Source organism: Lontra canadensis, unplaced genomic scaffold (genome assembly GCF_010015895.1).
Source record: "Lontra canadensis isolate GAN:19392208 unplaced genomic scaffold, GSC_riverotter_1.0 scaffold110, whole genome shotgun sequence".
In the NCBI taxonomy this organism is placed as follows: domain Eukaryota; kingdom Metazoa; phylum Chordata; class Mammalia; order Carnivora; family Mustelidae; genus Lontra; species Lontra canadensis.
The window spans coordinates 426,503-676,937 of record NW_022631104.1 but is presented as its reverse complement, the minus strand read 5'-3'; the positions used below and the strand labels follow the sequence as shown (position 1 = coordinate 676,937).

The following is a 250,435-nucleotide window of genomic DNA, read 5'->3' as shown; positions in this document are numbered from 1 at the left end:
ACTGTCTTCCTGTTCCTCATCCTTGGGGTTCGTGGCATGTTTGGAATCTGTGGTTTTATAGTTTTCATCAAACTTGGACTTTTTTGGGGCTGTTATTCCTCAAAATACTTTTTTATTTAAAAATGTTTCAGTGAATTGATTTGAACAAAAAATAATCCGATTCCAGGGCACCTGGGGGCCTTAGTCGGTGAAGCCTCTGCCTTCAGCTCAGGTCATGAACTCGGGGTCCTGGAATCTAGTCCCGCATCGGGCTCTCTGCTCATCCAGGAGCCTGCTTCCCCCTCTGCCTCTCCCCACCCTCCCTGCTTGTGCTCTCACTCAGTCTCTCGCCCCCTCTCTCTGTCAAATAAATAAATAAAATCTTTTTAAAAAATTATCTGATTCCATCGCTAGTTGGCCTGGGGTGTCCCCCGCGTCTGAACGGGCTGTGGTCCGCGCACAGCTGAAGCTTGGGAAGACAGGCAGCTCATGTAGTGCGTTAAGTGGATGTTCTCCCAACTCCAGAAGAAAATGTGGGACTGTGATACTGGTTTTGAGGGTTATAATCAGCATTTTTCTTACGAAATAAATACGGGAAAAGGTAGAACATTCCAGAGTGTTGATACATAGCGAAGGTTAGGAGCTGCTCTGTGAAACTTTGGTTTGCTGTCGCAGTGTGAGCCATACTCGGACTGGGAGTCACCGTGGGAGCAGCTGGAGGAAGTGGGTGTCTAAGGTCTCGTCCTGCAGCGGCTGGAAGTCTGTGCCATGACAGACAGTGGACAGCAGAGGTCAGACAGTCCCCGCGCAGCAGCCAAGGTTGACTTCACAGCGGCTCACTGAAAACCCAGCCGGCTTGCCTTGGGCTGACCTTTCCCAAGGGACCCCAAGACCTCCCAGCGTGGTCCTCCTGCAGCCAGGCACTGTCCGGGGACCGTGACGCAGCCCCAGACTGGATTCTAGTCTCGGGACTTCAGGACACCCTGGGCTCGCTGCTGTCAGACCAAGGACCTGCCATGTAGGTTGGGGCCCTCACCCTGTCCATCCCGGAAAGCCAAAGCATCTTCTTGGGTCCTGCCCACACTGGTTTAGGGAGTGTTCTCATGTTTCTCATCCCCTTCCAGAAGAGGCTATGACACCGCAGGGGCTGGACCCAGGGGGCAAGTCAGGACACTGGGGCATCGAGAGGTTAAGTGATCTCCCCAGGGCACTGCCTGGAAGGAGCTGAGCCGGGATCCCAAGCTGGGCTGGCTGCAGACCCTGTGCCCTGGGCCACCCGCGTGCATGGTACCAGAGGAAGAGGCAGCGATGGTTCCACACGTCGTGTGCGTTCTGTAGGACAGCGAAGTTGCGGTGCATCCGGGAGAAGCCCCGGGACCGTTGGGAGGACCAGAGTGCCGCTTCCTTCTGCTCCTGGAAGGGCTGCCTGTCTGCATCCGAGGAAGCCTGAGAGCAGAACTAGAGGCTCAAGGTGGAGGGCTACCAGATGCACGCGGGCATGGGAGAAGGAAGCGCCCCCGGAGTTTATCATAAGCTCCGCAGGCAAAGAAAGCCAGCTCCATTGAAATCCCAGCACCACCCCTCCAAGTCTGCCAGATCTCCCCGGAAGACGGGCCTCGCGGTCGGACCGGGCCTGCGGCGGACTAGGCTGCCTTCCCGCCCTCCACGCTGTGCTGAGTGCTTCTGCAGGGACTGACTTGAGGCCGGACCAGCCCTGCTGAAGAGACTCCTGCCGGCGGGAAGGCCCGAGGCCTGAGGGCAGGAAGAAGATGTGGGTCCTCTCCCTTTCCTCCCACTTCCTCCCTAGGTCCACAAAGATGCCCCATCTCCCCAAGGGCATCTCCCCATCCCAGCTCGCTTCTGAACTGTCCCGTCCCGAGGTCCCGTTGCCAGGCAGCCTGGCTGCCCCGTCCTCCCCAGAGCTCTCCCTGCTGCCCCCTGCCAGACCCAGAGGCCACCCACAGCCCCACTCCATGACCAGTCTGTGGCATCGGACACCAGGGGCCATGCGGCCCCCCAGACATTCCCCCTCTGGTCTCCTCAGACTGCGTCCTGTCCCGCCCCAGCCCCAGCTGTCAGATCCCCAGAACTCCTTCCTCATCTGTGCTCTCTACCCCCATACACAGCACCAGCTGCTACCTGGCATGATGGCCTCCGCCCGGACCCTCCCAAGCACTGGCTTTCCTGTCCTCCACGGCCTACAGTCAGGTCTTCTTTTCAACAAAACTGGCCCAACTGCCTCCCATCCCAACTTCCCGCCATAACCTTGGCCATAACCCCTCGCTTCGCGGCCTGCTTGTCCTCGGTGCCCAGCTGTATCACCTGGCTCCTTCCCACGGTGACCACCCCCACGCGGGTGAGTCCGTAGGCCATCTCCAGCCAGCCCAGGAGCATGGCCCTCGTGCAGAGTGTCCCCTTCCCCACCTGCCTCCTTCCCATCTTCTGGCCCATCTCCAAAGTGCTGCCCAGACTGGGTTCCCGAAGTCCCGGCTCACTCCGGGCCAGTACCGCCCTGCGGCCTGCAGCACCCTGAGGGAACCACAGGAGGAGACGGGCACGGGGCTCAGTAGAACCAAGGAGGTTGCCCGGCCATTGTTTGTGAGGGTGGCGCCCCAGGTGTGGCCTGTCCTTGTCCTCGTCTGACCCAGGGGGCGCTGCTGGACGAGGCTGTGCCCCCTCGTGTGTGCGGGGCCTGGATCGGGTCCGGGGACCTCGCACTCAAGCCCGGAGCTGGGAGCCAGCACCACGACAGGGGGAGAGGGCCCCCTGATTCTTAGCCCCGTCCCCACACCCACCACATTTCCCACCTGGCTGGCCTCGGGATTCGTTCCTGCCTCCAGAGGTGAGCGCTTCCCACAGACCCCGCCTACAATGTTCTTTCTCCAGTTTTCAGTGTCTGCCCCTCCCCGTCACTCGGGGGGGCAAAGTGCATATTGATTAAATACCCCCTCGCCCCCACGTCCAACACTCTTCTCCCCTCACCCTTATGACGCATTTGTCCGTGGCCCTGAGCGCCATGGGCCGGATTCTGTTGATCATCAGTATTCCCCACTGGACAAGCGAGGACCCTGCTGTGTTTGTCACTCCATCCCCAGACGCGTGTGGCCATGCTACACAGAGCGGGCGTGACACCGCGTCTGCAGTGTGAGCGAATGACAAATGAGTGGTCAGGATGGATGTCAGGACCCTGAGCTCCTTGTCGGTCTGCAGGGGCTTGGTGGGTGCCGAGCTGAGGCGTCCCCCGGCTCCCACCTGAGAGTCTGGGGAGGCCTCCGTGGCCCCTGGTGCTGGCCCCTGGCACCCTGACCCTCCTTCTGCCGCGTGACATGCTGCCTGTCCCTGAGGTTCTGCTTCGTTTCCACCGCCCCAGAAGCCCTGCCCAAGCCACCCCTGAGCCCACCCCCTGCGAGTTCCCACGCCCCCTGCTGCCGCAGCCTGTGACTGAAAGCACATCAAGGGCAGGGACTATCATAAAGCCTCTTTGTGTCCTGTGAGCATGCATGGACCCGATGAACAAGGTTCGATTTGTCCAGACACGGGCTCGGTCACCCTGTGCTCTTGGCGGCCGTGAGGCAGGGCAGGAGCAGGGCAAGCGCTAGGGGAGCCGCGTCTCCAGAGCACGACTCCGGGCACGTTAGGGAAGGGCACACAGACTCTGGACAGAGACAGAACTGTTAGAGGGTGCGTGCTTGCTCCCGCCCTCTGGCTCCCCACCGAGTCCCCCACTCGGCGCCAGGCCCGGGGAACGGCACTGCAGGATCCAGGCTCCCATCAGGGCCCGCTGTGGGGGAGGCCTCGAGGGTGACCCCCACATCCTTCTCTCCTCGCGTCCCGTCTGTCTGTGATGAATTGCCTTCACCCCCAGCCATTCCAGCGCCGAGTCCAGACCAGCAGGCTCTCCCTGGTGGCTGACCTTGCAACAGCGGGACATGTCAGAGCCTTTAAAATCAGTTTACCTTTTCCTTAACCCCAGACCCAGCTCCCCCGAATCTGCTCTGGTTTGGCTTCTTGAGGTGTGACGTTGGGATAACTCAGGGGGTGTCACCGGCCTCTCTGGGGCCCCCGGAGTGGGCTGGCCAGGGGGGCAGGCGCAGCCGGCACTGCGGCCCCGCCAGGCTGAGGTCTGCGGCTCAGGCCCCTTGGTCAGAGTGCTCCAACCGGGCGCGGCGGCCAGATCCCTCGGGAGGACAGGAGTGTCTGTGTGGGCAGCAGGGCCTCAGGACCACGGTTCACCAGCAAGGGTGGGGCCGTCCAAACATCCTGGCAGCTGCTTCACGTAATTATTAATTTTCATAGAGATAGTTTTATTCTCTGCTTGTTTGCACATATTCCAAGGGTTGCTAACCTTCGCGGTCCCTATTTTTAAAAGCACGCACAGCAGCCACACGGTAGCGTGTGGGACAGAAAGGATCGCACGACACTCATCGTTTTTCGTGCACACATTGAGTCCTTGACGGCCACCGCGTCCCCGCAGGGAAATTACCGCCAGGAAAGGGACGGACATGTTAGCCCCTCGCCCTGCTGCTCAGTTTCTTCCCAGAAGCCAGTGCTGATGGACAGGCTCCCCGGAGGCGTGTTTAAGGGCGACAGGTCACCGTTTCCTCAGCGTGTGCTGACTTAGGAGGTGCAAATTAGCTCTCCAGACTGCTCCCCTGGGTGTGTCCCCATCACAGCGGGCCGGCCTGCTCTCTGTCACCCACTCCTGGCAGGGGCTTCTTCCGTGACGCAGGCCCAGGTCCCTCTGCCGCTCTCTCCACCTCCTGGCCTTTCGGCTTCCACGTCCCATCCATCTGCAGTCGCAAACGGGGCAGCACATGGCTGGTCCGCGCATGTCCTGCACCAGCCCTGACAAGCTGCCAGGTAGAACTGGACAGTGGCCACTGGCCTCTGCGGACTCCCTTCCCGTCTCATCTCTGCAGGTGGCCTCATCTGGACTGACCTCCCGAGAAGTGGCTGGGAGTGACCCAGCTGTCCCTCGGTGACCCTGCTGGGGAGGCGCTGTGGGCTTCCCAGCCTCGCCACGGCTCGCCAGATGGGCCTGCGTGTCCAGGCGGCTGGGGGATGTGTGGTCTAATGGAGCTGGGGAGTAGAGTCCCCAACACCCAGAGGTGTAGATAGACAGCAGAGAGGCCCAAGGCTGGTCCCGTTCCAGTGAGCCCCTCACCTAAAGCAGCAGGAGAGCTCAGCTCATAGGCAGGGAGCCCACTCGGCCCCAGCTGGGTCGGGGATCACTGATGCTCCATGGGGGGCCAGGACAGGGCAGGGCTGTGGCTGCCCCATGTCCAGTGGCACTGATGGTTCTGGGAACTCAGGAAGATTTCAGAAAGACAGCTGATCTCCACGGATGCATTTGGTGAAGCCCCACGGTGGGCAAAGCTCTGATTCCAGGCACTGGACCTGTCGCTGCTGGTCGCCGGGGCAAGGAACCCCGGTTGCCCCAGTCCCTGGGGTCACCTCGCAGACCCCACAGATGGCCTGTTAAAAGCCAGACAGATGGCAAGTCCTACCGCTCATTGTACATAACACTTCGAAAGCGGGCTCTTTTAAGGTTATTATTACACTAGATACAAAGTATTTGGAAACTACGGGAAACAATACAAATGAGACGGAATCCTATAAATTCACCAGCAATCACTGCTATCGTATGTCCACTCACAGCCTTCCCCGGTGGTCGTTCACACATCCACATTATCACCGAGCGCCAACGGCCCACGTGATTCTGTGTGTGCCGTACTCACGGCACACGACAAGCATCCCCATGAGGTATCCCTCACCGACACTTGCGACAACCGCAGTGAACGGTGTGGGTGGACACGCTGTGAAGACGGACCGTCCCCGGAGTGTGTTGTGTTCATGGTCCAGTTTCCCAGAGTAGAACGGCACACCACAGTCAGCGGATCTGAGGTACAAACTTTCGTCCACGGTGGGCCCTTTCCCTCAGGTTAGATCCCACCCGAAGGAGTACTGCTTCTCTCTAGCTTTCCCAACAGGCCAGCCGGAGGCCCGGCCGCCTCCCCACACAGCTACACCGAGACACAGAATGTCGGAGAACATCTGCTAATGTGAAAGGCAGTGCTCCCTTTTCCGGGATTGGTTGAGGCTTGCTGAGGGCAAGGGGGCCACACCTGGGGCATGGGGGGGACGCCCCGGGGTCACCCCGGGATGCACGGCCTCTGCCTCGTGACCATCAACAGACATGCGGGAGCAGAGCCCTCGTATCTGACACCTGCCTGGGCTCCATGCCGCTCAGCAGACGTGGGGCCAGGAGCTGAGCCCGCGGTGGCAGGGACCCTGCGAGCAGGCGGCTGTGGGCTGCGGGCTGTGGGCAACAGAGAACACCAGGGGTCTGGGGAGGCCTCCCGCCGCGCCCCACTCCTGGAGACGGGCCATTTTTCTAGGCTACACGTCAGGCAAAGCCTGTGCCAACTGCCCAAGACTCCACTTCAAACCTAGCAAATAAGAGAGAGGACGGTATGCATTACGTTATATTTAAAACAAGCCCGCACAATGCCTGTAATTTTTCATTCTGACTCCGTGATTATAGCCCAGGACCGGCTGGATCATAGTTATCCCCACACCGACCCGCTGTTGGGACACATGGAATTAAAGGCTTTGCTGCCCCTCGAGATTCTATTTTGAACGCCAAGCCCTGGCAGGTAATGGGCCTTTCACGGGGCCAGTCTTGCTGTGGCTTCTCCCAGCAGCGGCACCAAGGCCGAGTCAGCACTGGCTTTGGAGAAGCCCACCAATGCTTGCGAGCTGCTGGGACGCGGCGGCTTTGCCTGGCCTCGGCCTCGGGCCGAGCCAGGGACCTTGGAGAGCTGGCGGGGCCACTGCCCTTGGAGCAAGCTGGCTGCCTTCCTTAGGGCTGATGTCAGCCTCTGCCCTCCAGAAGTTTCCCGAGTGCTGCTCTACCCCTGGTCCCGATGGGGGTCCCAGGGTCAGAGAGGACCGTTGTCACAGACAGGCTGGCATCGCCTGGAGGGGCCCCTTCAGAAAAGAGGAGAGAAAAACTCAAAGGAGCACAAGGGAGTCAGGTTTACAGCCATGGCCCCTGGTACTCCCACCGGCTGTGCCCTTCCCTGTCCCTGGTCCCTCCCTCTGCGCCCCCCACCCCCAACACTGTCCTCAGTCCCAAGTCCCAGCTGCACTGAGTGGCAGAATAGCTCCCCAAGGTCATCTGAAGGACTGGCCCTTCATGGGCACACCTTGTCCGCTCACATCCTGGTACCAAAATCTCCTCTTCAGACATAAGGCAGTGGAGCTCGGGGAATCGTGGGAGGCTCCGGTGTGAGGGAGTGGGCTGGAGCCGGGGGTCCGAGCACACCCCCACACCCCAGACCACACGCTCGTCCACAGAACTTGGCCTGAAAGCACTGGTCCTCCTCCTGTCTGCTGCTTGGTCAACCCACGGCCAGGCCAGCTCGCAGGCACATGGGCCCAAGCCCAAATCCGGCTCCTGCTTCTCCGCACGCCTGCTCTGCGGCACACCGGCACACCACTCACTCACCTTGCCTCAGCCAACCCCCAGGACGAGCCAGCCGAGGCGCAGATGGCTCCCTTCTCCCGCCTTTGACCCCTCTTGGGCACAGTCCTACTTTCACGTCCGCCCTTCTCACCGTGCACGCGACTGTCCCACCAGAATTCTCAGGGCAGGCGTGACGATCTCTTTGTCACAGGTTCGATATCTGGCAAATCGCAGGTGCCTACTGTTTGTGAAAGCAAAGGAAAGAAAGAAAAGAAGGAAGGAGGAAAGGAGGAAGGAAGGAGAGAGGGAGGAAGGAAGAAAGAGAATCTGCAAAATTCCTCATCCCAAAAAACCTCTGTAGATTCACAGACTGAGTGAACATGTGCCCTCCCACCCAGGCTGTCTGGGGGGGGGGGGGCTGTTTCCTCGGGCGCGCCCTGCAGGACAGGGACAGAGCCTGTTCCTCCCTGTGACCCCGTCCCTCAGGCGCCCAGGAGGGGCCAGGAACTGTGGAACTGAATTTCCCCTTGCTTCGGAGACCCAGGTCACGGGGCAGCATGACCTGAGCCAGCCAGGGGTCCCTGTCACCAGGCTGAAACTGCCGTGGGTTGGCGGGCCAGAAATGTTTGCTAAGGATGGGAGCACGGAAATAAATCCTAGCTTTAAAAAAGAAACACACCCCAAAGGTGTTCTATTTATATGAAAATCAGCTCCACTTTTAGGTAGCCTCTTCCCACCTCACCTCCCCGAGGTGGGCCCTGCCCTCCCACAGGTCCCATCCACACCCCACCCCATAATCAGGGCTCTACCTGGCCCCATCCACCCCCCTGATTGCTCTCTGGGGTTTCCCTGGATTGTAGGGTGTGAGCTCCCAGACGCTCCAGAGGCTTGTCTCCTGCCAGGCCCCAGACTCCCTCCCTCCCTCCCCCACTTGCCCTTCCAATCCCAGAGCTCTCAAAGAGCAGCCAGAGCCTGCAGGTGGGTGGGGGAGGGGCAAGCCTTGAGTCCTGAGGGGCGGTTGGGAAGGGTGGGACAGGGAGTGCCAGAGTCAGGGCCTTTGCCTCCTGGGGTTGGGGCAGGACAGAGCCAGGGCCCTGGGTCCAGAGAGCGGAGGAGCAGGGCAGGGAGTCCCTCTGGGACTCAGTGGCCCCTTACCTGAGCCACAGCAGAGCAGCGTGGTGACTCGGTGCACTGGAGTCAGGCCCTACCCCTACCCCTCTGCCTCGTCTGGCCAGCAGGACCCCCTCCCCCCGCAGACAACTGCAGTCCACACAGGGCATGAGGCCTGTGCCTTTGGAGTCCCGATCATGTCTGGGTTGGCTGCACCGGGGGCACCCAGCCCACCTCTCCCTCCTCAGCCTCTCCCAGCCTCAGAGCCCTCTCTGGCCAGAAGGAGACCCTGAGTGTGTGAGGGTCACACCAGGCCGCGGGGGTGCTCCCCAGGCCCTTGGCTGCCCAGCTCTTCCACGAGAACTCTCCCCTGCACCAGCGCCTGGGCCCAGAGCACCACACAGGCCGGAGGGTGCTCCCTGCTCCCCGTGGGGGGCCCCAGCCCCTCCAGCAGCTTCCCCCGCCACAGCCAGGCTCTAGGAAGGGCCTGGGCCAGCCTGTGGAGGGCGCTGGGCCTCCCTCCCAGCTCGGCTCGGGCTGCGGCCAGAGCCCGCTCACCACCGTGGTACTTGGCTGAGAGCCAGGCCCCACCGCAGGGACAGTAAGCTGAGAAGCTCTGCAGCTATAAATGTCCAGTGGCGACCGCGGACACCGCAGATCCCGCCATGGCCAGGAGCCCCGGCCCCTGGAGGCCACTTGCCAGGCTCTGGCTCTGCCAAGGCCACTGGGGCCAGAGAGGGAGGTCCCAGGCCTGGGGGATGGGCCGGTGGTGGGGCAGGACAGACAGAACAAATCCAGCACTCGTTGGACCTGTGGTCCAGCCTCTGCCCCCTCCCCCCACCCAGAGCATCAGCTTGTTCTATAGGATCTTTCAGACTTTGTGCTTCTGGGGGAGTGGCCCCAAGTCACAGTGTCAGACCCATGTGGAGGCCACCTCGGGCATGGCCAGAGTGACCTAGGGCTGGGCCCAGGGCCCCTGTGGTCCTGACCAGAGTCCTCACCACCACCCGCCCCCGGAAGTGCCCTGCAGGAGGTCCCAGGAGAGGCAGAGCTCGCAGAACAGAGGAGAGACCCCTGGGAGAAGGGGTCGTTGCTCCGCAGTGCCCGGCCTGCCCCTGCTCCCTCCCTGCAGGACAGGACAGGCGTGTGGCACCCGGTGGGCAACAGGCCATCTGGGAGGGTTTGGGGGAACAGAAAGGGAAGGCGGGGCTCTCCTCTAACACCCCTGCCCCACTGGATGGTCTGATCTCTCCCTGTAACCAGCCCCCCTGCGGGGAGTTGGGGAGCCGGCCAAGAAAGCAAAGGTCACTCCTGGGCCTGTCACTGCCCCTCAGGGAGCTCAGAGATGAACCCCTGGGCTCTGGGGGGCCACGTGCCAGACCGGCCTGAGCAACCTGGCTCCCCTGTCCCTTGGCTGGATCAGGGAGGAGGGTGGAGAAGGGCCGGGAGCGCCCTAAGCCTGCCCCCCACCCCCAGACATGAGCGAGAGCTGGGGACAGAGGCAGCTTGGGGCAACCAGTCACAAGTGCCCCAGGCCCAGGGTCAGGGCCAGGGAAGTCACCGGGGCCTGGCCCCACACCCTGGGCGCAGACGGTGCGGCTGCCCAGGTGTACTAACAGGGAAATAAAAACCAGGCTGGATGATGTTTACAATGAAACACGTTCAGTATTTCTTACTTACAGTGGACTTCACACTTCACAGGAGGGCCCAGAAGGACACTTCATTTTATTTTTTAAGATTTTATTTGTTTATTTGAGAGAGAGAGAGCATGCGGGCTGCAGGGTCAAAGGGAGAAGCAGGCTCCCCGCTGAGCAGGGAGCCCGATGTGGGACTCGATCCCGGGACTCCAGGATCATGGCCTGAGCCAAAGGCAGAGGCTTTAACCCACTGAGCCCCCCAGAGGCCCAGAAGGACGCTTTAATATGTAGAAAAATAAAATCTTGTTGTGTAGAAGAAATCTATAGTCATTTCTCCTCTAACCTCATCTACAAACCTACTCTGATCTATTCATTTACCCCATTTTGGGGGAAGATTTTATTGATTTATTTGAGAGAGAGAGAGAGAGAGCACAAGCTGGGAGAGCGGCAGGCAAAGGGAGAGGGAGAAGCAGGCTCCCGGCTGAGCAAGGAGCCTGCCGTGCAAGGGACTTAATCTCAGGACGCTTGGATTGTGACCTGAGCTGAAGGTTCTACATGCCTCATTTACCAATTTAAAAGTAAAACGAACTATTGAATAGGGAAAAAACCCAAATCATCCTACACTGTGCCCCAGATGTGGTCTAGACACAGGGGACACAGGAGTCAACAGTCAGAAAAATACCCCGCTCTCCTCGTGAGCCTTGCCCTTCCACCAGTCGAGAGAGACAGACGGAAGAGCGTCGGGAGTGAGCTATATCCCATGCTGGAGAATGAACAGAGCGACAGGGTATGGGGCAGGGGTGACCCTGGGGCTCTGGGAGCAGCAAGGAGTCTGGCACAGCCCGCTGGGCTGAGCCCACTTTCCTGGACACTCGGCACCGCATGGAGCCGTGGTTCATCGTCACAGAGGGGGTGGGGGTGCGGGGGTGCTTTTGGCATCTGGTGAGTAGAAGCCAAGATGCCACTGGATATCCCACAGGGCACAGAACAGCAAAGAACAGTTCCAGCCCCAAATACCAACAGTGCAGAAGCCGGGAAGCCCTGGGGAGGGAGGGAGGGAGAACAGTAGGAGAGATGGCCAGAGAGGTCAACACTGACCAGGTTGGTTCTGGCACTAGAGAAGCTGATTCAGAAATTCTTATGGGAAATTTGTCAGAATTGCTAGTACGGGAGTGGGGGGAGGATTCTGCAGAGGAATAGAGAGTGACTAGCCTTAGCAGCTCTTGACGTACAGTATAAATATTCCCATGCCAAATGGCTAGTTTCCTTAATATATAAAGAGTTCTTACAAATGAATAAGAAAAGGCCTTTTTAAAAACTCTCAAAAAATAAATGGGGAAAAGGGGGTTCACCAAAAAAAAGAGACACAAACGGGTTATAAATATGTGAAAAATTTTTTGATGTTACTTGCTCTATGTCATTTAAAGAAATAGGGTGAAAATCATGAGATGGTATCCTTCAAGGGTCAGATTGGCAAAGACTGAGAATCCTGATGGTACACGGAGTTCAGGGACAGCTTTGGGAGTAAATACCGGTGCGGCCTCTTTGGAAAGCAACCGGGGAGTATCTGTGCCAGGTTCAAACACCCAGCCTTCCATCCGGCCTGCCCTTCTGGAAAGTGCTCTCCCCACATAGGTTCACGAAGATGTAAGTACGGACCCGTCTGCCACGGTGTTAGGGAAACACTGGCAGTGGCCTGGATGTTGGTCCGTAGGGGACTTGTTTCTCAGCTGGGCTCACGATGGAACACAACGGTCGCGACGCAGCTTCCAAGGAGGCTGGGGCTTACTCCCGGCCACACACTCGTGAGAAACGAAAACACACGTCTGCAAACAGCCTCGTGCAGAGAGTTTAACAGCTTTATTCACGGTAGTCCCAAGCTGGAACACCCCGAAAGTCCACCCGAGGACAGTGGACACACCGCGGCTGATTCACACCACAGAGCGGCCCTCGGCAACAATCACAAAGGAATGATTATCAGAAGCATTTTGTGCAGCAAATATGTCCGACACGAGACAGGATGTACATTACGGTTCGATCTATAGGAAGTTCAGGGAGCAAATGGAGCCCATGGTGACAGGCATCCGGGAACGGGGTGGCCTGGGGGGAGGGGTGGGGTTCTGGAAGGGGAGGGAGAAGGGACTGGGGGGAAGTGGCGGTGGTTGTCACTTACAAGGTGCATACAGGTGCCTGAAACACTGAACCGTCCGCTCAAGATCCATGCAAGTCCCCGAAATTCATGTTACATCGATTTAAAACAAGATTGACTCTCGGATGAAAAGATAAACTAGTTACAATTAATATGTCCTGAAATGGAATGATCTGCAAATAAATTAAGGGGAAGGGTGGAAACGAGGACAGACGCCACGTGCAAAGGCTCCCCGTGCGATGGAGAGGCAGAAGCTTGTGGATCTGGACGTTTCTGGGAGGACGCCGAAGATGCTGTTGGTAAACTCCCTCCCAGGTGGGGGCGGCTGGAGGCCTCGAGGTCTGTGCGGGAGGGACACATCTCAACCCCGTTTTGCACTGGGAGGCTTTCTTGGATGGGTTTGATGTTAACTTTTTAAAAAGACAAACACTAGCCCAGCTTTCCCGGTTGGATAACAGCATTCCGAGATGGAATTCTGGAACTTCTTGATGCTCGAGAGCTGGAAGCAGGCCGTGCTCCGTGCGGGACGGCGACCAGCCAAGGGCAGCCTGCGACTCCGAGCGGGGACCGGGGCGTTCAGACACGCAGACGAGGGAAGCAAGAGCCTGCCTCCTGAATCTGGACGTCGAGGGAGAGAGAGCCGAGCCCCGAGGGCCAGGACTTCAGCCCCCGACGGCGAACGTGTGTGGATGATGACCTTGGAGGAATCCATTTATTTTCATTTTGAAAAGGAGCTTCCCTGGTGGGTTGGGAGACACAGCTTTTAAGAGGCTGTGGGACCAGAAGGAAGGAGCCCGTGAAAGACGGTCGGAGCCAAGAAGAGGACCGCCTAGTGCGGCTTTAAACCAGACGGTCCCACACTTGGTCTGTCCTACGAGCAAGGGCATGGTCGTGTCCGTTCTGAGGACTGGACGGTGCCGCTGAGCTCCTTCCCCACTTGGGACCCGGAGCAGACATCTCGCCGTCTGTTCATGGCGACAGCGTGTGAGGGGTGGTGGGAGGAGGGAACCCCCTTTCCCCTAAGGAAGGTCTCGGCTCAGCGGAACAGGGAAACACCCCAGTTCAGGGGTTGCGGATGAGGACCTTTGCAAGGCGCCCCAGGTCAGACCGCGGTCCTGGTCAGGACTGTGCTCAGCAAACCTCAGGCCCAGATGTCTGATCCAGGTGCCAGGAAGAGAGGACGCAGAGTCTGGGGCGGATCCTCTTCACAAAATGTAAGAGGCAAAATGTCAATGGGGAAGAGGTCTGAGAGGACTTCTAGCCAGCGGAGACGGGGGGGACCCGAGTACAACACTCCAGGCCAAGCCCTCCCAGGCTGCAGTAGCCCCAGACGGGGGCCCTTCCTGCTGGAAACTGAAGCTCAGAGACGGGCCTGGGGTGAGGGCAGCCCTTGAAAGGGCCAGAGTGCCAGACCCTGTTCATCACCAACCCAACAGCACCCCCACTGTTCTCCTGCCAGAACCCGGATTTTGTGATGGGTGGAAGTCTCCCAATTTAAGGAAACACAGGCCCATTCCCTGAGCCCAGGAGACAAGTCCTGACCAGTCTTGTGATAACACAGACCATGCTTGATGCTCGGTTTACCCTTTGTCAACGCCCAAGTGGGGCCGGTGACACACGGAGGGCCGACCGCAGGCCTCCTGAGAAGGTGCTGTCCCGACGAAAGGGGAAGACGCTGCGGGCCCCGTCACACCCCTTCCTCCTGCCCACGGTGCCCACGCGTGTGTGGCACGAGGCCGGCATGTGGCCATGAAGGCATGGAGTGCACAGGAGCCCGGTGGCCCCAGAGGCCGTGTCCCTCTGACTCCCTGTCCCAACAACGTTGAACGCCCGCGTGGCTCAGGCTGCGGTCACTACAGCCCAACACCGTCCTGACCCGCTGTGAAGGTCAGAGCGGCTCCGGCGTCAGAAGTCATGTGGCAACAGCCTGTGGTCAGTCCTCAGCCTGGGGATCTCCTCCCCGGAAGCCCCGAGCCAGCTTGCTGCAGGCCTGGGGAAGCCCCACCCCTCCCCAGCCCCACCGTCCCCAGCCCCGCCACACAGGCCGCCTCAGTGACCTCAGTCACCACCACCAGGTGTGCGCCCACTGGCCGCACGGATCGCTCGTTTCCTTTCCCGCCACATGCACGGTGACCCGCTCCGGATCAGCCAACGTCCCAGTGCTGGACCGGCGGCCAGCGCGGGTCCTCGGGGCGCCTTCCGCTGTGCACAGCAGGAGAGGGCCAGCCGGCTGGCCTTGGAGGGGACAGGCAGCCACCACCGCGCTCTCTCCAGCTGGACGCCCCCGGCAGTCCCAAGCCCACCTCTGAGGAGACAGCTCGTTCGTCACTGTTCCTGGAGTGGGCAGGCCTTGGGGTGGACGGGCCGACCGTTCCCTGCAGGCCCCGTGGGCACCGAGGCCCTTAGCAGCCGGCTGAGGAGCAGCGGACAGGAGGGTGGAAGGTCCGGTTAGAGCCGCGCGGCCGCTCACTTGGTAGGAGACTCTGGACATGTGATCGGCCCCTCGGAGCCTCCGTGTCCTCGGAGGACCACACAGGCCCATCTCACGAGGCCGCTGCAAGGACCCAGGGAGAGAGCCAGCGAGGGCACCAGGGACAGGAGTGGGCGGCGAGCCAGGGTTCGCTCAGGCATCTGCCCCCGCGGAAAGCCAGAGCTGGTGGCCCTCCTGGGGGAAGACACACGGGGCCATGGGGAACCACCCACCCCGGGAGCCAGAGACATCCCGGGTCTTCGAGAGCGTTTCCTTGAGTTCCTGACTTCCCTGGCCCTGACCAATGCCATCGAGGAGCCTAATGTGCTCTCGCGCCTGCTTCTCCTCCACAAAGGAAAGGAGGTTGGCAGGTGGGGGTGGGTGTGTGTCATGTCACTGTTGGGGGTCCCCGTGGCCACTTGGCAAGCTTTGCCCGGGCCACTGCAGGTGCTGTCTGCTCAGGGGCCACCGGCACGGCTTGTTCTCCACGAGCCCCGCTGTCACCGGGCCTGGCTGCCGAGGCCAGTCAGCCAAGGGACGCCCGTGCTCTGCCCGGACATGTTCCGACAGGCCCCTGCTCCCTGCAGGGACCAGCGGCGTCCACTCTGAGCCAGCAGGTGGGAGAGGACCCAGATACCCACTGGTGGCCCCAAAGGAGCCATTGCCGCCCAGACTTGGAGTGTGACCCCAGCTATGTGGGGTGGCCGGAGAGGCTGAGCCTTCAGGAGGAACAGGTGTGCTAGAGGGCCCAGTCAAGGGGTCTGAGCGTCCGTCGGCCCAGGCAACAAAGGGTGTGCATGGAAGGACGGCGAAGGGGCCCAGACGTCCACTGAGAGGGACCGAGGGAGGGAGGGAAGCAGGTCAGCCAGCCACGTGCTACAGGCCGCGGCCAGAAGTTCTCAGTCCAAATTCCTCGTCCTTCGGTGGTGGCACCGTGTCCCCATGACTCCAGGAGGCTCTGGAATTCCAGACATTGTGTCCCTGGCTGGGGTCGTCCTTTCCAGGAGCCGGAGAGCCGCCCGGAGGCAGCGCGAGGCCAGCTACAGGAGGCCCACCTCTCGCTTCCCAAGCTGGGATCTGATCTTCACCTTGATGACCTAAACGGAGCGAGTGGACACCAGAGCCCAGCTTGGGGCCAGCTGGCAGCCTGCGTCCTGGCCCCTCAGGAGCCCACCTGCCCCAGAAGTGATGGCAGGTCCCCCGGGAAACACAGACACCCTCCGAGTCTCCGGCAAATCCCCTTCACGTCCTCCCAGCAGCTGCCCATCCCCAGCTCTGAACCTGGGCCTTGGGGGAGGAACCGACCCTTGGTGCGGTCTCCGTGGGGGTGTGGGCGTCGCCGGGTCACTCTGGGGAGGGAGCCCCAGGGCTCTGCTGCAAGGTGTGCTGGAAGGCTCGGGGGTCCTCAGGAGGGCGGAGCGGGGTGGTGGGCCGGGCCGTGCGTCTGTCCCTAGGTCTCGATGTTGGTCACGTTAGCCCATTCAGGGAAATGATCCAAATCAAAAATGACCCGTCCCCAGGTGTTCACCGCCAGAAACACGCAGAGGACTCCAATTACGTTCATCATGAGTCCCGTTTTCACCTGAGGAAAAGCAAGGTCAGCGTCAGCACCCACTGGGTGGGCCGGGTGGTCAGAACGAAAGTGACGGGACACTGGGAGCCAGAGCCCTCGGAGGAGGGGTCCTGTCCTTGGACTGTGCTCCGTGCTCACCCCACCCCCAGAAAGAGCCAGGCGGGGTGGCAGGGGCTGCTCAGAGCCTCCAGGAAATGGGTGGGACAGGTGGGTCCTCCTGCCCAGGTGAGCACCGGGAAACAGCCCCAGGGAGGTGGCCCGAGGCCCCCAGCAGAAGCTTTACGGTAACTAACCCTCCACTTCCAGCCTCCCCCTCCTGTCACAGCCACAGCCAAAGGTGTGGGGGGGGTCCTCCTCTGTCTGCATCCGTCCCCACCCAAGGCGGTACCTGCTCCCGGGTGGTGGTCTCTGCGTCCCCGTCCCTGCTCCCGAACCTCACCCATGCCCCTCCTGATAGGTGTCACGTGTTCTTGCTAGTTTGCAAAGCCCTTCCTGGCCCTGTGGGATGGCCCCCCTCACCCCTCCCAAGGGCTCGGTGAGGGCTTGGGAGCTCCCAGAACCCAGCTCTCAGCTCTGGGAGACAGAACAGTCTACGATACTCGAGATCATTTCCAAAGAGGAGCGAAGATGCCGATAAAGGCCAGTGAAGGCCACGGGACCAACCCGTCGCACGGCAACACGCGCCGTTGGTAAAGGGGGCACCCGCCCCTCGCGACGGAGCATCTCCACAGATGGGAGCGATGGCAGGGCTGCGTTACCATGTCCGAAACCTTGAGGTGTCCATAGGCAAACACGATGGCGTTGGGCGGGGTGGCCACAGGCAGCATGAAGGCAAAGGATGCGCTCAGCGTGCAGGGCAGCATGACGTAGAGCGGGTTGAGGCCGATGGAACGGGACTGGGGAGAAACACAGCACTGTGGGTCACAAATGGGCAGGGCAAAGGCTCCCAGGGCCTCTTCCTGAAAAGCGTTCCCCAAACGCCCTGTGTGCATTCCCAGCTCCAGGCCCTTTGTCCCTCTGGCCCCTCTACCCTTTGCCACGGGTCTGGATGATAATCGTGCTGGACTCTGAAGGCTGAACTCAGAGCCGCCTCCCAGGGATGCCTTTCTTTCTTTCTTTCTTTTTAAAGATTTTATTTATTTATTTGACAGACAGAGATCACAAGTAGGCAGAGAGGCAGGCAGAGAGAGAGAAGGAAGCAGGCTCCCTGCTGAGCAGAGAACCCGATGCGGGGTTAGATCCCAGGACCTTGAGACCATGACCTGAGCCGAAGGCAGAGGCTTAACCCACTGAGCCACCCAGGTGCCCTCCAGGGAGGCCTTTCTGACCCTGCTCATTCATTCAGCATCTGTCTCCTGGCCACCCACTACGTGCCGGAGACCACGCTGGCCGCTCAGCCTTGGGCCGTTCCCACAGCCCACGTGTGCACCTGTCTGTCCGTCCTTTCCCAGACCTAGAAGGCCCAGATCTTCTTGCCTGTGGATGTACATTGTTCTTACACACACGGGGGATCGTTTTGCGTATGGAATTGGGTATCCATCTGTTTTTACTCTGCAGCTTAAAATTCATCCACATCTCACAGCCCCTAGTGCACAGCTGACATTCATTAAGCATCTGTTGAATGAATGAATGATGTAATTGCTATGTTCCGATTTCTATCAAAATTCACAATCCATCGTGCAGATGTTCACACGCACAAGGACAGACACACGTGCGACATTCTAGCAGCAAAACACTCGGGAAACAGACCCAGCCATGTGCCCGGCGCCTCGGAAGCCAGTGGTTCAATAAAGCGGTTGTAGATGAGTAGCGGCTCGCGGCCGTGACTGTCCTGCTAGACAGGAAGATGCCAGAGAGGGGTTGGAGGAAAACAGAATGAAGATGCAAAATGGGATGGTACAACAATGCCGTTTGTCTAAAAACAATGTGTGTGTGTGTGTGTGTGTGTGTGTGTGTGTGTGAGGGCGTGTGTAATACAATCAGAAAGATACCTAAGAAACAAATAATTGGGGACGCCTGGGTGGCTCAGTGGGTTAAAGCCTCTGCCTTCAGCTCAGGTCATGGTCCCAGGGTCCTGGGATCGAGCCCCACATCGGGCTCTCTGCTCAGTGGGGAGCCTGCTTCTCCCTCTCTCTCTGCCTGCCTCTCTGCCTGCTTGTGATCTCTGTCTGTCAAATAAATCAACAAAATCTTAAAGAAAGAGAAATTAATAATCGAAGTCGTCCCTAGGCAGGGAGGCTGGAGGGTCAGGGTCTGCACCCTCTGGGGTTATGGGCATTTATTATCCGTGTGTGCACGATGTTTTCAACTTTAAATACCCTTCAAAACCGTGACTTCCCGGATGCTTGACGGTGTCACAGCATGTGACTCCGTCTCCTCTCACCCATCCCCCGCGGCTATGACACCGTGTTTCTAATGGGTCTGGGATGTGCTGCTCTGTCTTAAAGGCCTATGAGCCCCTCTGATGAGCTCCCTGAGCTACGTCCCCAGACATGAAACTGCTCAGTCCGAGGGCAGGAGCGGCTTCAGGTTATGGGTCCTGCGGGTAAACAGGTCTCGGGAAAGGCCACACCCAGGCTCATGCCCACTGGGAGGGGCTGAGAGGCGCCAGCAGGGCCTGGTCTCTCTCCTGACCCCCCTTTTGCCCTGGCCCTGGCCTGCATGGCGTATGTCTCCCATGGGCTCCTGTGACCCGGCTGTGGTCGGGGGTCACCACCTGCCCCTCTCCTGCAGGTGGAGGCCGAGGAGAAGTTCTGGGGCCTCATGGAGCTGCCGTGGACTCTGGTTCTAAAGGATCCTGTTTTCAAAGGGCCTGGGTGCGCCCTCAGGTGCAAACCACCACTGGTCCGGCTCCGGGCTAGACGGGACCACACCCGGCCTTTCCCGGGGTGTGGGGGAGGCCACACTGCTGGGGAGGGGGCGCCACACCACTCTCCCCTCCACTCAGAATGGGACCGGAAAACCGCTGGGTTTTCCTTCCGCTCTCGTGGACATGGGGCGGCCGAGTGGGCACCTACCGGTTCGATGCTGAGCTGAGATGTCTGTGAGTCTAGCTCCCGACTCCACAGCGGCAACCACGGCCTCTCCCAGGCTCATGCCGCTGCCCACAGAGGACTTCCGTGGCCCCAAGCGCAGATGGGAACTGAGGGGCCACATTTGAGGGCCCCTCGGGTCCTCCGAGCCCAGCCCCGGGCTCCTGCTGCACCACCCTGAGGCCGGGACCATGGGCAGCGAGGGGCAGAAGGAGAAGTTCCACCCCAGCTCCGACGCACGCTTGCCCGAAGCACAGAACTCCAGCCTGGCCCTTGGGTCCCCTCCGCACCACCCACTTCCTCTGGGCCCAGCGCCCTGGGCTACTGAATCTTCCCTGAAAGTCCTCTGCCTCCCACCATCCCCAAGACCCTGTTTCCCGGGACTTCCTCCTGGTGGGCTCCAGCCAGCTGCGGCCCGGCTCAGCTGCCCCACCGCATGCCCCAAGCCACATACCCCAGACCCCTCCTTGCTGCGGATCCTGTCTCCTCAGCTTGAGACATAACCAACCACATTTACACGTGATCCTAGAGGGCCTGGTTCTTGCCTTGCACGTTGGTGAGCATGGGGGGTACAAAGAAGGACCTCGAAGCGTGGCTGGGCTCTGGCCCCCCCATCTCACCGTCCCTCTGGGGACCTAGGAGATGGTCACAGGTTGATGGCTTCCTGTAACACAATGGCTAAGGGTCATCTCCCCGGCAGGCCACTTACCATGGAGGCAAAGATGGGCAGGAACAGGGTGGTGGTGGCCACGTTGCTTGTGCATTCAGTGAACACGGCGACGAGCAGGGACAGGATCAAGGTGACGGCTGCGGGGGGCACAGAGCGCAAGGGCTCCATCTGCTTCCCCATCCACTCAGACAGCCCTGAGGCCTGGGAAGCAGGGAGAGCAGTCACCGAGGGCTGGGAGCGACCCTGGTCCTTCCCCAGGGAGCTCAGCCTCTCCTGCACTTCCGACTCCATCCCTCGCCGCTCTCTCCTAGGGCTGTTTCCAGCTCGGCCAGCCCACGAACTGAATGTTGGCCCAGAGTCACACTCAACACGCCCCGGCCTGAATTCCTCCTCTCTGACCCAGGGTCTACTCCCCGGGGCTCCCCACCCATCTGCTGTCCAACCCGGGGGGCCGGGTGTCACCCTGAGGGCCCTGTCCCCCTTTCTCTGATCGTCACGCAGCCCCCGGTCACCCAGAGCGGCTCAGCACCTCTCAGCCCCTGTAGCTCTTGGTGCTTGGGAAAGGGATCTGAGCCAGGAACTGAGGATTTGGAGGAAGGAGCACGCGGTTCGGGGAGCCCAGTGCCGAGACAGGGTCAGACGGAGGTGCTGAACACGGACTTGACCTCGCTCAGCCCCTCCCTGGCTGGGCCCCACTGCACACGAGGGAGGAGATCCGACAGTGCGGGTCTGACCCAGTCACTGGCCTCCATCTCAGCCCAGCGGCTTCTCCGAGCCACACTGGCCGTGTCCCCCGCGGCTCCTGAGGGAGGCACCCTACGCCCCCTCCTCGCCCCGGTGTCCATCTTCCCGACATGCTCTTCCAGATATGGCCGCTCTGCAGGCCGCAAAGGCCTCAGCGCGGGAGCACAATCAACCGCGTCTGTCCTTCCCAGGCCTGGTGTCACAGAGACATGACAGGGATGCTCAGTGAACAGGTGACCCAGGCCCGAGGTCACCCGGACATGACAGAGATGCTCGGTGAACGGGTGAGTGAGTGAGTGAGTGAGTGGCGATGGACGGACGACTGGATGGAGAGGTGACCAGACAGGCAGATTTATTCATCAAGGAGATACTGATGCTCTGTCGGTCACTGGGCTCCCCTCTAGAGGCTGAAGGAATGGCGGAAACAAGACGGGCCCCGTCTGTCTCTGACCTTCGACTTCTGGGTGGGTGAGTGGAAGATAAGCACACAGACAAATGGCTGGAGGGTGGGTCAGATAGATGGACAGACAGAAGGGTGGGTGGAATGACGGATCCACCGATGGAAGGGTGGGTACCAGCATGGATGTGGGATACAGCACCAAGGGGGCTCATCTCTCTACCTCACTTCTTTTATATTGAGGAAGGAGGGAAGCGAGAAAGTTATATTTGGGGATGTTTTCTCCCGAAAGCTGACCCTCCCCTTCTGTGCTGCTCTATACCTAGATAGAGAAAATTTTATTTATTTTTTTAAAAGATTTTATTTTATTTATTTGACAGAAAGAGAGAGAGATCACAGGCAGGCAGAGAGGCAGGCAGAGAGAGACAGGAGGGAAGCAGGCTCCCCACCGAGTAGAGAGCCCGATGTGCGGCTCGATCCCAGGACCCTGGGATCAAGCCCTGAGCCAAAGGCAGAGGCTTAACCCACTGAGCCACCCACGTGCCCCCAGAAAATTTTTTTTAGATAGAGAAAAAAATGCTTATTTTTTAAAAAAGATTTTATTTATTTATTTGAGAGAGAATGAGAGAGATCACAGAAGGAGAGGGGGAAGCAGACTCCCCACCAAGGAGGGGCCCCACGCAGGGCTCCATCCAAAGACCCCGGCATCATGACCCGAGCCTAAGGCAGAGACTCAATCGACTAAGCCCCGCAGGCGCCTGAGAGAAAACATGCTTAAATGTCAGCCGTGCAATCAAAGAGTTCAGCGAGTGGAAGAACAAGACGGTGGGAAGAGACACGGGTCACTGTCGCCAAACCCCAGAGAAGACCTCACAGCGTCCTCTGCCGCTCTTAGCTGGCATGCCCTGACCACTTATTCTCCCACCGCTGCGACTGCTCAGAGCACTTTCTCTATGCAGGTCCGTCCATCCACTCGTTGATGTCAAGAGTGTCCCTGTCCTCAAGAAACCTGCGACTCTCTGGAGCAGACAGATGTAGAGCCAGTGCCCACAGCGCCAGGGTGTGAGTGGAGGGACAGAGTTCCTGACACCCTCTGGCACAAGAGGGCCAGGCAGCCTGCAGTGGGGGCCTACCTCACATCCTTTGGCCAGGGCAAAGCCGCCCCCCAGCAACAACACGATGCCCCAGGGCACTTTCTCCTGGGTCACCTTCCAGGTCAGCAGTGCAGGGGGGTAAAACGGAGCTTTCCTTTCTGAGGAGAAACAGTAAAACACACACACACGACCCAGAGCTGCATTAGGAAACAAGAGATCTACTCAAGGGAAATCACAGCCCATGAGCACAATGGCACGCTCTCCTATCCATAAATCAGCTAAAACCCACAATAATCACAATACCCGTTGCTGGTGAAGATGTGGTAGAAATGTCACACACTCCTGCGGGCATAGAAACTGGCAAAATCTTTCTGAAAAGCCATTTGGCGACACACTTAAGAGCAGTTAAGACATATATACTCTTACGGCAACATTGCTCCTGGAAATTTATCCTAAGGAAACACCCTGAAGGAAAAAGCTACATACATGAAAACACTCATTTCTAATTGTGAAAAATTAAAAACAATCACAATGTTTCGTAAGAGGAGAACAGCACAGCCCCTCGAAATGATGCTGTTATTAGAGAAAATAAAATCGGAGGCTGTGTCTTTAACAGGACATGTTCCCAGCGTAAAAACACAAAAACCCGCAGGACAGAAAACCAGAATTCGAGCTGAGTGTGTGTGTGTGTGTGTGTGTGAATCACAGCCATGTATACACATGCATCCTAGCAAAGACCGGAAAGGAGAAACCAAAATACACTGATGGCTTTGAGGGAAATCGGAAACATTCTTCTGCTCCTGTTGTAACATCGATAAGATTTCCGACACATAAAGAGCACAGGAGAAGAGGGTTTGCACAGGACAGTCCCTGGGGAGGGGCTGACAAACACCCCCCCACCCCCGCCCTGAAGTAGCCTCCGGCCAGGCCTCTCCGCCCAGGCGGTGCCCTCCCTCGGGGCCCCACCCTGATGAGCGTCGGGTGGGGCGGAGGCTTACCCTCCTCGGTCTGGCCTCGGAAACTGAACTGGGGCTTCTGCGAAGGCACGACAAACAGCAAGGTGGCCACGAAAGTGGCCACGGTGGCGTCAGACACGTACCTATAGGGGACAGCACACAGGACATGCCCGGCCAACTTCGAGGCTGCCACCCAGCAAACCCGCTCTGCGTGCACAGGTGCACTGAGTGCGCGTACTGGGCCTCGAGGGCCAGCAGCAAGAGAGCGACACAGACGGAACCGCAGCTGGAAGCCAGGACAGCCTCATCTCGGCCCGGCTCTGCCCCCGGCGGGGTGACCCTGTGCAGCTCACTGCCCTCTCGGTCCACGTGGCTCCTGGGGCGAGCACGGTGATGGGTCCTTATCAGACGGCCTAGAATCCCGTGCTCCCCAGGGCACCTGCCAGGGCCCGGCTGCCAACCCCAGCAGACCTTCCTGGGCTACATGTGCAACATCGGGAACCCCCGCCCACACGGCCCGCCTGTCCGGGAACCTGGCTTCCTTCTGACCACAGGACAGCTCGGCCTGGAGGGAAGGTGCACACGCCCCCCTGCCAGGTCTCTGCAGAGGCCCAGCCTGACGTCCACCTGTTTCTGCCTCCTCGGCCCCTCCCAGCCCTCCAACGGCTCCTCGGCTCCCACCGTCCTGGCTGTCCCTCTCCCCTCTTGCTTCCCCGGCCCTGAGACCCCGTCTGTCTTCAGAGGGAGGGAGGACAGATGGCAGAGCAGAGGTTTGAAAGCCAGAACTCCCGGCTGAGCAAACCTCTCCCTGTCGCAGCCGGGCCACCCTGCCTGGCCACAGGGACCCATCTGCGGGCCTGTCGTGAGGGCTGGGGAGGAGAAATCGAGGGGCAGAACTCACCGGGGATGAGGGAGCCCGTGACTTACTTCGTCTCGCCCTCCTCCCAGGCCAGCGACACCCAGCCAGGCATGAAGCCGGGGTCCCGGGAGAACCACAGGCCGACCAGCAGGACGAAGCAGAGCAGAACATTGGCCTCGGCGAAGGAGAAGGGCCCCAGCTTCCTGTACTCCTCCCGCAGCACCTCGTAAGCGGCCTTCTCGTGGTTCCTGCTCTCCAGCCCGCAGCCCCAGGACTTCTTGAAACTAAAGATGCAGGGATAAGAAGCCCGTGAGGCAGGCTGGGTGGCTCAGGGCCGGCCAGCCGGTCAGATGGAAGGCCAGACGCTGGGCAGCAGGACGTGGCGGAAGGCACACGGTGTAGCCTCGAGCAAGCCCCTGCCCCAGGCCTACTCCCATCCCCTGCCAGCCTTGCCCCGCAGAACCCGGTGGGGGCAGGCTCTGCGATGTGTGCCCAGCGCATGGCCCAGGGGACTCTCGAATGACAGGGCCTTCTGCAGCAGTTGGAGGGCATAGGTGGGCGGCCAGGCTGGATGGGGTGTCAGGGTGGTGGATGCCAAGGGGCCGTGGGAGGGGTGGGAGGAGGCAGAAATAGGCAGAGTTGAGGCCGCCCCGGTTAGGGGGACGTGGCAGGTGCCTGGTCACCTGGGAACCAGTGGCTTCTGCCATTTGGGGGATGGACGGGGAAAATTCTGGAGCCAGCTCTGGCAGGGGTCTTCCTTACCCAGGGGTGGTCCCACCGGGGCCCCGGGGCTGAGATGCCAGGCCCCATCATGGGGGCTGTGGGGGGGGGCTCACAAGGACATGGAGAACAAGGACGGGTCTAAGCGGCCAGGGCCAAGGAGAAGCAGGGTGGGAGCTCGTGGTTAGAGGGGCACAGGTGTCAGGTGGCTCTGCTCTTGGGGGCTCCCTGGGAACCAGAGGCCACAGCCACCCACAGCCTGCCTGGGGCACCCAGCAGGACCTCCAGGGGGTGCTGGCACGAGGGATAGGGAGGGAGAGGGGTCTGTGGACAGGTGCTGAGGGTGCCTGGCCATGGGGAGGGGCAGACCAGGGCCATTGGTGCCCTGGGTTCAGGCCTGCGGGATTGTCCGGCCCCAGGCTGCCTGAAGGCCAAGAGAATTGGCCCCTTGGCAGTCCCTCTTGGACCCTGGGGCAGACTTCACGGGAGGGCAGGGGTCCAGCCTGTTAGCAAAGCTGGGTACAGGCCTGCGGTAACATCCCATTAGTCCTCGGGGGCCCGTGATCCTGTGGCCGGATGTGGCCTCCGAGGCCATCTGTGAGCTCAGGAAGGTAGTTTTCTTGGACGAGGCTGGAGGTAGCCACCTTGATGTTGCCCAGATGAGGGACCCAAGTGAGTGCGAGAGAAAGGGCGCCCCCCACCGCTGAGGCAGGTGCTGCCTCTCCAAGGCCTGGTGGCAGGGGTCACGGGGGCCGGGATGTGGCAGGCGTGGCCTGGGCCCACAAGCATCCGTCGCTTCTCCCCTTGTTCCAGGCATCCTGGGGGCTGCCCCCCAGACCATGCTCTGCGTTGGGTCAGCAAGGGTCCCTGAGCTGGCGTGGCCGGTTGACCGTGGCTGCAGGCGGGCTCCCCCATCAGAAGGCCAGTGGGGGCCACACCAGAGGCCACGGCTGGGTCTCCTGATGGCGAGACCCCCGGAGGCTGGTCGTACCGCAGTGGCCTTGGGTCCCTGCAGGGAGTTCAGTGGGCCTCGGGGCAGTCGAGGGCGGCACGCCTCCGTCTCCCCAAGAGGGGACCTTTATGGATGGAACTGTGTCCCCCACGGTCACAGGTTGAAACCCTGACCCCCCAGTGTGACGGCATCAGGAGGTGAGACTTTAACAGGTAATTAGGTCCAGATGAGGTCCTGAGCCGGGGCCCCGAGGGGACTGATGGGCACAGGCCACCAAGTGTGGGTTTGCAAAGGGGATGAGCATCTCTGTAGCTGCTTTGAGCCACCCCCACGCGTCCCCCTAGGGGCCGGGAGCCAGGCTGGGTGCAGGGACAGAGAGGGACCGCCACAGCTGCTGGAGGAGCTCAGGTCCCAGGAAGGCGGGCACCAGCACTGGCCGGAGGGAAGCCCGGGGACCGAGTGAGCAGCTCGTCCCAAACGGAGCTGGGGTCGCCCGGTGGGGCACGGTTTCCCTGCGGCGGAACCCACATCGGAGCTGGCCCTGCAGCCCGAGGTCGGAAGGCGGGAAGGGAGGGAAAGTACGTCCAGCAAGAAGGAGAGGGGTGACAGGGGCCCGGAGGAGTGGCCTGGGGCCAGGGCTGGGGCGGGGCTCGCTGCAGGGGTGGGGGCGCGCGGCGGCTCGCACTCACCTCAGCCTCATGTACGCGCACTGGAGCCACAGCCAAGCCAGCAGCAGCATCACCAGCATGTTGGGGAAGGCAAACCCGAACCAAGAGGCGAAGTTCACCAGGTCTTTGCTGGCAGGGAACAGCCTGAATGAAGAAAGAGACGCTGGTCCCTCCTCCGTGGCGGGGGCCTTGCCACACTCAGCCAGGCCTGGGGCGGCCGACGGCCCCGCCTGCGGAGCCAGACCCCGCTGGGGCCCATCTGTCCCAAAATAACACCCCTTGTGCGCACGGAAACGGGGCAAGAGCTTCCGGGCTCCCGGACGCCTCAGAGCCCGCTCTGCGTGGGAGACAGGGGTCTCCAGAGCTCCCTGGGCTGGGACGGGATGGGGGCCCCTTCCCTAGGGCTGGTGGAGGGTCCCCACGCGGCAGGCCCTGCCCTCCAGCTCCAGGGGCAGGTTCCTTGGCCTGGCCAGCAGGCATGGCAGCAGACACAGCCTTCCGCATGCTGCCCTGGCGGATGTCGGGGAGAAGAGCCGTGGGCTGTCATTACAGCAAGTGCTCTCAAGACCCAAACCGCCCGCGTGTTAGACCTCAAGTGTCTGCGGGCCGGGCTCCTTCCCACCGCCCCGCGGCCCGCCTGCCTGGTCCAGGGCTCCCCTCTGCGTGGGAACCCTCATGCCGCCTGCCCAGGACCCCGCATCAGCTGCTGTCCACGGACGGGGCTGGCCTCCCCGTGATCCCAGCCCCGCCTGCCCGTGGTCTGTGTCCCTCTGTGGTGGGGGGAAGGCGCAGACAGGCCCTGTGATCCACCTGGGGCCCCCAAGGGCACGTGGAGGCAACATGTAATCTGACCCCTAGCCCTTCGCTGACACCACAGGGCAGCACTGTTCACAGGACCAGCGTGCGGCCCCACGCGTTCATCTCCCAGGACGTCAGCTCCATGCTGGGTGCACATTCTCTCTCGGGGCGAGTGTCGGCGAAGCAAGGCAGGACTCGCCCTCGCCCCCCACCCCGGCAGAAGGCCAGCAGTCTGTGGGGTCCTGGGCAGGTGCAGGCCCGCAGCAGGAGGGAAAGATGGGGGTGCCCCCGCCCCGGGCCCTCCTCACGTCCCCTGAAGGCATACCCACGACTCACTCGTGCATCTGGCCCAGAAGCACCACGTTGGGTCCCGTGCCCGTCAGCGTGGCAGTGCCCCCGATGCTGGCCGCGTAGCACACGCACAGAGTCATGGCCTTGCACAAGCTCCTCCTGTCTCCATCAGACCGCCGGCCCTCAGGGGGGCCCTCGAAGGTCACTTGGCTCCCTGTGGGGGGCACACTGTGGGCTGAGGCGGTGCGGGCCCCGTGCTCCAGCTCCCGACCCTGCCCCGACCTGAGGCTGGGACAGGCCAGCCTGCCGGGAGCCCCTCGGGTCAGCCCCCAGCCCCCACGCTGTGCGCCAACCTCCTTCTCTGGCCCGCCAGGCTCCCCACACATCCAGCCACGCAGACCCATGCCCTCCCCTCCCGTCACCCTGTCCCTGTTCCCGCTGGTCCCTCCATCGGGGGCCGGGGGGAGGGGTCCAGATCCCCCTCACAGGCTCTCTCCCCCGGCAAGTCCTGTCCCCCTCCTGGCGCCCTCGGTGTCTGGCTGAGGCACCCCCAAGTCAGATGAGCCATGCCAGGAGCCTCTGGACCTGGCCTGCTAGGCTGCACGGTCCCCAGCCCACTGCGTCTCCGTGCTGAGCGCAGCCCCAGGGATGGGGTGTGAACGTCGCGGGGAGTAAAGAGGCGCTCTCTGACCTCCCTGAGCTCGGGGCCTCATCGGGATGCCAACGTGGGGCCCCCCTCGACCCCTGTGGGAGTGGCAAGCAGAGGGCGCCCCGAATGGGAGCAGGCATGGAAGGGGTGAAGGGCACCCTCAGTGGAGGGTCCCCAATGATCAATCCGGTGACAGCTCCGGCTCCAGCCATTGGCAGAAACCACGCAGGGGGTCTTGCCGTAAGCTCGACCCCGAGCTCTGACTTTTATGCAATAGTCACATTCCTAAAACTTACAGAAGCAGCATTTCCTGAGCGTTCTCCTGTTTAAGGCAGCGGACAGGACAGCCGCCCGTGTGGGTGCCCGCCGCGCGGGCTGGGGACCCACCTGGCAGCGTGCCCGCCTTGCCCTTGTCTGCCAGCTCCAGGGCTCCCCGGCCGGCCTCGGCGGTGGCGGCGGCGGCCTCCATCTGCTGCAGCACGGCCTCCACGATGGGCACCATCATGGCTGTGGTGGCCGTGTTGCTGATCCACATGGACAGAAAGGCTGTGGCGCCCATGAAGCCCAGCATCAGCCTGCAGAGGAGAGGCGGGAAGAGCGCCGGACAGTCCCAGCCCCTCTGCCCACAGCCCCCAGGGAGCCACGGGGTGGGGGTGGGGAGTCTGGGACCCCTGCGGGGATGCCTGGGGCAGTGCCAGCTCAAGATTTGGTCGTTGGGGAGGGGAGCACAACATGGGGCCTCGCCCCCGCCCCACCTCACCCCTACAAACATCACTGATGTCCCCGGCTGGCCACTGGGCACTGAGAGAACGGAGACCCAGGCACAGCTGTGAGGAGCTCCCACCTGGCAAGGGAGAGCTGTCCCCAGCGCAGGTCGGGGAGCCATGGAAGGGGCCTGGGGAAGCGGGACTTCCCTCCGGGGTGACCCCCCCTTCCCGGCACGCACTTTGCCCCCTCCCTGTGGCAGGAGACGGGGTCCACAAACTGTTCAGAAACATGCTCCCTTCACTTGTAACACCTCATCTCCCCCAGGGTCCACCTCCGTCACCCACGAGACATAAACTCCTTGTGGCCTTCAGACACGAGCCCTTTCTCCATGGCCCCCCTCCCAGTGCACGGCAGCTAGGGCTGAGCACACCCGCCTGCACCCTCCCTCTCAGATGGAGGGAGGAACTGATTCCACGTCCGCTCCCTCCTTCAGCCGTGATCTGGGTAAGGGCCTGATTCTGCTCCGTGGTCTCTGCGCCCACAGGGGCCCAAGATCACCGGTCGGCCTGGAAGGGGTCCAGGGCTGCGCACTGCACCTCACGGACCCATAAGATCAAAGGCTGGGACCCAGGCCAGGAGGAAAGCCTGAGTTTGCGTGAATGAATGACACAGCACTTCACGGCCCCCGGGGGCTCAACTACAACTCCCCCCCCACCCCCAGGACGGCTGGAGCTGAGGTCACGAGAGGAGCCGAGGGCAGAAAGAACAGCGCAGCACGTGCGACCTTCCTGGATTCGGAGCCGAATGTGAGCGGCTCTCCAGAATGAGGCCCACCCTGACGGAGAGGAGACATCAAGGACCCCGAGGAGGAGAACGCCAATGCCCCTGAGGTCTTGAGTCTCTAGAACTCACAATGGTTCTTTGTCCGTGGTCCGTGTCCATTCGTGGTCTGAGGCCACGGAGTGTAACAGATCAGGGAGTCACAAGCCCTCCACCCGGGGCTCTGGCCGTGGTCCACCGGAAGGGCCACAGCGTGCGTGTGCTCCCGGCCCGGCTGGGCGGCACAGACCCCGGCACACGGCCATCCCGGGAGGAATCCTTGGTGAAGTCACCCCCTGCTGCCTCCCAAGGAGCAGCTGGGGACATGCCATCACCGAGGGCACACACTGCCCACAAAGAAAGGTGCAGTCTGAGTCCCCAGTGAGAGGGGCAAGGCTGAGACCCCCCGGTCTGATCCCTGTGTGGCCACCAGCAGGTTATTCAGCCCATCCCTTCCTCTGCTCCAGAACAGGGTGGCAGGGACAGCACCCCCCATCTGGGTAAAGTGCTCCGTCTGCTTGGGGCCCTGGTTGGGCCCCCATCGACTCCATGGGCTAGCTGGAAGCAGCCTGTGGTGGGCAGGCGAGGCCTTGAAGAGCCATGAGTGATGTGGGGGAAGGTGAGGCAATGGCTTTTTTGCGGGGCGGGGGGTTGTATACACACACCAGCTTTGGGGGGGATGACCTTTCTGTTTCCTGAGCTGAATTGCTGAGACACCCCTTTCCTGCTTTCCCCACAAAACCCCTAGGGGTTTCAGGCAGGGCTTGATCCAGCCTCTGCCCGCCTTGTTTCCTGTGGAACACGCAGCCCCACCTCCAGAGTCTCCCCTGCAGTCAAAGAGCCCTTAGTTACTGCTGCTCACTCGCCCCTCTGGTCGCCCAGCTAAGACGGTCACGTGCTCATCCAGGGGGCCACCTGCCTGCCACGCCCAGGAAAGCCCATGGCCAGGGCTGGCCTCTGGGTGATGGGGACTGAGCCACACAGCCCCTGCCCAGTCCCTGGGGCCAGAGCAAGAAGGGTGCTCACTGTGCAGGCTTGGCCCCCACCCAGAGGAGCGTCCGCAGGGCTATCCTCTTGTGCAGGTTCCAGCGCTCCACAGCCACCGCCATGATGAGACCGCCCAGGAACAGCATGTTTGTGTCCTTCATGTACTGGACACATACCTGGGGGGCAGCACGGGGCCAGTCAGGGCAGCCCTGGGCCCCCAGTCCTCGAGACGGGTACGCCAACCAGATGCTGACCCAGACCAGGTGATGACCCCAAATCTGGTGCCGACTCCAGGGGCCACTTGGAGGGGGGAGGGGAGGTCACGTGGTCTGTGTCCATGCCAGACAGACAGGTTCCCCCGCGGCCCAGGCAGTTCCGAGAGGGGCTTGAAGGGTGCCCTGTGGCGGGGATGCAGGAAGACCCCCAGGGCTGCTCACCTGCTTGGAGTCCAGAATCTTTAAGAGTGGGAAGAGCAAGGCGGGCATGAGGGAGGTGACTGCCAGAGGGATGACCTCGGTGCACCAGTAGACGGCCATGAGGATGATGACGTAGGCACACCTGACAAACTGAGGAGACAGCCCTGAGACCTCGCCGGCTGGAGTCCCCCTTCCCACCGCAGTGTGCTGGGGTGGGGGGACGGCCGTGGGCAGTGGCGACATCAGAGGGACCATCCGTGGCTCAGACCCCGAGGAGCCCCAGGACCCACAGACAAGGGCCTCCTGCCCCTGCCTTCCTGCCGAGGTGCTCGGCCAGCCCTTGTGCCTCCCCGGAGAGAGCAGGAGAGGAGGCGGAAGAGATCAGTCCCAAGCTCCCACACTTCCGATGGCCCCCCTGGCGCTTCTCCCACCCTACTGGGAACAGAAGCCATTATGCACCCATAGGAGTCATGCTTAGGATGCTGAGTTTGCATCTTTCCCTGGGCTCTCCGCGTGGGTGCAGTGTCCCCGTGGCGCTGGGCGGCTGCACACCCTCTGGGCCAACAGCATCCACACAGCCCTCCTTTTGTCCCTCTCGGTCAGGACTCCCCCGGCGTGGAGGCTTAGGCACCACTATAGGCTGATGTGAGGGTCCCAGGCACTGCCGTGAGGCCCGCCAAGTCAGGCGTGTTTCGTGCACAGCAGATCTACTGAGACGAAGCCCGTCTAAGTCCTGGCAGATCTGCACGGTCTTTAACAACACCTGACCATCCTCACAGCTGCAAACACTCCAGATTGGGCAGGAGCTTCTCCTTCCCCTCTGGTATCCCGCAGGGGAGCTAGTGGCCTTCTCTGCCGTCCCTGGGGCTGGGATCCCCCAGCTTCTCTGCTCACCTATGTTGAGGGGTCTCCACAAAGCTCCAGCTCCCGCTTCTACCCCATTTCCTTCTCCAGAGGCTGCCCCGAGTCCCTGCAAACCAGTTCATTCAGAAACCGCTGGTCCCGTGTCTCCAGGGTTATTGCTCGTTACAACGGGGAAAGCAGAGAGGATGAGGATGGTACTGCGTGCTCCCATCAGCATCTCTCCTCACAAAGGCCTGGTGCTCTTCCGTTGGCGTTCAATCTTGGGTAAGCTGCCTCTCCCTGCCCTTTGGCCACGGAGATACTGGGACCTTGGCTTTGCCATGAGGCTGACCCGGTCCCCGTGTGAGCCCGCAGCTGGCCCCTTGCTAGCTGTGGGACTTTGGGTTCGTGGTGTAAATTCTTCGGTCCTGAGTCATTGCCTCTGGGGACGTGGATGGTGTCACCCGTCTCCCTAGAACCACAGCGTGTTCAATGGCAGCATCAGTGCCCACCCAGACTGGCCTCTCCCTCCTCCCAGCCCCATGGCCAGATCAGCCGCCAACACCCACAGCTCCTACCTCCGACTCTCCAGCACCTTCCCCTCGCATCTTCACCGCGCCCGCCACACCTTGCACCTGGGACCTCCCAATCTGATCTCCCCATGTCCAGCACCGCGTGCTTCCCTCTTTCAATCTGCAGATCTGTTCAGAAGGACCTGAGGCCTCTGTTGCCCTCAGGACCAACCCCAAATGCCTCAGCATGACTTGGAAGACCCTCTGCTAGGAGCGGGTGCACGCAGACCTGTCCAGCCCTCCCGCCCACTGGCACCTGAGTTCCCGCACCCTGTGGCAGGGCCAGATGCTGGGTTCTTGGTCACAAGCGCTTTGGTGCACGCAGCCCCTGAACTGGAGGGAGCACTGGCAGTGGGCTCTGTGTTTCTCCTCGGGCGCCTTCCCCCTCCCCACCCCCACAGCCTGGCTCTGTGCCCCCAGCAGTTCCCACCCTGAGGGCCGCCCCTGCCTGGCCCCCACCCAGCACAACACCCAACAGTGAACAACCAGAGAGAACCCGTGGTGCTGGCTTCATTCTGTCCTGGGCACGCAGGACCGGCCTGAAACCCGGCTTCAGCCTCCCAGGAGCACCCACCGCACCTGCCCCGTGTCCACACCTGACATCCCGTCACTGATGGTTCTGCAGGGGGCGGGGGCGGCCGGAGCAGGTCTGGGTGCCGCCCCCTGGCCCCTGCCCCACGAGTCACACCAGGACAACCTTCTCCAGCTGTGACCATACAAAGCAACTCCAGACTTTACTCCCCCCACTCTCCGCCCCAGCCCCCTCCTGCCTTGCTCCCTCAAGAGCTCCCACTGACACACCGTGTACTGAAAGGGCTTGGTGACCTTCACCCTCTAAACTCAGAAATGGTTGCCCGTGTCACCAGTTTTCATGGTGCAGTTCCTGGAGGCGCCCCACGTAGGCAGCTGGGCGCTTAGGGCCGAGAGGGAGGCGGGCATGGGATTTACCGGGGGGGGATCCGGCCTCTAGCACTGCCCAACAGCTATACCTTCAGTGCACAACTGAATAAAACTGTGGCTCATTATTTATGTAATTATTAATAAGCAAGTGTCCAGGACACGGTCCTTTGAAAAAATGTGGCTGAGGGAGCCTATCTGTGTGTGGGTGTGAGTTAGGGCATTTGCAGGCGTTTTCATTTTTACTCTATGCTCACAGACCTTGAAAATGAGGATTTTTAAATAATTTTAATAAAATAAGCAATACGGTGAATGCATTGTCTATTTTAGCAAAGAGTGATCTTTTAAAAGAAAAGACCCAGAGAAAAGGCAGGTTAAGTGAGGCAGGGACAAAGCCAGCCAGGGAGCAAGGTGTGGTAAGAGGAGAGGTGGGAGGGGAGGGGTAAGGGGGGACCCCAGCAGGGGTGGCCGCACCGGGAGCCGCTGCCCCCCTGGGTTCGTTGGTCAGTGCCGCCCATGCTGCCAAGAGCCCACTGGCTTCCTGGAAGCCCTGCCTCATGCCGGGTACTTCCGGGTTTCCTCGCACAACGGTGCAGCTGGTCGTGGGGGTGTAGGCGGGAGCTCTTTGGTAGTGACCCCAACAAAAGGCACAGAGCCGAGAACACAAGACACAGGGGTGCAGCCACCCAGAGGGAAGCACCTGATGGCCACCACTGAATGACTCCCCGTCCCCCAACTCCGTCTCTCCGTCCCTGGCCTGCTCCTCACTCCCAGGGCAGGTTTCTGACCCGCACACACACCCTGAGGTGAGGGTCCTGGCTCAGGACCCACCTGCATGCATGTGCACGGGTATGTAGAGGGGTGCGTGTGCGAGGGCGGGAGTGGGGTCCTGGCCACGCAGAAAGGTCTGCCAAGCCACCATCGTGATCCCAGGCGACACCGCTCCCTGCCAGAACTCAGACCAGCTCTCCTGCCTGAGACCGTCCCTTTCCGTGGGGAAACAGGGCTGCTCAGTGCTGGGACGGCAGCGGGGAGGGGGCCCACAGGTAGACCTGCTGTCCCTGGCTCTACCAGGGCTCTCCCAGCCTCCCTTCCCCCTCCTAGGAGCTGGCATTATCACTTCTGGCACCCAGAGTCGTCAAGAGTGGGAGCCACACCCCCTTGCCCATTGCACAGATGAGAACACCAAGGCCCAGAAAGCGCAGGGTGGAGGGTGAATGGGGAAAGCACGGTTCTCACGCAGGTGGGCTTCCTGACACCCCCGCCCCCGCCCAGCTCCGCCTCCCACAGGACTGCCTGCAGAGCGTCCCCTCAAGAGCTCCTCTGTTTCCCAAACCTGCCCGGTGGGGGGGGGGGGTGCCGGAGGCTTCCTGTCTGGGCTCAGAGAGAAGGCGCTGAAAGAGGGAAGGAGGAAGGAGCAGCCAGCAGCCACAAAAGGCTTCAAAGGGCTCGGGCCTCTGCCAAACGGGCTTCCACAGCCCGGCCTGGCCCAGCCCGGCCAGCCGGGGCCTGGGCTCCCGGCCCCGCCCCCGCCCTGCGGCCAAGGCCATTCATCCTCTGCCTCCCTCCTGGGAGCGCTGGGCAGCCGGGTGAGGGACGCGGCTTCCCCTGCCTTCCTGGGTCATGCCACCCAAGGCGCAAGCCTGGGAACGCGTCTGCCTCCTGCCTGGCCCCTGCAGGCCGCGGCCGGAGAAGGCCAACTCGGTCTGCCTTTCAGCTGGGAGAGGATTTGAACTCCGCTGGGCCTTCCAGGGCTTGGGAGCTGGGAAGAAATGTAGATCATGGATGGGGAAACTGAGGCTCCGGAGGGGGCCAGGGAGTGGAAGGGACAGCCCTCGGGACCCCCTTAGAAGATGATCTTTCTGTATGGGTCCTTGACTGACCTGGGAAGCCACCCACAGCTAAGTCCTCGCTTGCTAAAGGGAGAGCCAGGAGGGAGCATGAGGGAAAGACAGGAGCCCATCCTCGCTGCGGGCACAGGTGACATTTGGGGCAGAGGGAGGGAGACGGTGGTCCAGTCGGAAGAGATTGGAGCCAGGACTGAGCCTGTGGATGGGCTGTGTGGCCAAGATCGGTGCTAACTTCTGGGTTCCAGTGCTCACCGGGTGCCCTGGGATCTGTGAACCCCAAGTTCGGTGAGCCCCCTGTCTCTGCGCCCCTGGAATGCTTCGCTGGCACCACCTCCCATCTGGCACCCGGAGTTGTGGAGTGCGGCCGCTAGGCGCTCCAGCTCAGGGATCCCGGGTGGGCGCCCCGGTCCGGGGAGATGCAACTGACCTTGGCGGGCATCAGAATGACGAGTGGCAGCAGCAGTAGTGGGGTGAGGAACAAGATCAGGAAGGACTTGAACTTGGAGACATAGCTCAGCGCAGAGGCCATAGCGCGGGAGGGAGACCGACAGGAGAGGCGAGTGAGGGGCCGTGAGAGGCTCCGCGCGCTTAAGAAGGGGCCGCAGTCCGCTCGGATTGGGGGGGCAGTGCCAACTCCGCCTCCACACCGTGTGGCCTCCCCGAGGCCACGGGGCGGGGCCACCCTGCAGGGTCGCTGGGGCGCGCCTGCCCCCATCTCCGCCACCCGGCGGCGGCGGGAGGCGCCTGCGGACTCCAGCCCCTCGGACCCGCGCTCCAGGAGCTTCCTGGGCCCTGACACGTCCTGGTGCTCCGAGCCTTCTCTGCGCCACCCTGGACAGAGGCGCGCCCGGGGATGCGGACCAGGGGGTGATCGGCCGTTCTTTGTCAGGCTTTGGCGAGCGCCCCCGTCCGCAGCCGCACCTGCCGAGGTCCCATTCGGAAAGTCCCCCCAGCCCCTCCTCCTTTCCCCCTGCTGCTCCCGCCCCACCTCCCGCAACCGGAGGGGTCTCTGGCAGAGACCACGACTGCGCCCCGCGCCCTCCGCGCTGCAGGCACTGCACTCCCTGGTCACCCCAGGCTTCCCAGAGCGTCGGTGCGGTGTGCTGCTCTGGGCACGGGACCCCTGTCCCCCGCACGCCCTCTCCTTCCCGGTTCATCCCGCGCGCTCTCCAGCGATCGCAGAAGGGGCCAGACGCGGACCCCCGCAGCCCGCTGAGAGCCTTCCGCCCTCCAGCGGACACCAGCGGCCTGCCACGCCCGCCTGCCCCACGCTGCTACTGCCGGTTCACAGAGGCAAGCGGGGTCCGCAGAGGAAGGGACTTGACCAGGCTGCCCCGAGAGCCTCGTGGGTTCATGCCTTCGGCCTGCGGACTGCAAACAGGTACTGGGCTCCTGTTATGTCCCAGCTCCCGTCTGGGGCCGGGATGCTGACAACACCTTCTCTGTCACTTTTTTCTTCCCTCCCTTCTCCTCTGCCTGCCCCATCTGTCTCATTCTGCAGCTCTGTGTTGGGGGACCTCGCCCAGCTTGTGACTGAACCCCAGGCTGCTCCTTAGTTGTCACAGCCCTGGTGCTGGAGCCCCAGATCCCTGCTTTCCCAGCCTTTCCCAGCCTGGATGTGCATCGGGACCCCCAAACAACACCTCCTACATCAGGTGCATGACTTTTCCTGTAGCCCCCACTCAAGGAGGTCCCCCAGACCCCTCCTGCCAGCATATGTTTCCTTCCTCCCCATGGGCGTGCACTCAGAGCCTGGACCAAGTAGTTTCAGCAGGAGAGAGATCTTGCCTTCATTAAATATGCTAAACACGGGGCCCTGGGTCGCTCAGTCATTAAGCGTCTGCCTTCGGCTTGGGTCATGATCCCCGGGTCCTGGGATCGAGTCCCACATCAGGCTCCCTGCTAGGTGGGAAACCTGCTTCTCCCTCCCCCACTCCCCCTGCTTTTGTTCCCTCTCTTGCTGTGTCTCTCTCTGTGGAACAAATAAATAAAATCTTTTAAAATAAGGAAATAAATAAGTTAAAGACTTAAGAACAGTTTGATGTTAATATCTAATAAAGGAATAAAATTATTTCTCATTTTTTATTCATGAGTTTTAGTTATTCTCAAAAGCTGAACATAAAGTTTCAATTTGTCTAAAGATTTTTATTTGAGAGTGAGTGGGAGAGGGAGGAACAGACTCGCCGCGGAGCAGGGAGCCTAACTGGGGATTTGATGCCAGGACCCTGGGACCATGACCTGAGCTGAAGTTTAACCAACTGAGCCACCCAGGCATTCCCTAAAGGTTTGATCTTCAAATGCAAATGTATTTACCAAAAGAATACTCTATTTTTTTTTCAAACTCCCACTTACAAAAAACATATTTTTGACCTGTTATGTTGCATGGTAACAAAAGAAGTAATGAAAAGCAACGTGTAAATTCATACGTTGTATTGATGACTTACCAATAAATGGATTAACTATATTAGGTGTCGAACATTGAATCACGATGTGTCTGCTTTGAGTATCCATCATGAGATCTATTCTGTTTTTTTCTTCAGTTTTTTAAAAAAATAGTGTTCCTCAAAATATGAATTCAAACATTAGAATATATTTCTTGATCATAAAAAATAAGTAGTTCCCTAACTAAAAACATGTTGTGACTGATATACATATACTGGTATATACTGATATAAAATTAAAAGTATTTTGGAATATTTAGTCATAATGATATGTCATCCGTAATTGTGTAATGGAACTTTTATCCTCTTCTGAATAATTTAACAGAAATTTAGTCTTAGAACTGAGGTAGTAAAAGTCTATTTATTGGTATAATTTTTTTTTTATTCAGGCGTGTTTCCTCAGTTTGATCTCAGTTTCAATTTGCAGTTGTTACTTTCTGATCTGAAGTAGCTGGTATTGTATGCAATATAAATTCCTGAAAATTTGCCAGCCTGTGGGTGAATTTCTAATACACTGAAACGGGGGTGTTGATGAAAGGGAGATGAGAATTCTCTTCGGTACACAAAGGTGACAGATGCAATTTCTCAAGGAAGCAGACTCCGAAATTATGCAAAAAGAGTAAGTTTTTCAGTTGCACAAGACCCAGGTACAACTGCATCCGAACTTAGAGCGGAACCCTGGGGCCAAGCTGAGCCCTGCATGCCACCTCCCCAGCAAGAAGAGAACAAGGGTTCTGTTTCTGTCTGAGAAAGAGTTTGGCCATCTCGTGTGAAGTTGGACATTTACTATAAAACCCAGCGTCTGGGGCGCCTGGGTGGCTCAGCTGGTTGGGCGTCTGCCTTAAGCTCAGGTCGTGATCCTGGAGTCCCGGCATCGAGTCTTGCATCGGGCTCCCTGCTCAGCAGGGGGTCTGCTTCTCCCTCTGCCTTCCCCTCTCATGTCCTCTTTCTCTCTCTCAAATAAATAAATAAAAATCTTAAAAAAAAAAAAAACTAGCATCACGGTCCTGCAGATCTATCCTAGAGAAAGGAGAGCATAGTCACACACCAGCCTGATTGTATAGGTTCACTGCAGTTGCATGAACAATGGCTCCAAGCTAGGAACCATCACCTGTGCTTCCACAGGTGGGGGGGGGCAAACAGCCTGCCCTCGGTCGCAACAGTGGGAAACCGCTCCACAGTCAGGAAGAGCAGAGTGGGACGGTCGCAAGGGGATTATGTTGGGTGCGGAGAGAGAAGACCCACACCCGTCTCAAAGGCTACCTACGGCATTGCCCCCTTTACTTAACATACCACGAACAGAAGTGTTGAGAGGCGGGCAGAAAGCACCAGTGGCTGCTGGGACCGGGGTTGGGGGAGGGTGTGGCTCTGGAAAGCGGACGGAACATTCTCTATCCTAATTGTGGTGATGGATGCACGAGTCTACAGGTGAGCCGGAGCTGCGCTGACACACACACTGCATATAAAAATCATTACATCCAGATACAGCCTGCCTCGGAGCCGGTGGTGTTCCGCCCGCATTGATTTCCCGCTTCTAAAAACTCTCCGCCCAGCAGATGGCTTCCCCAGGGCCGTCTGGCGCGTGGCACTGGGCAAGCCTCTGGACGATTTTGCAAATCGTTATGAATCCAACTATTTCAAAGTTTTAAAAAATCTTTTTAAAAAAAGATTTTAAAAATTTTTTGAAAAAATCTTTTTAAAATTGCAGTAAATAAAAAAATACTTGAGACTGATGCATCCAATCCCTCCCCGTTCCCAGTTTATGGCTGATACTGCAGCAAAGAAACGGCATTGCCGGTGAGATTGGGACATGCCTGGGGAAGCTGCTGGTGAGTAGGTTTTTCTAGACTTTGGATATTTCCCTGTGAGTCTGTTTGCACAGATCTGGGCAAACATTCCTCTGGTAGGGTTTCTCCAATGGCTGGTCACAAGAACGGGTGTTATTTGTTTCCACAATTAACTTAGAAACATTGTTTTATTTGCAAACATACCCTGGTTGCTAAAAAGCCAGGGCCTGCTTTTTGCAGAATGTTGGGTGTGGCGCTTAGAAGAGAGTGTGGGTCAACTTCCCCCAGGTTAGTTTTGCAACAACAAATATTTACTGGAGGGCTGCGGACCGGCTGGCTGTGGTCCGGGCTCTGCTCCCGGCTGCGGGCAGCTCCACACCCTTCTCCTTTGGGACTGTGGGTCCACGTGGCATGTTCTCCCATTCGAGACCTGTTCTGAGGAAGGAGACACCCCCAGGGACGTGCTCCTCTTGTGGCAGAGGGCAGGACAGAGAGGGCTAGGGGGCCTGTAGCAGGGGCAGCCCATCTCACGCATTCACCCCCAAGGAGCCTGAGCCAGGCTCAGCCAAGTCCAAAGTCAGGGGGCGGGGAATATACTCCGTCTACAGGGGAGGGTGGCCAAGGGGGAGGAAATTAATAATAATAATTGTGAGCACATAATCCAGCATACCACACATGACCAATATTATCAAACCCAGGGGTCTACCCTGACACCTTTCAAAAGTGTGGTGTGTGGAAACAGGATCAGCTTCCGTGAGTCGTGTGAGCTCATTTCCAAGAGTTCCGTAAACTCAGAAGGGAGAGGTTTGCGGGGGGCGTGCGAGGCAGCATTGATCTTCAAAGGCAAAATGGGGTCGGACCTGTTTGTGATGGAATGTAAGTGTGGTTAATTTGACAGTAAAGACTGACTTTGCCAGTCAGGTGGTATGGGGGCTGCTTCCCGGAAGCTGACGGTGTTCTATGTGTAACCCCAACATTACGACACCAGCGCGGTGAGAGCATGCGATAACGGGAAATCACGGTCTATTCCATCAGAGGGATTGAAGTCAGCAATATTGTCATTTTCCCAAATCTTTCTCAGCGTAGAAAGTCTTGGGAACTGCCTGTATGTGAAGGTGAGATTTAACTACCAGTTGGAAATCCTATAATGAGACCTTTTGGCAGACTTCTCCGAACTGAACAGGAAAATGACTCCAAAGACGAAACCGGATAATTTCCAGCTCTTTGCTGTCGACACTATTGGATGAGACCCAACCAAAGTGTCAGCGGTTGCGGCATCGAAAACAAGTTCCTGTGACCAGTCATTCCCTGGTTTGGGGTGCATTTGGGGAAAGTTCACAGAATTTGGAGGCGCTGCTTTCAGAAATGTTCTGTTCTCATCTGTCCATTTACACCAGCAAAGCCGTTCCGAGCTCGTGTCTCCGACAGCGAAGACAGGATCGATGCTGAATCCCAACTCATGCAAATAAGAAGCGACCGTCGTCCTTGGGCTAACCGAAGACATAAAAGCCCGTCCAACATATCGTGCTGCGTTGCAATCAAACCCCAGTTCTTATCTATAATAAGTATTTACCAAAATCTCCATGATGTTTCTGTTGGCAAAATGAACAGTAATAATTGTTGTCATGACCCAAAGCAGAAGTGAATTGTCACACTGAGAGCCTTCCTGTCATAGGAAACTTAAAAACATTAATATTTCAATTTACACACGTATCTTTTTTTTCAGAAAAATACAATTGGGAGAACCCTAGAACACTCCAAATGAAAACTACCTTAGCAGAGTTTTCATGAGCTGAGCGGAATGGAAATAGAAGACAAACAAGAAAAAATATCTATATAAAGTTTTGGTTTATCAAGGAGGAGTTTATTGGAGTATTTTTAAAGTGGATCAGAGCAATTATTAAATTACTATGATATTACAGCCTGCTGGCCACATCTTGAAAAGTAAACGGGAAGCAGCAGTTTTATTTTTATTTTTAAATGGTTTTTATAATAACTAGACATGACTTTCTTTGCAACCGTAAGTTGGAACCATATGACATTGTTAATATTCCACCATTTTCCAACCTACAGATATGGCAAATTTATATGATTCAAGCTGATATTTAAACTTATGATAAAGAATTTTAGATGCCGGGGTGCCTGGGTGCCTCAGTGGGTTAAGCCTCTGCCTTTGGCTCAGGTCATGATCTCGGGGTCCTGGTATCAAGCCCCTCATCGGGCTCTCTGCTCCGCGGGGAGCCTGCTTCCCCCTCTCTCTCTGCCTGCCTCTCTGCCTACTTGTGATCTCTCTCTCTCTGTCAATTAAATAAATAAAATCTTTTTGAAAAATTTAGATGCCAATTTAACAATGCAGGACGAGAGACATAATTTTTCCGGAACTATCTTAGGGACTATCGGAGCAAGGAAGTCTGCAGACCTCTGCCCGAGGAAAAAAGCTTCTCTTGTCCATCGGTACAAGGACACGTAATTTTTTTTAAGTTATGGTAATAGTGTTTGCAAGAGCAGAAAAATCACAACATCCAAGCACAGGAGAATGAATAAATAAATTGGGGTATTTTTTCTTTGTTTTGTTTTTGTTTTTGTTTTTGAGGGGGGAGGAACAGAGGGAGAGAGAGAATCCCAAGCTAACTCTGCACTGAGCGTAGAGCCCGATACAGAGCTTGACCCCAGGACCCTGGGATCACGACCTGAGCTAAAACCCAGAGTCAGACGCCAACGAATGAGCCACCCCGGCGCTCCTACAGTGGGGTACTTCCATGACAAATCTTCATGCGGTAATTAAAAAAAGGAGGGATCAGAAATGCACACAGGCGTGTGAATGAGGGTCGCCGAGAGAGCTTACACTGTCTGGTGAAGTCAGGAACTTACAGAATTCTTACTGCGCGACAGTATTTATTCCATTTAAATGTCGTACGGCTCACTCCGGGGTCCGGACAGACGTAGTAGAACTAGAAGGAGTATTGGGACAAGGACATCGCATCGGGTCTAGTTCTGACCTACTGGAAAGGCGGCCAGTGCTGAGAGACGGGCATCCGCCGGATCCGGGAGTGTTTTATTATTTAACTGGGTTTGGATACAGGGATGTTTGTTATCCTTTGCCCTTGTTAACAAATTTTAAATGTTGCCAAATAAATGTTTGTAACATTTTTAAAGGGGCCCGCATGCCCACTCACCGCAGAAAAGCCCGAGCGAGGCTCTGGTACAAAACACGGGAACGACATCCCAGACGAGGTAAGGGTCGCTAATGTCTGGCTTTACTGCAAGTTTCCCTCCCCCCATCCCCTCAGAAGCGGGCTTGCTCTGGTGGGGGAGGGAGCGGCCCAGGCTGGAGAAGCTTTGTTTGTTTTTATCGCTGTGTACATCAGTGACGTTTGAATTGAAATGTGGACTTTGACCCCGCTTCCAAATTGATGCTGGGTCCAAAGTTTTGTGTCACGAAATAGTAACGCTGCCTTGACCCGCCCACGGGCGAGAAACCCCAGATCCCGCTGCGCCCCTTGAGGTCCGATTTCCCCTTTGCTCTAGTTGGCCCCTCCCCTTCTTGCCCAACAGCCTGGAATTCTTTCCCTGAGTCCCCTCCTCCATCTTCCCTGTCCCATGGCCAGCGGGAAAGATGGGCCAGCACCTTTCCCCAGGAAGATGGGAACGTTAACGGTGCATTGCGTGTCATGGCTGAGGATGCCCTAGAGAGTTCTTTCTGTAAAGGAAGCTGTTCCAAATCCCAGGTGACATATGCGTCGTGGGGACGGGCACCGAGGGCCACGTGATATTTGGGCGCCCAGAACAACCTTTCCCTCTCCGCAGTGTCCTCGGTACCACCGCTACGACCGCTGTCCTTGCAAAGAGCCTGCTTTTCCCCAGCTTCCTGGAGGGGCAGCTACACTTCTGCCTTCTGAGAACACAGACCTAGACCCCAGTCGTCTACACTCGCTGCCCACAGCCTCTCCTGCCTCTCTTAAATCCACGCCAGAGCAGCATCTGTTGCCATAACTACGCTGAGACCAAGTAACCAGCGGTCCCCCGTCGCTGGTCCCAGCGGCCAGCCCTCCGCCCTGGGCTGAATGCGCTCCTGGCAGCACCGGCCGTTACGGAGCTCTGTCCTACAGATGGCCCCCCACCTCCCGGACACCCCGCTTCTGAGCTCTCTGTCCTCCAGCCCCACCCCCCCCAGGACACCCCACTCTCTGGCCTTCCTCTCACCTCCCTGGAGGCTTGTCCTCCAGCTCTAGTCCTCCAGCTGCTAGTTCCTGAGAAGCTCAGACCATTCAGGACCCCCAGGGCTGGGCTCCTTCCCCTGTTCATCTGGCTCCCTCTAAGCTCCAGGTTCGTATCTCAGGTGGCCTAGGTGGGGGCCCTATCAGAACCCCTAATGGGCATCCCACGGGTGTGCACACGACACCCAGCCTTAATTAGCGGTTTGGCTACAGGAAGAATTCCATGCTGAAAACCACTTTCCCTCAGAAACGTAGAAAAATTTTCTCCTCTGTCTTAATTTCCAGTGTTTTTATCAAAAATCATAAATCCATTCTTGCTCTTGATTATTTTTAGGAAACTGGATGTATTTTTCCTCTCTGGAAACCCAAAGGAGCTCTTCTTGTCCCTGGTGCTCGGAAATCTTGTGTCGAATAACTTCTGGTTAGTAGCGCGCGCACGTGCGCGCGCGCGCGCGCGTGTGTGTGTGTGTGTGTGTTGAGCACTTGGAACCTTGGCAAACTGATGTCCTTTCAATCTGGACATTTTTGTTAAATTATTTCCTTGAGGTGTCCCTGGGTGGCTCAGTTGTTAAGCGTCTGCCTTCAACTCAGGTCATGATCCTGGGGTCCTGGGATCGAGCCCTGCATCGGGCTCCCTGCTCTGTGGGAAGCCTGCTTCCCCCTCCCTCTGATACTGCTCATGTTCCCCCCCAACAAAAAAAAAAATAAATAAATAAATAAATAAGATGTTAAAAACATTTTAAAACATTGTTTCTTTGATCGGTTCTTCCTTTCCGCTTTCCTCAACTTCTCCTCCCAAGATTTCTATTCAGTAGTTTTTTCTATTTCTGCTATCACATTTATGATCTCCAAGAAGGCATTTCTGTTCCTGGAATAGTCTTTTGTTACAGTGTTCCCTCCCTGTTTCAGAAAGTATCTTTGCAAAAATCCCCTTTCGAAGGCCTATCATTATGATACTGTTTCCCATGACCAAAAAAAAAAAAAGGCGGGAAATCCTAAATCTTAATTCCCAGGAGAATGAATTAACAGCTTGAGGTACAGTCATACAATTAGCTGTCTTTCTGCAACTAAAGCGGGTGAACTGTTTGAATGTGGGTGAGTCTCAGAAAAAGTCTGAGCGGGTAAGTGAGCAGTAGAAATAAATACATTTTAATTCCATGCATGCGAGGATTAGCAACATACAGAAAAACAACATTAAACATTGTTTCCAGGCCCATGCATATGGAATAAATAATTAAAAGCCATGCAAGGGGATAATAAGACTCCAAATCCAGAAGAGTAGTTATATACAGTTACAGATGAAGAGTAGAGAGAGAGGAGACATCAGTTGTTGGTTCTAATATCTTCCTTTTAATTTTTATTTTATTGTTTTTTAAGATTTTATTGATTTTTGCAAGAGAGAGAGAGCACGAGTCACGATGGGGACCAGAGGGAGAAGCAGACTCCTGGCTGCAGGAAGCCTGATGCAGGACTCGACCCCTGGACCCCGGGATCATGACCTGAGCCGAAGCCAGATGTTAAACCGAATAAGCCACCCAGGTGCCCCGATATTTTTTTCTAAAGCTGAGTAGTCAGTGAACAGACTTTTTTTTGTTTGATATTTTTTTAATATTCATAATTTTTACATTTATATGAAATAAGTGAGGAGATTAGTTCAAAACTTAAAGCTAATAGAAAGGTCAAATGCTTCTTTATTTTTTTTTTAAAGATTTTATTTATTTGACAGAGAGAGATCATAAGTAGGCAGAGAGGCAGGCAGAGAGAGAGAGAGAGGAGGAAGCAGGCTCCCTGCCTAGCAGAGAGCCCAATGCGGAACTCAATCCCAGGACCCTGAGATCATGACCTAAGCCGAAGGCAGAGGCCCAACCCACTGAGCCACCCAGGTGCCCCCAAATTCTTCTTTAAAGTAGGCTGTATGCCCAGGGTGGGCTCAAACTTACCACCCTGAGATCAAGAGTTGTGTGTCTCCCAAAAACCATAGGATACCTAGGAATGAATTTAACCGAAGAGGTAAAGGACCTATACTCTGAAAACTATAGAACATATATGAAAGAAATTGGGGAAGACACAAAGAAATGGAAAATGTTCCATGCTCATGGTCTGGAAGGACAAATATTGTGAAAATGTTTATGCTCCCTACAGCAGTCTATACATTCCATGCCATCCCTAGCAAAATACCATCAACATTTTTCACAGAGCTGGAACAAATAATCCTGAAATTTGTACGGAACCAGGAAAAAAAAAAATAGCCAAAGTAATGTTGAAAAAGAAAACCAAAGCTGGTGGCATCACAATCCCAGACTGAAGTTATTATCACAAAGCTGTGATCATCAAGACAGTACGGTACTGGCACAAAAACAGACACATAGATCAATGGAACAGAATGGAGAGCCCAGACCTTGACCTTCAACTCTATGGTCAACTAATCCCTGACAAAGCGGGAAAGAATGTCCAGTGGAAAAAAGACAGCTTCTTCAATAACTTGTGCTGGGAACACGGGACAGCCACAGGCAGAAGAATGAAACTGGACCATTTCCTTATACCACACACAAAAATAGACTCAAAATGAGTGAAAGAGACAGAAATTCATCAAAATCCTAGAGAAGAACAGAGGTAGCAACCTCTGTGAACTTGTCCACAGCAACTTCTTGCTAGACACGTCCTGGAGGCAAGGGAAACGAAGGAAAAAATAAACCACTGGGACTTCATCAAGATAAAACCTTTTGCGCACTGAAGGAAACAGTCAAAACCAAAAGACAACCTACAGAATGCGAGAAGATTTTTGCAAATTTCTAATCACATAAAGGGCTAGTATCAAACATCTATAAAGAATGTATCAAACTCACCACCCAAAAAACAAATAATCCAATGTATGGAGGTTCCTCAAGACGTTAAAAATAGAGCTACCCTACGACCCAGAAAATGCTTTACTGGGTATTTACCCCAAAGATACAAATGCAGGGATCCAAAGGGGCATGTGCACCCCAAAGTTCATAGCACCAATGTCCACAAAAGCCAGACTATGGAAAGAGCCAGATGTCCATCAACAGATGAATGGATAAAGATGTGGTATTAGATAGATATGTATACACACACACACACACACACACACACACACACTGGATTACTACGCAGTCATCCTCCTAAAGAATGAAATCTTGCTATTTGCAAGATAAGTGAAATAAGTCAGTCGGAAAGACCATTACCATATGATCTCTCTCGTGTTGAATTTAAGAAACAAGACAGAGGTGCATAGGGGAAGGGAGGGAAAAATAAAACAAGATGAAACCAGAGAGGGAGAAAAACCATAAGAGACTCTTAATCATAGGGAAAACTGAGGGCTGCTGGAGGGCGGGGGGGAAGGGGTAACTGGGTGCTGGGCGCTAAGGAGGGCACCTGATGGAAAGAGTGCTGGGTGTGATATACAACTGATGAGTCATGGAACTCTGCCTCTGAACCTAATAACACACTATATGTTAATTGATTGAATTTAAATTAAAAAAAATTTAAAAAGGTCACGTGTCCCACAAACTAAGGCAAAGGTGCCCCTACAAAGAGCAAATTTTATTCAAAATAGAAAGGTAACCTCTAAGGTCAAGTCTCTGCTTAGGAACATTAGTAAAAATAAAGTAGAATAAAATAAAATAAAACAAAATAATAAGATACAAGGACAACAGAGAAGCTATCAGCAAAATCCCAGCTGTCTTTTACAGGACGTGAGTAAATAAATAATCTGGCTTTGCTTAATTTAACCAAAAGGGGACAGCGCCCTGATCATGATGGTACAAAGAACCATCAAGAGGGAATCGTAAAGGAAGGGAACCCGCACAGGGCAATGGTGCTCCCGGCTCGCTGACCCCAGGGCTGGTGGGCGACCGCATCTGGAAGTCGGCTGTGTGGTGCTCTCCAGCTGCCCTGGCGAGGGCGCGGACGGCCCGGAGTGTGGCTGGTGGGAGCTACAGCGGAGTTCTCCCTCCACACGCCCCCTGACCCCTTGATTTCTCAACCCCTCCACCAACGAGGCTACCGTGGAGGGGAATGAGGCGGTGCGGTCTGCTCTGCGTTGCCTTCCTTTTCTCGTCAACGGCCCAACGTTCCTGTGCGTGTCCCCAGAATGAGAGATGATGGAGTCCATTCTCCCAGCAACATTTCCACTCTGGCTGTTCCCGGGCATCCTCGCGGCCGTCTTTGGGGCTGTGTGCAACCTCTGCTGCTCTCCCAGCCCCCTTCCGTCACCACGGAAGGCGGAGAACCCCCCAGGAAGGAACTAGAGCAAAACCGGGCAGATGGTCCCAGCACAAGTCAACGCCCGCCATCAGTCTCTGCCCGTTCCCCAGTGGCACACACGACCGCCGCTCCGGGACTCGCCTCCAGTCCGTCCCTCTGTACTCCACGCAGTCGGTCTGCAGCCACCGGAGCAGGAATAGCGTCCTGTGCGGGTGGGCGGGGTGGGCGGGGGGAGGACGGCCGGCCTGGAGTGAGCCTAGTGCACCCTCCAGCGCTGTCGACTCTCATCCCCCACAGACGTGTACACCTGCCTCTGTGCGTAACATGCGTGCCAGCGATGCGTCAATAAAAATATACACAAGGTAATAATAATTCAGTGAAATGATTAATTTTAAAAAGGAATAAGACCACACCGGTGGAGACCTCAAGACGGAGGCAGGGGTGTTCCCACTTCCAGTGCCGCCAAGTGGCCAATGGGATGGCTGTTCCTTTACGCATTAAGTACAAATTTGGGGAAAAACAAACACTGATCATTGTTTTACAACCTCCCCGAAGGCTCTGAAGGGACAGCAAGAAAACCACCGAACACTTAGACGGAGCCCGACGTCAGCCATCACTCGGGAGAAGTGAACGCGGTCAGGGGCGGTTTCCATGTTCTCAGCGTTCGGAACCGGCAGGACACCTACAGCCGGGAGAAAAGCCCGTCTATCTGGTCTGAAGGAGGCTGGAAAGTGATGGGGGAATCGGCGAGAGGAGAGTGTGAGAGAGAAGGGGACCTAAGTTCTGCCAATAAATTCTGTCCAGATCCACGGATGACCGTGAACTGCGGACACGAGGCCCGTGTAAACAGCCACACAGGAAGACCTGCGCTGTGGTTTGGGATTCAAAGTCCAAATTTACCTCCGATCAGTTAAGTGCCTGCTTAGACACACACACCCCCCACGTGGTGCTTTTCAGACAGTATCAGAGAATCCGGGTCTGTACTCATAACGGTCAGTGTCCGAGGTTCCCTCCCAAGCTGCTCAACTAGCAAAGAAGCCAGCGGGTGGGACCCACTCCCACAAGAAAGCACGTCTGCGGAGTCCAGCGGCAAGGTCGCCCACGGCTAGGCTACTCGCAGGGGATTTGAAAACAGCCGCAGTCGCCGCGCACAACAGCACAGAAGAGGAGCGTCTGGCGCAGACGAGCAGATAGGAAATCTCAGCAGAGCAACGGAAACTGGTTAAACACACAAAAAAGGGAAAAGTCTAAAAATCTAGAAACGCCTGAAATCGAGGAAATGTCCGCAGAAGATATCAATGTAAAGATACGAGAAGCTGGGCAGAGCCCTAACAGGGTAAACAGGAGGGAAACAACACCTAGGCATGACCATGAACTTGCTGCAAACCCAGGGGAAGGGAAACTGGGGACGGGAGGCCCACGCAGCCCAGAGGCGCCATGACAAGTTGGGGACGCAGGACAGGAGGGCAGGGACAGCAAACCATCCCCCAGGGCGGCTCGGCTTCTGCCTTTCACGTCAAGGGATACAATGTCAGCCCCACTTAGTCCAAGGAAAGTCAAAAATATATATTATAACTGGATTAGGGTCCCGTGGGTCCTGTAACACGTCACTGGAGAATTCATCGATGAGAACAACGTACCGTTTGTTCTCTTCCTCTCTGGAGGTTGGAAGGGTGAGCAGGGCTCCTCCCCTGGGGACGCGGGGGGACCCATATCCCCACCTCGTCCTATCCCCATCTCCTGTCCCCACACCCTTAACCACATCTGCAAACCCCCTCACAGCTGCTTGAGCCGGGCTCTCTCTCTTCCCCAGACGCAGACCTGCTGCCCCCGGGTGTGGATCTGCCCAAGGGCCTTGCCCTATTTCCCTCCCACACACCCACCTCCTGGCTGCGGCCTCCCACCTCCCCCCAGCAAGCCCGCGTGCACACACACGCCCACACGACGCAGCTGCCCAGGTCAGTCCGACCTGACCGCGGCCGCTCACCTCCACCGTGAGATCGTGTCTTGGTTCTTACCACATTCAAGCACGGCCTTTTCCTTTAGGCTTTGCTTCTGCAGCCTGCAAGGTCTCTGGGAGCACAGACTTGATTTTGTGGGACCATATCGTCCCTGAACCAGGAGCTTTTAGGCCATTTGTCTGTCAAATCAATTCATAAAAAAAATAAAGGGGAAAATGCTGCAGCCCAGACCCTGTCTACTGTACTTGTAAAGCAACCTGGGATCGGGGAGTAATTCAGCCCGACTGTGCCCTCCGCTCTGTGACGTCATCTCCCGCCAGCTCAGCCGGTTCCTGTCTTATCTTCTCCCGCTGTCTGGCTCATGCCCAGTAGGTGCGCCCTATTTCGGATAGTCAGGAGACGCTCGGGGTACGGATTTTTCCCCTTTCACGCCCCAGACATGTGACAACCGAAGATTGGAAGCGTGCGGTCACTTGTCTTGTGCCCTGTGACCCCGCGTTCGGCAGTCCCTGACGTGGCTAATCTATGATTGAGTTCAAAGGCCCCTGAACACTGACCCTGAGATGCCCCCGTTGGGACTCTGGGAAAATGTCCGAGTGGGGACAAGGAGGGGAGCTGGGATCGCTGTTTGCAGGTGCTTTAATGAGTGCATGAAGACGGACCTCAGACGGAAGGACAGGAGGGGAAGGCACAGGGGCCACGGTGCCCTGGAGCCTCTCACCCATGAGCTTAATGACAAGCTTCCCTGCCCTTGCACGCCAGCCAAGCAGGACCCAACAGGACATCCCCTGCCTCTGCCGCCCAGCCGGGCCGGAGTCGGCCCCGAACACAAACACAGATATTCCAGGCCCCGAACCCCATGCGGAGACTAGTCATTTGATACAATTGCATGTGGTTGGAACAACCAACTCCCACCCAAACACACGGCACTTGGGGAGGCAGCAATCTCGATGAGCATGTCTCCCGGGACTCAGGTCCACTCTGACCACAGGATCCTTCCCAAGGCACCACCAAGAGGTATGCACAACGGCACCGTGTAATTTCTGTCTGGGAAGTGAAATGCCTCCGTCATGACATCACTGTCCCGAGCACAGCAATCCCTTCAGAGATCGACGCCCGGCAAAGATGGTGCTGGGAGCTGACCACTGGAATCCTCTCCTCCAGGCGTCCCCTCCCGTCTCCCGTCCTTGGTCACCTTTCACACACAGTCTCTCTTTTCACTCTCAGAACCGTGCCTCAGGGCATGTGTTGTCATCATTCCTGTCCACAGACCAGCCCAGAGCTTGTGCTTTCCCATTTCCCTCAGCCATGTGACAGGTAAGGCTCCGAGGAGTGGCTCCCGTGACAGCCCAGAACCCCTCCTGTCCCAGGCCGGCAGGAACAGCGGTCAAGCAGGGAGCCACCGTGCCCTGTGGCCACACACGGCATTTCTCATCGAGGGTTTTATGGGATGGGGTTGGGGAGGGTTGGGGAGGGTTGGGGACCCGGCAAGGGCGGCTGGCTGAACGGTGAAATCATGCACGCCCACAGCGCACGCTCCTGTCGTGGTGGGAATGGGGACAGGCTTCCAGACTCGGTGTGGAAACAGCGACGGCAACTGTCCTCCCATCCCAGCGCCGAGAGCCCACGCGTGGCCACACGCTTGACATCATCAGTACCCACCCTTGCCCCGGAGGCCCCTGTTTGATTCCTGACGTTCCGGACATCAGGACAAGCCGCGTGTTCTAGCAAAGCCTGCTCTCCTGGACTGACGCACGCAGCGTGCCCACTAACACCGGAACACACTGGTGTTTAGACAGATATGCCACCACATTCAAATTCCCCAACTATACTGTGGCATCTTCGTGGTGTTTACAAAGCGTGAAGGTAAATACAGGTATGAAGCTAATTACCGACGGGCCTGATTTTTTACGAACAAAATTCTGGGACATAGAAATACGTACGAAATGCCCTAAAGAATGAATACGAGGTATATAAAACCCAAATGTTTTCGATGTTCCAATGATGCCATGTTGCCTCCTTTCTACTTGTCTGGCCGATCGTATCCTGCTTCTTCCTGCGGGAGGAGGACAGGGGGACAGACACGGGTTCGCTGTTCTGTGAGTTCAGTGATGCAGGTGCAATCTGGGGCCACCCGCCCACCCCCACCGCCACATTCCCAGAGCTAACGCTCCTCTCCTTCCAGTCTCTGGAACGCGTCTTCTTGTGGAGATGACCCTGCACAACGCAGCTGGAACTGCAGCTCCCTTCCCCACCACATGCCCCAGCCCCTCACCTTTCTCTACTGTCCTCTTCTCTGCGGCATTTATCGACTAACATGTCATGTAATTGCTTGTGTGTTGTGGCCCAGTTACACAAACCCCGCCGCTCCCTTGATGCTACTCTCCCCCCAGACATGAGTACTCTACGTTCTCACTTTTTATCTGTTTCTTCTGGTATTTAGCTCCATATTTCTCAAGAACCTCCTTATACGGGTATTTTCTCTTCAATTTTAGATCAATCCATGAGGATTTAGGGATACAGATTTCTCTTTCTTACACCACCTACCCTACACATACCTCCTCTCTCTACCCTCCCATTCTGGTTAAATCAATATTCAACGTGACGTCATTATGACCATGACCATGGACGTTACATTATTATGACCGTGTGTTAGGACTATGCCACACAAATTAGTACATGTACTTTCTTCTATACCTTTTGGTTTTCCCTGGACTTAATCATCACTTCGGATTTTCATTTGCTTCACTTTCTAGGTACCTGTCACTAAGTCATTCCTAAAATTTTCTACTGGATCTGAACATTTTTTCCCTTGGTATAATCAAACACAGTAGGATTCTATGCATTTCTTTTTGGGGACACGGTGCCCCCCGACCTGACGAATAGCTCTCATTCTGGGCACTTCAATTCTCTCAAGCACCCTGTTCCCAGATTTCAGGTTCCGGTCATCTCTTTCTTGTTTTGCTCCTTCTTTGGGCACATTATCCTAGAATAGTTTCTTAAGAAAAAAAGCACCAAAAGCAAATTTTTTTAAAAGATTTATTTATTTATTTGGGGGTGGGGGCAGAGAGAGAGGGTGAGGAAGAGACTCAGCAGACTCCTCACGGAGCCTGGAGCCTGATGGGGGTGTGTGTGGGCTGGGGGAGGGCTCGATCTCACAACCCTGCGATCACGACCTGAGCCAAAACCACGAGTTACATGCTCAACCAACTGAGCCACCCGGGTGCCTTCCTTCCCTGCAATCCTGAGTGGTGGTTGGGTTAACCCTCATTCCCTCTGGGCATGTTGGAGTCTGCCGCCCTTCTCCGTCCTCTGCTGTCGCTGCTGACCAGTCCCCTGTCCATGTAACTTCCACCCAGTGTACACGTTTTTTCTCCGATTGATTTCAAGACCCTCTTTGCTTTTGTTCTGTGGTTTCATGCGCGTAACTAGAAGAAGATTTCCGTTTTACTCATCCTACTCAGAACAATGAGCTCAGATGTGTTTCTCTCTCTCTCCCTCTCTCTCTCAGGATTTCTCCTGCCTGAAGCTAAAAATCTTTGTCTTTGATGAGTTCTAGGATGCTACTGCCCCTCAGAACAATTTGTTACTTAAACTATAAACCCTGGAGGATTTTACTAGTTGCCAAGCACATTTAGATATTGCCTTAAGAAAAACATATACTGGCAACAGGTGTTTGGGGAGAAGGACAACACACAACCGTGAAGCTGGGCAACTGGGGATGCCCGGCTCGCTTGGGGCGCAAAGCCGCCCCTTCACAGAAGCCGGACAGCCGGGAATGCCCGGCCCGCCCAGGGCGGAATGCCGCCGGCTTCAGGGTAGCCAGCACCCTGGAATGCCCGGTCAGCTCAGGGTGGAACGAAATACCACCTGCTTCCCTTTTCCGTTATCACTCCTTTCTCTTCCCAGAAGTGCCCGTTGTTTTTTAGATGAGTCCTTTGAATGTGCTTGATTAACTGTAAACTTTGTCCTCCTCCTTGCTTGTCCGCAAGACCTGTGACTAACGTTTGACCTTCATCGGTCCTTCTGTTGGCTATTGTTTCTATCTAATAAAAGTGAGACTGTGGAGTTGCTTGGGGCAGCAGTCTTTGCGACTGTTGTCCCCTGCTCACAGTCTCTTGCGGCTGACTTGTTTGTGCCTAATTCTTTTCCTGTCGCCGACTGAAAGCGGCACTAGGAAATCCTCATCTATAATCTCCTGAAATGCCCAATCCTCTCTCCCTCTCACATGTTCTGCCAGTCCCGCTGTAGAGCACGTGGGCTGCAGGTTGAGCTTTTCCATTCTAGTTCATGTCTTTACCATTTTCTAGTTTCTTCTCCTACGTTCCGGATGGTTTCTTCAAATCGACCTCCAAGTTCGTTCTTTCTGGGACAAACCCAGTCTGCTGCCTTTGGCCCATCCACTGAGGTTCAAGGTCTGTCTTTTTCACTTCTAGAAGTTCTTTCCATCTCTCTCTCTCAAATTTGCCCGTTCTTTTTTTCAGAGGATCTTATTCTTTTCTCTTGTTTCAACCCTTTCCAGTTAGCTTAGGTTACAGTCTCTCTCCTGTGGTTCTAGTTTTCCGAAGTGTTTGGAGACTGACCCTCCTGCTAGTGCTTGTGCGTCCGCCTCTCAAGGGAGATTGCTTCCTCGGGTGTAGGTCTGAACCACGCGTGTCTGTTTGGTGGGAATGACCCAGTCTGAGGTTGTGCACCCTGCAGAGGGATTTTGTGACTGCTTCCGCCAGGCTTCCCAATTTTTACATTAACTTTTATGAGTGGGTGTTTCCAGACCATGAGGCTCCGATCCTTGAAGCCCGGGTCCAAGCGTGGCATGGGCCTGCGACTCTGAGTTCTCAGGAGATCGACTTTCTGTTCCCCACGCTCCAATCCCAGCCCAAGGTGGACAGGATGACTTGCCACCATCCTTTTCTGGTGAGCTGGTTCCTTTCTCTCACCTTCAGGTTCCCGGCTCTAGGCAGGGGAGAGGATGCTTACATCCACCCTCCCCCACACCACACACATGTACTTTGTGTGGATGGGACTTTTCTGGCATCCGGGCCCTTAGTTCTGAGACCGACGTCGTGTCTCCTCCCAGAGTGTCCGTGAGGCCTTCATTCCCGGAGCTCAGAGACATAAAGTTTCTGTCAGAGTCAGCCGTCGACTTACGGAACGTTTGTCACGGTTTATCCAGCATTTCTCCGTGTCTGTAGGGACCTTTCAGGATATCTGGTTCCGTGTGGTCCGGCCGTTAAGGCCAGAGCTATTTGTTAATTCGCCACATTGGTCACGACCGCAGGGTAGATGCTGCACCGCCCGGGGCGCGTGAACTGTTTCCCGCTGGAAAGCCGAGAGCCCCTCCTGCGCCCATCCCAGACGACCGAAGATCAAACCTCCGAGGCGGAGAGGGGCGTCCGCCCGAAGATAAAAACAGAAACAGGTTTCTTCTTCCTTCGGAAAATTCGGTAAAGCAAGTAGCAAACTGCAGAACCAACACCGACTCTGCCTTTGAGGTCTGAGCCCAAGCCGAGCCCCGAGCGTCCAGCATCGCCTCCCCTGCGGAGGGCGAGGCGGCCCATGAGGTCCGGGCAGTGTTCTCAGTGTGGCGTCCTCCTTCCCCCGCTGGCCCCACAAGCCAACGCCAGGTACCCCGCCTCTGTTGTCTCCTCAGCCGTGAACCATCTGGACAGCGTCTTAAAAACCCAAGACCTGTGGGATGTTCGCAGACATGGGCACTAGGTCCTTCCCTAGCTCCCCGTTCTCCGTGTGCCCGAGTGCCCTCCCTCAGAGCCCTTACCGTCCGGGTCGCCTGCACAATCTCCCAGAGACCGGGCCCCCTTTGAGGGCAGAGCTGGTTCCAGCCACTCCGCATCCCCAGCTCCTAACCCAGGGACTGAGGCAGCAAGGGCTCCAAAGCTCCCAAGTGAGTGAATGAAGGAGGGCTCCCAGCCTCGCTCTGTCACGGTAGGTAACGCCATCGAGACCCCGAAATCAGAAGAGTCTTAGTCGAGATCCTGAGTTCTTGGTGACTTGGCCCCAGCAGACCAGGGTGCAGAGCCATTTCCCTCAATATCCTACCTCTTTACATCCTAAATGATCTTCCAGTAACTCTAAGAATTGGCATGAGAGATCCTGGACCGTCACGTGTCAGTGACAACACGGAGCCCTTTATAAATGGTCCGTCTTCACTAGGAACAACAGGCAGGAGTTTTGTTCTTGTTTCGTAGATGAGGAAACCAGGGGGAGGGACAAGGAGCTTCCCCGGCGAGACCCAAAGAGAGAGCAGCAGAACGCAGCCCGTAATCCACGCGGACAGGGTCCCAGGTCAGCTCACGCCAGACGTCTCATTTAGAAGTAAAAAACCCCCAACACTCATTATTTGTTGTTTTTCATAATATGAAAGTGCTAGATTTTGTTGCGATCAGCTGATCGGATCCCATACAAAGAAACAGAAGCTGACGCTCCCCGACCGTCGCCCCTGTCCCAGCGCACCGAGGCCAGCCCTGGCCGGGGTCCTCTCAGAGCTTGGCTCTCGCACACGCAAACCTCAACAAGTTTACGTGAGGTGGAAACTATTTCTTAGTCCCCGTATAGTATCTTACGGTACTCACTCTGCCATCCGTCTTTTCACTGGATATGATGCACGTTCCTTACAAAAGAGAAGCCCTAATCTTTCCTCCTAACTTCCGTGGGTGTCTCCAAGGGCACAGGTGCATACCAATTTACAAAGATGGGCGACCTTCGTCTTTGGGGTAGGGGGAGTGGCGCCATCCCCAGCCTGTCATGTCTTTCCCTACTTTCTTCCGTCCTTACATAACCTGGTCACCAGATTTAGCAACTAAGAAGTGCATTCCTCGGGACAAAAACGGTTAAAATAATTGCATGGATCTGCCTACACTAAGAAAATCTTCCTCTGAGAGTGAAATTTAACGGGGCGTGTCCTGTGTCCTCGGGCAGCCCTCTTCTGCAAGCACAGACGTGCACAGCACACGTCTCGTCGTGCACGCTTCTTGGCACCCTAACGTTGGGATCCAAAATACCCCGGGGCACATCTGCAAGCCAAATGATGTGGATCTTTGCCAGGACATACGGCGTGGGTCTTCTCTAATCTGCCCCCCCGCCCCGTGAAGACAGGCCTCTAACACCGTCCCAAGCCGCCCATGAAGTCCTCAGATACCCAGAAGGTGCCCCCATGCCTCATCGATGCTGTCTGTGGCTCAGGGTTTGTGCTCTGGGAACCGGGTCAATGCTGATAGGCAGAGACGGCCAGGACCTGTCTCCTCCTCTGCAAACACACCAAACGCTTCTACACCCACTTCTTGAGGGGAGAGGAAACCGGGAGAGCTTCCCCAAAGGGAAACCACGTGAGACGCTCCGCTGGCGTGGGGCGGACAGCCACTGCGGACGGAGAAGACGGCACGTTACCGGGGCTTCCCGCGCACTCTCTGCGGCAGTCCTGCCGGTGAGAAGAGATGGGTTTTCTTCTTTAGGTTTCTTCCTTTTAGGAGAAAAGGTTGGGTTTTAACTATTTCCTTCTTTTGGACGGAGATGTCGGTATGCCCGAAGCGACACACAAGCCAGGAGAAGAAAGGGCTCCAGCTCTCCCACCGGACACTCCCAGGTGTCAGGCCCCGGGACGGAGCATCCAGACCCCACGGTCCCAGCCCAAGGGGGAACCCAGGCTTGTCCCTGGGGAATAAAAACACCCTCCCTGAAGTCTGTCCACCTTTCTTTAAGATTGCTTGTTGGTCTTTTCCGGTTAGAGACGGCAGCAGGTGGGGCAGATGTGGGGGGCGGGAGGGGGAGAGCAGAGGGAAAGGCAGAAACAGAGAGGGGGAGAGAGGAGAGGCTGTGCCCCCTACAGGCCCCCAGCGAGCCCTGGAGCTGTTGGTGAAAGGCCAGTCTCCCAGATGCTGCGTCCCCACAGGGCAAGCCCCCCTTTCTGCCTGACCTTTGGGGACACCCCTTAGGGCTGGTGGGGAGGGGAGGGCCAGGGAGAGTTGGTGTGTCAGACACGCCTACCCTCTCACACTGGGAAGGTGGGCAGTTCTCAAGCCTGGACCTCAGGTGGGTCCGGTTGGCCAAGTGGGGCGTGTCTGAGTTGGGGAAGTAGAAGCCACTGAACACAGTGCCCCTTCCCACAGGGCCAGGGCTGAGCCACAACCACAGGCCTTTGCCCCAGGTTCCCGCACAACCTCTTCCCGGTGTGGAGAGGGAAAGGGCAGGAAGAAGGCGGGCCCCAGCCCCACCACCAGAGCAGACCCCTGGCCCCAGACCCAGCCCCTACCACCTGCCCCACCCCCCACTCTCTGCCACCAGCCCTTGTGGCCCTCCTGGATTCTGGATCCCTTCCCCATCTCCTGGCTCCCTTGACCCCAGACCCCAGTTGCCTCCCCCCGCCACCGACTCCAAGCCCCCCATCACACATGCCCCCTGCTCCCCCTGGTGCAGAAACCCTTCTCCCGACTTCCTGGATCTGCACCTCTGTCCCACTCTAGTTCTGGCGCCCTGGACCCCCAATAACACCCACCCTAGCACCCCCCAGCGCCCCTCCTCTTGGACTGAACCCCCATCCCTGGACACCCTTGCCTCCCAGTCCCTGTGGGGATCCCCCATGGATCCCCCAGCCCCTGGCCCCCAGGGACCCCTGCCTATGGAACCGCAGTACTCCAGCACCCAGGTCCCCGAGCCTACCATACGCCAGACCCCAGGCCCTTCCAGACCTCCTCAGACCCTGCACCCCACCGCCAGAGTCCCTGTCTCCTGGTGCCCCAGCCCCAGCCCCCTGGGCCTTGGCCTCAGTCCCTTCCCCAGCTCCCCCTGCCCCCTCCCCCACCCCGTGGGTCCCTCCACTCTCCATGGTGCCTGAGCCTACCCCTCCCCATCCCCAACGCCCCCCCACGGACCCCTGGATCCCGGACACTCGTACCCCAACCTCCAGTCACCCTCCCACCCCAACCCCCAAACGCCCTGCCATACCCGAAACTCCTCTACCACGCTCAGACACGTGTGCGCGTGGGCGCGCACACACACACCGGAGCCCAGAACCCTCATGGACCCCGGACCCCCCTGCACCCTCGCACCGCAACCTCCAGGGACCCCGGGACCAGGTCCCCCGACACCCCCGCTCCTCCGCCCCCGGCCCTGGCCCCGGGAGCCTTCCGGGACACCCCGCGCTGGGCCGGTCCTGCCCTCTCCACGCACGGTCGGCGGCTCTGAAGACCCCAGGTTTGGGCCCCCGCGCAGCGCGCCCCGGGGACGAGCGGAGGCCCGGCCGAGCAGGGCGGAGGGCGGCGCGTCACAAAGGCGGCAGCCCTCGGCGCTCATCCCCCGCGAGGGCGCGCGTCCCGCCCGGCGCAGAGTCGGCGTCGGAGCGCAGGCGGCGCGGGCGGAGCAGGCAGGCGGCTCGCGGTCCCGGCAGCCCAAAGGGGGCGCAGCGAGCGGGGCGCGGCGAGAGGGTAACGGGCCCCTCCGCCTCCCCTTGGAAGCCTGCGTCTTCAGGCACCTCCGGCTGCGGGTGGTGGGACGTCCTTAGGCTTCCTTCCCGGATTGGCAGCTCTGGGACTGGTGGGCAGGACTCAGCCCGAGAGCCCTTGGCGTGGGGGTGGGTTGAAATCCCATTTCTGCACTTATTAGAATGCTCGCTGGGAGTCTTCCTCAGCTCTCTGTTTCCCCATCTGTAAACTGGGGGTCCCCACCTCCCATCAGGGGATCCTGCAGAATGTCTTGGCATCGCCACAGGTCCAGCGTCTGCTATGTGCCAGGCACTGTTGGGGCGACTTCCACACACGCATCAGGCTCATGGAATCCTCCCAACACAGAGGGGCACCATTTTCATCCCTGGTTTGCAGATGTGGAAACAGGCACAAGGGAAATTAACTTGCCGCAGGCCGTACCTAGCAATACAGAACCCGGGCCCAACCCACCAAGCTCCCTCGCCTCTGGCTGGCCAGGAGGTTTAGGTGGGGAGGGAGGACGTTGCCAGTAAGGACCAGGGCTTGTGGACCACTTGCCACAGCTTTCCCTGCCTGCCAGATATGTTCTCCCGACACCGCGCTGTGGCTTCACGTGTCTGATGATTCCTCCGACCAGAGACTTCGTGTTGAGGACAAAGGCTTCGTGTTGAGCTTGGGGACCGGTCTGGCTTTTCTCAAGCACCTTGCTCCACGCTAAGCCCTGAGGGGGCCCCCCAGCCACAGGCGCCTTCCATGAATGAAGCAACGGCCCTCCCTCTTCGTTTGTTAAATGTGAAGGGACTGCTCAGAAGAATGAGGCTGTCCCACATCTCAGGGGTGACGCAGGCTGGGACGAAGGTTACACTGAGGGACAGACATGGGCAAGAGGGGAAGGGGAAGGCGGCAGGGCAGGCAGTGTCCCTGGGACCCCGTGGATGCCGTGCCAGAGCCCATGGGGAAGTCTGTCTAGATCTGGAGATGGGAGAACCAGCTGGAGGCTGGTGACTGTCTCGTGGGCGTGGAGGGAAAGTGTGGGAAGGTGAGCACAGGCACAGACCCACGTGAGACATGTCAGAACGGGTCAGTGCTTGCGGGCGGGGACACCAGTGTAGACAAGGACACCAGTGTAGACAAGGACACCAAAAGAGTAAAACTGAAGAGAGTTCTTGCACAAATGTCTGTCCTAAGCTGAGAACTATGCTTAACGTGTCCCTCAGCTCCTGAGGCCTGTCACCGACGTGCTGTGTGACCACAGGCAAGCCCCTTCACCTCTCTGGGCCTCAGTTTCCATCTGTAAAGACATAATTCTCAGAGTTCCTCCAGCTTTGTGTTTTTACGAGCTACGATAATCCTGGACCACTTGGTGGAGTGGCCACTGAAAGCATGACGGAGCGGTAGGGTTTCCACCTGAAGACGGGGGCAGGGGAGTGGTAAAGGGAAGAAGCGTTTTCATGCCGGGAAACACTGAAAGCAGGTCGTGAAGACCTCGGCAGATGGCTTTAGAAATTCCAAGGGCTTGGCTCAGGCCTGGCGCTCCCCGGGCCTCCCCAACCTGGCCGAGGGACCACGTGCGATGCGGTGGCCAGCTCGGGCAGCTCAGAGACCTTCCAGGGCTCCCCACCTCAGGACCCAGTTTCTAAATCGTGTCCTGCAGGGAACTCACAAACCCACCCACCCCACTCCCGCAGCCACGCAGCCCTGGCTCCAGGCTTGGAGCCTGCGCTCTGCTCTGAGCCGTCCTCCTTCCTCTGCCCTGGAGGGCCCTTCCTGTATCTCAAGACTGACCACATCGCTTCTGGACAGGTGACCCTGTCACCTTGCCTGGCCCCCCGGGGCCTCAGCTGAGGCTCTTCACCGCTGATGCTCGACCTACTGCTACCCTCTTGGAAGCAAACACAGCCACCAGCAAGCCAGTGATTCTCATCCTGGGAAGGGGGCCCATGTGTCAGGATTCCAAGGACTTAGGGAGCCCCTGGTGCCCTGGACACGGCCTCTATCCCATCGTTCGGGGCCCTCTGACCCAGCGGCACGTCCCGCGGCTCCAGCTCCCACACTCCCGCCCCTTACAAGTGAAGCCCCAAACAACTTTTAGTTCCCTGCATGTGCACACGTCCCGAATGGTCCCCTGCCCGCGGCTCTGTACGATCGTTCCCTCTGGCCGGAGTGCAACGGTTCCTCCTCCAAGCTGGTCAGCCTCGCTGCTCCTACTCACCCTGCAAAGCCCCGCCCGGGGGCCACCTCCTCTGAGCAGCCCCGTCCACTCCCTCCTTCCCCAGACAGAATTAATCACCCCATTTGTGCCCCCTGCACCGCGAACACACCCGAGCCTTCTCACGTCTCCCGCCGTGCTGTAACTGAGTCCGAGGTGGGATCCCAGGGGGCTCCCCCAGCAGACAGAGTCCTTGCAGGGGTGCCCTGCCAGGCAGCTCTATGACAGTCCCCACCTGTGCCCGCACGGGGCCTGCTGCCCATGCAGAGCACGCGTCCCTTCGCTGGGTCTCGTTTCCGCTAGGTGAGTAACGGTTCTCCCTTTCTACTCCCGCAGAAAAGGAGTGACTGCTTTTCTTTCCTCATTTTTGGAAGCCCTGCCTAGCACACGGCTGCTGCGGACACCCCAGTTCCTCGATGGACGAAGACAGCCAGCCGCCCCCGTCCCAAGACCAGGGCTGCTGGGCCAGACTGCCCGATGTGTGCCTGCGGCGCGTCTTCTGGTGGCTGGGAGACAGGGACCGGTCCCGGGCCGCGCTGGTCTGCAGGAAGTGGAACCAGGCGATGTTCTCGGCCGACCTGTGGCGGTACAGGACCATCACGTTCAGCGGGCGGCCCTCCCGGGTGCACGCGTCCGAGTTCGCGTCCGCACTCTGGTACGTCAAGAAGTTCGGCCGCTACCTGGAGCACCTGGAGATCAAATTCCTGAACCCGTACAACGCCGTCCTGACCAAGAAGTTCCAGGTCACGATGCGGGGCCTCCTGTCATGCCTGGGCAAGAACAACAGCCGTCTGAGGTCGCTGTCCGTGCAGCACCTGGAGCTGGACCGCCTGGTCTGGCGCAGCAGCACCCGCAGCTCCTTCCTCAAGAGCCTGAGCTGCTTCCTGAAGAAGGTGGGGAAGCACCTGAGCTGCCTGAGCCTCAAGGGTGCGCGGCTGACCGTGGAGCAGGGCTGTGGGCTGCTGGGCGCCCTGAGCCACCCGCGCGGAGAGAGCGCTGTGTCGCAGCTCAACCTGGAGGACTTCTTCAGCCACCACCTGGCCGTGTACAGCAGCGCACGCTTCCGCAGCACCATGGCCGCCTTCCGCGGCCTCTCATCCCTCACGCTCAACTACAGCTGCGTGTCGGACGAGCTGCTCGAGGCGCTGTGCCAGAGCAGCGCCGGCACCCTGTGGGCCCTGAACGTCAAGTGCCACATCCACGACCCCCACGGCCAGGTCATCTGGGGCATGTCCTGGGCCAAGCTGGCCAGGCACGCCACCAACCTGAAGGTGAACTTCTTCTTCGAGCGCGTCCTGAAGTACGAGCGCCTGGTCCGCATCCTCCTGCCAGAGGTGCCCGTGCGCAGCCTCAGCCTGCGGAGCTGCTACTTCAGCGACCCCGACTGGTCCATGCGGCCCACGCTCACCCACCTCCTGCCCACCTTCCGCCACACTCTGCAGGTGCGTGGGGCCCGTGAGGGACCGGCTGCCGCTCAGGTCACCGGTGTCCCCTGTCCCCCCCTCCCCACTGGCGAGAGGCTCCCGATGGGGCTGGCATGCTCCCAGAGACCAGCGTCCCCCCGCCAAGATCACGGCAGGTGATGGCGGCTCACGTCTGCGTGGGACACAAGGGATTCTCTGGTTGGCTGCCCACCAAGGAAAGCCCCTGCGTGCCCGCTCTGAGCAAGAAGGAGCCTCCCCGGGGGATGGCAGGCCCCCTCGCAGCTCCCAGCAGCACAGGCATCAGTGAGTCCAAACCAGAGAGACCAAGTCACTGAGGAGCCCAGAGCTGTGGGCTCTTCTCTAACCTGCCAGCTTCCCCGGGGGATAAAATCAGGATCGTTTTGTCCCTCCCAAGGGCCGCACAGAAAGCTGGGTGATTGCTACCAGTCCCTATAAATACAACCAGCAGCAGGAGGGCTGCTCACCTCGGCCATTGCCATCCTTCTGTGTATGGAGGGGCTCGAGGGACGGTGGCTGGCCAGTTGGCTGTGGGGCTGGGACCTGCGCCTTGGTCTCTGAACCCCAGGTGCATGCCCCGTCTCTTCGTCTCTTCCCGGGGACCCTGGACCACAGCAAGCGGCCCACTGGGCTGCGGGGGAGTGACCCAGCCGGGGGTCCCTGGGAGTCCGCCCACCTCCGGCCCGCTGGTGCTTTTCCAGAAACTGACGTTTGAGTTCAACAACCACCACGAGTCCCTGGACGAGGAGCTGCACCTGCTGGTCTTGTCGTGCCGGAAGCTGCTGTACTTGAAGATCTGGGCTTTCCTGGACGTCAAGTTTGTGGAGAGAGTCCTGAAGAGTCAGGAGGAAGGGCAGTGCGCGCTGCGCACTCTCAAGGTAGGCTCCGGGCCCGGCCGGGGATGAGAGCCGGCACTGGGCTGGCGCTGCTCCCGCCAGAGTCCGGGATGCGCGCCCCCGACTGTGTGCCCGGGGCGGTGGGGGGGATGGGTTGGCTTCGCGGACGGGAGTTCGGGCTCCGTTCGCTGGCGGCTGGGATGAGTGCGGGGCTCGGTGCGCGGGCCTCGGGGCGGGGCGTGGGGCACGGGGCGGGGACGTGGGGCTCGGGGCGGGGACTTGGAGCGCGGGGCGGGGACGCGGGGCGCGGGGCGCGGGGCTCCGGGGGCGACCCCCCCCCCCGAGTGCTCCCTGTGTCGGTGCCGGCGCAGGTGAGGATCTACACGAACAGATACGAGACGAACGACGAGGACCGGACGCTGCGCGAGATCCACAGGAAGTACCGGAAACTCATCGACGCGGAGCTCAACTACCTGGTCATCGCGTACCCCATGATGTAGCGAGCGCCCCGAGCGCGTCCCCGGCGCCCCGCCCTCCCTGGCTCTCCCGGCTCCCTTTTGCCGGTCCCGCCCCGGCCGGCGCCCCGCGAAGGCTGCGACCCGCCGTGGCGGGACTTAAAAGTGCTATCTTTACCAGCGACCCGGGCGCAGTGTCTCCTCTGTCGTGCGCGCCCTGTGGCTCCGCTTTCTCGCACCCACTCTCAGGCTCCGGGAGTCGTCCCTCCGCACCGTCCCCCCTGACCCTACACAGCCGCGGGTCCTCCCAGGGGCGGGCGCTCCCGCTCGTCCACGCAGCCAGCTCTGAGCTGGAAGGGGCTCCTGACTTGACGAGGCGGTCTCCCAGCGCGCCCCTGTCCTCCCCCACCCCTGCGGAGGGGCCCGGTTCCGCCTGCCCGCCTGCCCGCCTGCCCTGCTCCGCTCCCCTTTGCGAGCGCCCTAAGGTCCCCGGGGCCAGTGCCCACCGCGGTGCTGCGGGAAAGGAGGACACGAAACCAGGCGGGGCGGCCGCTGGTCTGAAAGCGCGGAAGAGCGCTGGCAGAAGTGCCGCGGGGTTACGGGTGGTTTTCCTTTTCCTTTTGGGCCTTCTGTGCTGTCGTTCATCATCAGGGCTGGGGAGGGAATCCGTTTTTAATGGGAGGTGATGGCAGATTCCTGAGTCCCCGGAAGACTTGCCCTGCTCGGGGTGTTGGGAGATGTTGCACATGTTTGCATCTAGAGTTTTTTTTCCATAGACCTAGATGAAGGAAGTTTCAGACTGCCCTTGATAAGCTTCTCACCGCAGATCCGGTTTTCTGTGGCCTCTTGCCTGCTGTGCCCGCACGTGTGTCCGCGTGTCTTTAGGCAGTGCTCCTGGCTCCCACACGTCTCCAGCCTCATCGGAGCACCCTGCTCGCTTGCGCGTCCTGTCTCACCTGCATTCAGGACAGGCCACAGGGGTGAGGGGCGGGGGTCCCCGTGGGGAGCTCCCAGGTGGTGCGCAGACCCCGAAAGGGCCTTGGGAGCCAGAGGGTCAGAGCCTGCTCAGGTAACAGGGAGAGTCACCGGGAATGCAGACTGGTCGGTGGAGGGACTGGCTGGTTGGTTCGGTTTCTCCGCACCAGTTCTGGATTTTAGTTTGCTTTCATCTCCAGGTGCAAATCTGAGTGTAGCAGACTGTCGCACCTGCTCTCTGTGAAAAGGGTGGGCTCGGTCTGTAGTGTTGAGTGTCATGACTCACTGGATGGTGGAGCTCCCTGGGTCCGCTCCAACGTCACAAAACTCCAGAGAATGAGTGAAAACCCATGTGATGTCTTGGTATTGGTAAGATATTTGACCCGTGGATCCCGGCCACAGGCCTGTAGGACACGGACAGAGACTCTGCCGACCAGGGAGCAGAAGCAGGACCAAGTGCAGGCGAGTCCCCTGGGAAAATGCCATGTACACGAGGTCTGTAAACTCAGCGGTAGATGAAGATGACCACGGACTTGTGACCTCCCTGGGCCACAGACTCCTGTCATGCCCGTCCACCTGCTGTGGGGCTGCAGAGAGCACCTGTTCTGCCCAGAAACACACAGAACATCAGCATGACCTTGACCCCACTCATGAGCAGGACATTCTGACTCCCGGGTGCCTCCTCTCAGCTGCTGGGGACCAGGGGGAAGCAGCCCTGGGGACAGGTGGGGGCCGCCACCTCTGAATTTCCAGCCCGGTAAGGAAAGTGGGACCATGGTTCCCAGAGGTGCCACACCATTACCCACAGGCAAGCTCACACCCAGAGGACAGTTTTTGTTTTTGAAAAGACTCTCAGAGGAGAGGCTCGACTCCTGGCTGAAGGGTCCAGAAACCACGTCCTCTGCTGTGACCTGAGCTCTGCGCCCCATGCAGGCCTTGGTTGCTCCCGTCCCTCGCACACAAATGAAGCTGGGGCAGGGTCCCGGACCCTAACCTAGGTGTCAACAGCTGCATCAGCTGCTGGGGCGTGTATCGGCCTCCCTGGGCACCAGCTTCTCTGTTGCACGTGGAGAGACCGCCCATGGACTCTGCCGCAGGGAATGGTAATTTAATACTTGTTCCCCCGTGCGTGAGCCTGCCCCCCATGTTGCATAGATGTTGGCGTCTGTGTTAGAGAGGAAACAGCCTGCACAAAGGGAGCAGGTCTCCCGCGGCCACACAGGTTAGGTTAGCAGAGCCCGCGCCATGGTCCCTGGTTCAGCACCAGGGGCTCTTCCTCCCGCCCCGTGCCCACGTGGCAGGCCCGTGGAAGTGGCAGCAGGCGGATCCCTCCCTGCGTGCGGGCTGTCCAGCACCATCTCCCTGAACCCTCACAGCACCTCCGTCACCCCTCTTTCAGCACCAAGAAAACGGGGCTTAGCAAGGCAGACCTGCCCAAGGTCAGTGGCTCGGAAAGCGCGGGAAGCAAGCGTGTTGGAGCGACCCCGAGTCCACAGCCGTTCTGTTAATGACCGCCGATCACCTCGCACGGCATGATTTGGAGCCGATTCTGTTGTCTGCGTGCAAGGGCGCTCGGGAGAGTCCGTGAAAACCTCCGTTTACCAAGTTTAGCTTCGAGACGCTGCTGTGTGAGACGGAGCGCTGCGGAACCAGGCTTTCTGAATGAAACAGAAGATATGAATGCAAACTCCGTGATGTTAGAATGGCGGAGGTCATTGTCGCAGAAAGTGTCACCACTGTAACCTGTTAGAGACAATCTTTTATAAACACAAACACCCCCTGGGTGGGCACTTCCCCCTTCCTGCCTCCTGCCCAGACACCCCAGCCCCCCGGAGAGGGTGCTAGAGGAAACTTCACCCCCAGCCGAGCGTCACCGAGGGAGGGGTCTGCCTGGCCTCCCGGGCTGTACTTCGGTAATTAGTCTGGTTCCCATCCCTGCACGCTTGCCCAAGCACAGCCTGGGCAAAACCGCGCCCCTCGCTGCTTGTCGAATGACTGACGATCTCGTCGAGGTGAGATTCCAGCTTTGTTGGCCGCAACCCGTTATGTCAAAGCCCTGTTTTGTTTTGGCACATCTTACCAAGTGATGACATGTCCTCTTTCAGCAGCAAGAACATGCACCACTGCCACGGAGGCCACACACAGCTGATGTGGCCAACCCTGCCATGTCCCCTTAGACCACAGGAGCCTCTTCTTAACCGATGGGGCAGCTGAAGTCCTGGGAGGCCGGGAGCTGTCAAGGCCACACCCCAGGCAGAAGACGGGGCTGATCCCAGCCCAGTGAAGCACTGAGGCTCCCCGAGTGGGGTCCCCAGGAAAGGGTTTCCACAGAGCCCTCACCCCTGCCCCCCTCTGCCACCTCCCCAGGGACAGGCCCCATAATCCTGCACAATCCCACAAGCAGCGCAAACTCAGATCTGCCCTCTAGCTGGGAAGAGGCCCTGGGACCCCTCCGAGCCAAAGCAGAAGAGCACTCAGGGCTGTCCCCAGTGCTGTGGACCCGAGAGGGCTGCGTATTTGCTCAGCACCGGGCGGGGGCGGCAGGGGTTGACACTCAACATGGTGAGGGGGAGGGGACGCTCAGCACTGGGAAGGGTGATGCTCCAGGGAGGGGATGCTCAGCACCAGGGTGGGGGCCATGAGGCTGATGTCCCCAGCCTCGGAGAGGCCTCCCCACCCAGGTTAGGGGCTCCCCCTGCTGACAGCACAAACTCCCTGGAGTAAGGAACACCCTGATGGTAAACCTCCTGGGAGTTGGGCCCAGGGTGGACACTGTCTGTGCCTCAAGACACCTCGCAGAAATGACGCGGGCGGGGTTGGGGACCGTTGCCGAGAGCTCGCCCAGCCTCATGGAGCCCCACGGGAACCTCAACCCTGTGGCCTCCAGAGCCTCCAGTCCAACGACTGACTTGAACGTGGGCATGAGGGGGGGCCTGTCTGTCTCTCCGGCTTTACGGTACTTGGGAACGAAGGAAGAACAGAACCTTCCCAAGGAGTATTCCCAGGTCCGGAGACCAGCAGCAGACTCGCCCTCTCTGTTTACGCTCGGGAGGGCAGCGGTCTGCAGAAGCCGTCCCCATGCCCTCCTGAGGCTGAAGGAAGCGCCCCCCACCCCGCGTACACCCCTCCCGGCCGGCTGTCCCCACCCTGCAGCTGGCGTGGTCCACAGGTGCCCCCACCAACGGAGAACAGGGAGCGCTCCCCCACCACCGTACTCCACAATATGCCACAGCCGCCGCCAGGCCCACCTGCCCCTCAGGCCCCACCGCTCGGCCGATTCCTGGGGGCTGGATGGACTCTGGCCCATGTGTCTACTTCACTTCTCCGGCAGAGAGGGGCCCAGAGACGCTTGCAGGGGCCAGGCGGGCTCCTGGGGCCGGGCTCCCATCTGCGCTCCGTAAGACTCCGAGTGGGTGGGGTCTGCGTCCGCAGCGCCCGCCCTGTCTGGTTTCCTAGGGAAGACCGAGGAGGACGGCCAAGGGATGTCCCGTGCCTGTGACGAGGAGGGAGACAGCGAGTCTCAAGAAGGATCCAGACCCGCGGGGTCAGAAGGGAAGGCGGCGGACAGCTCCCCAGGCTGCAAGTCTGTCCTCCGGAGGCGCGGGGCAATGGGTGGCCCTCGAGCCAGCACTGCACCCCCCACCAGGCCCGAGCCCCACCTCCCTGAAATGAAAGTCGAGCTCCGGATCGTGACCCAGTTTAATCGATTGGTTTAATTGGTGTGGGCCCCACGGGGGCATCAGCAGATGGCGTCGGGCTGCAGGCCCCCCGCCTGCTGGCCCTGGTCGCCGCCGTCCCGCAGGGGGATGGACTTCCTCATCTGGGTGCACAGCACCTCATCGATGTAGATGGTGTTGTCCTTGACCTGGATCTCCTCCTGCAGGGCCAGCTGCCTTCGGTGCAGGCCCTGCAGCTCCGCCTGGGCCTGGCCCAAGGCGTCCTTCAGTCTGCGGGGGAGAGAGGCAGGACGCTGACTCCTCTCTGGGACAGACCTGTGGACACCTGCCCCTCTCTCTCCACCTCCAGGCAGACTGCAAACTGGGGGCCATGGGCAGAAAACCCAAGAGAGCCCCCAACCTTCAGAACGGTGCATTTTTACCTAAAAGTCTGGATCGGGGCTCTAGAAAAGCATAGCTGGGGACCCGCTTTCTGCGTGGCCGCAGTTAGAGAAGCCTGCCCCAGGGAAGCAGGTCCCGCGAGGGTGCAGATGGCCTCCGCCCGCCGGCAGGCTCCCCACACCAGCTGCCTACCTGGCCACGTTGTGGGCAATCTCGCCCACCTCCCTGAGCAGCCGGTACTGCGCCACGTCGCGGCACAGCTCCACGTTCGGCCGGTGGGTTCTGGTCTCCAGGCGTGTGTGAGCCACCTTGGCAGGCCCCTCTTGGTCAAGGATGGCCTTCTCGAGGACCGTGATGTTCTTCTCCTGGCAAGCAACCTCTTCCATGACCTTGAGGAGGGATTGGAGGAGGGGAAGGCTGGTGGCGCTCACACTCCGGTCTGTGGTGATCATGTCAGGTGGCGAGAGGGGACTCCCACTCAGCCCAGCGGGGGCCCCACAATACGCCTGACCTCTCGCCCCTGCAGCTGTGACTGCTAGGGACCGAGGGGCCGCCCCCGCCCCAGAATCTCACAGGCAGAATGGAATGACTGGCCACCGTTGCCTCTCCCCTCCCTGGAAGCAGCCGCTGGCCCGAGTTCCACCCCCAGAAGCCTGAAGAGTCTCTCCGAGTGGTTTCTGGGGTTTCTCTGATGGTGGCTTTGTGCACAGAAAAGATCACTCAGAAATTACTTGGGTTTTTAGATTAATATTTAAGTAGCTTAACATTTTATTTCTTCCTTAAGCTTTTGCAGTTTTAACTTTGCATCATGGAAATTTCCAGATGCAGACGGAACTAGAGAGGCTACTGACCCTCGTGTGCCCCTCATCAACCCAACCAATGATCAATACACAGCAGGTTCTCCCCATCCCAACCCTGTCCGTCAGCTCGATTATCTGCAAATCCCAGATATTATACTGCATTAGTCTTGAATTGTTGAGTATGCGTTTTTAAAAGAAAAGGTCTCTTTTTTCTTTTAACCTAACTACAATATCTTTATTACACCCAAAAAATAATTCTTTACTATCACATTATATCTTATAGTATTCAAATTTCCCTGATTGTCCCATATTTTTTTTAAAGATTTTATTTATTTATTTGAGAGACAGTAAGGACAAGCAAGGGGAGCAGCAGAGGGACAGGGAGAAGCAGGCTCCCCGCTGAGCAGGGAGCCCGATGTGGGGCTCCATCCCAGGACCCTGAGACCATGACCTGAGCCAAAGGCAGAGGCTTAACCCACTGAGCCAGCCAGGTGCCCCCCCCCATATTTTTTTAAAGAGTTGGTTTGTTCACATTAGAATCCAAAGGAAACCCACACATTGCATTTGGTTTTCTGAACTTTTCCTTTTCACCCAATAAGGAAACAAATGTGCCTCCAAAGATGAAACGGGGTCACCCACCATTGCCTTGGGGGCTGGCCTTCTCAGCCTGCTCTCTTCTGGCCCCAGGTTGACCAGAGGGAGGCTTTTCTCTAGAACTGGGTCAGGATCTCCACAGAGCAAGGCCACCCACCTGGGCAGCGCCACCCTCCACCAGTCCCAAACCAGACGGGCTGGAGAGCATACACGTTCGGTCCTGAACACCCAGTTTTTAAAAAGAACGTGAACGGCGTCGTTCATTATGGACACTTTGAACATGCTGGAGCGATGGTTTTTCATTTCACCTACGTCCTTCCACCTTTTGCAAAGTGCTGCTAGAGACGGTGAACGGCGCTCCGGGCCATGTCCAGTCCTCAGGACTGCGCTGTGTGGCCGCCCCTGCCCGCCCCTCCTGCCCCCCATCTCCCCCCGAACCCGCCGCCTGTGCTCAGGACTCCGGCCGCTGGCTCCCATGGCTCGCACCGCTAGCTGTTCCGCACCTGGCCAGCCCACATTAAATAGGAAGCTCGGAGCCGACCGCAATGGCCACGTCCGCGCCACGGAAACCTGCCAAGGCTAAAGTTCAGGGTCTTGCCTTGTGACTCGTTTCCTGAATGCCAGTTGCCCGGCACGCCCCTGGGAATGGAGAGGCACAAGGAGCCAGAATCCCGAGCCAGCGGGGGGTTCGTGGAAGCTGGCGGTACCTAGCTGACTCGGGGAATGTCAACACCCTCCATTCCCCAGCCGCATGTCACGCAGGGTGGGGTCAAGTCCCCTCGGGTCCCCAGGAGCCCACGCCCTGCTGCGAATGGGGAGCCATGAGTGCACCTCCCCCTGTCCACCCAGGAGCACAAGCCCCAGGGCCGGTGGCCCAGGCCAGCAGCACCCCCTCCAGTGAGCTCACCTTGGCCAGGTGGGTGGCCAGCTGGTCCCTGGCAGCCTTGGTCTCCTGCAGCCCGTTCCTGAACGCCATGTCCACCACGTCACACTGCCTGCGCAGGTCGCTGGCTGTCTGCGACAGGATCCGGTCCACCAGGGCCTTCAGGGCCAGTGAGTTGTTCCTCTGCCTGTCGGCCTTCTCTACGTTGCTGTTGGAGAAGTCCAGCCAGTCTTCCAGACTCACAGAGCTGCAAGGGAAGCCGTCGGTCAGTCGTGGCGCGCCTGGGCTGTGGGACAGGGCGGGCGGGGGAGACAGGGTCCCAGACTTCTGTGCTGGCGCTGAGATTTATCTCCTCAGCCGGGCGCAGGACATGTGGGGACCCTGGGCTGGGTCAGCCTCCTGGTCCCCGCAGCCGTGCAACCTCCTCCCCTGAGTGGGGGCCGTGGGAAGGGGAGCCCAGGAACTACCGGCTTGCCCTCAGGACATCTGAAAACACGACAGGCGGGTGAACCAATTCTCACGGTTTATAGGGATTTGACATCAGACGCTCCCAAAGGGGGACCCCAGGCCGCTCAGCACTGCGTCAGAATGACCCGCAGGCTGCCCTCCGCTGGGGACGCAGGGAGGGACCCACTCACTGTGGCTCGACCCTCACGGCCTTCTCTGAGTAGTGGATGTTTGGGGAGTTGTTGTTGAGGGAGAAGCAGATGTCGTCGATAGTCAGGGCCACAAACTTGTCCTTCAAGTCCTTCTCCAGGTTGTACTTGGCCGAGCGGTTCAGCCTACAGGGAGAAGCGGGGGGGTGCCAGGTCTGGTGCAGGATGCGGCGCCTGCTTCCCTCGGCCCAGCCCCCGGGCACCACACACAGCCCCGGACGCTCGGTGACGGCTTAACCAACCCGCCTGCATCTTCCCGACCCTTCCAATGGGAGGGTCCGAGCCCCAGCAGGAAAGGGCTCCAGTGCACCCTCCAGATGACTCCAACCGTGCCCCGCCACGGCCAGCGGACCGCTGTCACGTGGGCCTCACACCACGGGGTGCGTCCCGTCCCAGGCTCCTTCCTGAACAGGCCGCAGGGAGCTGCGGGCGGGCGCACGGCCTCACCTGATCTGCTCCGACACCTCCTCCAGGGTGCGGGTCAGCAGGGCCATGACCCCGCGGATGATCTCGGCCTCCTTCACCAGCTCCTGCTCCACCGCGTCATGCACCAGGTCGATGCCCACCCGCTTCTCCCTGGCCGAGAGGAAGGGCCGGTCACGGAGTGCCTGCCGGGGCGCTGGCTCCACTGAGAGCTACCTAGAAAATGGGTTTGCAGGGGACTCGACCCGGCGGGAGGCCTGGCTGCAAGACGTCAAAATATCGAGAACTCAGGGAGCCAAGATCCCTGGGCCGCTGGTCACCTGCTCAGAAAAATGCCAGACGCATTTCCCTCCACTTGGCCATGACTCCAGGAGGTTGTTCCTTCTGACCTGTCATTGCGCACATTCGTTTGCCTCAGAACTGTGAACACCTGGGTTTCTTTCCTGGAAACAGGAGCTCGTCCTGATGTTTGCCAAGGATTTGAACCCAGAAAGGTGCTCTACGGGGGAACCGAGGCAGCGTCCACCCTCCCCCCCCCCCCCCCCGGGCGCTCACCCCACCACGATACCCGGTTTCCCTCTGGAGTCAAGGGGAGGAGGTAACTCAGTCGGGGTCACGTGCTCTTAACCCCAGAGGGACCCATCACCACCTGACTCCTCTCTCCTCTACCCTGCAGGGCAGTGTGTGGCGGGAAGGCTCCTCCCCCACCCCCTGCCTGCCCCAGGGTGAGGTCTGGGGTGGCTTCCTCTCCCATGAAATGGGGATACTCTTTCCACCTTCGCAGCGTTGTGGCAAGGAACGGGGGAGGCGCAGATGGTCCCTCCCTGGCTCGTGGCAGCGGTACCGACACCCCTCCAACACACCCCACCCCGACAACCGCCCTGGATGTGAACTTGAGCAGCCGGTTGTGGGCTCTGCGCACACCTGCTCCTTCCCTGGGATTCACGGACCCCGCATCTGCTGGCGGGGGCTGCTCTTCCCAGGAAGGAGGAGCCGCCATGGGTTCAGGAAGCAGCAGGTAACTGCGCACCCAGGCACCGCCAGCTGCTGGGTGTGAGGTGTGGCCCAGAGAGGTCGGGGGCTCAGTCCCCTCGGTCCTGACAAACCTTGAACCTCGGCGGCCAGACCAAGGAACTATAGCCTCAGTGTCGCAGGGAAAGTGTTCTGGGCCCCCAGGGTGACCCGTTGAAACATGCCTCTGAGAACGTTCACTCAGCAGCCAGTGTGCGGGGGCACCGGACATGGAGGGGCCTGTGTCGGCAGCCACAAGAGGCCCTGGGCGAGCGAGGGGCGGGGGGAGGGCTGAGACCATGAGCGGGGGAGGGGGCCTGTGTGCTTCCTCCAAGAACGTCCCACTCACAGGACTTGAAGGAGGGAAAGGACAACGCACGGGGCTCTCTGGGTTCCAAAGTGCTCCGGTGAGGCTCTGCGTACTGGAGCAAATTTGTCCCCTGGGAACCTGTCCTCGAGGGCTGTTTCTGTGGGTGTGGCCCCATGACTAAGTGCTTGTCTATGGGCTGCATGGGCCAACGGGGACTAGCAAACCCAATTATTCCTACTTGCTGGAGCATGGAGGGAAGGGCCGGAGCTCTGGCTGCCATCTGGAGTCACAGAGTCACCTGGGGAGTGAAGACCCACAGCATGCCAGCCCCACGCTGACTTCCTGCGGACCCCCTAACTGTGAGGGAGAGAGCATGGCTCTACCTCAATTCAGCCTTTGTTTACAGTGTTCCAAGTCTCTGCAGCCAAACCGAGTCCTAACCTACATTTAAGCGAAGGTGTGAAGAGCTCCTTCGGCTGCCCAGCACAGCGGGCTCCAAACACGGGCTCCGCGGCCTCGCCAGGACCCAGCACCTGGCGCAGCTGGATTTTGTCCCCAGCAGCAGGACCCCATGGCAGTGACTCCCACCTGTACTCCAGGCACATCTGGCTGATATGCAGGGGCTCGTTCATGCTCTCCAGGGCGTTCACCAGTCTGGTCTGGTACGTGAGCAGGTCCTCTGTGACATACACCAGCTGCTCAAGCTTGTCATCCAGCTCCTTCTTCCAGAACTGGACTTCCTTGAGCCTCTGTTCTGAGGCGCACGGAGAAAGCACACGGCGTCACACGCGCGTCTGTCCACTCCCCGTGCTGCCATCTCTGGGATCAGAAATGTAAAGACCACCCTCAAACCACCCCAGCTGCGTTCTTTCTGCGGGGGCCCTTTCATCTTGTAAGTGCTGATTAGGGGAGGGCGGGAGGGGATCTCTTCTTACAAGACCAACACCCAGTTAATGCAACCATTGCCCATGAATTAATGCAACCATCACCCATGAAGTAATGCAACCGTTGCCCGTGAAGTAATGAAACCGTCCCCCGTGAAGTAATGTAACCATCACCCATGAAGTAATGCAACCGTCCCCCGTGAAGTAATGCAACCGTCCCCCGTGAAGTAATGCAACCATCACCCATGAAGTAATGCAACCGTCGCCCGTGAAGTAATGCAACCGTCGCCCATGAAGTAATGCAACCATCACCTTTGAATTAATGCAACCGTCATCCATAAGGGTTGACTCTAAGTCTTCAACAGCCACTGTTTTTAATAACTTATAATTTTATCAAATATCTAGACATACGTTGTTTGAAAAGTCAACCCGCCCAAGTGTTGCAGCTCTCTGACCTGTCCCACCCACTCCCGCTTTCTGGGAGAAATGTATTAAAAAAAAAAAAAAAAGATTTATCTTTCCTTATTTTAGAGGTTGGGGGAGGGAGGGACAGAGGGAAAGGGAGAGAGAATCTCAAGCAGACTCCCTACTAAGCACAGAGCCCAACACGGGGCTCAATCCCACAACCCTGAGATCATGACCTGAGCCAAAATCAAGAGTCCGAGGCATGGCCGTCAGAGCCTCCTAGGTAACCCGGGAGCAATCACGTTCTAGGCGCTTCCGGAATTTCTTCTGGCATGTGCTCACACTGCTCCTTACTCATGATCAGTTTAGACGATATGTACCAGTTTCCTGTGACTGAAAGCCAGGATCTGCTCTGGGACAACACGCTCTCGCTGCTCTGTCTTCCCCTTGGGGCTGCATCGCCGTCTTGCGACAGAACAGCTTGCTTACAAGACCGTAAATGCATAAATGGCGTCTACACCTGGGCTGTGGGGCGCGCTGCCATCAATTTCTCTTCTCGTGGGATTTTCTGGTTTTGGAGGGGCCAGTAGTCATGTCTTTGTTTCACGTTCTGGAGACTCAGGACTGTTTCCTTGAACATTCCGCCAGAGCTGCAAATACCCCCACATGTTCAGCCCCATCAAGGAACCCACTGGGTTTACTTCTTTCCGGGACCTCTGCCCTGGAGCGCTTCCTCCTCCCACCCTCCCTCCCGCTCGCTGGTGGTGGTCACAGGTTCTGGAAACCCCTCAGCTTCACACCTGCCACCGCCCCCTTCCTCGCTGTCACGTGCTCCTGCGCTTGCCCCTTCCCTTCTTCTGAGTTTTGCAGACGTGCTCTCGCGTTTTTAATCCCCAAGGATGCTTTCTTATCCCCCAAGCAGTCTTCTTCAAGAGTCTCTTGTTTCCTACACGCAGTGTCTTCTCCAAATTTCCTGAATATTTTATGGCTTATCTTTTCTTCTGCCATGTGTGTGTGTGTGTGTCTGTCCAGGTGTCTGTCATATTAGAGGCACCCCTCCAATGTCTCTGACCCTCGCTTGGTTATGTTTGAGGCTACAAGCCTCGCGTGCTAACTGGGACCTCTTTCTGCAAGGTCCGGGTTTGCAACTTGACTGTCCAGAGGGAGCGGATGGCCCAGGCGTCTCAGATGTCCAGTAAAGGCGTCAGATCAGTAAGAGAATGAACGAGGGAGGGTGCAAAGCAGGTGAGGTTAGCGTCCTGTCTTAGGGCAGTGAGCTCAGAGACAGAACTGGAAGAATGCACATTTTCCCCCAGTATTTCAAGATACTCCATCACTCCTCCTGACCACTGAAGGGAACGGCACCATGGCCATGCCTCCCGGTGGCATCCAGGCATGGGCGCAAAGGCAGCAAGTGGGGCATCTTACCTAGTTTCTTGTCAACATCGCTTTGAGACTTCCTCGTGGTCTTTTCAATCTCATCCACAAGCCTCTGGCTCTCTGCCACCAGGCGTTCGGACCGGGACCTCTGGGCCTCTGCTCTGTGGTACTGGTTCTTATTAGCGACGTGCCACTCTGGGGGCAGGAACTTGGGGGGAGGTTGGAGCAGTTTGGCCATAATGGCTTTCCAAAGTCCTGGTCACAAAGACAGACACTCGTTGAGATTCAAAGAAAGCACTTGGTCCTTTTTTTACATCAGTTTTTATTCAAGTGTGACATACATTCCCAAAGGTGCATTCACCACCTTCTACACACAGAAGGAACCCATCCGTGTAGCCAGACCTTGGCTCCCTTCTCTCACTGGCCTCTCCCCGGGCTCCCACAGCACAACCACTAGGATGTAGTTTTAGAATTTGGGGGCTTCATGTAAACAGAATCACCCAGTGCGTTCTCTTATATCTGACCCCCTCCACTCAATGTCATGTCTGTAAGATTTGTCCCTGTTGCCCACAGAGCCGCGGTCCACAGCTTGGGTCTTTGTGCAGGACACTGTGACTACACCATGCCCACCCGTCCCTTCTACTGCCTGTGGATATTTGGGTTCCTGTGTGGGGCTGTTGTGAGAATGCCAATCTCCCATGTGTCTTTTGGAGACCACAGGCACGCATTTTTAGGATTCATCAGAAAGCCTGGGCCTAGGCAGTGTTCACTTTTAGGACATCCTGTGGACAGAGGAACCCAGCCACAATTCTGAATGAACGAACACATATGGTATCTGCACACTCAGAGCTGGGTATGGAGCCCACTCAGCAGGGGATACGAACCCTCTGCAGGACAAAGAAAAGCCAGAAGGCGGCCTGTGGTGTGTGTGGGGGGGTGCCCCCCTGCTGCCGACCCCACCGCACCTGCCATCTCCTCACCATGGAACCTGCTCCCCACCGCAACACACCTGCTCCCCACCGCACCGCACCTGCTCCCCACCGCACCGCACCTGCTCCCCATCCCATCGCACCTGCTCCCCACCCCAGCACACCTGCTCTGCACCACCCCGCCTGCTCTGCGCGCAGCCCCCCGGGGACAGCTGCCCGCCCACGGCCCTCAGGGCGGCGGGGCTTCCACGCCACTACGGCCCCCCGAGTGCGGGCTCAGAATGCCCTGGAGCAGCACCCGCGGGATTCAGAGGAGGCCGGCGGGGGCTGGCACGGAGCCCAGGCCGGGGGCTGGGTGGTGGGCGGCCTGCACTCACCGCAGCGCCTGCGGTAACCGCGGACCACACGCTCGCCGGCCGCGCCAGCACCCCACCGCACCCCACCAGCAGCTCCCACAGAACCACTGGTTACTAACTGGCGCGTCTCCGTAGCAACCGGGGACGCGTCCCCCGGGCGAAGGGGGCGGGGCCGAGCCGGCGGCTCTGCGCAGGCGCGACCCTGCGGCCTCTCGGCGGCCAGGGCGGCGGACTGGGGACCTCGCTGTGCCCGCCGCCCACACCCGCGCGAGACACCAGGCGAGGGACGGCGACCACGGCCCCGAGCCCGGACGCGCGGCGCCTGCGGAGATCAGCGGGCTGAGCCTGCACACGGGACCACCGGCCCGGCGCGGCGGGAGGAGAAACGAGAGGCCCGGCGGCGGCGGGCGGGGGTCGGGGGTCGGCGGTCGGCCGTCGGGGTCCGGGATCGGGAGCAGCTGTCCGGCCCCGGAGTGAGAACGCGGCGCCGGGAATGCGCTAGGGCTGTGGGACCGGAGCGGCTCGGACGGGAGAAAACGAAGGAACTTCCCACTGGGGGACAGCGGGGCGGCCGTCGTGCGCACAGCCCGAAATCCGGGAAATGGGCATTCAAATCTCCCGCCCAAGGGACGGGTCGCGTCACCGCTTTACAGCAGCCAATGGGAGCCCACTTCCCGTCTAAGGACAACCAATCAGAGGAGGCTTGGCCTCGTGAGGCCCGCCCCTAGATCTCGCGAGGCTTCGGAGTGCCCGGGAGACCCGCAGAGCCTCATAAATATTAAGCAGCGGCCTGTCCAATGGCATGCAGGGGAGCTGATGTTGTATATTCATGTACCCGCCCCCTGCGGGGCCGCTACTTAAGGAGCGCGCCGCGCCTCGTTGCAGTCCGGGTCTCAGGCAGGAGCCTCCGTGTCCGTCCCTCGACCGGAGGGACGCTGCGCGTGGGAACGGGGCTGGGGTCACCACGGGGCTGCAGTCACCACGGCGCTGGGGTCACGCGACTCCCGAGTGCGCGGGGCTCCCGCACTTGGGCAGCAGGAGCGGGCGTGTCCTGGGGAGCCCGCCAGGCTCGAGGTCCTCTCCCGGGCGCCCCGGATTTGCAGGTCCGCAGGCTTCGTGGAACTGTTGGAAACGGTGGAATGGGCAAAAGTAGTGACACCAGCTCTGTGGCTTATGACCGCAGGTCACCGCCGTGTCTGCGTTGGGGTGCACTGTAACCTCGCCCTGCCCCACGGGGTGGGAGCGCTGGGAGAAGACGCTTGAGACCTCCCGGATCACCGGGTAGCGGGCACCGGGTACCGGGCACCGGGCACGGTCTGGGATGGAGCGACCGCGGCCGTCTCCGCGGGTGGACCGCGCTCTGCAGGCCTCACTCGGACGCGGCTGCGGCTCCCGGTGCTTGAGCAGGAAGGAAGGAGAACGAACTCTCCGTCCGCCCTTTACTCTGGAGTCCCGTGTAACTGCAGTACCTGAAAATCTTTTCCAGAGAAAAACCTCATGTCGCACACGCAAGCCAGCCCAGGACTGAGCACGGGTGGGAATCAACCCACCCTCAGGCCGAGCACCTGGCGCCGGGCTGCAGGCAGGGACTCACCGGTGGCACCAGGCTTAGCATCTGCCCAGCTGGCGAGCCTGATATCAGAACTTACCCAGCGGGAATGTTCAGGGTTAGGGGCATGGAAGCTCTCGGTGAGTTCGAGATTTCCGTTGGTCGGATAAAGCTGTGTTTCCCCAATCTGAGTCATTCTGGTGCCAACTTCTTAATTATGGACCCAGCCGTGGGTCAGGCCTGACCCACCTGTAAAGTTACTCAAAGGCACTCATTTTCCCCCCGAAAGCATTATTATTTTAGAAAGGGACTGTCACAGGGGGAAAGCTAGTGTCCCTGGTAGCGTAGAAAGTAACGTACGTCATCTCACACGGGTGTGAGTTCCAGTTACAGAGGAACCACCAGGCAGGAGGACCCTGGAAGGCTCCGGTTCCGCGGTTTCTCCAGGCGCCACTGCTCTGACCCGGCGCCTTCTGCTTTGCTGTGCGTTTCGGACCTCAGACTTTCCAGCCACATCATGTGCACATCGCTGGAGTTCTACTCCCCTTTATTTCATTTGCCATGAAAGACCTCGGGGAAACAGTACAGGGGATTTTCAATCCATGGGTTTACTTTTGAGTTTTTGAAACGCCTCTGGAGAGAATCCGATGCTCGGAATTGCAAGGAACGTGCCTGATGTGGCATGATGTGAACACCCTCTGCTGCAACCAGAAGCTGCCCAGTGCTTGAACAAGCCAGTGATGGGGACCTCATCACCTCCCCAGGTGGTCCTTCCCAGGACTGCTGTGCTGGAGAAGACTTCCGGTAGTTTCCACTCACGGAAACTAGTGGACATCTTGAGCCGTACAGAATAAATCTGGTTTCCCTACACATGAGTTACCTTGACATATTCAAAAACACCTGCCCTTTCTCCCCCAAGAAGTTCACAGGCTGGCTCCTCTGGCTCCTTCACCCTTCTTCGGAGTGACGGCATTTCTAAGCTCCCTCCCACCCTCTGTCCTCCCAACTTGTTCCAGTTTATCTGTAGTCCAAAATGGCATGTAATCTTCCCACACCGGAGGGGGGTGAAGATTTTAATGGAGAAGATATCATAGGCTTTGCAGCACCCAAACAGCCACAACGAGAGCTTTCGATCATAGCACACTTTGCCAGGACCTCCACAAAGCTGACATGAACTGCTGAGGAGAGTGGCAGGAGCCCTGGGGCCACAGGGGGTGGAGACGGGGCGGGGACCTTCTACTCCTGCTTCTGCCAACAATCCTTGACCTTGTCACTTCTCTCTGACCACATTCCTCATTTTGAACCTGAGAAGGTGGGCATGACAGAAGCCCAGAGCAACACCTAAAAGTGTCTTTCATTAAGAAGGGATTACTGAGCAGAGCTTTTTTTTTTTTTTTTTTTTTTCCTTTTTTTTTTTTTTTCTAAGACTTTATTTGACAGAGAGAGAGTGAGCAAGCAGAAGGAGCAGCAGAGGGAGAGGGAGAAGCAGGCTTACCGAGCAAGGAGCCTGGTACAGGGCTCGATCCCAGGACCCCAGGATCATGACCCGAGCCAGAGGCAGACGCTTCACCGACAGCCACCCAGGCACCCCAAAAATCATTGTTTTGACATTATTTCATCTTACATCGATCATAGGAAAGTATATAACACATAATCAGTGTGTATTACGTTCACTGAAAATTGGTTTAAAGATGCAAGTCTGGCTCATACTGAGAAGAATTTCTAGAACAAAATAACCATTCAGCAATCTTCTTATTTAAATAAATGAGTTCCAAAAAATTAAAAAACAAAATGTGCTCACACTACATGGCATTTCCTAATGAAAATACCAGAATTTTCCAGGAAAAGTAAAGTGTGAGGGCTTTCTTTTCTTGAAGGGCGTTCTTCCCCACATAAATTGTGTATTTAACAGTTTATAAAGAATAGGTCCCTAAGCGCACAGAGTACATCTGGACACAGTGCCTGTCTCTGTTCTGGATGAGGAGATTATCGACTGTTCAGATCTAAAGATCCAGTTTCCAGAAGACCAAGGACCATGGTGGGCACAGGGGCCAGCCGAGCCTTCTGCAGAAGCTTGGGCAGCCCAGCCTGATCGTGGGAGCTCTAAGAGACAGTTTAAAATTCCTATTGCGTGGTGAAAAACGATATTATTCATCATGAGTTACATGTTGACCGTGGAGTTGTTAAATATTAATATATTTATTCTCCTTTATCACAAGAGTCTGGCCTTGCGCTCCTGGTAGTGTTTTTGTTTTTTTAAGATTTTATTTATTTATCTAACAGAGAGAGAGAGATCACAAGTAGACAGAGAGGCAGGCAGAGAGGCAGGGGAAGCAGACTCCCCACTGAGCAGAGTCCGATGCAGGGCTCGATCTCAGGACCCTGAGACCATGACCTGAGCCAAAGGCGGAGGCTTAGCCCACTGACCCACCCCGGTGCCCCATGCTCCTGATATTTTTAATGGTGCATGCTACCGAATCTTGAGAAGCCTTCAAGTATTTCTGGAATGTGGGCAGCCCTGTGCAGGTAGCCCCCCGGGGGCACTTGTCCACCTGTGGGTTCCCACCCCCAGCTGCAGAAGAAGAACTGAAGTGTTGGAAACACTGCATCTTCACGTGTGCCTGCCGTGTCCCACCAGGGGTCTCCCCTCGGGGCTCACTTTTGCATAGGAAACAGGACATAAGCCTCAAATTGTCTTCGCCCTTGGACCGTTCCCTCCGTGGATCTGGTACAAGAATAGTTTTTTGTCCTGCAGCGGTGAGTGTGTTGAATAGATCCCTTGTGCTCTAGGAGAAGAAATGTAGTGGCTCCCGGCTCACTGCCACCGCTGGGCCTGGGGGCTCTGAGGATAAAGTGGCCTGGGTTTCACCCCGGAGGATTAACATTTCATAGAGCACCTCAAGCCGCTTGAAAGTCAAGATGATGTGGGGCCAAGTGTGCACTGGGCTCTTTGTATGGTTGGTTTCTTGTCTTCGGCCATTTGTGGGGTGCCGTGGCTAAAGCTGCTGGACCGAGTAAAGTAGTACCATTCAAGGGCTGGCCCAGTGGCAAGATGTGCCCCTGAAGGGTGGGGCAAAGGCTGCTGACCCACCTTCTGCTCTTGTCACAATCAACTCCACACCTGGGGCTGAAGGAGAGGAAACATGTATCCTCTTATGTACGGTTTCCAGGGACCTGCAAATTAAATAGGCAAAGACAGTAGCAGGAGAACAGGCACACCATTTTTATTGATGTTAATGCTTTTACATGCATGGGAGCTTCACAACAAGGAAGAAAAACTCAAAGAAGCAGCTTGACTTGGGGGCTTAGTGCCATTTTAAGAAAAGGCTATAAATTATTGAGAAAGTAACTTAAAATATATGGGGGGAACTAATAGACAATAAGGACTATTTTAGGAAGGTCTGTTGATGCAGATTCACCTTGGTGTGACCCCCAATCTCGTGATAACAATCCCCTTTTCCTGGTGCAGAGGGGCACCTCTCTCAAAGGAAGACTGACGACCTGCTTTTAGGCAGATAAGGGGAAAGCGAAGAACTTTTCCCGACCTGCTGATGCCCAGTGACTTTCAGCTCAAAATAGTCCTTATGCCAAAGTGGCAGATCTCCCACTGGCCTCTCCTGACCAACCCCCACCCCCGCCCCGGCTTTGTCAGCACACCCAGCTGGGGAAAGGGGGGTGAGCCCAGCACACAGCAGTGATTTTAGGCAGTCTCTCTGAGTCCTAGCTGATACCCCATGCAGGACGGTTGGCCTGTGTCCTGGGGAGGCCTGCCCTCCCCACAGCACCAGGGTGGTCGTGGACTTCCGTGAAAGCGGCCCTCTGAACCCAGCAGCACAGCGGGTAGCATCTCAGATGGGAAGACCAAGCCTCCTAGTTCCAAGCATTGAAATGAGATAATGAGGGGCACCTCGGTGGCTCAGTGGGTTAAGCCTCTGCCTTTGGCTCAGGTCATGGTCTCAGGGTCCTAGGATTGAGCCCCACATTGGGTTCTCTGCTCAGAGGGGAGCCTGCTTCCCCCTTTCTCTCTCTGCCTGCCTCTCTGCCTGCTTGTGATCTCTGTATGTCAGATAAATCAATCAATCAATCAATCTTTTAAAAAAATGAGATAACAAGTGATTTTTAGAAGCGTTTAGTGAAATATACAGATCGGCGGTAAGTTCAGACAGCCCCGTGCTCTGAGTAATAAACGGAACCAGGCCTTGAGGCAAGGACCCTGTCCCTCCACAAGGGGCCGCCGTGGGGACGCCTGAGCGGATGTGGGAGCCTGGAGCTGGCCAGGCCAGGCTAGAGAGATCTGTGGGGGACCGGCCGGAGCTCAGCCAGGCTCCAAGACCGCGCTGGCCTGCGGGGGCATCCATGTGACAGAACGGATCCCGGGGACATGTCTTTAGACCGAGAGCCTTGAGGAGGGGGGCCTCTCCCCGCAGCTGTGCTGCTGTTGCTAAGAGGTCCGGGAGGCCACAAACGAGTCAGCCGGATCGAATTTCCTCTGCTCAGCCCTTTGAGAGCCTCACCCGCCCCTCATCCTGCGCAGTCGCAGTCGTGCTGAATGAACCCATGCGAGGGTGGGCAGGGGAGGCCGGGGAAGGTTGCAGCCAGCCAGCCCCTGAACTGCAAGCTGGGCTGCCCCATCCTCCCCACCCCACCGCCGCTGCATCTGCGGGGACAGGCGGAGCCCCTGGGCTGGGGCCAAGTGGCGCAGGGCAGGGGTTGGAGCTGGGGCTTGGCCCTGTGTCCGTGCTACCTCCAGGCAATCAGAGGCCAAGTCAGAACCAGGGCCCGGGTCTCTTCGGGACAGAGGCAGGAGGGACTGAAGAAAACTTTAGGAGGGTACCCACGGGGAACATTTGCAGAGAGACGGGGTCATTCCAGGGACAGAGAAAGCTCCAGGCTGAGCTGGGGTCCCGCGTGTGTCAGCTACACAGAGAGCCTGAGCTGCCCAGACCGGCAGACGCCCCACATCCTCCCAGCACCGGCCGAGCCCCAGGGACCGCTCCAATTCCCAGGAGAAGCCCCCAGAAGCCTGCTCCTTAGGGGCACAGGGCAGGGCTGTTCCTCTGTGCCCCAGCGCCCCTGGTCGAGGACATCCCAAAATTATACTAGTATGTGTGATTGACACCCGCAAGCACTCACACGGCAGGCACCACTCACCCCCCGACTTCGCAGACCCTGCCGGCTGGGCAAGGTGCCCATCGGGGGCTAGAGGGGCCAGCCCCCCGGGGAAGTCTCGTGTACACATTGCAAGGGGGCACACCTGCCTGCACACCACTTGTCTCAGCCGCGCTCCCTTCTCTGCAAGTGACGCAGACGATTCAGGTATTAAAAGGCAACCTGCTTCTGAGACAACGTGGTGGGCTGCTTGCTCCCCCAGCAAGGATGAGTGGGTCCCCCGGGTGCCTGGAAGACGCAGAGGCCTGGGGGCCCCAGTGAGAGGAGGGGACCGACCTCTAGACTCTAGGCTCTGACACGGGAGGCCCAGCATCCACAGCAGCGAGAACGCTCGAGGCACAGCCCAAAAATCAAGGTAAAGGGCTTTCTCCTCCTGCTTCTGACACTGTGTAGACAGCCCCACAGGCTTGCCTGCCCCCATGGCCAGAGTGGAGGGTGCCCAGGGGGCTGTCCGGCCCCTGGGGACAGGACTCCCAGTACTGACGTCACCTGTGCAGGCATACCCGCCCCCGCAGTCAAGCCCCCCCACCAACCCGGTCTCCCGCACCTGCCCAGGGGATCCGGCTCAGGCAGAGGGAGTGTCCTGGACTGCGCACTATCAGCTTGAAGATAGAGACGCACACAGCCGGTACAGAGGGTTTCAGAGGACAGGGATGTGCAGGGACAGGAAGCAACGTGGACGCCAAGATCCTGTGGAGCATCCCACCCGAGGAGTGAAGACGTTTGCGCCAGCAATCAAGAGGTGAAGGACATTCGTAAGGCCTTACCAAGAAAACAGTTTGGGATGCATTTCTGAAGGAGAGTGAGAATAAACACTTAACAAGTGTTTTAACAAGAAAGTTTGGAAGATAAAACAAAAGACAAAGAGACTTAAAAATAGTCATTGAGGAAAGGTGAGAATGCAGACCAGTCCCAGAAGCCTGGTGTCCCTCCAGGGGCTTCTGGCCAAAATGGTACGGTTTTCCAGAACAGATACCAGGTGTCTCCAGGCTGGAATGCCCCACTGTGCGCCCAACACGAGGAATACAGACTCACGCCGAGACTCACCAATGGAAATTTTGGGGACCCTGAGCAAAGAGAGGACACGCAGGGAGACAACTTTTGTGGATGACCACTCAGTCTCTGAACCGTCTTGGCTCAGGGACTGGTGAGGCGCGAGAGCAGAGAGAAGGTTCAGACCCCTCCGGCCAGGCGCCTGCCTGTGAGGAAGGACACCCAGCATGAGGATGGGCAACGGGACTCGCAGGCTCCCACAGGCTGGCACTGCCAGGACAAGTGGGGTGACGGCTGTTGGAGACAGCGTGACCGCAGTGTGGAGAATAGCGTCCGGAAACACTGAAGCGCTTGGGGAAATGCTAAGCAAGTCACAGACACAGAGTAATTATTGGTTCCAGCAAATCAATGGAGAATGGCTTGTGCAAAGGGCCTGAGGCAGGGCTGGGCGGAAGGGAGGCAGAGGGCGATGTCAGTGGTTCTGAGGGGCCGGGAAGCTGCAGGGTCTTGCATTGAGAGCCGTGTGCCCTCACTTCCCTGCTGGAAGGAAAATTCCTCCTGACGTGTTGAGAATAAAGCGGTGTGTGTGTGGGGGGGGTGCCTGCCGTGCTCCAGGGCAGGATGCAATAGGGGCTGGGACAGGGAGCTGGCCCTGGACGCCCCACGAGGTGTTCAGATTCAGGTGGACTCTGAAGGCCGAGGCCAAGTGTCTCTTGACATATTAGCTACGACGTGTGACCGAAAGAGGGGGTCAGAAATAGCTCCCAGGTTTGGGTCGGGGCAACTGGAAGATTGAACTTGCTGTCAATGGGGGACAATGTTCCCAATAACTACTGAGGAACCAGTCAATGTGTGCTCAGCACACAGACAGCAACGATCACATCGTTGTCGTCGTTACCATTACTTTAGCTCTCATGGTTTTAGCGGTTCACTGGGCTCAGCCACGCATGTCTCACGTGGGTCCGTTGAAGACTCCAGTTGCCGGGGTGCAGACGTCCCTCTCCCCCTGTATCTGCACACTGTCTCCCCTGCACAGGGGCCCCACATGGCCAGGCCCCGCACGCGGCGGCCAAGCGCTGCACGGACGCGCCCCACGCATGACCCAGTCCCAGCAGGTCTGTTCCCCAGACTCGAGGCGCCGTATACAAGGAGAACAGGGATCCATTTCCCCTCTCGATGGAAGTGGAGTCACAGGATTCGTGATGGTGTTTTGAAGCCACAGCAGTTCGGGGGAAGGAGGGAGGAATTCAGCTGGGGAAGGGCTGGAGTCGAACGTTACCTGCAGAGCCGGTGGAAAGCAGACCCTGACTGCGGCTTTAGCTCACATGGTGATACGACCGCACTGGACGAGAGGGGGTCGCAGAGTGAGACAGCCAAGTGCCCGCCGCCTACTGTGAGAAACCGCAGAAGTATGCAAAAGGAACATGGAGAAACAAGAGTCGAACAATGTCGTCCAGAAGCATGGATAAATACAAGGGGAAATCCAAGAAGGAGGAACCCAGAGGTCACTTCCTGGCAGGCTGGGGGCCGGTTCCCCCGTTTACTCTGTGCACATGGATTACTCTGCCAAAATTAGTTTTTAGGAGGGTGTTCATTTTATCTCAGTAAAATTGACTTTAAAAGGATATAGGAAACAATTTCCAAACAAATTCCCCCGCAGGGACCCCAGCATGCAGCCCAGGGTGGCCTCAGCAAGCCCCCAGCCCTCCAGGCTCATGGGGCAGGACCAGCACCCACTTAGGATATGGGAAGGGGGCCCCGGGGAGCTCACAAACACCTTAAAGACCAGAGGAGTCGGGTTTGCTGGCGTGTGGCTTCAGGGTCGTCTGCAGGGAACACGGTGGTTACCCCCACCTCGGGCTTCACGGGCAGGTGGGGTGGGTGGGGAGGGAAAGGGCCATGTGCTTGGAAGGGAAGTCTATCCTCTAAATTGAGTGCATTATGTTTTCCTGAATAAAAACACACCTGTCATGAAATCCACTGGCCCAAAGACACTTGATACAGCAGCTGCGACGGCCCCTGGCTGAAAATACCCCGTTTCCCCTGAGTCACTCCGTTCAGGTCAGTGGAAGCCTCTGGATAAAGTAACAAAGAAATACACAGATCTCCTCTGGAGTGAAATTCCTTGGCGGGGAAGAAGACTGCAGAAGGGCACCGGATTGGGCGCGGGGACAGGAGGGAAATAGCTAGGAAGGCAAGGTCACGGCAGATCTGTCAACCCTCGGCAGACTGTGACCAGCGACCCCCGATGTATAGTTAGCTACACGAAGGACCTGCTCTGGTCACTTCGAAGCCTTTATTAACGTGACAGTGTGGCCTGGTAAATGATGTCCCCTCAATTTTCCAGCGTGCCATGCAGTGGTGGCTGTGATGTTGGAGCAGTGTCGACAGGCGAGCGGACCTGGTCAAGGGACCACCGTGCACCTGCTCCCGGCCCAGACTTGGGCCCAGCGGACACCCCTACCTCCACAGCAGCAGCATGCACGGTGTCAGGGGTAGCAGGCCTGATGATACTGGGACAGTGTCCTGTGCAGCCCACGGGGCAGTGCTTCCATCATTGACCGATCTGTGGGTGTCGGGGCAGGTAGAAGGGGGCCCAGTCCACTGGCCCCTCACCAGTTGTGGGGTCTCTGGCTGGGATCCCAGCACTTTTCTGCTCTAACCAGTCGGATTTTGTGTGTTTCCCGTCTTGGGACTGAAGGGAAGGACACGGTGGTCTCCCTGTGACACTAAGAATTCTCCTTCCTCCAAGGCAATGACCTGCACCCTGGGGGCTGAAATCCGACCGTCTTCCCCAGTGGAGGCTCTGGTCAAGCCCGGAGAAGCTAAATTACAGCTCGTTATCCGGCTTCGTTTATTAGCACCTGCTGAGTAAACCAACACCGACCCCAGAGTAACGCAGCGTTTGGGACTCTCTAGAGGTCGCAGGGAAGCAGACTTGAATAAGAATGTCCCGCTAGAAGGAAAGGCAGTGGTGCCTGATTCATTCGAAAGGAAGTCCTTGGCCTTCAGAAACGTGGGCTGGATCCGTGGGGCTGGTTTTCCTGACCTGACGGGACACACACTCACGGAGCCCCTACTGTGACAGGCACCTGTCAGGCCCCTGGAACGGACCAGAGGGAGGCGGGCCCCTCTGCCCTCACAGAGCTCGTGGTCCAGGGATCGAATAAGGCGGTGTGTGTGTAAGCGGCAAAACCAGCAGAGGCACAGAGGGCATCTGGGAATGCCTCCCCGAGCCAAGGACGTGTAGACTGAGCCCTGGGCACCGGGTGGAAGGCAATTGGGCGGACCCGGAGGACAGCGCAACAGGGAGAGCTGGGGCTGGACTCGGGCCAGGTCGGGTGGCCTTTGTGGCCCTGTGAAGCGATCACTTGTGCTGAGGACACAAGGACCATCTGGTGCAGGTGACATGATGACTCTTCGTGCAGAGAACAGGGGCCAGTTTTCGGGGGTGATGGTTGCGATCTGAGTGAGAAGTGATAGGAGCCAGACACCCTTTTGGGGCACAGAGGACGGAACCCGAGATGAAGAACCACAGAAACCGTCCTCACATGTAAAGAGCTCTTAAGAATCAAAAGGGATGAACGAAAGATGGACGCAGACACGAAAAGAGAAAGATCATGGGAGGAGATCCACGAGCGGCCCGTATGCACACAACACGCTCGTGTTCCCTCGTGAGACAAGTGTAGACTGAAGCAACACTAATGCCACCTCGGGGACCAGCAGTCCCACCGGCTGACAACGCTCACTGGGGGGACATCTCACACGTTCCCGTGGGGGCACAGGAAGGCTCTGCCCTGTGGACGGGGTCAACCCCTGAGCTTCCAGCCGGCAACCTCGCTGCTGAGAGACGCCGGCACAAGCATGAACCGCACACGCACAGGCCGTGCTCCGCAGACGGTGGCCACATGCTCCCAAGGGAAGCTCACAGCCGTGCCGTCCCAGGGAGGACACCGCTGCACAAAAATGGGAGGCAAGGTCACAGAGAGGACGCGCCATGAGAGGACGCACCACGCCATCTGCGGCGTAAGAAAGGACGGAAAACGGGCGCCTGGGGGGCTCAGTTATTAAGCGTCTGCCTTCAGCTCAGGTCATGGTCCTGGGATGCTGGGATTGAGTCCTGCATCGGGCTCCCTGCTCCACAGGGAGCCTGCTTCTCCCTCTCCCACTCCCCCTGCTTGTGTTCCCTCTCTCGCTGTGTCTCTCTCTGCCAAATAAATAAATAAAATCTTTTTAAAAGAAAGGAAGAAAGGAAAGAAAGAAAGGGAGAAAGGAAAATAAAAACAGGTATGCATTTGCTTCTTGTCGTGAGAGGGGGAACAGAGGGAAAGATAGATACGCGGGGTGGATACACCAAGAGCTAAAGCAGACCAGTGGATTGAGGATGGGAAGGGAAACACCCCTCAATACAGCTGTGACTTTCAAGTTAGGTAAACAGTGTCGCCTCCAGAAAGTGAAACAAACTAATGGAACCCAACCCTCGATTGTATACAAAGAAACAAATAAACCTAACCACGCATCCAATTCACAGGGGGACGTCAGAGAGAAAACAAGTGATGCGAGTAACTTTGAATCCAGTGTTCTGTGCCTCAAATAGAAGGAGTAACTGTGAGTCTTTGAATCCCATATTCTGTGTGCCCAGAGGCTGCCCCCAGCGGGGGCGAGGGCTGGGGGCAATGGCTTCAGACCATGACCCTGCGGTCTGCGTCCTGACAGGGACACTGCCGGGAATCAGAATGTAGAGAGGAGCGTGAGCACAGAGAGGAGGGCAGGACAGCAGGACAGGTGAATCCTGCGGTGTTGGATCTGAATCGAGGGACTGCTGTCCCTGAAGGCGTCTTGACACCGACTGTCCTAGCTGTGGTCACCGAAGGGGCCTCGATGCAGGTCACCCAGAGCCCACGTCCTGATGGATGCATAGGAACTCCAGCTGAAAGAGGCTGGGATTTCTCCAAGCAATGACTGAGTCCAAGGTCAGGTCAAAGGTCAGCCCAGAACACCATCGGGGGAAACAGGGAGGTGCCTGGAGACGGGAGGGGACACATGGAAAGGGTTCCAGAGCTGTTGTCTGCCAGTGGCCGGAGCCTGAACCACGCCAGCACGCCGCCGAGGACCACAACACCCTGAGCCAAACCAAGGAAAACACCAAGAATTCGTGAGTTTACACAGAACCTAAAAATCGCCATTTTCAAAGCCCGGTGCAGTTACCAATGATAAAAATAATCTGTCAAGAGCCCAAGGGCATTTGGTGCAATCGGCCCTCCTGTGGACATAGCGACAAGCCCACAGCATGAGCCCCTCACATCCTGCTACGCTGGGCTTACTTCTGCCCAACCGGTGTCCGCTGGGGGTCCGGGAGGTTCCAAAAACACCCAGCGTGGGGCACAGCCCGGGCTCCACCAAAGGGTTGAATGGAAAACAGGCAACAAACGAAATGGCAGGGACTGTTCTGGATCAAGACGTGGGAGACACAGCCACTGAATGTCGTGCGTGAACTCGGATTGGACCCTGGAGTTTTTTTAAACTTTTGAACAGCCACGAACGCCGAGTGGGGATGAATGGAGAAACGCGAACACGGCCCGTTCACACGACGCGTCCGTGTCCGATCTCTGATGCGTGCTAACCTGCCGTGTGCGGAGGGGACGTTTATGCTCCCAGTGGGTATGTGCTCAAGTCTTCGGCAGTAGACCTTACGACCGAACAGCCCAGCGAACCGGAGACAGAAACACGCCCGGGGCGGAGTGTTAACCACACAAAGGAGCACACCCGTTCCCCCAACTCTTCTTCTGACGTTTCTGCAAACTCGAAGTTTTTCACAATGGAAGCTCCAGGAGCACGGAGACCTCTGATGCTCTGGGACGCTGACAAGGAGAGGAACCTTGGGCCTCTGCCCCACGCCTTCCGTGAATGCCTAGTGCCCAGCGCACGCAGGGAGGGCGGTGGGCAGTGCGGGCAGCCCGTCGACAGTGTGCAGGTGCAGGGAGACTTCCAGAACCCCAGTGGAGCGACACGTTGTGAAGACGCGGCCATTCGCTGTTAGCCAACCCTGGGGAAGGAGCTAATTTTAGAGGGGAACCCAGAGGTGAAACACCCTATTCAGACGGACCTACACTGACTCCCAAAGCTCGCGCCAGCCTGGGGCTGTGAACCCCTAATGTAGGAGATGGAGCACAGAGTAGCACAGAGGAGGGATGGACACAGGAAAGGAGGCCATACAGACCAGGAAGAAACAGCCAGTGAGACGGGGTGGGGTAGGGGGGCAACAGGTGTGGGGAAGGCCAGGGACACCAGGAAGAGGGTCCAACCATGCCAATAGCACTAAGACGTCAACCACACCAGGGATGCATGGGAGTCATGACCGTGTGGGCTTAAAAAAGACAAGTGTGCAGCCCTGCCATCGCGAAGGCCCTGCATCCACCAGAAGGATGGCCGAGGGCACCCAGAGACACCCAGACGCTGCTGTCCCCCCCCCCCCACCACCACCAGCCCTGTCGCCTGCCCTACTGGTTTGGAGCCGGCTTCCAGCTCTTTGTCCCACCTGGTCTGCATGTCCCTCCCACACAGGCAGCCGGGATGCCCAGGAGAGCACAGCCTTCTCGCTCCCATCTCCCTGGGTGTTTCCCCCTGTTTGGCGCTTTCTAGGGAAGAGGCAAGCACAGGCATTTCTCAGGGGCACTTTCAGAAGACAGTAAAGGTTGTTTGACATCAAAGCAGGACCAAGAACTAAGAGACAAGAGATCAAAGGCTCCAACAGCAAGGGAGATGGGACAGATAACCACACCAGAACCCTCGCCGCTTAGCAGGAGTCCGTGATCAACAGGGGTGCAGAGGACAGGGCAGGCTGAGAGGAGGAGCATGGAGGGCTCAGGCTGGCCATCAGGTCACCACCCATCGCTGGTTCAAGAAACCCAATCCCGAGCTGCTTCGACTGGGTCGGGAAGATGTCCCATCCCACACTGATCAACTTTACCCGCACTTTTAGCTGGCCCCTCAACTGCCCAGAATCCCACAGAGCTGGCATGGCTGCAAATAGGGCCCCCTTCTTGCCTCCTCTGGTTACTGGGCGCCCGCCGTGGCGGCAGGAGAAGCTGAGAACTTTCCACATCTCGCACATTTGCGAAACTCACTGGCTTTAACAAACTGTTCCCCAAACACCTGGCCTGTACGTGCTCCGATACCCAGCCTGGGCTGTATCATGTTCAGAGACCTGACACGCTCTCCCTGCCTTGAGAAATGACCCAGCAGCTGTCAGAGAAGCTGAAGCCCATCTCAGCTCCGGCGAAACGCTCACGTCACGGAAACACAAGCCTATTCGGTCAGACTTAATATGTTTTACAAAAGCCAGGTGAAGGACTCTATCTGGAAAAGCAGGAGAATCTTAGAAGCACTCTGAGAAGTAATTTTCTCCAGGGAGGAAAAAAAATGTGGAGCCATGGGTACGGCGGTGGAAAGGCAGCTGGATTTGGATGTCACAGAAGGGAACATTCACGTGACCTTGATCTCAGGTCCGGCTTTGCGCATGTCCTCAGGTGGGCTCCTTCCCACCTTTCCTGCCCAGTCTTGGAGCCCACGGGCTTTGTCCTGGAGGGAATCGAGCTGAAAACCCACTAGGTTACAAGAGCCGCCAAAGGCCACAGAAGAGCTCACCACGGAACCTTCCTTAAGGACAGCCCGTCTGTACCACTGAGCCTAAGACATGAAGCACCCCATGCCTCCAGCATAAGAGAAACTGTTCCTTACTCCGGCAGCATCTGCCCCGTTGGACATGTGAAGGTGCAGGGCCACATGTGCGCCTCAGGAGAGCTCCGGCTCCCGCGTGTGAGAGCTCGGTAACAGACAGAAACGCTTCGCAAAGAGCCCCAGTGTCCCAAACGGGCTCGAGGCTTGAAACCCTAAGCTGCAGTTTGGGAAATAAAAAAATAAAAAACAGGCACCATGTCTCTGCTAACAGGAGGGCTGACCGTCCCGGGCCTCCATGAACGAGAGAGAGAGAGAGAGAGAGGAGAGGTAGTTCCCACTGCGGGGAAAAACAAAGGACAGGACTTCAGCCCCAACGAGCAATCCTGCTGAGCTTCTGCTCACCCTCCTGGCAAGTTCCGCCGTGTCCCCCCTCGTGCCCCAGAGAGTCCTGGCCCCCCAACACACAAGGACCACGCATATGAGACTGAGAAGGCACACAGGCTCTGGCGTTTGGAGCTTGTTGCATGAGCTCAGGACCTATCAGCTACTTAGAAAGCTAGAATTGTGCCTAAAGTCCATCCCAGTTGGGAGAAGGTCTTGAATAAGCTAATGGGTACATGTGGGGACTCTACAGGTGTTCTGCGAGAACCTAGCGCAAACAGCTGTGGCCATGACCCAGTGCTCCGTGACGGGACCGCAGTGGAGCCCGGCGTTTCTGGCCGTGGCTGTCCCTGGCCCGCCCATCAGCGCCCAGAGGGCGACTCCCTGTTCTCGCTCACGCAGCAGCAGGGGCGAGGGAAGACATACCAACAAATGTCCAAACATGACTGCCAACTTCCCGGGCGGTGACTGAGAAATAGAAGCAGATACAGGGTGGGGAAGGGATTTGGGCAGAGTTTCATGGGAAATGCAAGCAAAGATCTCCCGTCCACAAGGCCCACGTCTCAGAACAGAAAGAACAAACCACGAGTGAAGCTAGACACATCCTTTTATGGACAAACAGTCAGCGGTACAGATGCAGTGACTTCCATAGATGCCCGCAGCAAATCCCCTAAAAAAACGTGAGTAAAAACTAGCTCTCTGCGCAAAGGGCCTTGTCCTCCCCTAAAAGCTTTAAGGTCCTGAGAGCGCACTCTTAGCCAATGCTCCTGGGGCCTCCCGGGCAGGATGGGGTACCTCGGGACCAGGCGAACAGCCTTCCCGTCTCCCCAGAGAGCCAGGGTGACTTGAAGGTCATCTGTTGCCCAGGACCTGGGAGAGATCAGAGGGTTTCTTCCCAAGACGTGGTCTTCCGTGTCGGGCTGCTGGCGGAGATTCCCCCGGCTTCCTGGCAGAGGCCCAGAGGGAGGAAGCTACGCTAGTTTGGGACGGAGACGCTAGTCTGGGTATCGTCATAAAACACACCTGGCGACCCTCAGAAAGCCGTGAAGCCAATGTATCAGAGTCACCTGTGGGGAAGCGATCTCGCATTCCAGAACCCACAGGCGAGCCTTTTACTGGAAGGGAGATCATCACTTAGCACCAATCGCACTGTGGTAGCCCTCCCTCTTCTGGGGGGCCCAGGCCGCGCCCCACGCAGAGCACAGTGCCCATGTCGAACGGCACAGTGGGCCAACGGCTGCACGGCACAGGACAACGAGGCTCTCACCCAGACCACTGGGGTCGCCCCGCTGGGGGAGCGCGGGCGGCCCCTCAGTCTCCTCCCAGGGCCGGCCCTGGCCAGCCAGGCCCCACGGGCTTCATTCAAAGCGACGCAGGTGGTTGTACAGCGACTGGACGTAGGTGAAGACACACATGGGGTCCGGCCTGTGGCCCATCACCATCATGTCCTCCACCTCGATGAGCCGCTCGCAGTTGGCCAGCTTCCTGAAACACAGAAACCCTGTCAGGGCAAGGTCCTAGCCACCGGCTGGCCCCGCAGCCCCGCCAACAGAACGCCCCCCGACCCCGCCCCGGGCCTTCCCATGACCTGGGAGACCCCGGGGTCACTCCCTCCAAGGTAGCACTGCCCAGACCCCGCATCCAGGAACCACCGAGCCAATCCGCATTCTCACGTCACCAGACTGCCTTGTTGCGCACGTCGGTGAAATTAATGTTCCCTCAGAAGTTTCACTAAATGCACTCTTAAATGTGAGTCCCAATTCTATTAGCAAAATTTTAGTTTAATTTAAAAACTAAGTTTTGCTAAAAATTTCAGCATATATGGGCAGGATGTGGAAAATCGGCATGAACTATAAAATTTAAACAAAGGAAGTAAAAAACAAATTCACCCAGACGGCTCCTAAGTGGTCTTTTAACGCTTGTCTGAGACCCGAGCTGGGAGGCTCGGCCCATGCCCGCGAACGTGCCCACGGTTTCACAAAGGTGCCCTCTGCCCCTGAGATTTCCCCCAGATGCTGGTTTCTCACCCTCCTCCACCCTGCTTAACTCAGGCGCAAACCGCTCACCTGGTTTCATCACCTGCTGGCTGACGGGTCCCAAGGCCAAGGCCAGGAAGTTGCCTACGACCCACTCACGGCCCCCAGGCCCCCAGGGCCATACACACTCAGGAACACTGGTCTAGCCTTGGGGCCCGGTGTAGAGGGGAAGCTGGGCGTTCTCTGGGCTGGAAAGAGAGGGGTCTCCCCGCTGTCCCCAGCCCCCGGGGCAGCACCCACAGTGACAGGGGTCAGCGCCAGTCTTCAGACTGTCGGTCCCTCCAACCGCTGCCCGTGCTGCCCAGGGCACGGGAATCGTGGCACCGACCGGGCTCAAACGCCCACACCTGGTGCTGTCAGCATCCGTCCCTCTGTGGTGGGGCGCGGTTCATGGTCCCAAGGTCCCTGCCTCCTCCCCCGTGAACAAGTACATGACTGTCAGGGCTCACGACCTGGCCCCTTCTTTACTGACTTGGGGTAAGAAAGACACTTCCCTTCTCCCAGGCTCTCTGTGCCCCCGAACAGCACGGTTAATTAACACCAGCGGTACTTGTCATTTTTGTCATGGCGCTCGATTTAAGGAGCATGCACGTGGACGGGACAGCTGGTCGGAATTTGGACTCTGAGCAGCTGGGTTTGGAGGCTGGCTCTGCGACTCATGCCCCCATCCCATGCTGGTACCCCGGGGCCGGCGGGTCAGTGCTGGTGCCTCCCATGGCCCTCCCCTGGCCCCATGCCCGGGACTGGGACACAAGCTCGGGGCCCCACCCTGCGTGCTGGCCAGACACCAGGCCTCCTCTCAGAACCCAAAGGTCAGAGTGAAACACAGACATCTGTCCCGGGGCCCACTGCCACCTCCCCCTTGGATTGGAGTGGGTCCCTGTGAGGGAACCCAGTGGCTTCGTGAGGTGACGGGGGGGCTTGGTCCCGGGCAGGGCTCCATGGTGTCGCCGGCGGGCCAGGTCGGGGCTCCGTGTCGGTGAAACGTGAGCTCTGACCAAGGGCAGGCCTGTGGGGAAGGGTTTGCTTCGCTGGTGGGGAAGGGTTGTGAACCCAAGGCCTTCCTACCTCGGCACGTCTGCCGGGCTGTCCCCTAGACACGGGGTCTGCGGCCCCCAAGTTAGATGAGAGCCATCTTAAAATCCCGGCTGTCAGCCTGGGAAGAGAACGGAGTGCTAGCCCCCAAGCACTGGGGACAGGACCCCAGCTCTCTCCGCGGTGGCCCTACTCAGGGGCCCTCTCTGCCCCAAGGGCAGGAAAGTTCCCCTCACACGTAGGCCTTTTTGCCTCTGCGTCCTTCCTACCTATCCACCTCATGCGCGCATTCTCAGCCTGACTTTTTCCCACATCTCCTGCCAGAAGAGAACCTTCCGAGAACCTCCCTATCATGTCTTTCTCCAAGACTAAACAGCTCGAAGGGCACCGGGGACCGTGTCTGCGTTGCTTCTAGCATCCTCCCTGCCTTCTTATCGGAGGGCGCCCAGAACGGCTGGCATGTTCCAGCCCATGCAGGGAGAGAGTGCGGACCCCCATCTGCACTCCCGAGGCTCCCACCACAGGCACCCCTACCCAGACAGCAGGGCTTCCCCATCAGGGTGGCAGTGAGGACGGGGATGAAGGCCTCCCCGGCCTTCAACGAGAAGCTGTGGGCAAGGTCCCGGCTCCCCTGCCAACCACCAGGATCCCGGTCCCCACCCCACCAGCCGCAACAGTCACGTCAAGTCTCCAAGGAGCTGCAGACACAGGCTGAATGAAATTTCAGAATCAGAATATGGTAAGAGGAAACGATGATTGGTACTGACTTTTACAAAAATACATGAGTCTCAAAATACTTGAGGCCCCCGTGGCTCTTTCTGAAAAGCTGAGGCCCAATGGACACATCCATAAACCGCTCTTGTAAAAGGCGACACCAGCTCGTTGAAAGAACTCAGACACTACGGACGCGTCCAAAGGACGAAGGACGACCATTTTCTAATGAGTTCCCGAGGCTGCACCCTGCCTGGGGCTGGGTTCCGACTCTGCCAGTCCGGCTCTACCCGGATCCTCCATTAGCACGGGCTGGCCCGGGAGGGACGTGGAGGAGGGGCGCAGGGTTATTTTTACTTAAGGCTTCTCTAGATGCAGATGCCCAGCTCGGGCGACCGCCTCCCGGCTGGCTTCGCACACACAGTAACCGGAGAGCAGGACACATTCCCCACAGGGCACGTGGGAGCCGCGGGCCACACACCTGGCCCCGGGCCTGCCCTGGTCCACGGCTGGGGGTGGGGGTGGGGTGCAGAGGGCCCCCCCACACACACTGCGCACCCACCCGCCACAGCCGCCTCCGAAAAAGGGCTGGCGTTCCCGCCTTCCAAACCCTGGAGGCCTGTCCAACAAGGGAGCTCGCGCTGCTGTCAACACGGAATTGCTGGCACATGAGGCCACAGGAGTCTCTGGGCCGTCGGTCCCTTACTGGGACGAGGGGCAGCACCAACCCCGGCCCCACACAGGTTCCCGAGCCTCCGCTGTGCCTCTCTGGCCCTTGCTCGCAGAAGGGTCTGGAAACACTCCCTGACGGGAGGTGCCCCTGCGCCCAAGGAGCCCGTGTATCCTCCATCGCACCCTGCCCGCTCCTGGCCAGCCTGCTGCCCACAGAACCAGGTGACCCAAACTGCACCTGTGAGGTCACCTCCTGAAGGACCCCCAGCAGAGACCCCTTCCCAGGCCCTGAACAAGCTCCACCCCGCCCCCCAAGGCCGCAGAAGAGCCCAACAAGCCGCCCCACCGGCCACCGAGAGCTGAAGACCACAGGCCGACCATCCTCCCCTCCCCCGTCACAAGCAGGCTCAGGCCACAGGGAGGCAAAGCCAGGCTACAGCCCCTCCGCTCACTCTGGGGAGGAAGAGAGAAGAACCCGGAGCGGCTGGCATGTCACCCCCAGGCTGGGAGTAGAGGAAACGTGTGTCCAAGTCTAGAGGCTCCAGGAGCCCACGCCTCCTGCGGGGAGAACGCAGCCTTGCTCTGGCTCTGGCCGAGGGGTTTGAGGTGGGTGAGGGGGGCTGTATTCCCCGTGGCCCAGGGCCCCTCTCCCCGCTCCGCCCAGCCTCGCCCAGGGCACGGCCCCCTGGTCTTGATGAAAGAGAACCCCGGGGGCCTCATGCACCGCACACACTCCGAGTCCGCACTTTGAGGGCCACCATTCCTGGGCTCCCACCAGCGAGGCGCCCTCCCCAACACCGGCCGTCCCCCTTGGCTCTGCTTCCCCGCCGTCTGGGTCCGGTTGCATAACATCCTCCCTCCAGAGCTGCTTCTGTGATTAGAATGACAGCTACGCCAAACAGCCAAGAAAGGGAAGGCACTTAAAGGATACAAGGAGTTCCTGGGACCCCGAGTCCAAGCGTGTCAGCCGAGACCACACTACAGGGCAGTACCAATAGTCCAACAGCTCCGCCACGAAGCTGGGAGCTGCCATCTCCATCATGCCCCCCGAGCAGGAACGGCCGCCCCGGAGAGCTCCGGACCCCTCAGCTCTGGCAGGACCCATGGAACCGTCCCTGGCCAGGTCCAGGGTCCAGGCCTGGCGTGAGGCCTGCCCCTGCTCAGGGAGCTGGGTGGGGACACGCAGGCTGCTGGGGGCTGATGTCAGCAGGCACAGAGGCTACCCCAGGAGAGAGAAACGTTCCCTCCAGGAAACTTGGCTTTGGGGGGAGAGCTTCTTTCCCTCCGACCTTCTGCCCCTTAATTCCTGGAAACTGAACATCCAGCAGCCCTAAACATCCTCCACTGTGCCCCGTCCCCAGGCTGCCCTGCCCTCTGCCCCCTGATAATGTCCAGCCAAAGGAGGCCCCAATGTGAGGACAGAGCCCTTTCCCCCAGCCCCTGCCCATGGCCCTTCGGAGCTGGTACATCTACTACGCTGTCGCTGCAGCCACTCTCCGGCCCCCTGAGAACACAGGCAGACCAGCCCCAGGGAATTGCCTGCACCCCCACTGGAGCCCCGATGCCCCACGTGCTGCCTCGAGCCAACCACCAAATCCCAGACGGGACATCCCAGACGGGACATCCCAGACTCTGCCCCACTCAGCCTCCTTGAAAAGAGTGGGTCTCAGGGAAGTAGACGATTTCGTATCAGATACCAGGACAGCATATAGAGAAACACGATCGACTTCTCAGAGAAGCTCTTAAGATGTCTCCCAGGCAGACCTTCGATCTCCTGCTTGCCCCAAAGCAACAGAATCTCCCCGCCCGCCCCGAGAAAACAGGTAGGGTGCCCTGGGAGACCCCACCCCACGGCCCTCAGACCACACGGCAGGGCCAGGCACCCAGCAGGAAGGGCAGGTGCGGCAAGCTGAGCGCCAGCTCCACAGCGAGTCTGGGCGACCCCCCAGAATGGCATCTCCCGGGCGGCGCAGGAGGTGAGCAGAGTGGAGGGCCCCGCGCCCAGCCTGCCTGCAGCACCCCCACCCTGGGGCCAGTGCGTGCTCGGGACCCGCCATGCTCACTCAGCCATGGTGAAGGCCAGCTCAAAGTTCTTCTGCCGCTGTGCGGGGCTCAGGGTGCTGTAGTCGAAGGCGTCAGGGAAGAAGGAGTGCACCAGGGCACAGAAGGCCATCCCGTCGCTCCAGCTGGAGGAGAAGTTCTGCAGGTCCACGTGCTTCCAGGCGGCCACGGGTCAACGCGGGGAGGTGAGCGGGGGCACGGCTCCCCCACAGGCAGCCCCTCCCAGCGCCCACCAGGTCAGCAAGAAGTCAAAGCCACCAGACCCCAGCTGGTCAGGTGCACGGGTCCAGCCTCAGGAGCCCCAGGGTTTCTGAGCACGTGCTGTGGGCGGCCAGCAACCCCCGGGGAAGGCCAGGACTCCAGCCTGCCCCTGTGTCCCGGCCCCAGAGGCACCCTGGCCCCTGGGGAAGCTGGGACTCCAGCCCAGTCCCACGCCCCGGCCCCTAAGGGGACCCCGGGCTGGGGCGGAACCCGGCTCACCTGGTAGCCAAGCGTCTTCTTGCGACACCACTCCAACAGGAGCTGCTTGATGCTGCTGGCGCTGGCCACCCCGAAGCTCTGGGACCGCTTCAACTTGGCCCGCGCCTCCCCTTTGCCCCTGTGCGAAGGGTGCAGCCTGAAGGGGGGCCCTCCTCCTCCTCCCCACAGGCCCGGGGCTCCCCGGTGATCCCATGCCCCCAGGAGAATGCCCCCGCCGGCTCTGCTCCCCCAGGGAGAACCTCCCTTGACAATGTCTGGCAGGTCCATCCTCCCTCCAGCCCCCAAGTTCCTGTCTATATCCCAGCCTGGAAATCAGGGCTCCCGAGCCTTCGAGGCCTGAGGCTGCTGCCTGCAGCTCCCCCTTCCCTTCATCCCAGCCACCCTGAGGCCACGCTCACTGACAAGAGTTCCTTCCTAGCCAGAGAGGGGGGTCCTCATCTGTACCCCAAGAACACCCCCTAGCAGCTGAGATCAGGCTGTCTGCCTTAGCCTCCCTCCCTGGTGGGAGGCCGTCAGGACGGGAGGGGGCCGTCCTCACACACAGGCCTGGCCCCACCCTGCACACGGCAGGTGTCAGGCTGACTGCTGGATACCTATGCAAACACCAGCTCTGTCTCTGCGAGCGACAGGGTGCCCCCCCACCACTCCCCTGGGAATCCCCGTCGTGCCCAGAAACCAAGGGAGGGTGACAGAGGGCCGCCTGGGGCACCCCCAGAATGGGCAGGAAAGGGGCTCTCATCACGGGAACAGGGCCGGGCCCCACTCCGGGTCAGGTGTCCGTACTTGCCCGCGGTGTCCTGCTCCCACTTCTCAAACAAGGCCTTCCGGGCCTGCGCCCCCGACGTGCGGGGCAGCGTCTGCGACCTCACCAGCTCCCGGCGCCGGGCCTGGGCCGTGGCCGGCGGTGGGGGGGATGGGGGCGACCGGGGTGGCGTTGCCAGGGTTGGGCTGAGGAGAGAACCACGTGTCAGGAACACCAGGCCCCCACGGGCTCAGCCCCCCCCCCCCCCCCCAGAGTGACAGAGTGACGGAGGCAGGGGAAGCGGCAGGGACAGAGGAAGCCCTGCAGGCTCCAGGCCCACCCTGCCGAGCCGGTTTGGGATCCAGCCTCTGTCCAAGCCGCACACCCGAGAGAGCAGCCCCCTCAGCAGGTGCCAGGTCCTGGGGTGGGCAGGGCGGGGTAACCCAGACCAGCCCCACGGGGCCCAGCCTGTCCACCACTAGATAAGACCCTCTTTGTTTCCTCCTCAACCGTTTGCCAGAAAGTCACAATTTCCCTTTATGATTACAAGAAAAGCTGAGCCCCACCACCCCCATCCAAGCTCCAGTGTCAGTCCAGCTGGCCTGGGGGAGCCAGGAGGAGGTCTGCACCCAGGGAGGCCCCACACACCTGTCCCAGCCCAGGGGCCTCTCCAGGTGCCTCCTCCATCCCATGCGGGCGGCGGGAAGCACCCAGTGGAGGAAGCCCGGCCAGCCAGGGTCAAGACTGCCTCCCTCCCTCCATGCTCTGTGGGCCTGAGATGACCCTCCCAGCCTCGCCAGGCCCTGATCTGAGGTGTCCATGTAGAAATAGCTGCAGCCACGTTTCTCCAAGCAAGACTGTGCAGGGGGAGAGCACCTCACCTCCCCTGCTGCCCTGGCTCTGGACCCTGGCTCGCCTTATGGGGGGACAAGACCCCGCTGTGGCCATCCCGACCCACCTGTGGCCATCCCGACCCACCTGTCACCATCCCTGCCTGCCAGCGCTGCCCCATAGCCGGCACCGGACTGCGGGACACAAGGGCTCTTCTCTGCGGGACGAGGAGAGAAGACAAGTAGGCCTGGGTGCAGGGAGGGCCCACCGCCGGCCCCTCCCGGCCCCAGCATCACTCCCCAGACAGGCAGGTGCCCCAGGCTCCAAGCCCCATCTCGGCCAGCAGTTGAGGGACAGGAAGCTGGGAACGTAGAGCAAGGACACAAAAGGGCTGGTACGGGTCCCCACCCTGCGTTTGAGGGCCCAGGCCTCCCAGGCCGCTGCATCTCCAGCAGACACTTCATTCCCAAACCCTCATTCTGGAAGCCCTGCCCAGGGACCACCAACGACAGCCTGACCACAGGCCAGACCCGGGGAAGCATGCCAGACTGTGCAGGGGTGCAAACCACCTTCTCCCCGCAGCTCGACCTGACGACAGCCATGGGGCGTGCCTCAGTCAGACAGGGACGGGCTGCGTGGAAGGGGCAAGGGAAGGGGGTCGTGGTGGGGGCCGGGGTGGGGCTGCAGTGCCGCCCCAGCTTTTCTGGGTCTCTTGCCAAGCACCCGCCTCTGTGCCCTGCCCGCCCTCCACCTTGGGGTGGGGTCTGCCCCCAGGCCCTGCTCTCCTGCTCCTACCGCTGGGACCGGGAGTCCAGGCCATGGTGGGCTCACTGGGGCTCAGGCCGGGCCCCCCCAGGACGGCGGCGGACGTGGGAGAGAGAGCCGTGGCCGAGGTCTCCCCCGAGAACCTCTCCGAGACCCGCATGACAGCTGTGACGGGCTGGTGGGGCAGCCGCAAGGAGAGGCTCACGGGACGCGGCTTCGGAGGCTGTGGTGCCGGGAAGGTTTGGGCGGTCTCCGAGGGTCCATCACCCAGACCTGGAACACGTGACCACGGGGGCTTGGGGGGGGCAGGTCAGCCGGGCATCCAAGCTGACTCAGACGCCCCAGGAGGACTCTAGCCTCCCTGCACCTCCCCTCTCACCTCCTCCAGGAAGGCCTCCCTGACCTCCCTCTTCTGCAGACACCTCAAAGCTCCAACCAGACTTTATGTCTTTTCCAAACCGCCCTCAGAGTCAGCTCAGCAAGCACGAGCAGCCTGTCAGCCACTGTGCTAGCCTGCTGTTTGGATGAGCACTCAGCCCCAGCCGCACTCCTCGGAAACAGGGAGCTCCTCACCTCCCGAGAGCGCCCGTTTCCCTCTGTGTTTAGAAAGCTCTGCTTTGCCCTGAGCGAAGCCGCCCCCTCACAGTCTCCCTAGCTGCTGGGGTCCGGGTTCAGGTCCCCTCTCAGCCAAGCGCTGGCCGGGCGCAGAGGTAACCCACGGCCCCCCGTCCTGTGCCATCGGCCCCTACCTGCCCCTGGCTGGTGCCCATTCTCGACGACATACGCGTCCAAGGCTCTCCGCGCCTCTGGTTCGCCAGCTTCGTCCTGGTGGTCCAGGCTCTGCAGAGACACACACCCGAGGATGCCCCATCAGGCAGGGCCCGCTGCCCCCCGCAGACCACCGTCTAAAGGCCCCCCTCATTCTGGAGCCAAACAACCCACACATTTGAGAGGCAGCCCCCAGAAGATACTGCAGCGGGCCCGGGTCCCACGGCAGGCTGGAGCGTACCCAGCCCCCGCCGCGGAGCCCCTGGGGTCCAGCCAGGCAGACGTACCCAGAGTGCCAGGGACAAAAGGTGAGGAGCCATGTACAAGGTGGCCCGGCCTTCTCCAGACCGCTCCCCGGGCCCCAAGAGCCGGCACCCCAGGCCGGGCAGGCCCATTCGTGCCAGCTAGGCCTGCCAGCCAAGGGCTGCCAAAACCAGAACCACAAGGTCCTCTGGGCCAACGTCGGGCATGGGGCTCCGAGGACTTTCGTTAGACCCAGAGCTATGACATGTGCCCGGGTGCCCGGAGCGGGGGGCCTGCCTGGTTCCTCGGGGCCCCTTCTTCCCTCCGCACAGCAGCAGAGCTGACCCCAAGAGCCCCCGGGGGCCTGGTGTCCCAGCTGTGCCACCGACCGCCATGCTGCTCGACTCAGGTCAGCCCCTCCGGGTCTCCGTTTCCCTGCTGGAGGTGGAGGCAGCTCCACGCGTCCCCTCTGAGCGTCCCACAGGCGTCAGGACCTTTTTCTGGGCCTGGTGCTTAAACTAACGTGCTTCTGCCTCCCACAGACTTGCTAGCCTGCTCGACAGAACCCAGGGGCTCAGAGAAGGGGCCGTCAGAGAAGGGGATCCAGGCCGACCACTACCAGGCCTCTCCTCAGGGGCCACAATGGGCACCTGGAGAGGTTGACTGTCCCCTTCCCCGACACTTCCAGGCTGTCTCATGATCTGCAAGGTTCCCAGACGACTAACAAAGCCCATCCCGGTCCCGGACAGCTCAGCTGCTCCCACAACCAGGGCTAGTGGCGGCCACTCTGTCAGTCGGGGTTGGACTGGTTGGGGAGCCAGGACCTTGAGCACACACCACCAAGCCAGCCTGACAGTCATGCCTCCGGCAAACTTCCTCCAGCCCAGTGGGCCCAGGAGGCCTTCCCAAGCCAAGTCTGGAGTAAGCCCGGCAGACGAGGAGGGGAGGCCATTCCCAGCGGAGCAATTCATGTCTGCAGAAACAGGCTTCCAGGCGCAGAACACTCCGATCCAGCAGCAGGAGACACACCGCGCAGCCCTGGTGCTGGTCTAGAGGGAGGGGACACAGGCCCCGGCTGCAAAGGCAGGACCAGAGCTCTGGGAGGAGGGAGAGGAGGAGGAGGATGGGGAGGGATGAGGCCTCTTCAGAGCTTGGGCTTTGGATCCTAGAGGAGAGTGTCCAGGAAGAGGGGAGTGTCGGTGGGAACGCAAGGATCCGGGTCTGGGATACAAGGAGTATAAGGTGAGCCTGGGGCAGCCGGACGCAAGGTCAGGAGACAGCTCGGTGTCTGCGCCCGCAGCTGAAGAGGATGGACGGAGGACCGGGGGGAACAGGAGTCCTGCCTCCCGAGCACAGCGGAGGAACAGACGGCCCGGGGTGCATGGGGCCTGGGGTGGGGAGAAGTGGCATCTCAGAGGGGAGTAGCCAGACAGGCTGGGGGAGGTGGGAGCATGGGAACCAAGGAGGCAGGTATGCCACAGCACCCATGGGTGGCCTGTGGTCAAGGAGAAGGTGGCGATGAGCTCTAGACCCTTCCTGCTGGGTTCACGGAAGAAGAGCTCGCTGGTGAGCTCAGGGACTGAATCGGGTTAGTGGGGGGAGAAGCCGGTGGAAACGCTGGTTGTGCTGGGAGACAGGGCAGTTACAGGGGCTCTTCCAGATGGACGCGGTGGGACAGGGGACCCTCTGCAGGTGCGGTCCCGCAGAAGTGAGAAAGGCCAGAATTCGGGTGACCCCTCAGCTCCTGACTCAGGAGGGCGGGGAAGGGGCCAGGCCCCCTCGCAGGTGCAGTACAAAAGGGGGGGCACTTGGGAGCCCCCGCAGAGGCACCTGTGGGCTGATTTGAAGCCAACTCAGCAGGGGGAGGAGAAACAACCCGTCCCCCCTAAACCCCAGCCCCCACCTGTCAGCAGGGCCAACTCCGCTCCGGGGTCTCCGTGTCCCCCCACCCACCCCTACTCTGGTCCAACCGGTGCCACAGGTCCAGGTAGGAGCCTAGAGGGACAGGCTGATGGTGAAACCATTTCTTAGGAATGTGGGTCTTTATGGGGGGGGGCCCAGACGCCTGCCCCTGCACGTCGCAGGTTCCCCCACCCTGGGAAGCACCAGGGAACCAGCCGCCACAACCACGAAACGAGGAAACGAGCTCTGGACCAGCCAGATTCCCATCAAGGGGTCTCAGCCAGACTGCAGCCAGGGTGGGGGCCAAGCCCAGACCCCCGGGTCCCCGGCCCCTCCCTCGAGGAGAGGGCTGTGCTCTGCCGGTGTCCCAGGCCAACGGACTTCCCGGAGCCCACCCTCCACCCCGTCACCACACGACCCAGAAGCCTAAATTCCCGTTCTACTATAGGCAGCGGCGGAACCAAGGTTTGGGACCCAGGTCTCCCAACCCAACCCAAGACTGGCCACAAGTGCTCCGGCCTTCCAGAAAACAGAGGACAACTCAGCACGAACTTGTCCCCGGAGCCTGGGGCAGGATGGACCTCTGGCCCCCACTGGACCTTAGTCCAATTAGGGAGAGGAAACGGGGTAATGATGGAGTAAGCCCCCCAGCAGGACCTCTGTGCACAGAGCCCTCAAACCAAGGAGCTGGGCTCGAGCAAGCCCTTGCCGGGATCCCCAAGCACACCCTGGGGCCTCCAGCTGGCTCTCCCAGCATCGGGGTCAGCCTGCCTCAGCCCCATGGGGAGCCTTGGGGACAGGAACTGGTCCTGCGGAGTTCCCCACCTGGGCTCTGTGTGACGGGGACGTTGGTCCCTGTCCGGGAGTCCAGGGCTGAGGACATTCATGGGGGCAGGGCCGCAGGGCAAGCGATTTCAGGGTCTCTGGGGACAGTCCTCTCCCTGGGAAGTCTGGAAACACTTTTAGGATGGCGGGCACATTTCGGGTGTTCTCCTTTCTGCCTGACCCTCCACACCCTTAGCCTGCAGGCAGCCCCGGAGTGACCAGCAACCCCCCCAAGGACTGCCGCTTCCCCCTCCCTCCCCCACACGAGGTTCTCAAGACTCAGTCCCATCGCGGGCCTCCCGAGAGTGGCGACCTCTGCTATCACACAGTGCGTCTGGGAGAGGAAGGCAGATAAGGGAGTCTGGTTTCTCTCGCAGGCGGGCCTGGACCGGAGCTCCTGGCAGCTGTCCCTGAGGGCCTCCCCCGCCGCCACCACTAGAGAACGCTGTGGCTCCGGCTCGGCCCCGGACCCTTCCAGGGAACAACTCCGGCCTGGCCTCAGGCGGCTGCCGTCCACCGAAGGCCCCTGCCGGCGGATGTCACTGTTGAAGAACCCAGTCCACCCAGCACAAGGGGCCCACCCAACCTGCCCAGCCCCATCCCCCTTGGTTTAGATACAGAAAAAGTGTGGTCCGCCTCTGAGGAGATGCTCCTGAAGCCTCAGAGTGGATGTGACCAAAGTAGCTCCCATCTGCTCCAGGGACTGGGGCCTCCTACGGGAAGTCCACCCTGGTTGCTCCCACGCGTGTCTAGCCCTCTCCCTTCTCTCAGACCTTCCCTGGCTACAGCTCTGTCCTCTTACTACCTAGCAAGGCCAAGGTGTGTGCACTGGGAAGTGGATTAACCCACTCTTCCCCCATTAGGCTCAGGGTCCATTTCTACACTAAGTAGGACCCACCTCCCACACCTACAAACCCCCAGTTTGAAACAGCAGAAAGCAAAAGGCTCTCTAAATCTGGCTGATTACAGAGGGGTGGGGTAACCCCAGCCTGCACGACGCCCAACCCACCGCAGCCGTAACGGGACCCTACCCTCTTGACACAGACACGGGGTGTGAGAGACAAGGGGCAGCCCCGTGCCCAGCCTGAAGCTGACTCCCCGTGCAGGACAGGGTACCCTGTGCGGGCCTGAGATGCTCGTCCCCTCACGTGAGCGCACGTGAACGTGCACATGGCTCCGCACGGCCCCTTTCGCTGCCAGGAACGGGTCCACGCTCGTGAGCAGTGGGGACCAGCGCTTCTGAAGCCAGGCAAGGGGGAGCTGTGCCCCCAGATGGGACCCCCCGTCCTCCACCCAGGTATCAGTGATGTTCGTCTTTCTGAGGCCCACAACCCCCATTCCAGCTGGGTGTCCGTCCCCATCCCTGAAGAGCCACAGCAGCCCTGCTGGCCCGTGACCCCAGCCTTGAGATTTCGGGGACCCTGACATCTCCTGCACGTCACCCAGGGCTCCTGCCTCACCTTCTCCTTCTGCCCTGCAGCCCTCCCCCCGCTGCCACCTTCAATGGCCAGCTCTGGCCTGGTGTCTCCCTGATGTCCACCCTCGACTGCCCTAGGCACCCCAGATCCATGACTCCACCTGCTCTGGGACAGCGTCCCCTCGATGTCCCGCAGATCTGCCCACGCAGCATGATCCCACCAGAGCTGTGACCCAGCAGATCCCCGGCAGGCTCCTGTCTGTGCCCAAACGCCACCTCACCACGCGGACTCCCCCTTTCAGACCTAGCCCCAAGGCAGCCCCCGGTCCCCATGCCCCTACCCCCGTTCAGGCTGTCTTCTCTCCTGGGGCTGTCCCACCTTAACCCACTCTGTCTCCAGCCGCCCTCCACCCTGCCATCCGTCCTTGCGGGAGCTTGCAGATGGCTAGTGGGAAGACCCTGTCTCTCTCTGCCCAGCACCCCTCACCCACCACCCCCATATCCAAGAGGACCAGCTCACCTCTGGCCGATTCCCACTGAGGCAGATGACCAGAGAGCCCCCCGACACGTGTATGAGCAAGCACGTGCAAATACACACTCATCTACGCATGATGCAGACGTTATTTTTCTGAAACCTTGGGCAGCTGCTTCCATGAGTGTGTGTCAGAATACAACTTCAAAAACGGCCGATGACACAGTTTATTAGGCACGAGCTCACAGTGGTGAGTGTATGCCATGGATGTGTCGTGTTTTGTGCTCACAGGACAGAATTAACTGTATCTGTACTTGCAGACACTTTGCACAGAGCACTGGCCCGCCTGGGGGCTCTGCCACCCCCGAAGGTTGAGGAAGGTCTCGCCCCCAGGGACAAAGCCTGGTTCCCTTAGCCAGCACCCAGAGGTCCCTCACAATTCACCCTCCCCCTCTCACCCCATCAGGCTCCCCTCTGGCCAGGCAGTGCCTTTGGGTTTGCCGAGCCTGCGTGCACCGCCCCATCCCACCTCCACCTGCCCGAGCAGCGGCAATCCCTGGGCCTCCGTCGGGCACACAGGCCTCCTGGGACACCCACTGGACAGGCACGTGGCTCTGGCCGCCCATACACGGTTGGCACTACGCCATCTGGGTCCATCTCCCACCCAGCTGGGACCTTCTGGGGCAAGCGCTGAGCTGATCCCCCTCTGCCTTGCCCCCCGAGGGGCAGCCCAGCCCACACAGGAGATTGACTGCATGAGGGATTGAGCCAAGGAGGGGCAGCAGGTGCAAAGGGCTCAGACCCAGACCCTGGAAACCCAACCCCAGAGAACATGCCTGAGCAGAGTGGAAAATCCCACCTAAGGGCCACTGCACACAGCATGGAAACATTCTAACCTGCCTCTCCTGGAGGCCCCGAGCTCAGGGAAGTGACTGGTCCACACCCGCCTCTATCACCGCACCCCCACACCACGAACTCCCTGCTGGTCACTGACCCCAGGAAGCTAGAGACTGCTCAAGGCTGGTTTCCCCAGATCCCTTAACCCCCTACCAGTTCCCAAATGAGGTGGCCACAGCCACATTGTGTCCTCCTCGCCTCTGGCTCACACACACAAGGGGCCTGAGTTCTCCGTCTGGGTTAATTAATAACGTGAGCCGTCAGGCCTCAGTGAGCGGCAACGCGGGGGGCCGTGAATGGAGGTGGGGGTTGCTGACCATTGGGACACACCAGAGGCGAGCAGGCGATGTGGAAATGGTCGGGGCCCCTAACTCAGCGCCTAAGCCCTTAGCGTCACGGGACAAAGGGGAGAGGGAGACCGAACTCTGGGCAAACCAGGGTCTGGTTCCAAAGAAAGGAGAGGGCCCGAGACAGGTGCAGCGGGCAGGCTTCTCCGGCCCTCTCCCACGGCGGAGCGGTGGCCGGACCCCCACACCGAGTTCCAGCGGCCAGCGGGCCGCGGCCCCCAGCCCAGCAGACGCGCGCAGGCGGACGCACGCACTGGAGGAGGAGGGGCGGCCCCGGGGCGCGAAGCCCCACGCCCCCGGCGCCCGCGCACCGGCGCCGGCGCTCCCGGAGCCTCACCTGGCTGCGGCCGGACAGCGAGAAGGTGGCGTGGCTGGCGAAGCGCGCGGTGCCCAGGCGGGGCGCGCGGCCGGGGACACCGGGCGGAGGGCTGGGCGTGCCCGGAGTGCCGGCCGCGGGGGACGGCCCGGTCCCCAGAGCCTCCACCTGCCGCGTCAAGCGCTCGAGCTGCGCCTGCAGCCGCTGGTTATCGCGCTGCAGGTCGGCCACGGTGCGCGCCAGCGGGCCGGCCAGGCGCAGCGCCTCAGCCACGCGCCGCTCCACGCCGCGCTGCAGCCCCTGCATGTCCTCGTGCAGCGCGCGCACCGCGCCCTCCAGCGCCGCCTCGTAGCGGCCCAGCGCCTCCCGCACCGTGCGCGCCTCCTCGGCGTCGGGGCCCGGCTCCATGGCCGAGCGGAGCGCGCGGGGCTAGCGCTGGCCTGGCGGGGAGACGCCGAGCTCCTCCGCAGCTGCGGGCCGCGACTGTGCGCCCCCGGGCCGGGCTCGCGGGAGGGGCGGTGGGAGGGCGGGCGGAGGGCGGGGGGCGGGGCGGGCCCGCGAGCCCCGGGACTGGGCGCCGAGCGGGGGCGGGGCCTCGGGGGCGGGCCCGGGGCGCGCGGGGCGGGGCGGGGGGGCGTCTCAGAGGCGCGAATCCGGGCCCTCCTGGCGCCGCAGTCCCGAGGGGCGCGCACGGGTCCGAGACCACACCCCTACCGGCCCGGGAGGAGCGGCGTGAGGCCTGGGCGAGGGGCGGCCGCCCCACCGGAAGAAGGCCTCGACCCCCAAGTGGACTTTACCCTGGAGACCACAGACGCGGGTTCTGCGTTCCCTTCGGGCTCTCACCCGCAAGGCTTGGTCGCGCTGGGGGTGGGGACTCCCCCCCTGCTCAGAGAGAGCTGAGGGCAGCAGGAGCCCCCAGAACCGCCGTCCCAACCCTCGCCCTGTCCGGGTCCCTGCCCTCTCTACGCTGCGTCAGGCTCTCCCGGGCACAGACTCACCTGGCGGAGCTCTGCCTGCCATCTCCTGCACCTGTTGTTAAGACCGGGAGCGGGAGACCCGCGGGAGGTCCCCTCCCAGCCCCACTCGGTGTGGCTCCGTCTTTGTGTCCTCCTCGCCTCTGGTCAGAAGGGGCTCCAGGCTCCCCAAGGGGACCCTAGTGGGGGATCCTAGTAGGGGATCCAGGAGGCGCTGAGGTCTGGCAGAGAGGAAAGGGAGCACTGAGGGTAAATCTCCAGATCCCGGATGAGTGAGTTTTGGGCTAGTGGGCCCTGTCTCTCCCTCAGTCTCAGTCAGGGCCTCTACCCACAGGCCAGGGTTCCCAGCACTGTTCCCTCTCAACACTGCTTTCCTGCCTGAACCCAGACATTCCTCCCTTCCACCTCCCCCACCGGACAAGCCTCCCGAGAGAGGGAAGAATGCAGACAGCTGTTGCTTCAGGAAGACCAGACTGATGATGGACAAAGATACTCCGAGTTCCTGTGTCATTGTCATCTGCTTTAAAATAAAAACGGGACGGGGGCGCCTGGGGGGGCTCAGTGGGTTCAGCCTCTGCCTTCAGCTCGGGTCATGATCTCAGGGTCCTGGGATCGAGCCCCACATCGGGCTCTCTGCTCAGCAGGGAGCCTGCTTCCTCCTCTCTCTCTGCCTGCCTCTCTGCCTGCTTGTGATCTCTCTGTCTGTCAAATAAATAAATAAATAAAATCTTTTTTTAAAAATAATAAAATAAAAATGGGAACATCCCATTCTTTTCCCAAAAACCTTTGGGAACCTTTCCTGACTAGCCTTCACCTTAGTAGGCAAGGCCCACCTGAAGGAGGCCCAGTGGCTGGGCGGGCTCAGCTTGTTGGCTCAGGAACAAGAGGTCTGAAGGGCTTGTTCCTGTCATGTCAGGCTTCCTGGACTGTGGATCAGCCTGGCAGATGCTGAGCTGAGCACAGACACCCCCCTGCCCCGCCCTTGCTCCCCTCCAACATGGGGACCCGAAGGAATGCTGGGTTACCTAATCCAAGGAGCCTTCCAGCAATTATTTCATGAGAAAGTCAAGTGCCAAAAGGCGTGCATGTTTTGTGTGTGTGTGTGAGAGAGAGAGAGAGAGAGAGAGAGAAATCGAGCATGTGTTCCAAGTAGCTGTCTGCACTGGGGTGAGCCAAACCGCTCCCTGCCTTCTTTCTCCGGGCAGAACATTTGGGAGAGGCTGGGAGAGGTTGGGAGAGGCTGGGAGAGGCTGGGAGAGCCCTCCCCACCCCCTCCACCCCTCTGCCAGCCTTCATGACCCCTGCAGGTCTGAGCATGGGAGCCCGAGGATCAGAGACCCCGATCTCAGCCAGAAAAGCCCATTCCCTCCCTTCCCATTCCTTCCTTTGAAGAAGCCCCTTCCCTTCTTCACCCATGGAAGAACCGCGTGGTGAAGTCCTAGGGGGCACTGGCGAGTGTGACCTCCTGGGCCTGGGCCCGCAGCATCCATGGGGGTGGGCATGGGCAGGGGTCCACCCACCCTTTCCCATCTCCCACCACAGTGAATTGTCTGCTGTCCCCATCCACCAGGAGAATATTTGGGAGGAACTGCTTAGGGGCAGGGCGGGCTCCCTCTGCCGCTGAAGTGGGGACTCCGTCAAGGGCAGAGACAGGGTTCACTGTGAGTTCTGGGAAGGCAGACAGTCCAAGAAGCAAACCATCCCCCCTTGGCCACTCTCCCTCCGTAGTCACACCACTGAGTCAGTAGCTGGAGATGAGCCTGGGAGAGGAGAGCTGTACCAGGAGCGGGAAGAGGGGGGCAGGGGGGCAGGGACTGAAGGAGGCACCCTCCTGTGTCCACCAGGCTGGGACCACCCCTCCACCCTCCGCACCCTGGTCCGTGCGCACAGATGCTCGTGTACATGTGCAGCTCCGCTCCTCGGGGGGCAGGGCCTCCATCTCAGCCGTCCATCCACCCCCACACCTGGGACAGCACTGGCCTTAGAAAGTGCTCAGGAAGTCCTGGATGACTCCTAGACGCCTGGGCAAAGGAGGCTCACCAGCGAGCTCATGGGCTGCTAGGTGGCTGGACAGCAGAAGGAGGGAAGGGATGCTTGGGTACCCGGGAGGTGTGGGAGTGCCATTCGCTAAGATGGGTTAGAGTGAGCGGTGAGCCCTGGGGACTCACAGAGGCCATACGCGGCCCACCTCCAAGGTCACCTCGGCCTTTGCCCTAGAGATCCCTCCATGCCCCTGTGCCAAGAAGAGCTCAGGTTGGAGTGTCATGGGCCAGGGCAGATGGGCCTGCCACACCCTCCATGGAGACCTCAGCTCATGGGGCAGGGCAGCTAACTGGCCCGGCCGTCCAGGAAGGTGCAGGAAAGCAGCCACACCCCACACCTCGTGCCCCACAGCCACAGGTGCCAAAGGGAGCACGCTAACAAGGGCTCCAGGAGGTACACTCCAGGCCTGGGTCGATCCCCAGGCAGACATATACCCCCACACTCCTCCTCCCAAATCCTCAATTTGCCTCGCCTCCGCCCTGGAAATGGCCGCCTTGTTGTGAGACCCGTAGGAATGGGCACGCAGGGCGTGTATGTACCCTGCCGGGCTCAGGAGCCAAGTACAGAAGGACTGGGGGGGGGGGGTGTGCAGGAGCCCAGCCCCAGAGCAGGCAGCCTTGGAGTCTTGTGTCCGGCCGGGACCCCAGAGAGGGGCAGGTGGGGCTCTGCCCACCGGAAACAGGACCCCTGGGGCTGGTTCTGGGGCCCTGAGGCCCCTGGGATTTTGGGGGGTGGTCCCTGGGTCATTCCACCCAAGTCTCAGACTTCATGGCTCCATCCCCAGGGGACACTCTGCAGCTGCCCACCAGCATGGCCTGTTCATCTCTTCCCGTGCACCGGAGGGCGCGTCTGTGCACCTACCCCTGGGGAGTGTGTCTGCGGGGGCAGGGACATGTGGGCGTCACAGGGTCTGTGGTGCTCCATGCTGCGAGGAGGGCATGTGGACACGTTTGGAGGAGGGACCTTCATGCACATGCTTGCAGGGGCCGAGAGTGCCTTCCGACACACGCGTGTGCATCCGGGACATGTGCTGACACAAACACTGGGACGCGTCCTGTGATGCCAATACCACACAGGGGTGCGTGCAAGCCCGTCACACACTGCCTGAGCAGCCCCACACCCAACGTGCGTGTCCCCATGTCCGCTGCATCCTACGCTCTTGCTTCCTTCCTGTCCCTTTTCTCTCCACCTCCGTCCGGTCCCTGGACCGTGCACCCCATCCAACTCCGGTCATTCACTTCTACGGCCGAGTGGCTGGTGGAGCTGGTGGGAACAGACGCCGCAGAAGGTGCAGATCCCGGGTGCCGTGGGCTGCTCTGCTCTGCTGCACAGAAGATGCCAAGGGCGGCCCTGGCTTGAGGACGTGGTGTTATGGGGCAGGGCGGGGTGGGCCTCTGGGTCCCGGTGGGGGAGGAACTTCCCACGGACCTCTGCTGGGGCTCAGGCTAGCCAGAGAAAAAAATAACACCCGCCCCGGCCTGAGCGGCTGAGGTCCTCGTGCTGACCCAGGGGCTCTGCAGGGTGTGGACTGGAGACAGCTGCTTCTAGCCCAGATAAGGCCGTCGGGCTCACATTTTCCATTTCCAGGAGCCCCAGCCCCTAAGCCCCGGCCCCATTGCCTGGCGAGGTCTGCACGGGCTCACCCTGGGAACGGCAGCCCCAAGAGGGGACACCGAGGTCTGGGAAGAGCCACAGCTTGTCCCAGGCCCCTGGGCCCTGGGGTTAAGATCTTAGGGGCAGGACAGCTCAGAGCCCTCACAGCTCACATCCTCCAGAAACCAGCCCGGGTGGGAGGAAGGAGAACTGCCCCCTCTCCCCACGGCCCTGCCCCTGCTCCTGCCAGGGAGGACCCCCTCACCCAGGGGCCAGCAGTTGTCCTTGGGGGCAGATCTGGGCCTCAGGCTCTGGGCTCCCTCTGCCTTCTCCCTGCCTGTCCCTCCCCTTCCCCCCAAAGGCCTGGACCCTCCAGCCCTGCCTGGACTGCTCCCCTCCCCCTTCCCGGACTATTTATAGAGCCTGGCTCAGTGGCCTCCAGGAGGAGAAGAGCCAGAGGTCCAGGGCTACGGCTCACCGGCTCCTGGGGCCTTCCCCAGGGGCCCCCCGCAGGCTGGGCAGTGTCTCCTTTCAGCCCAGCAAAAGGCCACTAGCTCCGAGTGAGCGGTGGGGGTGGGGAGGTCAGGCCTCACTGGTGGGGGAGGGGGCCTACTGGAACCTCCTGTAGTCATAGCCACACAGGCTTTGCTCAGGAGCTTGCTGGAGATAGCTGGGGCTGCCGTGTCCATGGGAGGCCCCAGGGCCCACCAGCACCTTCTCACACCTCCCCTGCAAGCCCCAGAGGCACCTCACTCTAACAAAACCGTCCCTCTGACCCAAGGGTCCCTTCCACCAACAGGGAATGCCTTCTGGTAATGAGGAAAGCCCTTCCTGGACAAAACTCACTTCCACATGCAGGCAGCACTCCTCCCTGTCCCGTCTACCACTCCCGCTCATTCCTCATTCTCCACATCTTCAGAGCCCACCCAGATGCTGCCTCCTCTGGGAACCCTGCCCTGATGAGGTCTGTCCCCGGTCACCTCCACTCCCCGCCCCGCCGTGCCCATTGGAACACATCCCTTCTCTCTGGTCCCGTCTCCATCTTCCAATGTGCAGCTCATGTCTGTCCGGAGTGGGGATCTCTGTTTGGGGTGCGGGGCTGGGGGCTCCTCAAAGGGCAAGACCCCGCCTCACTCATGCTTCTGCCCACCCCCCCCAACTCCATCAGCCACCACGGTCACAAGAGTGAATGAGGGGCCGGAGCTGGATGAGGGGTGCACGGACCCGGGACTGGACGGAGGTGGACAGAACAAGGGAGAGAAAGGAAGCGAGAGAAACCCGTCCTGTGTCCTCTGAGCCCCAAGGGATGGGCTGGTGTCCCTGGGGCGGGAAGGCAGCGGGGGCAGCCCAGGCCAGGTCTCAGTGACACGGCGAGACCCTGGGCAGCAGCCAGATCGGTCACCCTCATTCTTTCCAGATCAAAGTTCCCCAAGGGAACAGCCTGGAACCTGACACTGGCACAGGGGCGGGGGGGGGGGGGGGGCGCGGGCCCCCCCCGGGGGGGGGGGGGGGGGGGGGGGGGGGCGGCAGCTGGCCCCACTCAGGAGGAGGGTGTGGAGAAGCAGGACACCTGTCCCCAGTCCCAGGGACAGCAGGCCAGCAGCCCGGGGAGGGGACCAGATGCACCAGACCATCCCCAGCCCCACCCTCCCATGAGGGCTCAGACCCCTCTGCCCCAGGCCTTCAAGCACTCCAGGCCCCCAGGGGCTCAGTGCCTCTCCCACCAGCCCTCCCCTGTGACCTCTCCCCTCTCCCAGGGCTCCCACCACAGACCCCCTCAGCGTGTTAACCCTTGCTTCTCAGAACAGCAGTATTCACCTTCCTCTTCATTCTCCAGGTTTTCCCTGACGGCGGGGTGGGGCAGAAGAAGAAAAAGGGCAGAACTACCCACCCCCGCTGTGGCCAAGCCTCTGCCCTGTCCTAGGCTGCTACGTCCGAGCGGGCAGGGAGGAGGCGGGCCGAGTGGGTTTGGGAGGCCTGTGTCGGTGGACGGGGCCCGAGTCTACAGCTCATCCATCCCCCTCCTCCTCCACCGTGGGACGTCCCGCTGCAGTCAGAGTGTGGCGTCACACCCAGCATGTGTGAGTACACACGCACGCACACACGTGTACACACACACACATTCACACACATGCACGTGCACTCGCACAGTGCTCACACACACGCACTCACACATAAAACACAAACAAAACGCAATGCCCCCTCCAGCCAGCCCCGGCTCCAGTGAGGAGGAAAGGTGGGGGGGGTCCCCTGGGCCCCCTTTCACTCCCTACCCCAAGCAGGGTGACAGCAGGCTGACACAGAGAGGGGGCAGAGTCCGCCCTGCAGCCAAGGAGCTCCAAGTCCAGCCGGGCACGAGGGTCCCAGCAGCTGTCCCTGAGCACGGGCTGCTGCAGCAGGTGGTCCCAGAGGGGGACCAAACAGCCCCATTTGGGGGATGGCTGTGCTTCCCCGCGATGGCCCCAGTTCCTCCAGACCCTCTCAGCATTCCCCAGCCCCCCAGTCCCTGAGCCCTCCTCTTCCCAGTGCCCCCAAGTCCTCCAAGGACCTTGTAGCCTCTGCTCCCCACCTGCCCCCGGCCCCCATCCCCCCATGACCAGACAGAACAAACCGTAGCTATGCCGGTTAGGGTTCAGTGGTTTCTGTTTGGGGGACATGACCGGGTCCCAGAGACGACAGCGGGACGGCTGTACAATGTTGGGAACGTGCTTACTGCCGCCCACCTATATGCTTAAAAACGCTTAAAATCATCAATGATGTGTATGTTTTACCACAATTTCAAACATTTAACAGCTTTTTCTGTCTATGCTGTCCTCCCTGCCTCACACTGTCTGAGCCCCTCCCTCCCCACTTCAGCCTCCCAGCTCCCCCATCCGTTTGATTTCCTCCCCCCCTTCCAGGACATCCAGCACCCCAAGCCTCCCACCCACCCGAGTCACTACCCCTGGCCCCATCCATTTCTCCCAGCCCCTACCAGCCCTCCAGGCTCATCCCACCCTTGCCCGCCACATCCACCCCACCCAGCAGAACCTCTCGGTGACCCTGCTCCAGGTCCTCTCCTTCTGTCAAAATTTTCCGGGCATCCCAGGAGCTGTTTTTCCTCTTGGGGCTCCTATGAGTTGGGAATCGTGGCAGAAACCTGCCCGCTGTGTGGTAAATAGGTGTATCAGGATGTGAGACCAGGATCGGTCCTGTCCCAGCACTAAGACCTGAGGACAGGAGGTGCCTGTGCCTCCCATGTTCCAGAGGGAGGGGGGCCCACCAAAGCCAGACCCTCGAGGGAGGTGGTGAGAACCAGACCCTAAGCTGACCCCTCTCCCCTGTCTTGAGCTCACAGAAGAGGCTGATGAGGCTAAGAGCGGTTAGCAAGCACTAGAAGCATCAGTTCTCCGGGGAGACCGGTCCTGTAAGTCCAGTGACGGGGACGAGGCAGGGATGTGCTGGTTCTTCACCGTAGTCGAGGGACAGAAGCCTCATGGGGACCACAGGGAAAGTCAGTAACTGCTCCAGTTCCAGAAACGAGGGGCAACACAGAGAACACGGCTTGTGCCTCAGGCCTCCGCGAAGGAGGACCTCCTTTCTGCCTTGGAAGGGTTAAAGGCCTCAGACAGGGCCCCCTCCTACCATAAGCAGTTTGAGAACACAGGAAGCATTCTTCCACACGGAGAAGAACAGGCAGCTGGATGGGGGTCCCTGGGAGAAGAGAGAGCCAGGTGCTGGCCCTTGCCTGCAGACGGGCTGGGAGGGGCAGGTGCCCAGACACCGCCCCCGTCTCACTGAGGGGAGAGGCTAGAGGTCACAGGCCAAGGGCCGAGGAGGAAGGAGACTCCAGAGAAAGAGCTCCGGGGGTCTGCAGAGCATCTCCTGGAGGTTTGCTGAGAACTGACGTGCTTGTCCGTGGGAGGAAAGAACAACCACGAAGTAGCAAGCCAAGCCACGCGTGGGGCTCACACAGCGGCAGGAATGGTCCAGGGCCGCCAGCAGTCAGAATGGAGAGACCATGTGGTACAGCGTGCACGGTTTGAGTCTTCAGAAGGTCGTGCGTTTCAGCCAAAGGAAGGGCAACCTACAGAACCAGAGAAAATGTTTGCAAGCCCCATAGCTATCTAATAAGGGGCTAATGTCCAAAATACATAAGGAACTCACAACTCAATATCAAAGAAACAGCCCAATTAAAAATGGACAAAGGACCCAAAGAGACATTTTTCCAAAGAAGATGTACAGGTGGCCGAGAGGCGCACTAATCACGGATTATCAGAGAAACGATCATCAAAGCCACAGGGAGATACCACGCACACCTCCTGGGAGGCCCATTCTCAGGAAGACACGGGGCAGATGTTGGCACTGACGTGAGGAGGGGACCTCGAGCACTGTTGGTGGGCGTGCCAAGGGGTATGGTTGCTGTGGACACCATGGGACTACGCACCCCATAGACAATGGGATGTTATTCAGCCTCGAAAAAGAAAATCCCTTGGGGTGCCTGGGTGGCTCAGTGGGTTAAAGCCTCTGCCTTCAGCTCAGGTCATGATCCCAGGGTCCTGGAATCAGCCTGGGTGGCTCAGTGGGTTAAAGCCTCTGCCTTCAGCTCAGGTCATGATCCCAGGGTCCTGGAATCAAGCCCCACATCGGGCTCTCTGCTCAGCGGGGAGCATGCATCCCCTCTCTCTCTGCCTGCCTCTCTGCCTACTTGTGATCTCTGTCTGTCAAATAAATAAATAAAATCTTAAAAAGAAAGAAAGAAAGAAAGAAAGAGAGAAAGAAAGAAAGAGAGAGAGAGAGAGAAAGAAAGAAAGAAAGAAAGAAAGAAAGAAAGAAAGGAAGGAAGGAAGGAAGGAAGGAAGAAAGAAAGAAAATAAATCCCACCATTTGCGGATTCATGGCCGGGCATGACATGACATGTGATAACCAGAGAAAGACGCATCCTGCATGGTCTCCCAGGTGGCGGTTGTGGGGGGACGTCAAACTCGAAGAAACAGAGAGTAGAAGGCTGGTGGCCAGACTGGAGTTGCGGGAAATGGGAAGAGGCCGGTCAGTGGGGACGAGCTTTTAGTTACAGCACGAGTAGGTTCTGAGGGTCTAATGTACAGCACGTACAGCACATACAGCACGGTGACTATAGTCGAAACGCTGAATTGCGTCGCTGAAATTTGCTAAGAGAATAAATCTCAAGCTTTCTCACAAGTACAAGAAAGGTAATGATGTGAGGTGATGGATGTGTTGATTAACTTTGTGGGAATTCTTCTTTCACAATGTGTATGTACATCAAATTACCGTGTTGTGCACTTTATTTTTTTTTAATTTATGTTTTTTAGTAGTCTCTACCCCCAGTGTGGGGCTCAAACTCACGACCCTGAGATCAAGACCAGAGCCACCCACTCACCCCCTCATGTTGGACACTTTAGATATGTTACTATTTTATGTGTAAATTATAGCTCAATAAAACCGCCAAAAAGGGGGGGAGGGAAGGGAAGGAGAAAAAAAGAGAAGAGAAGAAAAACAAGAATCATGCACTAGTAGCAAGGCTGACTCGTCCCAGAATAGAAGTTGCTTTAACAAAGCTTCCAAAGAAGCCGAAAGGATAAAACTGGCTCACAGATTACTTAACCATGAGCCAGAACAAAACCCATTATTTTTTAAAGAAATACACCAGAATACAGCACAAAACAATATAAAATCTAGAACATTTAGCACCTATTAGAACATTACCAAGCCTGCAACAGAATGGAAAAAGGTGACGCATAAGGAGAAAAAACAATTACTAGACACCGATCCAGAAAAGACAGGGATGAGGGAATTAGTAGATAAAGACTTTAAAACAGCTGTTTAGACTCATAACCACCACTGAGGAAAATTTGGGCAGGACGAGGAGAGAAATGGAAGATTTACAAAAAAGACCAAAGTGGGACTTCTGGGGTGTGAACGCACTACACCCAAAATGAAAATACACCTGACGGGGTTACAGCCAGAGGAGACACCCCCAAAGAAAGAACCAGGGGACCTGCAGAAAATGTGACATAACCTGCCCCAAATGAGCCACCAGGAGAAAAGCCACCGGGAAAGCCAGGAGCAGAGTCACGGTGCCGCATCCAGCAGTCTCACAAAGGTGTAGCTGGGAACCCGGGAGCAAAGGAGAACATTGCGGAACCGAGAACAGATATTTCATTACATCATGCTTTAAAATTTTCCAAAGGAAATGATGATCATCAACCCATAGACCCAAGAATCTCAACGAAATCCAAGCAAAGGAACAAAGAAAACCACCCCAACCCACATCGTAATCAAATTGCTAGGGGGAAAAAAGGCAATGTAAAATGAAAACCTCAAAAGTGATCCAGGAGATCCCACTTGTCGCCAACATGGAATGAATGACAAGGACTGAGTTTTCCCTCTTACCCACATGCTCTAAAAATAGACAAAACACGTGAAATAATAGTTTTCTAGCGGTGACGTCGGGAAGGTGGGGTCTTCCATTGCCCCCACTCATTGTTTTGGCTTCAGTGTCGTAAGGGTTTCAAGGAAGGGGCGCACGTCATGTCTGAAATAAGTGGAAGAAAATCATAAATATAAGAGCAGAATTTAATTAAGTGGAAAACAGAAACATAAGAAAGTCAATCATGCCAGAAATTAATCCAAAAACTGATTCTTTGAAATGATCTATAACATGGGAGGGAGGGAAGGAGGGAAAGTCTAGGCAGACTGATCGGGGAAAGAAAACACACAAATTATCAAGAGTGTAACAGAGGACATTTCCACAGACCCTTCAGGCTTCAAGAGGGTAATGAGGGGGATATTGTGAACTATAAATTTGACTAAATGAAATGCATAAATCCTCCAAAGATACAAAGTGTCAAAACCCACTCAAAAAGAAGAGCCAACCCTTCTTAAAAGAAAACTCCAGGCACCAATTACTTCACTGATGAAGTCTACCAGACATTTAAGAAAGAAATGCTCAAGGAAACATTTAGGAAATTAAGGAAATTTTTGAAAGAAAGGAGCTACGCCTGGCCTATTTGTTCCTGATATTCAAACTAGGTAAGAACATCACACCAAGACTTGAGCAAATCAAATCCAATAATACATAACAAGATAATGCCTCATGACCATCAAAGGTTTATGCCAGGAAGGCAAGCTTAGGTTAGCATTTGAAAATTAATCAGTATAATTCAAATTAATAGTGCGAACCAGAAGAACTATAGGGTTATCTCAGCAGATGCAGAAAAACCATTTAAGTACAACATCCACTTTAAACGATTAATTTTTTTTTAAAAAACCCTCAGTAAACTAGAGACGGTATGGAACTTCCTCAACCCGTAAAAAGCAGACAGGGTAACCTTACAACTAACACTGTTCTTGACCTTAAAAGGCTAAAGGTGTCTCCTTTAAGATTAGGGGACAAAAGACCAGCGTATCTTGTCTCACTTCTTCGGCTCGAAACTGTGCTAGGGGTTTTCGACGGTGCAACAGATAAGAAACAGAAGGCATGCGTATTGGATACAAAGTAAAATTCTTTGCTCCGGAACGGAAGTGTCCACTTAGAAAATCTTCAGAGAAATACAAAGAAACTGCTGTAACTAATAGATGAGCTTAGTGAGGTCTCAGGACACGAGATCAAGGTCAATACACAAAAACCAATCGGATTTCTTTACCCGAGCAAGACATCACTAGCAGGGCCCTGAGATGTTCTCTAAAATACCGTCTACAGTGGCAGTCACACAGCAGAAAGTACCATTCGTGACAGCGGAAAACAGAAAGACCACCTAAGGAAACGTACAGCAGGCTTGCGTGTGGGCAACCACGAGGGACCGCAAGCCCAAGTGGAAAAAGTCCTAAGCAAATGGTGAGATAAACGGGCTCATGAATCGTAAGATGATTTTTGTCGGTTCACCCCCGGTGGGTCTAACGAGCACTGCCACACCCGTCAAAACCACTGCAGGCTTTCCTTCCAAAAACTGCGGAAAGGATTCTAAATGCTAGCCGAGAATCTTTTAAAAAAGAACAACTACGCTGGCGGTCTCAGAATCTAGCTGATTTTGATACATAAGCTGCATCCGTCGAGATAGTGTGCTCAGAGTGTGGGAAAGACGGAGGTATGAGTCGACCGGGATTCGCTGTGGGCAAGAACAGTCCACACATCGGCTCACGTGCACACAGTCTGTGGACTTGCAACGAGGGTTGGAAATGGGGAAGACGGCAGTTTTCTCCCCCACAAGGGGCACTGGAGTAATTTGGTATCTCCACGCAAAGGTAAAACGAACTTTGACCTGTACCTCATGGCATTCCCCCAAATTAATTCAAAATGAATCATAGATCTAACTAAAACTAGAACAGAAACTGGGGCACCTGCTGGCTCATTGGGTTAAGTGTCTGCCTTCGGCTCAGGTCATGATCCCAGGATGGTGGGATCTCATCCTGCATCAGGCTACAGGCTCAGGGGAAGCCTGCTTCTCCCTCTGCCTGCCCCTCCCCCTGCTAGTGAGCTGGCTCTCTCTCTCAAATGAATAAAGTCTTTTTAAAAATTTTTAAAAGGAGGGATGAAAACATGCTCCCACAAAAACTTGCGTGGAAATGCTTTTAACAGCTGTATTCATAATAATGAAACTGGAAACAACCCAATCCTCACCGATGAGCAAATACATTGTTGTCTATCAATACAGCGAACGTCGCTCATCAGTAAAAAAGTACAAGTACTTGCTACAACACGGGTGCTTCTCAAAGGCTCTCCCCTTCGTGAAAGGCGTGAGAAATGGAAGAGGGTATATTGTATGATTCCACTGGTTACAGGTCATCCCTCTAAACAGGAGGCCTGGTAAAGGCAATCACCAGGGGACACAAGTTAGCTCTGTGGTTCGAGGGCCAGGAGTAAAAGGCGGGCCGAGGGGCACAAAGAAACTTTTTGCGTGATACAGACGTCCTGTATCTTGATTGTGGTGTTGTTTAATACATTAAAATTGGTGAATTTTACCTTCTATGCATTATACCCCCAAAATCTGATTTTCAAAATGGGATGCATGGCCGACTTGCTGGCCACCGACGGTTTTGCGGGCGAAGTTTTGCGGTTCGCCGCCCCGGACGCCGAGAACCCCAGGTCCTCACGGAGAAGGGCCGGCGCATGCCGGCCTCCCAGGGACAGGTGCTCAGACCGGACCCGGGCGCCCGGGAGCCTGCCCGCGCGCGCCCCCTGGCGGGAGGCCGGATCCTGACAGCCAGGTGCGAGGCGCCTACCCCTGGGAGCGCAGGAGGCTGGGCCACCTGCGGGAGCCCAGGGGGTGCGGGCGAGGGGCGGGGGGCGGGGGCCGTGGTTCAGCCTAGGGGCCTGCAGAAGAACCTGCAGAAGAGCCCCGCTCTAGATGAGTCAGCCTCGTACGCACACCAAGCCGGGAGAGGCCGTGTGCCAGCTCAGACAGTGCGGGTCACAGACATTGCTTGCCCCCTCCCCTACCTCCACCCCGGAAGAACCAACAGCGGTCTGGTGGGTGAGGAGGAGGGTCTCAGGGTGCAGGGATGGGCGGGCAGGTCTGGAAGGAGTCGGCCACACACACATGCACACACTGTCTCATGCACAGGGACACACATGCCCACACACACCCTTGTCCCCCCTGTTGCTGGAGACCTCCCCAAAACAGAGAAGGCATAAAGAAGAGGATTTTAACCTTGAACGAACTTTTCAGTTTTGTTTTGTTTGGGGAAGCCTTGTGCTGTTTCTGCGTTTTTCATTGCGGTCAGATATCCCTGACATCGGAGGCACCTGGGTGGCTCAGTGGGTTGAGCCTCTGCCTTCGGCTCAGGTCATGATCTCAGGGTCCTAGAATCGAGCCCCGCATCAGGCTCTCTGCTCAGTGGGGGAGTCTGCTTCCCCCTCTCTCTGCCTCTCTGCCTACTTGTGATCTCTCTCTCTCTCCCTCTGTGTCAAATAAATAAATTAAAAATATATATATACCTGACATCGAATTTACCGCTGCTGGCCCTTGTTAATGGTTCAACCCCGCGGCAGCAAGTTCACTCACATCAGTGTGCGTCTGTCTCCAGAAACTTCATCACCCCTGACCGCAGCCCCCCACCCCTGACAACTGCTGTCCTTGTCTCCATGCCTTTGGCCATCCTGTACCACTTTTTTTTTTAAGATTTTATTTATTTATTTGACAGAGATCACAGGTAGGCAGAGAGGTAGGCAGAGAGAGAGGGGGAAGCAGTCTCCCCACTGAGCAGAGAACCTGATGCGGGGCTCAATTCTAGGACCCTGAGATCACGACCTGAGCCAAAGGCAGAGGCTTAACCCACTGAGCCACCCAGGCGCCCTGTATGGCTTTCTTAATTGCAGTTACTGAAATGAGACTTCCGTGACTTGAAGTGACCTGGGAACTGTTTGCTGAGAAAGACGGTCCTGTGTTCAGTTCAGGGTGGTCGTGAACCATCCCCGCAGAGCAAGCTGCTCTTTCTTCTAGAGATCTGTTGATTCTAATAATGGCCTTTTGGGCCACTTGTGTCTTCTCACCTGTATTTTAAGTTCCTGTTGTATGTTTTAAATTCACCAATAAAGAGTGAGCCCTGGGATCCATCTTCAACCCCCAAAGAAACAGAAGCTCAGACCCCCTCACCGTGTGGCCCAGGTGTGTAATTTCCAGGTCTTATAGGTAGTAGACCTCTGTTTCTGCAATGCTTGTTTTTTTTTTTTTAAGATTTTATTTATTTATTTGAAAGAGAGAATGAGCAGTGGGGATGGGCAGAGACAGAGAAAGGGAGGAAGCAGACTCCCTACAGAACAGGAAGCCCAATGCAGGGCTCGATCCCCGGACCCGGAGATCAGGACCTGAACAGAAGGCAGACGCTTCCCAGACTGAGCCCACAGGTGCCCCTGTTTGTGCAGTTTCCTGGTGGTTCTGGGAGATATCTCACAGTTACAGTAAGATTCACAAAGGCCATTCCAGCCACAGCATTGCTGGGTGACAGCCCGAGACCAACACCAAACACCATCGTAGTCCCCCTTCCGACTCGTGGACCACGGCGGCATTCAGAAATTATTAGCTTAGCACCAGCATTTAATAACCCCAGAAAGACATGATTATTTCATTTCCCAGGTGCACGATTCCGACGGCAAACGGCATATGTTCATTCTAACGCTGCCTCCTCCCTCTGTCCTGGCGTTCTTGACTTGCTCAAAACCGTTTTCAGGGGTTCCTGCAACTGGAATCACCTGGAGTGATTTTTTTTTTTAAGATTTTATTTATTTATTTGAGAGAGAATGAGTGAGAGAGCGCATGAGAGAGGAGAAGGTCAGAGGGAGAAGCAGACTCCCCAAGGAGCTGGAAGCCCAATGCGGGACTCGATCCTGGAAGTCCGGGATCGTGACCTGAGCCGAAGGCAGTCCCTCAAACAACTGAGCCACCCAGGCGCCCTCGAGTGATTTTTTATACCGATACTCCGGTCACCTCACACAGAATCACCTGCCAGGAAAAGCCGGTTTTTCTACCCTGACACTTCATCCCCTCCCAGTCTATAACCAGGGTCAAATCCCAGCGTGTCCCGGGGGCTGATTACACAGCCAACCTGAAGAAACGTGTGTGCACACACGCACGCAGCCACGCACGTATGCACCCATGCACGCACGCACGCACGCGCCTGCGCACGCACGCAGGCCTGAGCTGGAGCAAGGCTGAGCAGGAAAGCCTTGCCTGGAGCCTGAGGAGCCAGAAGGACTATTGACCACACACCCTTCCTTGCTGCGGGGACACCTTCTGGGCAGAGCCACGAGACTGCGGGAGGAGGTGCGTGGTCGACTGGGGGACCACCCGGCCTCAGGCAAGATACCCACCGAGTAATGGGTCTGGGAGGGTGTAAGTCCGGCAGTACTTGCCAGGGGCCCCCCCCCCCCCCCCCCCGCAAAGCCTCATGATGACGCAGCTCCCTGGCAGAGACAGTGACTCAGCTGGTGTCTGATGGCGGTGGGAGCAGGGAGACCAGGGTCCTGGTATTTTTTTTTTTTTTAACTGACGGAGTGTGAGGAGCACAGGTGACATAGGGAAGTGTTGAATCTCTAGATGCTCCGCCAGACACTACCGTTACACTGTGTGTTTTGACTAACTGGAATTTAAGTAAAAACCTTAAAAGTAATAGAGGAGGCACCTGGACGGCTCAGTGGGTGAAGCATCTGACTCGTGATTTTGGCTCAGGTCATGACCTCAGGGTCAGGAGATCGAGCCCGGCTCAGAGCCTGCTTAAGATTTGCTCTCTCTCCCTCTGTCCCTTCCCCAACAGGCACAGGTGCACACATGTGCCCTTGATCTCTCTCCCTCTCTAAAAAAAAAAAAAATTAACAGTGATTCCTGTTGCAAAACTCACTGGAAGGCCAGATAAGGCCTCTGTTGTCAACTGTGGCTACACATTGGAAACACCTGGGAAACCCTGTAACCATATCTTTTAAACACCCACCTAAAGATTCTGACTTAACTATTTAATGGGTCTGCCTGGGTTCTAGGAGCTTTTTGAGCTCACCAGGTGATTGTGATGTGCACCCACGACTAAGAGAAGGAGTGAGTGCACCTTTGGTCCGATGGCCAGAGGTGAGCCACCTGCGGGCATGCACGTGTGGTTGCTGGGGTGACTCGTGCAGACCGCTGTAGCCCGGGGAGATCGAAGCCCTACGGCAGAGGGGCAAAGAGCTTCCTGGACCCCTTTCCAGCGGGGCTGGGGGCGGGTGTTCCCACACCAGCCGGTTCCCCTGCCTCCACTTGTTTCTGATCCCGTGCACCCGGAGACAGGGTCAGAGTCCATGGGGTAAGACCGCCCCCGCCCCTGCTTCAGACCCGAGTAGCAAGTGAGTTGTTCCCTGTACTTTATTTTTAAGATTTTATTTATTTGACGGAGAGAGACACAGCGAGAGAGGGAACACAAGCAGGGGGAGTGGGAGAGGGAGAAGCAGGCTTCCCACGGAGCAGGGAGCCCGATGTGGGACCCCAGGATCATGGCCTGAGCTGAAGGCAGATGCTTACCTGACTGAGCCTCCCAGGTGCCCTGTTCCCTGTACTTCTGAGCAAATGGCTCTGAATCAGAGGTTCCCATGACCACCTCCTCAGGTCAGACGACTTGACGAGAGGGGCTCACAGAGCTCAGAGAAACCCTTTATTCCCGGGATCGTCCATTTATTACAAAAGCCCCACTCTGCCAGCCAGCACCCCCACATGCCCACCGACCGGAAGTTCTCCGAGCCCTGTCCTGGGTATTGTGGAGGCTTCACGACAAAGCACGACTCCTCAAATCCTGGGCGCTGGTGACAGATGCAGCCTCCAGCCCGTCCGCCGTCCGTCCCCAGCGGTCAGGGGTGGGGCTGGGAGTTCTCCCCGCCAGGCCACTGGCTCCCCTCATTAACAAGCAAAAGCCACCTACAGGTCTCTCAGCATTTAGAAGCTGGCAAGGGGTTAGAAGCTCTGTGGGCAAACAGGATGGTGAAACCTAAATCCTGACCTATAAATCACAGGCCCGGGAAGGAACCCACGGCTCTGGAAGGTCCAGCGTGTAGCAGGCTTTCAGTGAATCTCCTTTTTGAGTCACACCTCAGCTCGGGGAGGACAGATGTTGCCCGTCCTGTTTTATGGAAGTGGAGTCAGGACTCTCAGCGGCTACACTACGTGCCTGGCCACGTGGTGAGTCCGTGGCGGAAACTGGCCGAGATCCAGGTCTCCTGAAGCCGATGCCACTCCCCAGCCCTGCTGAGAGGATGGGCTGCCTCAGCCCGTGGCGCCGCCCGGCCTGACCACCAGGCGTTCCCGGAGTCCGTCGTGCCTCTAAGTGGAACGTGGCTAAGAGGTACCTGTGGGGTGCGGTGCTGTCTGGGCCCAGGGCTACGGGAGCGAGAGAGGGCACAGGAGGACCCAGGCAGGGGGAGTCTAGGTCCCAAAGAGCTTGTCAGGCTCTGCTCTGAGAGTCATGTCCGTTCCCAGGGGCCAAAGGATCCCGTCTGCTGAGCGAAGGAAGCTGGCGCTGGGAGCCCGAGGGCCGGCTGCAGGGTGGCAGGACACAGGGGCGTCACAGACTTCCACGGTCCCCAGAGGCCTTTTCCTAGGAAGGAAGGACAACCTTCACCCTGAGATTATAGGCTTCCCGTAGTTTACGAAACGAGAGCAGAAGGTCTTCGAGATCACTCCCACACACACTGGGCAAAAGGGAAAGGACGCAGACCTCTGCCACAGTCTGCACGTGGCTCGTTCGTTTTTGATCCGTCTGAGAAATCAGAAACCCGGGACACCAGCCGAGCGTGAGCACAGGGGGACGTGGGAGGCACGGAAGTGGAGGCTGCAGGTGTTCGTGGCTTTCTGTGGGTCAGTGCTACTTAAAGTGTGGTCCAGGATCACCTGGGAAAGCCGATTCCTGGGGCCTCCCGCAGACCTACAGAGTCAGTACTCGGACCGCACAAACTCTCGGAGTGATTCTGATGCACTCAAAGGGAGACAGGAACCACTGGGGAAATCATGAAGCCGAGGGAGAGGAGGGGCCGGTGAGGGCGTGGGGCCCTGGGCTGGGCGGAGGCAGGAGGCGGGAGGGGCTGGGGCCAGAAGTGGAGGCAGGGATGGCTTTGCCCTTGCAGTGGGGAGGAAAGAACCCAGTGGGAGTGCGTTTGCAGTTGGGGGTGGCCTTGAGGCTGTGCGATGTGGGAGGCAGGGTCTGGCTGTGAGGCCAGGGGGCTGTGATGTGGTCCCGGGGAAATGGGTCAGCACGGAGCAGGTGTGGGGAACTGGGGCCAGGCTGTGGGCCCAGGAGGACTGCCATGCCACCTGTTGGAGAGAGCCACAGGACGCACCATGGAGTCCCCTTCCCCACCCTCCAGGGGGCTCCCCAGACAGAGAAGGCTGGGCTCCCCCACACGGCCCACACCGGCACCTGGTTTCCAGCTGAGCCCTGACCCAAGTCACACTGAGTCCCGAACAGGCTTGGGGGATCTGGTAGCTGCATCCCCAGAAGGCAGGGGACCTGCGGGAATGCTGGCTGGGTCTCGGGCCACGGCCGTGGTCCCCGGGGCTGGGCTCCTCCTGCCTCCCTGAGCGGCACCCCCTCTCAGGCCCCCCAGCCCTGAGAGCCCCCAGGCCTGTGCCCTGATGGGGCAGTCTCACACGAAGCCTCGCTGGCCCCGTGCCCTGCCCAGACCTGTTCTAGATTCCACACCACCCTTCCCCAAGGCAGCCTCCACCTCCCACCAGCCGGGAGCAGGCGAGGCCAGGACTCAGCGGGAAGGCCGGCAGGCGTCAGAGCCGTGTGGGCACCGTGGAGCCATGGAACCGGAGGCAAGGCCCGTGCTCTACCGACAGCTGCTGCTCTGGGACCCCAGCTTGGGGTCTGAGGACGATGAGGACGATGAGGAGGAGACCTTTGAGCTGGTCGTTTCGAATTCTCGGAGGCCCCACAACTCCTTGGGGTGAGTCAAGGAGGGGTCTGGACACCCTCGGGCCTGAGGCTGGCAAGTCCTGCCCTCTGGAGCCGCTAACGTGGGGGCAGAGGGCAGACCCCCCCCATGCTTGGCTCTACTTGGCTCCAGGAACTTTCTGGGTGAATGGGGAAAAGCCGGGCTGCAGCCCCAGACCCGGTCTCTACCAGCTATTCCGAGGTTTGTGCTCGGATCACCCCCAGCCAGCCGTGCCCGCTGCTCCGTCAGAGGGCCCCACCCCCACCCCCGGTGCAGGAGGCACCTGCTGGGCAGGCTGGGGTCTGGCCACACCTGGCTGGGCCTAGCTCCTCAAGCCAGATGAGCCCCCCCCCCAGCCTCCCTCCTGCCGGTCTCAGCCCAGAGACTCCCTCCCTGGCTGGCCTGTGTCCCCAAGCCCCTTTCAGTCACCATGTCTTCTCTATGTGGTGCCAGGAGGCCTTTCTGGAAAATAGTCCCTGGGCTCCCTCAGAACTCTTGGTCGTCCCCTGGTCCCAGGCCTGACGCAGGACACCCTTCTCAGCAGGAACGAGGTTGGCGGGCTGCCCGGGGCCTGGGCTCGCCTCGGCGCCGCCCTGCTGCTGCTGGTCACTGGCTTCTCCCTGGCTGCGAGGCAACTCTACATCAGGGGTGACCCTACAGGAAGCCAGGGCTCGGCAGCCCCCCGGCCCGGCGGGCACTCCCATGCCCCTGGTGTGTACCACCACGGTGCCATCATCAGCCCGGCAGGTCAGAGCCAGGAACCGCTTGGGGGGCGGGCAGGGCCCAGGGCATTGGTCGCCGGCCATGCCCCAAGACAATGTCTTCCTGGCCGTAGCCATGTGCTCCCACCTGGGCCGAGAGCTGCTCATCGCCGGGGGCAACGTCGTGGACGCGGGAGTGGGAGCAGCTTTGTGTCTGGCGGTGGTGCACCCTCACACCACGGGGCTAGGTCAGTGCCCCGCGGCTCTGGGCCTGCTCCGTGATCTGTACCTTAAGTCCTGACACCCCGGGCCGCTCAGTGGCAGGACCTAGGCTGTGAGCTCTGCTCCCTGGTGCATGTGGTCTTGACCCTGGGACTAGTTACTAACCCCTGTCTCCAGGCCCAACCTCAGGCTAAGGTAGTGACCTCCCCCCGGGACCACTGAGAGAGCCTGACTCCATGGCCCCCGAGCCCTGGGTGACCCCTCTGTCTCCTCCAGGTGCCACGTTCTGGGCCCTCTTCCACAACAGCTCCTCGGGCAGCCCAACTGCCCTGACGCCGGGCCCCGCGCAGCCCCTGGGCCCCGGCCTGCGGCTGCCGTCCGCCCTGCCCAGCTTGCGCCTGCTGCACGCACGCTTCGGCCGCCTGCCGTGGCCACGGCTGCTGGGGGGCCCCACCTCGCTGGCTCAAGACGGCTTCCTGGTAGACACAGCCCTGGCCACAGCTCTGGCAGCCCGGGGCACAAAGGGCCTCTGTCCACTACTGTGCCATGCTGATGGGACCCCCCTGGGCCCCGGGGCCCGAGCCACCAACCCCAAACTTGCAACCGTGCTGCGCCTAGCGGCCCAAGCCCCGGACCTGGCCGGGGATGCCCTACTGAGCCTGCTGGTCAGAGACCTGGGGCTGCGGAGGCCCCAATCCAGGCCCACGCCCACCCTGGAGCCCGCAGTGCAGCAAGCCATACCCCAAGGTGTCCTATCCACCACCCCTGGCCCCTCAGCCTGCCCAGAGCTGCTGGCGATGGTAGGGGCAGCCCTGCACTCAGGAGAGCCCAGCCCCGACCCCTGCCCGGCACGCTCACCAGCTCCCGTGGGCCCTGTGGGCACTGTCCTGGCCACTGTAGACAGCGGTGGCTCGGTGCTGCTCCTTACCTCCTCACTCAGCAGCCCCTTTGGCTCCGGACGCCTGTCCCCGAGCACTGGGGTTCTCCTTAGTGACCTGGTGGCCAAGCCTACAGCCAGTGCCTGGGCCTGCCCCCTCCTCCTCCATGGAAGCTCGGATGACACAGAGGCTGACATGTTAGGGCTGGTGGCTTCGGGAACTCCTGCGGTGGCCAGAGTTGTGACTCGTGCCCTGCTCAGTCACCTGGCTGGGCCCCAGACCCAGGTCCAGCACCAGCGACGGCAGGGACCGACACTGAGCGCTAGCGTTTGTGGCCAAGGGACCCTGCTCCAGGTGGCTGTCCAGGCAGAGCATGCCCATGTCTCCAGTGTCCCCAGCAGCTGCTGCACTGTCCAGGGGTTCTAAGTGGGGGATGTGTCTAGCCGGGGGTGGGAGGGTGGGGGTGTCCCACCTGGCGGCAGGAGCGGAACAGGCCCAGCAATGAGGTCGCGCGTAGCAGCATGCCTAGTTACCGGCTCGCTGCTGGCTCAGGCCCACAATGTCTGGCCCGGTCAGTACCCTGGACTCCAGATCGGGTTCTTTTTCAGCTGAGGAGACTGAGGGTACTGGGGAAAGAGCCCCAGACTCCAGTTCAGATCTGGCTCTGAGAAGGACAGGTAGTAGGGTGCCAAGCCCCTGCCTTGGCTCCAGACCCCGTGGGCAGGGCAGGCAGAGCCTGGGGTCCCGCTGGCCTCTCTGTCTCCCCCTTCAGGCCACCCTCTGCCGATGTCTCTCAACTGAGCTGGAAACAAAATAAAGATCCAATCTCCCGGATTTCTGTGCCTCCCGCTTCCCAGCTTCCCATCGGCCTGTGAGGTGCTTGGTGTCATGACCTCCTCGTTGGGCACCATTGCAGACCTACCCCGGACAGGCAGAGGCTTGGGCCACGGTCCTCCAGCTTCCCCTAACCCTGTTCGCCTTCTGCTCCTGGGGCAGCATAGACAAAAGGTAAACGTTTGCGTCTCACTTCCTAAAACGGCAGAACAAGGAAGGGGATGAGAGGAGGAGCAGGAGGGGCCCCAGGGGCCTGGGGTCAAAGGGAGCCAGAGCTGGGGGGCCTTAAGGTGGGTGTTGGCCCTGACATTGCCAGCCTCCCACGCCCCCCCCCCCCAGGGCTGGGGTCCCCGGGGATGACAACCCTCCAGAGACAGCCGCTGCAGTGCTGACGCGGGGTGACCTGCTGTGCTGCTCCTCCTGGCCCTTGCCAAGTCACCCCTGCTTTCCTGGAACTCACTCCCCTCCCTCAGTGAAGGGCAGCACCGGCTACCCGGCTATGTCCGCCCTGTCTGTCCTTCTCCCCCACACCCATCACCCCCGACCAGCTCCGGATCAGCTCCGGACCAGCGGGACTCCCACGGGCTGGCTCCATCCACCCCACCAGGGGCCCCTCCTGCTTTTCCGCTGCGGTCCTGCGACCCCCACCCCACACGGGCCAAGTGATCTTTTCAAGGCCTGCCCGCGCACAAAACCCTCCGGGGTCCCCACTGCGCTCAGGCTGAAGTCTGAGGGGCTCCCGGGTGGCTCGGTGGGCCAAGCATCCCGCTAGCATCCCGCGCTAGGTTTCCGCTTCCGCCGCGGTCTCGGGGTCCTGGGATCCGCCCCGGGGGGACTCCACAGGCTCACCGGGAACTCTGCTTGAGACGCTCTCCCTTCTCCCTCTGCCCCTAAAATAAGTAAATCTCTAAAGTGAGTCAATAGGGGCGCCGGGGTGGCACCGGCAGTGAGGCGTCTGCCTTCGGACGGGGTCTTGAACCCGGGTCCTGGGATGGAAGCCCCCCCCCTCCAACGTTAGGCTCCCCGCTCAGTGAGGAGGCCGCTTTTCCCTCTCTCCTCGCTACCTCTGTCGCTATCTTGGTCTCTCTCAAACGAGTAAAATCCTTTAAAAAAAAAAAAAAAAATTAAATAACCCCGGGGCGAGCGTACCAGCCCCACGAGTCCCAGCCCCGCCCAGACTCCCCGCCCCCAGGCGGCTCAGCCCGTCCCCTGCGCGACAAGGCCCCGCCCCCTGGTCCGCGAGGCCCCGCCCCCGAGGTCCGCTCAGCGCGCACGCGCCGCGACCTGACCCGGAAGAGGCCGTCTTCAGAGCCCACGTGTTCGCGGCGCGAGGCAGACATGGAGAGTCGGGTCCTGGCCGAGTCTGCGTCCCCTGGGGGGGCGGCCACGAGCGGCCCGCGGCCGGCAGACCGGGAGGGGCTGCTGCAGCAGAGCCGCGAGTTCTTGGACTTCTTCTGGGACATTGCGAAGCCGGAGCAGGAGACGCGGCTGGAGGCCACGGAGAAGCTGCTGTCGTACCTGCGCGCGAGGCCCCAGGTGCGCCGGCGGCGGGGGCGGGAGGGGCCGCGCGGCGGGCAGGGGCGGGGGGCTGCGCGGCGGCGGGCAGGGCAGGGGCAGGGCAGGGGCGAGCGGCGGGGGTTGGCGGTGCGCCCCGCCAGCCCGCCGTCCTCACCGCCGGCCCTGCTCGCTCCGGCAGGGACCCGAGAGGAAGTACGCCCTGAAGCGCCTCATCACCGGGCTCGGGGTCGGCCGAGAGACCGCCCGGCCCTGCTACAGTCTGGCCCTAGCGCAGGTGAGCGGCGGCTCCGGAAGGGGCCCAGCCGGGCGCTCGCGGCGCTGGGGAGTGGGGAGGGCGGGCGTCCGAGCCGAGGGGCCGACCCCGCGCGGACGTGGGAAACCGAGCGGGCCCGTGCCCAGGGACGCCCAGGCGGGTGGGCCAGGGGGTGAGCAGTTTTCTTTCTGGGGACGTGGGTGGACCAGCCTCGGGGGGTCACAGACCGGACAGAGTGAGCTGTGGGGTGGGTTACCGTTTCTTGGCGAGGTTCGGTGCGCTCTTCTCTCCAGGGGTACCCAGCGGCTTAGAGGCCGCCCTGGAGGCACGTGGGCAGCTGGGAGGGTGTTCCAGACCCAGTCCCTTAGCACCCTCGCTGGGGGCGGCTCAGAGCAGGCTGTGGAGGCAGCAGGCTCTGGAGACAGCAGGCTGTAGAGACCGGCTAACGGAGTCTCAGCCAGAGGAGTGGTTTTCTGAAGCCTGATGGGCCTCCGGGGGAGGCGAGACTGAGCTCCCTCCAGCAGCCGTGTTCACACACCAGCACTGCTTGGGGTGGGCACCCCGAGGCACCGCGGGCCTCGCGCCAGAAGTCGAAGGGAGACTTGGAAGGAGGCTGGGCTCTCTTGGGTGGGGCTGGACCTCCCCTCCCTGAACGGCTCGCCCTCCTGCTGCAAACCCCTGGCAGCTGCTGCAGTCCTTCGAAGACATCCCCTTGTGCAGCGTCCTGCAGCAGATCCAGGAGAAGCACGACTTGCAGAAAGTTAAGAAGGTGAGCGTTCGTGGCCTGGGGGAGATGGGCAGCCCCAGGCTGGGGTTCCTGGGCCCTTTTCACTGATGCCTGAAACTCCTTTCTAGGCGATGATGAGACCGGCTCTTTTTGCAAACCTCTTTGGGGTGCTAGCCCTCTTTCAGTCCGGCAGGCTGGTGAAGGTGAGAGGTTTGGGGGCAGGGGGCATGTGGGCAGGCTGGAGAGTGGGGGACTTGTGGCATGCCCTGCTCATAACCGTGTCCCCTCTCTGGGCACCAGGACTCCGAGGCGCTGCTGAAGTCGGTAAAGCTGCTGCAGAGCTTGGCCCAGCACCACAACCACCTGCAGGAGCAGCCCCAGAAGGCCCTGGTGGACATCCTCTCCGAGGTACGGACTTCCCGCCGTGAGGCCCCAGGTGGAGAGGCTGAGAGCGGAAGCCTGGACACCCCACAGCAGCGGTGTACCCGGGGAGGTGTTCAGTCTCATGGATCTGGAGTGACATTTCCATCCATGATCGGTGCGGAAGTTGCAGAGAATCCTTACGTTCTCCTCCCGTCGAGTCCCTAGAGTCCTGTGAGCCTCTTGTCCTGGGGGCCATCTCCACTCACATGACTGCGCTCTGAGAGCTCAGCGGCTGCTGCGCTGGACGGCGCCGTTTTAGAGCAGCACCTGCCACGTGGCAAGCGAATTAAACATGTTTGCCATTTTTGTTTTGGGCAGAGCTGACCCCCAGGGCCCCACGGCCCTGCTGGGGAAAGGGAGGTGGGCCAGTACCTAGAACCCTTTGCTTTGGAGGAAGAGGCGGGGGCGTGAACTCAAGTCCCAGCTCTCCGCTTGGCGCAGCTCGTACAGGAAATGAACTCATCCCTCGGGGCTTCCGGGAGGCTCAGTGGGTTCGGCATCTGCCTTCAGCTCGGTGTCCTGGGTTCGAGCCCCATGTCGGGCTCCTGCCCAGTGAGGAGCCTGCTTCTTCCTCTACGGCTCCCCGATGCGTGCCTGCTCTTTCAGTTGCTCTGATAAATAAATATTTAAAACGAACTAGTCCTGAATCAACCAAAAGAGGGGTAATTAAAAGGGTAGCTAGTCAGCATCGGTGGGGCAGTTGTTAAAAACCCAAGGCCCCAGGACTGGCCATGGAGTGAGCTCCATAACAAACAGCTTCTCGGGGTTCTGGTGCCTAGCAGGGTGGGGGCAGCTGTTCCACCTCACCCGGCACTGTGGGGGGCCTCACAGAAGCCTGGCAGGTGCAACAGAGCCACAGGGCTCCCCTCACAGGGGACGTGGCACAGGTGCTGGACGGCACGACCCTCCCCCAACCGTGTCCCCACGCCAGGTCCCAGAAGCCACGTTGCAGGCGATCCTGCCGAAAGTCCTCAAGGCGGACTTGAATTCAGTCCTGGCCTCCCCCGAGCACCTGGAGCTCTTCCTCTTGGCCCAGCAGAAGGTGCCGGAGAAGCTCAAGGAGCTGACGGGAACCGTCAATCTGTTCTCAGACGAGAACATCCCCAGGTGTGAGGGCGGTGGGAGGACGGGCTCCCCCAGGGACCCTGCCGCCCGTGGGCCGGCGCCCCCTGAATCCCTCCGCCCCTCCCCAGACTGGTGAACGTCCTGAAGACGGCGGCCACCTCCGTGAAGAAGGAGCGCAAGCTGCCCGCCGTGGCTCTGGACCTGCTCCAGCTGTCACTGCGGGAGGGCAAGTTCCCACGGTTCTGGAAGGAGGTGGTGGAGCAGGGGCTCCTGAAGAAGCAGTTCTGGCCAGCCAGGTGCGTGGGGGCCCATCTCAGGGGTGGGGGGCAGCCAGGTGCTCGGCCGGTCGCACAGGGCGCCGCAGGGCTCTGAGTGGGCTGTCCTCGCTCCCCCAGCTATCTGTGCTTCCGCCTGCTGGGCGCGGCGCTGCCCCTGCTGTCTGAGGAGCAGCTGCCTCTGGTGATGCAGGGCGACCTGATCCGGCATTTTGGGGAGCACATGGTCACCGCTAAGGTGGGTCTCCTCCCCCTGCCTCCCCAGCACTGCCAGGAGGGCAGGCGCCTCAGGGGTCAGCCAGCTTCTTGGGAAGAGGGTTGCTCTTGGCCGCAGCGTCTCCGGTCTCCTGCCTTGGCGGTCCTGCTGGGGAAACGGGGGTCCCTTCCCTCTGGGCAAGGTGAGCCACCTGGCTGCCCGCACCCTTCTCCTCTGAGTGGACTTTGGCAGGGTCAGTCCTTCCGGCCTCAGGCCCCTCAGCACAGGCGTGCGTGGCCAGCAGCCCCCACCTGGCTCTCCAATAAGGGGAACCGTCCTGGTCTGTGACCGCCAAGCACCGTGTGCGCTCCCATGCTGCACATAAACTGGACGGGAGAGTCCTATGCTTGTTAGGAGTTCAGGCTTGGGAGCCGGGCTGCCCTCTGGCCCAGGCCTGCCTTGCCTCTGTGAGCCCAGCGTCTTGGGCAGAGCCTCCATGAAGATGACGGGTCACGTCCCCTGGAGCACTCAAGGCGGGCGCCTGGGCATGGAGTGTGGCCACCCCCCGTTCTGGCTGCAGCGGGGGCAGGGCTGCCGCACCGAGAGCTCCACATCCCACAGGCACCACTTGGAACCCTGTGCCCTTGAAAAGTTAGTGGCCAGTTTTCTTCATCTGTAAGATGACAGAAGAGGCCCTCAGTACGGGGTTGTCATGCATGTGGCATGGTGACACAGCCAGGAGCTGGACAAGGGGGTTGATGCCCCAGCCGGGACCCTGCTCCGCCCTCCCTGAGCCAGGAACCCAGCCTGTCCTGGGCAGGGGAGTGGGTGGTCGGCAGCCTACCAGGATGCGCAGTGGGAGTGCTGGGGGCGGGGGACGGGTTGTGGCATGGCCTGGCCTGGCCGTGGACGACATAGGGCTTTGCCAGGCCTCGGTGTCACCTGTTGGGAGAAGAGGGTGGTGGGACCGTTGGACCCTCCTGGCAGGTGACCCTGGTGTTGGCCTGACTCTCACAGCTCCCAAACCAGTTCAAGTTTGCTCCGGAGATGAACGAGTACGTGGGTGCCTTCCTGGAGGGCTGCCGGGATGACCCTGAGCGGCAGTTGGCTGTGGTGGTGGCCTTCACCCGCATCACCAACCAGGGCCTCCCTGTCCTGCCCACATTCTGGAGGGTTGTGCGGTCCCTAAGTCCCCGTGCCCTCAAGGGCTACGTGGCCTGGCTACAGACCACGTTTCTCCGGCCCGACCTGGACTCCCTGGTGGACTTCAGTACCAGCAACCAGAAGAAAGCCCAGGACGCTTCGCTGCATGGGTGAGGGGGAGTGCGGAGCTCGGGGTGGGTGTGCCGGGCTGTGTTCCCATGGGATGGCGGCCCCGGGAGGGGAGGGCTGAGCTGAGCCGCCGCTTTCCTGGAAGGCCCGAGTTTCCTTGCGTGTTCCCGTGCTGGTGGCCGGGCTAGGAGAGTTCAGCTTCTGTCTCTGAGGTGGGCAGAGTGGTACAGAACCGGTAATCCGGCTCCCCGCAGGCCCGAGCGAGCAGTGTTCCGGCTGCGGAAGTGGGTCATCCTTCGTCTGGTCAGCACCGTGGACGCCCTGCACGCGGAAAAGGAGGATGACTTGATTGAGGAGGTGGCCAGGTGGGACAGGCACTGCCCCCAGTGCCTTCATAGGAGCCCAAGAATCAGGCCTCTTGCCTAGTCTTTGGTCACACTGGAGCCAGGAGCCCTAGTTCGGGTCGCCAGGGGGAGTAGGCCATTCTCGCCCCTTAGGCAGAAGGCGGTTTAGGGAAAAATCCCAGGAGCCCCTGAAAGGAAAGGTTAGGGTTAGGGTTAGCCATGGGCCCTGCAGACGCTTGCGGGGCTAGGGAGGCCCCAGTGCTGGGCTCGCCTCTGCCAGCTGCTCTCAGCCTTCACCACACGGCCAAGGGGCGGGGAGGGGGGCAACCCGTGTCTGCAGAGGCCGTGGCGTGCTCTGATGTGGCGGCCTCACGTGTGGCCGGCTTCCGAGGGACAGACTCCAGTTTCGCCGCAGTTAGGCCAAGTCCAGTTCGGCTGGAGATACGGACTTGGGAAATGTTGCTTCTGCCACTACCTGGCCCTGGGCCTTGAGCGATGCCATCCTGGGCAGGGGCTGCTGAGACCCGTGGTGCTCCTGCCCTCCCCAGGTTTTGTTTCTTCCACTCATTCTTTGAAACGAAGAAGCCCACGTCCCAGATCCCGGAGACGGAGCAGCGGTTCTCTTTCCCTCTGGAGAACCGGACCCGGGAGGTGGTCAGCAGTGCCTTCTTCAGGTGGGCCGTGGGCAGCCTTGGAGCGGGCAGGGTGGGACGAGCTCGCTCGCTTCCCTGGTTCTCAGCCGGGAGCACGTGGAGGCCCAGTGAGCTCCAGCGGGTCGGGTGTGGGCGTGCTGGGAGGTGGCCATGTCCGCGGCCGGCTGTGACCCCGTCCCCGCCCTCCCAGCCTGCTGCAGACCGTCAGCACCCAGTTCCGGCAGGCGCCGGCGCAGACCCCGGACGGGCAGCCCTGGACCCACCGGCTGGTACAGTTCGCAGACTTGCTCTTGAACCACAGCCGCAACGTGACCTCCCTGACGCCCTTCACCACGCAGCAGCGCCAGGCCTGGGACCGGTGAGGGGCTGTGGTTTCCAGGGGGCGGGTGGGACACCCCAGGGTCCAGGGGGCAGCAGAGGCCTGAGAGCCTGCCTGTGTCACGCAGGATGCTGCAGACGCTGAAGGAGCTGGAGGCCTGCTCTGCGGAGGCCAAGGCCAAGGCCAGTGCCTTCCAGCACCTGCTCTTCCTCGTGGGCATCTACCTCTTCAAGGTATGGCCGCCTGGAGGGGAGCGGGCCGTGGCCTGGGGGCTCTGCGAGTCGAGGCTGGCAGTGTGGGCCCTGGTGGGGTTACAGTCCAAGGAAGAGCCGCTCCGTCTGCTTTCTGGGCCTCCGTTGTGTGCCGAGCTGCCTGTGCGGCATTTCTTACCCCCCCCCAGTTTTGCGGCAGGTGCTGCCTCGTTTGCCGGGTGGGGCAGCCGGAACTCCCGGCCGAGTAACCTGGTGCAGGCCACACAGCCATGGCCTGGGATGGGCCCTCGGGTCTGACTGCGCTCTCCCTCCGGACCCCCAGACTTGCCTGCCCACGCAGAGGTGGGCTGGGCCTGCTCCCTCAGCACTTGCGGCGGCCGTAGTCCACGGTCCGCGAGGAGCGAGGCCCTGACCTCCCCCCCCGAACCTCACCCACCAACAGCCGCCATGGCAGGTGGGGGCGAGCACGTGTCCCTGTGGCTTCCTAGCGTGGGGCTCTGTGCCCCATGGTTGTGGCCTGCACATCTGTGTCCCCATGCTGTTGACCACATCTCTCGATGTCTCCGTTCTCTCCACCTGGAAGCTCTTACTGAAGCTAGAGCTCAACTCTCAGGTTCATCCTGGCTCCTCTGGAGGTCTCCCCTCAGGCTGCAGGACGGTCTTGCGCTTTCTGGCGCTGCCTTCTGCCCGTTGGGCCGGGGTCGGGGTTGTGGTCTGTGCTTCCAGACCTCAGACGCCCAAGCCGGCCTGCAGACAGGTTGTGTGTACGTGTGCCAGTTTCTGTGAGATGTGTGTGTAGCGCATGTTCATCGGTGTATGCACGTCTGTGCTGTGTGCACGTGCTGGTTTCCACGTGTCCGTCCGTGTGTGGCGCGTGCGTGTGGCGTGTGTCGGTTTGTGTCTACACCTGTGTGTGGGGTGTGTGGCCTTTGTGTGTGCGTGTAGCATGTGTCAGTCTGTGTCTGCACCGGTCTGTGTGACGTGTGCGTGTATCGGTCTGTGTGTGGGATGTGTGGCCCGTGTGTGCGTGCAGCGTGTGTCGGTCTGTGTCTAGCGGCGTGTGTGCCTGTCAGTCTGTGTGTGTGCAGTCTGTGCAGAGGGTGAGTGTGTGGTCTCTGTGCATGTCCGTGTGACGTGTGTGTGGGCTCTGTGTATGTTGGTCTGTGCACGGCATGTGTGTGCAAATGTCTGTGTGTGTGTGCACACGTCTCTGTGTGTGAGGTGTTCGTGTGCTTGTCTGTATGTGTACACGTGGCGTGTGTGCACACGTGGGGGCCTCAGTGCCCCTTCGGATCCTGGCATCGGCCTCTGATGGCAGCAGGGCGGCAGCAGGCACGGGATGCCCTTGGCTCCCACCCCCCAACTGGGCGCTCACCGCACCCCGGAGCTGCATGTGCAGCTGTCCTGGATGAAGGGTATGGGACATAGACGGCCCGGCCGCGCTCCGTCACCCTGTCCAGGCGCGGAAGCTGTGTGCTGTGCTGGGACGGGCCCCATGGGGGGCCTCGGCTCCCCCAACTCCTGGGCAGGGCTGCAGTCTGGGCTACTCCTGCACGATGGGGGCGAAGTGACATGGAATCAGCTCCAGTTAACGGTCCTGGTGCTCTGTAGGGACATTGCAGTCAGTGTGGGGGGACATCTAGCGTCGTTGGGCTCCCAGGCCCCATGGTGGCCTGTTGGGTGCTGAGTGGGTACCTGGGGTGCTCAGTCCTGGCTGGGAGGGGCTCAGCGGTGCCGGGAGTGGGGCCTGCCCCTGATCCTGTCCTCACCCTGCCCCAGTCCCCCGCGGAGAGCTGCGAGCTGTTGGCAGACATCCAGACCTGCATCCAGAAGAGCCTGGGAGAGAAGCCCCGCCGGACCCGCTCCAAGGCTGCCAGTGGGTCACTGTCCCCAGGGCTGGGGGGTTGGGCACGTCCCCATGGACCCGTCTCAACCTCTCCCGCCTGCAGCCCCCCAGGAGCCACCATGGGTGGAGGTGCTGGTGGAGATCCTGCTGGCCCTGCTGGCCCAGCCCAGCCACCTGATGCGCCAGGTGGCCCGGACTGTGTTCAGCCACGTGTGTGTCCACCTGACCCCACGGGCTCTGCAACTGATCCTGGATGTAAGCTGGGGCGTGTGGGGAAGTGGGGTCTGGGACGGGGCTTGCCACAGGATGAAGGCTCCCTCGTCATTGCCGTAACGTGCAGAGCGGTTGGGAGCCTTGCCGGACAGTGCTGTGCTCTCTGTCCGCCAGGGTGTGCCCTCCTCTCCCGGTTCCATCCTCCTCTCTGAGATGGGGTCCTCTGGGCTGAGACTGGAAGGGGCCTGGTGCGGGGGGCGGTGACTGCGGCGACAGGTGTGTCAGCTGTTGGGGAATCTGTTTAGGTGCTGAACCCTGAGAAGAGTCCAGACGAGGACAACGTGGTGGTCACAGATGATTCCGAGAAGCAATCGGAGAGTGGTGAGGTGCGTGCAAGGAGAGGTGGGCGGGCGGATGTGGGGCGGGCAACGGGAGGTGTAACACAGGGGACCCCGCAGGATAAGAGCTCAGACAGTGAGGACGACAGGCCCTCGGCCGACGAGGACGACAGTGACGACGAGGACAGCAACGAGGAGGACCGGGACAGGGACGTGGACCAGGGCTTCCGGGAGCAGCTCATGGCCGTGCTGCAGGCAGGGAAGGCGCTGGTGAGCAGTGGCGGGGGGTAGGGAGGGCAGGGGGGCGCGCTTGCAGCCAGCGGCTCAGCGGGCGTCTGTCCCTCAGGGCGCGGTGGACGGAGAGGACGACGACGACGAGGAGCTGGGGGACGAGGCCATGATGGCCCTGGACCAGAACCTTGCCAGCCTCTTTGCTGAGCAGAAGCTGCGCATCCAGGCCCGGAGGGACGAGAAGAACAAGCTACGGAAGGAGAAGGTGCTCCGGCGAGACTTCCAGATCCGGGTGAGTACGGGAGGCACCGGCAGCGCCGCGCCCCCCTGCACGCCCTGCACCCGCTGACCCGTCCCCCTGGCCGCAGGTTCTGGACCTGGTCGAGGTGATGGTGACCAAGCAGCCCGAGAACCCGCTGGTGCTGGAGCTGCTGGAGCCGCTTCTGGACGTGATCCGCCGCAGCATGCGCACCAGCAGCTCCAAGCAGGAGCAGGACCTGCTGCACAAGACGGCCCGCATCTTCACGTGAGCGCGTGGGCGGGGCCGGCGGGAGCAGGGGCTTGGGACCAGAGCCTGGTGCAGGTCCCCGCAGGAAAAGGGGGTGTGGACCTGCCGGCCCCAGCGCGGACGGGGCCAGACCTGAGGGCCCGAGGAGCTTCATGGAGGAGCTGGTGGGGCGGGACGGACCGCGCCCCCCACCGCATGTCCTTGCCAGCCCAGGTTGCGCTCGCTTGGCAGGCTGTCCCCGCCACCTGCCGGAGTTGAGTCTGTGGATGACCTGGTCCTCGTGCCCTGAGCACCGCGGACCCGAGTCTCAGGGCCCAGAAGCCTCTGTCCTAGGGGAGGCAGGTTTTCCCGTGTGGCAGGCTCAGCCCCAGGCGCTGGTTTCTCCTCTCGCTCACCCTCAGCAGAGCCACAGGCGGCCCTGCGCCCACCCCTGCGCCCACCCCTGCCGCCTCGGTCAGACCCCTGTCCTCTGGGTTCCTGTCTCCCCACCTGTGAACTAGGATGCACAGGGGGCGGGCTCTGCTCGGCGGGGCAAGGCGGACGGTGGTGACCAGCTCCTCCACCCTCTCCCCCGACACAGACACCACCTGTGCCGCTCCCGGCACTACTGCCACGACGTGGGCCGCAGCATGGGGGCTCTGTACGCACAGGTGGAGCGGTTGGTGCAGCAGGCCGGCCGCCAGGCCGATGCCTCCCTCTCCCTCTACTACTTCAACGCGGCCCTCTACCTGCTCCGCGTCCTGAAGGGCAACAGCACCGCCGCCGCCGTCTGCAAGCCCCAGAAGAAGGAGAAAGCTGGCCCCAAGCCCGGGGACCCCAAGGTGAGCTGGCCCCAGCCCAGGAAGGCTCGGCCGCTGGAGCCCGGCTGCAGGGTCGCGGAGGGGAAGTGGAGGCCGTGACTCCCAGGAGCCGCCTCCCAGCTCCCCGAGGATGGCTGTGCCCCTCCCTCTCCCCAGCATCACGCAGCTGCTCTCCCCCGTGGTGCAGGCTAGCGGCGGCTTGGATCTGAGCCTCGTGACCCCGATCTTCTCCTCGGCACTGACCTCCTTCCTGACTAAGCGCAACAGCCCGCTGACCGTGTCTATGTTTCTCAGTCTCTTCTCCCGGCACCCGGTGAGCGTCCGAGCCGGCCCGCCCCTGGGACCCCTGTGCGGCCTGGCCCAGCTCATTGCCCCATCCTGCCGTCCGTAGGTTCTCTGTAAGAGCCTGCTCCCCGTTGTGATCCAGCACGTGACAGGCCAGGCACGGCCCCGCCATCAGGTAGGCCTGTCCCGGACCCCAGCCCTGGACCCCAGTCCCAGGCCTGTCGAAGTTACCCGCGTGACCATCTCCACCCGGGTGTTTGGGAGGCCCTGGAGGAGTCCTGGCACAGGGTCACTGTCGGGAGGGAAAGCTTCACCCCCGCTGCTGCCACCTGCCATGTGGCCTGAACCCCGAGCTCCTTGACATGTGCACTCGGACGTGGCTGTCACCCAGGGCCGGGCTGACGGGCAGGCTTCAGGAGGGCACCGAGCTGACGAGCCGGCCAGGCACTGTCCCCACTGCCCCTGGCCTCGGCTCCTGCACCTGCCTGGGGTTAGGGCTGGGCCCAGGTGGTGGCCGCTCCCGGGGCCCATGGAGTCTGCCTGTGGCTCCCTGAGCTTTGGGCTGCTGCACTGAGGCCCCCATCCTGCCCCCCAACCAGGCCCAAGCCTGTGTGCTGCTCCAGAAGGCCTTGCCCACGCGGGAGCTGCGGCTGTGCTTTGAGGACCCCGAGTGGGAGCAGCTGGTCAGCCAGATCCTGGTGAAGGTCACGGAGGTGAGGGTCTGTGGGCCCCTGCCGCGTTCCCGCTGGGGTGGGTCTCTGGGACCCTGGGCTTCAGCTGGGGCTGGGCTGCCCCCATCAGGGCCTTTCCCCCACTGGGGCTCTGGTGTTGAGCGGGCGTCTTCCCTAGAACCTGCGGACGCTGGGGGAGGCGCAGAGCAAGTCGGAGCAGCAGCAGGAGCTGTCCTCCCTGGGGCTGCTCAACACCCTCCTCAGGACCGTCCATCAGGAGGTGGGTGGCGCACCGTGGCAGGGACAGAGCGCGGGCCGGGCTGAGGGGGGCCCGCCCTTTGGGAGGATGCCAGGGAGGGCCACGCCCAGTGGAGGGAAGTGCTCATGGACTGGGCGGCAGCTGGGGAGTCGGGTCCCTCCGTCCAGCCCAGGAAGAGGTCCTTAGCAAGGATGCTGGTGGCGGGGGTGGGAGAATGTGGGACCCAGAGCCTGGCAGGGGCCCTGCCTTTGGTCCCTGTGGCAGTCACGGTGTGTCCTGCCCGCAGAAGCTGACCGTGGACCTGACCAGCGTGCTGGGTGTGCTGCAGAGCCAGCAGCAGAGGCTGCAGCCGGGGGGGCGCTCGGCCGGCTGCAGCCGCCTCTGCGACCTCTACTGGCAGGCCATGAAGGCCCTCGGAGTCCAGTAGGTTCTGGGGGGGCCTGGCGACTCCCTCGGGCAGGGAGCACGGTGGAGAGGGCCACACCTCTCACTGGGCGCGCCCTTATGTTGCACCCTGTCTCCAAGGCGCCCCAAGTCAGAGAAGAAGGAGGCCAGGGAAGTCCCCAAGGTCACGCAGAGCCCCCTTAGCACTAAGAGGAAGAAAAAGGGGTTTTTGCCGGAAACCAAGAAGCGCAAGAAGCGAACGTTGGAACGCACGGCGCCGGCGGAGGAGGCCAAGCCCACGGCCTCTGGGGGCGACCAGCCCCCCAGCACAGGCAAGAAGAGGAGGAGGAAGAGGAAGGCCCAGGGGCCCGCCCAGGCCAATGGGACACCTGCCACCAAGAGGCCGGCCCCAGATGCCACGAGTCCCAGCGCTCCTGCCAAGACCCCGAAGCTGCAGGAGAAGCAGCAGCAGCCCTCCCAGGTGAACGGAGCCAGGCCTGCGTCCCCCACGGCGCCCGCCAGCAGAAAGCCTCAGAAGGATCTGCCCGAGAAGGGGCTGTCTGGCAAGTCACCACAGTCCGTGCTGCCGCGGAAGAAGGCCAGGTTGTCTCTGGCCAGCAGGAGCCCCAGCCTGCTCCAGAGCGGGGCCAAGAGAAAGAAGGCATCGCTCAAGAAGGCCAGGAAGCCCTGAGCCCCGAGAGCCCTGCGTTTGCCCCGCGGCGAGTACCGGGACTGGAGGGACTCGCGTGTCCGCTGTCCCCGCGCGCGCCCCCCGCCCCGAGCGGCTGTGCCCTGGGAGCCAGTGCGGCATGATTTAAATAGGTTTATTCCTTCATTTACAAGAGGAACATATTTGGCTTCTCTCTTAAGACTCTGAGATTCACGATCAGCAGCTCTGAAAAATAAAGGAGCAGTTTGGCTTCCGGAAGGAAGAGGAGGCAACACTTGGACGTGGTTCTTGTACAACAAGAAAACATCGCTGGGGCCCCCCGTTGGGGCCGGGCTTGTCTTGGAGGTCCCACCCCCGTAGGTGCCCCAGAGCTTGGTGAGGAGCGGGTGCCGCTAGCTTGCACACGCACAAGCCACGCCAGCTAACTACGGGGCAGCGCGTCGTCGGGGCGGGCACCTCGATTCCAGCCGGTGTGCGGGAGCGCGTGGGGGCAGGATAGGGCGAGCTCCGCCAGCAGGCAGGTGTGGGGGCGGTGGCAGGGCCCCCGAGCACTGCGGCAGCCGGCCTGGGGTGCCGGCCTGGCTCCTGGCCCTTTTCCTGGGACAGGAAGCCTCATGGGGTGACTACTTTCTCCAGCAGCTAGCACCCTGGGCCCTGCCCCTGGGGTGGGGGGCGTGTGGCTCCCACACCCAGGCCTGGGGCACAGATCAGGTGCAGCAGCCGCCAGGGCCTTCACCCCTGGAGACGCCGGCTCCCTAGCAGCTGGACCCCCCCAGGGGTCCTGCAGGCAGCAGAGACCAGTGTCCTTCGCAGGGACCAGCCAGGCTGGGAAGCGCCCAGCCACGGGCACCCGGCTCTGCCCGCTGGAGTCCATCGTCCCCAAGGTCAGAGTGATCCCCGTGTCCCCAAGCGTGAGGTTGGACCCCCCTCCTCTCCGCAGTCCGGGAGCTGCTAAGCCTTCAGAGATGCCAAGTGGGGAAATCCAGCCGTCCGGCCCCATAGTCTGGGGACGGCAGAGGCTTGCCCGGGACCCTGTAAGGCAGGGACAGGCCATGCTCTCCCCATAAGCCGATTGGAGGCAGTCTTCGTCCCAGGCCCCAGGGGTTCTGCAGCCTGGCCCCGGGGCTGGGAGTCTGTGCAGCCATGTGGCTTCCCCACACACATCCTTCCATGCTCGCTGAGGACACGGCCTCTCGGAGCCACGGCCACTCCACAGCCCCAGACCAGAGAGGGTGGGTGTCCAGCCTCGGGTCACACACAAAGCTTCGAGATGGCCCAGCAGGGCTGGGGTGCCGTGGAACGCCTCCCAAGTAGGGTGTCAGTGAGGGGTCTTCATGGTCCCAGAGGCACCTAGAAAGAGGGGCCAGGTCACAGGGAGCTATGGAAGCGGCCAGTCCAGACTGTCCCTTTTGTCTTCCTGCTCTTTGAAGAAGTGGGCTTGTCCGTGGGCTCTGGGGGCATCACGGGGACGAAGGGGAGGGCTGCTGGGAAGAGCAGCCCCCAGAGGCTGGGCTCAGAGGAAGGTCAGCTTAGGACCTGGCACGCTTCTTGGGGGCAGGGGAGCACAGTCCCGGATGGAGTAGGGGTTCCCGCCAGTCCCAGCCCCAACCTCTGCCCTCAATCCCTTCTGAGGAAGGAAGCGGGAGCCTGCCTGCCCCCATGACCTAGCAAGTCGGCGCGGGCCACATTTCAAGAGGAAGATGGCCCTGGTCCGAGAGCTGGTAGGAGGTGCCTTGGGAGAAGCTGCTCCTGCTTCTGGAACATTCCCCAGGACCCTCACCCCTCCCCTCCTGCCAGGAGCTGCTCAGCCCGCCTGCACTCACGGCCTCAGACTTTGACAGATGCAGGCGGCATCACCAGCTGGTTCACCCTGGGGGAGAGACGGGCGGGGGTCAAGGTGGTGGGTCAGCGGCGGCCGGGCCCGGGCACTGCTCTGGCACATCGCATCTCGGGGGCCGGCTGGCCGGACGTGCCGGGCAGGGACCTCGTCAGCCCCAGGGGAAGGTGGGAGAGCCCAAGGGTGGGGAGAGGAGATAGAGGAGCAAAAAGGAGAGAAGAAAGAAGTCAGAAAACCAGAGGAGAAGGCGGTCCAACCACTCAGCCCCTCTCCCTGAAAGCCTGTCCCCAGCCTGGGCGTGCGAGCCGTCCACAGAACCTCCTGCGGGCTGGGCATATGGGTCCCTCCGGCAATCCTGGGCGGCCAGGGGACCTGCTAGCTGTCTCCCTCCCACAAGCCTGGGCAGCCAGGGGACCCACGTGCCAGCTGTCCCCAGCCCTGCAAGCCTGGGCAGCCAGGGGACCCTCCTGAAAGCCTGGGTGGCCAGGCGACATGCATGGGCCAGCTGTCAGCTGCCCCCCTCCCGCAAGCCTGGGCCACAAAGGGACCCCATGTGCCCCCCGCCAGCAGGTGCCCGACCCTGCCCACTCACTGCTGCTCAGCCTTGGCGCGGTCGCCGAGGAAGAAGAGGGCGGTGGCGAGGAAGAACATGCCGCCCAGGACCACCACGAAGGGGCAGAGCATGAGCGCGTAGCCCAAGCTCAGGAACTCCCAGAGCGGGGAGTCCTTGGTGCTCTGGCGGATCTGGTCCGAGATCTGCGGGGGCGGGAGCGGGTCAGGGGGTGCCTCCCACCCCACAAGGCCGCCCCCAGCCGCCGGTACTCACAAAGCCGATGAGGTAGGGGCTCCCAGCGTCCCCCAGCAGGTGGGAGGTGAAGCTCTGCAGGGCGACAGCCGTGGCTCGTCTCGTGGGGATGACCACATACTGCAAAGAGGTCGCAGGTCAGACGCCAGAGGGCACAGCCACAGGCCTCGTCCCTCGGGTCCCCATACTCCTAGGCTCCCTGGGGGCAGGCTGCCTGAGGTTCTGCCCTGGGCGTGTGGCCGGGAGCCTGTGTGGGGGTCGCAGGAAACGGAAGCCCGGCACATGGACGACACGGAGGCTGCGGCAGCGCTGCAACTGGAACCTATAAGCCGAAGACCGTGCTGGTTCCCCTCCATGAGGACGTGGCAGGGTCCAGGCTGGTCTGCCTGGGACAACCCTCACCCCGATTTACCGCTGCCCCCAGAGCCAGGAGCCCACCAGGCTAGGCAGGTCCTCCGAAGCCTCGTAGCAGCTGTGGGGGTCAGCCCACAGGGCCCCTCCTTATAGGGCTGGGGGAGGGGCAGCTGGATACAATGGGATTGTGTGGCCCCATTTCCAGCAGTGATCAGTCATGTGGCTGTGACAATAAAATGGGACAGGATTTCCCTGGGACCCAAACCCTGCCAGCAGCTGAGGCTGCCCCCGGGGGCAGAGGCAGAGGCAGGCACGGGAGTCCCGCCCAGCGCCACAGACTGGCTCCTCTCTTCACTCTCACCCCTGCCACTGGCCTGGCTCCACATGAGCCCAGGCCTGAGTCAGACCCCCCCACTCCCACCCACGGATGGCCTCCCAGTGAAGCAGGGTGGGCTTCCTGGAGGAGAAAAGCCAGTAGGAGCCCCCCACGCCAGGCTAACTCTAATCCCCTGGGCTGTCCCATAGTGTGGCCCAGACCCCAAGTGACATCCCTCTCCCGCCTCCCAGGGAGACCTGGCCTGCTGGCTCCCTCTGTCCCTACAGCAGGCCCTGCGTTCCCTTCTCCCAGCCCCTCCTGGCCCTGAGCACGGAGGATGTCTCCCCAAGTCGCCCCTCCCACAGTGCCACCCCCTCCCGGTTCCTCCCAGGGACATGGCCCCTGCCGCTGCTCAGACAGCCCTTTGTCCCTGGCTGGTTGATCCGGCTCCCATTGTTGGCCTGTGAACACCGCCTCTGTCCGCCCAGCCCAGCCGCGGGCTCTCAGGCAGGCGCCCCTGGGACCCAGGCTGGGCTGGGAGAGCTAGGCCCCGGGAGCTTGGACCAGGTGGGGGGTGCACGCTGGCAGGCAGCACCCCCTCAGGCCAGCCTGGCAGTGCCAGCCTCCCGGTCGCGCGGAGCCTGCCAACATCCCTCTCCCCCATCCAGCCCCAGCCTATCCCTCTGCTTGCCCAGGGCTCGGCTCTCAGGCCCCGAAGCCTGGTCCCCTCCCTGCCTCCAGGCCCACCTCCCCAGCTTGCCTGGCCTTCTGTCCACCCCCCACGGGCCTGCCAGCCTCCGACCTCTTCACCACCCCTCCAGCTGCCCCAGGAGTCCAGAAGCCTGGCTTGGCACAAGGGAACCCCGGCCGGCCTCACCATGAGGATGTCCGCGGTGATGGCCCAGTTAGAAAAGAGCAGTGTCTCCCCGACAAAGATGCAGATCTGTCCAGGAGAGACCACAGCAGCTATCAGGGCCCTCCTCCTGGGGGCTGGCAGGGAGCCCCCCAGGCTTCCCACCCCTCCCTGGGGCCTGCATGTCTGGGCACTCAGGCTCACAGGAGTCTGCAGAATACAGAGGGACCTCAAGGCAGGCTGGCAGCTCGAAAAGATGCCCAGGGCCCTGGACCGAGCAGGGGGAAGGGCGGGCAGCCAACGAGGGCCTCCCCGTGGGGAGGAGCCCCGCGAGCCAGACTGCACGTCCCACACCCTCGGGCCCCCCCGCCCCCCCCACGGGCGCCCCCACCCCCGCACTCACGTAGGCGCCCACGATGCTGCTCTTGGCCGCCACAAAGATGAGGCAGATGAAGATGGCGGAGCCCAGCATGCCCACCGCGCACACAAGCGGGTCGGCCCTCTGGGTCCGCAGGCGGCACCACCGTGTCGCTCCCGCCCCCGTGAGCACTCCCAGAAAGCCGGTGAAGCAGGTGATGGCCCCGAAGATGAGGCTGCGGGGACAGAGGGCAGGGGGCCGGGGTCAGTGGGGGTGGGTGCAAGCCAGGACAGGGGGACCACCACCCGCGCCCCTGGCCGGCCCCACCTGTCCCTGGCCCCGCACGGCGGGCTGCCGCACGTCTCTGCCGTCTTCTGCACGACCTGAGCGCGGTGCAGGTACAACGGGATCCACATGCCCAGGGCTCCTGTGGCGAAGGACACAGCCGACGTGGCCAGGGAGGAGAAGACGTAGCTGCGGCTGGAGAGGGGCAGGGGCAGCGGCACTGAGCGAGGCCCCCAAGCCTGTCCCCGCTGTCCCCACGGGCTCGGGCAGCAGGGGTGAGGAGCACTGGCCCATGGGCAGCCTGGCAGGGAGGGTCCTCCGCCCACCCAGACCCCTCCCGGCTGCACTCACTTGCGGATCAGGGCCTTCATGTCACGGAGCCACGAGCTGTGCACCCTCACCTGCCCCCCGAGCTGGTCGGCGTGGCCTCTCTTGGTGGCTGGGACCAGGATGAGGATGAGCGTGCCTGTGATCATGCCCACGATGGGGGACACCTGGTGGGGCGGGAGCACAGGCTGGGACCCCAGGCCCCTGGGCGTCATCTCGGCGGAGCTCCCGGGGGGTGCCCGCTGGGCTGGGCAGGAGGAGGAAGGACGGAAGGAGAACGCATAGACTGTGGGATGAGTTAACGGGAGGAAGACAGAAAGACGGATGGTGGACAGGACAAGTACCGATGTGCAGAAGGACCGACTCTGGAGCCACGAAGGGGGGGGGGCGCCCGGGGAGGGTTCCCACTGCTGATCAGGAGGGGCCCACGCCGTCATCCCCGAGGGCAGCCGAGGTCGGGAGCAGAGCCTCTGGGACACCCGCCCCCCACCCACTGGACAGGCCTGTCCCCAACCCCCACACGCGCCCGATCAAGAAATTCCACGGAGGCTGCTTCCTTCCTGCTTTTGAGGAAAAAACACTTTGTCTTAAGCTTCCGTTCCTCCGCGGGACGGGGCATCTCTGTTTCCTCTGATCGCGCCGTCCTGGGGCCTTGGCGGACTCGCCTGAACCCTTGCTCGGGGCAGGAAGGGGCTCCAGATCCCGGGGGCCCCTACGCAGAGGTCAACTGGGCCCCCGCTAATCCGGGGCTGGGCTGGAACGGGATGCGCCCTCGAAGACCCGGAGCGTGCAGACACGCGGGAGGCCGTCCCTCGTCCTGTCCAAATGGGCCTGGCTCCCTCACGCCCCCAGTATACTGGTCTTGGGGGGCGAGTCCCTGGGGACCCTGGGTGGGGGCTAGTCGGCAGTGTCCTTACCCGCAGGGCCCAGTGCCAGTCTCCGGCCGCCTGCTTGACGCTGGAGCCCGTGATGTAACCCAGGCCACTGCAGAGGAGACGGCGCGGTCAGACCACAGGGCGGGCAGGGGGTGCCCACCGGTGTGTGAGGCAGCGTCCACCCCCGCCCCACGCCCCTGCTGGCGTGGCCCGAGGACGGCCTCCACGTGGCCGGGTCATGGAGCCCCAGCCTCAGGGAGGGGGCCCTCACCTGCCCAGCGGGATGGCGAAGTAGAAAACGGACAGCATGAGCGTGCGCGTGTTCTTGGTGAAGAGGTCGCCTATGATGGTGGGCGCGATGGTGGAGTAGCTGGCTTCTCCCAGGCCCACCAGCCCCCGGGACAGGACCAGCAGCCAGAAGTGCTGCGGGAAGGCAGACAACATGGGCTCCCCTCAGTGTCCAGGCCGGGGCAGCGGGCAGGGGCTGAGCAGGGCCCCAGCTGTTCTGGCCGTGATGGCTGCAGGGAGATGGCCACGCGTGTGGCCCAGACGGACCCCCGGTGTCTTCCCTGCCTCTCCCCAAGAGCAAGACCTCCTGCTTGGGCCCTGCCCCACCTCGGGAGCCACACGGCCCCCCTCACCCCCAGGCCAGGCAGCCAGTGGGCTCCGTGCTCATCCCCCACACACACACATCAAAGAGCAAAGCCCAGCTGAGCCGGGCAGGGAGGGGCCGTGCCAGCTGCCAGGGTCCTCCCCTTTGATGTGGACCCAGCCCCTCCGTCCCCCTGGCTGCCCAGGGCCTGAGAACCTGGCCCGGTCATCTTTCCCCGGCCCCACCCTGACCACCCATCCGGCCAGCCTCGCCCACACGCTGCCCTCCTCCGGGTCTCCCGCTTCCCTCCCTCCGTCTGCCCGTCTCCATCCGGGCCTGCCCCCTGCAGCGCCGGACGCCCATCCAGCCCCGCACCTTGTCTCCATCTCTGTGTCCCCCACACCCTCGGTGCAGCCCCTCTCTCCAGGGCTCTGCTGCCCAGTGCCTTCGCCTACTTTGCTGCTGGCTGGCCGTCTTGTCCTGATTTCTACGAGCATTTAGGGATCGTGCGTTTGGACCCTTGACGACATACGTGACAAGCGTCGTTTGTCACCTTCCTTCTACTCCGATCGCGGGGTCTGTGTGACCTGACGCTTTCCGGCCCAGCGATGGCCCCCGCTGGCCTCTGGACTGCGCACCTCGCTCAGGAAGGCCTGCCCCATCCGAGACGATGACAGTGCTCCCTAATGCGCCATCTGCTGGGTCTCAGAGATTTCCTCATTGTCCTTAGCACGGGAGGGCAGGGGCCATCCCACGCCCCCCCGGAAACCTGTGACACGGCGCCACCTTGTCCCCACGCACCGGACACCGAACGGCCCGTGTCCCCCGTGTGCATTCAAAACTCATACCCCAAAGTGTCCGTCCCATGCCCCCTGCCCCACACTTCGCCTTGCCCTCCTTCACGCATTCCGGAAGCCCGTTCGCGTGGCTTGACGCAGACACAGTTCACGGTCCCGCTGCCAAGTCTCTCTACGGGAACGCACCTGCTTCGTCCTGCGTGTCCCCTTCTGCTCCAGCCCCTCACGAGCGCCGTGCCGTGCAGTGTCCATGGGCCAGGGTTGCTCTCCCGGGCGTGCAGGCGGCTGGGGCGCACGTGGCAGGCTCCGCGGAATCCTGGTGCTTTGCTCTCTGGAGGGGCCCCGTCACCGTGCCCTTAGCAGCTTTGATCACACTTGGTAGCGGCGGCCTTCCCAACTGCTGCCCATCAGAGGGGTGTGAAACGGCATCTCATTGTCGCTGGGATTTGCATTTCCCCAGGGATGGGAGTCGGGCACCAGCTCCTCCTGGAGTCGCGGCCTTCTCCACCCTCTGCCCGCAGTCTTGCCGGGTTCTTTGGCCTTCTCATGCAGATTTATAGCCCTGGACTTTTATACTTTGCTTTCCACTCTATTTTCATCTGTCTGGACTGATTTTGCGAGACGGTCTCCCTTCTACCCAGACGGACTGGCAGCGCTGCCCGAGCCACATGTGGCATACCTGTCCCTGAGCCTGGGCCCCCGCGGGAAGGGCGTCTCTGTCGGTCCGCTGTGTGGGTTAGGGGAGTGCACCATGGGGACCGATGGGGCGAGCCCCTTCCACGGTCACTTCTCACCAGGTTCTTGGCTGTTCCTGAGCGTTTATTCTGCCAAATCAACTTCAGAATCACACCGCCAAGGCCACGGAGGACCCCCATGGGGCTCAGACCAGGCGTGCAGTGAGTCCACAAACTGGTGACCCATCCGTCCGCCTCCGCCCACCCTCTTACACCTCCAGAGCTGCCGGCATGGCGGTCCCGGACTCACGGCTTCATCCCAGAAATGGCGCGGCGGGTCAGAGGACCAGCGCCCTGGCTGGGGCAGGGCAGGGCCCAAAGGCCCCCAGGAGGCATCTGGTCCAGGCCCCATTTTTGATCGTGATCCAGAGCCCACCAGCACCTGATCCTCCTCCAAGAAGTTGTACCCCAAACTTGTTGGATTTCTGCCTCTGCTCCAGCCTCTCCCCAGTCCGTGTCCCTGTGACGCACCCCTGCCCTCAGGATGGAGACCAGACCCTCTAACGAGGCATCCAAGGTTCTCCATGACCTGGTCCCTGCCTTCCTTTCCCGCCAAAACACTCTCCTCGTTTGGGGACCCGCCCACACACCGCACCATTACTGCTGCCATGGGTTTGTACCCTCTTCCTATCCCACCCAACAAAAAGCCTCACCTCCCTGCCTGCCTTTCCAGCTCAAAGGCCACCTCCTCCAGGAAGCCTTCCCTGGCCCCATGGAGTTCCAGAGACCGCTGTCTCTTCGGTGAGAACTCTCAGCCCTTTGCACATCATGAAGTCTGTGAATGTGGGGGCCCCACCCTGTCTTCCCACACCCAGCCTGCGTGCTCCCAAGGACAGGGAAAGGGTCTTCTCCTTTATGTCCGAGGCTGAAAGCTCCTGGAAGACAGACCCTGGTTCTCTCCTTCCTCTGTCCTCCTCCACAGCAACCGCCACTCTCATGTCCTTCCTCTGCTGGAACATGCCTAGTGATGGGAACTCACTCCCTCTCAGAGCAGCGTGTCTCCCTCGCGGAAGAAAGAAACTACGGTTTGTTGAACCCGCCATGTTCTAGGCTCTGGACGCAGTGACACTTCAAGCTGTGAATTCCTTCCCTTCCTCAGATGCAGAAATGAGGCTCTCCAGGTCACAGGGCTGAAGGGACCAAGGAGTCGGGACATGCAGACCCAGGACCATGGCGGCTGGTGGAGAAACATCTTTCTTATGTGGAGGTGATGCTGGATGCCCTTGAACTCCAACCCGAGCAGTCAGCTGGTTACTGGACAAAGCAAACTATGTACAGGACGCCTGGAGGGTCAGTCAGTAGAGCACACGTTTCCTGGCCTCTGGGTCATGAGTTCAAGCCCCAACTTGGGCACAAAGTTTACTTAAAAAAAAAAAAAAAAAAAAAGAACTGTGCAAGGCACAGAGAGGCGCAGTGACTCACCTGGAGTCACACAGCAGGATGATGGCAGAGCTCAGACTAGAACCAGAGGGCCCTGACTCCTAGACCAGAAGGTTCTGCTGTTCCTTACCTCCTCCCTGAATCAGAGGCAGCTCGGAAAGAGGAGGCCACGCAGGGCTCCAGGTCCCCTGGCTCCAGCCAGCACAAGGAAGGCCATCCCTCTCTGCATGACCCGCTTACAAAAGTACCCGAGACCCCTCAGCCCACTGCACTTGGAAGACAGACGCCTGGGGCTCCAGCCGAGGCTGCCACCCGAGTCCGGACGAGGACAGTCAATGAGAGGTGGCGGCCCTGGAGGGAGCGGGGCACGCAGCAGGACTGCGGGGTTGCCGGGAAGGAAGCCTGACAGGCCTCACCTGCTGGGGGATGAAGGAGCTGGAGAAGGTGACTGCGGACCAGAAGAAGATGCCACAGCTGAGAATCACCTTCCTGTTGAAGCGGTCCCCCAGGTAGCCGAAGACGGGGGCGGCCACCATGAAGCTGCAGATGAACACTGCACGGGAGAGGGAGAGCATGATGGGGTGCCCATGGCCACAGTCGGCTCCCCACGCCACCCGCCAAGCCCGGGGTCCAGGGACAGCCCTCGGCCGGGACCAGGGGCCCAGGAGAGGTGAGGAGTCCTACTGCCCCACCCGTTCTGCCACAGGCCCGGCTGGTCCAGTGGGCAGCCCTCGCGGAACTCGCCAAACAGCGAAGATGGATTTGTTGAGTGTGGTACGTGCCAGGAGCCGTGCCGGGAGCTCACCACCCGGCATCGTGGGTGTGCCCCAGCCCGCCGCACCTCGCAAAGGTGGGAAACGAGACGTACCCAGGGCCCCACTGGCAGCCAAAGTCCCATGTGCTTTGATCCCAACTCTGGAGGCTGCTCCTTGCACCTCCCACATTGTTCCCCTTATTAGCCTTGGGAAAGAGGGTCAGAGAGGGGAAGGGACCTGCCCAAGGTCAAAAAGCAGCGTACAAGTGGGCCCGGAGCCCCAGTATCCCACTCTCACTCCCAGCGTGCTGTCGACACTTCCCTGACCTCCGCAAACACAGCCTTTGTTCATTCACTCGTCCATCCGTTCGATGAAACAGACAAAAATTCCTGCCCTCTTCGGCAGGAGAAACCGAAGATCAAACAAAAACTGGTGTGTCAGACAGTGACAAGTGCCAAGAAGGGTAACAGGGCAGAAACAGGAGACAGGAAGTATGTGTCTGAGAGACAAAGCAGGTGCTACGACTTTAAACAGAAGGGTCAGGGAAGGTGACACTTCAGCACAGACCTGGAGGAGGTCAGAAAGCAAATCCTGTAAATACTGGGGCAAGAGCAGCAAGTGCAAAGGCCCTGGGGCAGGAGTACGCTTCGTACATCTGAAGAACGGTGAAGAGGCCAGAGTGGCTGGAGCAGAGGGATGGGTTGCAGGGGGGAGAGGCCAGATGGAGCAGGGCCTTGCGACCCACTGTGGTGACTGTGGTTTCCATGGCTGAGAAGGAAAACACTGGGGGATGCTGAGCAGGGCAGTGACGTGACCTGGTTTTACTCTTCTAGAACAAGAGAGCAGCAGCGTCTCCAAGGACTCCGTGGGGATGCCACTGCCAGCGCGGGGTGGGGCCTTGTGGCCCCAGGTGGGACGAAGAGGCGGGCAGCATACACCCTAGGGGCCAGCGGTCAAAGCCACTCCCCCATGCCTCCCCTGGAGACCGTCCAACAGCTGACGGGCAGATGGCCAGACAAAGGCCAGGGGTGGGCAGATGAGGTGGCCAGTTGGCCGGGCTCTGACCACCAGGCCAAGTGTGCAAGCAGGCTTGGTGTCTCCCTCAGACCTGATCTGGGCAGAGGCAGGTGGGAAGAAGAGAAAGGGGGTAGCGGGAAGGAGGGACAGGGAGATCACGGGGAGAGGGCTGGGTTGGAGGAGGGGGACAGTGTGCCCCTCATCCTGGTGAGCAGGACAGTGAGCGTGTGGCTGCTGGGGACAGAGCCAGCATCAACGGCCATGGGTCTGGGCACCAGAGACCCTCCCTGGGCCCAGAGTCCGCTGTTCCTTCCCAGCTGGGTGACCGTGGGCAGGCCTCCACCTCTCTGTTCAGGGCCATACTGATGGCTTTCCAAAACAGTGGGGGTGTGGTGGGGGACCTCGACGGGTGGGATTTGCCAGCTGGCGTGGTGCAGAGACGCCAACCACGGTTGACCTCAGGCTGCTGGAGTCAGGGGGAGGCGTGCGCCACACGCTTCCTTCAGCTGAGCGGGGGCAAGGGCGGGCCACAGCCTCACCAACACCAGGACCGCAGGAGGCTGCAAAGCGGGGAGGGCGGGAGGGATCTGGGTATCTGCTATGTGGGTTCTGAATGCAGGATGTTGAACCCTGGGTCTGCACGATTCAGCCGCTCCTGACAGCTGTGTGCGACCACTGGCTCACACAATTCCTGAAACTCTAACAACAGCCTCTCACGTGCCAGCCTCCTCTTCTGTAAAACAAAGATAAAACGGCAACTCCGGGGTTGCTGAGAGCGCAAGGTAAGATAGTGCCTGAGGAGCCTGATGCCACGCCCCACACAGGGCCCACAGCCTTGGTCAACACTGGGCTCTTGTTTAGGTTAGTCAACACAGAAATTACTTCCTCATATCTAGAAAAAGAATTTTCCTGCTGGGCCTGCCTCCCAGGACCTGCCTGAGATCAGACCAGGATGTGGGCCTCATCAGGACTCACATGTATTAGGGGAGGAGAAGGAACCGTTCCTTCTGTGCCTGTCTGCGCTGGGGGCCGCGGGGGTGGGTGGCAAAAAGAATCAGATCAAGAGTGACCCCTGTCCATGAGTTGCCCTGTTTGGAAACCAGTGAGGAGGACAAGGATCGTGAAGAGAGGCTTCGTGGAGGTGGTGACACCAGAGCAGGGCTCTGAAGGGTGCATTGGAGTTTACTGGGATGATAATACTTAAAATCAAGACTATTCTTACACCACCAGTCTTAGAAGCAATACCGCAGGAAGGTGAAGGTGGCGGGGTGCTTCCCATTACCAAGAACCTCACTTCCCGTTGGCGGCCCGAGCACACGCCTTGGACCTAAACACCAGTCACCTCACTGCCCCACACTCTTCTCTTCACCCCACAAGAAGGTACAGAGGCCAAAAGGAGTGAGGTCATACAGCTTGCAGGGCGGCCAAGCCAGAGGTTAAATCCCATTTGTCAAACTCCAGGGTCCTCGCTCTAAATCACACTACAGACCCCAGCACGGGGAAGGGGGACTGCAGGAAGGTGGGCCAGGCCAGAGCAGGGGAAGTTGCTGGAGAAGCCCGTGGACAACCATGGCATGTCTGCTCTTCCCCTTCGAGGAGAGGGTGGACGGACCCAAGGGGAGAGCTGCCCCGGGCCATCCCCACCCACCGCCTGCCACAGTGCGGACCTCAGGCTATCTGCCGGTCCGTCTGAGAGGATGGCCGCCCAGACACAGCCTGTCCTCACGGCCCAGCCCCAGCCGAGCTCCACTGTGTCACCCTGTTATAGAGCTGGGCCACTGACAGGAGGAGGAACTCACCCAAAAGGACACAGTGACCCTCCTGAGCCTGCATCCTCGGGGACAAGGGTGTCTGGGGTCAGGAGGGACAGATCCATCCGTCTCTGCAGCCCTCCCCTCTGCTCAGGACAGACAAGAGAGGGGACCCGCCCGGGCCCTCAGGGACGTCGCAGGGCGGCATGGGGTTCCGAACACAACCAGGGCAGGTAGAGGAGGAAAACTGCGGCCGGCAGGAAGACCGGCAGAGGGGACCTGGTCCCTGGCGGGTGTGCAGAGGCTTCTGGCCAGCGGCCACAGGCCGGGGGTGAAGCCGGCTGGGCCAGGAGCGTCCCCTGCCCACCACCCCCCACCCCGCCACCTTCGCTGGAGGAGAGCTTTCTGCGCAGCCAAGCGGCCCCACCCGGTCTCAGCGGGACGGCTTTCCCAGCAGTTCCCACACGAGGACATCCTGTGGTCCGGGTGTGGGGAAGCCCTCGGCAGCTCACGTGTGCTGAGCCCACAGGACGGGGACAATGGGGCCCGCGGGCAGGGAGCCAGGCCAGAGGGGGCAGGGCCTCGGAGCCTCTCTGTGGGACGGGTGGTGCCCCCGCCATGCAGGGCCAGGGAGAGCTCGGGGAGGGGCTGCCCAGGCCCCTGACCTTCTCTGCGGGCCCACACCCAGAGCCCGGGACCACTCCGCTGAGGATTCGGAGCCCCTCTGACCCCACCCGTGGGGCTGCCGAGCCCTTCTTGGGGCACGCTCGGCCCTGCTGATCCCCAGAAGATGGTCCCGGGGCTGGAGCAGCTGAGGTCTGGGCTGGGGGACCCCAGGCTTCCCCACAGTGGCCCTGGAGCTCAGATCCAGCCCCCACCGCAGCCTCAGCTGAACGAGGCTATTTTTATAAAGTCCAAATCTGGCCCAACTGTTATTTGGGGAGACTTGCCATCCTCCATCTCCTGTGGGCAGGGAAGTCACTCAGGCGGGCTCTGCCCACAGGACGTGGTCGACGGAGGCCCAGGCAGCCGATGATGGGGAGGACCCAGGACAGCCCAGCCCCATCACCGTGCGAACTTCCTGCGGAGAGAATGGGAACCACTCCTCCCTCCCACCGCTCAGGACAGACACCCTGGGCTGGCCCCTCAGGCCTCAGCTAGATGGGTTCTTGGGCCTCCCTGGGAAAGGATGGGGCCGGGGGCAGCCTTGCTGGATGAAGTGGGGAGGGGAAAAGGCCAGAAGGAGACGGCCCCGAGGCAGAGCTGCTGTCTGGTTTCAGTCTGAGCTGGCTCTTCCTCTGTCCCCCGTCCCCACTCTGCCCCGACCCCATCCTGGAGCATCCTCGTGACCACTCCGACCACAGCCCTGGGATGCCTCCCCCTCCCACCCACCCCCACACTGAGCCCCAGAGAGACCATCCCGACGCCTCCGTCGCACAGGGACCTGCCTATCCCAAAGCCTTCTCTGGCCCCCCACCATCCCAGGACGAGAGCCAGATTCCTTATGCGACGTGACCTTGCCCTCTGCCCAGCCTTCCCTCCCTCCGCTCCCCCACAGTCCAGTCCCTGGAGCCTGAAGCCCGCTCCCCTTCCCCGACTGGCTGCCTTACAGAGACCCGTCTTCTGATTTGCTAATTCTCTCTTTGACTGGGTCTAATTGCTCCAGTGTTGAATTTCGGTGCCTACCTTCTCACTTCCAGAATTTTGAGCTAGTCTTGGAAGGAGCTCCCTGTTCCTTCTCACTGTCTTTTAAGTTCGACTCTTTCTGTGCCACCTTGGAAACGGAGTTCACGCAGCTTGGAGGCCCTAAAGGCAGACCTAGTGCCTGTACTTTGCTCAGGGATCAGTTTCCCCATTTTCCAACCTCGGCTGGCTGCCTCCTTGCAGGCTCTGCCCATTTTCTGTTTGACTCTGTCCTCGGCGGGCACTGCCATCTGTGTCCCACACAGGCCCCGGGTCACAGAGCCTTCCCCATGGAGCAGCTAGGTCTGCCTCTGGGGGGTCCTACATGTGGAAGGGCCTGGACCCCTCTGGCCCATGGACGTGTGCCCTCACAAACTGTCACTGGCCTGAGGGCACAGCCAGACATCAGGGAGCTTGCCCTGGGCTCTGAGGGGTGAACAGGTCACCCACGGGACACTGGAAGCCGAGGCTGCACTAGCTGATCCTCAGAGCCGGGGAACCCCGGAGCCTGGGTCCTGGACTGGCAGACGGTCCCATGCATCGGGGTGAGAGCTCTGTGGAGCTTCCTGGCGCCGCTCCCCCTGCTTTTGATGTGTATTTAAAATTCTTCATGGTAAAAATGTTTACACTAAAAACACCATCACAAGCTCCAGCAACAGATCCCGGCCGCCGGGTGCTCTGGCCCACTTGGCTTCCACACCAGCGCCCACCCTGTTTTTGGGTCCAGGTCTCTGCGTTGGCCCTGGGAATCCCCCTGCTCGCTTGGGCTTTCAGGCTCAGCTATGTAAGGTAAACATTTCCCCGGGTGTATTTCATCCAGCTCAGAGCGGGGGAAGGAGGGTGACTGGACATCCCACACCCCGAGCAAACGCCCACTCACCCTGCCGAGCCCCACTTGCATGTTCCCTCCTCTGGGAAGGCCTGCCCACCTGCCCCCAGGCAGAGCTAGCTGCCCCCTTGCTCTGTCCCCATCCCACCCCAGGCCCCAAGGTGCTCCCTATGCCTGGTGGCAACTGGACATGTTTTCTGTTCCCACTGGAAAGCAGGGACAGAGCCTGTGGCAGAGCCCAGCCCAGGGCCTGGCCAGCAGTGGCTGGGCAGCAGCTGCCCCTCAGGGGGTAGACTCTGCAGGCTCCTGGTTTCCCAGGGTGGCATGAGCTGTAATCATAGAGGCTGAGTTGCTGCTCCTCCCGGGACTCGGGGCCCGGCTCCCACCTGGCAGCCCTCTGCCCGGGGATTGCCAAAAGCAGGCTCTTCCCAAGCCGGCTCTCAAGATTGGGTCCCGGGGAAACAGCAGGGGCAGGCCCAGGCCTGACCCCCAGCTCTCCCCACCCCATCTCCGAGCACAGCAGCCCCCGGGGCCCACAGACAAGCAGCAGACTCTGCTCGCAGCCTCGCCCTTTGATCTGGGCGCCACCCGGTTCTGACCTTATCAGGGGCTCGGGGAAGAGACAGGTGCCCGGGGCCCAGGCCTGTTAGCTGATTGGCCTCGTTGCCCACTGAGTCACATCCTGGTCTAGCTTGCCTGGCTTCTAGGCTCCAGGGCCCACCCGGTAGCACCGGGGATCGGGTGTTAAGGCAAAGGTCATGGGGGTACAGGACTCTGAGAGACCACCGCCCAGAGAACAGGGATGACAGAAGCTCAGACGCTGGGGACAAGACCCGGACAAGCCAGCGGCCACCTGTGTGCCCTCCGCATGTGGAGAGTGTGGCACACACAGGGTCCCCATCCCAGGCCCGCACACCCTCGTGGCTCCCCTCGGTCTCTGCCCCTTTGTCGGGGACATAAAGCTGCAAAGAGAGCTTCTGGGAGGAGCAGCCAGAGACAAGGACGATGCTGGCTGTTTGTCCCCCTCCAGCCAGGTCCCCGGGGGCCAGCAGGGGCCGCCGTGACTTCCCTCTCTCAGTCAGGGAGCTGGCCGAGGACACATAGCAACAGGCCCTCCCCAGGAGGCTGTGCGGGCCTCAACCTCACCAGTGGGGCTTGAGTGCAGGGAGCCAGGGCAGACCTGGCTCCTGGTCGGTCGGCAAGGCCAAGGCCAGGAGGGGAGGAGACTCGGCCTGGTCCCCGGGACTCAGGGGCCACAAAGTGGGGCGGGGGGGATGGAAAGCTGGGCTGTCTCCTGCCTTCCCAGCCCCACCCCCCACTACATCCGGCCGAAACACTCCCTTCCAGGCTGCGTGGTGGTTACTGTGTGCTCAGAGCCTGGGAGGTGAGCCGCACCTGTCCTAGGGGTGGCTGACTGGCTCTGGCCCAGCTGGGAGGCCCGGCCAGAAGGAAGGGCCAGGGGACGGGTGTGGGCTCATGTTCTCAGCGTGGTGCTGGGGGCAGTGGTGGGGAATGGCTGCCCTTAGGGTGTCGGGCCCCAGAGCCTTGCCCCTGCCCCAGCTCACTCAGCTGTCTGTCGGGCTCAGCCCTGAAACCACCAGACCCTCCCTTTGTGCCCCAAGGACCCTACGTGGGAATGGGCCCAGGCTGCAGGCCCTGGCTGAGTGGTGATGCTCTGGGGGCTCATGGAGGCCATGGAGGCCTGGCACAGCCTTCCCTGGAATGCCACCAAGACAGGTCAGGCAGGTTCCTGGACAGGGCCGGCTCCCTCCACCCCGCCCTCCCTGGGGAGCCCGGGCCGGGCAAGGGGTTCACACTCTGGAATGCACACCACGGACTTCCTCCCACACATCTGACCACGACTCCAGGGCCAAAGGGAACCGGAGCCAAAGGAACTGAGCCCTCAGCCACACGGCCAGCTTGGGGCACTGGGTGGGTCAGGCAGGGGCAAAGGACACATGGAACTGGCCGCAAGGGGCAGATAGGCAGGGACAACGGCTCACGGCCTGCCACACTGCCCCAGCCCAGGGGGCGGAGGACATCAGGCCCAGAACTCACCCAGGAGCCAGGCTCTCAGGCCCCTGCCTGGGACCGGCCAAGGGGATTTCCTGCTTTTACAATCTGGGAGAGGATTCCCAGCCCAACGGGCGATGGAAGCAGTTGGGGGGGAGGGGTGTGCTGCGGAGACATGGTCACCAAGGTTTCCCTGACACCATCCTGCACAGCAACCTAATGAAGTCCCTCTAGTAGCCTCAGGGTGGGCCCTGGACCACCAACTCCAGAGGCCCCAGACCCCAAAGGAAGGGTCACCTCCCGGGCCCCGGACCTGGGCCACACCCTGTCTGTCCCCCACTGACCCCTCAGACTATTCTTTGTCTGTTTTACAAGAAAGAGGGAGAGGCTCGGGGAAGCTATCTTCTAGGAGCCTCAGCCGTGAGATGTGGACACGAAGCACACGTCCCTTCCCGAGAGTCAGAGAGATGCCAGCAGGGAAGGGTCCAGCAGGTGTGCCGGGCCTGGGGGGGGCGGCGGCGGGCCTCACCTGACTGCAGCAAGCCGGCGCCGCGGTCCTTGACCCCGAAGTGCTGCTGGATGTCCAGAAGGACGCCTGTGAGGGGAAGACAGAGGGTGCTTACGGGTCATGTCTGGTCTCCCCTCTCCCCCCGAGCCACACCCGGCCCTCTGTCCCCAACCCGGCTCCCACCTGCCGGCCTGGAACTCCCACCCGCCTGTGGCCCTGCCCTCAGGGGAGGCCACAAAGCCCCCAACAGTCACTAAGGAGGCCTTCCAGCTCAGGAGCAGGCAGAGGGGTCTCAGGCCGCGCTCACACCCACTCCCCTGCACGTGCACACACCCCCCGGGCTGTCCCCGGGGTGATCACCAGCACCCCCACTCTCCCGATACCAGAGCTGAGGTGCCAAGGGAAGCAGGCGGGGCTCCAGGCTTCCTGTGGGGAAGGGGACCCCTCTAGGCCTTGCTGGCCCTTCTCCCAAGTCCCAGCCATCTCTACTCTCCCATGAGGACTCAGCGTGTTGGGGGGCGAGCGGTGGAGCAGGGGCACAAGCAGGAGAGCTAATGTCAGCAGCAACCGTGGGCAGCCAGCCACGGCCGCGCGGGCCAGCCAGCTCCTACACCCTGCTCCCTCTCCCAGCGCTCCACCAGGCTCCTGAGCCAGGAGACCCCCAGCCCTGCTTCTCACAGAGGACCGTGGAGGGCTGGGCCCCCGCATATGTGCATGGAGAAGGGACGGGGAGAGAGGAGGAGAAGCCCCCCACGCTGAGGAGATGACAGCGCCTGCCTGCGGGGGACCCCTGGCCCTCGTCACGATGATAGTGAGGACGACGGAGCCCACCTCCGCACCATAACTGGTTTCCTAGTTCAGGCCCCACGCGACCCTACGAGCCCGGCCCACAAGGCCGGGACTCTCCCCCACCCCCAGACAGACAGGGACACCAAAGCAGGGGGAGCTCAGCCCCGCGCCCCAAGTCACACAGCAACGACGTGGGCAGAGCCGCAGCCCCGGACCTGCCGGAGGCACCCGTTGGCTGTCCCCCCAAGAGCCATTTCCTGGGATGCAGCCTGACAGCTGAGAAACACTGGCCACCTCCTTGTGAACGCCGAGTGGATTTGCCATAATTACCCGTAATGAAGAGGCTGTGTGAGGCCCAGTTAATGACTTAATAACCAAGGCGGGCTGTGGCCATGCCCCGAAGGCGGAGGCCGGGGGCCTGTCTGGGGCCTGCGGACGGTGGGGCTACCAAGGAGCCCCATCTCGGGGAACCACCTGCGCTCACCTCCCAGCCCCACAGACTGTTCGTGCCCACTCCCAAGCTGGGCCCTCCATTCCCCATCCTCTCTCAAGCTGCCAGCCTCTCCTGTGGCTCCCTAGTGCCTCAGACAAGGACCCTGGCCTTCACCAGGCCACAGGCTACAGGTTCAGCCCCCCCAACCCACACGCCAGCCCCCATGCCACGCTGCAGCCCCCAGGCTCTCCGAGGCCCCCTGACCGCCCACCCATCCCCATCTACTCTGGGGACTATGCTGTTCTGGCCACTCCTTCAAGACTAGTTCAAGCACCTCCTCCGTTGGGAAGTCTTCCCGGTTTCTCCCCTCCCGTCACTCTCAATAAGTCACGTGCCCCCATGCGCCCCTGCCCGTTCTTGCTTTAGCCCTCATCACACTTGGATTAGCGAGTTCTATGGGGAAGGCGCCTAGGGACATACGTGGTCTCTGGGTTCACCGCTGCTGGGAGCTAAGGGCCACCAGGTGTGGTCGCCACTAAGATCTGAGCACCGTAAGAGGCTCTGGACGTGCTCCTTCTAGCCCGCTGCTACCTAGGATTTTCAACCCCGTGCTGCACGTCATATTAGTCACCCGGCACGTCAGGGTCGGAGAGGAGATGGGAGACCAGGTCTGTTAGCAAACACCGAAGCGTGTCCTTCGGCCTCTGCATGTCCCTTGCTCTCATCGACCCCCGGCCCAGGGCGTGACACCCAGCCAACCCACACAGCCAGTTGTGGACAGAGACAGTGGGTGAGTGGACGCTCCATGCCCCCCTCCTGCAGGAACTGCTGCAGAGTGGTGGGAGGCGGGTGACAGGTCATCTGCAGCCCCCAGAGGAGACACGTCACAGGTTCCGTGTGCTTACGGACAGGTGCAGTGGGGGGGGGGTCCCATGAGGGTAGGCCTCTCCCTGGGCCCCTTCAAGACGAGGGCAGGGGGCCACCCTGGGGGAGGCAGACCATCGCAAGATGGTCTTCATGAAGATGGCATATGTCCCCAGCAAATCAAAACACTCCTGCATCTTCCCTGGGGCACGTCCTGCCTAGCCCCCTGACTAACCATGCCTCACCCCTGCAGCTCTTCAAGTCCCAGAGTTTGCCTCTGCCTCCAGGAAGCCTCCCCTGACCATCTCTGATGCACAGGGCTACTGAGAAGGGGGAAGGACACTTTTCCACATCTAGACGGACATCCTGGGAACTCCTGGACGGCCAGAGCCCAAGACAAAGGAGCGCAGCACCCCAGGGTCTGGGCTTGTGTCCACAGCCTGAGCTCCAGGAAGAACCTTTCCTGGGAACAGGGCTTCGTGGAAGCTGTAAGGGGCCATTTTCCCTCTTAGTGGCCAGGAAGGGGCTATGGCCACAGGCGGGTGAGATCCGCTGGCCGCTGGCTCGGGAAGCATGTGTCACAGCAGCCCGCCGGTTGTCTCGGATTTTCCTCTGGGCCCCAGCCTGGCTCAGGCCCACACACCCCTCCCTTCTTCCCACCACAGCCTTATTTTTAGCCTCTTTCCTGGAGGCTGAGGTTTGGTGGGGTCACAGGACGGGCCTCCCGCCCAGGAGCAGCCTCCTTGGCCCAGGCCAAGCCCCTGTACCAGCCTGGGGCATGCCAAGTGGGGCCCCCAGCCACCCCACAGCCACAGCTGCCAGTCCAGCCTCTCGACCCACAGTCAGGATCATCCCACAGGGCCTCTTCCCTGGCCCAAGGAAATGCGCTCACCCACTGACCCCCAGTTACACTCCTCCCAAGCACCTAGGGTCTCACCTCTCGTCCAAAGCCAACCGTCCCTCCTGCCCCCTGGGGATGCTGCCCTGGGGCACCCCTGGCCTGGGCCTCCCTTCTGCCTCCTGCACGGCAGCCCCAGTCTTGTCCTGGTGGTGGAAACGGTCCTGGCTTGCTCCCTCTGCCAGCCACTCCTCTCTCTCCCTCCTTCATAGCTGAGTTTGTACAAGAGTCCCCCCACCCCCAACTCAGTGTCCTCCTCTCCATGTCTCCCCCGAAACCAGCCTTCCTGGTGGCTTGGCCCCACCCTCCTCCCCATCCCCAGAGTGGCCCATGGCGCTCCCCAGCCCAGAGCCCCCTCACCCCTGCAGCCCCATGAGTGACCCCCAAGAGTCCCCCTTCTTCTGCACCTGGCCTCCTTCTGGGTCTCCAGCACCCCTCTGCGCCTGACCTCGCCTGCACTGTACATCTCCGCCTGAGTCCTGGGCTCAGGAGCAGACACTGAGGCCCGGCGGCCGCCAGCTCTGGCAAGAGCAGTCACCCACAAGTTCCTCTCCGTTCACTGGCCCAACCCCAACATCAGTAATGCTACCCACCACGGTGCTCCCTGGGTTAGCCGAGGGTGACGGCTGCCTCGTGCCACCACAGTGAAGCCCAGACTTCCAGCACGGGAGGCCCCATGGCCCAGGTCCGCACAACCAACAGTTTAGAGGGGAGAACCCGGGACTCACCAACCCGCTGCCAGGGAGACTGGAAGACACTGGCCAGGCCGGTCCAAGGCCCCTGTGAGATGCACGTCCCAGCCTTCAGGCTTCTGAGCCTTGACAACAGCTGGGCCCTCCTCCTGGGGTGGTGGGGGAGTCTGCTTCCACCCGTGTCCAGGGCCCAGACCCAAGGTCATGTCTCCCAATTACCCCCGACTCCCTCCTCTGATGCTCTTGTTGAAGAGTTGGCGTAGGAGCTGGTCACAGATATTCATGGTGTCACACCCCCCGCCACTGCTGGTGCCCAGGAGACCGCAGAGCAGCCAGGTCCGGATCCTGACCTGCTGCAATCACGGAGGCCTCCCCAAGACCAAGGTAGAAGAGGAAATCACACTGACCTCGGGAGCCCCCACCCCAGACCAGCCTCAGATGCAAGGCTGGACCACATGACCCTGAGGTCCCTTCCCGCCTTATCAGCCAGGGCTGGGCATGCCCCCAAACACAGATGCCCGCACCCTACACTCACCCTGCCTTTTTCAGAGCAGCAGACAACTTAGCCGAATTCGCAAGAGCACGGCCTCCAGAGCCCAACCATCTGGGTTAAACTTGGCTTCTCCACTTATGGAGCTGACTCTCATTGACTATTACATGGTGCATTATCACCCTTCCAAGGTGGCAGCGGCTGCGTCCTGCCTGTCCCAGAAGGTTCTGGGCCAAGGAAAATGGAACTTAAAGCAGCAGTATTATACTAGATACACAGAGAACGAAGTGTTGGAAGTCATGCAGCACATGGCCAAAAATGTAGTGAAAGTTAATGAAAACCTAACAAAATTCATTGCCATCAAGAATAAGTATGCAAGCGGCAAGCTCCTGAAGATCAGCACAATTCCTCAGGTGAGCTCAAAAGCTGTCCAAGAGCTTGCCTCCCCTCTGATGGGAGGGTCCTAGGCCGCTGTGGCCCTCAGGGAGGAGTGCTCTGTCTGTGCCCTTGGTGTCACTGATTTGGAACTCTTCACTTTGTATATAGTCCTCTGGTCTATTTCATGAAACCTTTCCTTAGACCTATTTTCTAAATGTATATTGAGGAAAAATAAAGCTATTAATTTAAAAAAAAAAAAGGCAAGTACTTAACCTCTCTGTGTCTGTATCCTCCTCTGTGATAGGTCTTAACTCTAAGATCTGAGTCACTGGTTGTGAGGCTTCTATGCATTAATCGGTACAAAGTGCTTAGAACATAGCCTGGCACACAACAGGTCATCAGTAAGTTACGAAATGTCCTCAGGGACGGGCGCCTCGGCCATGACCAAAGAGCAGGGCAAAGTCCCCCCTCACAGTTCTTTTCTCCAAAATGGGGCAGACGGCAGGAAAGACAGGGGCTGGGGCTGGGAAGGGATGGGCCACGCCTGCCACTGGCTGGTCCGTCTCAAAGGGACTGGGTCCCCTGTGGAGAGCTCAGAGCTAGCTGCTCTGGGAGGATCACTGCCACTCCAATGCTCAGCCAGAGCTCCCGCCCCAGTAATTACAGGAGCCCGAGGGCCTGGCTCTGCTGACCTGGCTCTGGACGGCTAGGGCTGTGAGCCACAGGCGGGCCCTGTGGGCACCGCCCCCTCACCGCCCCTAGCCCAAGGGGACCGGCCAAGGCTGTCCCTGAGCCGGACCCGCTTTCATGCACAGTCGCATCTATCCTGACTCCAAGGCTTCCGTGGGGCCACATCCTGCCCCCATCCCCTGGGGAGGAACTGAGGGACATCTGGAAGCATCTGGCCCGTGCTCTGAGCCTCTGACCGCCCCTCAGACAGCTCCCCAGGACCCCCCATCCTTGCCGCCTCCACACTTGTCATATACACACCCAGGTCCACTGACCTCTACCCCCACGTCACTGGATAGATCTGGGGCATTCTGTGGGAACAGCTTGGCAGTCCTCTCTACAGGGACCGTGAGGCCGAGGCCCCCAGCCCTTGGCTGACAAGGCAGGAAGAGACCTCAGGGTCAGCCCCGCGGAGAGGCCCCACCTCTGCCCTAGAAGACCCAGACCCCAAGTGTGTGGCCCTAAAGAGCCCTGCAGCTGCAGCAGCCCCTTCCTGCGGGTGCTAGGAAGGAGCACCCCCCCACCGCCCAGACCCCCATGTTCAGGGCCCTCCCCACTCCCACCGAATCTCCGTGCCCAGAGTGGGCAGGGACAGGCAGCCTGGCCTCTGTCCCGAGGTTCCAGTCTATCATTTGGGGCCAGCTTTCCTGGAACCAATTTGGCCTTAGTAATTTGGGGGCTCTGCACAGCCACTCCCTCTCTGACACACCCCCACCCCTGCCCCTGGCCCGGCTCAGGGACTCTCCCGAGACCACCAGGGCCATGCTTATCCTGACCCACAGACCCTGGATGAGGCCGGGGCGTAGGGGGGAGATAAAGCCTCAGTGGCTGAGACCCATGGCGGCTCCCACCTCTCAGACGCCAGATGGACATTCAGAAGGGAACGTGGGGCAGAGGCTGCCAGGCCAGGCGGGGGCCGGCCAGTGTCCCTCACCTCACCCAACGCCCCTCTCCACCTCCATACCAACTGCCCACATGATTGCTGGAAACAGTGAGCGACCCGGCAACGGCAGCGTCCCAGACACAGCCCATGCTCCTTGCTTCACGGGAGCCTGTTGGGCAAACCTGCACTGGACGGTGACAGGACCGTGATGAGTACACAGAGCTCGCCATTGGCAGGGCGCGGCCCCAGTCTGGTCCCCAGGGCAGCGGAGGGACCCCTGTGAGGGGACGCCCTCACAGCCTCCACGCTGCTCACTTCTTGCCCAACGTAGGTGCTCTGCCCCTCACCCAGCTACCCTCAGGGCTCCTGTCACCAGCCTCCCCGCTGCCAGGAGAGGGCCAGGCCCTCACTGTGTGGCCCAGGACCAGGCTGCAGAGGAGACCCGAGAATCACCTCCGGAACATACAGAAGCCATTCTGCCCCACATGGGGCAATGAGACCCCTCTGCCAGGGCTGGTGGGGGGGGAGATGGGTGCCCCCAGACCACGTCCCCCCATCCCTCCCATTCATGCAGGGCCCACAGCCTGCTGTATGCCCTGGTGGGAAGAGAAGCACCTCACTGGCCCCAGCACCAGGACCCGGGCCTCAGCAGAGTCATCCGAACCCACCAGGGCCCCCAGCCTAGAAGAACCCGCGGGGTTGAGGCGGGACTGGGTCTAACCACCCCTGGCACCTGGCCGCACCTCGTCCAGCCCCCCAGGCAGAAGACTGGGGTCGGCCCCTCAAAATGGGGCAGGTGTGCTGAAGGCTGTGGTTGGAAGCTGGGAAGCCTTCCGGAAGGAGGCCAAGGCACCACGGAGACCCCCCCCAGGGGAGACTGGGCTCAGCTGCTAGCAGCCACTGGGGAACTGGCCTGGTTGTCCTGGGGAAGGAGGGCACAGGCGGAGCTGGTGGAGGGACAGGGCAGGCAGCAGGGACCACGTGCCTCACACTACCCTGGAGAAAGACCCTAACCACAGAAAGGGTGGGACAGAACCATCAATGGTGCACTCAGGGCTCAGAGAGGGTCAGGCTCTGCCTTAGGTGACATAGCAGGTCTGACACAGCCAGGAACAGGAAGCTGGGCTGGGGGGACGGGGACAGTCAGGGCCACACAGGGAGCCTGAGGACCCAGCCAGGGCCCTTGTCACCTCCCTTGCTCTCATCCCCTCTGCCGCAGGGCTTCAGGCCCCCATACCCAGGCAGAAACCCAAGCCCCTTCCTATCCGGGGAAGAATGGGAGCCCCTCCTCTCTGACCGTAACCTGCAGCCCTGCCACTCCTCACAAAGCAGGAAACAGAGGCAGAGCTGGCCGGTAATACCCTGGGTCCCAGACCAAGTAGCGTGTTTCAAGGCATGTCCTCTGACAGGCCCAGAGCGCAGCCGGAAGGTGTGGAGACGGGCACTGGCAGTGAGTCATTTGGCCCTGGCGGTCCAGGCCGGCCCGGCCGCTCACCTGCCTGCTGGCCTGCCAGACAGGCCCTCTGGAATGTGGCCCTGGGACACCGCGCCCCGCAGAAGTTACCGCTGACGTGGCTGCGGCCGGGCCACCCAAGGGGATGAGGCCCCCTGAGGTGTGGACCATCTCTATCCACGAAGATAGCCACAGAGCGGGGACCCTGACCTGGCTTCCACCCAGCCAAGTGACCCTGGACAAGGCCCTGGGCCTCTGCCTCCCCATCTGTCAGCCCCGGACAGACTCAGCCAAGCTGACCATAGCCAGAAGCCCAGACTGGCAGTGCCCCCCACCCCATCCCACCCCCAGCTCAGGTGTCCTGCCAGGACCACGGGCCCTCCTGGGTTTGTGCTGGGGAGCAGTTGCTGTGGGCCACAGCCACAGCTTCTACGCCAGAAAAGGGCTCCCCCAGGGCAGGGCTCTGCCTCTCCTCCGCAGCCCCTACCCTGCCCCAGTTCCAGTGCCCCGTCCAGGCTGGATCAGAGGCAAAGAAAACCGGGTCTCAGGGAAGTTGGGGCAGGGCCTCTGCTCCCAACAGCCACTCTCCGGCAGTGCACAAGGCCTGCGCCAGTGCCTCTGGCTGGGCCTGTCTCCAGGAGCCCAGTGATGCCTCCTACACCCTTGGCTCTGCTTCCATTTCACAGATGGAAGAGGGGGAGCCCAGAGGCAGCCCTGGCACCAGGACACAGAGCTGGGGAGAGGGACCCCAAGACCCTCGCTAGACGGGCCTCTCTTCCTCCTGAGCTGCTAGCCATGACTGGACTCAGAGTGGAGAGCAGGGGCTGAAAGGTCCGTAGGGGCCCCGGGAGCAGAGCCATGTGCCCAAGGGGGCCTCACACTGCCTCTGTCAAATCGAGCCACAGTGCACCTGCTCGGAGGGCCCTTGCCCTGGCCGGAAGCAGGGGCCGTGCACCCCCACCGCCACCAAGAGGACGCTGCCCCGGGAGGGGGTGGGGTCCTGGTCCCGCTTGTCTCGCCCTGCGAGCTTTAACAGTTGCCTGTCCCCTCTGTGCACACAGCAGATGTACTGAAGCATCTAGAGGTGACTGATGGGCTACGTCGACTTTACTCAGCTGAAGCCACCCCAAAAGAAAGGCTAGGGCCAGGGCTGGGTGGGCCCTTCTCTCCTGCTTCTGAGGCCTGCTGCCCTCAGGGGGTTCTCATGGGGAGGAGGAGAGGCCATAATTAGCTGGGAATGCGGGGACAGAGCCAGATGCTGCCGCAGTTCCCAGGATGGAGACCGGCCTGCTGAAGAAGGGAGGGGTTCTCAGAGGGACCTGGAAGAGACTACACCACACAAACATGGGCAGGGCGCAGGGCCGGCCTGGCGGGTGCAGAGGCCCGGCGGGGACAGCACTGAAAGGGTGCAGCTCTCCTGGGGGTCTGCTTGGCCTAGGTGCTTAAGAACATCCTCCTGGACTCCCCCAACCCAGGAGGTGGAGAGGAGGATGCGGCAACCCGAAGGCTCAGGGGACACCCCCAAGGTCACCCAGCCAGGAAGCTGGAGAGCCTAACTCCAACTCTGGCATCGAAGATGGGGTCCGTGCCACCCACCGCAGTGACCCAGTCGCGTGGCCCCTGAAACGTGGCCAGACCCACCTGACGTGCGCTGCAACTGTAGGTCACGCGCCGGGTTCCAAACGTCAGTATGAGAAAAAGAACAAGCTGTCCCATGGATAGCTTTTATATGGATGACACGGTGACACTTTCAGATAAATCGGGTTGAATAAAATACATTAATTCACTTATTTCTTCTTACTTTTCTGATGTGGCTGCTAGGAACATTTAAATTATGTATGTGGCTTGCATGATATTTCTTCTGGACAGAGCTGGCCCCTACCATAAAGACAGAAAGGCGCAAGACAGCTTTAAAGAGAGAGACAGAAGCCCTCCGTTCTTTGACGAGGAGGCCAGGGCCATGTTGGGGAGGTTCTCGGGGCCAGGTGGGCCAAATGTCAAAGACCACCGAGCCATTCAGGGCTTGCCTCCCCTCTCGTGTCCCAGCTGGGGCAGCCAGCAACAGGTGGACTCGGGCCTACGATGAGCCCTCTCCTGCCCTCCCCCACCAAACACATCACACCGTGCCAGTTGTCATAGAGACAGGAATCTTCCTACAAACCAAACTCAGGGCAGGGGCGTTGGGGGAGTCTGCCATAAAGAGAGGGAGAGGGAGCCAGGCTTATCCGGAGAGGAAATCTGTGTATGTTGTTGGGTGTTGGGGGAGGAGCCGGCCGGGACAGGGAGGGACAGGCAGCCCAGGCCTGCTGTTTGCACAGGGTTTTCCGGGCCTTCCTCCCCACGGCCCCACGCCCCTCCTAGCTGCCATTCTCCATCCCCCCCTTACCCATTCACTCGAAATTTCCTATCTCGTGCTCCCATGCTGACTCTGGGACCCGAGGAGGGCTGGGCAGATAAGCTCCACAGCTCCCTGATCCCACCCCCTCCCCTCAGTCCCTGGCAGAGTCACTGTCCCTGAGAACACCAGGGAGGGGTGGTCTGGGGCAGGAAAAAAACAAGCAGTAAAGTGTCACAATGCCAGAAGCAGCTCCATTCAGCGTCCAGCGGGAACTGGGAAGTCTCCCACCAGGCCGAGGCTTACTAGGGGGCCGAGTGCCAGCCTCATCCGACCTCCCTGGCCATCTCGGAAATGGGGGGCACAGGGGCCTCAGTCTCATCTATATTCAGAAGTCCCCAGAGTTCTCTGACTTCTCCCCATTTTAGGGGGACACCTAAGCCCCCAGGTCCCAGGCAGCATGTCCGGAATATTCTTGCTGAGCAGACCAAAGAGCCTCCCGGGCATGGCCCAGCTCAGGATCTGATGCCACGGGCACCTGCTTCCAGCTCCCTGGAACGGGAGAGAACGGAGCGCCACGGGGTTCTGAGCGTGGGGGCTGGGGGAGGATCTCCCATCAGAGCTCTTCCCTTTAACTTGACACAAAACCCCACTCAACAGAGGAGACTGAGGCCAGGAGAAGGGAAGGGGACCCAGGGCCACACGGTTTACACCAGGACTCTCCTCTCTCCTCTCCCACAACCTACAAAGTTCTCTTTACAGTCTGTCCAAAATTCCTCCTCCTATCTCTCTCTCTCTTTTTTTTCTTTTGGTTGTTCCAGATTTTGCTAGGCTGTGCTTGGGCTGGTTCTGGGCCCAGGTGCCCTGTGTAGTCACCGCTCTTCTCCTGCAGGGAGCCCCCATGCCGGCTGGCCAGAGTGCTTTCCTCTCAAGGTTACACCATTCTCACCTAGAGGCAGGTCAGTCCACAGAAGGGCCCTACTTGCAGACCCCTGAGAACGGGGGAGGAGGAGTGAGCAGCCAGAACCCCAGAAGCCCGTCCATCCCCCCAGGGCCCGGGGATCAACCACCTCACCAACAGGAAACAGACCTAAACACTGAGACTGGTCCAAGGTCACACACCAAGCACCTGAGGGGCAAATCTGGGACTAGAAACCAGCAGGGTTATCGACCCCCACCCCATCCCCAAGGCGGGTTCCCAGAGACGCTCCCAAGGGACCTCTCTCCAGCCCCAGCGGCCTGTGCCCTACCCCAGGCCCCAAGCGCCACAGAGCAGGGGGAGGCGTCTTCAGGCCTGTAGCCAGGGCCAGCTGCAAACCGCATCCTGGGTCCCCAGGCGCCGCGGACCCGCCCCGCCCCTCCCTCCGCTCCCCGCAGCCCCGAGCCTTTGTCAGCCACGCGCTCACACACAGCTCCGCGCCGCCCGCGCGCACACACCCGGTCTCCCCTGGCGCACACCCGCAAGGGGCGCGCGCACTCGCCGCTCGCACGCAGGGGAGTGGAGGCGGCGGAGGAAGGAAGGAGCTGACCCGCTAGGGCCCGACAGACCGCCTGGGCTGGGGGAAGGGGAAGAGAAGCCGGGGAACCTGCGGCTGGGGCGGGAGGGGGCGCGGAGGCGAGAACACAGAGACACGCAGAGGAGACTCTCGGAGAAGAGGACAACGGATGGGACGTCAAGGGCTGGCGAGGACGCGCGGGCTACTCCGGGGATGGGGACTCCTTTGGCCCCTGGCGGGGCGGGGCGGGGCGGGGTGTGGGGAGCTAGGAGTCGGTCCGCGGACTGGACCTGTGATTGCCCCAGTTGTGCCAGAGCACTGAGCCCTCAGAAACCCCCACGTAAGGTTGGAATACAGGGACCCGGGGACCAAAGGCTTCCCGGGGTGCCTCCAGGCAGGGGTCCTGGTTCTCGGGCGGGGGAGGGGGTACCCGCTCACCTGCTACGGTGTACCTGTCCAGGTAGTTGAGCACGTTCCCCAGGCTGAGGATGGCGGCAGCTGCCCCCCGTCCGCGGCCCAGGCTGGCTGGTTTGGGCTGCTGAACGCCGGGGCCCTTGGCAGGGGCTGCGCAGCCGGGGGTGCCGGGGGTGCCGGGGGCGCCGGTGGGTCCGGACGGGGCCCGCCTCACGCTGCCCGACAGCGTCTGCACCTCGTCGTCGGCGGCCGCGACTCCAGCGGCGCCCACGCCCCGCGCCCCGCAGCAGCCGCCACCTCCAGCCCCTCGCGGCGCCCCCCGGCGCCGGCGCCGCCGCTCAGCGTCCGCCTCCTCCTCCTCCGCGCCGCCCGCCGCCGCCGAGGCGCATTCCAGGCACATCATGCCGGCCGCGGCGGCGGGGGGCGCGGGGGGCGCGGGGCCCAGCCCGGGGCCCCTCAGGGCGTGCGTGCGCCGCGGAGCCGCCGCTGCACCATCCCGGCCGGCCCGTCGGCTCCTGCGCTCCGGCCCCGCTGCGCGCGGCCAGCGTCCTCCGATGCGCCGCCGCCGCCGCCGCCGCCGCCGCCGGAGCGCTGACAGCTGCGGCCCGGCCCCGCCCACCGCGCGGCGCCCAATCGGCGCGCTGCTCGGCCCGGCCCCGCCCCGCACGTGCTGCCCCGGGCCGCCGACGGGGGCGCAGTGCGCCGCGCGGCCGCGGGGCCGGGGCGGGCCGGGGCTCGCCCACTCCCGTGCGCGGCGTCCGCGGAGAGGGGAGAGGGTCTCGCCCAGCCGCGCGGCCCCCCGACCTGATGGAGTCGGCCTGGGGAGAGCCCGGCCGCGTGCCCGGCGCGGGGTAGGCGGGGGCCTGGCCGGGCGCAGACAGCTGTTTGCCCACCGCCCCGGGGAAACCGCGCTCCAGCTCCTGACCTCTGCCTGGTCCCACTCCCGCGTGCGCGCCGGGACCCTCCCCGAGCCCCCCGCCCCCGAGAGGCAGCCCCTGGCAAAGGGAGCCGGGCTCCCACGGGGACTCCCCAAGCTTCGGACTCCCAGCTGCGCAGGGAAGGGACGAACCCTGGAAGGAAGACCCCGGGCAGGCCCGCAGATCTCTCTGGGTGCCCATCTCTCCCGCGGGTAGAGAGGAGGACAGGGTTCAGTCTGCAAGTCTGAGTGGTCGCCGCCCGCTGTGGAGGAGGCCGAGTCCTGCTCCCGGGGAGAGTGGTCGAGTCACTTCCGTGTTCAGGGCCACAACCCATCTCAGAGGAGCTGTGGTTCTGTGTTCCACCCCCAGACCCAGCCCCTCCATCTGTTTGAGGCTTTGGCTGAAGTTAAAATCCCATGCCAAGTGCTGAGGGCAGAATGTCAGCACCACACAGAGCCTGGAAACCCAGAAGTACCCCATGTTTCACAGACGGGTCCCTGCGTCCAGAGAGGACCCCATCATGGACATCCAGCTAGCTCGTGGCCCCGTCCGTGCTGACCCCACGCTCTGATACCACCCTCCTGGAATGGGAGCTCCGTCCCCACTGAGGTCTGTTCTGGATCCCATGTCCACAGGCAGGTGCAGGTCCCACGAAAGTGTTGGCCACGGTGAGTCACAGCATACCTAAGAGGTGAGGCAGCACGAGGTACCCTCTCCCTGCTGAGAACGGAGTTAACCCCAGGCTGGTGGTATTTCTTGGCGCCTTCGAGGTGTGTTCTAAATCCTGCAAAGTGACTAAAAATATGCTTTGGTGTGTTGGGTGTGGATGACTGTCATGGGAGGGCCAGGAAACAGACTCCATTCTGAAAGTTCCTTGCTGCCTCTTTCCAGCTTGAAGCCGGATAAGGGAAATTCTGCTGGTGCTCTGGGACGACCGGGGCTCAACAGGCCAGCACAGACCTAGGAGCTCCGTGGGGCTGGGGCTCAGTCCTGGCAGCGTCCCCTACTAACTGTGGGGGGTGCCAGCAAGGGGACAGCATCCAGCTGTGGGGCTGCACCCAGCTGTGAAGGAGACATAACCACAGCTCAAAGCACAACCCCAAGCCCCCTTCCCTTTCACCAAAAGTCCTCCTCCTTCCAGCCATAGCCTGCCCGGGGAGATGGTTTAAGCTCTTGACCAGAAAGAGGAGCACTTCCTTTCCAGGCCCCAGTAGGCCCAGAGCAGGGGAAGAGGTCAGAGTTTCGAGCCTTTCAAATTTGGGGCTCCTCTGAGCAGCTCTTCTTACTGTGTGGGGTTTCCTGAGGTTTTAACTCCAAGACACTCTCTAAAGCAAGTATCTGGGGGGATCCTGGGCCGCGGAGGGCAGGATGACAGGGAGGACAAGACTGGTTGGTGTGGCCCTGGGCAAGTCACCGCAGTCTCCTGAGAGCCTCCGGGAGTATCAGTGGACCATCAGTCAGGCGACTTGCAGGGCCCTTATCTCCAGTGCCAGTGAAGAGACTGAGGCCCAGGGAAGAGAAGGGATGTGTCCAAGGTCACACGCCTGGTGAGCAAAGGGACTTGCACTGAACCCAGGTGTGCCTGCCCCTGATGCAGTGCATCCTCTGCAGCCCCATGATGCTGCTCTGAGCTCCACCAGGCCCCTCCCCTGATCTCAGGGATGGCTAAAGGCCTTCCATGTTTGTGCATGATACCTGGGCCACACCAGGTTTCCTGACCGAGGAACTGGACTTTTCAGAGCCTTTAATGGAGGGCATACACTGTGAGTCTCCCAGAGGTAGGTGTAGGCTGCAGTGTCCCCAGGACCCACAGAGCATCCGGTATGGTGTCTCGAACTTTGCAGAGCATCCTCGGAAACAACAGCTTCCCCAAGGCTGATAACAGGGAGCTCGGTCCCCTCTGCCTACCCCCCAGGGCTCAGGCCTGTCTCTTCCCTTCTCAAACGGGCACCCTCGCCCTCAGCAGGCTCTCAGCAATCACCCACGTGCCCTGGACACCCCAACCTCCATTTCTAGATGTGGCCTCATCTTCACGCCCCCCCCACCACCCAGATCTCCCATAGCTTCCTGAACTCAGCACAATCAGAATTGAACTCACCATCGCTCCCTTAAGCCATGCCATCCTGGTATCACTTATCTCTTGCCAAATAGCACTGTCCTCCTCGTTGTCACTGCAGAGGGCACCTGGGGCCACGGGGGACTCCTTCTTCCTCAACAACCACATCTGGGGCCTGTCCACTTTTTGTCTTCCAAACCCCAGTGTCCCGTTGCTCACTGACCCAACTCAACATCTTACCTTTTTGCAACCCAAGACCATCTGCTCCAACACCCACCTCCAGTCTTTCCTCCTTACTTTTTGCCAATAACTTTCTAAATCACACACGGGACCTCATGACTGCCTTGCACACCACCTTTCCACGGCTCCCTATTGCCCATAGGGTAAAAACATCTAAGTTCCTTAACACAGTCTCCAAGACCCATCAGAACCCTTCATGACCCATGCCAATCTTCAGCCTCAGATCCTACTGGCCGGCTCTCAAACTTACCCCTGAACTCATGGATATCTCACTTTCCCAAGCCTAGAAGCTTACAGGAATTGGGGTGCGTGCACATAGTCTCTGGTCTCCCCTCAACGCAATGCCATTCAGGACCACGGAGAGCGTCACCTGGGAGCCCCCTCCCCCTGCCCTTAGTCGGGCTCTGCTTCCGGGGTCTACCCAGCTCACTCCTCTCCCTTTCCATCAAAAACCCAGCACAGATCAGGACTTCCTCCAGGAAGCCCTCCTTGACCCACCTGGAAAATGTCCTCCTCTGGGCTACTTGAGTAACCTGTGTATGCTTCCTTCCCTCCAAACACGTTGTGTTGATTATGTTTGTACAAAAGTCTACTCCCCGCCCCCAGCACACCTCCCCCCCCCCCAACCATGAGCCTCAGGGGCCTGTACCCCATCCGATTCCTCCCCACAGCCCAGTGCAGAGAAGGTGCTCGGAGCATGTTTGTTGATTGAATGAGTAAATGACATTTAGCAGGTGCGCAGGAAGGGTGTGTTGATTTGCATCGAGTTCCCTGTTGCTCTGAGTGACTCAGACACCACCAGATTCCTCTCCTGGCCCCTCTGGAAGAGGCATTTTCTCCCGGACGGACTCCACCCTCCATCAGCATCCATGTGCCATTTGCCTCCAACCTCTGATTACCTTTCCCACAGGTCAGCACCCAGCCCCGGGGAGATGGCAGCCCCTCTTGGCTCCCGCCGTTGCCGTGCAGGGGACTCGTCCAGGTTGCTCCATCCCCCAGCCTGGGCCTGCCTCGCGAGTTCTGCTCAGAATGCTCTGTCCCTGCCTCTCTCTCCTGCCCAGAACAGATGGCTGAGTCCCCACGAACACAGAAGTCCCTGTTCTGTCATTTGAACATTTTTAATGCTTTCTAAATGATCAAAGCTTCAGTCTTCTCTGATCGGGGACTCCGACTATCAGAAACAAAGGATCCTTGAAGGACTCTGAGCCCAGCTTCTTCCCGGTCCCGATCCCGCCAAGAGGCTGCATCTGAGAGGGGGCCCGTGGCCTGCCCAAGATGGTTATGATGGACCCCGTCTCTGCTTGTGTTTGTTTCCTTTCACTGTTGTTTTGTTTTGATATTCAGAGTCTCTCCCCCCTTCCCAGCAGCACCCTGGTTTCCTGGGCTTAACGGAGCTAAAAAATGCCCAAGGGTCCCACTGGACTCTCTTGCCCCAGGCTTTAAATCCTGAGTGGGGTGGCAAGAAAACGGAGAAGCTTGTCTGGCACTTTGGGGATGGTCCCCCAGAAGAGGGCTCCCCTGAACTCAGGGGTGGCTAAAGGCCTTCCACATTTGTGCATGATGCCCGGACCACACAAGGTTTCCTGACCGAGGGCCTGGACTTTTCAGAGCCTTTAACAGAGGGCGTACACTGAACCCGGCCTCCTGAATCTGGACCGTGTCCCTTAATTCTCTGAGCCCCAAATATGCTTCCAGCAAATCCCTCCCTTGCCCAGCATGACCACTCAGCTCCTTCTGCACACAGCCCCCCAGCCCCACCGGACAGAGTCGCACAGAGGGGACACACTTTCTTGTGTTACAGGGAAAGCTTGGCGCCAGCGGCACCCCCCTCTATGGCACCCCCCTGCCCGCCAGCTCTATGTCGAGAAGCCGCATTCAACCCAACCGTCCACATTCCCACTCAGACGGGGAGGAAAGTAGGGCACTCCAGGGGATGGGACAGAAACACCCATGTCCGGTGTCGCAGGGACACCATCTCGAGAGTTGGTGTGACCATCTCAAGGCCCGTGTCCCACCCTCCAGGCCTGAGGGCCGTGTGGAAGAAGAGTGGACCTACCGCCGAGCCTCCCCTGCTGGCCCACAGACGCAGAGAAGAGCACACGCACACACCTGCGTGCCGTGATGACACCTGGGAGCTGGAAAGCACATGTTGTCTGGCGCGAGCCGTGAACTCGCGGAGGGAGTGGGTCAAGCTTGAGGGCCTGGGCCTGCTGACCGTACACGCCCCAGGAATGAGGCTATCAAGAGTCTCCAGGCCTCCGGGATTACTCAGAATTGTCCTTTAGGCCAGACAGGTGTGATGGGTTGGCCACTCCTCCGCTCGGCTGAGCGGCTGGGCACCTGTGGCCCCGGGGCGGCAAGGCCTGAGTGACCGCCCGGTGAGACAGGAGTGTGGGAGTGTGAGCAGCTGGCCAGGACAGCCAGCAGAGCAGGCCCAGTCTCTCACCTCCCAGAGGCTGCCGGCCGAGGCCCCCACCCTGCCCCCAAACTTGAGATGAGAACACCGTAAACTCCAAGCTGGGCATTCTGTCCAGCTCAGTCCCAGCCAGCCCCACCCTGCCCAGCCCAGTGACCCAAACCCCGGGATGCACTGAGTCAGAGGAACCCCGGGTTCAGGACTCGAGTCCCAGCTCCCAGCCAGTCTCTCCTGCCCCCAAAGCAAACACAGCCCCACAGGACCACAGAAGACTTCTGCCTTCCCTGCCCCGCACCTCGGTCGGGCCCACCCTCTCCTGGGGGACTGCCCTTCCCCCACACCTTCTCCTGCTGTTGGCCAGCTCCCCCCAACCTGCGCAGAGGCTCTCAGGGGACAGAACCCCTTCCTCTGCCCACAGGGGTGGTGTGCCTCACCTGGCCTGGCGTTTCCCTGCCTGTGTCGGGCTGTGAGGTCCAGGGGCAGGGTCGGATCAGCATCTCCGCCCACCACCTGTTTCCGATCATCCTCCCCAGCCGCTGGACGCTGGGGTGGGGGAGGTAGGGTGACCATTCTGACTCTTGGGAGCCTCTCAGGGCTCCTTTCCAGGGGTGCAGGGTGGAAGGGTCAGGCCTCGGAGCAGGGCTTCCGCGGGCCTCGGCCTGGCCTGTAAGAATCGCACAATGGGGGCTGGAAAAGCCACACTCAACACCCCTCTTAACACACAGCTGGGAGTGTGAGGGACAGGAAGCGTCCCAGGTCATAGCCGGTGCTGCCCAGTGGGTCCTTGGCATCCTGCCCGCCCCCCAGACTGGGCGTCTCCTTCTCAGCAGAAACCGAGTCTGACCGGGGGCTCACACGTTTGGTCTTCATCTGTTTCCGCACAGAGCTCCTAAAACCCTTGGAATTTCCTCAATGCTGAGAGACCTAAAGGTGCCTTTTGTTTGTTAATGAGGGGGCATTTGGGCCCCACGTAAGGGGGGCTGGTGGCTGGGAGAACTCCCAGTCCCACCCCCTGACCTCTGGCGACAGACGGCGGATGGGCTGGAGGTTGAATCAATCACCAAAGCCAATGGGTTAATCAATGGTGTCTGAGTAATGAAGCGTTCACGAAAGCCAACAGCAACAGGGTGGGCGCGTGGGGATGCGGGTGGGTGGGCTCCTGGAGGGGGCGCCGCTGCTCTGCCCCTGCCCCACAGCGCGTCCTGGCCCTCGCTTCCGCCGGCCGCTCCTGAGTGGCGCCTTTTAGTATAAACTGGTGATCTGGGGAGGAAACGGGCTTCCTGGGCCCCGTGAGCCGCTCTAGCCGATTAACAGAACCTAAGGGGGGCTCGGGGGCCTTGGATTTTTGCCCCTGGCCACTCAGGGGTACAGCTGACGACGGGCACCTGTGCTTGGCCTGTCCAGTGGGCAGGGCTGGGGGAGCAGCTTTGTAGGACTGTGCCCTTCCCGGGCGGACTCTGACCCTCTCTCTGGGTACACAAGGTCAGAAACGAGTTGGGGGTAGGAGAAAACTGCTTGGAGATGTGGGAACCCCTGCATACAGTGTGACTGGGTGTAGGCTGTTCCTCACAAGTTCAGGGGCAGCCCATTTTGTGAACTCCAAGGGTGAAACTGTGGGTGAGGGCCTGCTCAGCCTCAGGGTAGCCACTCCTGAGGGTTAGGGCTGAGGACGGGGGACTGAGCCGGAGGGTCCAGCACCCAGAGCTCGCCCTCCAGCAGTAGGGGCAGGGAGGCGAGCACGGAGCCAGCAAGGGTCAGGAGGGGTGCATGAGTCTGGTGCCGGGAGGCAGGCCTCCGCTGGCCAGGCCCAGGGGAGGGGGAGAGATGCTCTTGCTCCTGGGGCAGGAAGAACACGCCTCTCCAGCGCGGCCGGCCTGGAAGCTGCTGGGCTCCTCCTGCGCCCAGCTGCTCCGAACCCAGCCGCAAGAACCCACAGAGCCAGCCCGGCCCACATGCTGTGCCCCAGGGACGGAGCAGCCTCCCCACCCCTGCCTGGTCCCAGGGCAGCTGAGTCCCTGCGGGGTCCAATGTGCCTCCCCTGGGGGCTTGAAGTCACAGCAGCACCAGAGTGGAAGACCCCTCCGAAACTCCCCTCCTTTCTGTTCAGAGGGTGATCCGGCAAAGGAGTGTGCCCTGTGCCCTCCTGACCTGAAGAGGGAGTGGTCCTGGCTGGGGAGCAGCCCTCCTCTTCCTCTCCTGCCCCCACTCCCAGCAGAGACACCCTGGAGGCTCTGAATAACTCGGTTGTTCAGATATCCGTGGGCTTTGTGCCCGCCACGCTTGAATCAGGGCCCAGGGAACCAGGCGCAGGGCCCCAGGCTGGAGCGGCCCAGGCCTCCTGCAGAGGGCACGGACAGCTCAATCCACAGCCCACAGGCTCGGCCAGCACCCCGGCCGGGTGTGAAGCTGTAGCAGGTGCGGCTCAGCCGGCGTCCTGGAGCCTGGGCCAGACGGGCACTGGGGCACTGAGGCTGCGGGGCCGGAGGGAGGGGTGCAGCAGGGGGAGTGGGGCATGGGGGCCTCAGAGGTCCTCGGCGACAGAACCTATGCCGGAAAGCAGGGCTTGGCTCTCGGCGTCCTTGCTGTCGGGGGTCCCTGTGGGAGGGAAGGGGAGGCAGAAGGTGCCTTGGGACCAGGCCAGGAAAACCCTCACTCCTGCTTTCAGAACGCGCTCCGGATGCGACTTCTTCTCCTTACCATCAAGGCCACCCCCAAGGTCCCAGCCCCACTGTTTCCCCTGATGACACAGAGTGTCCTGTGGCCCCCCTGTTTCCACGCTGACCTCCCCAGTCTGTTCTGCACACAGCAACCACAGTCGTGCTTTCACACTATAAATAAAACACCTCGGGGCCTGTCTACAGGAAACGACACAGGGGCTCCCTCTCAAAGTAAAAGCCATGGTCCCTACAAGGCCCCCAGCTGCCTGCTCTGGCCTCATCCCTACCATTGTCCCCTTGCTCCCACTCCAGCCACACTGGCGTCCCTGCCAGGCCTCAGACACATCAGCCACAGACTCACCTCAGGGCCTTTGCACTGGCTATTTGTCTGCCGGGAGCCCCTTCCCCCCAGAGAGCTGCATGGCTCCCTGCCTCCCCTCCTCCAAGCCTCTGCTCCCAGGTCACCTGTGCATCGAGGACCTTTAGGACAATCTTTCAAGAGCTGGAAGCCACGCCCACGTGTTCCCCCTCCTGCCCTGGTCTACTTTACGCTTCTCTGTACGTAGCACTGATCACCCTGAACGTACTCTGTCTTCTGCTCTTCCTATCTGTTTCTCGTCTGTCTTTCTGCCCTAGAGCACCCTGGGTGTTCACCCCCCGCATCTGGCACATAGCTGGGGGGACGAGGGGGTTAATGGCCACTTTTGAACAAACGGACAAATTAACAAGTGAGATTGCTCGGGGCGGCCTGCGCCGCTTGCTCCCGTGAGGCACAGCCCCGAGCCTGGCACGGGGGTGAGGGCTAGGGGTACCTGTGCCAGGCTGCCGGGCCCGGGCCTGGTCCGTCTCCAGCCGCAGTGCGGTCAGCAGGAAGCAGCCGCCCCCCAGGGCTATGACGAAGGCGCAGACCAGGAAGCTGTGCTGGAGGCTGAGGAAGGACTGCAGGTAGGAGTCACGCCGCGCGGCCCTCAGGGTGCCGGAGATCTGCAGAGACAGGCTGCGTCTGCCCGCCTGCCCGCCGGCCTGCAGCAGCTGTCCCCGCCCCCGCTGGGAACCCTCCCCTTACAAGTCCAGTGAGGTAAGGGCTGCCGGCGTCTCCCAGGACATGGCCCACTGTGATCTGAAGCGCCTCGGCTGTCCCCCGGCACCGGGGCACCACCACGGACTGCAAAACACAGGGGCGTCAGGGGAGCTCCCGAGGAGGGCAGCGCGCGTGCGCCCCTCCGTCCCGCCTCCTGCTCCCGCCTGGACCTCCTGGGAGCTGCGACAGGCTGGCCAAGCCAGTGGGACCACGGGGAGTCAGCGATGCCCCACTACCGGGACATCAGGCCCCTCCGAGGGCTGGGGATGCCATGGTCCGGGATGAGGCCCCACTCCTCGAGGGCTTGCTGCGGGGCTGGCAGGGACCAGGCCGAGCTGGGACTCAAGGGACGGGGCATCCCAGCTCAGGGCGAGGAGGCAGGAGTGCAGGCCCGCATGGGCACACATGGGTGCCCAGACAGGGCCCAGAGGGCTGGGCCCTTCTCCCAGGAAGTTCAAGCCACACTGGGCAGAGACCAAAGACAGCCCTGTTGGAGAGACCCCCACGCAACCCCTGGAAGAGGGTATGAATTCTGGAACAGAATGTCTGAGCTCCAATCCCAGACACCCCACTCACGAGCTGTGTGACCTCAGGGTCTGCATCCCCAAACAGGGGTACTCAGAGGACCTACTGGGGGGACAGGTTCATTACCATTCTTCCTGTGGACAGCAGACCGAAATAATGTCCCTGACCCCAGAACACTTCCAGACCCTTCTGCCTAGCCAGCCTTCCCCGTTCTGGCCCAGCCGGAGCATCCCTACTTGTCCTTCAGGACAGACTTTCCCAGATTTCGGGGGCCTGCCCTACAGCCCCTGTGTGTACCCTAACTGAACGCGCACCCCCTACCCTGTCCTCCCCCTACCCCCACACTGTCTGGGCAGCAAGGTCCCCGTCCGCGTTCTCTCACGCTCCCTGGAGCACAGCAGGGCGCCAGGCTCAGAGGGGTCCTGCCGAAAGTCAGTCAAGCGGACGAGCCCAGTAGAACCCAGCCGGAAGCCAGGGGAGGGGTTCAAGCAGCGGCCACACAGTCCCAACGGGAGGTACTCCCCCCAGAGCCCCTTTCCCAAGACCTAGGTGTCCATAACCTGAGCCCAGGTGAGAAGATGGAACACATGTGACGTGGATGAAATGTCTCCTGTCTGCGTCCTCTAGATCTCCCGCACATCTACATCCACTCAGCCACGCCAAGAGGGAGGTAGGATGACAATCCCTGTGTCACAGATGAGGGCACTCTCCCTGGGGAGAGTGGGTCACCTCTCCAGGGTCACCCTGCCAGGAAATAGCCCGGCCCACTCCTCCAGGATCTGGCCGTCGACCGCTCTGCTGTTACAAGCAAGGAGGAGCCTGTCCTGTGATCTCTGTGCGCTGTGGCTTGGAAGGCAGAAAGAAGGACAAGCTCAGCTCTGCACGCGGCTGAGGCAGAGGGAGGGGGAATGGGTGATGCCGGGGGCCCCGGGCCAAACACTGAGCCGCTCTGTCCAGGTGGCCAGAGAAGCTGGACCTGCCCCCCCGCACCGGGACCTGCCATTAGGCCGAAGGAGCGAGCTCAGCTTTGCACCAGCCCCTCGTGCCTCCTTCTTGCCCATACTTAGGGGATTACGCACCGCTGGTCCTGGAGGGTGGCCCTCGGGGAAGTCCACGCCAACGGCTTAGATCCTCGGTCAGGTCCCTTCCACGCCCCCGGGAAGTGCTGGGCCCAGACCAGCCCCTTGCTATCGGGGGCAGGAGTGGTAGGTCCCCAACATGTTCTGTCCTGTTGCCACCAAATGACGCCGGTGGGGTGGGGGGAGCAGGCAAAGCTGGCAATTTTAGAAGGACAAGCTTTGGGCTCCTAAAACGGCAGGCCCACTCTATTCTGAGACAAAGCACCTCTGTTTCTGACTCCCCTTTCTCAGAAGAGCTGTTCCCTTTGTAGCCTTGGGCATAACCCACACCGGCCAAGGGCCCACAGGACGTCAGAGCGGCAACCACCAGGTACGCACTCCCTGGCAGCCTGCCTCCTGTGTTCCCCACTCAGCCCCCACAGCCAGCTGCGCTGGGGAGGGTGGGACGGACGGGTGGGCAGAACAGGGAGGCACTGAGAGTACCGGGATGCAGAAAGAACGGGACGGTGATGCCCTCAGGGGGCGGGGGATACTGGCAGAGGGGGACCCCAGAGGACCGACCTGACCTGGGAGAGATGGTGAGTTCCACTTCTGCTCTACTCCCTGCTGCTGGCTGTGGGGAGCCTAGCTCCAGGCCCCCCTCGTGGGCCTTGCGAGAGAGCTGGAGACACCATCAGTCAGGGGCGTAGGGAGCTCAGCCTGGGGGGATACGACCCCCACCTCCCGGGGAGCAGAACCCTCGAGAGAGGGGCTGCTGGAGGTGGGTGAGGGAGCCAGACCCTTTCCCTCATGAGCCTTCAGGAGGCAGGGGCGTCTTGGGGCTCAGGGGGTGACCCTCCCGTCAGAGGGGTATGGGATCAAGGACGGAGCCTGCAGGGGGTCCACGGACTGGGGAGCCGGCTGTGTCAGAGCGGTGTTCTCCCCGGGTGCTCTGAGGAGCATCCCTATCAGGAGCACGTGGGACGTTTGTGTCCTGAGGAAGCAGAATTTGTAAGGAGATCCCCACACCTGGTTCCTACGATCACTGAGGTGCTGCAGCCCCTGGCCCAGCCAGCCCCTGAGATCTCTGCCCCAGGGTGAGCCTGGGTTCTCCTTGTGCACCGGAGGGCCAGAGAGCAGGCTGTCTGTCGTGGGCTGATGCCGGGCGACCCCCAGGATAGGCAGGGCAGGCAGCCAGCTGTTGGACCACGGGGCCTCCTGCCCTCCTGTGCAGGCTTCTAGCCCGGATCCCACCCCTGCTAGACCCCTCTCAAGGTCCCACCCTCCCTGCCCGTGAGGAGCCCCCTGCCTGAGTGCTGGAAACCAGCTTCCTCCGATCCTCGGGGCTCTAGCTACCCCCCAAACCCCCTCCGTGCCCAGCTACTTGCACTCTAGGCCTCTGTCACCTTCCACACCTGCCCCTCCACGGCACACGGCCCGCCCCCCACAGCCTGTCCCCCACCTGCCTTCGGCCCAAGAGCACTCCCTCCTGGAGCCTCCCCACTTTCTCTGAGCTCCAAGGACTGCAAGAATCAGTCAGCTCAGAACCCCGTGGGGTCTAAAGGCGACCTTTCACTGAGGGGCTTCCGGAAGCGGGGGCAGAAAGCTTTCCTGGGGTGGAGAGACTGGCTGCCTCCAAGCCCAGGGAGGACCGCAGGGAGCACAGCCCCCTGGGCAGCTCCAGACAGCTCCCCAGCAGAGCCAGCCGGGTCAGGCCACGGCTGGCTGGCCCTGACCCCCACACCCCCGCGCCTCCCCTCCCCTGCCCCTAGCACAGGCACAGCCCTGCAAAGGTCCTGGAGGTTAATCATTCCTGCAAACACAGACACCGGGTGGGGAGGGGGGACACGGGTGCCGTCCTCGCATATCTGCAGGGCTGCCGTGTGGAAAGCAGGCGGCATTGTGGGGGTGGAGGAGGCTGCAGGGGTGGGTTCCCAAGATGCCAGTACGGGGGGTAGCTAAGGTCCCCGTGCCTAAAATGGGGAGCCCCAGGTTAGACGTTGGCCGGTACATTCCCGAGTACAGAGAGTTCTCCTGAAGGCCACCGGGCTGACCCTACCAGGCTGGTCATGAACACCTCTCTTCACAGGAAGGAAACTGAGGCCCAAGGCCGTTCGTTGCGGCCAAGTCTGGGCAGGAGCCCAGGTCCTCTGCCTGGAGGGAGGAGCAGAAAAGACCCATCAGCCCTGCAGCTGATACACCCCCAGGGCGTCAAAGGGCAGCACTGTCCACACCCACTGAGCCTGGGCTGTGGAATCGGGGGCGGAATGTCTAGGCAGGGAGTGAGCCTCTCCATCAACAGCAGTAATCAAGCAGGCCTGAATGGCCCTTTCAAACTCAGCTTTGAGGGCACAGGAGCCCTTGGGCAGCCAAGAGACGGAACGGGCAGAGCCGTGGCCGGCACCCTTGTCACATCACACCCATAATAACCCACGAGTATCTCACCCCATTGTCCGCATGGGGAAACTGAGGCCCAAGACACAGAGTGGCTTGCCCACGTCACACACGGCTAGGAAATGGCAGAGGCGAGGCTGAAGTCCAGGTGTGGGCCAGGCCCTGGCCCCAGCTGCCTCAGGACTGCGCTCAGCCCATCACCAGGCTCCCTGGCTCTCCTGGGTGTGGGCTGCACCATGGCAGCCCCCCAGGAGGCAGGAGGAGGCCCAGGTCTGGGGCCCTGAACAAAGCTCGCCAGCATCCAAAGTCCTCCCCTGACGTCTCCTAGCGGGAGGTGGGAGGCTGGACAGGGAAGCTGCACGGAGAGCACGAGGCTCGGTGAGGGCCACACCACACTCTGGGCAGAGCGGCGTCACGTGCTGGGCTGGCACCAGCCGCATTTCAGCCCGAGCCGGACCCACCCCCCAGCTCGGTGGCTATCACCCTGAAGTCCCCCATCCCCGTCCACATGCCCAGAGCCCAGGCCACAGAGCTGGCTTGCTGAGAAGTGCGGTCAAGGAAGAGGCGGGGCTTGAGACCCAGCCTGGGCTCCTGTTGTGGCTCGGTGCCTTCGCATGCTGTGTGACCTTGGTCTGGGCACCTGCCCTCTCTGAGCCTCCACCTGCTCATCGGCAAAATGGAGGTGATGGTCAGTAGATATGTTTGAGAGTACCAGGATGACCTCCGTCCCCTACCCCACGGTCTCGGAAGGTCCTCCCAGCCCTGAGCCAGACTCCAGCCCCCGCCCCTCAAGAGGCCCTGGGACCAGCCCCCACACCTACCAGCAGGATGTCAGCAACCACCGCCCAGTTGCAGGACAGAAGCAGCTCCCCGAGGACCAGGAACACCTGTGGACAAGGACCCCAGTCACCAACACCCCCTGCATTGGTTCTTCCCGCCTGCAGAGAGACAGGGGCCGGCGAGATTGGTGGCAAGAGAGGCCGAACCCCGTCTGTAGTCCTGGCGGCCTCCAGGGTGGGTCGACCCTCCCGTCTGGGCAGGCTGCCAGCCAGGACCCAGGGGATGGGGCCGGGCCCCGAGCCTTGATAAACAGCCCCCAGGCCCAGGCCTTGAGGTCCCACCTGGGGCCCAGCAGGAGGGGCCAGGACTTCTAGGCCCCGTCCTGCACCACCACCCCTGCCCTGCCACCTGCCCCACCCCAGGGTCTGCCGGTGACCGGGGCAGGTGGGTGGCCACTGTGGGCCTGTGTTGCCCTGCCCCCTGAGCCCCCTGCCCCATGCCAGGGGATTAGGACAGCCTTCATTCCACTCACTCAGGAAGAGCTTAATGAAGCAGCAAGAAGTGGGGGAAAGTCATTTCTCAGAGCTTCCAAGAGCTTATTGCTGGAGCGGAATTAGTCATTCCTGGAGTCACGGGGCTGTGCCCAGGGCAAACCACGCTCTGGTTCCCGTAGGCCAGCGAACACCCAGGGCAGCGGAAGTACAGAAGGCTGGCTTGCGCCTCCCACACCCCAGCCACGTCCACCGTCACCCTCTCGGCCACCTGCATAGTCCAGGGTCATTACACCCAGCTCCCAGGCCTAGACACCAAGCCCCTTTCTGGAGAACCTCACTCCTGCCTCTGGCCTTCTGCAAGGGGAAACTGGCTGAGGGGAGTCAGAGGGAAGCCCAGGACGGGGCGGCCTTGCGGGGAGGTGGCACGGAGCAGAGCCCAGAAGAAGGGGCAGGATTCCCCAGGAGGCAAGCAGCTGGAATACGGACCCCCGTGCTGGGGGCAGCAGAGCGAGCTCCCTCAGTGCAACCAGCCCCTGTCTCCCCCCAGACCGAGGACCTCTGCAGCCCGGGGCTGGGCACCCGCAGGCTGGGGATCGGGAAGTCGCTGGGGCAGGTCTCAGACCCACATCTCAGCCTGACGGGGTCCCACCCAGGCCTCCTGCGGCCACATGAAAGCCAGCCCGCTCTCATGGCCCTCCATGAGCCACCTGGACGGTCGTCCGTCCTGTCCTCACACCCCACACCCTGGGCAGGATGCCCGTGTCTCTCCCCTGCTCCCCCACACCCACAGGACTGAAATATGCCTTCTCCTTCCTCCAGCTGGAGCAGGGTGGAGCCCGACCCCAGAATAGAGCCTGCAGAGGGAGGCAGCAGCCGCAAGCCACCATGGGTGCCAGGTTTCCTGAGACACACCTGGAAACCGCCCGGCCACCCAACCGCCCAGTGCGGCTTGGCGGGGCAAAGGCCGGGTAGGGAGTGGGGAGCGGCTGCCTCCTGGCCTCTTAATTACACAGGCTCCCCAGGCGCCAGGAGGGCTCGCCCAAGAAGAGGCGGCCGCGGCCCCACCTGCCTTGCCCAGCGACCCTGGGAGGTCACCACTCTCTGGGCCTTGCTTCCCCCGACCCAGAAGGCAGTGGGCTTCCCTTGTGCCCCTGTGTCCCCCGTGGGCTGCGTACAAATGCGGTCTTGGAGCTCAGGGTCTCCTGTGGCCGACTCAGACTCAAGTGAACACCCCAACCAAAGGGCCCCAGTCTGCCTGGCTGTCCAGCCCCAGGACCTCCTGGATGCCCTCCTGTGCCCAGAGGGCCCCGGGCACCTCTCACCAGCTGGTCCTGAGCTCTGTCTCTCCTCCTGGCTGCCACACCCCGGCACTCACCCCGTGCAGCCGCGCCAGCCAGGACAGACCCCAGCACAGGCTGCCCCAGCAGCCCGCCGTGGCTGCCTCTTGTCTGGGAAAGCCTGCCACATGCGGTCACCTGAACTGGACGTGGGGTGGGGGTCCTCCAGGCTTGCTGTCCACTCTGCTTCCTAACATCGCTCAGATCGGTCCCCCTCCTGCCACGGCTGACCTGTTCCAGGCCTCCCTCTCCTCCTCCCCGGTTCCCAGGCCCCACTATGCCTCCTGACCCTAGCCCCCAAGGGGACTGGCAAAAGGGAAATCTGACCCTGCCCTTGTTCCCTCAGCACCTGTGCAGCGCCCCGCACCCGACTCATGTCCCCGGGAGAGAGGGCCTGGCAACGCTGCCTGGAGCCCCCCAGCCCCCTTCCCCGTTTCAGACCCAAGACGGCCCCTGGGGCTGGAGCAGTGATGATGAATGTCCCGGCCTTGGTCACCCCGGCCAGAGACACGCACTCACACCCGTACGCACCTGCCATGACTCACGCACACATTCTCACACACACTGCAGCCACACGAGTGTGCACAGATGCACATGTGTGCAAGACCTCACCATGTGCACACCGCGTTTGCACACATACGCGGACACGCATAACCCGGGACACACAACTCACACCGCAAGCATGCGCTGCGTAGCCAACAGCGATGACTCAGAGCATTGCTTCGTGTGGCGTGTGCCGGCAGACAGCGGCATCCAAGCTGGCCAGACAGCGGGTCCGTGCCGGGACGGGCCTGCGGGCAAGTGAGCGGGTCCACGTGTGTTCTGGTGACCTCGCAGACATGCACACCTCTCCTCATGCACACACAGGTGGGCGTGGGGAGGGAGCGGGAGGGAAGGCAAAATGCCTACGGGGAGAGGGTGCTCAGCCCGGAGGTGGGGAGGGGCTGTTGTCCCGCAGCGGCCGTAACTGAGCTCTGAACTGCACAGATCCTAGGCCTCGCCAGGAAGGGGGACGGCAAGCAAGCATCCCCCATGGACTCCGAAGATGGGGACGGAGCTCAGACCTGAGCTTCCCCTCCCTCGGACCAGCTCCATGCCCTGTGTGGCTAAGCTGGGCATGACAGGCCCCGGCACACGCTGGCCGCCAGCAAGCTGCCGGGCTGGCTGGCACACTCTGCCCCTGGGCCTGCCATCCGGTAATTGCAGGGACTGGCTTCAGGGCGCGAGGGCCCCACTCAGTTCCTGGGGGGCCGGCGGCCTGGGAGGCAGGTAGGCGGGGAGCGAGGCCATGAGCAGGCTGGGTTCTGCCATCCTCCTGGAAGACTCAGCAGACTGAGGCCCTCTAGGTGGGCATTGCTGCCCGTCCAAGAAGAGACACCTGCTAGATCCTGGTGGGGGTGAGGCACGGCCCTCAGAGGAAGGGCGGGTGGTCCCTCTTGGTCTCTCCACACTGCCCCTGGCAAGGCTGGCTACTCCAGCTCAAGAGCAAGACAAGGAAAAGCCCCCCCAGGACAGGGTTGTTGGATGGCTCCCCAGAGCTGGGGCACCTGCACAGCCCAGCTGCCAGGCCACCCCAGTGGCCAGAGGCTCCTCAGCCACCCCTGACCATAGCTGTGGTGGCCACACATAGTGGCTGAGCCTGCCAGCTCCTCCCGGAGCTCCTCCCGGCGGGACAGATCCCCCCATCCGGGTCCTTGCTCTGGAGTCCTCAGGGCTGAGAGGGGTGGCATCCCCTACCAGAGGGTGAGGCCGTGGTGACCGCTGAGCGGGCACCTGGAGCGGGGTAGAGACTCCGAGTTTGGATCTCATTCAGGCTGGAAGGGGCCCTACCCATCGTCTGGGGCAACTCCCAGGCACAGACAGAGGGCTGGATGGTACCACTGACTTCCCTTCCCCCCAGAAGGGAGAAGGAGTGAGTCGGAAACAAATTGTTTTTCATCCAAGAACAAAACCTAATGGCACAAACATGGCATACTGGTAGCGAAGGGAAGAGAGAGACAGACAGTTCTGGAGGGCAGAACTTCTCCGCCCAGCCTCCCCAAAGCCCCCACCACTGGGGGAGTAGACTGAGTGGGGGTCCTTCGTTCCCACTCCTAACTGGGCACCAGTGGGGGTCTGCTGGGGAGAAGTGGGGAGAAGCAGAGAAGGTGAGTGATGACCCCGTTCTGTTCGAGGCCAGAGGGGCTCACAGGGAAGGTAGGTAGGAGGACTCTGTGCTCACCAGAGCTTTGATCTACCTCCCAGAGGGCCGCAGGTGCCAGGCGTCAAACGAGGACTCCCAATGCCTTACCAGAACCCCAGGGAAGCCTGGGACCTGACCGGAGCCTGACCAGAACCCCAGAGAAGCCTGGGAGAGCCACTCCGAGGGGTCAGAGCAAGCTCAGCAACACAGCAGAGCCCACGCCCAGGCTCAGCACAGAGGACGGAGAGGAATGAGAAGGGCAGAGGAGACCGGGACTCCCTTACCAACGGACCCGGCTGGCGCCTTCCCAGCCCACACATTTGAAGGTGTGAAGGGCTGGGAGACAGAGGCTCACATGGCAAGCACCAGCAGCCAGGAACCGAGGCCCGAGGCCCACGACACACAAGGGTCTGAGAGCTGCCAACGACCACCCCGTGAGCCTGGGCGTGGGTCCCTGCCCCGTCGGGCTTTCAGATGACACCGTGGACCCTGGGCCAGCACCCACCTCGGCCTTGGGGAGACCGTGAAGCGGAGGGTCCCACCGGGTCCGGCCCAGCACCTCACCCAAGATGCTTAGAGACAGCACGCATATTGTCTTAAACGGCCGAGTTCAGGGTGATTTGCCTCACAACACGAGATAACTCATTCGCTGACTGGTACACTGAATTTCAAGAATAATTAATGAAATCTTCAGGTATCCAGCTGGGAAAAAGAACCAACACGTAGGATTTTTTTAAACGTTAGGGTAACTAGGGGCACCTGGGTGGCTCCATCGGCTACAAGTCTGACTCTTGGTTTGGGCTCAGGTCATGTCTCGTGGGTCATGAGATGGAGCCTGCGTGGGGCTCCGTGCTCAGTGGTGTCTGCTTGATGTTCTCTCCCCTGCCCCTTCCCGCACTCATGCTTATGCTCTCTCTCAAATAAACAAAATCTTTTTAAAAATTTAAGCTAACTTTATCCTCCATAGCAATATTTGAGCCAAAACACAAGAGAAGGAATGCAAAGAGACAAGGAAGGAAACTGATCCCAGGGTATTAGAGCCAGTCAGTGCTGCTCAAGGAAGAGTCGACGGGAACACGGCCTCACAGACAAACAGACAAACAGACCCAAGCAGCAGTCTCTCCGGTACAGACGACCTCAGCCCCGAAACCACCAGGTAGGAGCCGAAGAAGACCAGGAACGGACGTTGCTGGGCGTTGAGCCCACTCAGCGCGCGATTCCCTCAAACGACGGTGAGGGTCATGCCTGGAGTGTGGGGGTTGTATTCCAGCAAAAGCGAAAATGATCACAGAATACGAACCGGGAGCTCGGGAGGGAAGACAGGTGGCGGACACGAAGGCAGGTGTCCTCTCCCAACGCTGGGATGCACCAGATAATCCAGAATCTTAAAAGTCATTTGAACTTGAACAATCCCTTCTACTTCGCTTCAATTTCCTCAGGAAAATTCATGTAAGTTTACTAAACAGATGAGTCCGTTTCCAGGAAATATGCAGCATGAACAGATCGCTACAGACGGAAAGTGGACTGGGGTACCCGGGGCTGGAGGAGGGGCAGCTTGGCAAACGGGGAGGGACTGATTAACAGACACGAACCTTCCTTTCTGGGGTGGTGAAAGTATTCCAAGCTGGATGTGACTATCGCTCAGCTCTGAATGCACCGGAGCCAGTGAAGGCCCAGGGCGGGGTGGGGACGGGTCATGAATTCCTTCTCAGTCTTTCTGGTGTTGAAATTACCCTCCTATGTGCCCCAGTTTAACAAAATACCGAGGGAAACGTGAACTGTGTGCGTGCATCTGCAGAAACACGGGGAGTGACGGTCCCCTAGCCGATGAACGGGGCCCAGATGCTGAGCGGAGGCAATTCTGGGGACAAGAACGTGGGTCACTGCTATGTTCCTCGCTGTGCTTTTCCGCGTTGCCGTTCGTGTTTCAAGCTCCCCGCGAAGGAAGACAGGAATGGGGTACAGTGGGGCGGGCTGAGCTCTCCGCCCCACTCTGGACCTGGCGGTGGAGCAGGGGGCACCCACGGCCCAGCCTGGCGTGCTCAGAGCCCCGCGTGGCCTCCCACTCCGTGCATGTGCACCCCTCGCCACCCGCTCAGCCTCGCGGCGGCACCTGACCGCCAACACCTCCCTCCTGAGGCTCAGACTCACGCCTGGATGTCTGCAGTGCATGTCCAAGGAGGCATCTCAAATTTTACACGTCGAAACTCAAATTCTTAATCCCACCCCATCAGAAACAAAGCTCTGCACCTCCCTTGATGTCCCGGGTCGGCCTCTGACGGCGTGCAGCCCCCCGGGGCCACCCTGCTCGTCCCCTCGCCCCCCGATTCCCAAGGCACAAGGAAATCCTGTTGATTCTACTTCCAAAACGTACCAGAATCTGACCTCGTCTCCACACGTCCTCCCCCCTGCCCGGGCCCGCGCCACGGCCAGCCCGTGCCTGTCTTACCCGCAAGCCTCCTGCCTGGTTTCCCTGTTTCTGACTTTGTCCGTTCTCGTTCTACCGACAACGTGGCCTCCAGGGAGACCCTGTCAAATCCCGAGGAAGTCAGCGGCCACCATGTAATCATGCTTCTTGGTGCCCACACACTGCCAGTCACGGTGAACCCCACCAAACCGCACCTTGCTCCCACCGATGAGCTATGACAGCAGCGGTGCCTCTCCCGGCCCAGGCCTCGGGAGCTGTGGCAGCCTCTGTCTGCCCCTCCCTGGAGCGCTGGCCTGAGACGGTCCCGCGGGAAGGCAGTCTACACAGCAGAGGACACGTCCACTCCCAGAAGGCAGGAGCCCCTGCCCACAGACAGGAGACAGATGGACGTTCCAGCCCACCGGTCTTCCAAGCTCAGGCAGCCACGCGAGGGAGGGCGGGTGGAAGCCGCCAAGCCACCGAAGCGTAAGAAGTAACAAATCACTGTTTCGGGGGCGACTTGTCACGTGGCAACAGGTCCCTGCTACAAACCCACGAGACAGACCAGTGCGTGTCTGTGCAGTGACTCCCCGGATCTCCCAAACTTGAGGCCACGGTTGTCCACGGACAGGACTCTGCACCCACGGCCACTGCCTCTGACCTTACGTCCTCTGCTCTTCCCCGGCTCACCCCTTCCAACCACGATTCCTTAAGCCCACTGGCCGTGATTTCCCCCGAGGGCCCCTTCGCCAGCGGCTCCCTCCCCACTGCACCCTGAAAATCCACCCGGCCCCATCCCTCACTCTGCTAGTGAGTGTCACCATCTTGGCAAGTCCTCGCTGACCACCTGGCCCGGCCCCAGTCCCTCCCCTTGTCCTCCTTCCCTGCTCTGTCGTCCTCCACAGAACACATCCCCACCTTGTGTACCACTTACCGCACGTGTTTAATGTGCTACGTACGTATTTTTGCCTGTTTTGTTCAGTGTGGGATCCCCAGGTCCCAAGACAGTTGCTGGCATGCAGGAGGGGCTTGGGGAGTGTCTGGTGAGTGAGTATTTCTGCTCGTTCCCAGCCACCTCGCCCTGCTGAGCTCTGCACCGTGAGCCCCTCGGGGCCCTGCATGGGTGGGAGGCTGAAGACCCCACACCAAAGTTTCCCACTTGTGAGGCCAGAGGAGCAGGTGGGACTAGGAGCCGCGTGAGGGTGGCCCACACCTGTGGGGCTTCAGAGCTGCGCGCCCAGAGGACCCCAGATAGTTACCCCGAGACGGCCACTGAACATGTCACCTGCTCTGTCAGCAGCCCCATCAAAAAAATAACCCCCACCCTTGATTCTGAGCAAGCAGCTGTGGCCCCAGCGAAACACACAATGTGGACAAAGTGTTGCTGCAGGACTTTCCAGGGTGGGTCAGAAGGCAGCATGGCATCACCAGGCCCTCACGGGATGCCGGACCTTGGGGGTCGGCCGCCGTGTTGTGAGGAAGCCCCGGCCACGTGCGGAGGACCCGGGTGGCTGGTCCGACTCCCAACCCTGCCCCATGCTGCCCCGTTCACCTCAAGAGGGAAAAAGATAGATTATCCCCACCCCAACCCACCCAGACTGCAGACTTACGAGCGAAACAAGTGTTTCTGTTGTTGTAAACCACTGGGTTTCCTCGCGTGCCCCTGGTGACTGGCGCAGGCTCGGAAGTTCATCAAGCTCCTCGGGGAATCCAATAGGTCAGGATGGGCACCCCACATTACAGAGAACCGGGGCTCAGCAAAGCCCAGCCCTCACCCCAGCTCACACAGCTAGTGATGCGGTCGCGGGAACACCGTGCGTCTGTCCCCGAAGCCTCGGTGCCCAAGGGCTCCCGTCCCCTCACCCCTGCCCCTCCATCTGGACCACGAAGCCCAAGGAGGCATGGTCGACATTCAGGCCGTCCTCCAGCCACAGCGGTGGCGATGCTGGCGACAGTGAACCCCTTCTCCTCCGAAGGGCAGGAGCTCTGGGAAGGTGGCCAGGGAAGGGGGTGTGAGCCAAGACCTGCTGTGCACGTCTGGATTCTCGTTAACAGCCGTGAAGCCCACTTCCCCTGCCAAGAGGCCAGGGCAGAGGGGCGAGAGACAAGGCTCTGCGGAGGTGGGCTCCGGGCGTGGGCCCCCCCGGGAGGGTCCTGGACCAGACATCATGAGCTCAGGGACCCTCTCTCCCCGGAAACCCAGAACAACATTGCCCCGATCCGTCCTCGCTGAGCAGCGGGCCCACTGGCACGACGGCGTGGGCACACAGAGACGCACACACACGAGGCCACGTGTGTCCACACACACGTCTACAGACCGGAATATGTCCGTCCTGCAACGTATGCTCACACGCGCACATGTGCCCACATTTCCACGCGCCCTTTCCAGGAAGCCAGCTCTGTCTCCCCGGACGGTCGGAGACGATGCAGGAAGAATTGGTCTGGTTCCTGGGAGCTGGGAAGTGAAGGGACGCACGGCCGATGGACGGATGGACAGAAGAGACGCAAGTGACTCTTTTTCTGAACACAAGGCAATCCCTCAGCCGTCTTTGGACACCCTTTCTGACACTGACCCCGGACGTCCCCCAAACCTGCTGACAGGCCTTCTGGTGGGCCGCAGCCCGTCCCTGCCCATTAAGGTTTTAGGGGTGACATTGTATCTCACGGCTCCAGACTCCACGTCTAAGTCTCCATCAGCACCACCCCTGGGACGCCCGTCTCCGGCCACCGAGTCCTCCAAACCCAGCATGCCTGCCCACGGCCCTCTCCCAGGAGGTGAGTCCCTGCCCCTCCTCGTCCTCCCACACCCCCCATGCTCCCTCCGGAGTAATCAGGGAGTTTCTCCAAGGTTCCTTGTGATCCAAGGACTTCTCCCGCCTCCGTGGGGGGGCTGTGGCCCACGCCTTGCCACCTCGGCCGGGTCAGGGTCATGGTCTAGCACTGCCCACGCCTGTGTCCACAGAAGCCAGACTGATCTTTACTAAACGTGGGCTGTTAACAGAAAAACAACAGAGAAAATCACTAAAACCAAAGGGGGCAGCAAACAGACCCCGACTGGAAAGAAAGGACAGACACACGTCACTAAAACCAGGAGGGAGAGGTACACGCCTGCCGACCTCACGGACGCCTCGGGTCTGGAAGGGGTTACCACGGACAAGTCAGACACCGACACAAAGGTACAAACACTTAGAAAGCCGCCAACTATCGAGAATGACAAAGAAATAAAAAGCCTTAATTGATCTATCACAAGCAGACGCCAAGTCAGTCTCACGAGACTTCCCACCGGCAACAGCCCAGACCCGACGGCTTCACTGCTGACTCCTGACAACGTCTAAAGATGAATTAATGCAAATCGTTCCCAAACTCTTCCCAAAGATGGACTTGCCGGGGCTTTCCACAGGGTCGACCCCTGATGCCAGCACCACGGATCACGAGGGAGCTGCAGGCCACTGTCCCTCGTGGACACAGACGAGGTCCCAGCCACATGGCCACGAGCCCATGTCAGCGGCACCAGCCGGTGATGGTACCACGACCGAGACACGGTCCACGCCAGGAAGACAAGATGGGCTACCACGCAACAGTGGTGAGTGCCCCATATCGGTAAAGGAGAAGCCGCCCGGTCACCTGGACAGACCCCCCCCCCCGCCGCCCCATGCAAATGCCTCTCACTCCCAGTCAAAGCTGGTCCCACCCAACGCATGCAGGCCCCATGCGACCCCGTCCTCCTGTCCTCCTGTCTGTCCCGCCACACTGAGCAGAGGGTCCTCGTGGTTCCCCAGACCCAGCAGGTGCGCGGCTGCCTCAGGACCCTAGTGACCCCCCAGCCCCCTTCACATCCTGCAGGAGGCCTCAGGTCCTCAGCCAGCACCACCTCTAGGGGAGCCCGCCCCCAACGCTCCCGTCTCACCAGTCTTCCTTATCTAAGCATGCGCCCTCGGAAATACGGCAACATGCTCTCGTGTGACTCACCTGCCCGCTGCCTCCCTCAGGGAGGACGTAACCCCCAGCAGCCGCACTGCTTTCCTGTCACTCGCTGCCCTGACTGCGGCACTGAAACCAGCACGCCCCTCACACGTGTTTGTTGAGTGAATGAATGATGTGAATTCCTGGTGCTGTGTCCCGGGCCCAGCGCTGAGGAGGATGGGAACCGCCCTGGGTCCTCCAGGGCTGGGAGAGGGGTCAGAGCCTGAGCAAGAGATGCTGAGAGTCCCGGGAGTGGAGCAAGGGTGGGGCCCAGTGGTCAGCAGAAGCTCCGTGGACGGATGGGGCAGGGAGGGAGCCACGAGGGGCCTGCAGGGTGTACTGGGCCATGAAGGCCATCCAGGAGTCCACTGAGGGCTTTGGGAGCCGGCAGGAGGAGCTCGACCCAGTTCCAGAGGCCCCAGGGAGCCCAGGAAGGTCCTCGGTGTCCCTGGCCACTTGGGGAAAAGAGACCGTGGTAGGTGAGCAGTGAGGCCAGCAGCCCAGGAAGGCAGCTCCTGGCACAGGGCCCAGAGAAAGACAGAAGGCATGCGCCATGCCAGACAGAAGACCGCAGGCCAGGACGTGTGAGGGTTCTGTGACCGGCGCCGGGCGGGAGGGCAGGACCCGGATCGCGAGCTAGAACATCCATCAGACGTCGGAGGCACAGACGGAAGCACGGAGAGGGCCTCTGCTCAGGAGGTCCAGAAGGTTCCGCTCTCCTCCTGGAAGGCTGGAGCCTGGCCTAGGGGGGCTCTATGCCGTCGGTACCATGACCGGGCCTGAGCACGAGCCCCAGGAAGGAGCAGCATCCCAGCACCCGAGGAGGAGGGACTCGTCCCGGGCCTGCCCGCCATCCTGCCCTGCAGCCCCTCACCCCCGTGCCAGGACTTGAGAATCTTTCCTGCTGGCCCTGTCAGCCAGGGCGCAGTGTCATCTGCAGACGAGCCGTCCAGCTCTGGAGAGGTGCCAGGCTGCAGAGGGGAAGACAGCTGTGTCCCCTGAACACAGCCAAGGAGCAGTCTCCAGAGCCAGCCAGGACCATGGCAGAAGCGGGCCTGGCAGGGGTCCGGGCCCCGGCTGCTGCCGGAACAGGCCCGTAGTGGGCCTCCATCTGCCTTCAAGGTCAGGCCCATGCGGCCCCCGCCAGCTGGGATGCTGGTCCTCAGGCTCCCGCTCTCTCAGCCAGGATGAGTGCCCATCCAGGCTCTGCTTCTCCCCTCAGGGACCAGAAGATCAGTACAGCGTCTGCGGGCTGGGTCTCCATCTCCTCTGTCCCACCGTCTGTGCCGCTGTCTCTGGCCCTCGGTCTTCCAATCTGTGAGCAGCGGGGAGAAGCCCTTGCCCACAAGGCGCTATGAGGGCCACGTGGGGGCACGCGCAGAACATGAGCCGGTGGGACCTGTCTGTTCGCTAGGGACTCAGCCAAAGCCCACCCACGGCTGGACACGGGTGAGCAGCGCCCACACCGAGAGACGCGCCAGCCCCCGTGTCAGGCTCGGGGAAGAGCGCGCCGTCCCCCTCCCCACCCCGGGCGCTGCAGGGCGTTCATCTGAGGAGTGAGGATGCGGGTGAGGGGCTCTGGGTGGCCCAACTGCAGTCAGAGGACGCCAGCGACACGCCCACCCTCCCACGCCAGACAGCACCGCGAGGGCACCCCAGCACGTCGCCCAGGAGCATCAGGATGACAGGACCGGGCACGTTCCGAGTGCAGACAGGGGTCCGACAGATGCCACAGAGGGGAGACGGGCCTGAGGGTCCCGAGAGGGGAACCCTGCAGGGTCCAGGCAGGAGTGGCCAGAAGGGAGGCCACCTTGGAAACAAGCAGGGGGAAGCCGTGCCAAGACAGAGGCAACAGTGTCACCTGCACCGAGAACCAGACGATGCAAATAGCAGGGCTCCAAGACTCACAAGGGACCCCTGCGCACAGAGCCAGCAGCATCTGGACCCCAGCAGAGCAACCCCAGACTCTGGGAATCCTGCCCCGACTAAGCCGGCCACAGCTCCCTCTTGCCCCAGTGCGGGAGTCTGGGCCTGGACACAGAGTTTGGGGAAGCGGAGCCAAAGCTGTGGTTGAAACGGGACCTGGCTTTTCCAGGGCACGAGGGTAACAGGAAAAGCCATGGGATCTGGCCGTGGGATCTGGCCATGGGCTGTGATTTGCCTTCCGAGTCCAGCCTGCTCAGGGGCATCTGTGTCTGTGGTGGGGACCCCAGGGCCTTGGGACGGAGGGGAGGGGAAGGGGAGCCTGTCTGGGGGGGCAGAATCATGGGTCCCTTCCCACTGGGTGGGACCATCAGGGCTGGGGGACGGGGAGCCATGTGTGGGGGATGCACACAGTCCCCCAACACACTGCAGTGCCTGGTGGACCCACACGTGTGCTGAGCCCAAGCATGAGCACAGGACAGTCCAGAAAGGCTCTTGGAGAAGAAGCCCTTGTGCCGGGCCTTGCAGATGAGCGGTGTTCAGGACGCCTAGGAGAGGTGGTGCCCTGGCGGAGTCCGGGAGGCGTGAGCGGTGTGAGGCGGTGACGGGAACATGGGTTAGAGTCAGACCATCCCACAGGGGCGCTGGCCTCGGCCACGGCCCATGCGGGCCTCACGCCCCCCCTCACACCCTCTGTGTCCTCGAGCTCCCAGCGTATCCGAGCCGTCAGTCCCAGTCAGAGCAGCTCAGGCTTGAAGCCCAGCTCTGCTCCTTCCTAGCTGTGCTGCTCTTGGTAAACCTCCGTTGACCCGTCTGTGAAATGGGGGTACCAGATGCTCTCTGGGCGGCTCCAGAGGTGGAGGCCGGGCACGGAAGGAGCCCCCGTGAACAGGGGCGACCCACTCCCCACGCCCCGCACCGCGCCAGGGGCCCTCACTTACGTAGGAGGCCAGGAGAGTGACCCGGGCCAGGATGAGAGCCAGGAAGAGGCAGGGGGCAGCGGCAAGCAGGCTGCAGGCACAGATGAGGGGCTCGGCCCGTGGGTTGACTTTCTTGTACCTCCTCGCAGCCTCTGCTCCCAGGACAACCCCAATGATGCCGGTCACCACAGTGAGTATCCCAAAAATCAGGCTGAGGACAAAGAATAGAGCAGGGTCCGTGAGCCAGGCGGGGTTGGCCCTGTCCTGGGGCTCAGCCCCCAGGGCAGGATTGGGTACCTATGGGGAATGTGGCTGTGGACCCCTCCCTCTCCCTCCAAACCAAGGCTCCGGGGTCCTCAGGGTCCTGATCAGGAGCCCATATACTCCCCCTCCCCCATCCCCATTCCTGCCTCATCCTGGGGATGTCACCAGCCATGGGGGCGACCGGCCCACCACCCCCACCTCCAGGGAGGTTCTCCGACCGTCCACCATCCCGAAGCTCCCCCCTCAGAAATCTCAGCTGCCCCACTCTGGCCCCAACCAGCTCGCCTTCTCACTCCACACACAGATGGGAATGGAGGCACAGGAATGTTTATTTGTTGAGCTCCTAGGATACAACCGGCCCTCATCAAGCTTTGCACACACCCTCCCGAACCCCACTGTTCCATGCGGCCTTGGCAGAGCTCTCGAGCTGCCCCCTCCTGCTGCACTCCCTTTCCCACCCACTCCCCCTCCAGCTGCACTTGGCTCCCCAGCACCTGCCCGGGGAGAGCTGGCCCTCCAGAACAGACCCCCATGGGTCCCCAGAGCTTGTGTTCCAAAATATAGATCTCCCAATCCCCACCGGAAACTGTCCACCGGCTCTCATACACCCGCCAGACTCATGCCAGCCCACGTGACGCACGTGGCCCTTCCTTCATGGTCTCATCCTGGTTGACCTCAACCCTGTGCCCCCAGCTCCAACCTCTTCTGCCCCCAGACGAGTTTCTGTCCCCACTTCAGACTTTTACTCCTCCATCGGGTTAAAGCCTCTGCCTTCGACTCAGGTCATGGTCCCAGGGTCCTGGGATCGAGCCCCGCATCGGGCTCTCTACTCAGCGGGGAGCCTGCTTCCCCCTCTCTCTCTGCCTGCCTCTCTGCCTACTTGTGATCTCTGTCAAATAAATAAATAAATATTAAAAAAAAAAAAAGTCCTGCAAGTTCTATGCTGACCCTCTGCACAACAGGCCTGGTGAAGCAGCAGTCCAGCTCCTACTTCCATGCCCCAGGGGCGGGGAGCTCACTACCCCCACACAGCCCCTTCCCTGTGCACCAGCTCTGAGTGGTCCGAGTCCTCCCAGGGCCGGAGCAGAATCCTGTGTCCTGGAGATTCCTGCCCTTCTGCGTCCTCACCCTGGGGTGACCCCAACCACGGAGGGGAGAATAACAGCTGAGGTGGGTGTGGAACCCCAGCACTGGGACCTTCTACCTGCTCTGTGATGGGCTGAATAGTGCTCCGCACAATGGCTAGGTCCTAACCTCCAGAACCCGTGCAACACAGACTTCGGCGCAAAACAGACTTTGTCGATGGGATTCCATTAAGCATTCTGGGATGGGGATTATCCTCCATGTTTGAGGGTCCCTACAGGCCACCGCCAGCATCTCTGTAAGAGGGACGCTCAAGGGGACTTGAGACACAGAGGACAAGGCAATAGGACCACGGTCGCAGAGACTGGGGATGCGGCCACCCTGCCAGGGCACACCAGCAGCCCCCAAAGGAGAAGAGGCAGGAGGACCGTCCCCTGAAGCCTTGGAGGGGGTGCGGCCTCTCGGAGCTCCACTCTGGCCCCGTGAAACCCCTCTGGAGGCCCAGCCTTGGGACCCTGGAGAACAATTCTGTTGCTCTAAGCACCACACCTGGGCCACTTGCCACCGGGGCCTAGGACATCGCTGGCCACACAGGGTCCATGGAGGAGCCCCGTCGGAGGACGAGGTCAACGCTGAGAAAGGGGATCTGACTTGCCCCAGGATGCAGAGCCAGAGAGCATCGGACAAGAACATGAGTTCTGTCTGTCCCCCCGCAATGTGTCCGGGCCGCTGAAGGACCCCCGACGTGTCCAGGCTGCTGTGGGGCTTTGAGGCCCCCATCTGTGTCCCCGGGAGAGAATGAGCTAGCGGTAGAGCCGAGACCAGCAGCACAATCTTGCAGGCTGCCTTCCTGTGCTCTGTCCCTGAGGCTCCGTGTGAGCACCTGCCCTGTCCCAGGCCACGATGTTCAAGTCCCCAGCAGTCACGGGAGGCTCTGGCGGCTCCAGGATGCGGCACTGGGAGCACCGGCCTCAGAGTCAGATGGGTCTGAGGCTGGGTCTGCGGCCTGGGCGGCTCATTAACCTTTCTGATCTTCCATCTCCTTGCTCCATAACACGGAACAAAGGGTTTTGTCATACACGCTCAGAGGGTCTTCCAGGTAAATGCTCCCCATTCCGGCCTGAACTAACGAGAAGGCTTAAGAAGCGACAATGGGAAAAGGGAAGGGAGCTCCGGGCGGGCCAGCCAGGCCAAGGCACAGACGTGCAGGAGGCCTGGGGCATTCTAGAAATCACGTGAGCTCCTTCCAGGCTCCAGTGGGGGACATGGAGACAGCAGGGAGGCCGGGGAGCAGGAGGGGGAAACGGGTGTCAGGGGGCTACACACCATGTCCCTGAGCCTCGAGGAGCTCAGCCTCTGGGGACTGAGAAGCCAAGCGGAGATGAGGAGGAGGAGGAGGAGAAAGGGAGTGACGGGGGCCCGGGGCTGAGCTGGAGAGATGTTGGCCTGGGCACAGCATGGGACGAGGTGGGGACAGGAGGACACTGCCCTCTGGATGGCTTTTTCCCCCACCCCGACATTCTGGCAGCTTTCTCGGGACACTTGGGGCCCCAGACGAGGCAGAGAACACGTGAGTACACGTGCAAACTGCCCAGCCCCGGAAGGGATACGGCATCCCCAGACCTTGATTTGCCATCTATGAACCGGGAAGGCCTCACACCATGGGTCCCATCGTCCCACAGGCCCCACAGAAGCCTCATTCCCCTACCAAGTGCCTCCCGGACCCCCACAGCAGCCCAAGAGCGGGAGAACTGGGGCCCAGAGGGGATGAGGCTCCTTGCCTGTGGCCCCCCAGAGCCCTAGGACCTCAGCCGGAGCAGATCTGGGCCTGCCGTGCCGCCGAGGTCCCGAGTCCTAGTTTCTGCACGGAGACGCTGAGCTCGGGGGCGTCTGACCGGGGCGGCGCCCGGGACTCCCGGAGGACCCTCACCTGTCCTGGCTGTTGCACGGATCCTGGAGGCAGGGAGGCTGCAGTCCATGCACCACACGGGCCTCGAACAGAAACTTGGGGGCCCAGAAGCCCAGGGCTCCAGTCACAAAGGCTATGGCCGTCACCCCAAGGGTCGACCACACAAAACTCCAGCTGCAAGAGAAAGTGTCCTGGCTGAGACCCTGGGAGAGGACCAGGGCTGCGGGCTGGCTGCTCCTGTCACGCGCCGCCCCATCCCGGGGACACTCTGGCCCCCCGAGTGCTCCAGATCCTCATGGTGTCGCCCACGAGCCCTGCACTCCCCCCTCCACGCGTTCCTTCTCGCCGGCCCTTCCTCCCTGATCTCTGTGGGACCAGCTCTCCCCCTCCCAGAAGGCCCCAAGCCAAGAGCACATTCTCCAGGAAGCTGTCCCCGCTGCCCCCACCTTCCTCCAAGTGCCCTCCACCGGCCGCATGGCTCTGTATCAAAGAGAGCCAGTCCCGTCCGCGCCCCACATTCCAGTAAATCAGGAGGCTTGGGAGTGCGGTTGACTCCTGTCTGCCTCCCCACCCATGCCCGGAACACGGATGGACGCACTCCCACGAGGCCTGCAGAGGTGAGTGATGAACTCCCAGCATCCCCCCGGCAGCCCTGGGAGAATTGCGTCCATTGAATAAAGGAAGGGAGTAAGGTTCCAAGTCTCAGGTCACTCGGGGATAAGGCAGCGACCGAGCCAGCATCCAGGCTCGCACCGCCTCCTTCCCAGCCCCTACTGTCCCATGGCAGGGCGAGAAGGGGGCCTCCAAGTGAGGGAGGGGTGTCTCCATTGGTGAGCTCAGAGGAGGGAGAAGGCTGTGATCCTTGGGGCTCCCTGAGGCCGGGCGGGGCCGGGCGGGGCTGCTGGGCAGACGGGGGTTTTCAGTGACATGCAGGGAGGAGCGGGGACACTCACTTTCTCCCCAGGTAACTGACATCCTCACACCAGCTGCTCCTCGGGTCCCCCACGGCCACCTCTTCCTGCTTCTCAGCAGCTCCCCTGGGCGGGTCTGGAACCAGCACGATAAGCAGGATCAAGGCCACCGCTTCCAGGCAAGGCATGACCTGGGCATGGGAGGGCCCGGAAGCTCAGGACCACACAATCACACCCGGGACGCAGGAGCTCCTGCCGGTGACGAGCCACGTGGCCCAGGGTCTGGGGGGCTCTGTGCCCTGGGGGCGGGGCAGGGGGCTCACTTCTTGGCTGCTGGGTATACAGAAAGCTTGACATTTCCTCACCCCTAGGAGCACAACCTCTCTGCGGAGTAGTGTCCCCTTAGGACTCCCTTTAATGTGTCCAGTAGACACGACTCCCTTAGGGCTCATGAGCCCGACCAGGAGGACTCAGCAACTGAGCCCGCCAGGTCTGTTCTGCCCCAGGCTGTTCCCACCCTTGGCTGTCCCTCCCCAAGACCCCACGATGCAGCACATACACCCCCCACCCACGTTACAAGCCGCTTTCCTGAGCTCACACCGATAGCAAACCCAGAAGCCAGCATCTGAACCCAGGGCTGTGACCTCCACAGCCATGTTCCATCGAATGTCTGAAGCTGCCAAGGTCTGATCCCTCCCACGGCGCCAGCGACCATGCCACGTGGCTAAGGCCACGGGAGGCTGGAAAGTCCCTGCCGGCCCAGGGGGATTGGAGGGAAGAAGAGGAGGCTGGACTCACTCGGAAGGCCCAACGCCAGCTCCCAGTCAGCTGCAACACGGCTGACCCCAGCACGTAGCCCAGACCACTGCGATAGAGGGGCAAGGAGGACAGGCAGTGAGGGTGGGGGGCAGGTACAAGCCGGCAAGGCCAGCCTGAGCTGGGGCCCCCACCCAAGGAGCTGCTGCTGCTCACAGCCCTGTCACGGGAAACGTGAGCCACGTGAGGCCCAGGTGTCCGCTGCCCTTGGTCAAGTCACTGGTGACCTCTGGCTCCAGGCCCATCCCCTGCACCACTGCCCAGTGTGGCCCTATCTGAAGACCCACGGCTCAGCCCTGCCTGAGTCAGGCGATTCCAGGAAACCCGGATTAGAGCTCAGAGGTCAGATTGCAAATCCCACTCTGACCTACACAAACCCGCCCCCACCCTCACCGCCCCAGGGGTGCCTGGCCCAGGCCTACACACGCACCAAGCGGGCCTTCCCCAGTGTCCTAGGGTAGAGGGAACACCTCTATTATATCTAACCCTTAAGACAGCCCACCGGCCTGTGTCCTCGCCACCTTTACAGATGAGGAAACTGAGGCCCAAAGAAGTAAAGGGACATGGCAAGGAAGGGGGAGGGCTGGGATGCAAATTCCATCTCCAGTCCAGCTTCTGTCCTGGCTCCTGTGGGCCTCAGTTTACCACCTAGGGAAGTGGGTCCTGGGTGGTACCAACCTTCCAACAGGGATAAAGATGTAGAAGACGGCCAGCACCCGGGTCCGCTGGTCCCTCACAAAGAGGTCGCCCAGGACAGTGGGCGCGATGGTGGAGAAGCTGGCCGAGCCTATGCCCACGACCCCCCGGGATAGGAAGAAGAGCCAGGAATACTGGGCAAGGAAAAACAAGACCCCAGTGAGTCCCAGGATCACCCATGGGGGGAGGGACCAGAGTGTGGACACATGCCCCCAGGGGAGGAGGGGCCGGGGGCTAAAGACCCATGGCTAGCTTCCCCGCCAGGACCCCCAGCATCACACGGGCGCCCCCTGCTGATGCCTGCAGCCACCAACAGCCCCGTGCCCAGGGAGCCCTTTTTCTGAGCGTCAACCTTTGCCCTGCAGGCCAGTTCCCGTGGACAGTAGCGGTCACCCGCACACGCCCCCCACAGGCAGCAGCGGGTCGTGCAGGAGAGGAAGGCTCCCGTGGACAGCATCTAAGGGGGTCCTCCCTAGGCCCTGGAGGGCTCCCCTGCCGCCAGCCTGGAGCCCGGAATGGACGGAGGCCAGCGCATCCGCCTTTCCAAGGGAGAAACCAGGCGTGGGCAGGTCCCCAGGGGCCTGGCAGGGGTGTGGGCACCTACCTGGGGGGAGATGAAGGAGCTGGAGAGACCTGCCCCCGACCAGAGCAGGATCCCAATACTCAGCGCGGCTTTGCGGCTGTGGCGGTCGCCCAGGTAGCCGAACACCGGTGCGGACAGCAGCAGGCAGCAGACGAAGACTGGAGGGGACGAGCAGGGCCGCATGCATCCCCCGCTGCGGCGAGCGGGCGCGCGGGCCTCCTGGCCCCCACGAGGGACCGGGCTCGGATGCCACAGTGGGCACCGCAGCAGTGGGCGGGGGCCAGGAGGAGGAAAATGTACCCCAACCCCCCGATCTCCGCCTAACCCATACCCCAACGCCCAGAGTCAGGGGACTGGGAAGGGGAGTGGAGGGCCGGGCGGGCTCAGTGCACCGCTCTGAGCAGCCCCCCAAGTGCCCGCAGGGCTGTGGCCCGGAGTGAGGTCGGACGCGGCCACGGGGCAGCTCGGGGGCCCCCAGGGCTCCCTGCCCGGACCCTGTCTCTGCAGAACCCCCCTCCTCTCGCCGGCCTGCAGGTCCGATTTTGCTGCCGCACCCCTGCTGGGGCGGTGGGGGGGATGGGAGGCGAGGGCGGTCGGCCCGTGGCTCGGCCACCAGCAGGGTTTCGCGGGGTCGGCGGCCAGTCCCGGACCCCGTCCGTGGTGCTGCTCACTCAGTGAAGCGGACCCTCCGACCCGCGGCGAGCGGAAGAAGCTGCCGCACGTCTTCGGGACTCGCCGCGCGCACTGGGACCCTCGTGGCTCTGGTCCCCTCTCGGCAGGTGCTGCGGACGGCTTGGACCCGCCTCCGCCGAGGCCCCCCCCCCACGCCCGGCCTCCATTCGCTGAGCGCAGATGATTGACGCGGCCCGAGCCGAGTGAGCGCCAGCTCCGCCCCGCGCGGTCCCAGCCCCTCCCACCTCCCCGGGCTGCTCTAGCATCCCGCTGAGCCGCACGCGTTTGCAGAAATTAGGCCGGTTTTGACCCACAAAACCTGGCAATTTAATACGGTTCGGCCGAATACCCCCACAGAAAATGGTCCTCGGTGTCCGTGGCGTTTAGAATTTAACAGCTTCTGCCAACACGGCCGTATCCGTGTCCGCGGGCACAGAAGCGCGTGCCATGCCCCCGGCTGGCACCTGACGCATCGGTCGCGCTGTTTTTGCTCCTTGAACGGTTGAAAAGCGGACAGTGTCTCTCTGGTATTTCAGTCTGCATCGTCCGTCTGTCCAGTGAAGCTGAGCAGGTTCCCGAGCTCACATCCTCTGCCGTTTGAAATTACCATGCAGATCGTGGGGCTAGACGACCTGGGCTCTCACCCTGAACCAAAGACAACCCTAACCCTAACCCTAACCTGTGTGCCTGTGAGCAAGCTCCTTAACTCTTCTGTCCCCCTCCAGTCAGTGATAGGAAATGGTAACTGTGCTTCCCACAGAAGGTTACAGAGAAAATGAAATGAAACAAAGCGTAGGACAGGCAGCGCCTAGCTTTAGGTGACCGCCTCATAACTGCCGCCCATTGTCGTCTCTAACTGCATTTGTGGTGTCAACTGCCTTCCTACGGAAGAGTGTAGCTTCCGTAGACTCAAACCTATCACTCTTCCTCTGGCCAGGGTTGTTTGTCTTCTTAAGGTGTATCTTCTCTCCCCGAAGGTTGTAAAAATATTTCCCTGAATCCTCTAATAGTTTTATGAGGTTTGGGGCAGGGATCCCTTATAGATATAAACAGCTTCACCCCGCAGATGCCCTGAGATGGAGAAAGCTGCCCTGGGGGGAAGGCACCCTCACACAGGTGCACGCCCCGGCTCCTGGCAGCTCCAGATTCGCTGAGTTGGGAGACAAAATGGAAGGAGTGAAGGAGCAGGGGGTGAACAGGAGGGCTCTACAGGCAGCTTCCAGGACTTGAATCCCGGCTGCGGGAACTTCAGCAAGCCCACAGCCTCTCTGTGGCTCAGGTTTGTCATGGGGAGAACGGGCACAACCATAACAAGAATCCCCAACCCTGTGGGGTTGTTGTGAAGGGTGAATGGGTTGGTCTCACAGGGCACTTGAGACGGTGTCTGGCACGCGGTGAAGGCCACATCAGTGCTGGTTTTAGATATTACCCATCAGTGGACCAACCCCAGGAGCCTCCTTAACATTGGGAGGGGCCGGTCGGACTGCCACTGACCGCACCCTCTGCCCCATCTTACAGCTGAGCCATGCCCTCTCAGTTAGGGGCTTCCTGCGTTCTGCACCCTGTGGACAAACAGCGGCGGGGGGCTTGGGTCTTACATGAGGTCTTACACCATGACCGGGGAAGGTGAAGACTCCCCCAAGGTCACGGGAGAGACAGAGCCTGGTCGTCAGGCCTCCAGCCCCCTGCTCTCTCCACACACCTCTCGGGGCTGCAGTGCTGTGGTGACCCTCCCTTCACCCACTGCACACCCCGGGCATGTGCACAACCAACCCCACACTTGCATACACGTGCACATGCTTCTCTCTCCACGGCATCTCACTTATGGGAGCCTCGTGGTGACAACCCTGCTCACCAAGCAGGGGGAGGACCAGGCAAGATGGATCGTGACTCAACGGCCATCATCTGTGTAATCTAGAAGGTTGTGGGGACTGAGCCCAGAGGGTCTCTCTTTGGCTCCTCGAAGGTCGGCACCCGCTGCTGGCCTCTGCCTCGAGACAAGAGCGGTTGGAAAACACACGTGGTCTAAAGCCAAGGTCTGCTGGCTCTTTGCCCAGGGCCTTAAGAGAGAAGCTTCTCGAACTATGTACCCTTACACGTGTGTTCAGCCGACATTTAAAACATCCTTGTCATAAGTTTAAATATTGCAAAGGATGTGATTTCCACCACTATTGTATTTTTTGACTATATTTTCATCCAAATCCTTGGGGCTGCGGGTCACATTGGGAAATGTGATGTGATCACTGACCCCACCCGATCCCTGACGGGAAAAGGCTGCTGTCTCCTCACATTGGCTCTAAAGGGCAAAACCAGTCCTTATTTGCCAGATCAAGCCAACAAATCAGGCCTACTGCCTGTCAGAAAGATGTTAAAATGCTGGCTTCATCTTTGCTAATTGAAATAAATGTGTTGACACCCATCCGTGAGACATCTCCCTTCTGAACTGTAAATCCTAGATAAATTGGCCGTCGCGCCAGCAGGACAGCCAGATAAGGCTTGGCGCTGGGCCACGGGCGTGTGGCCTGCCTCCCCAGTGAGTTTCTCCTGACACGCTCTCTGCCTGGCTTCCACGGCCCGCCCCACAGAAGCCGAGCACCCGTGGGGATCCCCTCTTTCTGGCACCCCGGAGGCTTTCTCACCCCAGGGCAGGGCACTAAAGAAACACTCAGAATAGGGAAGAGGGATGGTCTCTGCTTGAACGGAGGTGGGAAGGAAGAACCAGAGGCTTTTTCTCAGATGGGTCCATTTTAGGAAAGAAAAACCCAGGCTTGAGGGTCTGTAACTGGATTCTTTCAAAACTCTGCTCATGTGGACCCAAGAAAGTGTTTTTGGCCCCCCCGGGGGCCCCACACCCCAGCCTAAGAGACTTGTTCTGAGGTTTGGGGTTGCAGACTGTTATGGGAGGGGAGCACAGGCAGGAGCCATGCATGGGCTAGTTACGTGTTTGTGTGTGACCTTGGAATGGGAGGTGTCGCTGCTCCCCACTCCTGGACCCCATATGAGCCCATGTGGCAAATACAGATCTCTGTCTGTCCGTCCGTCTGTGTTCTGCAGGCCAGAAATTTCAGGTCCATGGAGGAAAGCCCACAGCAGGATTGCCCAGCCCCAGCCAGTCTCCGGCACTGCGCTGAGCCGGGCAGGGATGAGTGACCCGTCAGCACGGCCTGAGGCTCTCCAGCCCCATGCCCCTGCTCCTTCAGCAGCACCAGCGCTCAAACCCAAGACAGCTGCTCAGGTGCCAGGGCTCAGCCCACCTTCTCCGTCCTCCCACCCACGCTGGCCCTCACAGCCAACCCCATGTATCCTCAGTGCCCCTCCTCTGTGTCAGGGGTCCGCGGCGGGGCTCAGCCTGACCCCCACTCCAGCATGAGCCCCGGGCCCCAGCTCCAGAGCAAGGACTCAGTCCTTACCTGTCTGAAGCAGACCGGCATTGCTATCGCTGATCTGAAAAAAGTTCTGTACGTCCAGCAGCATCCCTGTGGACAGACAGACAGCGCTCAGGATGTGGGAAGGGGCCCCCTGGGCCTCTAAGGGCAGCTGGCCCGCCTGTGGGATGGGGCCCCAGCTGACCAGCACAGCACAGAACGCGGCCCACTGTTTTCGTCCTCTCCCTCCCACGCACATGCAAGCACACATGCGTGCAGATGGGGGGACCGGCGCCCAGAGAGACAGACACACATCAACACACATACAGGAACACGTACCCCAGAGGCCCAAACGCACGCTCATGTTCACGCACGAGCACCCACCCCGGGACAGAGAAGCAGACACACAGATCCACATCCGTCCACACAAATGGGCATGCACAGAGAAACACACTCTTGGGGCACAGACACACACACACGCGGGCCCGCACACGGAGTCTGCATGCCACAGGCCTGCTTGCATTTGCATGCACGAGGGGCTGCTGTTCACATCCTCTTCCAAGGGACCGACGGCTCCCTGTTGCTGCACAGTGCACAACTTACTTAGACTACAGTGCTAATGACTAGGCAGCCCCGCTTCGGTACAAACTCCAGTCATTCCTGGATGTACATACCTGCGTGAGCACGGACACACCAAGACACACATGCCCTGGGCTGCACGTGCACACACACAAGCATGCGTTTCCGGAGGCATGAGCAGAGAGACGGTGCCCCCAAGAGCCTCAGAGACAGGTCCCACTTGGGTCTGATCTTAGCCCCAACTCCCTGAGGGAGACAGGCCCTTGCTGCACATCAGCCGGTCCTCGAAAGACCTTCCAAGGTCCCCCCAGGCCACAGGCCAATGCAGCGCCCCTCAGCCTTTGGCAATACTTCAGCAGGGCTTCGTCAGAGTGGAGGCACCTGCTTAGCTGAGCTGGGAGGCTCAGGCCCCAGCATCAGGAAGCCCTTAGCAATCCTTGCGGTCATTCGGTTATGAGCCGGCACCCGAGCTGGACCCTGCAGGTGTCTGCAGGTCCCCTCAGAGGCAGGGGCCGTCAGGGTCCCCACGGGGCTCTAGCCACGCCCACGGCTGTGCTGCGGGCATCCCAGCCAGAGGCAGTCCCCTTTGCCCACAAATGGGGTCTGCAGAAATGCCCAGGCCGTGGGGAGGATAGGGTCCCACCCACACCTCCAAGACCTGTCAGCAGGGCCAAGAAGCAGAGAAACCAAGTACAAGATTCTTGTTGAGACATTTGCTTTGGGCTCGAATGCCGCAGCATGCAGCCGTCCCAGCCTGTCCCTTCGTCCTTCCTTTTTAATATCATTAATCACACAAATAAGACAGAGGACTTGCCCTGGGTTGTATCTGCTCCCGGGCTCCTCCCAGCCCTCCGGGGCCGGGAGTGGACCCAGCCTCCCCTTCAGCTGAAGGCATTGGAGCTGCAGGGAAAACCACCCACCCCAGGGGTCCCTGCCGCTCACCCTGCATGGTTTCACTTCTCCGGGCCTCCTTCGTCTCGGCAAGTGACCTCGGCCCTGCTTTCCACCCTATGGGAGGAAGTCCCAACAGGAAGGGCCTCCGCTGGCGGGACTCGGGGCCTCCGCATCCTGCGGGGCCACCGTGCCTCTCTACCCCTCCAGGCTCAGCTTGGCCCCTGGCCCCACACACCTCCACACCCACTCGGGCCTCTGCCTAACCCATCGCAGCAGTCCCGGAACCGGAACCCCGGGCTTGTTCTGCCTGCACCGATCTCATTCTTGTCTCCCCACCCCAAAATTGTCTGTGGCCCCCCATTGCCTCAACAGAAGGCCCCAGGATCCCAGCATGGCACCTAGAAAGCCTGTGATCTGGTCCCAAGACCATTTTAAGCAATCCCTGCCGTCTCCACTCTGGCCACCTCGCCAGAGCACACCCCCCACTCCATCACCTGGGCCCACGCTGACCCCTCGCCCATCACCCTCCCCTCACCCCACCTCCTGCCTCCCAACTTTCTCAGCTTCAGACCCACCCAAATGCCCCCGATTCTGAGTTCGGCCAGAACCCTCAGTTGCTGTCCCAGGGTCACCAGGCAAACGTCCAGCCTGCTCAGTCCTGTGTGCGCCCTCTGAGCTCCCCAGAGATAGACCTGCGTCTATAGCTCACATCCTGCTTGCTCTGTCCCTGCCTGGTGGGCTGAGCCTGTGTCTGGTGCGCCAGGGTCCTGGCCTCAGGGCTGCTGCATGTGACCCCATACAGCCCCCCACCCAGCCCGGTCTGGGCTTCCCTTGGCCCCACGACGTGGGCATTCCCAAGCTCTGGAACCAATGGAGGGACCCTCCCTGGGTCTCCACGCCCACAGGGTCATTCAGTCGGTCTTGAATGATTCAATGATGGAGAGAGAAAAGGGGGTTACGTCTTGATTGGATGTGCGAATGAATGAGTTAGGTGAATGTGGGTGAGAAGAGCAGGCGGGTGCCTCAGGGCCTCCAGGAAAGAGGTCGGAATATGCGAGGCCTGCACACAACCCCCAGTCCCAGAAGCACACGGCCCCCTATCTCCGGCCCACCCTGCCTGCCATGGCCTCCCTCAGCGTCCCACCCGAACCTCCAGGCCTTCCCGCAAAGGAGCGGCCCTCCCTGCGGCCCTCACCGCCCCGCTATGTGCACACGCCTGGGTGGGGGCTGGGCTGGGACCTCTGTGCGCCCCCCCACCCCGTTGGGACTTGGCTGGAACCCCTCCAAGGCTGAGAAGAGCAGGGCTGCCCTGCACAAGGGGATGGTCTGCAGGACATGGGGCCCTGTGGGCGTGCGGTGCTGGCCGGGGGCTGGGCAGCTGTGAGCTGCTGGCCACAGGTGCTTCCCAGGGTGCTGTCCGCCGGGGCCACCTCACCTGCGACGATGAACCAGTTCATGTAGTTGAGCAGGTTGACGTAGCAGAGGACTGCGGCGGCCGCATGAGCTCTCCCGCGGGACAGGCTCCAGGGGCCGGACGCCATCCGGGGGGCCCACGCACCTGCGCCTGAGGCTCCAGGCTGCCTGCCCGGCCTGGGCACCCAGCTCTCTGCCGACATGCCGCCAGCCGTGCCAGCCTGAGTTCCTGTCCCGGAGGTGTCGGGGCAGAGGCCCATGGGCTCTGCACCGAGTCACTTCCTGTGGGCTCCCGGCCTCCCGACCTCAGAGCAGCTGCCCTAACTGCTCAGCATCTTATCGCAGGTTCCTGCCGAGCCCGCCCCCGACTGGCCCCCAAGGTTTCACCAGCCCCAGCTCTGAGGCCCATGGGGGGGGCCCATCTGGGTGGCCGGACATGACGGTCCCCTCGACCTAGACTGTGGCTTTGGCGGCTGCAGTGAGGAAGAGAAGCTTCATGCGACAGGAAATGAGTTGAGTCTTCGGAGCCCTAGTCTCCAAAAGAGGTTCAAGGGCTGCCCGCTCAGGACCTGGGCGGCGAGCGCAGGACATGAGCTGGGCCGAACCGGGAAGGCTGGGTGCTGGCCGGGAGAGCGGCACCCAGCTGGGAGTGAGGCACCTGCTCTGCTCTGGGGCCCCACGGCGGGGAACAGAGGAGTGAGGAGTGGTGGAAGGGCTGTTGCCAGGAGCACAACGGATTCAAAATCCAGGGGGTGGGTTGGAAGAGGGGCTGGGTACGGCACAGTCTCCAAGGGTCTCTTTACAGGATGTTTATTGGGGCCGTAACCGTGCGGTAGAGGAACCAGGCAATGTCCAGACCAAAGATTAAAGGAACACCACCGCCAAGAGCAGAGGGCGTGTGCGTCTCCCCCCAGAGGCTCCGAGCTGGCCCCATGTCACCGAGGCAGGGTTCCCGTCAGCAATCCACCATCCTAATCTAATAAGGAAACGTCAGACACACCCAAATCGCGGGACACGGTATTGTTTTTACTAGACTATGTTCTAGGGAAGCTTTAGGACCAACCAAGATTGAGCAGCCGGCTGGTTCTCTCACTCACCCGCTGCCCCCTCACACCCATGGTCTCCCCCACTGTCAACACCCCCACCACAGGCACATTGTGATGACTGATGAGCCTACGCTCACATGTCATTGTAACCCAACGCCCATCACTTACATCAGGGTTTGGTCTTGATGGTGCACGTTCTGGGGGTTAGAATAGGGTCTGAGGTCTATCTGTCCTTAGAGTACCACGCAGGGAAGTTCCATTGCCCTAAAATTCCTCTGTGCACTGTCCACGTCCCTGCCCGCCCCTGGCAAGCACTCCTGTTGGACCGCCCCGTAGCTGTGTCTTCCAGGAAGCCGCAGGGTCAGAATCAACAGTAGGGAGCCCCTCCAGACTGCCTTGTTCACTCAGCAACACGCATTGACAGGGCTTCCGTGTCATGTCATGGCTTGGGGAGTCACTAATGTTTATGCTGCATAACCCGCCATTGTCTGGGTGGACCACGTTTTATTTATCCGTTCATCTGCTAGAGGACATGTTGGTGGACTGCATGTTCTGGTGGTTGTAAATAAAGCCATCCACACCATCTGTGTGCAGGTGCTTGCGTGCGCTCTGGGTTCCACTCCCTTGGGTCAATACCAAGGTTGCAACTGCTAGACTGCACGGTGCAGGTGTGGAACACGATCTTCTCAGAAGAGACTGTATTCACTGTTTAAGATTTATTTATTTCCTTGAGAAAGAGCGTGCACATGGGGGTGGGGAGGGGCAAAGGGAGGGAGAACCCCAAGCAGACTGCCCGCCGAGCAGGAAGCCCGACATGGGGCTCGATCCCACAACCCTGCAATCAGGACCAGAGTTGAAATCAAGAGTCGGACACTTAACCAACTAAACCATCCAGATGCCCCTTTAAGGAAGGGTATTATCCAAAATACCAAAGTCCTCAAGGACTCAGGAAGACCAAGGGCTTATTTAGATTAAAGGAGATGGAAGAGCTGTGATAAGTTAGTGCAACAGGGTGTCCAGACCGGGTTCTGCACTGGAGGGAATCGAGTGTTACTGGATCAGCTGACAAGACAGGAGACCCGGAAGACAGACGCCAGCATGGTCCTACTGAAATTGATGACGGTGACATGCCTTGTAGATGAAGACCTTATGCCGAAGTATATAAGGGTAACAACTGCGGTATATGCAACTGGCCCTCAAGTCATTCAGGGGAAAAAAGGTAGAGACCGCACAAGAGCCGATGGGGCAAGATGTGAAGAGGAGATGAGTTTGGGTAAAGTTGGCGTGGGTTTTCCGTACCATATTGTAATTTTTCTATAAGCCGGAGATTATTTCCCAATAAGCAAAGCACAAAATGATGAGCAACCCAATTAGGAACAGGCAGCAGACTTGGATAGATGTTTCTGCAAGGATGCACAAAGGGCCAACGTGCGTGTGAAGAGATGCTCACGGTCGCTCAGCCCTAAGGAAAGGCTAGTCAGCACCACAACGAAGATGGACGTCCTTTGAGCAGTTCCCAGGTGGGCTGTGCTTTGGGTCTGCAAGTGTTCTCACTGGAATAGTGTCATGGAAGATGCTTTGTCTCTTAAAAAAAAAAAAAAAAACAATGAGAAACCCACTCACACACACTAAGATGACTGGGAGTAAAATTTTTTTCATTAAAAAAAAATAACAAGTTTGGTGTGGATGTGTGGGTAAATTAAAACCCTCATACATTGCTGGTGGGAATGGAAAATGGTTCGGCCTCTGTGGAAAACACTGTAGTGGTTCTCCAAAAGGTCAAACTTAGAATTACCCCCACGACCAGCAATTCCGCTCCTAAGTGTATACACAGAAGGGTTGAAAACAGGGACTCGGGCAAGTACACGCCCATGATTGTCCACAGAAGCACTACTTGCCATTGCCCAAAGGCGGAAACGTCCCAAAAACCCACTAGCTGGTAAACAGGCAAAGTGGCCAGCCCTCTCGGGTCCCCTCCCTCTTCTGGAGTTTGTACTCTATCTTTCAATCAACTTCACTATCACTTGATAAACTTTGCTGCCTACCAAGAGCAAACAAACAAAAAAACAAGCAAACCAAATGCAGGTTGTGCATGCAACGAAATATTGTCCAGGCACAAAAAGGGATGGGGTCCTGATCCTCGCGGCTGCACACTGACCCTTGAAACACTATGCTAAGTGACAGAAATCACGCACCAGGGTCACACACTGTGTGATTCCATTTATGCAAAATATTCCGGATGGTTAAGGTCACAGACACAGAAAGCAGACTCGTGGTTGTCAGGGGCTGGGGAGGAGCAGGACATGCTAGGTGGGTTTGGGGTCTCGCCTGGGCCATGGGATGTGTCGGAACCGGACAGAGGTGGTGGTGTCACAACACTGAAAGGACCAAATGCCACTGGATCCGCTGGACCGTGTGCTCTGAAATGTTTAAAGTCTTAACATTATGTGAAGTTCACTGCGACTTTTTAAAAGGCGCTAAAGCAAGCCAAGAAAAAGCCGGTCTGGAGACACGTCAAGAACGTGAGCTTTGCAGGACGACCAGCCAGGGCTCAAGTTCCAACTTCGCTTCTTCCGAGCTGTGCCTAGAGCAAGGCCACAACCCCTGTGGGCCTCAGGGTCCTCACAGGGACAGTCATGCAATGAACCATCGAACCATCGGGGTCAAGTGCGTGGAGATTTCCCCGCTGGCCCAGTGTGGGGGCAGGGGGGACTCATAGGAGGCATCTGGGGAGGAGGAGGCTGGCCTTTACTACTGCGGGTCAGGGGCGCTCCCGCTGCCCAGGGGGTGGGGTGGTCTTGGCACAGCACGGGGAAGCTCAGAATCAGGCCCTGGAAGAAGAGCCAAGCAGCCCCAGGGCTGAGGGCCTGCCCACAGGGCTAGGTCACTGGGCGTCCCTCGGGTCCGCACAGCCCAGGCTGCTCACCCGCGATCCGGGTCCTGCCAGCACGCACCCCTGCTCCGGCGGCTGCGTGGTTGCTGTGCCATAGACAAGGTCATCCTTGAAAACTGCCCAGAACTCGGTCTGGTGTTGAGGAAGTGCTTGGGTGACCGTTCAGTAAAGTGGGACTCCCCTGGCTCAGGAGGCGGAGGCGTCGATTCCGGACCCACCCTCAGCTGCGGGACAGGCCGAGCTACAACCTCAGGTAGAGCGCGTGAGAACAGACCCAGCACGTGCACGCAGGTGCCCGCGTCCTGCCAACAACGCGAGAGCTTTGCACGTGACGTGCATGAGACAGAGCTGCTGGTGGTCACTGAGCTCCAGGGTCTGGCCCTCGCTCCGCCAGGCCAGAACACCAGCCCGCCCCAGGCTTCCCAGCTCCCAGGATGCGTCCCATCAGGCAGGCAGGGCTCAGCCGGTAGGGCAGAGGGCAGCCTCCGACCAAGGACATGGGATGTGTCCCCGGGGCAGGGAGGCTCTGGAGGAGGCTGTGCCCAGGGGCGTCGTGGCAGCAAAGCTGGAGGCCAGCAGGACGACACAGTCTCGGATGTTCGGGTACAGAGCCCAGGCACCCCCACTGCTTGGACAGCCCCCCAAGGTCCACTCGGCTTCCGGGTTGGTGTCCGTCTATCTGTCGGTGGGGCTGCACGCTCCCTGAGGGGTCCAGGGAGCAGACCTGCTCATTCCTCCAGGGATCACCAAGGAGATGGGGCCACCATCGGGCCTTGCATGCTGGAGCCAGGACACTGCAGTCCTGCTTCTCAGGAGCAGAAACAGGGAAGGGAAACGCTGTTTTCGACAGGCGGGAAAGACAGCCACCATCCCAGGAAGGGGCTGGATGGGCCCGTGCCGGCTGCCAAGCCCCCACGGCGTGGCTGTCCCCTCCTACCCACCGCAAGAGCCGGGGTATCTGGCCTGAGGCATCTGTGGGTTCTGCTAAGTAAGGTGTGACATGTTCAAAATCACTTTCCCTGAAAAGCCCATGGGCGTGCGCCCGAGCCTCAAGAGAAGGTCAGGCAAATGCCCACAGCAGCACCGGTCGCAGCAGCCAAAGGCCAGAAACAGCCCAAATGTCCATCAGCGAGCAAACGGGTCGGCAGGATGTGGCCCATCCGTACAGTGGGACAGGACTCAGCCCTACGAAGGAAAGGCCTTCTGACACCCGCCGCAGCACGGATACGGGACGTGCCCAGTGACACATGCCGGTCCCAGAGCGCAAGTTCTGTGTGGTTTCATGCAGCCAGACGTGTGGACAGACTGGACGGGCATGCTGGGGCCGAGGGGCCGGGGTGCCAGGGGTCAGTGTGGAACAGGGACAGAGCGTCCGTCTGGGGAGATGGGAGGTCCTGGAGACAAGCCGTGGTGCAGGCAGTACAAGGGGAATGGGCTTGTTGCCCCCGAACTGTACACGGACAGAGGGTGAACATGGTACATTTTGTGGGATGGGTATTTTACCACAATTAGAAAGAGTAAATGTGATCACACTATCAAGAAAGGGGCAACTTGGGGCGCCTGGGTGGCTCAGTGGGTTAAGCCTCTGCCTTCGGCTCAGGTCATGATCCCAGGGTCCTGGGATCGAGTCCCGCATCGGGCTCTCTGCTCGGCAAGAAGCCTGCTTTCCCTTCTCTCTCTCTGCCTGCCTCTCTGCCTACATGTGATCTCTGTCAAATAAATAAATAAAATACTAAAAAAAAAAAAAAAAAGAAAGAAAGAAAGAAAGAAAGAAAGAGGCAACTTTCTGGGCTCCAGGTTTCAGGGGACTTGTCCTTGAATAACGGACAACACTTCACCTAACGTGGGTCTGCGGCGACCTCACATGGGCTCGGGGTATGGCGGCGAAGGGTCGGAGGGTACAAAAGGTGTGTGCAGAATGACCTCGCCAAGGTAAACGTAATAGAAATAAATACGAAGCAACCTTGGCGGTTGGCTGGTTTGTCCCCGTGCACTGGACTAACACGGTTCATTTGAGAGTATCTTGAACAGAGGCCCCTCCAGAGGGGGACCTGGGAGAGTTTAAATGCAGGTCCCTTTAAAAAAATGAAGGTGATGTCCAGCCTCACACACTAGAGACGACAGAAAATCACCTGGGAATCGCTCCTCGGAAACTCCCAGGGTCGCTCTCAGAGGACAGACCAGGAAGGGCACGTGGGCCCCAAGGCACAGCCCACCCAGCAATGGCAACACGAAGACAGGAACTGCTCCCCTGGGGAGCAGGGAAGCAGGAGGGCTCGGGGGTGGCAAACCCCACAGCATCGGGACAGTATCAGAGACTCTGGGCTTTGCCCCCTTCCTCCCTGAGATCGTTATGGTGTTGGCCTTTGGTACCTCTCTGCGTTTGTATGACAAATCACCCCCAAAACTTCGGGCTTTAAAGAACCAAGTTGTTTATTTGTAATTACCTTCCACAGTTTCGGTGGATCCGGAATTTGGGGCAGCTTGCTGGGCGTCCAGGCTCAGAGCCTCCTGTGTGCTCGCAGGGAGGGGTCAGTGCCTGCAGGCCAGACTGGAGCTGGAGGGCCCACCTCCAGGATGGGTCCCTCACACCCTGGCACATTGGTTCTGGGCTCCGCTGGTCTCCGCAGCAGCGTCCGAGTGTCCTCCCAGGGAGGGGCTGGACCTCCCCCGAGCGAGCAATCCAACAGGGACGGCGCAGAAACGTCAGTGCCTTTGTGGACCCGACTTGGGGGCCCGTATTCTGCTGTACCCCATCAGTCACACAGGCCAGCCTGGTTCACTGCTGGGGGGATGGCACGGGCGTCATCACCGGACCTGTAGTTCACTGGACAGCAGTTTGCAGGCTGGCCACACACAAGAAGGAAGGTTTCTCCCCGCTGTGCCCACGTGTGTTGATCAGGGAGGAAACCGCCCCTGCAAACGCCCCAGGGGGCACTCCCTCGGGACCCACGGGTAGGGTTGCCTCCCAGGAGGCTGCCCCTAGTGAGGGAGGCCAGGAGGGCAGGTGTCCACTGGGTGAGCAAGTGTCTTCCATGACTGGCCAACCACAGCAGTGCCCAGCTGGCCTCCACGTTCCCGGGAAGAGAAGTGTGACGGGAGGGCAAGACCAGCTCCCACTGGGGATCCCCACCACGTCTGGGTCTAAGAGGCAGCAGGTGCTGGAAACTGTCCTAACCTGGAGCTCCTGAGCTAGCAGGAGGTGCGCGGGAAAGAGAGAGCTGTATGCTTGGGGCCTCCAGCCTGGGGCGCCCCTCGCTGGGCATAGGGCAGTTTCAAAATGGCCCCAGAGCATCCTTCCCGGGCGGCCTGGGCTTCCACAGTGACACCCTGTGGCCGCAAGCTGGAACCGCAGGCACGAGGCCCCGCAGGGCATGCGGGAAGGCCCTGAGCTTCTGGGTCACTTGAGGCGGCTTGCTAATAGGACACGAGCGAGCATGGGCCACTACGAGGAACTAAGTGTCCCGCCCGTATGGTCGCACGCCACATGGTGGAACCGGCCACGTGGATAGCGTATACATACTGGGACAGTGCAGAGGGATACACCCAAAAGGGATCACCAGGCCGGTCCCACACAGAAAATTACAGGACGTGGTTTCCCTATTCTCTCTCTCTTTCTTTCTTTACTGGCCAGTAACTCTACAGCAGACACTTCCGGAGCTCTTCCCCTGGGCTGGGCCTGCAGCCGCCCCGGGGACTAGCTGTGACGGTCAGACGAGGAAGCTAGGCGTGGAGCCGGCGCAACCCCCTGTCTGGCTCCAAGCCGTGCTCTACCCTCCGTACACACCTACCTGCTCGCCTCCTCCGCATGTACCAGATTTCTGGAATAGCAGAGAAGAAAGGAAAAATCAGTGACGCGCGGGTGTTTACAATCACACGCAGAAGTAATGCGGGGACAAAACAAGCTGCACAGTTCTGTGCCCCATACCTGTGGCTGCCGGCCTCACGGCCGCGGGGGTCCCAAGGGCAAAGCTGCGCTCACGTTGGGGCCGCGGGGTCCTGGAGGGAAAAGGTGTGCCCGCCACAGGGCTTTGGGGGTCTAGGGGGCAAAGCTGCATCCGCTTCGGGGCCGTGAGGTCCCAGGGCAAAGTTGCACCCACAAAGCCAGGACTTGGGGTCTGCTGAGGCCCCTCTTCACGTGGGCTCTGCGGACTGGATAGCAGTTCTGGATATTCCTCCTATTGGTTGTGTTTCCAAACCCCGCTCAGAGGTTGCCTCCTCCAGGAAGCCCGCAGGCTTGGCTGAGTGCTTACTTTTTTTTTTTTTTTAAAGATATTTTATTTATTTGACAGAGAGAGAGAGAGAGAGAGATCACAAGTAGGCAGGGAGAGAGGGGAAAGCAGGCTCCCTGCTGAGCAGAGAGCCCGATTCCAGGCTCGATCCCAGGACCCTGGGATCATGACCTGAGCCAAAAGCAGAGGCTTTAACCCACTGAGCCACTCAGGTGCCCCGGCTGAGTGCTTACTTTTATCATGATACTTGCTGCTCATTCCTGGGAGTTCCTGTCTCCTGCACAGGTGAACGAACCCTTTGAGGGAGAGGTCATGGATGAGCCCTTTCTGCCTCAGCTGGGGGCCTTGACCAGAGCAGGAAGACGGAGCGCCGGACAGCCTGTCTGAATGAGTGAGTGAGACGCGCTTCTCAGGCCAGTGGCCTGGGAGCCAGAGCCGACCCCACGTCAGTCAGAACAGCGTTTCTGCTGCTCCGGCCTTCACCAGCAAAAGAGCCAGAACTCTCAGTTTCAAAAGCGTGACCCAAGTCACTCTTGGGACCTGCCAAGGGAGTCTGACTTGCACACGGTGCTCTCCACTGGGCACACCAGGGGGTTCCCTGTGGGTGGGGCATGGGGAGCAGGGGGACAGCCCCAGGGTACAGGGCTTGTTTTGGAGGTAACGAGAAGTCCTAAAAGTGGCCGCCGTCAGGGCTGCACGCACCTGCATAGACCAAAAGAACAAAACCAGCCACACCTGAATCGCACATTTTAAATGAAGGCATTGAATGGCATGTGGATAGTATTTCAATAAAGTCGTAAAAATGTCAACAATATGTTCTCACAGCTTCTGTGGCCAGGAAGTCAGAAGCACTTCTCGCCCACGTCCTCGGTGGGCCTCCTGGTCATGCCTCATCTGCCTGAGACTTCGACCCTCGCCTCTTTCCACCCTCCCAGCTCCCGGGACCTCAGCACAGCTCCAACCATCTCCCCATGCCTCCACCTGGATGTCTACTAGGCATCGCAAATGCATGACCCAAACAGACTTCCTGGTTCCTCCCCTTGAAATGCCCCTCCCTGGCCTTCTTGCATCTATCGTGGCCCGGTCATCCACGTGGGGCACAGGTGTTGTGAGTGAGTCCCTCCCTCCACGCACACATTCAGGCCTTCTGCAAATCTGGCCAACCTGCTTCTAGAACACGGTTGAGTCCATCCTGTCTTCCCTCTCCATCATGGCCAGCCTCATCCTGGGCCCCCTCCTCTAGCCTGTGCCACTGCGGTGGGAAGCTGACTGGCCCACCACTGCCCCTCTAGGTCCATACGCTGTCCCACAGCCCTTGATCTTCGTAAAGTCCCTCCCCTGCTTAGAACACCTTCTCCCCAGGCCTTGCACCTTGGGTGGAGTAAAACCAGACCCCTCCCCTGCCTGCAGGCCCTTTACTGTGTCCTTGACCTACGGTCTTGGCCTCACATCTTCTCATCCTTCTGCTTGCTCACTGGGTTAGAGCTACATGGCGTTCTCTGTTCCTCAAAGCTCAATGCCATTTCAGGGACTTCAACCGCCCCCTCCCCCTGGAGTGCTGCTCTGGGAGACCTCTTCACCCCAGGCTTCTTCTTACTCAGATCTCAGCTTCAAAGTCACCTCCTCCAAGAAGACTTCCCTGACCACTCCATTTAAGGACGTCACCCAGTCCCTCTCTGTCCCAGCTCCGTATCACAGTCCAATGGTTTTCTTGTTCATTTGTTCATGTTTTTCCTCCGCTGTCAGTCTCAGCAGCCGCGGTACACCGGTGCCACAGTACACGGCCCTCAGGCTGCATTCATTTGCGTTTCTGTAAAGGAAGGAAGGAACTGCTGCGTGGTTCCAGGTGGGTCAGGGCTCCTCTCCGAACCCTCTCTAGGAAATGAAGTCCTTTGCCCCGGTAAGCTCTTTGCTTCTGAGGATCCGTCGGCCTTTAAGGCAATTCGGCTCTGGGTGGCCCTAGACCACCAGATGTCGCCAAACACCAAGGCGAGACCCGCATTCCCAGGCGACAATTCCGCGGTGGCCTGAGTCTCCGCAGTCAGCGTGCCCCTGAGAGGGTCTCCAGGGACACTCCAGTCAGTACATGCCTTCTGGGACGACCCTTAAATGAGGCATCTCCAGTGACATGGCCAGCTGGGCAAAGGCCCTGGGGCTGGACTCTGGGTTGTCCCTGGACCTCAGTCCTCCTGTCTGCCCGTCAGGTGGAGACTTACGGTACCGGTTCTTCCAGTGTGGACCCCTCCTCCGTGGCAGCATCGGGGCTGGAGGCAGGAGGATAGGAAAGGAGAAGCGGATCCCCTTTTCTTCCCTCTGTCCCACGGGACAGGGCCGTGTCCTTCCCCGGGTGCATTCCTGGCACCCACACGTTGCACGGGAAGCGTCCTCCGACAGGGCGCAGTTTTGTCATGCCCTTGATGAGGTGGGGGCCGTCATGGCTGGAGGAATTCCTCTCCTGAGAGCTAGGGACGTCCTGGGGGAAGAAGGGAAACATCTTCTAGACAAGCGAATGTCAAAATCATCGTGAGCTCAGGGCTCCACCAAAACGGGCCATCAGCCAGACTCGCAACAGACCAGAGTTTTCAGAGCCCTGGTTTGGAGGAAACACCATATCAGGTCACTCGGGGCTCCTAGAAGAGAGACAAGTGCCCCCCAGGGAGCGGCAGGTTCACCCTTCAGATAAAACACACACAAAACATGCTCTGTCAGCGGCCGTGCGCAGGAGCTGGGGAGATCAGTGTGGGTTCTGAGAGACAGACCCAGAGCCGGCGATGGCGGGAAAGCCTGGGGCTTCAGGGCGACACACCCCGAGACCCTGGTCCTTAGTGAGAATGACCTTCACCTCACACACTGAAGGGGCTGTTCTCTCCAGTAGGTTACGCCTCTCCCCAGGACCCTTGTCCTGATCCCATCCAGCCCGAGAAGAGAAGGGGCAGCTTTTCAGGGGCACATTTGGACGTAGGGCTAAGGATAGTCATGGGAACACAGTCTCCGGGTCCCTGTCAAACACCCGAGGACAAGCAGGGGAGAGCTCCTTCCCCCAGAAGGGGCCACATAGGCAGAATGAGGTCAAGATGAGCCGACCTACAGACCCTTATACGGGGTTCGGCTTTATTGATATAAGTCGCAAACCACACTACTTCACCCAAATTTCTTTAAAGATTTTACTTATTTATTTGAGAGCAAGAGAGATCACGAGCGGGAGGGACAGGGTGAGTGGGAGACGGAGAAGCAGGTTCCCCGCTGAGCAGGGAGCCCGATTCAGGGTTCCATCCCAGGACCCTGGGATCACGACCTCAGCCGAAGGCCGAGGCTTAACGACTGAGCCCCCCCAGGTGCCCCTCGGTGAGTATTTTCTATTTACTCTCAACCTTCCTTATCCTTGTTTTAGGTGTTTCTCTCGTAAACAGCATGAACCTTGCCTCTTTCGATCCAAGCTGAAGGTCAGTCTGGCCAAGTTGGTGCTGTTACAATGATGGTGGCTCCGGCCAGTCAGAGGGGCTGGCAGTCTGCCCAGTGCTAGACGGGAGGAGGGACGAGGGACGGCCATTACCAGCTGTGACTCTGGGCCTGCCTGTGCCTGCTGCGTGCTCCCGCCGAGCCGGCGTTAGGACCTCTCCTGTTTCTCAGAGAGAGCGAGCACGGTTCTGCTGGGTGAGGTCACTCGCGGTCACACAGCCAGCGCGCAGCAGAGCTGGGGCTCTCCTTGGGCTCCGCCGCATCCCCACACCCTGCAGGGGCAGCCAGGAGCCCCCCAGAGCGGGCAGAAGTCCGGCTGGGCCTGGAGGATCAGACTGTGGCAGAGAAAGAAGCAGGTTTACCAGTGAAGGGAAGAGCCACATCGGAGTGCCAAGGTGAATCACGGTCAAAAAAGTGGGGCCCCGTTCCGTGTCACGCAGCACCCACAGGCACAGCAGGGACTGCTCCCCAGCCTGTCCCTCTCCTGCATTTCTGCTGTCTGTGACGTGCACGGCAGGGTCCGACTGAGCGCTTCCAAGCAGAGCTAGGAAACACCAGATTCTGTTCCTGTTCCATGGGTGTGCGTCGGGAGCTGCTGCACACCCCACTAAGCGGGGAGAGGTGTCTCAGAGCATTTCCCACCACGACAAACTCTCCACGTCACCAAACACAGACGTGGGGAGAGAAGCCCACCATCCGCTCCCACCACCCTGCTGACCCCTCCTGGAGAAGTCTGCCCAACGGAGGGTGGGCCCTGCTATGGGAGGCGGTGCTTTCCCAGGGGGGACAGATCATCCATGCCCCTCATCCTCCCCCTCCTCCTCCAGGAAGACCTTCCGGTATGGGTGTGTCGGGGTTAGAGAGATTGAGGCTCAGAGAGAACTTGCCCCGTGAGTGCGACCAATGCACCTTACAGGACTGTCCACCTGTAACTGCGACGCCCGCACACCCCCGTCCATGCACCCCTACGACGCCCACACGGCCCCGTCCACGTCCACCTGCGATGTCGGCACAGCGCACCGGTGTTGTCCGTACCTGTGCACACTGATCTGGGCCTGGATGTGCATGAACACACCCAGGTGTTTGGGGCTATTCCTGAGCTTGAAGCAGAACTTTGGTAATTGGTGATTTTTTGAAATGTGATGCTTTACAAAAAATACCCCTGTGTTAGATATTCCCACCATAGTGTCCTCAGCCGTTCATTACAAACAGCTTCTCTCTGTCTCAGGTCTTCTGAGCCCCTTCCGGCCTCTGTCCCCAGGAGCACTTTGTCCAGCATGGGTCACAGATGGCCCGAGACAACCTAGAAACCAGCTGGGGGTGGGGGGTGCTGGGTCAGGTGACAGTCCATGGGATAGAGCTAAATCCTCATGTAGGTGGGAATCATGGTCAAGGAGGGCAGGGAGCGGGAGGAAGCCAGAGGCCAGGGCAGGGAGCAGGATGTCCACAGGGGGCAGGTGCGGTCAGGGCAGAGCGAGTGGCCGGGCCAGGGGCTCCGAAAGAGGACGTCCAAGAGCCGTGCAGGACCGTTCACCCCATATGCACACTTAGCTCCACTGCACAGAGGCTTGTGGGAGGCAGGGCACGGACGGACATGTCTGAATCAGCTAAGGGACCAGTGTCCGCCAGCTACCAGCTGACTCCATCACTCAAAACAAGTGGCATTTTCTTGGCTCCAAATACGTTTGCTGGTGGGCAGAGCCCCAGCGAGGGGCTTGATCCTAGTTGGCCAGGGAGAGACTGAGTTTCTAGAGGGAACTGGGGCAGCTGTGCGTCTTGGTGTCTCCAAATGCAGGCCAATCTCTGCACTCACTTTGTCCCCACGGCGCCCTCCTCTCTCCTGCCTCTCCCTGCTCACTGTGTCCATTACTGACCCACATTCTCCCAGAGAACGGCTGGCCACTAGGTTCCTGTGTGTAACAGGGAGTGTCTGTGTGCACATGCGATGTATGCCCAAGCCGTGGGTGTGCCTGCCCGTGCCTGTGCACTCACGTGTGCCTGGGTGTGTGTGAGCACCCCTATGTGTGCCTACCCCTGAATCCTCCCTGCCTCACGCTGCTGTGCTGGTCTCTGTGTATCACCTACCCTGCATGTCAACATGACAGCCACTCATGGCTGCAAAGTCCCTGGGAAGGAACTTCATTCAATCCTACCGGTGCTTCTCGGAGGGTCATTATTATATTTGGGTGGGGACCGTTCTCCCTGAATGCGACCAATTTCCAACCCACTGCGCTGGTCTCAAAAGTCTAGTCGGCACATTAGTGGCACCCCATGTCACTGTTGCGACCAGAAATGGCCTCACACATCTCCAGCGTCTCATGGAGGCGGGACAGTAGGTCTCCAGGTGAGGACAATACAGGCTTTGTCGGTCGCTGCATTTTCTCCTCCGAATTTCTGGAAAGGGTCTGGCCTCTGTCTGAAAGTCCCAGGGATCGTACCTGGTGGCCTCCTGAAGCCACGTTCCTCATCTACAGACAGCAGCACCTGAGAGAAAGCCCCCCTCACTACTCCCAACTCCTCCCTGGGGGGACCCCAAGCCAGCCCTAGAAGCAGGAACTGCTGCATGCTCAGCTCCGCCAACCCAAGCTGCCGGCATGTCTGGGAGGCTGGTGGGACTCCCAGAGCTCCCAGAGTGGAGGATAAGCCTGTCCGACCCACTAGAAAACTGCAGAAACCAAGCACCAAGAGTTCTAAGCTTGGCCAGGAGGCAGCTCTCAGGTGTGAGGGTTCCGGGTCCAGGTGTCCGCAGGTACTGAAGCCTGGCCTTGCCAGCCTCCTGCTCCTCTGCTCAGGTGAGGGGAGCCCTGCAGCCAGCAACAGGTGGCGGCGTGCTGTGCAGCATGGGGTGGTGAGGGTGGGGTGGGGGAGCCTGGGGAGCCGGTGATGTGCGCTGTGCATGTCCCTCGGGGGCCCTGTGCCCTCTGTTGTCCTGGGTGTCACTGAGGAAGGCAGGTGCGGGTTACGGAGTGGGCTGTGTGCGGAGGTTTCCCTGCGTGGTGTGGGGGGTCCCAGCTCTGTCCCCGACCATCCTGCACAGCTGTCCAGCAGCTCCACAGACCCTAGGGCAACCCTCACAGACAAGCCCCAGAGGGCCTGGTCTCACAGAGGGCCGCGCTTCGCCCGGGGCAGAACCTGATGGAGGTCCTTGACCCTTCCGTAAGTGCCATTCCTGATCAGAGCACCGGGACGGTTTTAAGTAGACCTTGCTGAGATGAAGACTTCCTCTGGAAGTTTGAGCTACGCGAACCACTAGCCTTCCTTCTGCTAAACAGGCTAATGATGCTTCCCCAGGTTTTAAAAGTCCGGTCTAATGATGAGATGATTATCTCATTTTTTTTCCATATTAAAAAATTCTAGGGGTGCCTGGGTGGTTTAGTCATTGAGCGTCTACCTTCGGCTCAGGTCATGATCCCAGGGTCCTGGGATGGAGCCCCACATCGGGCTCCCTACCCGATGGGAAGGCTGCTTCTCCCTGTCCTACTCCTCTGCTCTGTTCCCTCTCTGGCTGTGTCTCTCTCTATGTCAAATAAATAAATAAAATGTTAAAAAAAAAAATTCTACTCAGAGGACATCCTTCGACTGAGTCTTTCCAAAGCATCTCCCTTTGCAGCAGCTATGAAATAAAACTGGAGCCTGTGGTCATTCCGTGTTCTCGCGCACCTTCCCGCAGGCCTCGCGGAGGACAGAGCTGGGTAAGAGGAAGGCGGAGTTACGAAACAGAGACTGTGTGGAAAGACGGCCCACAGCCGCGTGGCTTCAGTCACTCAGCTACAGGTTTCCGGGTTCCTGGGGGCCTGAAGCACACACCCCCCCAGCAGCCCGCACACGTTAAAAGGAGAAGCAAAAGTCAAAACGCAGCGACTCAGCACCCTCCGCCAGCTGCAGGTGAGACGTTGAGGTAAAGCACCTGAGAATAAGGTTAGGTTTACTCGAGTCTCATTTTGACTGATTTCTCAGGCTTTCCCCTGCATCCCTGATGTGCGCTGAAGTGTCGCCCGCTGGGGATGGCCCACTGGAGTGTCCCAGGTGCAGCCGCAACCCTGCCCTTTGTGGGTGGCCGGGAGGCTCTACCCCTGGAGTGTGCAACAGGGTAGGAGATGGGAGGGGGCAGGCCTGGGTCTCTCCCTCCGGGGGGTGCGGATCCAGGGAGGGGCCTGGTCTCTACCCATGCAGCAGGGCTGGGGGGAGGAGGTGCAGGGCTCTACCCCAGGAGCTCAATGGGGGTGCATCTTTTCCCCCCGGGAATTCAGATGGGGGAGAGGAAGGGGTCTACCCCAGGAACTCAGATCAGGGGGAGGGGGCCGGGTCTCTACCCAGAGGGACTGGCTTCCCAAATCACCTCAAGTGCCCAGCTCCACCTCCTGTCTGCCCCTTGCGGGGCCTCAGATGGTTTGTCCTCTCCTCTGGCCTTTGGGACTGCTGGAAACCCGGCCCCAAGGCCCCATTCTGAGTGAGTACTTGCCAGGAGCTTGGATTCTGGAGAGGAGGACTGAGGGCTGGGATTCCTTCCTGAAAGGGCGTGAAACCCCTGCACAGTGCGGTCATGGGACCACATGCCCGCCTGGAGGTGAAGCCCCGAGTGCTCCCATGGGGTGACAGTTCCACTAAAGGACGAGGCCTGAGAGTGGTCAGGTGGTGGGGCTGCCCCCACCTGCTGGGGGAGGCCTGGCACGGTTGCCAGAGTCAGCACACTTCAGAAAAGAACACCCAATTGAATCTGAATGTCAGAGAAGCAACTTTTTAAAAAGTGTAAGTATGTCCCACGCACTATTTGGGCTGTACTTACACTGAAAGATCATTCACTCTCTGACATGGAAATTGATCTGTCAACCCTGACAGAGAGACTAAGGTGCCTATCGTGGGGTGCTCCAATTTGGGATTGGGAACTGTCGGGGAGAGGGGCGGCCAAAAGAAACATGGGCCAAAGTCAGAGAAGGATCTAGAACACAGAGATCTGCAAAGAGCGATGGCCTCCAGGTCTGGTCGGCCACCTCTGCTCTCAGGCCAGCAGCAAACACACTCGAGTTGGATTGTGACTGGAGCCTGAGGTCGGCGCAGCCCTGCCTCCCCATCCCCCCACTTCCTCCTCCAGCTGGTCTGGCCACCAGGTCAGCAGCCCACCCCCCAGTCCATGCTTCCCTGAGCCAGAGGGATAGGAAGAGGTGCCACGAAGGGAGCAAGACCAGGGTGTGAGTCAGGAGTTAAGTGAGCTCCGTGCTTGCTGTCCTGCAGGAAACCAGCAGCAGGAGACACCCTGGAGATGAGTTAACCTGCTCTGGCCAGACCGGCCAAGTCAACCATCCCTCAGAGGCCATGTGACCGCTGTAGTCCGGCAGCCATGAGGAGGACATCCACCCCACAAACATTTCCTCGTGTCCTCTGTCCATCCCACAAGCAGACTCCAACTTGTCTTTCGCCTTCCCTCCCTCTCCCCTGCCTGTCTCTCTCCCTCCTCTGCTTCTCCCATCAGTCCTGCGTGGCCTTCTCTGATGTGTCTCGGGGTCTGTGTACCCGGCGCACCCAGGCTTGGCTCACTTGAACCGCGGCTGCCTTCCCCCCACCCCACACCTACCCCAGCTCCACTTTCCATAAAAGCAGGTCTCTTTCTGCCACTCCCCTGCTGCAAATCCCTCCTCCGCATCTGAGGCCAAGTCCCAGCCCTGGGGGACAGAAAAGCAGGACAAAGCAGGGTGCCTGGATAAAGCACTGCATAAAGCAAGCCTCTCCGGCAGCCAGGAGAAACTGTTACTCATCCCAGGTGTGGGGGCGGGGAAGCTAGCCCTGGGGAGGGCCCAGCAGCCAGGCTGCTCAGCCACCTTGCCTCCGCTGGGGTGAGGCAGGGTAGCACGGGCGGTGCAGTCTGGGGAGGGGGCCGGACCCCATTCCTTGTGCAAACCTGTCCTCTGGCTTTCTATCTCACACCCTCAGCCTCATTCATAATACAAGCAATGGAAATTAACATTACGAGTTACCATTGTTCACCTGTCAGATTGGCTAAACGGAAACAAACAAAGGCGAATGCTGGTCAGCACAGGTGTGTGAAAACAGGCAGGACCACCCAGAATTAGAGGGGAGTTCCTGGTACAACCCCCTTGGAGGGCAAATGGAGATTTCGGTCTGAAGATTAAATAAACCGAATCTCTCCGATTCCAATTCCACGTTCCAAAGGTCACCCCACAGGTATACAGGTGCCCAAAGACACACACAGTCGGCCCCAGGGTCTCCACGGAACCACTGTCCTCAAGTTCAGAGCCTAAATAGGAGGCTAGTTAAATAAACTGTCTCCAGCCATACAATTAAATATTATGTGTTATTATAAAGAATGAGGCGGGAGGTACTACAGTTAAATGATACGATCAAGATTTGTTATAAGTGGGGCGCCTGGGTGGCTCAGTGGCTTAAGCCTCTGCCTTCGGCTCAGGTCATGATCCCAGGGTCCTGGGATCTGCTTAGCAGGGAGCCTGCTTCCCTTCCTCTCTCTGCCTGTCTTTCTGTCTACTTGTGATCTCTCTCTATATCAAATAAATAAATAAAATCTTTAAAAAAAAAAAAAGATTTGTTATGAGCAAAACCAAAGCACAGAGCAGACAGTACAGCACCCAAAGTTTGTGCTTTTTTTCCCTAGATTTTATATATTTATGTGAGACAAAGAGAGCACAAATGGGGGGTGAGAAGGGACAGGGGAATGGGAGAAGCAGACGCCCTGCGGAGCAGGGAGCTCAACATGGGACTCCATCCCGGGACCCCACTGGCAGCTCAGCCTCACCCCGGGGCCCTGCAGGGGAGGACGAGGCCTGGGGCCCCACGGCCAGGCTGGGCGCGCCCGCAGGTTCCAGTCACGCAGTGGTACTGCCAGGATGGCGACGCACCGGGAATCATGACCTTGTTCCTTACGTCCTGAAACGCTATGCCAAGACTGACCCAGAACAGCTCTCGGTAAATTCCTGCTTTACGAAAGACCTGGACTTAGACAGTCCGAGCAAGCGGACATTGCCATGGCCGTGGAGGACGGATTCCGGTTTGCGGTTCCTGACAGAGATGCGGAGAAGTGAACATGTCCGTGAGAAACGGAGCTTGCATTGCAGAGAAGAAGGACACGAGTGAATGAAATGTCAGACCCCCTTTCCTCCCTGACAGGAGAGTCGGAAGACGCTGGCGGGCGTCTGGAAGTGAGAGCACGTTTTGGCCTTATTGCTGCCTTTGACAGAGTAATTGTGTTTAGACTTGTATTTAAATTGTCTAAAAAATCTTTAAAAGAAAAAAAAGGAGGGGCGCCTGGGGGGCTCCGTCGCTAAGCGTCTGCCTTCACCTCAGGTCGTGATCCCAGTGTCCTGGGATCGAGCCCTGCAGCGGGCTCCCTGCTCCGAGGGGAGCCTGCTTCTCCCTCTCCCACTCCCCCTGCTGTGTTCCCTCTCTCGCTGTCTCTGTCAAATGAATAAATAGGTTGATAAATAAAAAAATCTTTAAATTGTTTTTCCCTCTGAAACTAAATCTATAAACCCCCAAAATAAAATAAAATAAATTTTAAAAATTCAAAAAAAAGTGTTTTTTTTTTTTTACTTAACTGTCAGAGTCCGTCTAACACACAAACAAAGTAACCATTGACATGTATCCACTCTCCCTGCAGGGGTAAGTAAGAAACAGCCTGGGTCCCAGGCCATCCTGAGAGGTAGCCAGGGGAGAGAGAGTTCTTTTCTTGTGTCTTTTGAATTTTGTGAAATGCTATCAAACTCACCAAAATATTAGAAATTCAGTTTCATCTATGTGTCTGTCAAATAATTTAAAAAGTAGGTCACTGTTCTCCTAGAGCTCGCCATTACAGAAGCTGGAGAGCATATCAGATACCCCTCGGCCTGGGCCAGGGGCGGGCCTCTCCCAGACCCCGGTTCCCATCTGTAGAGCAGGAGTTTGGGCCCAGAGGATTCCCACTCTACTCCTCAATCTGAGAGTAAGTACTGGGAGTGCAAAATGGCCTTGAGGAGACCTGGCTGCCTACCCCTGAGGTACAGGGCCCTCCTCTGGCTTCGAGCAGGGGGCCACCTGTCTTCCCGCCTGGAGAAGCCAGCCCTCTCCTGCAGAAGCCTTCCCTGCCACCAGCTCTCGGCCCACCTGCGTCTCCCTCCAGGCCCTGGGCTGGCCCCGGGAGGAGCTAAAGACAGCGGCCTAACAGGTTCTGTGGGGCAGAGGGAACATGCAGACCTCCCCTTTGACTGAGGTCCTGGCCTCCCTGCGGAGCCCTTCCTATAGGATTAAGCTCTGCCTCCTTTGCAGGTGGCCCTGGCCTGGCCCTCCCCTCCCTCCTCCCTGAGCCAGGCCCACACAGCTCCTTCTTCTGACAGAGGATGTCTGTGGAGGGAGCTGGGGGCCTGAGCTGCCCCATGCACTGAGCCCCCCCGGGAGGCAGGACTGAGAAACCCGAGCTTCAGACTTCTCTCTGAGGCCCCACCTCCCTCCACAGGCCCCTGCCAGGGCCAGTCCTAGGCTTTGCTTTTCTTTCATTGATGGGAACCAGAGGGAGATAAATATAAAAATCAGAGGAGTCAAAGCCAGATGTGTTTTCTTGCCCTGCGTTCTGTCTCCTTTCTGCCTGGTGTTAGAATCGGAGCGCCTGTGTTTCTGTCCTAGGTCGGCCCTGGGTCCCTGGCAAAGTCCTTCTCCAGGGGCTTGGGTGGGCTGCACGCTCCCAGGTGCCCCCGGGGGGTTCTGCGGCAGGTGGGGGTGATGGACATTCCTGCTGAGTCTGCTCCCAGAAGCCGGGGTCCGAAGGAGGCTGGGGAAATGTCTTGGCACCGAGAGTGTGGGTGTTCCAGAGCTGGTGGGTGACTACAACATGATTATTTACCACAGTTTACATTTGAGCAAACCCAGGCTCAGGGATACTGAACCACCTACCCGTGGTTAGCCTCGCCCTGCAGCCGGGGCCGTGTCCTCACAGCTTGAGTCACGGCCCCCTTGCCGGCCCCTGTCCCATTCTGACGTTGCCCTCTCTGTGACCAGCAGGAAAACCCTGTTGCTGTCAGAGACGGACTAGTCCACAGTCCCCAAGCACCTGCCGAATGAACCACAGAGGTTACAAAAGGTGAGTCACAGATCTCTGTCCCACGACAGCGGGACCATCACAGCTTTGTTGTTTTTGTTTTTGTTTTAAGATTTTATTTATTTATTTGACAGATCACAAGTAGGCAGAGAGGCAGGCAGAGAGAGAGGGGGAAGCAGGCTCCCTGCTGAGCAGAGAGCCCGATGCGGACCCTGGGATCATGACCTGAGCCGAAGGCAGAGGCTTTAACCCACTGAGCCACCCAGGCGCCCCTCACAGCTTTGTTTTAATCAAAATAGAGACTAGAAAATAAAGAAAATCAGCCTGTGTGCCTCCTGATGGAAATCCCCAATACCACATAGGAAGAGGGCTCAGAACAAACTTGAACCCCAATCCAAGCAAATCTGTAGCTCTGACCACCAAGTTAGGGAGCACAGGGGTAACGGGAGAACGTGCAAGATGATACCATGACGACAATATCGGGAGATCCAGACCTCAGGAAGTTTCATAGGAACAAATGACCCCATTTTGTCAACAAGCAACTTGCAAGGAAAGACAAAAAGCAAGGGAGGGCATCCTATCCACTGAAGAAGACTTGAGAGACATATGAACAGTTGAAAGAGATGGACTTTATTTCAATTATAACTCAGCAGACTGTAAACTAAAAGGTTACAGTTTTACTCTGTGTTACTAAGATTTTATTTATTCATTCGGCAGAGAGAGCCCGTGCGCACAAGCGGGGAGAAGGGCAGAGGAGGGGGGAGAAGCAGGCCCCCTGCTGAGGAGGGAGCCCATGAGGGACTCGATCCTGGGAGCCTGGGATCACGGCCTGAGCCGAAGGCAGACGCTTCACCAACGGAGGCCCCAGGGCGCTGCACGAGTATAGGGTTGTAAGTGGTAGCAGTGACAAGCCATGGTCAGGAATAACGATAATGAGACGGTTGGGATATGGGAGCACTGAGTGGTGATGGTGAGCAGCTGTGATTTGGGACGCGATGATGGTGTTGCGCTTGTAAAACAGAGTCCGTCTGTTTCAGAGATGCCGAAGGCTGTCGGTGAAACGAGTGTTCGGGTTTGGCTCCGAGGTAGCGTGAGGTGGAGAGAGGAGGGGGCGGCGGGGAGGCTTGGCTGTGAGCGGAGAGTTGCCACACCCGCCTGCCCACGGGCGCGGCGGGGCTGTCACTCGCGTGTTGACTCGTGCGTGCGGGATTTTCCACCGTCAGAAGCTGCAGGCAGCAGGGAAGTTGGCGGCACGGACGGTGGCTGCCCTCGACGTTCACGCCGGCCTGACACGTGAAGCCCTGTCTCCTCCTGAAGGAGCCGAACTAAGGGAAAGGAGGAGTCAAGTGGGCACAGAACTGCCCTGCCGTGCCCTTTCCCGCACAAGGCTCAGAGCTTGCTGCCAGGCCAGGTGACTGTAGGGGTAAGAGAGGTTTCGGATCGTGAGGATCCGCTGGACGTCCAAGGGTCTTTGCTGCTACCCGGCGATGTACCCCATCTTCTTTTGGATTGGCTTGAGGCAGGCTTGAGACACAGATTCGAAGGCACGGGGCTTGCTTGTCGGGTGAGGCAGGAGGACCCGGGGAGGGATGGGGGTGTAAAGTGGGGAGCAAACAGGAGCGAGCCAGGAGAAAGAGCGGGAGGCCGGTTACCTCCGGGGGCAACGGGGCTGGTGTGGAATGTGCCTCTGGGATTCTGCCCGCCTGAGGGCTGACGAGCCGGGGCCATCAGCCCTGCTGCCCGCGGCCTGACAAGCCAGGGCCAGGCCGGGGAGGTGTGCCGGCTCTCGGGCTGGGAGCTGCAGGGGTGGTGATGCGGGGCTCCCTGCAAGCACGCTGCGGGGGCTATAGGCAGCTGCCACACTGCCTTCCAGAAGAAGGAAGAGAGAGGGACGCAGGCAGGGAGAAAGGGGTTCATGCTCTGATCATGGAATTCTATCAGCCTACACCAGCCACAGGATAGCCCCACAAGGCAGCCAGGGGCGGCAATGCCTTTCTTGGAGGGCAGTGTCTTCTCCCATCAAGTGGCAAACGGTGGGTCGGTCTGAGTCCTCCAGGCCTGGCTTTCTTCAGCACTCACAGCACCCGAGGGGGAGGAATTCGGTCTGGAGTCCAGGCGGTCCTCATGGCCTCCTACCTCTGCGCTGTCCTCGTTTGCACACCCTGAAAGACGACGCAAGAAGTCAGAGCAAGAATGAGTAAGCATGATTGTCTGAAAGGCTGAGAGTGTGGAACTGGGTCAGGAATACAGCGGTGTTATCTCTCAGCCTCCTCCCATCCCCCCCAAGTAAATGACTTTGAAAGTGGGCTCTGTGGTTTAGAAACGCCAAGCCCGGCGGCCGCAGCCCTCGGCTGGAATGTTGAAGAAATCAGCTCACCGCTCTTCTAGTCATCATACTTGTGCGTGTGTGTGTGTTTACCACTGCAAAGAATGGGCCTCGGCATTCCTTAGCTGATTTTATGTCCATCGTGTGCCCGGCTTGGGGGGAGGCAGCGAGAGAGCTCACACAGAAGACCAGGCTTGTGCAGGGCCTTGGGGAACCAAGCCAGTGGGGAATGTCCGAGCCCAGCCCTGTGCAGAGTCTCACCTGTGTTGTCACACTTAACATGCACCGTCATCCTGAGAGCCTGCATTCCCTCTCCTGAGATGAAAAGATGCAGCCAGCAGGCAGGGAGAAAGGGGGTCGGCATTTCGTAGCGGGCCTCTGGGCTCAGTGCTGCGGGGCCGTGGCCCCCCACAAAGGCAGCTTTGCAGTGAGAGCCCCAGCACGTGCTGAATGGACAGAAGCCTGGAGCCCCCGGGGACCCCCTCTGCTGGTGGGGGAGCCGCACCTTGGGCTTCGACGGTCTGTGCAGACTTCAGGAGTCGGGGGATTTTTCTAGTTCACATAGGATGGACGTTCCTGCTCACTGCCATGTCCGGGCTAACGCCCTGAGCCACGGTCACTGGCTCCAGTCCCTCTTCTGCCTTCAGAGTCAGAACCCCAGGCCTCTGTAAGGCGCTGGCTCCTGTCGTCTGCTCCTAGAGCCAGTCTCTCCTGCCATGACCCACGTGGCAGGTGCCGTCGCCCAAGGTCCCCATGTGCTGCTAGACGCAGGTCTGGTCATGCAAAGGCATGAAGCTGGCTAGTAACCACCAGGCAATTGGTCAAAGGAACCCATGCTGGGAGATTCACCGAGGGAGGAACATTTTCCGCATTCATTCATGCAACTTGTGTCCAAGGAGCGAGAACTGGGCATTGTTCCAGGCCTTGGGGATCCACGGTCAGCAGGAAGGAGGGCATGTCTGTGCCCGTCGTGTCTGTGCCCATGCAGCCTTCCCTCTTTCTCGTGGCCAACGTCCCCAAATGACCATCAGTTGTAACTCACAGCACTCCTTGTGATGCCCTTAGAACAGAAGAGGACTTTAATGAAAGTGTTTGGTAGCTTGCTGGATGTCTGGACGGCCAGATGGTCCTGATGGGAGGCCACCAATCTGCGAGGGATCTGCTGTCATGCAGTGGCCACTGGCCATGTGAATCCCCGAACCGTGGCCAGTCTGAATGGAGGTGTACTCTGTGCATTGAATACACACTGAATTTCAAAGATTTAGTGTAGGAAAGAATATAAATTATCTCACAGATACTTTTTAATATTGATAATATATTGAAATAATGTTTAGGATATGTGGGTTTTAATCAAATATGCTATTAAAATGATCTCACTTTGGGACGCCTGGGTGGCTCAGTTGGTTGAGCGGCTGCCTTCAGCTCAGGTCATGGTCCCAGCATCCTGGGATTGAGTCCCACATCGGGCAACTTGCTCGGCGGGAAGCCTGCTTCTCCCTCTGCCTCTGCCTGCCACTCTGTCTGCCTGTGCTCATTCTTTCTGACAAATAAATAAATAAAATCTTAAAAAAAATTAAAAAAATAAAATGATCTCACCTTTTAAATTTTTTTAAAGATTTTATTTATTTGACAGAGAGAGACAGTGAGAGAGGGAACACAAGCAGGGGTAGCAGGAGAGGGAGAAGCAGGCTTCCCGCCGAGCAGGGAGCCCGATGTGGGACTCCATCCTAGGACCCCAGGATCATGACCTGAGGAGAGGGCAGACGCTCAACGACCCAGCCACCCAGGCGCCCCTCACCTTTAAAGCTTTATTTTTTTTTTAACAATTTTTTTTTAAGATTTTATTTATTTATCAGAGAGAGAGGGAGAGCGAGCACAGGCAGACAGAATGGCAGGCAGAGGCAGAGGGAGAAGCAGCCTCCCCGCCAAGCAAGGAGCCCGATGTGGGAATCGATCCCAGGACGCTGGGATCATGACCTGAGCTGAAGGCAGCTGCTTAACCAACTGGGCCACCTAGGCGTCCCTTTAAAACTTTATTTAATGCTTCTATTAAACAACTGAAAATTACTTCTGCGGCCCGCCCTACGTTCCTGCCGCACACCACTTCTCCAGAAACCGGGAGAACATGCCAGCCGCAGAGCTGGGCCGCCCCAGGCAGGAGCAGGGTCCATCCAGCCCTGGCATCTCTCTGAGCAGCAGCTCTCGCAGCCGCTCTGAGCTCAGACATCGGGCCCTCTCGTCTCTGAGAGCCTTGCCAGCCCTGCCCACAAAGGAGGTCCTGTGAGGCCAAGGGCACCTTCCTCCTGGCTCCGTCTCCTGAGCTCAGCTCTGGTGGGGGGCCAGGTCCAACCCGTGGGTTCTGGGCTGCAGAGGAGGTCAGGTGGGCAGGTCCCAGCAGCGACCTTTGGAAGACAGGAAATCCCCAACATAGAAGAAGAAGTGGGTTCAGAAGATGCCGGGGGCTACCCAGAAAACAAATCCCGTTACAGGCACCAGCCGCTTTCTGGCACATGTTTGCAGCATGCAGATCACGAGGTCGTGAAGTGTCCAGTCATGCCATGGGCGCACAATGGAAGAACCTGGTCTGGGGACACCTGGAGGCTCGGTCCTGTGAGCATTTGGCTCTTAATCTCAGCTCCAGTCTCAAGCTCAGTGTCGTGACTCTGAAGCCCCTATTGGGCACTGATCAATCAATCAGTCCTTATCAGGGCTTCCCCATCAGCCTGGAAGAATACTGGGATCAGAACAGGCTCCTCTGATGTGCTTGTGTCTGCAGTGACGGGGTGTCCAGCGAGTGATGCTCACGCTTGTCACAGCGGCCCCCAGGCGTCCCAAATCCCCGTCTGCATCTGGGCAGGGGAGCACTGTGGAGGAAAGTCTCCCATCGGCGCTGGCACCTTCACTCGTTGCCAAGGTCGGCCGTGCTCCCAGCCTGCCTGGCCGTCCAGGCTTCCTCGCTCCCCAGCCAGCCGTCTCTACTGTTCTCTGTTTCTTAGACCATGAGCACCCTGTCCCCATCTCGGCCGCAGGGCCCTGCCTCCAGCCCCACACTGACAACCACCTGCTTGCACCTCGGCTCTCTCTTCCCTGGTTCCGAAGGAAGGTGTCATCCCCTTCCGCCACGCACTTCTGGGGCGCCCCGGGCAGCCCCTTGTCCTCCTGTTCCCTCCTTCACGGGTGCCTTGCCGTCGACACCTGGCTCACTCTCAGGTCCTTCACCCTGAAAGACAACACAACCCAAACCCAACAACAAACGCCACTCTGTTGGCCCCAGCGTCCGGCTGCGGCCAGCTGTCTTTCAGCGCCTTGACAGTCATCTTTCTGGAAAAGGTCAACCCACTCTGTGCGCTGGCCCCGTTCCCAGCGGGCCCGCTAGGGTCAGTGTCACCTTCCCTGCTGCTACGGCCGGCAAACACTGAGACGGGTGAGGGGGTCAGGCTTTCTGGAAGCGAGATCGGAGCTGGCTCGCGTTTCCGGCCACGGTGTGTGCTCCGGGAGGACGGCCCCGAACCTGAGCGGAGCCGACTCCCCATGCTGCCGTTCCGCTCTGCCTCCTCAGGAGCTTGGGAGCCCCTTCCCCTGTCCTGAGGGACCGTCAGGGTCCCCGTGAGGACCCCGGTGGGCGTGAGGGTGGCCGGGCTGCTCTGGAGCCCGTGGGAAGCTTGGAGTCCCAGCAAACACCTTCTCTGGGGGCCCGGAGGCCTCACCCTCGGCACCTCCCGGAGGCACATGGGTTCCTTCCCGGTTTACATGTGGGAGAGCTGAGGGATGAAGAAGCTAATGACCCTTTAGGGGGAACCAGACGTCTCCGTGTGGACTCTCACTTCACCATGACCAAACAAGCAGGGGTTTTGCCGCTCAAACCCGGGAGAGAGCCTGGGAGGGGGAACGGTGGAGGATGAGTAACTGAGGACAGTCCCCTCTTCTTCGGGCCACGCACACAGATTTGTCCTGAGCTGCTGCCCTGTCTCTTTTCCCTTTCATAGTCAAACTTCTGAACCAGAAGAGACTCCTCCAAACTTCCCACTGCAAACAGAGTGCCATGAACTTCTGACCGCGTCCCCTGCTCTCCTTTCTCAGGCCCTGGCTCCAAGCCTTCCTGGTGCCGTACACCGCCGGCCCCACTACTTCTCGCTGCTGCCTCCTCTTAGATGTCACCGCCTTGGAGAAGCCCTCCATGACTGCCTTGGCTGGGATCGTCTCCAGGCAGCCTTCCGTGATACCCCATCTTACTTTCCTCACAGCGCTTGTCAGTAGCTGCAAGGATCTTTGGCTGATTGATCTACTCACTGTCAGGCCCCAGTAGAACGTGAACTCCAGCAGGCTTTAGTTTATTTATTTTTGCTGTAGAGAGTGAGCACGGGCAAGCGGGGTGGGGAGGGGCAGAGGGCTGCGGAGAAAGCATCCCAAGCAGACTCCAAGCTCCGTGGAAAGCCTGATGTGGGACTCGACCCCACGGCTCTGACATCATGATGGGAGCAGAACCAGGAGTCGAATGGTCCACTGACTGCCCCACCCAGGCACCCTAGAGCTTTCTCTTTTCTTGGTCAAGTTTGCCGGAGTCTTGTTGACATCATCAGTACTGTCTGTTGGCCTTGTTATTTGTCTTTACTGGTTTTCCCGTTTCTTCCTTTTTCTGTCTCGTACTCTTGGTTCTGACATGTTCCCCATTTCTTTGCGTGTTTTTATAACAGCTTTATTAAGGTATAATTTCCATAATTTCATACAATTCACCTGGAAAAGTATGCATAACCCAGGGGTTGTTAGTGTGCTCACAGACTCGTACAGCTATCGCCACAATTTACTTTAAGACATTGTCATCTTTCTAAAAAGAATTCTGTGCCCATTAGCTGTTCCTTTCCATACCCACCCTCTGACCCCATCCCCAGGCAACAACTCATTTACTTTCTGCCTCTATGGATTTGCTTATTCTGGGCATTTCATGTGAACAGAATCACCTGTGTCTGGCTTCTTTTAGTTAGAGCAATGTCTTCCAGGTTCATGCCTGCTGGAGCGTGTATCAGTGCTTTGTCCTTTTTTATGGCTGTATAATATTCCAGCACAGGTCTTATCCACTCGTTAGGTTGATATTTGAATTGTTTCCACCTTTTCACTATTACAAGTAATGATGCCATGAACGTTCCTGTACAAGGTTTTGTGTGAACATGTTTTCATTTCTCTTGGGCTATGCCTAGGAGTGGAGCTGCCGAGTTGTATGGAAATTCTATACTGAACTTTCTGAGTCTCAGACTGTTTTCCACCGTGGCTGCACCATTTCACACTTATTTTTTTTAAAGAGTTTATTTATTTGACAGAGAGAGAGATATCACAAGTAGGCAAAGGGGTAGGCAGAGAGAGAGAGAGAGAGAGAAGTAGGCTCCCCGCTGATCAGGGAGCCTGACATGGGGCTCGATCCCAGGACCCTGAGATCATGACCTGAGCTGAAGGCAGAGGATTTAACCCACTGAGCCACCCAGGTGCCCCTATTTCACACTTCTCCTGACCACCTATGAAGGTTCCAGTCTCCCCATATCCTCGGGAACACTCGTTAGTACTTTTCTACCCATCAGGGGATGTGAGGCATCCCGTTTCCCTGAAGGCTAGTAATGTGGAGGTCCTTTCAAAGGGCTTATTGGCCATTAGTCTGTCTCCTGGTGAGAAATGCCGGTTCGGATCTTTTGCTCATTTTATATCAGTTATTTGTCTCTTTATTGAGTTGTAGGAGCTCTTGACATATTCTAAACACGAGTCCTTGAGTAGATATGTGATTTGTGAAGCTTTTCTCACGTGCCTGGGGTTCTCTTCTCACTTTCTTGCTGGTGTCCTGTGAAGCACAAAGTTTTCAGTCTGGGTGAGTCCAACGTATTGACTCTTTCTTTTGTTGCTTGTGGCGTCTAGGAAAACACGGCCTCATCTTAGGTCACAAAGATCTCCGTCAGTGTTTTCTAGTTTCAGCCCTTATCTTTACACGCCTGATCCATTTCGAGGTCATTTTCGCATGTGGCGTGAGGTAGGGGTCCCGTTGCATGTGTTTTGTACGTGGGCTGTCCAGAGGCCTCAGTGCCATTCTTGGGGCTTACTTTGCTTTTCTGACTTTTCCAGTAGATGCTTAGCTTGTCAAGTGTTCTGTCTTTCTTCTTTCCTGACACAAGCCTGTACAGTTATAGGGTTAGCTTTAAGGACTGTTTACTCACTAATCTCAAAAAAATGAGCCAGACTAACAACACAAGAGAGGCTTCTTCTGCAGCTTTAAGAACACCTTGCCACACCACTCTGTGCCACCCTACGCCGGATTTAATAAGCATTGGCCTAGAGTAATTTTTGAAAGATTATCCTGTTATTAATTTAGCGGAGTCGACTTATTCACTCAACAGATATTTGCCGAGCGCCCACCACGCAGCATCGTTGCTTTGAGTTCTGAGGACAGAGAAGGAAACTGCCGTCACAAGGCTTACAGACACGTGAACAGGAAAAACACCACGATATGCACAACAGTGCTGGGACAGGAGATGGTGTATACGCTAGACATGGGAAGCAGAAAGTAAGATTATTTTTGAGATCGAGAAAGGAGGGAATTTGTTCCTTCAACGACCCGAATAATGAATTAGCAGGAGTCCTCCAGGTGCCTATCAGGAAAGAATATTCTGGGCCATTGCTGTAGCAAAGGTGCCAAAAAACAAACAAGCAAAGAAACAATAAACAGAACTCAAACAGCTTGACCTTTTGGAGGACGGAGAAAAGTGCAGTCGGGGGTGGAGAGTGTTCACAAGAGGCCAAGGAGGAGAGATTCAGGACAGAGCTGGAGCCCCAGGGGAGGGCAGACGGTCTCTGGGAGCTTCGATCTAAGCCTCACACAGGGCCACTGCAGAGCTTCCAGTCGGAATGAGACAACAGCAGGTTTGCATTTTGGATGTTTCTCTGTGGCTGCAGAGACTAGATGAGGGGAGAGAGTGTCAAGACCAGTGGCCAGGACACCCTCACTGAGGCCCTGGCAGTGGCAACAGGCTTGGATACAGGAGTGTCCACAGGTATACGAAGGAGGGAACATTTAGGCCTTGGTGATAGGTCAGCTCTAGTGGGGAGAGGGAGGCACCAAGGCTGACCGTCCAGTGTCTGACCCAGGCACCATTGCTCATGACGGAGCAGGTCTGGAGAACAGGCACTGAGCTTGCGACACGTGGTCAGAGGTGCTCGCGGGCGCCCCTCATGTAAGGACCGTGTCCTCACCCTCTCAAGGGAAGGCTGTTTCACTGATTTTTTGCTAGTCCCCGTGCCGGCAGGCCTAGCCTCTGCTGCCCCCATTGCTGCTTTCCAGATGTTTTTCCTTTTCTTTCCCTGACCCCGAGCTCTTTCGAAGACAATGCCATCTGGTGGGTCCACTGCCAGTCCTGACGGACCTCTTCACCAATGACTTTAGCCTCTGCCTCGCAGCCGTCCTCTCTATCCCACGACAGTCATTGTGCTTGGGGACTTCATGACCCACAGGAATGACCTATCCAGGACTCCTGCCTGTCACCTCCTTGACTGCCGCGCCCCGCCCACCAGCCAGCCTGTCCCACCTTCACGTGACACAACCTTGACACCATAAACAGATCACATCCGAATTCTGGATTCCAAGCCACGCACCACCGGCATCTCCTGTCTTCCCAGCTCGTTTGGTCTAGTGACTGTGCCACGCAGTTCTTCAACCTCATGAAGACTCCATTGTTTGTATCACTTCTCTGCTACCGATCAGCTCCTTCCAGTTTCCACATCCCTCTCTATACAGACAAGACACAGTCGCTTTCTTCACATACCCTCGACGCACTCGCCTGTCTCCATCTCTCTCCACTTACAGACCGGGGCACCCAGCGATCGTCCTTCTCCACGTGCACCCGACCAGGTGAACATCACCAGAAAAAATACTACTGAGCTGGATCTACAAGCTTTCAGTTCCTGACCACAAACTGCATCTAAGCCCTCAGCACCGAGACCCGTGGCCTCTCACCATGTTCAGCCTTTAGTCCACGGCACTCGGTGTGCTCTACAAAGCTTCTCCCGTCCAGGCGAGCAACAGGGGCCTGGGTTCAAGGTTCAGCATACACGTCTTCGGCCCATATCCTTCTCAGCAGCATGCGACAGCTGACCATTCCTTCCTCCCGGGAACATGTCCTCCCATTTGAGGTTTTCTCCTTTTGTCCACATTCTCAGCCTCCACTGCTAGTTCCTCCTCCTCTACCTGACCTCAGAGGGCTGGGCTCATTTTTAGGCTTAAGGAAAAAAAATCTTATCACACTTTCACGTTCTCCCTGGGAAGCCTATGCTGCTTTCTCTAAATGTGTTATCTTGTAGCTTTGGCCTTGTCTCTCTCTTCTCTGCAGTCCAGGTGTAGGTATGTGTCTGCTAATTCAACATCTCTGCTTGGATGCCTAATAAACAGCTAAAAAAGACGTCCTCCAAGTAGATAACCCCACACCAAAGCCCATTTTCCCTTCTGCCTTTTTCAAACCAGCTCAGTTATTCCAGGAGTCATAAACCTAGGAATCGTCTTTCCCATTCACCTATATTCAATCTGCCAGCAAGCCCTTCCTTCTTACTCCCAGGATGTATCTCAAATCCATTCCCCAACCCCATTCTCACGCCTATTACCATCCCCACTCCTGTCCTGGCTCGAGCCATCCCATTTTTTGCCTCATCTTGTGCAGTAGGCTTCCAACGGGTCTTCCAGAAAACTCTTTTCTATAAGCACCAAGGGAGATTTCGACCATGTAAATTAGATCACATCCCTGCCAAGGCTTCCACCACAACTGAGCTAAAATCCAGACTCTCTGCTGTGGTCAGCAAGGCCCCTTGCAAAATGGCCCCTGCCTGCCTATCTTGGGGCCCTCCTCTAGCCCACCCATGCTCAGCTTTCCAGCCTTTGGACAAGCTGACCTCTTACCTCTCTGAGGGCCTGAACAGTAGCTGCTTCCCCTGCACAGAACCCTCAAATCGTTATCTCCTATTTGGAATGCAGATCTCAGTCCAAATACCTTCTCTTGGGAGAGGACTTCCCTGACCACCTTATCTAGTATTGACCCTTTTTCTTGAGTCATTCACTCACCCTATTTATTTCCATCATATCCCTGATTGTAATCCAAAGCTGAATTGTTCCATATTTGTTTAGGTTTTTTTTTTTTTTTAAAGATTTTATTTATTTATTTGTCAGAGACAGAGGGAGAGAGAGCGAGCACAGGCAGACAGAGGCAGAGGGAGAAGCAGGCTCCCTGCCGAGCAAGGAGCCTGATGTGGGACTCGATCCCAGGACGCTGGGATCATGACCAGAGCCGAAGGCAGCCGCTTAACCAACTGAGCCACCCAGGCGTCCCATTGTTTAGGTTTTTTTACTGACTGTTCTCTCCTACTGGTTACCGGCCCCATGATAGTAGCGATCTGAGCTGATGCGCCTAGTTTACTCCCAGACCTTGTCTTAAAAATCACCATATTTATTATTTTATTTATTTATTTATTTATTTAAAAAGATTTTATTTATTTATTTGACAGAGAGAGAGAGATCACAAGTAGGCAGAGAGAGAGGGGGAAGCAGGCTCCCGGCTGAGCAGAGAGCCTGATGCGGGGCTCGATCCCAGGATCCTGGGATCATGACCTGAGCTGAAGGCAGAGGCTTAACCCACTGAGCCACCCAGGCGCCCCCATTTTTATTATTTTAATTAAATATTTTATTAATTTATTTATTTTAGAGAGAGAGCGCATATGAGTGGAAAGGGTAGAGGGAGGAGAGAATCCCAAGCAGACACCACGCTGAGAACAGAGCCTGACACAGGGCTCAACCTCACAACCCAGACATTGTGACCTGGGTGGAAATCAAGAGTCAGACCCTCAGCCAACTAAGCCACCAGATCCCCCTAAAACCCACCTTCAGCTTATAGCAGGTGCTCAACAAACACTTGCGAAGTAAGTGAATACAACGTTAGGTGAGTGTGCCAACAGCAGCTTCTGGTGAAAGATCTGCAGAGTAGATAAAGATTTGAGAATTATTATAAGAATAAATCTAAATTAGCAAGGTATGGCAGGGAACTTCCTTGATCTGTTAAAAGGATCTACAAAAAAACCCCCCCAAAACAAAAAACAAAACAAACAACCCCCCCCAACCAAAAACCAAATTGCAGCGTGAGACTTAATAGCAAAACACTGAAACAGTCCCTTTAAAAATGGAAGAAGACAATGGCGCCCACTACCATGTCTTCTAGGCAACTCTGCTGGAGATCCTAGCCTGCATGGAGAGGAAACAAAGAGAAGCAATGTTTCAAAAGAAAGACATAGAAATGACATTATTTGGACACATATTATTTTTGTAGAAAATAAAAATAATCTATAGATAAGTGATTAGAGCTTAGTGAGGTGTCTGGATCAACATACAAATATCAATTGCTTTTTAATTAATTAATTAATTAATTTTTAAAGATTTTATTTATTTATTTGACACAGAGAGAGAGAGAGATCACAAGTAGGCAGAGAGGCAGGCAAAGAGGGAGGCAGGCTCCCTGCTGAGCAGAGAGCCCGATTCGGGGCTTGATCCCAGGACGCTGAGATCATGACTTGAGCCGAAGGCAGAGGCTTAACCCACTGACCCA

General features: G+C 59.7%; 8 protein-coding genes across 11 annotated transcripts; 3 read left to right on the top strand and 5 right to left on the bottom strand.

Annotated features, from left to right (window-relative positions):
* Window positions 1-16,248: 16,248 nt before the first annotated feature.
* Window positions 16,249-35,848, bottom strand: SLC13A5 (solute carrier family 13 member 5). Its single transcript, XM_032839988.1, has 12 exons — window positions 35,736-35,848; window positions 31,168-31,296; window positions 30,770-30,906; window positions 28,604-28,791; window positions 27,613-27,781; window positions 26,500-26,622; window positions 24,207-24,422; window positions 23,322-23,422; window positions 22,363-22,481; window positions 20,128-20,289; window positions 17,145-17,282; window positions 16,249-16,395 (listed from the first exon to the last, which is right to left on the bottom strand). Exons 1-12 carry the CDS (start codon window positions 35,835-35,837, stop codon window positions 16,264-16,266), a joined length of 1,716 nt encoding a protein of 571 aa, XP_032695879.1. The 5' UTR covers window positions 35,838-35,848; the 3' UTR covers window positions 16,249-16,263.
* A 23,489-nt stretch (window positions 35,849-59,337) lies between these two features.
* FBXO39 (F-box protein 39) lies at window positions 59,338-64,492 on the top strand. Of its 2 annotated transcripts, none has more exons than XM_032839947.1 (4): window positions 59,338-59,378; window positions 61,921-63,026; window positions 63,728-63,904; window positions 64,234-64,492. In XM_032839947.1, the coding sequence occupies exons 2-4, from the start codon at window positions 62,001-62,003 to the stop codon at window positions 64,360-64,362; spliced, it is 1,332 nt and encodes a 443-aa protein (XP_032695838.1). In that variant the 5' UTR covers window positions 59,338-59,378; window positions 61,921-62,000; the 3' UTR covers window positions 64,363-64,492. The 2 variants fall into 2 exon arrangements, with proteins under 2 accessions (XP_032695838.1, XP_032695839.1); XM_032839948.1 differs by lacking the exon at window positions 59,338-59,378 and adding an exon at window positions 59,485-59,524.
* Window positions 64,493-69,031: 4,539 nt separating this feature from the next.
* TEKT1 (tektin 1) lies at window positions 69,032-78,071 on the bottom strand. The gene is made up of 8 exons (XM_032839889.1): window positions 78,003-78,071; window positions 76,745-76,951; window positions 74,616-74,781; window positions 72,731-72,859; window positions 72,266-72,409; window positions 71,652-71,874; window positions 69,543-69,739; window positions 69,032-69,239 (listed from the first exon to the last, which is right to left on the bottom strand). The coding sequence occupies exons 2-8, from the start codon at window positions 76,932-76,934 to the stop codon at window positions 69,032-69,034; spliced, it is 1,257 nt and encodes a 418-aa protein (XP_032695780.1). The 5' UTR covers window positions 76,935-76,951; window positions 78,003-78,071.
* A 16,914-nt stretch (window positions 78,072-94,985) lies between these two features.
* Window positions 94,986-110,751, bottom strand: SMTNL2 (smoothelin like 2). The gene is made up of 8 exons (XM_032839977.1): window positions 110,295-110,751; window positions 103,836-103,926; window positions 103,117-103,359; window positions 102,469-102,538; window positions 101,532-101,696; window positions 100,749-100,866; window positions 100,271-100,422; window positions 94,986-95,238 (listed from the first exon to the last, which is right to left on the bottom strand). The coding sequence occupies exons 1-8, from the start codon at window positions 110,679-110,681 to the stop codon at window positions 95,112-95,114; spliced, it is 1,353 nt and encodes a 450-aa protein (XP_032695868.1). The 5' UTR covers window positions 110,682-110,751; the 3' UTR covers window positions 94,986-95,111.
* A 17,905-nt stretch (window positions 110,752-128,656) lies between these two features.
* GGT6 (gamma-glutamyltransferase 6) lies at window positions 128,657-132,570 on the top strand. The gene is given in 5 exon segments (XM_032839985.1): window positions 128,657-128,683; window positions 130,017-130,286; window positions 130,816-131,038; window positions 131,040-131,223; window positions 131,474-132,570. Coding segments are annotated over 4 exon segments (1,578 nt in total). The 5' UTR covers window positions 128,657-128,683; window positions 130,017-130,143; the 3' UTR covers window positions 132,502-132,570.
* Window positions 132,571-134,221: 1,651 nt separating this feature from the next.
* Window positions 134,222-146,451, top strand: MYBBP1A (MYB binding protein 1a). Its single transcript, XM_032840023.1, has 26 exons — window positions 134,222-134,445; window positions 134,606-134,701; window positions 135,366-135,449; window positions 135,536-135,610; window positions 135,708-135,815; window positions 136,762-136,937; window positions 137,024-137,191; window positions 137,291-137,408; window positions 138,384-138,679; window positions 138,893-139,003; window positions 139,531-139,656; window positions 139,826-139,993; window positions 140,082-140,187; window positions 141,946-142,042; window positions 142,116-142,267; window positions 142,531-142,611; window positions 142,684-142,833; window positions 142,910-143,086; window positions 143,163-143,320; window positions 143,883-144,123; window positions 144,290-144,415; window positions 144,494-144,562; window positions 144,987-145,100; window positions 145,237-145,338; window positions 145,604-145,740; window positions 145,843-146,451. The coding sequence occupies exons 1-26, from the start codon at window positions 134,248-134,250 to the stop codon at window positions 146,390-146,392; spliced, it is 3,984 nt and encodes a 1,327-aa protein (XP_032695914.1). The 5' UTR covers window positions 134,222-134,247; the 3' UTR covers window positions 146,393-146,451.
* A 1,154-nt stretch (window positions 146,452-147,605) lies between these two features.
* On the bottom strand, window positions 147,606-176,850 carry SPNS2 (sphingolipid transporter 2). Of its 3 annotated transcripts, none has more exons than XM_032840024.1 (13): window positions 176,319-176,850; window positions 164,462-164,527; window positions 156,301-156,437; window positions 152,653-152,804; window positions 152,424-152,490; window positions 151,531-151,673; window positions 151,222-151,374; window positions 150,940-151,129; window positions 150,561-150,626; window positions 149,035-149,133; window positions 148,801-148,964; window positions 148,195-148,241; window positions 147,606-147,721 (listed from the first exon to the last, which is right to left on the bottom strand). In XM_032840024.1, exons 1-12 carry the CDS (start codon window positions 176,695-176,697, stop codon window positions 148,199-148,201), a joined length of 1,659 nt encoding a protein of 552 aa, XP_032695915.1. In that variant the 5' UTR covers window positions 176,698-176,850; the 3' UTR covers window positions 147,606-147,721; window positions 148,195-148,198. The 3 variants fall into 3 exon arrangements, 1 of the variants encoding a protein (XP_032695915.1); XR_004380591.1 differs by having other exon boundaries at window positions 147,645-147,721; window positions 148,195-148,385; window positions 176,319-176,807; XR_004380592.1 differs by having other exon boundaries at window positions 147,645-147,721; window positions 148,195-148,355; window positions 176,319-176,807.
* Window positions 176,851-184,429: 7,579 nt separating this feature from the next.
* On the bottom strand, window positions 184,430-217,218 carry SPNS3 (sphingolipid transporter 3 (putative)). Its single transcript, XM_032840026.1, has 12 exons — window positions 216,852-217,218; window positions 213,989-214,054; window positions 209,928-210,064; window positions 209,306-209,457; window positions 208,610-208,676; window positions 207,854-208,002; window positions 206,922-207,074; window positions 203,666-203,855; window positions 190,460-190,525; window positions 185,647-185,745; window positions 185,393-185,564; window positions 184,430-184,518 (listed from the first exon to the last, which is right to left on the bottom strand). The coding sequence occupies exons 1-12, from the start codon at window positions 217,087-217,089 to the stop codon at window positions 184,445-184,447; spliced, it is 1,563 nt and encodes a 520-aa protein (XP_032695917.1). The 5' UTR covers window positions 217,090-217,218; the 3' UTR covers window positions 184,430-184,444.
* Between the last annotated feature and the right edge of the window lie 33,217 nt (window positions 217,219-250,435).

Bases quoted from the DNA above. Each gene is read 5' to 3' on its own strand.
- SPNS2 (XM_032840024.1), bottom strand. From the start codon at position 176,697: ATGATGTGCCTGGAATGCGCCTCGGCGGCGGCGGGCGGCGCGGAGGAG. The intron at 152,491-152,652 runs GTGAGGGCCCCC...TCTCCTCTGCAG, and splicing joins TTCGCCATCCCGCTGGGCAG to TGGCCTGGGTTACATCACGG. The intron at 151,375-151,530 runs GTGAGTGCAGCC...GCCCCTCTCCAG, and splicing joins ATGAAGGCCCTGATCCGCAA to CCGCAGCTACGTCTTCTCCT.
- FBXO39 (XM_032839947.1), top strand. From the start codon at position 62,001: ATGGACGAAGACAGCCAGCCGCCCCCGTCCCAAGACCAGGGCTGCTGG. The intron at 63,027-63,727 runs GTGCGTGGGGCC...GTGCTTTTCCAG, and splicing joins CCTTCCGCCACACTCTGCAG to AAACTGACGTTTGAGTTCAA. The intron at 63,905-64,233 runs GTAGGCTCCGGG...GTGCCGGCGCAG, and splicing joins GCGCGCTGCGCACTCTCAAG to GTGAGGATCTACACGAACAG.
- SMTNL2 (XM_032839977.1), bottom strand. From the start codon at position 110,681: ATGGAGCCGGGCCCCGACGCCGAGGAGGCGCGCACGGTGCGGGAGGCG. The intron at 103,360-103,835 runs GTAGGGGCCGAT...CACGTGTTCCAG, and splicing joins TGGGCACCAGCCAGGGGCAG to GTCTGGGTGATGGACCCTCG. The intron at 95,239-100,270 runs GTGAGCATGGCG...TCTGTGTTTCAG, and splicing joins CTGGCCTTCACCATGGCTGA to GAAGCTGGCCAACTGCGAGC.
- TEKT1 (XM_032839889.1), bottom strand. From the start codon at position 76,934: ATGGCCAAACTGCTCCAACCTCCCCCCAAGTTCCTGCCCCCAGAGTGG. The intron at 74,782-76,744 runs GTAAGATGCCCC...CGTGCGCCTCAG, and splicing joins CGATGTTGACAAGAAACTAG to AACAGAGGCTCAAGGAAGTC. The intron at 69,740-71,651 runs GTGAGCTCACTG...TCCCTCCTCAAG, and splicing joins TGGCCACCCACCTGGCCAAG to GTCATGGAAGAGGTTGCTTG.
- SPNS3 (XM_032840026.1), bottom strand. From the start codon at position 217,089: ATGGGCCTCTGCCCCGACACCTCCGGGACAGGAACTCAGGCTGGCACG. The intron at 210,065-213,988 runs GTAAGGACTGAG...CGTCCCCTCCAG, and splicing joins TGCCGGTCTGCTTCAGACAG to TCTTCGTCTGCTGCCTGCTG. The intron at 185,746-190,459 runs GTAGGTGTGGGG...TGTGTTTTGCAG, and splicing joins TGGTTGCTGACATCCTGCTG to TCCGTGGTGGTGCCCCGGTG.
- MYBBP1A (XM_032840023.1), top strand. From the start codon at position 134,248: ATGGAGAGTCGGGTCCTGGCCGAGTCTGCGTCCCCTGGGGGGGCGGCC. The intron at 140,188-141,945 runs GTATGGCCGCCT...ACCCTGCCCCAG, and splicing joins TGGGCATCTACCTCTTCAAG to TCCCCCGCGGAGAGCTGCGA. The intron at 145,339-145,603 runs GTGGGTGGCGCA...TCCTGCCCGCAG, and splicing joins TCAGGACCGTCCATCAGGAG to AAGCTGACCGTGGACCTGAC.
- SLC13A5 (XM_032839988.1), bottom strand. From the start codon at position 35,837: ATGGCCTCTGCGCTGAGCTATGTCTCCAAGTTCAAGTCCTTCCTGATC. The intron at 26,623-27,612 runs GTGAGTCGTGGG...TTCTTCATTCAG, and splicing joins CTTCTGGGCCAGATGCACGA to GCTGTTCCCTGCCAGCAAAG. The intron at 24,423-26,499 runs GTGAGTGCGAGC...CTGCATCTTTAG, and splicing joins TGCGCGTACATGAGGCTGAG to TTTCAAGAAGTCCTGGGGCT.